This window comes from Hydra viridissima, unplaced genomic scaffold (genome assembly GCF_058129835.1).
Source record: "Hydra viridissima isolate aposymbiotic clone 2 unplaced genomic scaffold, HvirCarnegie_v1 scaffold_10, whole genome shotgun sequence".
Lineage (NCBI taxonomy): Eukaryota > Metazoa > Cnidaria > Hydrozoa > Anthoathecata > Hydridae > Hydra > Hydra viridissima.
In genome coordinates this window covers 2,060,400-2,348,757 of record NW_028324309.1, presented here as the reverse complement: position 1 = coordinate 2,348,757, position 288,358 = coordinate 2,060,400, and the positions used below count along the sequence as shown (strand labels likewise).

The 288,358-nt window shown below is 29.6% G+C and overlaps 14 protein-coding genes, 6 long non-coding RNA genes and 4 pseudogenes across 38 annotated transcripts; 10 read left to right on the top strand and 14 right to left on the bottom strand.

The window, feature by feature from the left end:
* The first annotated feature begins 23,288 nt into the window (after positions 1-23,288).
* Positions 23,289-28,399, top strand: LOC149882593 (uncharacterized; annotated as a pseudogene).
* A 5,450-nt stretch (positions 28,400-33,849) lies between these two features.
* On the top strand, positions 33,850-36,114 carry LOC149882592 (uncharacterized; annotated as a pseudogene).
* A 3,693-nt stretch (positions 36,115-39,807) lies between these two features.
* LOC149882591 (uncharacterized) lies at positions 39,808-47,743 on the bottom strand. Of its 4 annotated transcripts, XM_090101129.1 has the most exons (6): positions 44,650-46,169; positions 43,192-43,495; positions 41,445-41,501; positions 40,751-40,934; positions 40,326-40,515; positions 39,809-39,986 (listed from the first exon to the last, which is right to left on the bottom strand). In XM_090101129.1, the coding sequence occupies exons 1-4, from the start codon at positions 44,872-44,874 to the stop codon at positions 40,783-40,785; spliced, it is 738 nt and encodes a 245-aa protein (XP_089957255.1). In that variant the 5' UTR covers positions 44,875-46,169; the 3' UTR covers positions 39,809-39,986; positions 40,326-40,515; positions 40,751-40,782. The 4 variants fall into 4 exon arrangements, 3 of the variants coding, with proteins under 3 accessions (XP_089957256.1, XP_089957255.1, XP_089957257.1); XM_090101130.1 differs by having other exon boundaries at positions 39,808-39,986; positions 40,326-40,934; positions 44,650-46,452; XR_016456609.1 differs by lacking the exons at positions 43,192-43,495; positions 44,650-46,169 and adding an exon at positions 42,606-43,133 and having other exon boundaries at positions 39,813-39,986; positions 41,445-41,515.
* Positions 47,744-53,279: 5,536 nt separating this feature from the next.
* On the top strand, positions 53,280-59,511 carry LOC149882590 (uncharacterized; annotated as a pseudogene).
* Positions 59,512-61,934: 2,423 nt separating this feature from the next.
* On the bottom strand, positions 61,935-64,454 carry LOC145189422 (uncharacterized; annotated as a pseudogene). The gene is made up of 4 exons (XR_016456326.1): positions 64,438-64,454; positions 62,976-64,170; positions 62,625-62,883; positions 61,935-62,535 (listed from the first exon to the last, which is right to left on the bottom strand). The product of XR_016456326.1 is annotated as an uncharacterized LOC145189422 (transcript).
* A 30,430-nt stretch (positions 64,455-94,884) lies between these two features.
* Positions 94,885-98,578, bottom strand: LOC149882589 (uncharacterized). Of its 2 annotated transcripts, none has more exons than XR_016456541.1 (2): positions 98,483-98,578; positions 94,885-96,594 (listed from the first exon to the last, which is right to left on the bottom strand). It is a non-coding gene; the product is annotated as an uncharacterized LOC149882589 (long non-coding RNA). The 2 variants fall into 2 exon arrangements; XR_016456542.1 differs by lacking the exon at positions 98,483-98,578 and adding an exon at positions 96,907-97,048.
* Positions 98,579-117,194: 18,616 nt separating this feature from the next.
* LOC149882588 (uncharacterized) lies at positions 117,195-117,869 on the bottom strand. Its single transcript, XM_090100101.1, has one exon. It carries the CDS (start codon positions 117,867-117,869, stop codon positions 117,195-117,197), a length of 675 nt encoding a protein of 224 aa, XP_089956227.1.
* A 312-nt stretch (positions 117,870-118,181) lies between these two features.
* LOC149882587 (uncharacterized) lies at positions 118,182-119,297 on the bottom strand. The gene is made up of 2 exons (XM_090100100.1): positions 118,718-119,297; positions 118,182-118,630 (listed from the first exon to the last, which is right to left on the bottom strand). The coding sequence occupies exons 1-2, from the start codon at positions 119,295-119,297 to the stop codon at positions 118,182-118,184; spliced, it is 1,029 nt and encodes a 342-aa protein (XP_089956226.1).
* Positions 119,298-119,448: 151 nt separating this feature from the next.
* Positions 119,449-121,350, bottom strand: LOC149882586 (uncharacterized). Its single transcript, XM_090100099.1, has one exon. It carries the CDS (start codon positions 121,348-121,350, stop codon positions 119,449-119,451), a length of 1,902 nt encoding a protein of 633 aa, XP_089956225.1.
* A 5,780-nt stretch (positions 121,351-127,130) lies between these two features.
* Positions 127,131-128,370, bottom strand: LOC149882585 (zinc finger BED domain-containing protein 4-like). Its single transcript, XM_090100097.1, has 4 exons — positions 128,348-128,370; positions 127,734-128,149; positions 127,409-127,681; positions 127,131-127,252 (listed from the first exon to the last, which is right to left on the bottom strand). Exons 1-4 carry the CDS (start codon positions 128,368-128,370, stop codon positions 127,131-127,133), a joined length of 834 nt encoding a protein of 277 aa, XP_089956223.1.
* A 14,832-nt stretch (positions 128,371-143,202) lies between these two features.
* LOC145193193 (aurora kinase C-like) lies at positions 143,203-156,328 on the top strand. The gene is made up of 12 exons (XM_090100820.1): positions 143,203-143,366; positions 144,855-145,003; positions 145,967-146,013; positions 147,380-147,441; positions 147,850-147,929; positions 148,502-148,640; positions 149,693-149,788; positions 149,941-149,993; positions 150,077-150,149; positions 154,835-154,936; positions 155,042-155,098; positions 155,582-156,328. The coding sequence occupies exons 1-12, from the start codon at positions 143,337-143,339 to the stop codon at positions 155,726-155,728; spliced, it is 1,035 nt and encodes a 344-aa protein (XP_089956946.1). The 5' UTR covers positions 143,203-143,336; the 3' UTR covers positions 155,729-156,328.
* Positions 156,329-161,430: 5,102 nt separating this feature from the next.
* LOC145193167 (small ribosomal subunit protein bS16m-like) lies at positions 161,431-161,970 on the top strand. The gene has a single exon (XM_080070582.2). It carries the CDS (start codon positions 161,521-161,523, stop codon positions 161,875-161,877), a length of 357 nt encoding a protein of 118 aa, XP_079926708.2. The 5' UTR covers positions 161,431-161,520; the 3' UTR covers positions 161,878-161,970.
* A 59-nt stretch (positions 161,971-162,029) lies between these two features.
* On the top strand, positions 162,030-174,034 carry LOC145193088 (mitochondrial inner membrane m-AAA protease component paraplegin-like). Its single transcript, XM_090100539.1, has 19 exons — positions 162,030-162,297; positions 162,410-162,491; positions 163,944-164,003; positions 165,579-165,987; positions 166,129-166,237; positions 166,945-167,003; positions 167,109-167,217; positions 168,573-168,693; positions 168,823-168,931; positions 170,883-171,006; positions 171,165-171,327; positions 171,658-171,768; positions 171,841-171,956; positions 172,221-172,304; positions 172,609-172,681; positions 172,878-172,924; positions 173,009-173,122; positions 173,315-173,392; positions 173,527-174,034. Exons 1-19 carry the CDS (start codon positions 162,139-162,141, stop codon positions 173,674-173,676), a joined length of 2,277 nt encoding a protein of 758 aa, XP_089956665.1. The 5' UTR covers positions 162,030-162,138; the 3' UTR covers positions 173,677-174,034.
* Positions 174,035-176,635: 2,601 nt separating this feature from the next.
* Positions 176,636-181,219, top strand: LOC145193540 (tetratricopeptide repeat protein 5-like). 4 transcript variants are annotated; one of them, XR_016456554.1, is made up of 11 exons: positions 176,636-176,856; positions 177,443-177,575; positions 177,744-177,955; positions 178,144-178,201; positions 178,420-178,509; positions 178,598-178,689; positions 178,788-178,841; positions 178,931-179,720; positions 179,763-180,378; positions 180,530-180,674; positions 180,833-180,983. XR_016456554.1 is itself a non-coding variant. In XM_090100871.1 (11 exons), exons 1-11 carry the CDS (start codon positions 176,827-176,829, stop codon positions 180,950-180,952), a joined length of 1,263 nt encoding a protein of 420 aa, XP_089956997.1. In that variant the 5' UTR covers positions 176,636-176,826; the 3' UTR covers positions 180,953-181,219. The 4 variants fall into 4 exon arrangements, 1 of the variants encoding a protein (XP_089956997.1); XM_090100871.1 differs by having other exon boundaries at positions 178,931-179,077; positions 180,197-180,378; positions 180,833-181,219; XR_016456556.1 differs by lacking the exon at positions 180,833-180,983 and having other exon boundaries at positions 178,931-179,705; positions 180,530-180,638.
* Positions 181,220-183,597: 2,378 nt separating this feature from the next.
* LOC149882584 (uncharacterized) lies at positions 183,598-186,678 on the bottom strand. Its single transcript, XR_016456119.1, has 3 exons — positions 186,531-186,678; positions 186,216-186,347; positions 183,598-183,822 (listed from the first exon to the last, which is right to left on the bottom strand). It is a non-coding gene; the product is annotated as an uncharacterized LOC149882584 (long non-coding RNA).
* Positions 186,679-192,738: 6,060 nt separating this feature from the next.
* Positions 192,739-197,074, top strand: LOC145193196 (uncharacterized). Of its 2 annotated transcripts, none has more exons than XM_080070628.2 (5): positions 192,739-193,009; positions 195,026-195,082; positions 195,728-195,854; positions 195,963-196,222; positions 196,459-197,074. In XM_080070628.2, the coding sequence occupies exons 2-5, from the start codon at positions 195,029-195,031 to the stop codon at positions 196,798-196,800; spliced, it is 783 nt and encodes a 260-aa protein (XP_079926754.2). In that variant the 5' UTR covers positions 192,739-193,009; positions 195,026-195,028; the 3' UTR covers positions 196,801-197,074. The 2 variants fall into 2 exon arrangements, with proteins under 2 accessions (XP_079926754.2, XP_089957432.1); XM_090101306.1 differs by lacking the exon at positions 192,739-193,009 and adding an exon at positions 193,332-193,476.
* Positions 192,971-196,126, bottom strand: LOC149882583 (uncharacterized). Its single transcript, XR_016456672.1, has 2 exons — positions 194,216-196,126; positions 192,971-193,894 (listed from the first exon to the last, which is right to left on the bottom strand). It is a non-coding gene; the product is annotated as an uncharacterized LOC149882583 (long non-coding RNA).
* A 5,974-nt stretch (positions 197,075-203,048) lies between the features above and the next one.
* On the bottom strand, positions 203,049-204,377 carry LOC149882582 (uncharacterized). Its single transcript, XR_016456505.1, has 6 exons — positions 204,139-204,377; positions 203,994-204,027; positions 203,845-203,868; positions 203,654-203,724; positions 203,381-203,466; positions 203,049-203,287 (listed from the first exon to the last, which is right to left on the bottom strand). It is a non-coding gene; the product is annotated as an uncharacterized LOC149882582 (long non-coding RNA).
* Positions 204,378-206,136: 1,759 nt separating this feature from the next.
* Positions 206,137-208,835, top strand: LOC145193194 (uncharacterized). Of its 2 annotated transcripts, none has more exons than XM_080070627.2 (4): positions 206,137-206,265; positions 207,480-207,555; positions 207,647-208,039; positions 208,216-208,835. In XM_080070627.2, exons 2-4 carry the CDS (start codon positions 207,505-207,507, stop codon positions 208,591-208,593), a joined length of 822 nt encoding a protein of 273 aa, XP_079926753.2. In that variant the 5' UTR covers positions 206,137-206,265; positions 207,480-207,504; the 3' UTR covers positions 208,594-208,835. The 2 variants fall into 2 exon arrangements, with proteins under 2 accessions (XP_079926753.2, XP_089921567.1); XM_090065441.1 differs by lacking the exon at positions 206,137-206,265 and adding an exon at positions 206,949-207,100.
* An 8,781-nt stretch (positions 208,836-217,616) lies between these two features.
* Positions 217,617-219,236, top strand: LOC149882581 (uncharacterized). The gene is made up of 2 exons (XR_016456667.1): positions 217,617-217,790; positions 219,037-219,236. It is a non-coding gene; the product is annotated as an uncharacterized LOC149882581 (long non-coding RNA).
* A 13,848-nt stretch (positions 219,237-233,084) lies between these two features.
* LOC149882580 (uncharacterized) lies at positions 233,085-237,208 on the bottom strand. Of its 4 annotated transcripts, none has more exons than XR_016456550.1 (3): positions 236,305-236,724; positions 235,863-235,977; positions 233,085-233,229 (listed from the first exon to the last, which is right to left on the bottom strand). It is a non-coding gene; the product is annotated as an uncharacterized LOC149882580 (long non-coding RNA). The 4 variants fall into 4 exon arrangements; XR_016456551.1 differs by lacking the exons at positions 233,085-233,229; positions 236,305-236,724 and adding exons at positions 235,146-235,338; positions 236,999-237,208 and having other exon boundaries at positions 235,381-235,977; XR_016456548.1 differs by lacking the exon at positions 233,085-233,229 and adding an exon at positions 235,146-235,338 and having other exon boundaries at positions 235,381-235,977; positions 236,305-236,737.
* Positions 237,209-252,287: 15,079 nt separating this feature from the next.
* LOC145193051 (uncharacterized) lies at positions 252,288-264,145 on the bottom strand. Of its 3 annotated transcripts, none has more exons than XM_090100703.1 (7): positions 264,039-264,145; positions 257,336-257,433; positions 256,961-257,095; positions 256,735-256,839; positions 255,957-256,514; positions 255,488-255,554; positions 252,288-254,493 (listed from the first exon to the last, which is right to left on the bottom strand). In XM_090100703.1, the coding sequence occupies exons 2-7, from the start codon at positions 257,429-257,431 to the stop codon at positions 252,803-252,805; spliced, it is 2,652 nt and encodes an 883-aa protein (XP_089956829.1). In that variant the 5' UTR covers positions 257,432-257,433; positions 264,039-264,145; the 3' UTR covers positions 252,288-252,802. The 3 variants fall into 3 exon arrangements, with proteins under 3 accessions (XP_089956829.1, XP_089956827.1, XP_089956828.1); XM_090100701.1 differs by lacking the exon at positions 264,039-264,145 and adding an exon at positions 263,817-264,006; XM_090100702.1 differs by lacking the exon at positions 264,039-264,145 and adding an exon at positions 263,817-264,002 and having other exon boundaries at positions 256,735-256,836.
* A 7,274-nt stretch (positions 264,146-271,419) lies between these two features.
* On the bottom strand, positions 271,420-276,327 carry LOC145197312 (BBSome complex member BBS4-like). Of its 2 annotated transcripts, XM_090100378.1 has the most exons (14): positions 276,093-276,326; positions 275,870-275,949; positions 275,705-275,768; positions 275,319-275,430; positions 274,559-274,650; positions 273,971-274,133; positions 273,528-273,582; positions 273,343-273,415; positions 273,042-273,190; positions 272,737-272,828; positions 272,457-272,536; positions 272,168-272,237; positions 271,961-272,081; positions 271,420-271,741 (listed from the first exon to the last, which is right to left on the bottom strand). In XM_090100378.1, the coding sequence occupies exons 1-14, from the start codon at positions 276,211-276,213 to the stop codon at positions 271,667-271,669; spliced, it is 1,347 nt and encodes a 448-aa protein (XP_089956504.1). In that variant the 5' UTR covers positions 276,214-276,326; the 3' UTR covers positions 271,420-271,666. The 2 variants fall into 2 exon arrangements, 1 of the variants encoding a protein (XP_089956504.1); XR_016456387.1 differs by lacking the exons at positions 271,420-271,741; positions 271,961-272,081; positions 272,168-272,237; positions 272,457-272,536 and having other exon boundaries at positions 273,042-273,194; positions 273,382-273,415; positions 276,093-276,327.
* Positions 276,328-276,355: 28 nt separating this feature from the next.
* On the bottom strand, positions 276,356-284,717 carry LOC145197313 (F-box only protein 21-like). Of its 3 annotated transcripts, none has more exons than XR_016456386.1 (14): positions 284,487-284,717; positions 284,027-284,248; positions 283,566-283,678; positions 282,787-282,888; positions 282,547-282,698; positions 282,126-282,212; positions 281,402-281,451; positions 280,419-280,560; positions 278,821-278,868; positions 278,485-278,602; positions 278,257-278,376; positions 278,074-278,141; positions 277,800-277,957; positions 276,356-276,877 (listed from the first exon to the last, which is right to left on the bottom strand). XR_016456386.1 is itself a non-coding variant. In XM_090100376.1 (14 exons), the coding sequence occupies exons 1-14, from the start codon at positions 284,654-284,656 to the stop codon at positions 276,678-276,680; spliced, it is 1,767 nt and encodes a 588-aa protein (XP_089956502.1). In that variant the 5' UTR covers positions 284,657-284,717; the 3' UTR covers positions 276,356-276,677. The 3 variants fall into 3 exon arrangements, 2 of the variants coding, with proteins under 2 accessions (XP_089956502.1, XP_089956503.1); XM_090100376.1 differs by having other exon boundaries at positions 278,804-278,868; XM_090100377.1 differs by having other exon boundaries at positions 278,804-278,868; positions 280,419-280,555; positions 284,487-284,697.
* Between the last annotated feature and the right edge of the window lie 3,641 nt (positions 284,718-288,358).

Below are 288,358 nucleotides of genomic sequence, written 5' to 3'. Positions count from 1 at the left end.
AAGACAAGTAAAAACTGGACGACCATCTTCATGGACCCAGGGCAAGCGAGCTCAAATCAACTGGCTAAACAATAAATATGGAGTGAGTCAACAAAAATTGGGCCAGAATTTTGGGAAAAGCCATCAATATATTTTATACCAATTGCTAAAAATACAAGTTTCTTATCATAAACTAACTAAAACTCCTAAATACAGTGATTATCAAGCTTTGAGACCCAAATAGTTGAGTCTGAAGTTGGTTAACCATCTTTAGGAAAAAATGAAGATATAGTGATTGACGACGAAAAATATTTCTTACTTAATGGTATGGAATGGCCCGGAAATGCAGGGTTTTCCACCGATAACATCGATATGTGTTCAGAGAACTTCCAATATGCAGAAAAGTTCCTTTTAAAAGTTCTCGTATGGATAACAATTTCAAGTATATAAACTCCACTTATTCTTAAAACCAATTTATACCTCATCAAATCTGAGCTATATATTAAAGAATACTTAATGAAAAGACTTCTTCCATTTCTTCTTAAACATTGTGCAAAAATTTCAGTACAATATCGGCCAGATTTAGCAAGTGCTCGTCACTCAAATAAAACTATTGCATGGATGGACAAAAACTTGAGCTATGCTGTTAAAGAGATCAATCTGCTAAATGAGCCACAAGCACGGCCAATCAAAAATTTTAGAGGTTGTTTGGTACAAAATTTTTAAGAGAATGGCTGGGAAGCAAAAACAACTGATCAGTTGGTCAAAAGAATCGGATAAAAAATGAAATAAATTGACTAAGTATTTATAGTCCGTGATGGAGTCAAGTTAAAGTTAAGAAATACATCAGATCATGGTGCTTTTCCTTATTTAAAAAAGTGAAAACTTATAAAGGAATAATTATTTTACAAAACGCAAACAATCGTTCTTTTTTTCTTTTTCATTTTGTTTTAAATTTTCTTTCTTAACTTTTTTTGCCAATCTTTATGAATGTAAGTTGAACAAATTGGATTTTCAATCAGCAACGCATAGGTCGAAAAAATATGATAATTTTGGTTACAAACTTTTACATCATGTGAGATTTTTATTAGTTTTAAATCTTATTATTTTCCAGGTAAGAGGGTTTTAACAGTTTCAACTTTTGACTTTGAGATGTTTTTTAAAAATGTCTCAGATCATTTTAAAGTGCTTCATAATGCCAAACTAAGCAAAAATCATGATTTACACCAAAACAATGTATGCTTTGCCCAAAAAACTGATTTCATAAGTTGTATAAGAAAAATTCACTTAAAACAAAGGCAACGAAGAATAGTTCCCAATTTTTTAACTTTTTAGTTCCTTCAGTTTTCCCAGAATAAACGTATCATAGCGTTAATCTTCAAGAGAATTTGTAGTCGATAACAAAAACTAACTAGACCTACTAAACGCCATTAACTGAAAGAGAGTTTCATATAATCCCTTTATTTAACTTGTTATCAACAGTAGGAAAGGCTTTATTGGAATTGTGAACAGAAATCTGTTGATGATGAATGATCACCTCCTAAGCCTAGGTTCCGCGCGCACTCGATCGCAAGAAAAAGATTTAACCACTTATCCACGCAAATGTTGTGAAAATGCCCGTGATATAAAGAAAGCAAGCATATATAGATAACTTTCTCTTTTCAGCTCACGCGCATCTGCATTCCGTGATATGGAGTAGGGTGGAGTGAAAACAACTTTTTATAGAATTTCAATTAATCTTTCACATGAAAATGAAACCAAGATGAGGAATATTGGACAAAAATTACTACCTGTAGCAATGTTTGACTAATACTACTTAATTTTTTTAGTATTTTTGAGAAAAAGATTCCAAGTAATAAGATTACAAGTATTTTTGGATTATCTATAAGTATTATGACCAATATAATCACATTGACCGACATAACATCAAGAATTTTACTGTTTTTAGATTGATTTTGATTTAATTTAGCCTATAAAACAACATTTATTAAAAAAGGTTTTTTTTTTTTTTAAATATTATAAGTAAAAAAGTTTTTGGAATATTTCTTATAATTTTTTCTATATAACAAAATTGTTTCTATGTACAGTTTAATACTTGGCTAATACTATGCTTAAATTATACTTATACTTTGCCAAATATATTTCAGTAAATAGAGCGTTAAGATCTAAATCAGATCATCTGTTTCTTAGGTATTCAAAGTCCCTCTGTGAGGTACAACTGCCACATTTCCTCTCTAAATTGTTTAATTAAACCTTTGCAAATATTTAACTTAATTCTCGAGTTTCCATTAGGTGAGTTTTCAAAGTGTTTCAAAAAATTGAGTTATTCTGTTTTTAATAATCATTCACGGAACCCATGCCTATTTTTTAAACACAAAATATTTTTCTTTAAAATATTTAAGTGTTTCCTCTCTCTTAAATTCTCTACGAGAACTTTATATATTTAGCCATCCCAAAATCAAATTTCTAATCAAATTATTTTGCATTATTAGAGACTTAATTCAAACCCATTATTTTTCTGTCAAGAAAAATAATGCGTTTGAAACAAATCAAGAAGTTGCTTGTTACAGCAAATGCAAGCTTGTTTTACGATAGATTTTCATCAATGATACATTTTCAAATTTAACCACAGCAAATTTGTAAGAGATATGTCAAAAAGAAGTGGATAAGTGCCAGACCTTCTGCTAATCAGAACGAAAAAAATTTTAACAAATGATGAATAAAGCTTGTTTAGTATTTAATAATGGTATAGTAACTCATAAATCTGAACCAAGAGAGCTTTTTATGTTCAAAAATGCTGAATGACATTTGCAATTAAAACGTTGCGAAGTTATGTTTAAAAAACAACTTGTAATAAATATTAAATCACGTTGCACTTTCAAATTTTTGGTATATACTTCAACTGTTGTCATTACGCAAATCAAATTAATGATGCAATCAAATCGTTAGAAACTAAACGTACAAGTTTTGAAAAATATAACTTATGAGAAGAAAATATAAAACATTGGTAAGTGGATTTCTTTTCTTATAGAAGTATAGGAATGTTACTGGGCAGTCATATAAATATATATATATATATATATATATATATATATATATATATATATATATATATATATATATATATATATATATATATATATATATATATATATATATATATATATATGAAAGGTGGAAAGTTAAGTCAGGTCAAATTTGCTTTCGTTCTATTTTCCCATATGGAACATTTTGGCCAATTTCTTAAAAGTTTCCAAACATAACTAGGGGTGGCGCAATTTTGAACAGTATATGTTCTTGCGATGGAAGAAATATGAAATAATTGAAAATTTAGTTCCTTCAGCAAGAAAATTATTACAAAAAAAAAACAAAACAAAATATCACGACTTAAGGAGGTTCTAGTTAATCTGATCTTAATTCACATATTGTAATTTAATGCATTGTTTATTTCAAGACTTTTTTCAACAGACGCTTTGATGGCTCTAGAAAGGCCTTCCAATGAGTGCTGACAATCTGCAAGAGGTATTGCTTTTGCTTTTCATCTTTCGTTATCGAAGAGTTAAAGTTCTGGATTTAAGCAACCCATCTCTCTGCACACTCATTAACTACTTTCATTTGCTTGGCAGTTTCCCTGAAAAGATAGATAAAAATTGGATCCGTTTGTCGAAGGCCGGGTGGCATCGAAAGAAAAGCTTTAGCCTTCTCTGCTCCGTATATGATAAGAAGGTCGAAAAGATGAGATGTTCGGCTTCTAGTGTATGGTTCCAATGGGTTTTCTAATTTGAATGTTTTACCTTTAATTATCATTGTTTATATTTTCTTTTTTGGCACGTTTAAGATTCTGAAGGATGGCGGCTTTTGCATGAACATCAACTCAGGGGTCGAAAAAAGCCGAGCCAAGCAAGTGTTATGAAAAATACCCTAAGTGTTTTTTGAAGACTGTCATTGCTGCATCTCTAACAACATTGTTGCAGGTATAATCATTCAAAAGTCTTAAGAGTCTCAAGTCATTATATGGGGCTCCTTATGCCAAGCAAGGTTTATGCCAAAATTTTCGATAGACTAGAGCAACAAACAGACTGATATCAGTCAAAGGTCTTCCTTCATGAGCAGTGAGAGCCAGTTCATTCTTGAAAAGAAGAATTTTGATGGAAATAATGCCCTCTGCCATCCACCAAGCGTGGTGCATGACTTCAGGTGCTCGAAATTGGACTTCTTCTTTTGGGCAACCACCAAGAAAGATGAGACATAATTGTAGAAGCTCGCCATAGTCTTGGCGAGCTCTTTTTTTTCTTTGCGTTGGTGATGGCTTTTTACAGCTTCTTTGTAGAATGCAACAATTCCATTGCGGAGATCAGTCATGGATCCACTGAAGAGCGGTTCATCAGCAGCATCATATTTGCTTTGGTCAAATGTTGCCCATTCTTTTTTGGTTTTTATAAACCTAAATTAGGTCCAGTAGAAACTCCAAGATATGTGGAGACAAATACGTTGTAAGGTATAACATAAAAAACATGGTGGTGACATGGTATCCACACAAGGTCTTTCTGGAGAGTTTTTCCAATAACTTTGCAAGCTCCAGACTTTAACCCAGTGTTTGAGGTTGTCGTATCGAACACAAGCCCATGCGTTTTTTCTTTGAGATTCCAATTATCTAATAGTTCAAAGCAGGCACTAGCTTGCTCCTCACCTGTTCCCGTTATGATTTTGGGAACCCAAAGTAACATTTCTTCCGTAGGTTCAGAAAATAGGATTGCAATTCTGTCTACCTTACATTTGTCTGGAAAATATCTGGTAGGAGCTTTCCATCCCAGTGCAACAGAAGTGGTACCTGGGACGAATATAGTTTTCGGCCCTTGACTGCCTAGGACTTGCGTGTATCGATTCTAGAATAAAGCTGCGAGAAACTGAAATGCTTTCCAGATCATGTCTAAAGGCTTGATCAAAGCTTGCCGATCACTAATGTTAACGCGGTAAAGTGTGAGGCTCAAGTCTGCAGGTAGCCTTGTGGAAACGCAGAAAAGTTCATCATGAGATACAAACTCAGTTTCAGAAGCGGAAGAGCTGGAAGAATGTTCTAACAGTAGAGTTGAAGCTACCACTTTTTGGTTTTTCCTGGCATCTTCAGCATCCTTTTCTTTTTGTTTTAAATGTTTTTCTGCTCGTTTAATTTTTTGAGATTCCTAAAAAGCCAAATGCATATCCAGACTGTAAGGAGGGAGAACTAAAATAAAAAAGACGATCGATAAAAAAATATACACAAGATGATTCACCTACTCTTCACATAAATAAGCGATAAAGCGTTAGAAGAAAAGTTAAATACAACTGAGAAAAGACGTAAACGCTAAGACTCATAAATGATAAAGCGACAATAATAAAAGTTAAAAACAACGATCGGAAAGGACACACACAAGATGACTCGTCCACTCTTAAAATAAATAAATTATAAAGCAAAAAGAATTAAGTTAAAAAAAAACAACTGAGAAAAGACGTAAACGCGAAAACTCGTTAACGATAAAGCGACAATTAGAAAAGTCAAAACAACGATCAGAAAAGACTTATACACAATGATTCACCGATCTTTCACGTAAGTAGACGATAAAACGGAAAGAAGAAAAGTTAAAAACAACTGAGAAAATACGTAAACACGAAGACTCATCAACCTGCTATATAAATAAATGAAAAGATGTCGCAACAAGAAAACAATCAAAAACTATAAAAGCTCAAAAAAGAAAGAGTCTAACAGTTAGTTAGTGGAGAGAATTAGGGATAGAGGGATTAGAGCGACTGATGAGTACGGCTGTAACTTTAGAAGATGAGATTTAAAAGAAGACTTTAAGAGAAAAGATTTTTTAACAGATTTAAAGAGGATTTTAAAGAAGAGAAAAAATTTTTGGATAACAAGAGAAATAATTGTAATAAAAGAAGATATATAAGAAAGAGGACTAATTGATATAATCAGTATTGAACACTGCAAGAAGCGTAAGAGAATATTATTTGTATTATATAAAAGTTAGCGCAAGAGTGCTAACCATTAGACATTAGTAAAACACTAGTTGAGTTTTATTATGGTATAGAATATACTGAGGACGGCGATTATAAGTTTAGCCTAGCCCTAGATTAAATCTTGCCCATTCCTAACCAAACTATTCGCAAACCTCTCCCTTATCTAACCAAGTACTCTCCCGGCCGCTAACCGTGATCCCAACCTTCATATACCTAATCACTTAACCCTAAACCCAAAACTTCCTCTTCCCCTTCCCCTTCCCCTTCCTCTAACCTTCATTAGCTAAACTAAATAACAAATTAAACGTTAAACAAAAATTAAGTTAAATAGCTAAATAAGATCATTAAAACGCCACTCTTATAATACCTCCGAAACCGGAACTGGAGAGATCTTCTCGCTGGGATATTAGAAACGTTTTGTCTTCCTCATTGTGCATCTGCAATGCATCTGATCTTGCACTATCAAAATGTTCATGTAAATCATTTTTGAAAATTTCCTCTTTCATTCATTATTATGGAAATTTTTTTGTGCGACATTTTTTTAATGATTTGTAGACATTATGTAACTTCAACAATTTTATGGCAGTATATCTAACTGGCGTAGTCGGTATCCTAGCCTTTTCCCAGTTACGAAAGACGGATATTATGGTAATATTGGCACTTGAGTTTAATGATTTCTTTTCTTCCTTGTGATAGTAGAGGAAGCTCGCCAGTATTTGTTGATTCGAAGGAAGTCTAGAGCATTCCAACTCTTTGATTGATTTTCCAATTAACCACACACTGGCAGAACTTCTCGTTGTTGGAGCTTTTATCATGAAAGTTGTAAACTGAATTACCTTCAAAGCTTTTCATCATGTTATAGTAACCAGCCTTTTTTACAAATAATTTGATTTATATTTGTATAAGATGAAATCACCACAATAAATGCACTTCAGCTGTTGTTACTGGCTTCTTTTACGCGCTTACCTTGATAATATACTGTTTTTTAAAATTAAAAAATAAATTTTAATAGTAATTAATGTAAGTAATGAATGAGTTTATGTTTTCATGTAAGTTTTTCAGTGAAAAATTCTAAAAGTGATATTAGAAAACATTCGTCTAATACCACTTTATGAACTTTTTTGTTCTTAAATATTATAGTCTTTATATTTATAGTTATTTAAATCTGACTTGAGGGTTCTTCCCTGAGGTGAGATTTTCCGCTCATAAAGAGTGGAAATCACCCACCTGTTAAGTCTTTTTAAATTGTAGTTTTTTTAGTTGAAAACTTGAGTAGATAATGCTGCCATAATAACAATGTAATCATTAATATTTTCGAAAGAGAACAACTTTTTAGGTATATTGATTTATATTACACAAAAATTGGTTAAGATAACAAAACTGTTTTTTAAAAAAACTTAATCAAATTTTAGTCTCTATTTTCTAAATATTTGCTTGCACATAATTTCAATTAACATATTTTTAAACATTTACATTTTTCTGTAAGAAAAGTATTTTAGCTACCTCATAATTCTTACAAAATTCAGTGTATCATGAGATAAATCAGTATTAATTTACGCTCTTAAGTGATTCTTTACTGAACAATTTTCGTTGTCAAACTGTTTTGTTGTTGTTGTTGGAAATATAAATTTCTTGAAGTTTGAAAACATTTTTTAATATAACATATATGTAAATATTGGTTTGAGTTTAAAAGATGAATATATTATCATTCTAAGGTATTTAATCATATAATTCCATAAAATATACTTTATTTTAATGTGACAGCTTTTAAAATATTCGCATTCTTTATATCTCTAGTTTAAACAGTCTTTATATTTGTTTAAAAAATGCAATATGCATTACGGTGTGTTTTATGTTGAATAACCTTTACAAAGAATTTTTCGTCAGTATGAAACGTGGAATCAATTTATCCTAGTTTAAGCTGGTATGTCATTTAGAGATTTTTCATGATAGTGAAGATTGATTGAAAAGTAATGGCAATGATTGTGAAGATGATTTAATTGAATTTACACCTAAAGATCTCCGTGAAGTACGTAACAATTCGAAGGATTTTATTTTTATAATAGGAATATAAACCATTCACAAAAAAAAATAACTCTTGAGTATTGAAGGTGTTGCACCATAATAATCTTTTAAATTTTCTTGTTTTTGTGACTGACTCTGTGTAACTGTTAGATTTTAAAACTTTACTTCCTGCTAATAAACTATATTCATATTACTTTAGATCACATAAAATAGTAGTTGCTTATGTGAATTGTGCGACTAAATTAAAGCAATTGAATCAAAAATGGTCAAAAATGGTTGCGTGTATGTTCTTATGCTGAATTACTTTAATTTTTTTTTTTAAAAGAAAATTTTAAATCAAAAGATGCCTTTAAAAACTGATGAAAAAAATAACAATCCCATTATTTTCTAAAAATGCCGTAGTTTGAAACGCGTAGTTAAATCTAATTAAAGGTTTAAATTTAAAGATAAACATCGCTAGAAAAAACTATCAATAAAAACCATAGATAAGTTTAGGATTTTACATTATGAAAAGAGAAGGTGATGGGAGTGTCACTCAAACGAAACCATACTATTTCATGAAAGAAACTTCTTCCCTGATATCTATAAAGTTTTTTAACAAATGAGAAAGTTTTAAATTTTTTAGAAAAAATTCAATTAAAAGTTTATGAAAACAATTATTGAATGAAAACGGCCCTGGATCCGCCTCACAGTTTTATTGACTTAAAGAAACTCCAGGGTCAACCTGGAATTTTATCAAGTCAATAAAACTTTGTTGAAAGTTTCGAACAGAAAACGTTTTTAATCTTAATCTTTATATAATCTTCTAAATACGTCATCAATTGAAAAAATAAACATAAAAAATGGGCAATACTGATTTATCTGTGTTGCTAAAAACCAATATTTTGCCCCACGCAAGAGCGAAGTGAAGATTTTCCGCACTATTATATATAATATGCTTATATTAATAAATGCACTTCACAAGCATTGAGTAATGATGTTGAACTGTGGCAGAATGAAAGCTCATAAAGAACCTACCGGCAGAAAGTTATTTTTCATAAACAGGCTGATCTTAACTTTATAACCATAGTCCGAGTAAAACTTGAGTACAATGCACCATATTAACAGTATGTAACTTAATGGTAAACCTAATGGTAAATAGACAAAACACTTATCATTTTGTTATACGGAATAACATCGGCATATTTTTACTGCTGTTCTAAATTTTTCTTTTTTTAATAGTTCTTTTATTTTCCATATTTACCACTCTTACCCAATGGGCATGCATCGTCCACACGTCATTTTATGGACGTTTAACCGACGTCTTACGGATTTATGGACGTCTTAGGGACTTATAGATGTTTTACAGACTTCTTATGGACGTCATGCGGAATATGAGTGCTAGTTGAGTAGTATATATTTTAGAAGAAGTTTCAATTAAAGACTACACAGAATTATTTGACGAAGATGTTGAAAATACTTTAAACTAAGGGTCTGCGTCTCGTAATCGTTTTCTCGAAATGAAGCAGAACAAGCATAACGAGACGAGAAATGTCCCGGAAAATATTGACGAATAAGTTGTCCCGGAATAAAGTTAAAAACCGGGACAATAAATTTTCTTTCGGAATTTAAAAATTGTATCCCGGATATCGTTATCTCGTCTCGTCTCGAATAAAAAAAATAACGAGACGCAGCTGCTTACTTTAAACTGAATGCAATTGCTATATGAAATTATTTAAAAAATAACTTAACAATCCAATAGACCTTTTTTTGGAACCCCTTTTTATTTGGGAGCCCACGCAAACTGTCTGATAAAACTTTAATTCTCCTCTAGTTTATCAATTTTTCCAATAAAATGACTGGTATTAACATAGCGAGATTGATTTAAAGAGAATTCATTTCAGTATGAAATGAATAAAATGTACTAAAGAATGAAAAAAAAAGAAACACTAACCATGTTACTTCCAGTTTCTCTAAAGATTAACCATTAATGAGTAATATACTCCAAAGAGAAAGAATGAAGTATTATAATAAGCTTCATTTAAAAATTTATTCGGTGTTTAGAACAAAAGAAAGGGCTCTATTTATCGAATAATGTTGAAAACTCACTGATAATCTTTTGAGTTATAATGCAACACAGTTATCTTAATTAAAGCTTAATTAAAAGTAGCAAATTTTTTAGTGGTAGCGCTCTCAGATTTTGATCATTTTAACGAATATTAATCATTTTTAACTACTTAACTGAAATATTATTTTTCTTATATCCTAACGGTCTTATATTTGGCAACTTACAACTAAAACCTTTCTCTGTCCGAATTATATCATTATTTTTTAAATTTTGAGTATATTTTATGCGTATTTTAAGATTTTTTTAAAGTTCCAATGTGTTTGTCTTAATGCGCTTGCCATCAAAATGTCGTGACTAGTATTCCATCTTTAACTTTTAACTATTTTTTCCTTAAAATTTATAACCTCTATGACTGTTGACATATAAAGTGTTGCTTGACTAGTAGTTGGAATGCTAATAATATCATGTAACAGCTGTTTACATTATTTAGCAGAAGTTTTTGATCATTCTCTGGTAAGTGAAAACTGATTGGTTGCAGCTTCAATTTTAATAAGTTTTCTAACAGGGAAACAAGGGTTCTCATATTCATAATCAATAATGATGCTAAAGCTTTTGACACATTTATCTTTGAATAATTTAATCCGACAAATTTAAGCGTTTCTTTAATTCATTTTGCATCATTTTGTTGTTTCATAAATTTTTAACTTATTTTAATACTTCCGTTATTCACGACTTTGTTCGTTTGATTTCTGCTCCATGAAACTGGAAACACTAACTTGCATAAGGAGTGGTATTCTTCACTTTTCCTCTAGTGATAATTTTTCTAAAGACACACTTCATATTCTCTTTGACTGCTGATACCAGCTTGATGGCCAGTTCTCTATGTTTGTCTGTGTTGCAGCGTAACTTATCTTGTGCGACAATTGGTATTGCTGATGAAAAGATAAAGACAAATATAATGAAGTTACTATTTTTATTCACAAGTCTTACTTTACCCTTAGTTTACATTGACTAAAAACACTTCTTGAACGTTCTAGAAAGCTCTTGAGATTCTCTAAAAGGTTCAAGAGAGTGTTTTTATTTTTGAGTTATTTTAGATTTTGATTTTATTTTAGTTTATGATTCCAATTTTTTATTTGACATTACCATTTCTTTCATTTTTAGAGGAACTAATGTTTTAAAAGTAAAATTCATCCACTAATGATACAGGGAATAATTCATTTGAAAAAAAGTCAAAATATTATAACCCTAATAGCTCTATCATTTACCATTAGAAAATCAAATTAATATTTTGTTAAGTGTTGGTCAATAACTCTGTTTTTTTTTTCAGTTCAGCTTTCTAATTTTGAAAAAAGTTATAGATTTATTACATGTTAGGACGCAAAATAACGCTTTTATCCATAAAATTCAACAAGTTTGTATTAAATGTTTAAAAAAGTCAAACTTAAACTGTTTTTTGACATCATATATTAACTGTATTCTTCGGATTGTTTTTAGGAGAAATGTTTCTCAAAAGGTCTTTCTTTCCATTAAAGAAAATATAAATGTAAAGAAAATTAAAATGTTTATTTTGATTAATCTTCTTTTTTTCCTTTTCAGTTTTTGAGAAAAAGAGAATTTAAACTTTAGCATACATGGAATGAATATGTTAAATATTTACATTTATATTTCTAAAAATCAGTTAGTGATGTAGCAACGTTGACTTGCAAGTCAGTATCTCAGGATTAATTTGTTTATTTTTTAACCTGCATGAGAATAGTGTGAGAAATTCATTGTTTAATCGAAGATTATGCAATATATTGAAGCGTAAAGTGTTTTAATTTGGAAGATTTTTCAAAAAAGACATGAAGAGGTTTTGATTCACCGTGAAGTAAATTTTGTGTACGGATGATTTTATTATCATATTACAGCATGAGAAAAGGATATCATTACATAATTTTACATGCAACCTTTAAAATACACCCTTCGCCATTATCTTTCGTAGAGTCTTCTGACTTTCACTATACTTGTGCATTGTTTTTCTGCTTTAGAAATGCGCTTTGAGTCATTTATAAGAAAAAAACTTCCAAATATGACTAAAATGCATATATTTTGACTTTATTAGGTCAAAATCTAAAATTTTAGTGTATGTTGTAATTGCAAGTAAAGGATCACAAACTAAAATTTCAGTTCAAGTTTATTTACGGTTGCTAAAAAAACCCTGTATCCAGTTTGCGCAATTTATGTTTTAAATTAAAGTAGCATTATATTTAAATCCTCAGCCATAGGTATCGATTCACCTTTTTTATATCGTAAATTGATATTATATATCTATTTTCATATTTTTAAAGTCTAACTTTCATGATTTCATGAAGTTTTTTTTTCATTACTGTGAGGAGGGAGAATTAAATTGAAAACAACCATCAGAAAAGGTGTACACTAGATGACTCGTCAACTCTCTAAGTAGAGTTGAGAAGTAAGAGAGAGATTTTTTTCAATTTTTAATAGTGCATAACATATATTATATGATTAAAGTAAAAGCGAAAACTTTAAAATTTAAAAAAATCAATTATGTGAATAATTGTTGATTGACAAAAGCCTAAAAATTAATAACTGGCAACAGGGTTTTTTCAGCAACCGTAAAGAAACTTGAACTGAAGTTTTGTCTTGTGATCCTTTACTTATGTAACTACGACATACACTAAAAGTTTTGGATTTTGACCAAAAAAGATCAAAATATATCTATTTTAGTCATATTTGGCAGTTTTGGTGTTATTTGCGAACACAAAACCACTCACAAAAGTAGAACGTATTTAGCTGTAAACATAATTCTTGTAGAGTTTGCAAATACATGTGTTTACAAACAAGTATGCGAAATTTCATATCAAATCGGTTATTGGTTTTAAATATATCTCCGTCGCCTGGCTATAAAACATGATTTTGAGAAAAACTCAATTTATGAAAAAAGCCCAAAAAAAATTCTTCAAAGCTCTTCCTTTCCATAAACTGAACGAAAAAAGGAGTAATTGATTAAAACAGTATCGAACACTGCGAGTTGAGTTAGAGAAAATTATTTGTATTTTATAAAAGTAATGAATAAAAGAGTGCTAGCCGGACTAGGTAATCCGGGGACATATTAAGGGCTCCTTGTTCAAAAATTACCTATATGACAGAAAAAAATAGTAATATGTTTATCTGCGTATATTTATTTTATACCATAAAGCAAAAGTAGGCCTACCATTTTCTGCATTTAAAACAAAATGAGGAGTTTCCTCGGGCACAATAGCCCTTTGAGCAGAAGGATCACCAAGTGGCATTTGTTCTGTAACTGTTACAAAACGTTGCTTCCCAAACAGCTCCGTGAGCTTAACTTTTTTTGATATTTCTTCTGTGTGTGCATCTATCGCACTTTTTCTTTCACAACACTTTAGAGCTCCTGACTTATTATGATATGAAACTTTAGCAAGTTCAAAAAAGATCGGTACATTACTGTATATCAAACATTAATTTCTCAAAGACTGATATTGGTTACTGCAAAACTCTAAACAGTTTAAACTTTAAACGAAACACCGCACTGCAGCCATAATTTTTAAGAAAACACTGGAAAATCCCGGAGTAAGTTGCCAGAGGGACCTACAGCTTAGGAAAAAGATAATTTTTGCAAGATTATCGCATATAATCAAAGCCTGAGTTTGACTGATAGATTATAGATGATACACACGGTTATGTCATGTGGCCAAGAGGCCGTTTAAGGATCACCTAAAACCATAGCCCTTTAGGCTGCATCCTAGTTAGCCTAAAGGAAAGTCCGCCACTGACCATTACACACTAACAGGACGTGTATTGAGTTATATTGTATAGTTGAATATACTTAGGACGGCAAACACAACTTTAATCCTTTAACAATTAAACCTTACCCATTCCTAACCCAACTATCCCCAAGCCTCACCCTTTCCTAAACAGGTAATTTCCACGCTATTAAAAAACATCATCTGCATCCACTGTGTCACACCCAACATTGAGGTTTTACCAAAAGACTCTCTTGGGCATAAGGAATCTAAAGGGCATGTTGAAGTCGTAGGTGATATGATGAACATGATAAAATTGTAAGTGAAAAGAGCATAGAAAAGTTGTTAGAAAACTATTAAACTCCACTGCAAAGCAAGAAGCGCTTTTCTGCTTAAATCTGCTTCGAAATTTTATGAATCTCTTCCAAACTAAAGAGATAAGAGAAGATTTACAACTAATACAACAAAGATCTTTTTCGCTTTATTGTTTATTTATATGAAGAGTATGCGAGACATCTGGGTCTTTTCTGATGGTTGTTTTTAATTTAATACCTCCCTATTCACATTACTTATAAAAAATGAAAAACTTGAGGCATTCTTTTTTTTCCTAAGGTTAATGAGGAAGAGTTTTCGGTTGCCAAAGGATCTGTCTTGTAATTAAAAACATGTCAAATGTACAACTTTTTTTTAAAGGAAAACTTTTCGCAAAATTACCAAACATAAATGTAGAAAGAAAGCCCTTTATACTTAGTTATTTAAACTAAGCGTAAAAAGTTTCCTCTCCATACAGCAGAGTTTTTTCTATGCTTGTATTAATTCTTTATAAAATCATATGAAAATGAAACGCCTTCGAAACATTCTGTTTTTTAATTTTTGCAGTGACTTTTTCTGAAATGCTAATAATTCAGTCATAAATCAATGCAAGATATCTTAGGTAATTATAGAATGCAAAAAATCGACAAGAAAAAAGAAATTGATAAACTTGATAAAAAAAACTATCAAAAAGTGTAAGCTTTAGTATTGGCACTGAGAAAGATTTAAAAATTTACCTTACTTTTACAGAGAAGTTACCGATGGAATAAATCACTTAATGCTGCAATTAAACTTCAGAAGTTTACGCTTTATATTAAACTTCATCTACACTACTATAAATTTTAAAACAGTTTAAATTATTGTTGGTCCAAGTTTATATCATTAATCAAGTAAGATAAACTGAATATATTTGAAAAGTCAAATTTTTAAATAAATTCAGTTTATCTTGTTTGAAAAAGACTGCAATAAAATAAAATTATTAGAAAAAAAGAAAGAAATATTAGAACATGAAACTTTTTTTTAATAAGTCAATACTGCTGAAAGTTTGGAATAAGCAAAAGTAACTACAAAATATAATGATATATTTTGTGGATTTTCAGATAGAACTAATAAATTAGCTGCATTCACTACATATGGTTGGGCTTAGTTTAAAAATATTTAGTAATAAAAAATGACAAAAAAAACTTCAGCATTCTTGAATAAATGTATTTCCTTGCTATACATATTATATGGGATAGTCCTGTTGATCTACTTTAATTACAATATACAAAAAAGGTTCTGCGTGAATCTAAAAATTTCTTTATTGTCAATTCAAGTTATGCAGTTTTATTGATCTACACAACTTCAGACTTGTAAAAAACTTTTTAGGATGAAAATGTCTGGACCAGAAGAGGCAACGGACATATATTCATCAAACACACTAATGCAAATTCTTCAAATATGTGATGGCAATATGTAAAGTGAAGCTGTTCTAACACAAAACTGGCACTTTATCTTTGACTAGTTTCGCTCGCCCTTGCATTGAAGCACATGGCATTTACGCGGTCTACTTCTCTCCTAAGCCCCATTAGCTTTTGATGGTTACGCTTCTCTAGTGCCACCAGAATGTAGAATGGGAACAACAAGAAGTTGGCTAACTCTATCACTAGCTAATATGACGGGTAGACGATCAACCAAATCTATACCGGTCAGATCGGGAAGCAGTTTACCACCCCAGTGCATAGCCAAAGTAAATAAGTTTTCTTAAGTATTTATTCTATATTCAAAGCATTTTCTAACCGAAAGCTCGTGGATTAAAAAGCGGGTGATTTTTTAATCATATACTGTGGCCTAGACTCTGAGCTGCAACAGCTCATGCATAAGTTTTCTTCTATGTTTTTCCTGTCCAATTTGTTACCAGACTTAATGTATTAACTTTTGTTTTCGGTCTTGTTTGTCATAATGGTGTCTACTGCTTCCTCAAAACAACTTTTACATTTTCGCTAAACAATTAGATCCTGCCCTCACATATGAGATGTATATTTGTCTAAGTTTGATAATTAGATATGTCTAATATATAAGCAACAAAATTGTCCCAGGAAGTATGGGCAAAAAAGTGCAGCTATTCGTTTAAAAGAAAGTGGAATAAACATTAAAATTGCTGCTTTCTTTTGCAAGGTTAACGTAAACATAGTTTTAGGAATGATTAAGTTAGCAGAGAGACATTTTTTAAGCACGTATTTAACTCTGTAAGTGAGGATTTAATGCGGGCTGAAAAACTGTGCAGTCATTATTTACCAAGTTTTATTTGCTAATTAGTTTTAACATGGCATGTTAAATGGGTTTAAGAAAGCATGGAGAAAAGAGCTGGCAGGATAAGTGTTTTAGCCACTCTATGCAAACAGGATATGCATGTAATTCAGCTGCAGTAAATAACTTCTTAAAAAGTTCCCATCACTATATGATTGTCTGGGTTTGATAGAGAAGCCTTAAAATGTTTTTTTTGTTGATGAGTTTCCAGATATCGGCAATCACATGATGTTCTGCAAATGTGGTGCTATGAACCCTCGCAAAGTTTTAGCATCCACGACAAAATGCATGTATACCATACAGACTTGCTGCTGAGTTGTTTTTGAGAGTGCATGTGGTGCGTAAAGGTAAACACCATACAGGGTGCGACAGCGAACTAATTTTTGGCTTGATTTCGTGATATAAATAAAATATTTCTGCATTATGTTTTTGTTGGATAATGATAAATGAACGTCTTAGATTTCGATAAAGTTGTGAATATGATATATTTTTTATGTCATTAGCTTATCCTTTACTTCTGACGGACACGCAAATGGCACGAAATGATACGAAACCAAGGACAAATGACATAAGAAATAAAAAACACACAACTTTTATTTTATACTTATTTTTTAATGTTCTATTGATTATAAATGTCATCAGCATGTATGATAACTTTTTTTTTGATAGGATAAATATCACACATGTGCAGAACACCAAGACTTAACATACTAAAACTTACGCTTAACATATTTATTTAAACAGCCTTATTTTCGGAAGGCCCTTTAACTAAATATTCTCTGGAGAACATGTTTCATTTATGACATTAAAATAAATTGCATAAAATGTAGAGTAGCACACAAAGGACAAAAACTAAGTACAACATCTGACACGTGTTGCAATACCAATATTTGAAGTAACTTAATAACTCAAGGATTAATGGTATACTTATGAACTTTCGTGTATAGCATAAACAAGTTCTAAAATAACACACCAAGGTCACACGAGATAACATGTGACATGCTATTTGCAATTTCATCCATATTTTAGATCTATACTTTAAATTTTATTTTCATAATACATGTTTGACTTCTTATTCAATTGATTAATAAATCTTTAAGAAGATTAGACGATGCACACATATTTTATAGTTAACTAGACATGATTATTCGGAGCAAATGGTTGCACAGCAGGAACATACGACAAACAAACTAGTATGTGTAGAATTGGTTTCACACCAATATTATTAGTTACAAAGTTTCTTAAATATTTCTATAGTCACATTTTTATTAAACTGAGGTATTTAAAAAAAAGTAAGTTTAAGGGTTTGAGTTTTTAAAGAATAGAAATAAAACAGGTGTCAAATCCCTACTGTGAAATAAAAAATACATAAGCTCCTATTTTAAGATTGGAGGGTTTTATAGACTTCACTGAAGTGGTCTAATGAGTAGAGCAATTTTCTCATTACAGCTCTATTATTCGAGAATATTTTCTTGTTAAATGTTCTCGAAAGCTTTTAACATCTAATAATTCTACTTTCTTGAGCCACTTCAGATAGGAGTCCAATTGGAACCGCCTTGTCTGATGTAAATGCAAAATTATCTTATGAACTCCAGCAGGCATAAGATACCATTGAAAATGTGTTACATATGTCTTAAATGTATAATTTTAATATATTTCAAGTTTATCTTAGTCATTTGGGTGCTTACAGGACAGCACATGAAAGATAATAAAGATCTTTTAACAAGACCTTTATCAATTCCAAGTATTTCAGCAATTGCTTCATTGCTGCTAAATGCCCTTTTTTCTATTTTTACATCATTGGATGCACCAAAGCCACCACCTCTTGGTAAATCAACAAGTCCTAGAGTACTCTTTATTTTTTTCTGAATATCTTATTTTCTACTTGCAACTATTTCTTTTCAGGTGTGTTTGCATGAAAAAACACAAGAGTGGAAACTTTGCCATAGTACATTTTTACTTGTGCTGGACTTAAAATTAGTTTATGGTTGTTTCTTTAAGCTCAGTTGATATACAAAAATCATATTCTACTTTAACGATTGGGTTGAGGATGCTTTGTGGTTAGTCCAAAGAATAAAATTAGTTTCCTGTATTTTAAGTTGCACAGGTACTTTTAAACGAAAGAAACAAAGGTTCTTCAACTGGAAATGGAGATCAGAGCACTTCATCTTCAGTTTTCTTTTTATAAACAGACTGTCCAGTTTAAGCATTAAATCCGACTTTGATTATAAGAAGAAGAGTATAGTAACGGGTGGTAAATAAAAATCCGGACTGAGTCTCAAGGGCCAATACTCACTTAGATTTTAAGCAAGAGATTAAATAAAGATATTATTAAATAGAGTTTTAAGTTTTTTCTTTAATTCAATTAAATTTGTCTTAAACCAGTTTCTTCAGATTCGGTTAAATTCTAAGACGAGTTAACCCAAAGCGTGAAAATATAAGGTCAAGGTCAACTTTTTTCAGACAAAGCTTTATTTTAGTTTGCTGTTGCTTTATGTCTTTTACTTGCCACTTACCCTCATATACTTTGCTTTTCAAAAAAGCCCAAAAGTCTTTGTTAGCGACACTCCGGCACGGCTGGCGGATTGTCAACATTCTTGAAAAAATTATATCATGGGACTCGTAATAGTTGGTCACGGTTTTGGTGTAATGCGATGACGCCAGGTCCGGCCAAAATACATAATTTCCATCGATATCAGTAGCGTTAATGAACAGCACTAATCTCTTCTTGATGCAATCTTCTTCGTAGATGACTTTGTTGACTACAAAGCCGTTTCGGACGAAAAACGGCTCTGAGATACCTTTGTCAGAAGCGGCCAGCTAGAGGCGCACTTTGGGTTCGAACTTGCTCTTAAGCGATAGTTAAGGCTTGGTGGAGTCTAGTCTCTGTCTTTGGAGTAGTAGGCGACGCTTTTGTTTATTGTCGAGTACAATAGCGTAAAGTATGAACCGTCATCAAGGATGATCAATTTTCCCTAAAAATCACGATAAAAACGACCTATGCTGGTCTTGACTCGTCGTTCTGGCCCTCTTGTCTGTTGGGTATACTATGTTTAGTATGATTTTTGATGTCAGTGTACTTGGCAAGAGTTTTAATCATATGCCATTGAGTGTATCTAACTTTTTGACCGGCTTGACTTATGGAAATCCAGTCACTGTGGTCCAGGATGGTTTTCAGACAATTGATGACCTTGGGGTCATGATTTTGGCCTCACTTCCTTGCACTCTTTTGTGTCCAGAATCGTTCTCAGAAGGTTTGATTATATCATAGATAGTGCTTCTTGGATTTGTTCAGTATTGAAGTGATCTATGGTGAACTTTTTATGTTACGATTTGTTATTCAAGTAGAACTCGTCAATCCGCTTTCTCACCTATTCTTGCTTGGACACCATTTTTTTCTAAATCTTTAATAATTATCTAAAAACAAGTAGGTTAACTTAGAGAATTAGCTGAGCTTTAAATGGATGTATGCATGAAAAAAATAGTTTTGCTTGTGGCATTTAAAAGTCAATTGAAGTCAGTCCGGATTTTTAGTAAAGACCCGTTAAAGCTCAGATAGTTTTGATTTATCTTTAACTTTCCAAATCCTATTTGCAGAGTGATCCATTATTCCTTGAAGACTTAGAGAAGCACCGTAATTTGAGGTAACAACTCCGGAAACCGGAATGTCATCATTCTTAGCTTTCACAATAAAATTGTAGGCAGGGTATAACATGAGACTTTTATCTTAGGGGCCTTCACAAATCGTTTGATAGTCAGCCCTACTTATTCTACATTTTAACATTAAAGGAAGTGCTTCTTCTGCTGATTAGCTTTTAGAGAATGATAAATTGCAGGAATTATCAAACTCACTTTTCATCAAATGTTTTAGAACTTGGTCGTCTTTAATTTGTTCTTTTTGTTGAGATTAGGAATAAGGACATGAAGCAGGATTTCATAGGTAACTCCAAATTTTTCAGTATTGCCTGACGATCTTCTTTTCTCGGACCATATTAAGAAATCTTCAAATAATTTTGATGATGCACCTCGTTGTAAATTGTTTTTTCTAACTTACTATTGAAGTTCATTTACAATAAATTATATATTTAGCTATTTCTAGTAACGATTTATAAATCTTCCTTTTTGTCTAGCAATTTGATTCAATATCTTTTTAAAGTTTTTCATTAATTTTTCAGTTAACCAAATCTGTTTGTGCTTGGAATAACATTGAAAAAACAATCTACTAGTTTTTTTTGTGCTTCCTCACTAATTAAACATATATATTTATTCTCGTATTTAAACAAGTAATCAAAAATGTCTCTGTTCGTCATAATAAAACTTGGTTTCACCACTTATTAGCTAGTTAATCTTTAGTGAATATTATTTGTTTTGATTGTTTTGTTTATTCGTTTTAGTCTAAATACATAATGTTTGGATTGACTCTATAGTTACAAAACAAAACAAAAGCAGTCAAAGCTTTTTCTGATCTTATCTATTTACACCATTTTATCAAAAGCAAAAAGTTTTAAAGTTGGCAAATCGGGGCAAATATTTTCCTGTTTGATCAAAATTGTTTTTTAATAGTTTATTTAAAAAAGTGTTTACAAGCGGTAAATTAAATTGTCTTTTGAAAGTTTTTTTTTACATTTTGAATTATTTTATGTCGACCTTCTATATTTCAAAAGAATAAAAGTTTGCATACTTGTGAAATAGGTAGAAGACAGTGTATATTAAAGTTTGTAGGCCATTTTTTTCCCGAAAAAATGGAGTTATCTTCAATTTTTGAACTTTAAACCCTCCTTAAACAAATTTTTAAAAAAATTTCTGACCTTGAAATTTTAAATCTGGTCTTCTCATAACACATATAACTCAACTTTAAGATAATTTATTGTAAAACATTTTTTTTTTTCAGTGTTTCAGGCATGGTCCTAGACCACTTTGCAATCGAAGCCAAAAGAACTAAAGAATAAAATTTGATTTACGCGGGTTTGCCAGCACGTGAAGTGAGTCGTATTTCTGTAGTGTCTAAACTACAGAAATACGACTCACGATTTCACAGAACACAAAAGACCATAAGAAAATTGACTGAAAAACTTAAAAAGCAAGTTAAAAAAAATTTTATTATATCAATCAGAAAGACAGCAAAATTATGCAAAGTCAATGATAGGACAGTCAGAAGAACTCTAAAAGCACTTAAAAGTCAGCGTGGTCCGACTTCAATGTACACTCTTGACGGAATGGCAAATAACTTTGATAATAGAACAATCAAAAAAGCTTTCGAATCAGCTAAAAAACTTTTGGTGTTTTGTCACCAGTCAAAGGTTTCTCAGCTGAAAAACTTTTTTGTGTTGACTGTGTGATCAAAAGAAAATACGACAGATTCATAGTGCGGAAGGGTTACAGAGGACCATCTGTGTGTCACACCAAGCACCCTCAGTCCGTCATGATGCTAGTAATCAACGCTTACTAAAACGTTACGTGGTTCTATGCTGAAGAAGACATTTCCAGGAAAAAATTGCATCTGTCAACAAGGAAATGCACATTGCCGTGGGTCCAGAAATTCCAACAATATCTTCACGACATAATTTCTGGTCCAAACGCTTTAGGCCAACATCCAGCCCTGATCTCAACGCCAATGATTGCAGTGTGTGAAGTGTAGTTGAGAATACGGCTGGCAAAAAGTCTAATTAGTTGTCAAGTTACTAAAGTCATCTATTACCTGTTCTTGGAACTCAGTGTCAAGGGACTATATAATAAGCACCTGCCAGTCCTTTCGTTCTAGGCTTGAGGCAGTGATCAAAAAAAGGATGCCTAATGGAATGTTATGGTGGGAAAAGCATTTATCTTCAACTTTTCTTTTTAATATTCTATGGAAATAGTTTTTTAGTGCTTTAAAATCTCATTTTTAAAATGTTCTTAATAGTTCGCGAATTGGTGCCGCACACTTATAGCACATGACATTTTGGTGGTCATTAAGATGCGTTCAGTACCTATTTTGAGTCTGGGTGGAAAGAGAAGGCGTAATTTATTGAGTTGTTCACGAAGGTATTCGTTGCCGGAACTATTAGCCAGAATAGAACTAAACTGTTTATTTTTGATGGTCACATTTGCACACACCTCCACAGTTTTTTGAGCTCGCCATATAAACAAATAGTTGGTGCATATTTACCAAACTTTTGTAACTCTTGCGCAGCTTAACTCAGGTTATGGAAACCTTACGCTCATGTAACTATTTGGTATTGAACAATATTTCATAGCATTTGCGTAAAGCTAGAGATGCGCATAAATTGCGCTGAACTTACGCAAAAGCTTATGCTAAAAAACAACTGAGTTGATATTTTTTTCATAAACAAAGTTTTCGTAATTAGCAAAATACGATATGAACCATGATCGTAATACTTTTGATATAAAAAAATTTGGATATAAATGAATTTGGTATCATTCGAAGCGTAATTTTATATACTTTAATATATCCAAAATCCACTAAAATTCGTTTTGGACAAAAAAAGTTATAAATATTATTCTTGACCTCACTTTGTAGATTTTTTTTTTAATATAAACTAAACCCGAACGACTTGTTGTCAATAAGTTGAGATAATTCAGCGAAAAATGACGCGATTCATAAAATATTTTGTAAAAATATAGTTTAAAGCTTACAAATTAAAAAAATGTAAAAATTAACTTTATAAAATGCTGACATCACCATTTTTTACTTTAATACCAGCATAGCATGCACAAAATGCGCTAATTTTTCTTTTCAAACAATATATTTTGTGTACTTGGTAAACTGTAGAGCTGAATGTTGATGTTGCTAAATAATATTTTTAAACTTCATGTTTTAATTTTAGATAAATTATTAAATATATCTTAAGTTAAAGTATACAATGTTGAACACATTAAAAGAAACTTGTTTGCTATGCAAAAATAGTGACCTTGCTAATCAAACGATTAATGTTTGAAGGAAAGGTATTAACACCTTAATTCATTATTCACAAGTACGCAACGATAAGAAGAACTAAACCAATCTTGAAGAAGAACTAAAGGAAAGGGACACGGTTGCTGTTCATGTGGCATGCAGGAGTGATTTTACAAATCCAAAAAGAAAAGTGTTAAAATGTCAAATGGAAAGCCCTAACATTAAAAAATTGCGTTCAGTAAGATATTATCGTATTTAGTCAATCTTGTGCTTGTGTCACTGATCCATACAATTAACTATATTTATATATGAATGAGTTACTTTGTTCAACTATGTTCTTTTAGCTGTTTTTTACAAATTCATTGTGCGGTTCTTTAATAACGACATCCCACTTTCTTAAAAAAAGCAAAACTCTCGCTTAATATATGTATTTTTTTGTAAACAAGTTTATAACTTAGACCGACATATTCAACTGGAAGCAATGCTGTTTCATTCGTGGAAACTTAGCATTAGAAGATTCTAAACATCGTGATCGTAAAGCCGTAATACAGGTGCGTACAATAAAATTTAAACAAAGTATGCTAAAGGTTTGTGAAGACAGAAAAGATATATGGGCAAGTAAAAATCTCGTTTGAACTGCTGTTGTGATCTGGTTGCAAGTGATGCTATATACCACTTTGAATGTTATAAGCTATTTTCAACCAGCAGGGTTTCCACCAGCAGGTTTTAATTCAAATAGATTTTATTTACAGAAAAGCCTGATCGCAAAAGAATAGCCTGCTCGCAAAAAAAATTCAACAATAGGGGAACACTTTGAAAGGCTTTGTGGTTGATTTGAGAGTCAAATGGCTCCTGTGAAAACTACTGAGTTGCACATTAAAATGGAAGAGCTTGCGAATTCCAAAATATTTATTCAATGAAGCACTTAAAGAGAAAATTAGAAGAAAAATACAAAGACAATATAATTATTAGCCAAACTGAAGGAAAATCTAATTTAGTATGCTTTAAAGATGCAAACGAAGGTGAGGTTACCATTAGAACCGCGGCAAAGTTAATAAAGGCAGAAATTTTAAATCTAAAGTTCAGCACAGAGAATTACCCATCTAAATACCATTTTGAGCATCATGAAAAAAGTTTAAGCCGATTGCTTCGCCTCTTCATGAAACAAGCTACATCTGACGAACTAAAACAATCTTCCATTGGTCAAACTATAACAAAAGCTATTCGATCGCTGTTTTACGTCCCGCCTTTGCTTTTTGGTTAAGGAATAGAACTAGATCACAAGTTTGCATCAAAATAGTTGACAAATGAGCTATTTAAACTAGACTTTTACATAAATCCATCAGAATTTATACGCTTTAAACACTCTGAAGGGGTGCTGAATGTATTATTTACTCTGTGGGCGGCATACAATGTTGATCGTAATATCTTCACATTAGATGGTAAAGACACTTTTCATAGGATGGGAATTATCGCTGCTGGAATGATGAACCCTAAAGTTTTGGATAATCTTCATCGAATAAAAAAAATAAGATATGGTTTTAAGGGAGCAGAAAAAAATTATAAAATAAATATTCCGATTTTGCGGTATGACATTCCTGACACAGCAGCATTGACAAAGTTATTTTTCAAGCCAATTGTTGAGCTTCAGTCACCACAGACTTTTTCACTGTTTCTCGGTATTCATCTTTTCTGGCAAAGTTTGTTCACTTCAACGGCTGGTGAGAACCGGGCACAATGGAGTGAATTTATGCAACTTTATCATAATTGTAAATGTCATCCCGGAAAAAGTGAGATATTCATGACGCCTATCATTAACTTAAACCCATCTTGTGAAAACTGCATTTATTCTGTACTTGTTGTTAAACTAAACCAAGCAAAATTAAACAATTTGCCTACTCCAAGTGTAACTTTTGATCAGCCTTTGTGGTTTAAAGCTTACGAAATTGCAAAGTCTGAGCAATATAGTTATTATGGATATAGTTATTCGATTGGGAGGGTTCCACATCTTAATGAGCTTCCTAGGAAGTATTGGTATGGTCATGGAGGGATCAGGGCTGAATAGATTACTCGAACTTATTTATGCAAGCAACTCTGTCACGCATATAATGACTGGTAAAGCAGTAGCTAGACGCGACCTCAGTGCTTATTTGTTCTAACTCCAATTTTGTAAAAAATCAAAATAACTATAAAGCAGTCAATAAAGCATCAAAATCTTTATATTTTTATTGCTGATTTGTGTAATAATGTGCCGGGTACTTGTCAATTAAGAATTCACTTTGTCTTATCTCCACTTTTTTAACTTGTTTTATTATGCTTAATTGTTTTAACTCCAAAACGGCCAATCAAATAAAGCGTTACAAAAAACTTGTTTCCAAACAAGTAAAGTTTTTTAATGCTTATTTGTTCTAACAGATTTTAGCCAATCAGGCAGCTTGCTTTTTATAATTTGATAAGCATTTCAAGAAGGCAGACCGCGAAACTACAAAAAATGTCTTTTTTTGTAATTCAATAACGTAAGTTGAACTGTGATTATTTTGTTTATTTATTTAACAAAACAGTGCTTAAAGAATTTATCTTAAAATAATTAATAAAAAATTTGTTTATAATTTAATAATAATTGTGTAAAATTTAAAATAATCTTACTCAACATTACTCAAGTGGTTTTGTTGCTGTTGTTATTCTGTAAATTAAATTATTGTATTATCTTCTAAGTGAAGTCCAAGGAAAGAAAACTCGAAAACGGGCAAGAAATACTGATACGTGGAAAAGGAATTTCACAAAGAAAAAAAGAGAATCTGGCCAATCCTATATAAATTCAAGAGGGAAAAAAGTTGAAGAAAGAAAACCTGTTGAAAGTAATTGCTTAAAGTGCAAATTTTCTTGTGAATCAAAAATTTCCCCGGAAAATAGGAAACTTATATTCAAACATTTCTGGAGTTTAGATGACAATAGCAAAAATGTTTTTTATGCTAAATTTACAAAAAGAAATGAAAAAGTAAGAGTTAGAACTTTTTCAGACAATAGCAGAAGAAAGTATTCTTATCAATATTTTATGGAAAATGACAACATTATTCACAGGGTTTGTAAAAAGTTTTTTTTAGGAGCTCTTTGCATTTCTCAAGCAAGAGTGCATTATTTTCACAACAATTTAATAGATCTACATACAGGAGTTCCAGTTGAAAGAAAAAAAGGAAAGTACATAAAATACAAATTGCCACAAAGATTGTTGGATGAAGTTCGTACTCACATAAATATGTTTCCACGTATTGAATCTCATTATTGTAGGAACACTACCAAAAAAGAATATCTTGAAAATAAGTTGAATTTGTCATTAATGTATGACTTATATACTGAGCATTGCGCAAAAAAAGGAATTCAATATGTTAAGCAACATAAGTATAGAGAAGTGTTTAATACAGAGTTTAATATAGGTTTTTCAAAACCAAAATCAGACCGATATGACTGCTGTGAAGAGAATAAAATGAATATGGAGAAAGCAATTAACAGTTTAGAGTATAAAATACATTTTCAGCGTCATATTTTTTTAAAGACAGATTCCTATCAAGAAAGGAAGAGTGACAGAATCCAGAAAAGTTGTTTTATGTTTTGATATGGAAAATGTTATTCAGCTTCCAAGAGCAAATATATCAATTTTTTTTTATAAAAGAAAACTATCACTTTTTAATCTCACTGTTCATAGTTCAATAGATAACAAAGTTTACTGTTGTGTGTGGAGTGAATATACTGGTGGTAGAACTGCTAATTGTATTGCATCAGCATTGGTAAAGGTTTTAAGGCAATTAGTTTTAGAACACCCAAATGTAACAGAAATCATTCTTTGGTCTGACTCATGTGTTTCACAAAATAGAAATTCAATACTTGCTTTTGCTTTAAAAAGCTTTATGCTTGAAAATATACAAATTAAGACAATTACTCAAAAATTTTCAGAAAAAGGTCATTCTCTTGTGCAAGAAAAATTGAAAAAACTTTAGATAAAAATGAAGTATTTAGCCCAATTAGCTTAATTCGTATATTAAAAACGCTGAGAAGAAAGCCCCAACTCCACATTCTGCAGATGAGATCATCAGATTTTTTTAACTTTGAAAAATTATCAAAGACTATGAATTTTTTGCAGATACCTTTTTTTTCTGTCAAACAACTAAAATATCATTCAAATATGCCGCATTTTGTAACAAACAAGGACTGTCACTCTATCACTGAACCAGAAATATGTGTAAGTATTTTGAAAAAAGGAAGGACATTGCGAGTTGGCGTAAAAACACATTTGCAGGAAATAGTCCCAATCTCTAGTGTTTCATTACTAACATCACCAATTTCTTTAAGCATAGAAAAAACTAAAGATATAAAGTCAATGCTATGTTTTATGCCTGCAATTGACTGTGCTTTTTATGAAACAATCTTAAGATAAAAACTTTTTGTTGTACTAAAACTGATTTTTTTTTAAATAATCTTTGATTTTTACTGAATGCTGAAATTATTTCATATTGTTTCTGTATAGTATACCTTTTAATATCCACTATCACAATGTAGACAGTGGTAGTGTCATGGTTTTGGGGGTAACCCATCTTTGGTAATTTCTAAAGAAACGCTTTATTTACTTGAAGAAACAGTTTAAAACAATAGTCAAATTATGAGTATTGCAAACGTAGTAAAATGCTTCAAAAATGTTATCCTGATTTCTGTTATTGGAGATAGAATAAATAAGCATTGTTTTTTTACAAATATTTTTTTGAAGAATACTATCTCCAAATGAATTCAATTCATTTTAAAAAATATTTTTAGTATAAAAAAATGTTTAAAGTTAATCTGAAGAAATATAATTACTATCTCTTTCAAATAAAGTTAGTTAGAAATTTTAAAGGCGTATATATGTTAAGAAAAATAACTTTAAATCTTTTATCCACATTTTTTCAATGATATGTTTTTGGGAGTTAGAATAAATAAGCACTCGGGTCGCGTAGAGCACTAAGTGCTCACTTCTTAGTTGAGTCTGCCTTAATGAGTCTACTTTTTAAACAAAGCCCCTAAGATGAAGCTCATTTTCAGAGGTTTTAAGATGAAGTTATTTTTACTTCAGATTTTTTTTAACCACTCTTTCGAGCAGGTTGACATGAAATAGAAACCATTGAAAACGAATTAAAAACTGCACCTTTTTTCTTTTTTTGACGATTTTTCTAAATATTTAATCTTCAAAAAATGAGGGTGTCCTAAACTTTATTTGGCTATATCCTTTGAGCGTCAAAATATATTTTGATAAAATATGAAATCCAATTACAATTTATGTTTGAATTCAAGATAAAGAATTTTTTTTTTAAAAAAATAGTTTCTCTCAATCAGGGGGATGCAAGGTAGGGTGTGACAGTTGCCCTAACTTTGTCGTATGAGGCTGTTCATAATTTTGGTATTGTATATAGTCATAAAAATAAGATTTATAATGTTTTTTTTTTAAGATTAATCCACAATTGAATGACAACCGTCATATTTAAAATGCGGAATTTAGCCTAAAAATCACTATTTTTCTTACACTTTAATACCATGGTGGAGCTTATAAAATTAAAACGGTTTTCTTATATTAAATACAGCTATGCAAAGTACAAGTTGGTATGAAAAAGTTTTTTTTTACATGGCGTAGTAAGGTATAATTATCTAAATGAAATTAGCCGTTTTCCTGGACTAGAAACCATGATTTCTCTTTTAGTGCACGAAATCGCCTTTGCTGCTAAGGAATCCGTTGTCTATCAGATTCTACAACTTGGAGAACATCTTGAAAGTGCTTCTCATCCCTAGTTACACCTAGAAAGTCATGGCACATCTTTACACCAGGCTCTGCTGCCTCATTTACCACCTGAAGTTTGTTGACAATTAGCTTCATCTTTTGATAGTCTTCCCTATTAATCCAATTATGTGCCGGAGCATAGAGGAATTTATAGGGCATACAAAAAATGCTAAAAAATCTGAATAAATCCGGTCAACTAAAGAAGTATCATATTGTATGGTAGGAGTAAGATAGGGCTTGCCATATCCCCCAAAGTTAAGTTAAACTCTCTTTATGACAGAAGTCTTTTCAAAGAAAAGAATGGATTTCCTCATTTCCTCTTTAGTTTCTACTGCAACCATAGATGAGAACAGAGCCAATGAAACCAACTCCTCAGCTATGAACCAAGTGTGCCGACTGAAAGCCACACAAGCATTTTCGACTAAAGCTGAGTCATGCTCAGCAAATTTTACCATGTTTTCCACTAAAATCAAGTCATTAACTGGTGCACTAGCTGGTACAGGACAAACAAGCCACCACTGCACATATACTGAAACTTTGAACACAACATATCGTTCCAATTTTCTTATTTGGTTGCTAGTAACAAATTCAGATTTTTGAAAATGTTCTTTGATCTGTCCAGACAGAAGCACTTTCTTTAGAGTATAAAGGAGTTTACTCATCCACCTTGCTTTGTGAAGGGCACCAGGATAGCGCATCTTGAAGTTCTTTGGTTCAGATCACTTAGTTATTATAAGCAAACAATGCTAAACCAGCACTTTGTAAGCACCTCGAGTGAAAGATTGTATTAAAGATTCACGAAAAAAATTAGCCATCTCTTGCTGGCGTTCTTCTTTTATAATTATCATATTAGGGTAATGATACTTTGCTTGTTCATCTGATGATAGTTGAGGAAAATATTTTTTGAAACAAGAAAAGAGAAAAAGACAGTAAATAAATGTTAGCTTTTAAGTTAAAAATATAAAGAGCAAGTTCACTCATCCCAATTTTTAAAAGTAGCTTTTTACTATTATATGTGTCTCTTCATTGATTGAATGAAACACCAATGGTATATTCAATTAGACTCATCTTTGAGAGATCAAAGTATTTGGACTAGCTAATGTCTTAACTTTCAAACCTTCCCAGCAATGACTTAAAAGTAATTCACCCACATGCCTTCGACAAGGAAACCAGAATAGGGCACGATCTAATTCCTTCTGTAAAGACATACATGCAGCAGTTCTCTTTCCTGAAAATGCATACGTCTACAGTGTAGATGTAAGATCTTTATTCATATATTCTAAATTTAATTAATTAAGTTTACCTGTATTTCATGATGTTAAATCAAAAACCATACCAATAACATTTTCTTCACAACTCCATTCTCTAAGAAGTTTTTTAGTTGCTTTTGATATGATTTCTCCAAGAACTTTACCAGTTTCTTTAGTTGATTTTGGAAGTGGAGGAACGCCAAGGAGCTTTGTCCCATCAGCCCCAGACACAAGAATTGCAATCGGTTATCTGTTCCTCTGGAATCAAGAGTGTCCATAAGTTTTCCATCCCAATCCACAAGCATTATAGGCGATGGCATCCAATTTTCTTTGATCTTCAAACTTGTTTCAGGTACAATGGCGGTTCTATACCGGTGGGCTGTCCTTGCATTTAGACATAGCTAGTAAATGTCACCCCCACATGTTGCTACAAGGGTATGCACAATTACTCTAAGTTGGATTGATGAGATGTTGTTACGCATACTGCAAGAAATAAGGTCAGGGTTTTTCAATATATCATGAGGAGCAAACATATCTTTGCCATATTTAACTTATCTTCTGTGTTCCTACTTTGTGCTATGGTGGTAACTTCTTCAATATTCTCATCCCCACAAGAGCTAGTGCCTGGTTCAAGATTTATCATTTCAAAAGTACGTTTACACGGGTTTAGTTCTTCTTGCTCCAGATGATGTTTTTGTCTTTTTATTCGCTTTTTGTCTTTTCTGTGACTTCTTTATTCAACCCAGAGTATGTCGCTACTCATCATTCAACATACTTTTATAAATTCAATATCAACATCAATTGCGTCTTGTTCAACTTTAGTTAACCCCTTTTTCTTAGCAGCCATGTCCTTTAGAACTGTGTTCTTATAAAATTTCGTTGTCAAATTCAATTCTGGTTTAAACTTTATTATTCTAGGTTCATCTTCTATAAACTTTCAATTTCATCAAACTAATGAATTCCTTTTTATAGTAATCTTTGATTACTCTACCAATATTGTTTCTGCCATCTAGAGTTAGGATATTGGCTTTCTGATAGTGTAAGAGCACATTTTCTATAGTTGCAGATAAAGCTTGATCCTATTGTAAATCCTTCAGGTTTGATAAAAGACATAACAATACTTGTCTTTATGTTGGTTGTTTAGAACCTTTAACTTTCTTGTAATCATCTCCAGGAATGGTGCCAAGTAACTATTTCATATATTTTTGTGTACTTTTTCATCCATGATTATATACATATAATAATATTTATCTGAAAAAATATCAATATAAATATTTTTCTGAAAGGAGTTCAAGTTACAGTTCAAAGTCATCAACCAATAGTAACAAACATCAGGGTCGAACTAGCGTCGAGAGGTTGGGGGTCTGGGGTATTCCCCCTGGCCCCTGCCAGATACGAAGATCCTGGGCCTAACTATAATAAAAATGAACAAGTAAAACACACAAAAAGACATAAATAATAATAATAAATAATGTTTATATGCTTCATTTTTGTAAATAAATGCAATAAATACTGTTGTTATTTCTAGAATTAAATTATTTGTCACATTTTATTGAATAACAATATTAGAAATATCCTCTACCCTTATCTCTAAAAAACCAAAATTAAACCCTAAAGTGATTAAGGGTTTAATTTTTTTTGTGCTTAATTTTTTGCTACCATAAGGGCCTTATCTATGTCTTGCCTCCAGGCCCTTTACTGCCGTTCGGACCCTGCACAATATATTGGATAAAAAATGATAAAAAGAAAAAACTTTGCAAGGTCGGGGCTACTACGAAAATTTCACAATCATCTCGAAATTTTACATAAATGCTAGTTAGACCAATATGCAATACTAAAATTATGAACAGCCCTCTACGATAAAAATTTAATATTTTAGGGGCAACTGTCACACCCTAATGCAAGGGTCATTTTTCAAGGGTATTCCTGCTTCAGTGATCCGACTGCCGTAATTTTTAGCAAAAAAAATATCATTTTAATGAATATTAGCAAAATAATAGTTGCGATTATCTTCTTGTCAAAAATTTATTAGGAATGCAAATTTTCCATCTCCACTGACACTCACAAAATATGAATAAATCTCCGATAACAAAATCAGACAAATGAAATGCCACAAACTTTATTTTAAGAATTGTAATGTTACAAAAATGAAAAAGAAATAGGTGTTTTTTTCAATCTAAATATATTCTTGAAAAATCTTCTTAAAATCTCGTTGAGCTGTATTCAACAACCATAGCTCTTAGCTTTTCACCGTGATGGACGTTTTTCCCATACACAGCGAACCTTTTCAGTGTCTTGTTTAAGTTTTTATGCACTGCTTCAGATGTTTGTTCTGATTTAATGCCGAGTGGGATTTTCTGCCTATCGAGATACTCCTTGAGATGGAACCTGATTATGTGAAACTTCCATCCAAGTGAAATCTTCATTGCGAATACAGCATGGACATATACTTTTAAGTGAAGCATGGACTCCATAAACTTGTTTTTTTTTCTTTTTAGGATATATCGAGTTTTATCCTAAAATAGCATTCAGCTACTAAATCAAAAAAAATATAACCAAATATTAACATGCTGAAAATAGTGGTATTAACATATTCGTGTCTCCTATTTTTATTTAGACTGGTAGGTCAATAGTCCCTATCTGTACTAATTGAATTAAAAACGTTCTAAGAAGTGTAAAAAAAAAATTAAAAAAGCAATGAGTACCTCAGGGTTTCAATACATTCCAGATATTCAATTGGAGAATAAAGTGTCATTTCGTCCAATGATCTTAAAACTTTGGCACTGTTAAGTCCATCAAAACAACCACCATAATAGTCTTGCCTGATAACCGTTTTCTTTTCAAGAAACTCCTTCAGATTTTTATCAGTGAAGAGGAGATCAATAATTTTACTAACATGGTATTCATAAATGTGATATTCAGGTGGTGGAATTATGTTGATAATTTCTTCAGCAAATTTCTCATCCAACAGACATGGATAAGTAACATTTTTATAATATTGCATCTGTATACGAGGTTTGTAATCAAATTGATATTTTTTGAATTCATCTGCTAGTGCTAGCTAGATCCGCAAGTCCTTTGAACTCCTTTTTCATTCATCAACCCATCACAATAGCAACACGAGTATTTTCCACCGTTACCCTTGATTATAGAAAATAAATTATAGTTACTGCTTACTTAAAATTAAAATATAAATGTAAAAGATACTTACTGACAATCCAATTATGATGTTGATGAATTTGAGGTCAAAAGCCAAGTTAAACTTTAATTGATTGAGTTGAAGGATTTGGAAAAGTGTTTTCAGATTGTGATGATTCCTTTCTACTTTTCGAACTATGCCTAAGATAATCACTTTATTGACCCCGGTGTACTTCTGGTTTCTTGGTAGAAAATCTAATACTGATATGTCGTAATACAGATCGTCCAACATCTTTTATTATCTCCTTCATTATTCCTAACACTGCACAATTTGGAAGACCATGGTTTATCTTCAAGTTTATGATTGTTTCACTTATGTTCGCCTTTTAGGTGATCGGTCTCTGTATACTTTAACAGGAAGAGCTTTTCCTACTGTTGCAAGTTTTATTTTTTTACAATCACCAGCAATAGATATCTTTTTTAACGTACAAGAAACAACTCTGTCAACGAGATTTTGATTCTTTGAAGTAATTAAGGCGTGAAGATTTTGAACAGTTTTTTTTTTTTTTTGCTGCAAGGATGTCGAATACCAGTACCAACATATTGACAGCATTCTGAGTGAAATGAATTTCTTTTTTCGAATGTAATCTTTTTAGATTCTACGTAGGTAAATTCAGAAAGATTAAGTGTACTACTACTTTTAGTACATTGCACTAGGCTGCAAATAGCACAGTTGCAGTTGCCATCTTTTTGTTTAATTCTTCCCAACTTTTTAACTTGATCACAACCATTTATACAGGAAGTCTCCATAGCTATACTGATGGCTTTACCTTTCTGTTTTAAATATAAGTTTGTCTTGCAGCTTCCGCATATTCCTGACGGATGATAACTTAGGCTCAGACTGAATCCAAGGTCCACAAAGTCTTTGATCAGATGAATCAATGAATCATTCTACTCCAAAGATAGACATTTTTTGTGTTTATTGACACAACAGAAGCATATCCATATTCTATTTTCTGAATGAGATCTTGCTTTTTGCAGAATCATTTTGTACATTTTTTTGCAGAATCATTTTAACGTAATTTATTGAGAATCAGACAATTGACGTAATTTATTGAGAATATTTTGTCTAATTATTGTGTTTATGCCATTAGTTTGATATTAGATCATTTGTAACTAGTCACTAAATAAAATTAACTTCAATTTCTGCTTCAACACTGCATGCCCCTTGACAAACGCCCGCTGCATCCCCCAGTTTGAGGGAAAGTAATTTTTTAAAACAAACCAAATATTATCTTGAACCCCATCATAAACTGTAATTAGACTTCAAATTTTATCAAAACACATTTTGACGCTCAAAAGATACAGTCATATAAAGTTTAGGACCCTCTCATTTTTTGAAGGCTTTAAGTATTTAGAAAAATGGTCAAAAAATGAAAAAAGATGCGGTTTTTAATTCGTTTTTCATGGTTTCTATTTTATTTCAACCTGCTCGAAAGAGTGGTTAAAAAAAATCTGAAGTAAAAATAGCTTCAACTTAAAACCTCTGAGAAAAATGAGCAGTGAGCAGTGTAGTTATAAGGTTCAGAAATCTCTGCAGTGAGTAGTGTAGTTATAAGATTCACAAATCTTATTGAAAATTTAAAAATACAGCTTTCCCATTCATCCAGAACAGCAAAACTATGGTTGCGATATATTGAATACATTAGCATTATCAAAATGTTCATCACAGCAGAGAGAACTGGGAACTAGCTCGAACATCTGAAAGCCATTAGGCTGATACTTAATTTATTTGCCGCAACAGGGCATATAAACTATGCCAAAAGTGCTCGGTTTTATCTAAAATCCAAGTTGATGCCAACTGTTAAAGTTAATGGCGATGCATTTCACGTAGATCCTAATGTTTTGTTCCAAAGATCATTTTAATTGAGAGGGTTGAAGATTTGACTGACTGCTTCGAATATGAATTAACACCGGAGCCCACATCTCTCTTCAATGATGGATTAATGAGGAAACCAAGCAAAGCAGAGCTTGGTAGAGAACTCATTAAGGACTCAACAACTTTAAAAGCAAATAATTACACAACCTATATTCTTGGCGGCGGAGCTTTGTTGCATCGAGTTTTTTGGAGTTTCCCAGCTACATATTCAGACTTTATTGAACAATATTGTACTTATATTACAAAAAAGTATGGTAATCATACTTTAATTATTTTTGATGGTAACAAATCATCCATCAAAGATCAAGAACATCAAAGGAGAGCAAGAAAGTCTGTCAACATTGTATTCCAACCAAAAAACCAAGTGAACTGCAAACAATCTGAACTAATGTCAAACAGAAATAACAAAACTGCTTTGATCAAAGCATTAGTAATAAAGCTAAGAGAAAAAGGTCATATAGTAGCGGAATGCGAAGGAGACGCTGACAGAACCGTTGCTACAAAAGGAATTGAGCTTTTACAAAATGGAAAATGTGTCATTATCATAGATGATGATACAGACATTCTTTTTATGTTGGCTCACATGTGGAATCAAACCATGTGAGAGATTTTTTTGCGCCGCAAAGCTAAAAAGGTATGATAAAAACTACGGAAACAATTACCATAAAGAATATTACATTAAGTTTATCATGTCATGTGAAAAAATGTTTTTTGTTTATGCATGAATGGAGTGAATGTGATACTACCTCTGCGCTTTTTGGTCAAGGAAAGATAACTGTACTGAAGTTTATTGAATCGAATAGTTAGTTCGCTCAATCTTTATGTACAGTATTTCAAAATTCCTTTCCAACACAAGATTAGGTGGCTAATGTTGGACTACAAGTGGTTTTGAACATGTAAGGTATGCAAGACAATGATCATATTTTTTTTTATTGATTTATAATATTGTTTATTTTTTAATTATGCGTTCATATTTTTTTGCAGAGGTTTAATATAGCTCAACTATTACTATAGGTGAAAAAAATAAACAAGTTTAGCTAGCACAAATTAGGAAACAAAAATATATGAGAATGGTGGCAGCTTCCAAAAAAGGAATTCAGCCAGAACGACTACCACTAACTTAAAGTGCGATCTAGTACCATTCGTTTAAAGTTTATTCACAAATTCAGCAATGGTTGGAGTCAATATGGATGAAACTGGGATGGAGGAGGGAAAATGACGTTTAAGTACCTAGAAACGATAGACAAGGTACGCATACTGGAGCAGCAAAATAAATCACAAATGTCGATTTTACTTTCAAAACGTATTTCTTGAAAATACTTATTTTTCAATAAACAATCTAAGTTTAAACCAGCTCTTATAAATAGTTTTTATTAACTTTTTAACTTAAGTATTTTTTTATTCAGGATCCTGCACCGATTCACATTCTTTATATCATAAGATGTAACTCGGGACTAATACTAAAACACCATGTGGAAAACAATGCTAATGTCGACGTCATGGAATAAATTGCATGACAGCTTGCGGACATTGGCAAGGTTTGGAGTGCACAAATGCACCAAAAAATAACGTCAATATCGATGACAGCGAAAATGAATATGAAAGAAGTAAAGATGGAGATGGAAACATTTTTTCAAAAATGTTTGACATTTGATATTATTTCTAATTATAATAGTCTAGTGTAAAAGCACTCATAATAAAGCCTTAAATGAAAAATTATTCAAAAGCAGTTAAAAATATATCTATTATGAAAGAAAATATTTCAAAAATACTTTTTTTTTTAAATAGTTATACTAATAAACAAGTTTTTTTTATTTCAGGCTCAATATCAACTATATATCAAATAACTTTTTAAGTAAAAGTGTTTTAATATACTACAGTGGGTTGCATAAATACAGAATAAAAATGAAATATATAGTCATTTGATTTTTAATATGATTTTGGTTGCTTTTTTTTTAAATTTAAAGCAAACAAAAAAAAAAATAATTTAAATTGTTTTAAAATTTGTTAACAGTGGTTTTATAAATAAAATAAGAAAAAAAACTTTTTCAAAAAAAAAAATTAAGATACTTTTTTATGAGAAATACATACAGCTGTTAAAAAGAAAAAAAGCAAAAACAGAGCAAAAATACGGTAAGAAATATTAGGGTTTTGTCTAACCTTTCGATAGAGATAACTTGGTCTCTTGAAGTTAGCTTTTAAGGCCTATCAAGGCTTGGTGAATCTTTGACATCATTATGTAGCTCGTGGTTTTTCTACGTTGTTTGTACAAATTTGAGTGAAACATTGCGCATTCGAGCAATTTATCGCTGACTTTTCGTTTTATCTTTTAACAGACCAACAATTTGCCATCGTACGTTGTCTGAAACAGCTTTTCTGCCCATTTTTGTCTTTTTACTTTACCTAATAATTACCAATGCGAGTAACTCAAGATATAAAAATGATAACTTAACCCTTAAATGCATAATTTTGTGTTGCATATCTGCAACGTTATGCATAAAAGTATAAATTTATTGCAAAGTATGATAAGTTTTAAAACAATTATTTTTCTTATTGCAGCACAGATGCACCTTACATTTCTCATATAAGGTTTGTGCATATCCTTTGCATTTAGGAAATTTACATCTGACTCGTCCATCAGTCCAAGTTATCCAATACCCTACTTGATCTAGGCGAACTTCCTTTGGTGGTGCAAACTCAGATAACTTACTTTTTTTTTTGGCTTCCATCGTTTCTTCTAATGTACCATTGCTAGGGCGACCTCGTTTTATTGTATTTTTTTGTCCAACTTTCATTAAACAAAAAGACAATTCTTTACGAAACTCAAAAAATATCTTTTTTTTTTTGGTAAATTTGATTAGAACTTAATACTCTGCTATAAAGAATCCATGAATTTGCTAATGTCATGTCAATGAAATGATAAAAAAGACGCATATACCATTTCTTGCTTTTTAATATAATTTTGTGTCTTGAAATTATACCATCCCATAAATCCACACCTCCCATGTGACGGTTGTACTCTTTTATAACAAATGGACAGCTAATGTCTATCTTTTTCTTTGTTTTTTTGTCAAAGCGGTTAATAGTTGTCAATGGTAACTGGCCTGCATATGTGGACAGCAGATTAACTGCTTTATTGTCTTTCCAGACCAAGGAGCTTATTTCTATTTCATTTACTTCTCCAACAAACTCATAGGATGTTCCTCGAGAATCTTTTTTAATTGTTTTTTCTGTTGGAAGTTTGAAATTAGGTATTCTATTGCGACGTACAGTCCCTAAGCTTAGTATACCTTTTTTGGCTAGATATGCTAATAGAGCTGGAGATGTATAGTAATTATCAAAGTGTAGTCTGTAGTTTTGATTTGCTGGGATAATGGTAGATAATCTTACCACAACATTTGCAGAAGCTCCAAGATCTGGTTGATCTATTTCTGCTCTTTTGTTTTCTTGACCAGAATAAACTTCAAATTTATAAGCAAATCCACTAACTCCACAAAGTACAAACAATTTAAAACCCCTCTTGAATGGTTTAATTGGAATATACTGCTTCAAAAAATGACTAACTTTTGTGTAACATAACTGTTCGTCTACTGACAAACGAGCTTCCAGAGGAACCATAGAACTTTTTAAGTTGAGATGGTCAATAAGTGGTCTACCCAGTAAACATCGAACAGTTGGTAAGTAGTTGGCCCGATCCTAATAACCAACTATTAGCTACAGTTGGGCCAACAGTCGGCTATTTAGTTGGTACCGTGAAAAAAACGTAACGCTTTTACCAACACTTAGCCAACTGTTTTTAAACAATTGTTTGCCATTAACGGCCCAACAGTAATAAAACAGTTGGCTAACAGTTGGTACCATTACCGGCCCAACTATATGATTTTTTTTCGCGATTTCTTAAATTCACTTTTGCGCTTAAATTGAAAGTGCAAAAGTTATAAATCATGTTTTGAATATTGCTTAATAACAAAGTATAACTTTGCTTTTTCATATTTAATTTTCTATCTAATAGTGATTGTTTGTATATCAGACTTTACCAAACAGTACTACTGTCGACACAAAATATTGTTTTATTTATTGATAACTTAGTTGAATACAAAAAAAAGAACAAATTTTTTACACTTTTATTTCCAGACCGTTAAAGAAAAATATTTACAAATAAAGAACTAAAAATATTCTATTATTGTAGTTAATATTATTAAAGGCTTGAAACTAATATTGGCAGCTTTAATTAAAAACAATATTGTAAAACGCTAATATTTAAAAACGTGGCGATTTATTAGATAATTATTAATAATAATTAAGAAAAATTAGATTTATAAATAAAATCAAGAAAAATAAGCTTTTATAAATTTGCAAAAGAAAATAATAACTAAATATTCTTTTCATTGATTAACTGCAACTGATTTTTTATAACCTTGCTTTTCGTCTGTCTATTTATTCGCCCATCTCCTTGATCATTTGCGCCCTGAAACCATCTTGAAACCATCGGGTAAATATCTTTATCCTTGGAATTAAGATACTGAATTCTTACTGCTGCTAAAAGAATAAAATGAAAATAAATTTAAAAACTCAATTTATTTTTTGTTTAAATATAAATTATTTTTAAGTTATTTTTAAGCTCTTATACGTATACTTTGCAAATCAAGAATTACATTAACTGGTTAGCAGTTTTAAAAATATGTGCATATGATAATAAGTTCAAGTCACCAAGGGAGAATATAATATCTTACAAATTTACAACTAATGACAACACTGGTAATTGTCATAAGTACTAACATATTATATTCTTTCTTAGTGTTGTAAACATATTTTTGTAAATATAAAAATACAGTTGACTTTAATAGACTAAAAATTTACATAACTAGTAATACTTACATAGTAAGCACTTTAACACAAAATGATAACATCGCAACTTAACCTTGCCCATTCCAGTAGCTATCATCTTACTTGAAGATCCGTTTAGATTACATAAAACGCTAAAATTTTTGGAAAACATGGCTCCCAACACACATCATATGTATTTTGGACGTTCAACTTTACCGCCAATAGAACGCAGATATTCGACCTAAAAACAAATAATGCTACATATTACAACTTTTTTATTTAAACTATTTTTTCAAAGGTAAATGAAAATGTAATGCGGTATAATATAACTAAGGTATTATTAAATTACCTTTGATAAATTACAATTATAAGACTTATAAAAAAACTTATCTTTGATCTTATAAAATAATAGTTACTAGTTTAAACGCAACCTGAAGACTGCTAGAAACATTATAATACAAAAAATAATTTCAAACTTTATAGAGAGCCATCTCAGATTTCATCTGTATCATAAGGTTAAGCCTCTCCAAATCTTCCTTACTTTCCATTGGAAGGCCAGGGGAACAACAATATCTTCATTATCCAAAAAACTTTGAACTTCTAAAAACTTATTTTTTTGCTCCAGTTCTGTTAATCTTAACTCCAAAGCTGCTAACTTCTCTATAAACATACATAAATAATTAAATAATATTTGATTGCATTTGAATCTTATTGGAAAACTAGTTTCAAAAACACAATCTAGTTTTTAAATTGAAGACATACATGGATAAAGGTGTTATGGAACTCAAATATTTGGAGTTAAAATTTTAAACATTTATGTTATTTATCCCTGTAGGTGAATTGATTGCTGTAAAAATGGTATTCTAGCACATTTTTGTGCTGTGTTATTAAGGCCATGGAAAAGAGCGTTATTTAAAACCTTTATCTGCATAAAAAAGTAGAAATGTGTATTTTTGTAACATGAAATATGTATTTTTTTAAAGCCTTCATCCATTTATGACTTATATTAAAACACAAATTAATTTTTTTTACAAAAAATATAAATAGTTTTCCTTTGTCAATATGTCAGCATCTTAATCAATGTATGTATGCATAACACATATACAATGTATAACAAGTAGTAAAACAAAAACAAAAACAAAAAAACAAATAGTTTATCCAAAACCTTACTTTCCTGATCCCCAAAATTTTGAACAGTTTTCTCATAGTTTTCAGAAGTCGAAGTCCCTTTTAATAAAATGCTATAATTATATGCATTATATGAATATATATATATATACATATATATATACATATATATATATATATATATATATATATATATATATATATATATATATATATATATATATATATATAATAATATAATATAATATAAATGTTATATATGCTTAATATGAAATGTATATGTCATATTGTATATACAATTGCATATACCATTTATTTATATACTGCACATATTATGTCAATATTGTATATGGCATATATTATATGCAATATATACAAAATACATAGGGATGTCTGCCAATATTTTTAGGTAGATTTCTCTGACTTTTCCCTGATACTTTCCTGATCTTCTACCTGTTTTCCTTGATTTAATTTAAAGTTACCCAAATTCAACTTCACAAAAATTGACCTAGATTCGTTTAGAAAAATGCTCTTCAACTGCAAAAATGTAAACAATAATACAACCCACACTAAATGTATCAAGTATTGATACATTTAATATGGGTTGTATAATTGTTTACATTTTTGCAAGTGAAGATTCAAGATTCGCTTGATGCAAGTGAAGTTCATAAAACTATCTGCCAAATAAACTTTTATATTACATGTACTATGTACAACTTATTTAAGTTATGTAAGTTTGATGAAGAGCCATTTTCCCTGATTTCTCCCTGATTTTTTTAAAATTCAACCTAATTTCCTTGATTATCCTAGATTTTTTGCAGATATCTGATTTCCCTGACTTTTCCCTGAATTCCCCTGATCTGGCAGACACTCTGTGTGTGTGTGTGTGTGTGTATATATATATATATATATATATATATATATATATATATATATATATATATATATATATATATAGATAGATAGATAGATACATACAAACATACATATACATACAGAAATACACACATAAACATACTACTATACACGCACATATACATTTTAGCTGTATTTAAACTTTTGATAATAGTTAAAATAGAGCTAAAATATCTTATACAAATACAACAATGGTGTCATCATAAAAATAAATTAAAAACTCAACCAATGTCAAAAATTATATCTGAATGTGTTACTAATGGATAAATGTAAAATATTTCTACTTACCAGCGTAACGGTTATATTAAGAGGTGTACGAGAGTTTGAGTTTAAAAGTTTAATTAAAGGGTAGAAAAAGCGTTTGAAAGAAAAAAAAATGATAAAAAGCTTCAAACTAAACTAACTCTATTGAATAGTTTTAATCATTGAATGAATCTATTTGAATAATTTTGATAATTAGTCGCATGGTCTAAGTGAATATATTTATAATATACATTTACAAACTTACGGGAAACTTACGATTCAAAAACACGCGGTATACAGTCGGTTAATGGTTGGCAAGAAATGCCAACAGTTAGCCAACTGTAGCCAATACTGGCCCGTCAGTTGGACTAACTAAAGCATGTTTACTGGGTAATTTTGTGTAGTCTATCATGTGAAGGATTTCCTTGAGGTAAATGTTTAGTGTTATCATTGAAATGAATAAACTGGCAAATTTTCTCAAATCTATTAGCTGTCATACAGTTTTTAACACTGCTAATTTTAAACTCTGGCGACCAATATGATCGCACTTTAAGTAGTCGTAATACTGACATGTAAATAATAATGCCAATATATTGTCTTAGTTCTGATAGATTTAAATTTAATGGCTTACTAATATTAGTCTGTATTGAGTATAAATTTGATTCATCTACAATCATTTTCAGCAAGTCATCTGAAAAAAAGTATTGAAAACGTTTATAGGTTGAACTCATATTAAGAAATTCACTTGGAAGACTAGCATTTCCATAAAATTTAAGCTGATCATCTGTCAAGATTAAGTTCTTGTTTTTCCACAATATTTGCGTCTTTTTTTTTGCTAAATTTTTTGATTTAGATTGGCACACGTCTTCAGTGTAAGTTTTATGTTTTTCTTCATTTTTTGATTTTATAGGGTAAGGTTGCCAATATTGTACCCCCTAAGAAAAAATTAAAAAAATATAGGCAATCTACTGAGTAGAAACCTGGATTTTCAATTGGATTTCATAATTTAGGGACTGTTTGTTGTAAACATGTTTAAAAAGCTCAAAATTTAAAAAGCGTTAAGTCTCGAAGAATCAAACTAAAAAAATAGCGCTAAGAGTACAATTAAGGAAACTAGATCCTAAATTGTACCATTGTAATCCGATATTGTACCACTTTCTTGATTTCAATTACTTTACAGCTTTGCAAATATTTTATGATTTTAAATTTAAGGGATTTAAAGAACTGATTAAAAGGAATGGTTTTTGTAAAATCAGCAATTGGAAATATTTTACCAATGGGTAAGCTAAGATTAAAATAGTGGAGGAAGGTAGATATTAAAGATAGTTATACTAAATAATATAAAACAATATATACTATATCTGTTTTAAAAACAACCACACTAAATATTGTAAAATAAAATACATAAAAACATTATTTTTGGAAAAAGTTTTAGATATATTGTGTCTGTTTTTGATTAACACCTGCACAGTCAACATGACACCAGCCTTGACATATTGGTAAAACTGAACTAGAGAGTCTTTTTAAGGACTGCTTGTCAATACAAAAGTAATACTGAAATTTTTCTTTTTTTGTTTAAGTGGTGAAGTTCGTTTTATAAGTATGGATATTTCTCTAATTGGATTCTCAAAAGGAATTTGTTAAACTTTACACGAATTTTTAGCGGTCAGAATGGTTGCGTCGGTACAATTAAGGATATGCCTTTGAGGTACAATTTACGCAACTAATCTGACATTCAGTTAGTTAAAAAATTTGACATCTAAAAATAAGAAATTTTAAATTCTAGGTATTTATTTTGAATTTAGATAAATTATGCTTTAACATAAATACACTGAACAAATCATATCTTCTGCTTTTTTTTAGTGAAATACGCTTAGCCATAAAAACCTAAAATAAGTAATCTCCAATAACAAACCAACAAGAGCTTACTCTGGCCTTAATACAGTTGGATGACAAAAAAAAACAGTTGACTACTTAATTTCATTTAGCAAAGATAAAAAATAAATTAAAAAATTTCTTGTGGGTTGTAAAAATAACGAGTTATGTTAAAAGTACAATATAGGCATCGGTACAATATTAGCAACCTTACCCTATTATCTTCATCATGCTGGTCATTGCCTTCATCGCGCTCATGCTTATCTTCATTGTCCTCATCTTCATTTAATATTTGTAAATCTTCATTAAATGAATATTCAGGATCTATCAGAAAATCCTCATCAGTAGCATCTTCATCTTCACTAATTTCACTTAAATGGTCTATGAAGTATTGTAAATCCTCCTCACTTAACAGCTTCATTTTAATTTTGTTTGACATAATTTTAGCTCAAAGATTTTTAAAAAAATTTTGATTTGTTGATTAATTTCAAACACACTACATACGTAAGACAACATAAATTTAGCACTACTCATAAAGAGAGAGAGAGAAAAAAAAGATAATACATAATAAGATAATAATAAGATAATAAACAAAGGCTAGAATGCATAATGTAGCATTTCTGCAACATACAAAATTAATATAATTACTCACTATAACATTAAATTCATAGCAACAAATAATTTTAAAAATAAAGACCAACTTTTAGAAAAACGAAAATAAATTTATTTGTCCATAAAAGAACGCATTATCTACTTCAAAAATCACTAGAAATCGAATAAAATGGTCAACTCGGAAAAATATAATATGACGAACTAAAACCTCTCTTGCGCAGTGATTTTGAAAATATTGGCTAAAAAAGTATGCGCACCTTTTAGTATAATCAAGTATCAATACAGCGACACCATGCATTAATTATAAACAAATTTTAAAATTGTTTTATAAGTGATAAATAACTATGTTGCTTTTCTGCATTTAAGGGTTAATTTTATTTTCGCGAGAACGCTTTTTATAGTTCGGAAGAAATCAACCACCAAATTTTAGATCGCTCGGAAAACATTTTGTTGAGATATTTCAACTTACGTCGTTAAATTTTAGTTGAGAAATAGAGGTATGTTCTAATTGAATTAATAGTTACTCAAGACTGGTTAACCTAACGAGTTCGATTTATATACCATTCGGTAGAGAATCAATTAAGACATTTAATATACTTTTAATCGCATAAGTTAATTGGTTTCAAAGATAATTGTGAAAAAAACGAAAATTTCACATAAAGTAGTGACTCTATATTTATGCAACCCACTATATAAGTATTGGCCTATTTAAAAAACATAGTAAAAAAACTGCTGACATCAGCATTTAAAAGATTTCTGAAGCACATTTCATTTTTTTAAATTAGGCTATATCTGCGCAAAATTTCATAAAGACTAAGCAACTTTATAATAAGTTATTACAACTTATTGACAGTAGACACGACGGGTTTTTTTTGTATTTTCAATAAATTTGAATAAAAGTGAGGTGAGCTAAAATGATCAAAACTTTTTTTTCCTAATATGGATTTTGGTAGATTTTGGATATGTTAAAGTAGATAAAATTACGCTTCGAATGATACCAAATTCATCTTTTATCCAAATTTTGTCCAGGTTGGACCCTAACTTGACCAGACAATTATGACAAAGTTAAGGCAGCTCATATCAAACGTAGCTTTTCTTTTTTTGTGTAAGTTTGGCGTAAGTTTTTTTTAAACATACACCAAACTTACGCAAAAATAAAGTTTGTTGAATAAGCTCCGTCATCTACAGTGATCTGCAGCCTGTTGACGAGGGTGTATTTAATACAATAAAAAGCGCATGGCAAAAAATACTTGCGCACTTACTTAAACCAGATCCGTTATAGCAATGTTGATTAGCATGGATATCCTGGGTTATTAATGCGCTTTTAGGATGCAGGTGCATTTTCTAGTAAGAAAATAGTCAGCGACAACCTTTCTTCGTCCATACCACTAACTCATCAGACTTAGTCTAAATGCTGAGGAATATGTTATGAATGCGTGAAAAAATTAAAGCAGAATTTCAACTTCCATCTTTTTTGACAAGCAGGACATTCCATCTTTTTTGACAAGCAGGACATTCCATCTTTTTTGACAAGCAGGACATAAAGAGGAAAGGCAATAAAAATTGATCTTTTATCACACTTAATACAAATTATCTACCAGATAAAGATGAAGAGCGGGCACGTGACTGGCGTACGTTAGCCGCGTGTCTTAACCCAGACAAGGTAAGTAGGTGAATGAGACAAGAGGCAGGGAAACAAAAGTAGTTGAACAAATGTAAAAAGAACTCTAAATTTTGAAGCAGGAAAATAGCTGAATTGAACGCTGTTATTAATGCTAAAGAAAAAGTCTGTTACATGTTTCACTAAATTGATTCACATTAAATGCAGCAGATTTTCCAAACACTACACCTGGATAATTCTGGTCACAATCAAATGGAGTAAAACGCAGGAGCAACTCTTTGTAAAAAGCTTTTACAAGCTTAGCGTTGACAATATTTTTAAACCATCTCTAAGTCCCAGTTGACCTCATAGAACTACCTAAAGCTTTTTAATTGTAATGCTGTTTATTTATCCATCTGTTTTACCTTATATGGTTCCATATGATTCCAAAATAATAAATCATTGATATTTTGTATAACCTCTGAAATGGTGCAGATAAAAAAAGATTTACATCAATTTTTCCTCATGCCTTAGAAAACATTGAAATTTTGACAAGGTTTATAATACTGCTCCCTTTGAGGTTATTTGTTTTTTCAAACAATCTAAAATAGTGAGCAAATGCAGTCTGATGAATCAACCAAAGAAAAAAAACCAATATAAAGATTTAACAGCTGAAAATATTTTATTTTGCACGATGACTTTTTTTAAACCATTGTGCAAAACTACCAAAAACGTAAAAGCTACCCCAGTTTACGTAAAAGCTACCCCAGCTTAACTTTCTCCCGCTTTAGGGTTGCTTCTGATGAGCATGTAAAACATGTTTCTATAGAGTGCTGACAGCTTTTTTGGACTTCTAAATCAGGTTAGTCATTTGCACTGCTTAGTTAATGTGCCTTTTTTCAAGTTTTTCTTAGTTAATGTGTACTTTTTCTTTGTATGAGCGTGGAACGAGTGAATATTCAAGAGTCTGCCACCTTTTCTTACGTTCATATTATGCATGGTAATCGTTTGCCATTTGGTATTTAATGGTATAATTTTTTACCCATAAGTTTTTGTGTGAATTTGAACGTAATATAAATTATTAAGAAATTGAAACTTGCTATTTGTTGAATAATAAGAAGGTTGAAATAATAAGAAGGTTGAAATAATAAGAAGGTTGAAATAATAAGAAGGTTGAAATAATAAGAAGGTTGAAATAATAAGAAGGTTGAAATAATAAGAAGGTTGAAATAATAAGAAGGTTGAAATAATAAGAAGGTTGAAATAATAAGAAGGTTGAAATAATAAGAAGGTTGAAATAATAAGAAGGTTGAAATAATAAGAAGGTTGAAATAATAAGAAGGTTGAAATAATAAGAAGGTTGAAATAATAAGAAGGTTGAAATAATAAGAAGGTTGAAATAATAAGAAGGTTGAAATAATAAGAAGGTTGAAATAATAAGAAGGTTGAAATAATAAGAAGGTTGAAATAATAAGAAGGTTGAAATAATAAGAAGGTTGAAATAATAAGAAGGTTGAAATAATAAGAAGGTTGAAATAATAAGAAGGTTGAAATAATAAGAAGGTTGAAATAATAAGAAGGTTGAAATAATAAGAAGGTTGAAATAATAATAAGGATGAAATAATAAGAAGGTTGAAATAATAAGAAGGTTGAAATAATAAGAAGGTTAAAATAATAAGATTCTTGCGCTCATATGCTGTAATACCTTAAACATGCTAAAGATGTAAAAAATGTTCTACCTTCAAGTATTATGATTTTTTTTTCCATCAAATTGCGCTAAAACTTTATCTCAAAAAATTTTATGGGACTTTATTGTTCAATTAAATTTGTCACCTTCCGTTCTACAACGTTTTACATTCCTTTCTAATTTTTTCTGTTTGAATTAGTTTACTTAAACCTATAGAATAAACCAAACGATAAGCACTACATAACATAAATTTATCGGGTAATCTTTTATTAAAGATATTATTGAAGTTAATAATAAATGAGTTTAAACTTTCTCTATAATGGTGTTACAGGGGGTTGAATAAAATCTTCCTGATAAAAAGGAGTACTCTACGTTTTTCATGTTTTATTTAATCAAGAAGTAACTTTTTGCTTTTAATTTGATTATATTTTTATTTTTGACTTTTTTTTTTGAGGTCAAACGGAGAATTTGAAAAAACTGACCTAGCATATTCCTTAAAAAGTGAACATTGCGTGGCTTACTCATCATCGATATTTTACGGACAATCGTATTATCAAATGCTCTTTCAGAAAAAAACCTTTAGGACGTGAAAAAAACATTTCTTTTATAATAATCTTTTCTCAATATTTGTAAGTAATATTTTAGCGAGCTTTTCTTAATATTTTCTATTTTCTGTAGAAAACTTCCACCAAGGTGTTTTACAGGTCGCAAATACAAAAAAAAAAAACCATAGAGGCCCGGCGTTCTATGGACCAGCAACCTACGGAACTTCTGCTAACAGCAATTTACTTGACAATTGGGAAAAACCATATATATCATCTTTTTTTTTTTTTTTTATCATTCTCAAAAAGAATTTCAAATTTACTTCTATGTGGCGGATTTCTTCAAAAACTAATTTTGCAATAAAATACATCATTAAACGCAATTAATTTCTTACCAAAATGGAAGTGTTATCTATTTTGATTTGTGACCTTGTATAAAGATCATTTATGTCAAGTGAAAATAGTTTAGCTCTTTCTATTGAGATTTTTGTTTCTACCGGAAAGTAACTAAAAATTCTGTCAACGTCGTTATCGCGGTATCTTTAAATAGCTTTGACAATGTATACTTACAACTTGTTCATCCGCCAGCTGAAATAAAAATCTGAACTAATCTATATTTATAAAAACCGAACCTGACAAATATTTAAAGCGAATAAGCAACAAAAATATCGTTTGCTACTGTCGAACCAAATTAAAATAAGTTTTAAAAAATGCGGAAAGTTGAAGCTTTTTTATTGGAAATCGAGAGGACTTTTTCGTTTGTTTTTTTTGACATATTTTTATCTATCTATCATTAGCGCAACTTAACTTTTAGACTTAAAATGGCAACTATATGGAACTCTTTGCTAAAACGATCAATGAACTTAATTTTTCTAAAAGTTCCGTTGTCTCCATTGCAAATAAAAATCAGTTGTTATACCAAATACCTGACAGTATCCGATGGACCAAACTCAAAATACCTAAAACAAAGCACATTATCTTGAAAGTAATATTTAATTATTAAGCTGTTAATAAATGTTTTATATTTTAAAGAGTTTTGAAATATACAATGTTATGGCGTATACTTTGATTTATGAAGTATAAAACCTAAAACCTGAAAATTATATTATGTTTTAAAGTTAAATCATGATAGATTGCATAATATAAAGTCCATAATTAAAGTTAATACTCGAATTGCATATAAATTATTAAAATTGTTTTTCTTGTGACGGATATCAAAATATGTTTTTCAAGTGATGAAAGAAAAGCAACTTTTGAAAACAACGTTTGAATAATTAGGTTCAGTTTAATTACTTTTATATTCTAAAAACTTGAAGATGATAATAAAAGTTATTGTTAAACTATAAAGTTTGGTAAAAAAATAGTTTAACTGCCGCAGCAGTGATACAACTTAGACAAAATTAACTGCCTCAACCGAGACGCATAAACTAACTGCTGCAACCAAATCACATAAATGAACTGATACTTCAAAGACGCAAAAGGTAGAGACCTTACTTTGCTTTTTTTCAATATTTGATCTTAAGCATTCCAGGATATATTTACATTGCGTAGAAAAAAATTAGTTTATGCCAAAACATAGCATGGAAGTTACACAACAGTACCTATTTATTTATTTTTATCTTAATTTTAAAAAAAAGTTTTAACACCTTATTAGTCACGAACCTTTCCCATCATTTAGAAATTAATTATTTACATTGCAAACTAAAACAATCTTAAACTGCTTATTCAAGACGTGGTCTTTCGGAGGCGTGTTTCCATTGTTTTGAGAAATTTTTTTGATTAATGAATATTTCAACACTCATCTTGTTCAGATAAAAATTCGTTTTATTAAAAGAACATTTACCAATATATTATTGCATAATAACCGCGAATGGTTATTATGGAATAATATATTGGTATTATGCATAATAAATGTCAGAAATATATTGGTATTATGCATAATAAATGTCATTAAAAATGATTATGCATAATAAATGTCATTACAAATGATTATGCTTAATAAAAAGATGTTTTTTCAAATTTTATTTTGGAATTTTAAATGACTCTTGTCAAAACTTCTCTTCAGGGATCATCAGCTATTTTCCGTGTTTTAACAAATATGCGGTAGCTATCATGCAAGAATACATAAAGAGAAAAATCATTAAATGCCTAAATAGGTTTCTCATGTTAATTTTTTCTTCTCCAGTTTCAGTCACACGAATCATTCTGTCATAGAAAAATTATGAATTACCCAAACCTTTTATCTATTCGTCACTATCATTGAAGATATAGTCTGATGGAAACAAAGCTGACTTCAAGAAACATAAGTTTTCAATAAAAAACAGATTTTTTCTGCAATCAAGCATAATAAAAAGTTGTCAGCGTCAACCTAATTAGTTTTTATATAGTTGCTACTTGAATTGTTACTTTTATTTTTAGCTCTCCACAATCAAGTTTATTGATTAAATGATGATTTTAGCTATGTTTGGTTAACAATTTGTTCGAATCTTGATTTAATATCAGTATTTATAACCATTTAGTAACAATAGCAAAAAAAACATGATTCAAAAACGATTCCTAAAACTATGTTGCTTGGATCAAGTACGAAAGGTTTAGCCGGATTCATTAAGACTACTTGTTACTTATATAAGGAAAGTTTTTTCATCTTTGAAGACAGAGAATCATCTTTGCAAAAAAAAGTATCTAGGTTTATTGTACTTTGCTTTCAAAGATTTTAGTTAAATTACGTAACTTTGATGAATGATTTTCACACCCATAAATTTTCTGTCAAGTAAAAAGAATGATATAATAAGGAAGACACAAGTCCATTATCAGGGCTAAAAACTCTAAATGCTAATCCAAAGATAAGGGTAATCAGCTCGTAATCGTATATTTAAAAATTCTTTATCCCCTGTCGGGTATCTTAGAAACAGGAGTCCTGATTTTTTGTTAGTTTTCAATAGTATTTCATGAGGCGCACAAAAGCGCTTTTAATCCTGTTTATCATAAATAGAACTACACGTGGGAGCGATTTTGTTTACCGAAATAAAGTTTAAAGGAAAACTCTACCTTACACAGTTAATCTATGCGCCTATAAATATTTCAATTTGAAGATAATAGCTGGAGTCTTTTAGAAGAATAAACTGTAAATATTTCTAACTTGTTTTGATTATATTCACGAAAAATAAAAATGATAGTGGTATACGTAACATTATTAGTGATTCTTCTTCACAGAGGTATGATGAGCATGGCTTTACCAACTGCAGATAGAGTAGTTGTTTGTCAGAGTAAATGCAAACTTGATGTTCTTAAGATTTGTATTAGTGATAGATTTTCAAGCTTATCATCAGAAGAATTGTTAGAAAAATGTCGAAAAGAAGTGGAAAGATGCAAGACTTTCTGTCAATCTGTATTTAAAGATACTTAACGATTGATGGATAAAGGTTGTTTAGTGTCAAGAGTTGCTAAAGGAATTCATATAGCAGAACTACGAGAGATTTTAGTATATGAAAAAGCTAAATGACATCGATATTCGCATTTAAAAAGTCGCAAACTTTTATTGAATAAAGCAAGTTCTCACAAAGATACAAATAAGTAATAAAGGATACAATTACAATTATTCGGTAAATATTTCAGATAAAGGATATACGTTTAGAAACTTTTTTGTTTCAATACGATGCGATATTAGGTTGTGTGTATCGTTTGTTTCAATATATACCGATAATATCGTTTCCAAAAAATTCTTACAATAAAGTTTCGATATTTATCAAAAAGTTACTATATTTATCGAAAAGTTACAATATTTATTGAAAAATTATAATATTTATCGAAAAGTTTCAATATTTATCGAAAAGTTTCAATATTTATCGAAAAGTTTCAATAATTATCGAAAAGTTTCAATATTTATCGAAAAGTTTCAATATTTATCGAAAAGTTTCAATATTTATCGAAAAGTTAAGAAATTTATTGATGACTTACGATGACATTTGTAATTCATATTGTAAATAAAACAAATAATAATACAAACGATACATAACTATAGATCACGATATTAAACGATATTTTTTTACTTACTCTATAGAAAAAAATTTTTTTACAAGTTCAGTATGTAATTTAAGAAATAAATTTAAAAAATTTCATTTGTAATTTTGATTTTTTTATTTATTCAAGATTTAAGTTGGTTATCAGTTTTAACTATTGGTGTAAGAACCGAAGTAGGATGACTCAGACTTAAAGCAGCTAAGTCTTTGGTTGACTTCTCTTCAGATAAATCTTTTTCTTTTTCTTTTTTACCCTGACTGGTTAAAATCTATGTTATCATCTGGACCTTGGGGTAGTTTTTCTTAATATTAAGCAGTTTTTTAACTTGTTGAGGCTGTAAATTTGTTCTTTTATAAGAAACACTTGCACCACCGACACGGAAGATGTTTTCTGATGATGCTGACGAGGCAGGTACTTATAATTATTTTTTTAGCAGTCTGAACAAGGAGAGGAAATTTATATTTATTTTCTTTTTCCAGCACGTCCTCACTAACAACCCCTAGGATTTCTTGAAAAATTTCCCATTCACTGACTATGTCCGACTTTGGAGGTGGAACCTGCCAGAAAAGATATCCTCAGAGGACGAACCTCTTCCATTCCAACATTATAGAAAGGATCATCTTCTGGAGCTTGACCTAGGATTGCAACAAGTGGCCATTTATTAAACAATCTTGTTGCACAACTCCATTCCTGATAAGCCTTGGATTGCGCCTCATAGGTTTCATCATTTTTTTCTTTCATGGCGCTCCTTATCCAGGGCTGCAAACTGAACAGGGTGTTTGCTGGTCAAATGTGATTTTATAACGGATGTTTTGCTGTCTTCCAACTTGCAAATTGCAGAACAATACTTGCATTTTGCAATAACATATTGCTTTCCATCATTTTGTAGTACTGACTTCTTCCTCAAAGTGATTCCGAATTTCGGTCCTTGGCTTTAGCATCCTTCAAAATGTTGTTCAATTTTAATTTTAATACCAATTCAAAAGAAAGTTTTAATATCTTTCCAAAACAAAACAAAAAAAGGATTTTTAAAAGTTTAATTATGTACGTCTAAGTACCTTAAAGGATATCCAAAAACTTTTTTTTTCCCAAAAACTTTTTTTTGAAATGCAATTAGCGGTCAAACTAGACGAAATTTTTACTGCATAACAAGAACTATTAAAAATTTTACAATGTTCTCACCTGAATTTTAATTAAATTAACCACAATTGTTAAAATTCTTTTTGACTATTTTTGTTTTTATTTTAAAAAATAAACAGTTAAATAGTCTTCCTAACCAGCTAAGCCGATAATAACAACCTAACCTTAGAAATAGGGTTTAAAAAATAGGCGATTTTTAATTTTTATCAATATTTTAATCAATAGATTAAGAAAATACTTTTCAAAATTAGTCAAAATATTGTTTTTAACTGAACACTGCGTTACACTAATGCAAGTATTGTATAACATCGAAAAGTCTCGTTAAATATTGTCATGAATTTTTAAACGGGAAAAAAATATCGTTATACATTTTCAACGATATTTAAATCCACGTTATTGTTAATAACGATACGTTATAAAAATGATATCGCTAATACCGAAATCCAAACGGTGTCTCAAACCAATATGTGTTGAATCATATTGAAATTTTTATCAAAACTAATTATCGATAAGTTTTCGCTAATTCGATAATGATTGGCAGATGCTTATTTCAGATCTTGTCAATGTGCAAACCAAATTTAAGGACGCAATCAAATTATTATAATTATAACAAATATACTATGTAAAATGAAAAATTATGTTTGTTAAAAAACTTAGATTATGGAGAAAGAATAAAAGTATAGCATTTCTATGTGGATTTCTTAACTAATTGAAATCTTAGACTGTCTACAGCTCTTTATACCATAAAAGATGAAAACTGAGTTCTAAGCAGAACTCTTCATCTCAATGTAGTAATGTGTCTTTTTACAAGCGACTTGATTTATGTAACTATAAGATATATAAGTCAGGAAGATACATAAAATTGAACTGATATTGTTGGCTTGTTTACCTTGTTTATTTACATAAAACATATTTTGTTTCAAAAAAAATAAAATATAGAAACGATAAACGAACTTATGTTTAAATTAAAATTAAATTCTATCAATGACATCTAAAAGCTGATTAATAGCTTTGAAATGGCTATGTTTTGTACAAAAAGTTTCAAAAGTAATCTTAGACAACATTTGATTTTCAATCTGACATTAGACTTCTGCCTTACTTCTAGGTGAGAGTTCATAATCATTTAGAATGCGTAACACCTGAGGCTTTATAAGTTATAATAGCTACCAAAGTATTGGTTATTTAAAAGAATTTTTGCTTGGTATTTAATGAGGTAATTTGGTATTTACTTTGGTATTTAATAAAAAGCTTATAGATATTGCGGAACAGCTTTTAAAAAAAATTTTTAAATTTTTAGTCCCTAGTCTCAAGTTATTTTCTACCAAATAATGCACTTGTTATATTTTAAAGAACTAAGTATGAACATTTCTCTGATCAAAAGACTTAAAAAATTTTACAAAATTTTTTTTTTACCTTATTGTCAACTTAGAAAACAGTGTATTAATGGTTAATTCAGCAATAGTAGTCATATTAATCCTTTCATGCTCTAATTATCGTCCCTTAACTAAAAAAAATCCAAACTTTGTTTTTATAAACCTCACTAACGCCATTATGGCAAATAAAAATAAAAATTTATGAAAATATTTTGTGAAAGTATCATTTGACATTGTTGCTGTGGAACAAAACTACTCCATAATGGGTATTTTTAATAAATAAACAATTTTTAGTTTTTGAAATCTTAATTCTAAACTATATTTATTAAAACAGCAATAAAATAAAAGTAAAAAAACAGTCAAAGAGGGATGTTAACAATGGTCAAAGAGGGATGCTGACAAACAACAAGAAGTAACTAGTTGTGGATTAAAACTTTAAAAACTGTTGGTCGATCCCATGAAACTCATTGAAAGCAGTTTCTTGCTTTTAAAAGACAAGTTTATCTCGTATTTCATTTATTGAATAAAAGTAAAACCATTTCCACTGTACGTATAACAACTTTTATCTGTTGAAATACTGGGAAATGGCTACACATCTAATCTGATATCTTTAGAATGGTTTTCAACTGTTATTGGATGTCTCTTTTTAGCTACTTTATTTTCTGCTGCAAGTGATATCCGCTCGCACTTATCAAGTAATATACTTTTTCAACTTAGCACACAAACTGTCTCCAACTTGTTTTCAAAACTTTATCAAAGATAGCTGATTCTTGAAAGGAATATGTTAATTCAAATGATGAAAACGCAGAAGCCAAGTATTGTTTATAGATATGCCAACACGGTAATAAAAACATAACCATATAATACTTTACAATACGTTATCTCAGATTATATGTCTATAGCAGCATGTCACATAAATTCATGTGTAAAAAAATGAGCCCTATAAATTTCAACAACCTTGGGTTGACCAATAGCCACACATTTTTTATCCATTTTTGACCACCTGTTAGCAGGAGTACCTAGTTGATTTCCGACATTATTTTGAGATGAGTTACTCATTATTATTAACACACCATCTCACAACACAAATTCCTGAATTAACATCAGCTATATAGTAAGAAGAGCTTCTTCCAGCTTTTTTGTGATCTTTTTCATTAGGTAACTTTTTACTAGCATCCTTCAAGCGATATTTACGAGTTGCTGTAAAATTTAAAAATCTTTTTAAGCAATCCAAGAATATTGTTTAACTAGTGGCGTAAACAACAACATCTATTTAGATAAAATCTAAATATATTTTGTAGTTAACACCACTAATTAATCTTTGTGTCAAGGAATTTACAGTATTGCCTTCTATCAATAGACCTGGAAGTTCATCTTTTTTCAAAAAAAATTTTCCAATATAAATCTCAAAATCGTATACAATTCCTCAAACATCTCATCTAGCCCATACTTTTATAACCCTTTTATGGGAATTTTTAAGAAAGTATCGTCATACAAAAGATCTTCGTTTGGTTAGCCAAAACTGCCCATCTATTGAATCACTTTCTTCTTGTAGAATATTTTGATGTTTTTTGAATTAAGTTGAATTAAATTTCATAACTAGAATAGTTTAAAGGAAGTGATTTATTATTATATATCTAAAAAATGCAAATAATGTTTTATTTTCTCAAATTGCTATGAAGCCAATAACATCAGCTATATTTGGTAAAATTTAAAAATAAAATTTCTAATGTGGAGGCTTAACTATCAACATCAAAACTAAAAGGCTAATAAATTTTTTTACATCAATCGTTTGTTAGTGCTACTAATTTCCCTGTTAAATATTGAACTATACAGATATGTCTGTTCTACAATTAAATCAAATATTTCAGAATTAAAAGTTTGTTTAAGGTACTGATAACCCAGCGAGGCACGACACTCGGGTCGTACGCCATTTGTCTGGGCTAGTGTGGGATGCCCAGCCTGGGTTCAGTGAGGTTTTTGTGTCGGTTTCCCAAAACGAAAATGTATTATGACGCAAATAAACAAAAAAAAAATATTTTTCTTAAACAATGATTAGCGACTGAAAGCAATTTAAAATGTTGTGAATTTAATTTAAGTACTTACATATAGATTCATTTATGGGAAATTTTTTAAAATATTTTCTATTTTTATATAGTTTATGTACTCACTATAATGATAATTGTATACCAATTAAGTTATTTTTAGAATCTGTCAGATAGTCTGATAAAACATGTTTACAATTTCATCAGATAACCATTATTATCTAATGAAACAAGCAACAGATTATCTGATGCACCACGAATGAATAATGTTCGATCAATTATGATGTTACCATATATATTTGCATCTGTCAGAATTTGATTATGATATCATTTCTAATATAAATGTAATTATAGTAGTTAAGACAAGTGATAACTATCTCAACTGTTGTAATTTGTCACACATTTGGAATATATTGAGACTATTGAAAGCCATTATAAAAAAAATTCTTTAGAAGTATTAGTTTCTGTATTTTTATATTTTTAATTGGGACTATCATTATTTAAAGGTTTACTTGTTTTTACTATTATTTTCAAAAGAAAATTATCTTCTGTTCTACATTTAGATATTAATTCCAATTTTTTATTTAATAAACACTCTTGGCTTTGCATGTGTCATTACTTGAAATTTTTTTTTCAGGCATAGTATGCATCTTTTAGAAATATCATTAAAGTATCAGGCGCTGTTTTAGGGATGAGCCAGTTCAATATAAAATCATCATTTTTTTAATCTTTCAATTCCCATATGTACTTTGACAGCACAGTGTCTTTTACATTATATTTTTTTAAACAACAGTTCTAATTGGAAAATATTAAGTAAAGTATAGTATTATATTGGCAACATCTAATGATAATTTCAAGTTGTGTTCAGATAGAACAAAACGAGGAAGAATTAATTTAAAGGTTTCAAAATAAAAGGTTGAGCTTTGTATGAAAAATGAGAATTATGCTAGTATTTCCATGATAGATAGAGCTGTGGGTGATGTAAATTTTAGTAAATCAAGAATGAAATTTGATTAGAATCCAAATATTTATGAAAAGTAAAATAAACCTATAACTACGTTTGATTGGTTAACCTCTCAAAGCGAGATTTCAGAATAGTTTTCTGATAGTATTGATAATAAATCTAGTATTGATTTTGATTATAGTAGGGACGGTAAGAAAACTCATGAAATTGATGAAAAGAAAAAAAGTGATGATGCCTATGATAATTTTAACCGCAATGACTGTACACTAAAGACTAATTGCGAGATTAGGCAATAACTTACAGGATATCACACTCAGCTTTAAAAGGTTTATTGTAGATATTGAGTCCATTACACTCTAATCTTTCTAATGAATCAAGAACTCTTTTAAGTACTCAGCAAAATGTAGATATTAAGCATATAGTTGCTGGAGAATATTATTAATTTGGGTTGCAGTATTAGTTGCGTAATATTTTTATTTTAAATCAGCCCGATTCTATATTTGACCTTTTGCTTGTTCATATTAATTTTGATGGTACACCGCTGTTTAATAGCAATTCAATTTATCTTAGGCCAACTCTTGGTTCACTGAAAGGGTGTCCATTAAGTGGACCTTTTCCCATTGCAATTTACAGTAGTACAAAAAAGCATACTACTCTTGATGAATATCTGAATGATTTTGTTTCAGAAATGAAGAGTTTAAAGCAACATGGTTTTCAATTTAACGGTAAAACTTATATAGTGAAGATTGATGCTGTAAAAGGTGATGTATTAGCAAGGGCTTTTGTAAAATGTATTAGGCCTCACTCTGGTAATAACTCATGTGAGAGATGCATGCAGCGTGGCAAAGTAACACTGCCCAATTTAGAAGCACCACCAATTTCAGACCTAATCTTTACTGAGCGTCATTATTCTGACCATTATGTAGGTGCTTCACCATTGGAGCAGTTGAGTTGTGATATGGTTACAGAATATCCTTCGGAATATATGCATCTTCTGCGTTTAGGTGTAATGCGTAGGCTATTATTTCAATGGATTCATGGACCTCGTGGGGATTGTAAGCTATCTAAGATACATGATATCTATGATATCTGATATCTATGATATCTAACAACTTAGCAGTTATACGTAAACACATATCCTGAGAGTTTTCAAAAAAACCAAGATCTCTTTCAGAATATTAGAATTGGAAAGCTAATGAATTAAGACAATTTTTATTGTACACTGGGCCTAGGTACTTTATCTCCACATCCATTGGAGATAATTGCTTTTAGATTGAGATTAAGGTAGGTGTTGTGGTTTTTATGTGCGTCATTCTTGCTAATTATTGACAAATATCACACGTTGTTTTTCTTGATAGTTATGAGAACGTTTTTTTGAAAAAGGATGATTAACTATCGACAAGAGTCGCAAGTTGCATTTTAAGAAATATATATATATATATATATATATATATATATATATATATATATATATATATATATATATATATATATATATATATATATATATATATATATAGCGAACAACTTTTTCTAAGAGCAGTTTGTTGAGAAGAAAGAACTAAAAACATAAAATGACTCTTAAATGCATTGAACAACAAGCTAACCGGGCATGTCTATTATTACCGAAATAAGAAGATGGAAAGCCAAAGCGATTTATTCGACAGACGACCTCTTTCTTCTTAGTAATCAATATAACCTCAGAACAACATGCAGCGTACTTGCTTCCTGCTCTTCCGTTGAAGACTTACAAGACTATGGAAGAATTGACAGCATCAGAAGTTGCAGAGAACGTTTTGTACAAAGAACTGGTGACGAAATTAGAAACGCTGGAATTAAGAAAATCCTCGTTAATCTAACGGTATGAATTTGGTAAAACTTATCGTGGCAACGAAAAATCTATACAGATATTCGCACACCGAGTGATTCGAGCAGCTCAAGATTGCAAGTTCTTACCCTCAGAGAGAGAAAGCCGACTTCGTGACCAATTCATTTTTGAAATTAATGATGGTGCTTATATAAGAGCTATTCTTCGGGGAGAAGATGCGTTGAGCTTTGACGATTGTGTCAAGACTGCATCTGTGGTTGCGCAAACCAGATCAGATGCGGCATGCTTATTTGCAAATGAAGAAGTAAACGCAAGTTACCGGACGACTGAAACTGACAAGTTATACGTGAAGAAAGAAAGAAAAGCGATGTTACAACTGTGAGTCATTAGATCACTTTGCACGTGAATGTACCTCTTTATGCCAGAAATTCTCGCATAAGCATGCTGTGAAAGACTGCTACAAACGTCTACGAAACCAGGAAAACTTAAATGGGACGAGTTAGCATTTGGTATTTTAACAATAATTCGTATAAATGGAAGAAAAGCTACAGCGCTTGTCGATACTGGTTGTTCGCAATCAATCATCACCAAGAAGTTGCTGCCGTCTGACTATAAAGGAATTCCTGTAGTAGATGTTGCAACAATGGGCGGAATAATTCGATGTTAAGAATTTAGTGCTAGAATACACCACTTAACGAACGGGTGCTTGGTGGGTGCGTTGGTTTTAAGTGTGACTGAAATAGTAAACAAATACGACATGATTATTGTTATGGATCTAATAGAGACGTGTGATGGAATAAACATTGGCACTGGAAAATCGAAGTTTTGTAATTCTGTGATTAAGCTGTCATCGACACCTCGTGTTGCGTCAATTGATATTGAAACAAGCTTATTTTGATGGCTAAAAATGGATTGTTAGTTGGGAGTGGGAGAATGAACCTAAAATAAAAAACAGAACAAGCCAATATAATGTGTCTGACCAACATTGTGAGGTGTTCAACAACGTAATAAATGAAAGGATTAAAGAAGGTATACTCACCAAATATGACAACCCTAACTTATCATTTGTCCGGACCATTATTAAGTAATTAGGATTTTTTTAATTTTTTATTTTCGAAAATCCTTAAGGTCCCTCAAGGGGGTAAAAGGGGCAAATTTTTTTAGCGTTTTGTACCATTTTTAAAACAGTTTGGAGGATGTCTTAACATTGAAATTTTTAATTTTTTTTTTTTTTATATTTCTGTTTGTAAAGACCTAATTAATATAAATAAATCGGGTTCTATTCTCCAAAACAAAAAAAAAAAACTACTAATAAGTTAATTAATACTTCGTTAAAAAGCTTAGTTTTCGATGCAGTGCTATAATAAGTTCACTTGAATTCAGCTAGAGGGTTTATTCTAGGAAATAATAAGGTAAGAGGGCCGGGGAAGGCGTAATAAGGGAATGATTAAATATTTTTGTAATGAAGTATTCAAAACTAAATGGTTTTTTCTAAAAACTAAAAAAAAAAAAATTTTTTAAACTACAAAAAACTTCAAATCCAATGTAAAATTTGTTTTAAATTGAAATACAGTAATCCTAGTAAATTTATGATCATCTTTATTACAGCTATCTATTAAAAACAAAGCAATTTTTCAAATTAAAAACAGATTAAAAATTTGTTTAACAAAAAAATATAAAATAAAAAACTAGATTTTTTTTCTGCTAGCAGCAATTTCATAATCGTTTTTTTTTTCTGCTTTTCCTGTTTTTCTTGTAATCATTTGTAAAGAGAAGAGTGTCTTGCCTTTTCTCCTCAGAATATGCTCTGTTTATTAGGTTTTGAACAAATTTTTACCGCCCTCTCAGAGCAGTCATTAACAATACTAAGTCCAATTACTGTTGCTCTAAATTCTAGATAAAAATCATTGAATTTCTAAAGTTCTTCTGGTGTTTTCATCCATTGAGATTCTGCTTTTCTATGTCTAAGCATATCAAAAACTAGCCACGACTTGTCTGTTGTTAATGTAGCTAAACTATGAGTCTCATCTTTACTGAATCAAGACTTTTTAACATAGCTTGGTCCATTATTTGGCACTTCAAAGGGAAATTTTCATTTCGACATCTTGGTAAACTATACAGATTCTTGGCCATATCACCTCGTTCTCAACATTCTTCATCTGCTAGGGCGAAAACTACCAAAGTGGAATCCAAAAACCAAGTATGTCTGAGAATAGAGCTCACAACAGCTTGGGAACCGAGTAAATTCTATTCCTCAAATCTTCTTATTTGCCAGTAAACTTTCATATCCTAATAAATATTATTAACAAAAATTTTGAATCATTTTAATCAATAACAAGCTTTCTATCCTCTCAATAAAATATTAAAAGACCATATACCTGTGCTAGTGCTAAAGAACTTAACTTTGCCTTTAGAAACCACTCTGTAAAGAAAAGAGAAATGAATAAAACCATACCAGTTATTTCTTCCTTTTCTTTGTTATTTATTAAAAGATACAATTTTAAATTGTATAAACCTTTTCCCATGAATCTTTGAATGGTGAACTGGTCCCGGTATATGGAATTTAAACCTATTTGACGATAGAACCATTAAAGTAAGTTCAGATAGCTCATGGTATTCTTTTCTAACATTTCCATCCTAATGAATTTTTAATATATTTTTAATTGTTACAAATTTTTCTTTTAAATATTTAGAATAAATAGAGATGACGAAATCAAAATTATTATAGCACCTTTTTTTAAGATCTTTTAATTGATCATATTAGTACAAAACTGAACAGCAGCTAACTTTTGATTATATATCCATGTTCCAGGTGGTATTATTAGTATTTTTTTAGAAAATCAAATAGTTTGTTTTCTGAACCAGAAGTTTCGCTGCTAGGGTAAATCTTCCAGAGATGTGTTATGTGTTGCTCAATTACCTGATGTCTACATGCAATCAGCAACAATGTGCGTCAAATCTGTTGAACTAGTCTCATGCAAATACCTTGCCATCTTCCTGTATCTGCTGAAGTTGTGTCGAAGCAGAGATATTTAACTTTATCTCCTAATCCCAAAAACTCCATTAATTCAAAAATAGCTTGCTTTTGATTAACCCCTGTACTAGACTCTAATGGAGGAATGCCAAGTAGTTCTGTTTTCCCATCAATCCTTACCAAAACTGCAGTTCTATCTTTTTTTACTTGCTTTCCTTCAATCAAATCATTAACTATTTTTCCATTAAAGTGTACGGTCATTTGTGAATCTGATGATAGTGCACCGTTTTTTATATATTCCCTAATATCTGTTGCTCCGGCAGATATTATGTTCTCCGCAGAGTTCTATAAGCTCTATAAGTTGTGGATTTAGAGCACTTAAAGTTTGCTACAGAACCACCAGCCATGGCAATAACGCTTCTATTCAAAGTTCTATGTTGGTGGGGTTTTATACCCACTCCCACTGCTGTACAAGCGGTAGATTGAGGTATGTTTTTAGAAAAAAGAACAGAATTTTTAGTATTGGAAACCTCGTTAAAATCCAAGTCTATATCTTTTTCCTGGCCTAAATCGTCGCTAGTGTAACTAGAAGAACTTAGATAATCTAAACCATATTTATCTAACTCTGCAGATAGCTTTTTTTCTAAATTTGATTTGCTTCTTTTATTTCTTCCTATAGAATACTAATATCTTTTATCTTTTCATCCAAGACTTCCTTTCTTTTCCCAAAGCAGGTCTTTTAAGAAAGCAATATCTTCTTGCTTGTCTTTCACTTTTGTTATTTTATCTTTAATATTTCCTCAAACATATCTAGAGGATGTTTTCCAATCCAATATACTTTATTCTTTTGTTCTTCAAACAAATGTCTTTTATTTACTTCTGAAAAATTTGTTCTTTTTCTTTTATTTTTTAATTTCATCCAATCCTGTAACAATAGCTCAAACTTACACCTTTAAAAAATAATAATTGCTTGTATAAAGGCTTATAGGTTAAAACTGATTTAGAGTTCAATGATAAAAGTTACTTAGCTTTTGAATTGTAAGCACTTTAAATCCACCATGTATCCAAGGATCCATTAGTTTAAATAGTATGCAGCAGTCAGACTGATCAACTGGGCAGTTAGGTGTGAAAGAAGAACTTTTTTTAGGACAACCTACTAAGAACTTCAATTTTGCTTCACATTTTCATTTTCGTAGAAAGAGATAATATTGAATTACCTCTTTAGCAATTGCATATTTCTTTGGTGGAAGTTTTATAATGAATTTTTTAGCTAAAAATATTTCATCCAATCTATTACTTCAAACCTTTTTTTTCTTTGGCATTTTAATGACTTTTTTTATCTTTAATCTGAAATAAAAAGGTTTATATTGCATATATTTCAATAAAACATTATTTACTGAAAAGATTTAAAATTTTTTTTAAAAAAAGTACATAAATAAGTACAGCGTAAAAATAATTGTTTTTGTTAAATATTTTGGGATTTTTCAAAACAGTTTTTAGAATTTTTTTTTTTTTTTGAGAATAAAGCCTGTTTTATTTAGATTGAATGAATGAAGAATGTTTCCCAATACTAAAAAGAGAGTGGGCCAATATTCCACAAAATGTAGGCATGTATGTATGTATGTATGTATGTATGTATGTATGTATGTATGTATGTATGTATGTATGTATGTATGTATGTATGTATGTATGTATGTATGTATGTATGTATGTATGTATGTATGTATGTATGTATGTATGTATGTATGTATGTATGTATGTATGTATGTATGTATGTATGTATGTATGTATGTATGTATGTATGTATGTATGTATGTATGTATGTATGTATGTATGTATGTATGTATGTATGTATGTATGTATGTATGTATGTATGTATGTATGTATGTATGTATGTATGTATGTATGTATGTATGTATGTATGTATGTATGTATGTATGTATGTATGTATGTATGTATGTATGTATGTATGTATGTATGTATGTATGTATGTATGTATGTATGTATGTATGTATGTATGTAATTCTTCTATGCATTGAGGTGCAGTTAAATGAAATGTATTAAGAACTAATGCAAGCCAAAAGAAGGTCGAGGGCGAATTGCGCAAGTTGCTCTTTAACGCCCTAGACTGGGGCTAAGACAGCCGAAATATAAAAGTATCTGCAACATCTTCAGATTTTTTTTATCAGAAATAGTTAGACTTTAATATATATTCCACTATTCATTAAAGTATAAAAGGTATACTAAGTTTCAAATACATTTGAGGATTGCCATTTGGTGATACTCATACGTGTGGTCATAGAGGTCGCAGATTGGTCCCAAGATGCATAAGTTAAGCTTGCCAAACGGTCTCTGTGGGTCATATCCCATGCACTTCCCGTGCAGGACCCTTCTAAAATGTTCCTTTGCGGTTCCCATACGAGCCCCCCGGACAAAACCTTGAAAGTCCCCACCAGGATTCCTGTGCGGGACCCATACTTTAAATAACGTGCGATCCTTACGGGTCCCGCCTTTTTTCGCTGGCTGGGAAAGTGTTAATTTTAGACAAAAGTGCTTCTGGAATTGGTTCAAAATGATTAAAAAATATTATAATTAAAAAATTCTTATCGCATAAAACAATAATATTAATGGATTGGATTTTTTATCGTTGGAGTGCAGTGTTTTCCACATCAACAGCTTCATTTCATTTACTATATCAAAAAGGGATAAATGAACAAAAATATAAATGAGTAGTAATAACAGCATTATGATAAACAAGCAGTAAACCTTTTTTTCACAAGACCAGTATTAAAAATCCTTTAAACTAATAGTTTTCATGTCTGGTCCTATACCAACATCACCTATAAAAATCATCTGCATAATGTCAGTTGTAATATGAAATAGCAAAGTAGACTTTTTCTTTTACCCTAATCAACTATACTTTATAAAGTAGTATTGTTTTCGATTGGTTAGGATACACAGTTTGCATTGGAGATGCTTGTTTTAATTTATTATTGTAAAATAACCCAGCATATGAAAAGGTGAAGAATGTTATAAATACACAGTGGTTTTCAAAAATAATAAGTCACGTAGATTTTTTAGCAATTATTGAAACTGTTTCCATGTATTTTAAAGAAATAAAAAAAAAAAAAGAAGTGAGATTTTTTTAAAGACTTTTATTCGGAATACATTGTATAACCAAGATAAAAAAAAAGGTTCTAAAAAAACGTCACTTTAGTGCCAAAGTCAATCAAAAAAGAGAATGAGTTCAAAAAACTATAATAACAAAAAAAGTGTTAAAAATATAAAATATAAGGTTAGGCTTTAATTCAATATTTTGCATGACCACCAAGTGCTTTTGCGCAGGCTCGAATAGGTATATGGGGATTCATTTCTAATCAGGGGTTAGGGTTTCAAAATATTTATATAAGGAAAAATGACCAGTATAATTACAGAGACTTTGAAAAACAAGATTTTACCTACCACTAGATCATTTTTGGAAGGCGTAAAAATTGGATCACCAACTCGGTAAAAGAGTGGTTTCAGAGGCAACATATTACTCTTCTACAATTGCTAGTAAGATCTCTTGATCTGAACGCAAAAGAAAATATTTGGGTATGGTTGGACAAGAAATTATCAAAAGAGAATGTGGAAAGTACAATTGAAACATACACTGGAAAAAAATTTAGAACCATATTCTTAAGGAACTATGTATGCATCTGATTGACTCTATGCCAAAACGTACTCGATCCTGCGCAAAAAGCGCATCGTGGTCATGCAAAATATTGAATTAAAGCCTAAACTTATCTTTTTGATACCATATACCTATCGAACAGTCACCGCCTTTTACTCTTGGTACACAAAATCTTTCCTGATATTTTTCTGAAGCTAATCTTTTAAAGACAAATCTTGATTTACAATTACACACCTCAAAACTGGATTCATAACTAAAAATGACCTTAGAGCAATCTTCAACTGAAAAGTGAAATCTTTTCTTACACAAGTTATATCTTTTAACCCGATAAGTTACCCTAAAACTTGGTTTTCTGATGGCAACATAACAATCACAACCTTTTTTATTAAAAAACTAACATTTAAGTAACCAGTCTTATTAATAAACTCAGCTGACAGCTCCTGGTAGCTAAATTTGGGATCTTCCCTTACCTTGCAATAAGCTTTGATTCCTAGAATTAAGCTTTGACGGCCTGTACAGTTCTAGGTGAATCTTTTACTTCATGTAAAAGTTTGTAGTTTTTCAGCATTTTTTAAACATAACAATGTGAAACACACATTAACTTGCTATTTCTCGTTGAACTTTTTTTGTTATCTTTGGATAGACCAACTATTTGCCATTTCACTTTTTGTGAAACTAATTTCTATAAATTTTTCTTTTTCTGGTGACGCAAGAATTTACTAATTCAATTTTTTCTTGAAATAATACTAAGGAATAGATTTTTTTGAACTTATTTGTAATTTCTTTTAGCCACAACGAATAAACGTTTAAGGGATTCTCTTATAATTAATTTAATAGTTATTAAGTTTAAATTTACTGACCATACACTTTTGACACATTTTTTAATAAGTAGATAATGGGTTGCTTTAATTTAACTTTAAATTACTCAGAAAGCATAAATTGAACCGATAAGTGTTATATATCAAGGTAAAGCTTATTGATTAATTAACTCATGTATTAAAAAATTTACTTTAACTATTAATTAAAGGATATTTAGATAGCCGTAAAAAAAACATTTATAGACTTATACTTTTGAAAGTCACTGTAATTTAACATGTTAGAAGTATTAAGAATTTTATTACTAAGATAACTGACCGCTAAAATGTTCTGAGAGCCAGTCTGAGGAAAATCAATCTTTGTAGACTTAAGTGGTTTTGAAACAAAGTTTGTAAAACTTTTAATAGTTGCAATAGAGGCACAAAAAGAGAAAATATCTATCAAAGGTTTTCGAAAAGTGTAATAATTTTTGAAGAGAGAAATGTTATGAAGAGCAGAATAGTCCTTTGAAGAGCGGTAAAAATCGTTTGTAGGATTGTCTCATCAAATAAGATCTCATCTTAATTGTCATTAAGAGTGACAAGTATCATTGATTTAAATAGTTATAACTATGTTACAAATAGTAATTGTTAACAAATGTCATTAATAATTTTTAACAAGCATCACTAATTTAAATAACTACAAGCATGTTGATAATTGTAAGTATGCTAAGTGGATTGCTATTAAATATAAATTTTGGTTAAATTTTGTTAAAGGCAGAGTTTGATTTAGTTAATCAAGATTTAGTGAATTCACACAATGCCAAATCAAGCAAAGATTCATGATGAAAATTGAAAATTTGTGTGAATGTTATGTCTAAGAAAATATTTAAGACAGCTTACTACTTTCCAAACAGATTAAATATGCCAACTGAACAAGACCAAGATTAATGTCAGTGATTCTCAGGAACACAAGGACTCTGCGAATCATGCAGAACTGTTTTGTGCAGGAAACAAGAGGGGCAAGAAGTTGTTTTCCCCCTTTATTTGATTTCAAGTCAATGCAAGTGATACTTGATGTGTCATTACCTAATCTACCAAATTGGTCGTGCAAAGCTGCAAGAAAAACATCCTCTTAAAGAGCAAACCACCATTGGGAAAGAAACAAGTATACGCTTCAGCACATGCCTCAGTCCTTTAGGAAAAGGTTTGCCACACCATTTCTCTCGAATAATTTACAGGGAAAACCTTCAATCTTTAGCTACAAATGATGCCAAAGAAGCCGAACAAGTTGCATCTCGAGTTATTTCCAATAAAGGATAATCACCGGAAGAAACTATTCGACTTGCTAAAGTATCCGGCGGGCCTCGGCTTACAATAAACCCGGGGTAAATTTTTATACTTAAATTTTTGACATGCATTGAAAGAAAGTCTTGACTAATAATGAGACATTGAAAGAAAGTCTTGACTATTAATGAGACATTGAAAGAAAGTCTTAACTATTAATGAGACATTGAAAGAAAGTCTTGACTATTAATGAGACATTGAAAGAAAGTCTTGACTATTAATGAGACTAGAAAGATTTCAGAAAATATATTTTTGACTAGTTTCTAATCTCTTTAAAAACGAGTATTTTAAAAACTTTATCAAATTTTTTGAAAAAAGCTTATTGGATTTCAAGTGTCAAAAAGTTGTTAACAGAGACAACTTTTTTTTTTGTTTTTCCTACTGGCAGTCCTTTGACCAGGTTTCTCACGTCTTTTTGCATTTTGGCAGTTGTTTATACCTTTGGAAAAACTAAGATTTTTAAGTTGTTTATACCTTTGGAAAAACTAAGATTCAAACTACGCTTTAAATAGAAAACCAATATTTTGATCTATAAAATAAAAACGGTAAATATTGCAGTTAAACAATTATAGTAAAAGTTGTTGGTATTATATTGTAGAAAAATCATGTAACAATTGTTTTGAAAAAAGTAACCGAATATCACAGTAATCGGTAACGTTTTCAAAAAATTAAAAGATTTCAAAACTTGCATCACACATGATGTGTGTGCTATATTAGTGACGTTCTTGGGTCAGCTAGGTTGGCATTATCATGATCCATGATAAGCGTGAATCTTTAAATCCTAAAACTTTAAATCGTTAAAACTTTAATCTGGCAAGTTAACTACTTTTCAAAACTTCTAAACTCTTTTTGAGATTGAAGCTGTTTGATAACAATTACATAAACTTCTGATCAAAATATGATGGTATTTATTCGATAAAAATAGAGTGCGAATCGCATTTAATTACAAGTTTTTGCTTAAAGAATATTCTTTAATTAAATGCCTTGAATATATTCTACATTAAAATTAAATTGATTTACTTATAAGGTTTTATGACAGTAAATTGTATATCCACCAATAAATAAGGATAACATACCAAGATTTCCACCTTGGCTTCTTATTTATTTGATATATTTTTTCAAAATTTATACTTTTTATCCCCTTATATTACACTGAAAATATAATGACGTGATAACATTTTCTTTAGAGTTTACAAAAATATATAAAAGATTTTTAAAACCACAAAGCAATATGAAAGATGAACAACTTTTTAACAATAAAGAATTAAGCGCAAAGCATACGAGTAATAAGTAAAAATTGAAATTCAATCAGCAAAAAATACATATTACAATAAACTGACTGACCTTACTTTTAGAGTACCTTTCATTGAACGTGAATATTGTTTTTCATTATTATTTACTAAGTCAATAAATCACAAATCAATATATTTATTTATATATACAAGTATATATATGTTTATATATATACTTGTATATATTTAAATATATTTCTATATATTTCTATATACTTGTATATATTTTTATATATTTCTATATATTTCTATATATTTCTATATATTTCTATATATTTCTATATATTTCTATATATTTCTATATATTTCTATATATTTCTATATATTTCTATATATTTCTATATATTTCTATATATTTCTATATATTTTTATATATTTATATATATATTTATTTATAATTATATATATTTATATATATTTATATATATTTATATATATTTATATATATTTATATATATTTATATATATTTATATATATTTATATATATTTATATATATTTATATATATTTATATATATTTATATATATTTATATATATTTATATATATTTATATATATTTATATATATTTATATATATTTATATATATTTATATGTATTTATATATATTTATATATATTTATATATATTTATATATATTTATATATATTTATATATATTTATATATATTTATATATATTTATATATATTTATATATATTTATATATATTTATATATATTTATATATATTTATATATATTTATATATATTTATATATATTTATATATATTTATATATATTTATATATATTTATATATATTTATATATATTTATATATATTTCTATATATTTCTATATATTTCTATATATTTTTATATATTTATATATATATTTATTTATAATTATATATATTTATATATATTTATATATATTTATATATATTTATATATATTTATATATATTTATATATATTTATATATATTTATATATATTTATATATATTTATATATATTTATATATATTTATATATATTTATATATATTTATATGTATTTATATATATTTATATATATTTATATATATATATATATATATTTATATATATTTATATATATTTATATATATTTATATATATTTATATATATTTATATTTATATATATTTATATATATTTATATTTATGTATATTTATATATATTTATATATACTTATATATACTTATATATATTTATATATACTTATATATATTTATATATATTTGTATATCATATATTATTTTTATCATATATATTATTGAAAGATAGTTTTAACATCACTTTAAGAAAGGTCGTTTGTCAGAAAGAAACTATCCCTAATTTCTGATAATCGATTTTTAGGAGGCTAAAACAAATGATCAAACCCTAAAATGCATCATGTATAAAATGAAAAAAAGAACTATATTTAGTGGATACTTTGATTGAAGTAATTGATATTTGCATTTTTTAAAATACCATGTCGCGAATAAATCTTTTTGTTGAGTTGCATTGAGTAAAACTGATCGGCTCCAAAACCTCTTTCTATATACATATTAAGAAAACAACGTTATTTACACTAAATCTGAAATAAACAAGTATTAGCTGGCAATTATTCGTAACTAAAAATACGTTGCTAGTTACCAACTTGATGCCATATATTAATTACCATAATAAAAAGAGACGTCATCGCGTGATGCGTAATTAAATAATAAACGTTTATGACACACTCCCCAATGCGTAGAAAGAATATTTACAAATTCTCTTCAAAATGTTCATTAAGGGATTTTATTTTTATAAGTTCCTCAGCCTTTGATATCGCCATTCGCGAAGTTTTTTGCCTGATTGTTTTTATTTACTCTTGTGGTGTGTTTTCAGTAACTTTAGAATCCTTTAGGATTTCTTCGATCTCAGTAGACCTTAGCAACTAATTTCCAACTGATAAAGCATTTGAATGGACTCGCTGATAAACAAATTCTTAAGTGAAATGTTTGTTTAACACGTTCGCTGCCGAGCTATTTTAAACTATGCCAACTTACTACGAGTATTCTCGTAGTTGGCAGCGAAAGTGTTAAATGAATGGCAGGTTTGGTAAAAAGATCATTACACAACGCAACTGGAGGGATTTGTCTGACTTTCAAACAACTTAAAAAAGGTTAGATTGATGTCGGATTCACTTTGCAGTATTTACAAATGTTTTACCATTACTGTTTACTATGAGTGCAGGTGTACCTCTTCTACAATCAATTCTTTAATGCTTCATCAAAAATCTTTATTTTCTATTGTTTTTAGAAGATCCAAAGGGTTGCTCTTGAAGTTGCACAAGTGTAAAGTACAATATGCGATTTTTTGAAACACCTTTTGCTTACTTTATATTCGAATGGATCAGCAAAATCTAGACCAATAGTTTAAAAGGGGTATTTATCTTTAGTTCGATACTTTGGCAAATCAGCTGTTTATGAACCTAGTTGTGATTTGCACCTGAATCTTTTACACCAGTTACAACTGCATATTATTGTTTTAACTTGTCTACGTAAGGTATTTGTCAAATAATGCTTACGCAACTTGGATATTGTTAGACCAACCATCCCATGATGTGTTTTTGCATGAGCTCTTAGAATAGCTAAGTTTGTAAAGGGATACTTGAGAGGTACAAACATTGGGTACTTGCCTTGTATACGATTCATTCATACTAAATCATTTGTGATTTTTATGCAATCATAACCTTTCTTAAGTTTTTTTATATTGTTCGCATTTTTCAAAATTGTATTGAAAAAATTTGATCAACTTCTGCATAGTCTCGTTTCTTTCAGAAGCAGATAGCACATAGCGACCTTTTTTTTACTTTTGAAATTGTTAATAATCGTTAAGGCCCATGCCATTATTCTTATAACTTTTGCTAGTTCATACTTGTTCATAAGTTCATCTGAGTAGTTAAATCTCTTGGCTGTGGCAAGGTTATGCATTTTAATTGAATTAACTTCTTTCATTTCTTCTTCCGTTTGTGTTTGTGCTATATTGGGTGGCCACTGATTCTTTTTGGGAAGCCATGTTGGCCCTTTGAACCATCTTTGTGGAATTTTTCCATTTTCACTTCCTCTACTTCAACCAATCCAGCTAATGATTTTGATTGGTTGGGCAGTGGTGCCAGATAATCCAATTTCGTATATTGATTTCTTTGACACGAGTTGATACAAGCTACTTCAATTTGCGATTGTCATTAAGGATCCAATGCAGTGCTACTGAACTATCAAGCTATAACGTATTTCCATAACTGGGTGTCTTTTAAGTGCCAATTTAGCGTTTGTAAGAAATGTCCAGAAATCGATTCAAATCCGGGAATACAACAAACTCGTTTTGAAATGCGTGATTTGGCTGTAAACAATCCTTGCATTACTTTGTTACCTTGATGTACTACTACGTATATTACACTTTGCTTGCATCACCAAACCCATGGACTTCAATGTTTTTTATCATCTGATTCAAAACAGCTATACTTCTTGGTAATGGTCTTAGGTCTGGTAAAGTATTTTTCCGAAGCATCTAGCTGTTTGTTAAAAAAGGTGAAAGTTTTTTATCACAAGCAAACTTTAAATCACAGATTTCTCGATATATAAGTTTCATTGTTTATGGTTTTGGGGGAAATCAAACCATGTGATCAATAACATAAGTGGAGTTTCCTAAAATTCATTTCTTGGTAGAATCGGCCTAAAATTCACTATTAAAGTGTCATCATTTTTGTCCCACAGCAAGATAAGAACTTTTGAATAACTTTGATTTCGTTCATTAATGGTAACTTCATGATAGTTCTCTTCTGAATCATTAGTTTTTAATACAAAAAAAGTTTGAATGCCATTTCTGGAGCTGGAATCCTCTCTTTACAAACAAATGATTTGCTATATAAGTTTTTTGATAAAAACCAGGTCAACTCCCCCAGTGATTATATCATCAACATATGTAACCATGTTGATTATCTAAATTTCATTCTTTTTATGCGGATAATGTTTTTCATATGCCAATAAATGTTGCTTGATTACTCTCCCAAGAATAAAGGGACTAGTTGCACAGCCAAACGGGATTCGAGTGATTCTATGAGTTGATACTTCTTTAAATTTAAAATCCGATATCCAAAAGAAATGGAAAACATCATAAACTTTGGTTTCAACTCTTATTTGTAAAAAGGCTTTTTTAATGTCTCCAGTTAGACAAACCTCCAGTTAGACAAACAGTTTGCGATCTATTTGTTAAAATAAAATTTAGTGGTAAGGGTAGTAATGGAGGACCAATATGTAAACAGCCGTTAAGTGAGGGCGATCCGTACTCTTTAACTGAAGCATCAAAACATTATTTAGCTTGGTTTTTTCTGAATCCTCTTTAATAATTACTCGATGAGGCATGTAGAATATGCTCTTTCAGTTGGTTTGTTTTGTGCATACATAATTATCCCATGCTTTAGCTGTTCTTAAATGATAAAGTTGTACTTTAGAAGATTATTTGGTTTCTTTTCCCGTTTTCTTAGTACGCAATTGAACTTCGAGATGAATAAGACACTTGTTTTGAACGTTCCTCTTGCCATGGTAATCCAGTGTATAAAAACCAGTCGAGTATTGTTGTAGCTGTCCTTTAAATTCTTCATACACTTTATTTTGATTTGCTAATGATCATCATCGTGAAAATGCGATCCGTCTAAGTGTTTGCATTTCTTTTTTAGGACCGGTAACCTCGGATTTTGTAGCACTGTATCCCTTGCCGTCCTTATTTGTAAATTTTAATATCAAGGCTGCCTTTAACATCCAAATATGAACATCATGATATCCATAACGTCACAAAAAGCGTATAATTACAAATTCGATTCAGAATCATTTTCGCTTTTTCATAACCATTTGCATTAAAAGAGAGTTCAGCAGCTTAGTAATAGTTCACGTAGGTATGATAATTTAACTACTGGAGGATAGCTTGTACTGTCAATTTCTATGCTAATTTGTTTCTACAAACGTACCCAATCTAGATTTGTCTCATCAAATTTTAAAATTTGTATGGTTTGAGTTGTTTCTTGTTTTCTTTCATTTAGTTCTCCTTTAAGCAAGTAATTTCTTCGTGCTTCTACTTCTTTTTTGTAATATCTCTATTTTATACGGTGTTTTTCCAGTGAGGTGAGAAGCTCGCTTTGTTGCTTAATTAAGTTGTTTTGTTGTTCGTACCAGTAGCCAATTTCTTTATTGTCGGCGTTTTCTTCGTCTCTTTTTAATTCTTCTATGCTTTAGATTAAGTTGAAAGTCTCCGACAGCTTTATTTTGATGGTTGGTTCCAATCTATCTAATTACCAACTTGAAGCTATATATTAATCACCATAATAAAAAATAGACGTCACCGCGTGATGCGTAATTAAATAATAAATGTTTATGACAACCGATTGACATAGCAGGATCTTTTTTTACAAGATTTATAACAGAGATGCCCACGTATGAGGTCAATAGGAGCCGCATAAAGAATTTTTAAATATTTTTTAGAATAGCACTTACATTAGTTATCAATCCAAATACAAATGTTATGTAATTTACATTAGATAATTTATTTTTCTTCAAGGACATAAACTGATACAGTATTAAAAGAAAACAACTCAAGATTTAAATTTCAAAATAAACAAAAACATATATAAAACCAATTAATTTATTATATCTATAAAATTGGTAGACTATTTTTCGTCAAATCTCTAAAGCTTTGTAAGAAATTGGTGAAACTTGTTTGCAACAAGTCAGTTAGATGGTCATTTGTCAATTGGGAACGATATTTTTATGATACAAACTTTGATGAAGAGTATAATGGTTTGCATGAATATGTTGTGCTAAAATTAGAAAGTAAATGGCAGGTTGCTTTCCTTAAATACGGATACTTTGATGCTAGCACCAGTTTCTGAAATTCAGCTATAGACTGAGATTTATGATGTATTTGCAAAGCCTGATCTTCTTTCATTTCTTGAAATTTTAATCCAGTTCATCGAAACGGCTCAAGAAGCCACACGGAACCCTTTAAATACCCGTTAGTTATACATCAATTGCACCGTTGTTATGTAACTACCGCCCTCAAGTGATATTTTACTGAACTATTTTTGTTGTCAAACTTTTTTTTATCGTTTTCTATTGAAATTGAAAATTTTTTCATGGTTCTACGGTAAATTTATATATAAACAAAAAAAAACAAATGAAGATAACAAGTTTGTAGAGATTTTGATGTTAAAAAATGGATTTATTCTTACTTTAAACTGACTCTAAATCATGTAAATAAATTGATTGCTTCTTGAGTCTGCCAAAGTTATTGCTGTGTTAAAACTACATAACAGTTATAATACTAGCAGAAATTATAATACTAGCAGAAATGTGAAAAGGTACATCTGGCCAATATACGCAGATTTTATGTTTATGAAGGAACTGTTTACATCAAATCAATTAGAATGAACGCTCGTTAGAATTGATCTGTGAAGCAATTTTAACAACTGAAGTCCATTATGCGATCTTAGAACTAATCAGACAAGGTTTGGTAACATCCTTTAAGTTAAAATGTGGATTTCTCACAAATTTGACTTTACCAAAAAAAATAATGCTATATCAATTAAATGGTTGAAAAAAGTTACTTTCAAACTGAGTTAGGAAATCCTATATCAGTTTTTCACCACCTTCGTAATTAAAATACGTTTTCTTTCAATCGTTATTGAGGTAACTTTCGCGTAGCACCAACTGCCTTTAACGTCGATTTACCATCTACATTTTTGAAACTAGAGTTACAATAATTAAATAAAAACACTTTTATTGTGATGTAGCAGCTCTGACTTGCACATCAGAATCTCTGGATTATTTTGCTCATTTTGTTAATCTGCAAGAGAAAAGTGTGAGAAATTTACTGTTTAATCCAGGATTAAAAAGAATTTTGAAGCGTGAAGTGTTTTAATCTGCAAATATATTTCAAAAAAAAAGGCTTGCGGATATGCTGAGAATTAGATTCATCGTGAAGTAAATTTCGTATGCTGATAATATTTTTACTATATTTAGCATGGTGAAATGGGTCTTATTACATAATTACATATGCAACCATCATTATGCATAATTTGTCTTCATCAATTGTGGCAATCTTCTGTTGTTTTTTTTCCTCCATATAGTATTGTTTGTTATATGTTTAAGTCTACTCGTTAAAAAATTCTATTTGTTCTATAATTAATGAAGTGAATATATCTGGAATCCTAAAAACTCAGAATATGTCTTACATTTAATCTGAGAGTTTACATATTCAAACTACCTCAGTTACTGATAGAGAACAAATAAATGGTAACAAAAAAAAGAGGTTGGTAAAACTGATGAAAAACAAAAAGCGGAATGCCTAACATCGGAATTGAGAAAAAATTTCAGATTTACTTATCTTTAACATGTGATTTAGTAATAAACAAAATCCCTTAACGTTGTAATCAAACATAAGATGCTAAATATTGTTTAATCTCTCTATAAAACTTCATTTACTTTTTCATTATTTTTAAAACAGTTTTTCTTTTTATTATTCCAAGTTCATACTATTTCAAAATGTGTTTAAAAAATCGCATTTAAATATCATCTATGCACTTGTGTTGATTCATTTTGCCCTGATATTGTTGAGAGAAAAAATGAATCAACACAAGTACATTAATGTTATCAATATTGTTACCATACATTCCAAATCATTTTCCAGATGGAGATTGTATTTTTCAGCATAACAAAGCCCCCGGTCATACGGCCAAGTAAGTGACTGCCTTTTTGAAGAATAAAAACATTTCCATTCTTCCGTGGTCAGGTAGTTCACCTGATAAAAATACGATTGAAAATTTGTGGATGATTTTCAGACGGAGGATTGCCCACTATAAGCCAACAAGAAAAGTTTCTCTTATTAAGCAATCTCTCTCTATATATATGTACATATATATATATATATATATATATATATATATATATATATATATATATATACATACATATTTCCGCAATTGCAATATATATTAAATATATTTCCGCAATTGCAAATTATCTCCTCAACATTTATCTTAACTGCATATAGTGTATATATATATATATATATATATATATATATATATATATATATATATATATTTATATATATATTTATATATGTACATATATATATATACTTTATGCAATTAAGATAAAGGTTGAGGAGATAATTTGCAATTGCGGAAGTATGTTTAATTAATTTGTTTATATTTTTTTAACATATTTAAAAAACCCAAATTTTAAGTAATTGTGTTATCAACAATGACTTTTAAGGGATTTTTATTCATATTAAATCACGGTTAGCTTGAAGGTGACCTAAGATCATAAATCGCCTTCCTTGAAATTTTTTATTACATTTTGAAAGCAGTTCGTTTGAACATTCCAAGTCATAACTTAAATTATACATTGGTAGCTTTTTGTGAAAACTGAGCTAAAAGGCTTGTTTTAGTTAAAGATAACTACCCTTCTGACCGACCATAAGATTCCTTCGAGTTGATCTGGTGCCCAAATTTCATATGTTTGGTTGTTTGACCCAAGGGTCGAGGACTTAGTGGATCAGATTAAGCAATAATTTCTGATAAGTTTATGGGTTCTAGTTATGATATTGACTAAACTATCATGTTATAAAAGTCAACTGTTTTTTGTTTTTTTCTTTAATTACAGGGTGACATTATTTTTTCTTATTTTAGGGGATAAGGTATTTTAAAAGGAAATGTTTGACTTAACAAAATAACTACTGGTTTTGAAATTAGAAATCTGAAAAAGAAAAGAATTTTTTCTTCAAAGGAATAAATTACCATAATATGAATTTGAATAAAGTTAAAAATTAAATTTAATATAGATTTAATATACAAATACATCACAATGTAGAATTAGTAATCTATACTTCAAAAAAAAAAAATTCCATAACTTAAAGATAAAAAAATGATAAACAGCATGATATTGTGCTCATCCAGATAATTTTGTAAACAATTAAGTTTTCTCAGAAACTTTTTGGATTCATTTCCTTCTTATCTGTGTTTATCTTGATAATGCACTCTGGCAAAATTAATCCTACACACAGCTATTTACAAACTGAAATCCTTGATTAGTGTACTCAAGCATATTATATTCAATAAGTTTGAGAAATTTTTCATCTCTTCCTTGTTATTGTTTAGAAAGATAAAACAAAATGTAAAGAGTTTTTCATTTTGGAGGTCAATGTTTATTATTTAGTCATAGTTCAGCACGCAAACATGGAACAATTGCAAAAAAATTTTTTAAGCAAAACAAGGAGTTTTCTTTAAAAAATTTAATTTGCAAATGTTGCATGTTTAACAACTTTATATCAAAATTTGCAAAAAGATCTTGGCCTACATCCATATAAGGTCAATTTAACTGAAAAACTAAACCTATTTACTTTGATAAAAGAAACCCTTTTTCATGTACTTTCTTATAATACTATTCCAAATATAGATGGCTGATTAACGTTTGTGAGGAAGACTATTTGAGGAAGATGGGAATGTTTTCCTTCCAAATAACACAAAACTCATTTAGTACATTTCCCGGTTAAGTACATCTTTAGATTAAAAGCTTTCATTTCGAACCCAGGAAAGTTTAAGGAGAGCAATTATCCTGAAGGAAAGAAACTTAGGTCCTGAATCGGAGAGTGGAAATTTCAATCTTTTTTAGCTGAGCATTAACAGTTAATTATGATCAGTTTGCTTTCTCTTTATTTATAATTGATTTTTGTTTTCAAAAGCTTCTTTCCATGTTTGCTTTAGAAATTTTGAAGGTTACGCAATGACGGTTTGAAGTAGCATCCGTAAGTACGTTTTATTATCTCTGTCATCAAGAGGAGCATTTTTTTAAGTTGGGGAAGGAAAACCCTTAAGTAACGTCCTTAGTTATCAAAAAGAGCTTTTTTTCAAAAAAAAAGGAGTTTTTTCGATATTACAAGAAAACAAAAAATGTGAAGTTAGCATTAAATCACTGCTTAGGAATTACAACATCATTATTATATAGAAAATGTATATTATAAACTTATTCTGCGGAAAATGTTGATAAACATTAAAAAATAGTGAGTGGCAAAGCCTCCAACACAAGTTACAGTTAAGAACGCATCTGCAGTTAAGAACGTTAACAACTCAGGATCATGATACTGACATCATGATCCTGAGTTGTTAACGTTCTTAATTTTAGATTCGTTCTTAACTGTAACTTGTGTTGGCAGTTTCTATTTAACTTTTGAAAATTTTAAAAATTAAAAATAGTTTCAAATTAGAGCGCGAAAGGCACGATTGAAATTTAAGTATAAAGTCCAATTTACAGTGTTTAAAGTTTTATATTTATTCTTTTAGAAACTTATGATAAAGAAATTTCTTTGTCCGCAAAGTAATTACATGAATTTTGATCGGCCTTTACCTATATCCAATCGGAAATCTTTTGTAAAGTAATTCAATCAATTGGAACAAAGTTAATGGAAACGAGTAGAGCGTCAATTAACAAGCTTTTTTCGACCATTATGTATGCATAAAAGTAATACTCAGCTTAAGGAAACAGCTCTATTTCTTTACTCTCTGTTCTGCCTTGTGTATATTGCTAAAAATGTGGAATTAATATATTGAATGATAACAATTTTCATGAATTAGTTGCTAAAGAAAACTCTTTAGTTTATTTTGTTTTTCACCCTTTCGGATAAAGTATAAGGTGCGTAAAAACGCATCAGAAAAAGGTTTGAATTTTTACAAAATCAAGCCCACTGCCCTAAAACAGAATAAGAACCAGAACTCAGAGGTTAAGAGCCGTTTTTTAACTTATTTGGCAATATAGGCAGCTTAATAGTTTTAGTTAGATTTTTTTATGCCGCTACGAATTTGGTGGCTGTTATTAAACTTCAGCTTATTAATACACTGATTGACATGCCTCACGCATACAAGCGATGAGATGCCTTATGCACACAAGAAACAAAAGGGTGCCGGAAGGAATTGGTATTTTGCGGAAATCATCAAGTGTGCAGCTATTGACTGAAAAGATAATAGTTAAGAGTTAAAAATGCTACTTTCTTTTATAATGTGTGGAGGGAAAACTAAAATAAAAACGACAATCGATAGAAAAACATACACAAGATGATTCACCAACTCTTCACATAAATAAGTGATAAAGCGATAGAAGAAAAGTTAAATACAACTGTGGAAAAACGTAAACACGAAGACGCGTAAATGATAAAGCGATAATAAGAAAAGCTAAAAACAACGATCGGAAAAGACACATAAAAGATGACTCGTCCACTATTCACATAAATAAATGATAAAGCAAAAAGAATTAAGTTAAAAACAACAACTGAGAAAAGACTTAAACGTGGAGACTTGTAAACGATAAAGCGACAATTAGAAAAGTTAAAAACAACGATCAGAAAAGACTTATACACGATGATTCACCGATCTACCACGTAAGTAGACGATAAAACGGAAAGAAGAAAAGTTAAATACAACTGAGAAAAGACGTAAACACGAAGACTCTTCAACCTGCCATATAAATAAATTAAAAGATATCGCAACAGGAAAACAACCAAAAACTATAAAAGCTCAAAAAGAAAGAATCTGACAGTTAAGTGGAGAGAGAGTTAAGAGGAGAAGAATTAGAGTTTTTAAGTGAGGTTTTTGGGAGAAGAGAAAGAGTTTTTGAAGAAGAGATTTAAAAGAGAATTTTAAGAGAAAGAGTTTTTGAAGAAGAGATTTAAAAGAGAATTTTAAGAGAAAGAGTTTTTGAAGAAGAGATTTAAAAGAGAATTTTAAGAGAAAGAGTTTTAAAGAGATTTAAAAGAAGATTTTTATAAGAAAAGAGTTATAAGAGATTTAAAGAGGATTTTAAAGAAGAAAAAGAATTTTGTGGTAAGAAGAGTATTTTGATGAATAAACAGTTTAATAAGCAGTTGAATAAAAGAAGAAAAGAAGATTTTAATATTGATTGTTGGAGAATAACCAGAAGATTTAATTAAAGAAGAGATATTTGTAATAAAAGAAGATATAAAAGAAAGAGGAGTAATTGAAATAAAAAGTATTGAACACTGCAAGAATCGTAAGAGAATATTATTTGTATTATATAAAAGTTATAAGAGTAAGAGTGCTACCATAACACATTAATAGAATATTTGTTGAGTTTCATTATATTATAGAATATACTGAGGACGGCGATTATAAGTTTAGCCCTTTTAGATTAAACCTTGCCCATTCCTAACCAAACTATCCCTAAACCTTGCCCTTAGCTAACCAAGTACTCCCCAGACCATCAACCTTGTTCCCAACCTCCATATACCTAATCCAAACAAACCTTAACCCAAACTTCCCCTTCCCCTTACCTTCATCAGCTAAACAAACGTTAAACAAACATTAAAAAAAAAATTAAATTAAATAGAGAAAAAGAAGAAACAGAATAATAATAATAATAAATAAAAACGCCACCCTCACAATAAGCTCAACCACACTTTTTAATTATTTGAATGGTTAAAGAAATGTTTGAGTTGGAAGACCGACTTTGATTGTAAAAGACGAAGAGCAAATAAAAATGCACGCAGTCCTTAAACTTGATGAATAGGAATTCGGGGTGTTTCAGCCACTCTCAGTAAAAAAGGGCTTTAGCATGTAATCCATATGTAGTGAATAACTTGATTTTAGTTTGATAACCTCACATCAGTTTATGAGCATATGGGCTTGAGAAAAAAGTCTCAGAATTTTTTTAATGTTGATAACACAGGCTTCTAGAAAGATATTTGTAGTCAGATGATGCTCTGTAAACGTGGTGCTTAAAATAAATACGAAAAGGTTACAACCTCGACTAAATACAAGTACACCGTACAGACCAGCTGCTCAGCTGAAGGTAAGTGTCTGCGAATGTACGTGGTGTATAAAGGTACTACACATTAAATGGTATTTTGGTAGTCCTAAAGAATTGTTTTGTACCTGCTCTTGTTCTGGGTGGATAGTGAGGAAACAACTCATTTATTAGTTCACAAAGGTATTTCTTGCTGGAAATAGTAGCCTGATCAAGTTTAAACTGTTGATTTATGATGGTCACAGTTCGATTATATATTCACAGTTTGTTGACTTTGCCATACAAAACAGCAAACAGTTGTTGTGCTCACCAGATTAACTAACAGAGTTTTGCAGCCACTTGAAGTTGGTCTTTTTAAGACAGTGAAAAGTACCTGGCGAAAATGCCTGCGCACTTACTTTGGCAAGACTCGTTATAGCAAGGTGGATAAGCGTGAAGTTCCCGGATTATTAAAACGCTAAATGGTTAGTGGTGCATTTTCTAGAGTTAACGCTATAAAGGAATTTGAGGGTTGTGGAATCTATCCTCGGAACAGTGAGATAATCACCGGCGACAACTTTTTATCTTCTGTACTACTAACACACCAGACAGAGTGAAGTCTGAATACTGATGTAAATGCACTTGAAAACATTTAAGTCGAAGTTGAACTTTCATCTACGTCAAAAAACACGACATTAATTCTTAGAAGAAAGGCTTTAGAAACCAAGCCTTTATTACAGTTAATGCAAATTACACACCAGATAAAATGAAAAGTGTGTGCGAATCAGGTGTACGTTAGCTGAATGTCATAACTCAGACGAGGTAAGTTGACAAATGAGAGAAGATGAGGTACACAAACAAGAGCAGTAATTGAAGAAAGGTAAAATGAAGCCTAAAGCTTTGAAAAAAAAACAGTCGTTTCCGTAATTTTTATTAATGCTAGAAAGAAGAAATTTAATTCAGGTAAGTTAGTGACTGTTTTAACTACTTACCTGGCTTCTTCTGTTCGTTATCAACCGGAGCAATTGCCATAGCTACTGTTAGCATAATGTTTTTTTACAAGGTTAATGCTCGCAATATTCGCAAGCCTTTTCCGACTGTCTATTAGCGTTCTCATAACTATGATTATATAACTGTTTTCACATAATTTTTACAACTCGCAGTACTTTTTATCAGGTGTAAGTAAGTTGTAATTTAATTAGACAATTATTTCACAGAACACGAACGTTTTCAGAAATGGGTTGTAAGATTAATAATCAAGAGTAACAATGACTTTGGGCTAAAAGTTACCCAGCAACAACTTGTAATAACAAAGCTACCTTTTCTCTTGTTAAACCTATAATATCATGCATTAATGATGCATAAGTTTTCATTAATTCCTTCATATAATTATCATTTAAAGTAATTGATCTGTTCCAGAAATATGCTTGATTTATTTAAAGTTTTCTTGACGTTTTAGTTAATTGCTGTGTATTCTTAAATGCTAATTCCTCTATGTTGTAATACTGTATATTCTGCCATCAGTTTTACTTATTGTGATAGAATAAATATTAAATGTAATTTGAAATAGCAAATCATTGCTTCTTTTTATGATCTCTTACATGGAACAGCTACACAAATATTGATGTCAATGTTTCTCCGTGCCTGTGGGAACATTGACAAAATGACTAGGTTTTTAAAATTGCGTGAAATGAGGCAGATTATTGTGTATAACATGTTTTAAACAGGTACCGACAGTTTTTTTGAACGTCCAATAAGGGGGTTATCATTGGCACTGCCTAGTTAGTGTGTAGTTTTTTATTGTTTTATGAACATGGAACTTAGAATCATTCAAGCGTTTACCAATTTCATAACTGCTTACGTTCATTTTGTGCATACCAATCGTCTACTGTTTGGTATTGGATGATACAGCTTTTTTACCCAACAATTTTTTATAGATGAATGATCTTTTAACAATTTTTTGTTAATTAAACGTTGAATAAGATTCCAGACACGGTCTTTACAACAAATTCAACAATAAGAAGGCTGAAATTATAAGATCCTTGCTCTCAAGACAAAAATATCTTTAAAGAGAGAGTTATTATTTAATTATATCAAAGAGCGTTTAAACTTTAGTTCAAATTTAATTTTTTTGGTATTTTCTGTTAAAGCCTTCTCAGCAATCTGTTTCAAATTTCAGAAACAAAAAAAATTTACGCTTAGGGGTCCAGCATTCTGTAAACTGGGAGCCTGCGTAACTCTTGTGGGCAGCAATATACTCGACCATTGGGTAAAGCCATATACTATAGTGGGCGAAAAATACTTGGAACTTGTTTATAAATTAAAAAGTCTTTGCTTATTCTACTAAATTCGTTTTAACTTCCTCAAAGTATTCCCCACGGGTGAAATTCACTTGTGATAGTTTTTTTCCATTTTTCAAAACATGCCACATAATCTGCCTCCGGTATATCCCTCGGTGCCTTCTTCATTTCAATTTCTATTTCTTCTATCAATTTAAAGCAGCGTCTACGAAGCTGTTTTTAAAGTTTCGCAAATAGCCAGAAGTCACATGGTGCTAAGCCAAGAGAATACAGTGGTATCAGAACCATAAGATTTGAGTTTGTGCCAAAATGATCACAAATTACGGGTGCAGTGTGAGATGGTACAAAAACCATGAATTATCTCTCAACAAGTTTGGTTGTTTTTGACGCACAGCATTACGCAAACGACGTATAGCACCCAGATATGTTATTTTTGTTAACAGTTTGGCCAATTGGAAGGATTTCGTAACGCACCACACCATAATAATCAAAAAAAGCTGTCAACAATTCCTTGGTTATTGACTTGCTTTGAAGAGTGTTTTTTGGTCTCAGCTCACCTTTAGCACGCTATTCACCAGATTAATCGGTGGTTTCCGGGTCGTAAGCGTGGGTCGAAGTTTTATCTCCAGTTACGATGCTTTTCATTTATTTTACACACTTCAACATGGTGTTGTTTTTCCATGAAATTGAGCATTTTCGGCACCAATTGAGATTTCATTTATCTGAGACCCAAATGGTCATTCAAAATAGTTTTCACTGATTCGATTTTGATGTTTCAACAAAGTCAGTAAGGTCTCAGACTGTCAATCAACAATATCGGAGCACCAGTTCTTTGATTTCGTCGACGTGTAACTTATCAGTTGACGTTGATGATATTCCTGGCCGTGCATTACTTTTAACATTTCGGAGGCAGAAATTTCATTCCGCACAAAAAATGTAATGGAACTACGCTGTTGAATAGTTTTAGACTTAATAAAAAACAAAAAATTCACTTTAAGCCGTTTACAAAAGAATGCGTATCTTAATACTAATGAATATTTTGACGTAATTGGGAACAGATATTGGTAACTGCAGTACCAAATTAAAAATAAAAACATTTGTCCATATCGGAATCACAAGAAAATTCAAATTTCACGTTATTTTTTGCCCACAGTAGTATATCTTTCTTTTTTTTTATCATTCTCAACAAAGAATTTTATATTTAATTCTAGGTAGCGGATTACTTTAAAATACGCTTTTAAACGCAGTTAGATTTTAACAAAAAAAAAAGAAAAGTTTTCTATTTTGTTATGTAACCTGGAGTAAAGATTAAGTAAATCTAGTGAAAATAACTCTGATATTTCCATGGAGATTTTTATTTCGATATCTTTTAATAGATTCGACAATGTATTCTCACAACTAGTTCACTCGCTCACTAAATTGAAAATCCGATATGTTTATAAACAAAAAGCTTAAGCCTGACAAAGATTTCAAATGACATAAACGTTAATCGTTGCTCCAGAATCGAAAAAGACTTTTCCGTATTTCTTTTCTTTTTTTTTTTTTTTTTATGTTAAAAAAAAAATTGAAAAACTTTTTTTTAATGGAGATAAAAATAACTTTCTTGCTTTTTTATTGATATATAACTTTTTTTATGGGTATACATCACTATTTTTCTATCACCAGCGTAACTTAACTTTTGATTTAAAATGGCAACTAACATGGAACTCTTTATTAACTCGATCATTTAACTTAATCTGTCTAAAAAATCCGTTCAAACATGAAGTCTCTATAGCAAATAAAAAGCAGTCGTTACAGCAAATATCTGAGTCCATCCAATTTGCCAAACTCAATTTCCCTAAAAATAAGAATAATTATAAAGCTAATAATGAACATTTTATATTATAAAAGGTATTTGAGTCCAATTGACCAAACTCAATTTCCTTAAAACGAAGAACATTTCTCGAAATAAAATTTATATTATCAAACTGTTAGTAAACGTTTTATATTATAAAGAGTTTTAATTACATATCCCGTAAACTTGTAAATTATTGTATATATTACTATGTTTTTATCTAGGTGGATTGTACATTATAAAGTCCATTTTCAATTTTTACACTGGAATTGCTTATAAATTATTCAGATTATTTTGGTTGTGAAGTACATCAAAATATGGTTTTCGCGTGATGAAAGAAAAATAACTTTAGAAAACAACATTTGACATTCAATCAGTGTCAGTATATTTATTTCCATAGTATTTTATAAACATGAAGATGCTAATGAAATAAAATGAAGAACTATAAAGTTTGGTAAAAAATAGTTTAACTGTTACAGCGACAAAACATTTAGGACAAAATTAAAACTGCTGCAACTGAGACGCATAAATTAGCTGCTGCAACCAAGCCACTTAATTAACTAATGTATATGTGAGGCATAAATTTCAGATCTTGCATTTTTTTAAATATTTTATCTTAAACATTCCAGGTTATATTTAAATTTTGTTTCAAAATAAGTTTATGCAAAAAATTACACGGAAGTTAAATAGCAGTTAATATTTATTTAGTTTTTCTCGTTTCAACTTTAAAAATTGGTTTAAAACATAATTAGTCACGAAGATTTTCCATTATTTAAAAATTAAATAGTATTTATATTGCAAACTTAAATTATATATTCAAAACCTACCCTTCTAAAGCCGTGTTTCCGGTGCATTCAGAGGTTTTTTGATTAATGAACACTTCAAAGTTCAACATATTCAGAAAAAAATGAGTTAAGTGAACTTTTTACAAAATCATCTTTATAAAATAGATTATTATCGAAATGACTATAATTAACAAGAAAATGGTTGTTTTGTAACTTTGAAATGATAAATACCTCTTGCAAAAGTCAATCTCCAGGGCTCTTCCGCTACTTTCGACAATTTAGCAAAAATGTGCTAGCTATTACACAAGAGAAAAGTGATAAAATACCTAAATATCTTTTTTAATAAAAGTTTTCTTTTGCAATGAATGTTATTGTTTCATTTAAGAAGCTTTAGTCACACGAATCATACAGTCAAATAAAAAACAAACATGACTTATCAACTCAAATCTCTTATCTGTTTGTTACTGTATTTGATAAAAACCTTTTTCTAAGGAAAAGAAAACGAATCTAATAATTTATTAAGTTTCAGTAAAAAATGCACTTCTGCAACTAATGATTATCAAATATTGACAAAGCTAAACCTAAAAAGTTTTGACTAAGTTGAACCGTTTAATTTTTATTTTTAACGTTTCCACAGTAATCGACAATCAATTCTGTGATTATATTATGTTCGTAATTATGTTTGCTTGAAAATCTGTTCAAATGGTTTAATATTAGTATCGAAAACAAAATATCAATAGCAACAAAAGTTTTACACGAAAACAATTCTTAAAGTTATGTTGTTTAGACCAATTCTGAATTGAATTCGTTGGGACAACTTGTTTAAGGGTAAATTTTTTTTATCTTTGAAAAATCGAAGAAAACTGTGAAGGAAATGTGGACTCTGGTTTAATAAACCTCGCTTTCAGCGATTACGGTCAAGTTATGTAACTTATGCTTAGAGATTTGTTTTACATCAACTATTTTTCTGTCAAAAGAAAAAGAGCTTTCTAGATATGGTTAGTTGAGTAATCAGTTTTATGATAAGGAAGATTCAATTCCATTATCAGGGCAAATTAATTCCTTCAAAATTTTAGTTTTTGACGTGCATCTGATTGCTAAAAAAGAGTCGCCAGTTTTAGGTTTTCTAAGTGGAAATCAAAAGATAAGGGTAATCAGCTCGTAATCGTATATTTAAAAATTCTTTATCCCCTGTCGGGTATCTTAGATAAAGGAGTGCTGATTTTTTGTCAGTTTTCAATAGTATTTCATGAACCGCATAAAAGTGCCTTTAATCCTGTTTATCATAAATAAAAATTGACGTGGGAGTGACTTTATATTCCGAAGTGTAGCTTTAAGTAAAACTCCACCTTAGGCAGTTAATCAATGCGCCTGTAAATACTTCAATTTGAGGAAGTTAGCTTTTGTCTTTCTGAAGAGTTAGCTTTAGATACTTCTTCATTGGTTTTGATTACACTTACAAAAAGGAAAAATGAAAGTGGCATATGTAATATTATTGATCCTTTTTCACAGAGGTATGATGAGCATGGCTTTACCAACTGCTGAAATAGCAGTCCTTTGTCGAAACAAATGCAAACTTGATTTACTTAGGATTTGCATTGGTGATCCATTATCAAGTTTAACCGCAGAAGATTTGTTAGAAAAATGTCGAAAAGAAGTTGAAAGTTGTCAGACCTTATGTCAATTAATTTTAAAAGTAAATTAACGAATGATGAATTAAGGTTTTTCAGTATCTAACATTGAAATAGAAACTCATAAAGTAGAACCACAAGAGCTTCAAATGTAAAAAGAGCTATATCACATCCAGAATTACATTTAAAACGTTGCAAACTCATTAAATAATTAACTTTTTACAAAAGTCAAACGAGATTGTGTATACAAGTATTTGATAAATATATCAGATGTTGTCTTTGTGCAAATGAAGTTTTATGTAGCAATCAAATCATTTTAAATATGACGTAATTACTATTATGTAAAATATTAATTTTGTAGAAAAATATATAATTTGCAGAGAGAATAAAAAAATAGCAATAATAAGTGGTTTTCTTTTTTTTGTAGAAATACTGTTAATAGTAGTCTACAACTTTATGTTTCTATAACGAAAGATGTAAAGTGAATTTCAATCAAATGTCTTCATCTTAATATAGTAATTAGCATTTTTACAAACAAATTGATTTATATCTGTGTAAGATGAAATCAGCAAGATACATATACTTAAGCTGTAATTGGTGGCTCGTTTACCTAGCTTACTTTCATAAATTATATTTTGCTATAAATGAAAAATAATAGAAACAAATAACGAGTTTATCTTTACATGTAAGTATATCAACGACATCTTAAAGCTGAATAATATCTTTGAAATGGCCTAGTAATAAACAAAAAAGTTTTAAAGTGATATCAGGCGTTATTTGTATTTCAATCTAACGTGAAACATCAGACTTTGCAATTATAAGGAATGCCTAACCCTTTCGTAAGAACATAATAGGAGCATATTTCAGTAAGAAATGCATTTTGTTAGAAACTTTACTAACACGTATTTTTAATTAGCTTATAGTTTACATAAAAATCAGTGAATCAGTTATAGATCTGTTATAAATTTTATGTTACAAATATAACTTAGCACATTATAAGTATTTAGAATTCTATTATTCTTAAATGATAATGCATGTATATTCTTTCTTGGTAAGTACATTAAGTTACAACTAAGGATATTGTTAAAATATAAAATAAAGTACCAATCAATATATAAATAAAAAAAAATTAAATTAAAAAGGTTTTCAATATCTACTTTCATTTACTTGATATTTGATTGCAAATCTTTAAATAGTAAAAATTTATTAGGTCAAAATTTTGTTCTGGGCAATAATTTACTTTTTAAAAAACTTGAAACACTCTTTGAATGATTTATTGAAATTACTTTAATAAAAATTGCTTAGGTTTGCAACTATAACATTCATATATTTATTTGACAACAAAAAGCGTGCGATTTGCATTAAGTAAAAAATTTCTACATGAAGGATTTTCATTCATTAAATGCCTATAATGTATTCCACATTAAACTTATGTTGCCTAATTTATGAGATTTGTAATCGTAGGTAGTATTTTTAAATCTCAACTATTAAAAAAATTAACATGTTTGGCATTTTTAATCTTCATTCTAGCTTTTTTTTTCTTGTTTTGATTTGATATATTTTACAATTCTTTTTTCTCCTTACATTTCACAAAAAATTTTATTGCAAACAAATAAGTGCAAGATAAAAGCAATATTTTTTATTTTAAAAATATGTTTTGCGAAGTTGTATATATCTCACATCATTCTAATGAAAGCCAATGTAAAATATAGTAATAACATCTTTTTTAACAATTGCAATAGTTTTAAAACATTTAACGGATTGCAATAATGAAAATTTTATATATTACATTTCCCATTAGAATGTTCAACAAACTTTAAACAATAAGAAATAGAGAACAAGCCATGTACTAAGAAAAAAAAGAAATTTAATAAATGCTGAAGAAATACTGTTACAGTAAACCGACTGACCATTTTTTTGGTATGCCATTAAGTTTGTGTAAAAATCGTTTTTAATTACTATTTGCAAAATAAATGCAATTTTGCAAAGTTGTATTTTTCTCATTTTACTTTAGTGAAAGGCAATTTATAATTAAATAACAACATTTTCTTGAGGCAATCATTTAGCAATTTCAATAGTTAAAAAACGCAACAGCTTGCGACTTATATGTTAAGTATATTTATTAAAGATTTATGCAATATATATATTAAAGATTTAAAAGTTCATACATCATGAGGAAGATCAACATTTTTATATTTTTTTTCAACACTTTACTTTTTAGCAAAAAACAATAAAGCGCAAAGTATGCAATAAGAAAAAAGTGAAATAAAATAAAAACTGAAAAAATCATAATACAGAAAACCAACTGACCTTGATATTGATGATAACTTAAAGTGAACGTGAAAATCTTTTTTAATTACTCTTTACTAAATAAGTGTTTTAATTACAAAAGTGCACATAATATACATATCATTAGGAGATAATTGTTATATGTAGAGAAAAGTATAGGTCGAAACGCCAAAGTGCCTTATTTCATTTCATCGATTTTTAGGAGACCAAAACAATTGATTACAAACAACCCTTAATTGCATGAAGCAAAATAAAAACTAAATTTTGTATGAAAAAATGTATGAAGCAAAATAAAAACTAAACTTTGTAGATTCTTGGCATAAAAAATTTTATATATGTTTTGTTTGAATTACCAACTAATATAGAGGGATTTTTTTTTAACAAGGAATGTAATAACTTACGCTCTGAAGTGATATTTTACCGAACTATTTTCGTGGTTAAACTTTTTTTTTTTTTTGTCGGAAGTGCAACAAGAGTAATCTCCTTAAACTGATTTGGAAGAAACTTAATTTGATATTAGATTATTCAAAACAAGTTTCGAAGGAATTTCATCTCATCGAAATGAAATTTTGGATTTGGACACAGCACACAATTTTTTCAAACATTTTTTTCACTGAACTTAAATTGATTATATAGTTTCAAAAACAAATGCATATTCACTTAAAAAAATGTTCATTAAAATGTGTGAATATATCTGATTTGGAAATATAGAAATATATGGGAATTCAGATATCCATCCATAAGTACCTATTAGCCCAACAAGTAACCCTTTGAAGGAGTAAATGAAAAAAATTGACACTGAATTGTTTAAAAAATAATTGAAATATTTTCAGGGCAAGAAAATGAAGAATGATTTAAGATTTTTAATGATCTAGGTTCTAGTTTTAACATTGTTTTTTATTCGCTACGTGTTCAAAGCCTATTTTTCAATTATCAGGGTTGAATAGCGTTATTGGAAACCAGTGCCCCTCCAACCTGCCTCTTGGCCCATATGAGGGATGTAACCTATCAAAAGTCATTTCTTAAAAAAAAAAAAGATTTGTTTGGTTACTTTCTCCTTGATTTGATCCAAAGTTTTTTTAATCGCTATGAGTTTAAAGACAGATAAATCATTTTGTTTACTTTGACAATTAATACATAAGTGTTCCACTTCTTACATATCTAGTAAAAAAAGGAATTCATGGATTAGCTACAACAATGAAGAATCGCATATCGTTCTTGTAAATTATCCAATGAAAATAACTTTAAAATTTAGGAAACTGGAGTAAGCCAAGAGTATGCAACAAATCATGATTGAGTGGAATTGTCATCCTAAAAACACCTCAGTACCATTTTTTTAAGGCATCACACTTGGTTTCACTTTATCATATGTCTGAAGTTGAAGCTGATATAGAATCAAAATGGTAAACAATTTTTATTTTCTTTACTTTATGTTTGAGATTAAATTTATTTTTTTTTTTAAGACTAAATTTAAATATACGTAAGTTATTACATTTACTTTCTTACTTTTTTTTCTTATTACATTTACTTTTCTTACTTTTTTTTCTTATTACATTTACTTTTCTTACTTTTTTTTCTTATTACATTTACTTTTCTTACTTTTTTTTCTTATTACATTTACTTTTCTTATTTACGGATTGAAATCGTTTTATAAAAACAAATTAAACATTTTCAAAAAAAGGTTTTTATCTGGCTTAAAAAATAGAAAAAGTGCTCATCACTATTCAAAGTTTATTTCCTGCTCATACGCCATATTAATATTTCGTTAAATCGCATAAAATAGTGGTTGCTTATCTGAATTGTGCGACTAAGTTAGCAATTGGATCAAAAATGTTCGATAAGAGAGCGTGCAAGTGTTCATGCTGAAGTACTTCATTTTAAAAGAAAGATTTTTTGTTATTTGTTTGATCAATTTTACAAGATATATCAAAAGATATATAATTGATCAAATATATAACAAACATTTTTTTCAATGCTATCCTAGTTTTAAACGCACATTTAAAACAAATTAAAAGTTGCCATTAAAAAATACCCTCCACTAAAAAAACTTTTTAAACCTCTGTTAACTCTAAGATTATAAAGAAAAAGAAAGAGTATGGGGGCGCGTGTGTCACTCAAGTGAAACTATTCAGTATCTTGTGAAAAAAATCTTCGCAGATACTTTTAGAGTTTTATATAATTAAAAGTGCATACAAAACTCTCGAATGGAAACGGCCCTGGACTCGCCACCGGACTCAGTCATGAAAAAATAATGTCAAACTATCATCAAAATTGATCAAGCCAATTAAAATTTCTTGGACCACCAAATACTTGGAAGACCAAATACTTGGAACACCAAATATTTTTAATTTTAATCATTCAGACATCCTTTAAAAACGTCATCAATAAAAAAAAAATGGCAGCACTGATATACCTGTGTGACGCATGAGCAAACCAAAGATTTAAGCAGTTGTATATCATACATTAAATATTTATATTATTAATTGCACTTAATTACCATTAAACATATGTTAAAAAATAATTTAATTTTAACAATAAATGAACTCTAAATCATCTAAATAAAATGAATGTTCTTGTGTCTGCCGAAAATATTGTAGATTTAAAACTACACAGCAATGTATAATAATATTGGCACATTTTTTAGTATGTATAGCTGGCCGATTGTTGCAACACAAATTTTATGTATTTACGTAAGAGTGGATTGCGGATTTTAGATGATGTCAATTATTATCATAACTAATATGAGTTTTTAATTGGTTTCATGAACTAAACAATTCTAACCTGTGCTTTAGTGAGAATAAAGCAAAAACGATCCCTTTCTTAACTTTTTCATAAAACTTTTTGGTGTGCATTAAATTTTTATTGTATTTATATTCACAACTTCACATAATAGGTGAGAAAATACTCAATGTTAATACACAGGTACCTTTTAAAGTATTAGATACAGGTTTACATCTCTGATAAAATGTGGTTTGGTAATATTCTTTTTAAAGAATATAACTTGCAATTTGACAGCAACTCTAATTATCATGCCAACGATGATTTCATAATCATTCCAATGATAAACTTTATTGCACTCCATAAGTTGTATTCATCAGCACTTCCTAAAGGTGTTTCAAAATGCCTTCTTTTAAATGAAGTGAATCTAATCTTACTTCGTTTGTTTAATTTTTAAGTACCACTATATGATTTTCATCTTCCTAATTGTTCTTGCTATTAACATTTTAGGACCATTGTTCCATCTTTAACTTTTAATTATTTCTTCCTTCAATTTAACAGCCTCTTTAAATATTGGCTCAAGTGCTGTTTGGCTCGGAGTTGGAATGTCAATACCATCATGTGACAACTGTTTTACATATTTTAGCAGACGTTTTTGTTGATTCTTTGTTAAGGATGACCAAGTTGGTTGCAACATTACCCATAATTTTTTTTCTGACTGAAATTAAAATATTCTTTTTTTCATATTCGATGCTAATGCATTCATCTGATTTATTCATCTTAAGTCATTAGCGCTAATAATACTTGAAATATTTCATTTAAAAAAAATTCAAAATGTTATAACCCTTATAGTCGTATCATTTACCAAATTTTTGGGTTGTTTTGTGTCAGTCAATCTCTCTGATCTTTATTCGGCTAAGTTTTCTACTTAAGGTTAAAATGTGGACTCACAAATTTTGACTTAAAAAAATATCAATTAAATGGTTGAAAAAGTTACTTTCAAACTGTTTTATGATATTTTATATTAGTTTTTAACAAACTTTGAAGTTAAAATACCTTTCCTTTCTATAGCTATAGAGGTAAGTCACGTGTAACACCAATTGCCTTAAACGTCGATTTTCAACTACATTTTTGAAACTACAACTACAATAATTTAGTAAAAACACTTTTATTGCATTAGGTAGTGATGTAGCAGCTTTGATTTGCACATCAGTATCTCTGGATTATTTTGCTCATTTTGTTAATCTGCATGAGAAAAGTGTGAGAATTTCATTATTTAATCCAGGATTAAAAAGAATTTTGAAGCGTGAAAAGTTCTAATCTGTAAATATTTTTTAGAAAAAGGATTGTGAGTATGAAGAAAACTTGATTCACCTTCAAGTAAATTTTGTATAATGATGATATTTGTACAATATTTTAATATTTTCGTACTTTGAACTTGAACTGTTAAAAAACCCATCTTATCTTAGCTTTCCATATGTATATAGTAATGCTCTTGGATAAACAATGGCCATTTTACTTCAACATCAATATGTTCATTCAGTGCATTATATCTCGCCCTCCTGACATTTTCATCATAAGTAATTAGCATCATGTTAAGCTTTGTTCGAATTGCTTCATGCAAATCATTTAAAAACTTCACCAATTTATTTAGAATCATTTTATCTCCCGTAATTTTTTACTTTACGTTGATAACTCGATTATTCGTGACTTTGTTCGTTTGATTTCTGCTCTAAGTAACTGGAGTCAATAGCTCGCATATGGAGTGATATTCTTCATTTTCCTTCTTAGTGATAATTTTTCCAAGACATACTTCTTATTCTCTTTGACTGCTGACATCAACTTATTGGTCCAGATTTCTTTGTTGTTCTGTAATGCAGCACTTGTGCCACAATATGTTTTGCTACAGAACAAATAAAAACAAATATAATAAAGTTGATATTTTTCTCACAAGTTTTACTTACTCTTAAAAACTTTACTTAAACTAAAAAGATTTCTTGAGTATTTTAGAAATTTCTAGATGGTTATAAAGAGTTTTAGAGAGTGCTAACATTTCTCATATAGATACTGATTCCAAATATTTCTTCGAAAAGGACACATTTTTAAAATTGGAAAAATCAATGTTTTTAAAATATAGTTCATCCACTAATGATACAGGAAACATTTTATTTGAAAAAAGTCAAAACGTTATAACCCTAATAGCCGTATCATTTACCATTAGTTAAACAAGTTTGCTGGTTGTTCAGTGTTGGTTAATCTTTATTTTTTTAGCTTAGTTTTCTAGTTTTGAGTAATAAAGTAGATTTGTCACAAAATTTGACGCAAATCAACGCTTTAATCAAAAGAATGCTGCATTAATTAAAAAGTCAATTTCAAACTGCTTTTGGACATCCTATATTATTTTTTCAAAACCTTTGTAATTAAACTACCTTTTTTTCAAATGGTAACACCATTTCCCATTTATGTCGATTTTTAAACTGCATTTTTGAAACAAGGGTAACAAGAATTTAATAAAAAATTTTCGATTGCATCATTTAGTGATGCAGCAACATTGACTTGCAAATCAGTATCTCAGGATTATTTTGCTCATTTTGTTAATCTGCATGAGAATAGTGTGAGAATTTAATTGTTTAATCCAGGATTAAGCAGTATTTCAAAGCGTGAAGTGCTTTAATATGCAAATATTTTTCAGAAAAAGGCATGCGGCTAAGAAGAGAATTAGATTCACCGTGAAGTAAATTTCGTATACTGATGATATTTTTACTACATTACAACATGATAAAAAGGGTCTTTTTACATAATTACATTTCATCCATCACCAGTATGGCTATACTCTGTTTGCAATTTGCGCTATTTATGTTTTTAAAAAAAGTAGTATTATTTTTAAATGCTCAGCCTGAGGAATCGATTCAATTTTATTATGTTGTGATTTGATAGCACATACCTGTTTGTATATTTTAAATGCAGAGTTTTTATAATTTCATTAACTCATAGTGATATTTTCCTTAAACTTGTTTAAATCAATTTTTCATATTTAATGGCTAGTTAAAAGTGATTGTTAAAATTATTGATTATTAATAAAAATTGTTGCTATCTAAAAATTTGAAATTTTATTCACAAAAAAAAAACCTTGAGGCTTTTTTTGTTTTGAGTTTAATGAGGCATAGCCCTCGGTCTCCAAGGGACCGGCCTTGCAATTACATAAATGTAAAAAGTACAACACTATTTTTTAGAGCAAACACTTTGAAAAAGGTGTCTAATCATATAGGGAGAAAAAAAGCATTTATACGTAGTTATTTAAACTTATTATAAAATGTTTTCTTTCTCCACACAGCCTTGTTTGTTGCATGTTTATGCTAACTTACCATTAACTTGTATCTAAATGAAAGGCCTGCAAAACAGGCTGTTCTTTAATTAGTGCAGTAACTTTTTCTGATATGCTAGACCAACGCGAAGTACCTTATTTAATAATAGACTGCAAAGAATCGACAACAAAAAAAGAGGTTGATAAAATTGATAAAAAACGAAAAAACGCGGAACGACTAACACCGGTTTTGAGAAAGAGTTTCAAACTTATTTATCTTTAACATATGTTTACTGATAAACTAAATCACTTAATATTGCAGATGCGTAATATTGTTTACTTAAGATGCATTATATTGCTTACTCTTTATATAAATCCTAATCTGCACTGTTATGAATTTGAAAACATTTTAATTTATTGTTATTCCAAGTTTACACTCTTAAATAGATATTCAAACTTTTAAAATATATAAATTCAATATACTTGCCGAAGAATGAGTCCAATAAAACAAACCAAATCAGTAACCAAAATGAAAAAATGCTGCTTGAAAATTTTTTTTTCTAATATTACTGCTTAAATAGCATTTTTCAAGTTTTTTGAATACTTTTTTTTAATACGTCAACTCTGTTAATAGTTTATCTATTGCCTAAAACTTAATTAAACGAAGAGATTATAGTTAAACATAAACTGATTGCTTTAAGTACATACCCAAGAACACTAACTTTGAAATAAAATTGTTAAGTTGGAATAAATCAACATTTATAGATCATTCGATTGACATCACTATGTAAAAAAAAAACCCTGCCCCATTTAGGAATATAATTAGAAAATATTAGATAATCAACCAGCAGTCCATTAGTGGAAAAAACAACAAAGTTTTAGTATAAACTTTGCATCATGTCAGATTTTCATTGATTTTGATTAAAAGTATTAGTGTATTTAACAAGCTTTTAAAAATGTTTAAGGAATATTTTAAATGCTCCAAACCAAGAAAAGATGATAAGCAACGCCGGAACAATGTATGCTTTAATTAAAAAACTGATTTCATAAGCTGCATGAAAAAATTCTTTTGAAACAAACCAAAGGAAGAAAAGTTTCCAGCTGCCAGATACACCACATGCTTGAGTCTTTTGTTAAACTAATTTCCCTTATAACAGCAATTAATCTACAATCAGAAAAATCACGAGTCTGGCTGCTTAAGGTGGTATGGTGGTGGAACAACTCCGATTGCTGCAAAAGAACCCTTGCTTAATAGATGGCAGCTATTTAATTGAATATCAAATGCCGACTATTTAATCTCTATCCGTTTTTTTGGCCGCATATGTTTCATTTATACTATATATATATATATATATATATATAGTACTGTAGAAACTATGTTGATATTTCCAGTAAGAGTACTTAATACAGCGTAGAATAAGTAGAGCGAATATATTATTATTGTTATTATATAAACTAAATTATTAGTTTGGTTTATATTACATTACTTTAAGTTTCACGCAATAGCGATCATTAGACATTTGATGATCGCTATTGCGTGAAACTTTAAGTAATGTAATATAAACCAAGCTAATTATTTAGTTTATATAATAACAATAATGTATATATATATATATATATATATATATATATATATATATATATATATATATATATATATATATATATATATATATATATATATATATATATATATATATATATATATATATATATGACTAAATACTTTAGGAAATTAATGTTACAGAAGCTGAATTATATCATGCTTAACATATGTGTCGCATATAGTTATAAAACTGGATAAATCAGCTCTTTGGAAGATAAACTGGATGCCTTCATAAAACTCTGTTTTGTGTGAAAGCATTTTAATAAAAAGTGAATTATCTGTGGTATAAAATGCAAGTAAAATTGGAATCTAGATTCCATTCCTGAAATTTTCTCAAGTGAGTGCTTAAAACGTCCTTCCACACTACCATCACCTATTGCTATGAGAAGACAACCTAAAACTTGTATATATCAAGAAGATGAAGGCTAAGTTCTTTTTCTGAAAATGATAAAATTACTGAATGGAACAAGTTAAATAGTAAACATTCACTAGAGGGCTTTCAATTTAAAAACACACCTCCATTGTGTAAATTTTTATTATTTAATATTTGATTCAATAACACATTTTATATTGGTTCTTAAATCAATAAAAACTGAGCAATGTTTATTTGTTACTTTACAATAAGGAGGAAATAATGTCTCACTTCCCCCATGGTCTATCTAAATGTCATAATGCCAAAATAACTAGCTTGACTATATTAGAAAATCTTGCATCATACATAAAAATCATCATTTCTAATAGAAATATTCTTCTTGAAGAAATTAATAGTCGAATATAATATAAATTCAAGGGTCAACCACAAACCTGCCATTATCATTAGACATGCTTTATCATTAAGATATACTTGAATCATTTCCATTACCTTTATTCCATTAATTTTTTTTATTCAATAAAATAAAGCAAGGTAGAGTTGATGCAATAAAGGCTGTTAAAACACTAAGTGAGAGAGGTTCAATACACAAAGATATAATACTAATTGTAGCTGAATTTTAACTTCAGAAACAAGCACAATATTGTAGTGGTATTTATGTGGATGCAAAGGACAAGGTTACTCTGTACAAGGAGTTGTTGCATTTATGATAGTTTAAAGAAATCTATTCCTTTTATTATAAAATACCTGAAGTTACCATAAGTGGTAAATGGCTTTCAAATCAAATATCAGATTCTATTAGCTCTCCTTCTCTATCTGGTTTTTAAAATTTGAGGAATTGTCACTGACAATCACCAAGCAAATGTAAGTGCATTTAGTTTGCTTCATTCTAAATTTGGTAATTAATCAAATTTTTTTATTTATCATCCTGATGGTCTGAATAATAAAATATATTTATTTTGTGATAGGTTCAAATAGTTAAAAATATCAGAAATAATTTATTACACTGTAAAAATCTTCCATAATTCACATACAATATAAAAAATGATTCTAATGTTTGTATAGCTGGCTTCGTTACTTGGGGAGATTTTCATCATCTACACTCTAAAGATGAGCAACTCAAGGTAATTTAAGAAAAGCTCCAAAAATCACATATCAATGTCTTCACCCTGGCAACAGAAAGCAAAATTTTTCTCTTCCACTGTCCATTTTCGATGAAACAATACTTGCAAGTTTTAAAAGTTATTTTCCAGAATGAAAAGAAATTTTTGGTTTTCTTACTATTTTTCAAAAATGGTGGACTGTTTTAAATTCTAAACAACAATTTAGTCCGAATAAATTTGGCAATTCAATTATTTGTGATGATGGTTATACAACTTATTTTAGGCAACTAGCTAATTAGATTAAACTTCGGCAGAAATCTCCATACTTTACACTATCAAAACAAATATCATCTGTTCTCATTACAACTCTGCGTTCTCAAGCATTTCTAGTAGATGAGCTTATTGAAGAAGGATATTTGTACTTCACAACTTTATAGTGACCCAACAGAGCGTAGATTTTTGCAATATAGACAAATGAGTGGTGGGGGATTCCTAGTAAGCTTACTTGAATTTCAACACTCAGAAATTATTTTAGCATGTTGGTCTTTATTTAGGAGAACGTAAAATTTTGGGAAGAAGATCTAAAGAAGAGCCATAATAATCCAATTAATAAAGAATTACTGACGATATTAGATTTAAACTCAAATGAGATATCTAAGTTAACTCTCTTACCTGAATCAGAGGTTGTAGCAATAATTGCTTGTTACATACCTAAGAAATTGATAAAAAGAAGCAGCTATAATTATTTCAAATCTATGTTAGTTACAGATACACACAATATAGTTGTTTGTCCATATCTACAATTACTTTCAAGGTGGTCTAACTGTATCATCAGTTTCACTTTTCTCATATGGATGTTTTGCTGCCAGATAACCTTTCAAATTTAACAACAAAACAAGGTGCTGATGTTAAAAGCGTATCAAGCTTTTTTATATAAAAATACCTCCCAACAATTTGTTTTACTTATAATTTACACAAAGAGTGGGGTTTTAAATTTGCTTCTAAAATTATAGCTGTCTTTTTTAAAAAGCAGAACCTAGTCAACGCCATTGTGCGAAAAGATGGTGATAAAAGTTTTAAAAATATACAGAGAGAAAAATAAGGTTAAAGAAACAAACACTGTAAATAGATAACAGAAATATAGAAAAATACAAAAAAGAACATAAATATTAACTTTTGATTTCTTTGTAAACTGCCAATATTATTGTCAATTTAAATGTATAATGTACAAATATAAAAATATAAATTAGATAAAAATATATAATATACATAGATATATATGTTTATAAATACATAAATTGCTAGTGTGAAAACACAGTGTCAGTTTTCTGTGAATACATTTTAATTTGTACACGTGGTATGTAGTTCGGATGAGATTTTTTTTTCTGAAATTGCGTAGCCAACTATAAAACAATGATATATTATATATACTAGATGTCTAACTTGCGGGATTTTATTGAACGAAAAGTGAAGCCGCTTTTTTTGTTTACAAATTGAATCCGCCATTTGTAATAAGGGCAAAAGCTATATCCGACGTGCGAAATAAGTTAAAAATGCATGTTTTTGCCCGAGTTAGAAATGGCTTCCACGGCTTCACTTTTCGGATCGAAGTTAGACATCTAGTATATATAATATATCATTGCTATAAAATGGCCTCTTATACTCTATACACACGAGGGGATATTTGATGGAATATTCCGTGGAACATGGAACATGAACAAACATTCTCTGTTGTGAACGCAACTTCAACAAAAGTTCAGGGAACATTTGAGGAACTTTTGTACCGCCCCGCTAACCCAGAACAAATAAATGTTCCGGAATATTTCTTTGTTTTCGTATGAAAAACATGGTGCCAATTTTAACTACCTTCAATGTATATCCAGAAAAAGCGTGTACGTATATGTTATTACACAAGAAAGTGTAACAGATGTAAGTGTCAAGAGAATAAAATCAGTGTTGCTTGATTTATTATTAAATGGTTAACTGCAAGATTTATATTTGATGTTAAAGCAACTCAAACTATGCTTTTTACAAAGTTGATTGCTAGCTTAAACTGAAATATGATTTCCATTGTGTTATCCTTTTACTATTGTTAAAAAGAAGTTGTGTGTAAAACTTTCAAAATGTGGAAGGCTTAAACCAGTCTTAAAGTGAAAAACAAATTTGTAGTGAATAGTTTAGGGGTTAGGCCTATATCTTTCTAGAATATGCATGATATAATTAATTATATTGTATGCAAAAGTATCAAGTTACACAAAAAATTTATACCAATTGTAAAGTTTAACCTTTAATTTAATTGTGGGGCAGTTTTTTTTTTTTTTTTTGGTAGATTCAATTAACTTATTTATTTTAGTAGGTGATAAGCTAATACATAATATCTAGTAAATTTAAATTTTCCACATTGTCTAATACCGTTATTGCTGCATCACCTGTGAATAAATATGTATGGAATATAGCTAACACAAGGGAATTATTAGATTTATGGAATATTAATAAAGATAATAATAATAATAGTACTAGTAATAGTATTAGTAATAATAATAATAACAACAACGGGTAACAACTGAAAAGCAAGACTTGATTAGGGTTGGGAATCCCGGGATCCCTGGATCCTGAAATCCTGGGATTCCGCGGTTTTTAACGATCCCGAAATCCCGTGAATAAGCATTTAATCCTGGGATTTTTTTTGAAATTGTTTTCAGTTGAACATTTTTAAATTAAACTATTTTTTTCGTTCGATTGCAATCAAATTCGAACTTTACAATTTCGAAATTCTTGTAGTTATGTTTTTGAAGAATTGGAATAAAGTTTTTATAACAATTGAAATTGGAATGCAATTACATTCTTAAAAATTTTTGGTGCTTAGTCGTATTTATTCAAGTTTCTGACAATTTTTATCTCGAATAGACGTTATCTGTTTGTGACTATTTTAAATTACAAGTTTTAGTAAAAAATAAAATTGCTGGTTATTTGAACAGTAAATTTTCTAAAATTATAATGGCTTCGTACATGGAATATGACAAAAAAAGTAATTCTGCTGTTTGGAAACAATTTTTAAGAGAAGAAAAAGGGCAAACAGCAATGTGTAAGTCTACTGACTGCAAAAAAATTTTAAAAATTGGAGGTGGTTCAACGAAAGGTCTCCTTACGCACTTACTTTCCGTCCATAAAATTAACCTCACACCAACTACTATTTCAGTAAGCACACGAGATGAACCACCAATAAAAAAAAAACAAAACGTTAACCGATTTGTTTCCGACATTGGAGCGAGAAGAAATATCACTTCCTGCTACACTTGCACGATTAGCAGCCATTGGTGGGATTTCGTTCAACATGATATGCCGTTCTAGTGATATACGTGCAGGTCTTATAGCTACAGGATTCAAAAGTTTACCCACAACAGTCAACACTGTGCGTAAAATGGTTGAAGATTACAGCAAAAAAATAAGGAGTTTTTTTATTACTGAAAAAAAAATCTGAATTCGGTGTAGGGGAAAGATTTTCTTTATCTTTTGATGAATGGACATCATTGCGTAACCGTTGCTACATGAATATTAATTTACATGCACGAAATTGTCAGTTCTGGAGCTTAGGCTTAATTCGTATAACGGGATCAATTTCTACAGATAAGTGTATTGAGCTATTAGAACAAAAGCTTGCACAACATAGACTTGATTTGAGAAAAGATATTGTTGGTATTATGACTGACGGAGTAAATGTGATGAAAAAAGTTGGGAGAATATTACCTGTAAATCAACAGTTATGTTTTGTCCATGGTGTGCAACTGGCCGTTATTGAAGTACTATATCAAAAGCAGGATATAGAAAGAGAAATAGATCAGCAAGACGAAGACGAACAATCAGATATAGAAGACGATTTTTCAGAGAGTAACTCTTGCGAGGATGATAATTTTTCTGACGACAATAAATTGGTTGATCTCAATGCCAGTCATAATTGAGGAAACAAATGTGATGTTACTGAGGTAAATTGTGGTCCAGTGATCAAAAAGGCACGAAAAGTAATTGTAATGTTCAGACGATCACCAAAAAACAAACGATATCTTGCAGAAGTATGTTGCGGCTGAATTTGGGAAACAAATAGCTCTAATTAAAGACTGCAAGACAAGATGGAACAGTCATTTGTCAATGCTTCAACGCGTCAATTTATTAAAAAGTTGTATACAAAAGGCATTAACAGACATAAGTCTACCGGAAGGTGAATCTTTGGCTTTATCTAATACTGAGATTAAAACAATATCTGCTATCATTAATGCGCTACTTCCAGTAAAAGCAACAGTTGAGGCCCTTTGTCGTCGGGATGCTAATTTGTTTACAGACGATGTTGCCATAACTTTTATGTTAAAAAAACTTAAAGATGCTAACAACGTTATAAGTCAAAAGTTGCATTCATCTCTCGTTCTTCGAATGCAACAAAGGCGTACCGATCCAAGTGGGATCCTTCAGTATCTGCACAATGGTAGAACCAACATTCAGTCCGAATCTTAAATCGAGCTAGTAATAGTTCCGACTTCAATAAAATGTCGCAAATTAATAGTTGAGTTACTTGAAAGACTAGAAGCTACAAATCCAGCTACATCATTAACAGCTAATGAGTCTGAATCAGAAGTTTAACTTTCTGTTTCAAATGAGGCATTACTCGAAATTGTTTCTGATTCTTCTGACTCTTCATCTGAATCTATTTCTTTTGCTCTTAAAAACAGCAAAAGAATCACAGACAAACTTAATAAAGCTATAAAAAAGCACATTTGCCCAGCATACCAACTCGATGTGAGACGTTATCGATAAAAATTCAAAAGGAAATGGTGATGTTTGAAAATGGAGGAACACGTGGTGATTTTTTACAAAGAGCGAATAATTTTTTAATAACTATTAAGCCTACCAGTGTGGAATCAGAACGTGCTTTTTCTGCGGCCGGACTTTTTGCAACAAAAATAAGAAGTCGTCTGGGCGATGAAACATTGGATATGCTCTGCTTCCTCAAAATGTATTTCAAGAATAATCAAAAATAATTACATACGTATATTCTACAAAAACAACGAAGTCTTTACAATTTAATAAAGTATGTATAATATTAACAAACCAAAGAATTTCCTTGTAATTTGATAGTTTTTTCTAAACATATTTTAAATGTCTTATTAATTTCCTTAAAATTTTTCTAAAATAATATGTTAAAATCTTTCAAAAACAGATATTTCAAAATCCCGGGATTAACCACGGGATCCCGGAAATAGGTAAATGTAATCCCGAAATCCCGGGATTTTAAATATAGCACGGGATTACAAATCCAGTCACTGGATTTAAAGACACATCTCTTTTAAGGTGTTAGGTAAAACAAAAAAGAAAAATGTTTTAGAAAGTATTTTTGTTCTAGTTTTTAAATATATTATTTGTTTTTATTTTTGAATGAATAAAAAATAAAGTTCAAAACAAAAAGAGATTAGAAAACGTGTGCATGAATTTTATTTAAATTACAGAAATGCTCATAAAAAGTATTCTTATGACCACTGTAAAACTGAAAATACACCCAAAAGTACTATCTGCAAGATAATTTAATGTGTTGAAAGTGAATCTTTTTCTGTAAATTTCTTAGCCCTGTTTTAGTGCCAAGTGGACTAGTGGTAAATCAAAAAATCCACTTACACAAATGCACTGAGAAGAGACTTATTCCGTTCATGGATAAGTGTCCTTCAGATAGTGGATATGTATTCTGACCCAATTTGGCATCATCTCAATATGCAAAAACAGTAATCATGTATCTAAACAAGAAAAAAGTGCATTTTGTTGAGAAAGCGGATAACCCTACAAACTTGCCAGAATGTCGTCCTATCAAAAATTTTCGGAGTATTTTGAAAGGTCTTATCTACAAGAATAGTTGGTATGCAGAAAATCTTAAAAAATTATGTTCTAGAATCAAGTATTGCCTCAATAAAATTGATATTGAGCTCATGTAGGGTTTAGCTCAGTCTATATTTGGCCTACTTGAGTCAAAAGGAACGGTTTAGTTGAAAGTAACTGATTATATAGATAAAAATTAGAATAAAAATATTTTCTAAAACATTTTTGGTTTTTATTTTAACTTATACCTTAACAGAGATATATGTCGTTAAATCCAGTCTCGTTTTTCAGTTGTCACCCATCAAAAAAGTTTTATTTCTCGTAGACTATTATCAAAAAGTTATATACAAAAGTATTACTTTATTTTGTGTTTAGGGAAAATTGCTTTATCATAACGATTTAATTCTATTTACATTAGTTAATGTTTATTTAAGCGATATACCTTTTATGCACCGTCAAGCCGAATTTACGTAAGAACGTCACAAGGAACACTTTGAAGTATATTTTGTTCCGGCAACATTTTTTCCGGAATAATATTCCGCCAAACTTCTCTCGTGTGAACATGGTATTAGAATCGACCTCTAAACTGTAACATACAGGGCTATGTGATATAGTAGGCCATGCTTCAATGCTCTCAGAATAAACGCTTTAAATTGTGAATTTTTAATAAATCATTTTGCTGTGAATCGTAAAAAGTAACTAGACCTTCAAAACAGCTTCATTAACTGAAAGAATTTTTCATCTGAGCCCTTTATTAAACTTAGAATCAATGGAAGGGGAGGCTTTTTATGGGATGAATGATCATCTCCTATTAAAAGAGTTCGCACACGAAGGATCGCCAATAAAAAGATTTTGTCACTAATCCATGCCAATTCTGTAAAAATGCCTGTGGTATGAAGAAGGCAGACACATGTCGCTTACACCCTCTTTCCAGTTCAAACCCAACTGTAGGCTGTGATGTAGAGTTTTGAGAACCAAGGAACCTTGCAAACTTTAGGTTCTTTAAAGGTATTTTTTCAAACATCTAGGATCTCAGGTAGTGTTTTTTCAAAACTCGAAAAAATCTCACAATATGTTCAAAGTACTAAAAAACATATGGTCAAATGGTAACAATATCAAATATATATGATAAGATATGTGCAGATAATGTGCAATTGTGGAGAAAATGTTTCTCAGTTTTATTTTTTTACTCCACCATATTTAAAACTTTTATCATGTGTTATGAATAATGATTTCTACGCAATGTGATAATCATAATGTCACATGGATACCCTGAAGGTGACCTAAGACCTTATATCATATCCATGAATTTTTTTTTTTGATTTTGAAAGCGGTGCGAGTGCACATTCCAAATCTATCAAAACATCAATTACTTATTGGTAGCATTTTATGAAAACTTATCTACAAAGCTTGTTTTAACAAGATGATTAGTATTTCTCTTACCCACATTAAGACCCCTGCGAGTTGATTAAATGGCCATATATCATTTGTTTGGTTTTTTGGCTGATTGTGCTGATAATTTGCGGACATGGGCCTTTAAGAGATGGAAGTGCAACTTATTGTTTTTTTTGCGAACCATGCTCGTTGCGCATTGTTACAAATCTTTTGTTTTAAACCATAGAAATTAAATTATATTAAAGTCTGTCGGATTTGTCGAAATTTTTTGGTCTCGTCTAACCAGTCACATCAACTTCCTTTCAGTTATTCAAGATTTTCACAATTGAATCATGTTTTAAGATTAATTTTATATAGCTAGATATTTTTAATACTTTTAGAAATAACGCTGATGATAATATAGCAATTGAATCATGTTTTAAGATTAATTTTATATAGCTAGATATTTTTAATACTTTTAGAAATAACGCTGATGATAATATAGAAATTGAGATCATTTACTTAACTACTTTAGTACATGTATAACTAGAGATATAGTAAATAATACAAAATATCTACTAGTTTTGTAGCTACCTAGAGCATATTGGTTTCATGTCCAGGGAACTATTCCATCTACTATATTGCTTTAGACTTCTAGTTTATGAATTTTCTATTTTTATGTATAACAACAGAAATATATACAGTTAAGGATAAATAATTTATACATAAAATGAATGTAAATGCAATAAAGAAAAAAATAACTTGTCACAGTTTTAAATAATTTAGCAAAGCCAATTTATGTCAAACCGCAAGAATAACTAAGTATTTAATTTTAACATAACATGATTTATCAGCTATATATAAACTAATTTTTATTTGACAAAAACAAATGGGTCACAAATGAAATAATATATGAAATATGAAAAACGAAAATATGAAATATCTGGCTGCATTTTGCAAAATAATTATAAATTTGAATAACTTTTTAGAAAGTTTTGCATTATCAAATGAATTATAAAAAAGTCGATTAGAAAATACACCTACTAAAAAATAATGCACGGTGGATATATATATTGGAGCTTATAGAGTAGTCGAGGCAAAAAATGGCGACATATCGGAAAAAATACTCAAAAAATACACAAAATTAAGGCTGGTGAACGAAGGACCAAGGAGTTGAATGAAACCAGATCTTGAAAAAATATTTTATTTAAGCTTTTTTATATTTCGCTATACTTTTTTTAGTCATTTTAAAATTATCCTTACAGGTCTATTTTATTATTGACGGAACTTTGTTTACACGAAAAAAGTACCTAAATTTACAAATGTTTATCTTGGAGAAATGATGAAAATCTGTTCGTGCCGACAACTAATTTCCTGTGCCTTGGTGTAATTTGTTTAGCAATTTGTCAACCCATGACGTAGTTATTTTATTCTGAACAGTCTTATTAAACAAATGCTTTAAAAAGTTTAAACTATTTCCACGTGATCAGAGTTTCTGTTTTAAAACTGTAGGCAGCCATTTTGATAGATTTATTTGTTGGCCGGTGAAAAATTAGAGTTTGTTGGAAACTCGCATGGCTCGCTGATTTCTGCGGCCTCTTTGATGTAAAACAATAGGTTGCACGTCCATATTTTCTAATAAAGTAATAAATTTTCTAGTTAGAATCTTGACTAAATCATCATGTGTAAAAAATTAAATAAGATATTTTTTTAATTATAAATGGATAAAGTATTTTTGCAGGAGAACAGTTGTTTATTAGAATCACCTCTGGATTTTGGATAAGAAACCCGGAAACAAACAAATATTTTTTGTGCAAAGGAATTAAATACCATAACGGAAATACTAAATTTAACAAAAGTTATAAAGTATATACGTTTTATTTACATGTAACTCTTTAATTACAAGTACCCTCTGTTGCACACAGACAGCCCTTCGCAGGACTTCATTGAAATCGGCGAAATTTCTCAAAATTGTTTGAAGTTTTGAATGAACTGATTCCAATGATTGCTTAGTGCATCGCCCTAAACATTTGTTAAAATGATCAAGATTAATATTTTTGTAAGTAAATTTACAAGGTTATCCGTTGTTTTTCTAAGTATACACTAACCAAATTTTCCTCTTTTAATTACAATAAACTCTTCTCATAATGCTTCATTTTATGAACTTTAAGAGTAATGTTTTAACGGAGATCTTTGAAACCTTGTGAAAATCTTGTAATATGATCATACTTTTTTTAGAATTTATAGTGTAGTTTTTTTGGATTTAGTATTTTCCCCAAATCATCCATAAAAAATATCGTTTCAGTCTCTTCATTTTTTAGGCTTATTAGCTTTTATATATTTTCCACCGATAGTTTTGTACTCATTCAGATAAATTTGAAAACGATCAAGTTTTCTTAGAAACTGGTTGGATCCATTTTCTTCTAATCTGTGTTTACTCTGATAAGGCTCTCTGGCAAGATTAATCCTACACTGCTAACTATATACAAACTGAAATCCTTGATTAGTGTACTTAAACAAATTATATTCAATTAGTTTAAGAAGTTTGTCTTCTACGCCTAGCAAAATAAGTATGCATGATGTATGTGCAGTGGCAAAGATCTTCTTCATTACATTTCCAGTCAACAAAATATGATTCACTACTTCAAAAAACCATTTTGTTCATACAATGTTTTCTCCCAGGAGCCATCCGTTTGTTGTACTATTCACACAGAAAAGTTAGCGAATATGGGTCTGCTCTCAACACATTTGGTAATTCTGTTTTACAAAATGTTTAAGAAGGTTTCAAAAATGCTAACTGCTTTCCAACTTTCAGCAGAAGAACATTCAGATCTTCTGAAACAGAGAATTAAGCTTTAGTATATCCAATAACATATTTACGTTTGCATAATGAATTCATACTTTAAATAATTGATATCATTACTAAAGGGTAGTACAGCCAAAACTAATGCTTTGTTAACACTGGTAAAATTAAAATCTTTAAATAAATACTTATCAGATCTTTTTATTTAAAAATTCAATTAAAAAAAATTTAAAAGCCTGGTCTAAAAACCTATCAACTTATGAAGATTATTGCATAATCTTAAACCTATTTTATATAAACAAAAAATAAGTTCTAGTTAAAGAACTCTGAAATATTTTTTTTTTTGCTTGATTACTTGAAACAAAACCATATAAATATAAAAACGAACAAAAGTATACTAAGTGCATCATTTTTTTCCCTTTGCTTTTTGTATTGAACAACTATAGACACAAATCATAATCCCTAAAACAATCACAATGATAGATTGCTTTGCAAAACAAATATTGCTTTATCAGAACGAGAAAAGGTGTAGAGAGGAACTGACCACGCTTTTTTGATCTTAATGTTAATCTTACCAAAAAGTTTTCTTCATAAATACTTTTGGTTTTTTTACTTTTTGATGTTTTTAAACTTGCATTTTGTTAAATTTAGTATAAATATTAATGAATCAAAAAATGGCATAAAAGTTTTTGACTTTTATTTCTTATAATTTTCAGCACCCTTATCCTTTCCACAAAAAGTATTATCTGAATCGGCCTCTAATTGAAATGTTTTTTTTGTGAATGTCTAATTGGATTCCATGCATTAAGGTTCTCAGACTTCTTTCTTATTACTAGTCATCACTTAAACATCTTTGTGCTACTTAACTAAACAATGTGGGTTACAAAGAAAACGCAATAAGTCGAAATATAATCAATTTAATACTAGATTTTAATGAAATTCCATTTTGGTGATGACAGAAGAGAGGTGTTCAAAAATGATAGTAACTTTAATATAAAATTACTTATGAGTAGTGAAAAGAACTCTTGCTACTATTAAAAAAGGTAGATGCAATAAGTTCCCCAAGTGCTAATGTACATCTTTAATCAGTTGTTTACTTCCTATCATGCTTGAAACGAGCCCATTGGGACTGGTAATAGTTTTTAAAATATTTTCATAACAACTTTACACAAAGTCTTGCCATAGTAATAATGGATAAATCGCAGAAAATACCCAGATAAAAAGGGATAAGGCTGGGAGCTTGAGATTATTTACTTTGATAATAAATGAATAAAGATATAAAGTTCTAAATTACGATTTGTGGAAATTCCCAAGAATTTTTAAAAAAATTTTAAAAACCATTTGGAATTGAAGGTTTACTTTGGTGTGAAAAAATTTTATGAGTCCAAACTGTTAATTTTAAGTTTTTTAGATTTTTTAAAATGTAAATTAAATCTTATAAAATAGACATCCCCGTACAAAAAATTCCATATTGTTTCGTAATTGACTCTTAAAGAAGTTATTTCAGACTCTTATAGAATCTTAAAAATCTACAAAAGAACAATAGGATTTCAAAAGAGCTTTATGCACTAGAATAATATAAAGTTATAAAACAAACTTTTAATTTTGTAAAATAAATATAAAATGAACTTACAAAATTTTCTTGCGAAATAAATTTACAAAACAAACTTGTAGAGTAAGCTTAATAATTAAGTTTATACAAATTTATTTTATTGTTTATCTTTTTAAAACAAGATAATTGATAAAACTAATTTATCGTGTTTAACTTTAAAAAAAAATGATATAAATAAAAACTAGTTAAATAAACTAAGCACCTGCGTATCGTTATCAAAATATCGAAACTAACCGATATTTAATACGATAATGTGTTTTGATGATTTGATTTGATCCAATACGTTTCGATATGATTTCGATAAGATATCGTTTGGATTTCGATATAAGCGATATCATTTTTGTATCGTATCGTTGCAAGCGATAAATTTTGATTTAGTTATCTTTAAAATGTATAACGATATTTTTTGTGTTTCATTAGAATTCGATAAGTTTCGATATTAAACCGATAAGATGTAGTTTCGGGTTTTGAGACTTTTCGACAATTTACGATACTTTGTGTTAGACGTAAGTAAATGTTAAATTATTTATTTTTCAATATACTTTGTTAATGCATTGATTAAAATTGTGATAAAAATTTAAAATCGCCTATTTTTTAACGCCACTTTTAAGATTAAGCTGTTAAAAAAAGACTTACCAGATTGGGAGAACAATTCAAGTGTTTATTAATTTTTTTAAATAAAAGCAAAAAACCCTCAAAAAAAATTGGCATCTTTTAAAAAGGAATGAATAAATTTTTTGAAGGTTTTTTTTTTTTTTTTTTTAAAATAGTTATAACACTTGTGGTTAATTCAATGAAAATTCAGATAAGACCACTTTTTAATTTATAATAAATATCTTTTATTTAACTAAAAAGTCGTCTAGTTAAAATCCTCGCCGCTAACTGCAGTAAATTGAAACTTTCGGCTTCGTCATCGGTTTCGGCCGAAACCGAAACCGAAGTTTCCGCTTGTACAACCTTTTACTTAATCTGTTTCGGCCGAAATTTTAGTTCAATTCCGTCACCGTAATAAACCGGCACTTTTGTTAGGTTTTTTTTTTTAAGTTTAGAAAACTCGTTTTTTATTTAGTGTAGGATCATGGTTGTTTCCTATTTATAATGGTGTTTTAACTGTTTGTAGGTAAATCATATTTCAATTATAACAATTGAAGTATTTTTAGTTGAAATCAAGTGACATAATGATTCAAGTTACTAAACTTGTTATCTGTCCAATATATCTAAAACAAATTTTCTGCCGACATAAAACATGTCCGAAATATTTTTCGGTCCACATATTCCGACATAATTCATAATTTTATGTCTCAGACATTTTCTGTTGACAAAATGTCAGAAATATTTTTCTGTCCCTATATTTTGACATAGTTTTATATAAAAAAATATTTTCTGCCAAAAGAAATATGTCCGAAATATATTTTCTGTCTAATTATTTTAACAAAATTTTATGTCTGAGACATTTGTTGTTTTTTATTTTTGAAGAAAGAATCAATCTTACAAATTTACAGCCCATTTCAATATAATTTAAAGAGAAAAATAAAAGTTCCGATTTCCCTTATTGGAATGTAAAAACTTAGTTTTTATTACTGAAATTGGTGTTAATATATGCCCACCCAACAACAAGTTGTCTTAAAGACAAATTGAAGACGTCTTGAAATTGGTCTTAAAGATGTTTTAAACTGGTCTCAAATGAAACACAGTAAGTCGTCTTATCTAAGACGTCTTAAAGTTGCTTTATTTAAGACATCTTAAAGTTGTCTTAAACTGGTCTCAAATGAAACACAGTAAGTCGTCTTAACTAAAACGTCTTAATATTATCTTACTTAACACGTATTAATGACGGCTTATATATATATATAAGCCGTCATTAATACGTGTTATATATATATATATATATATATATATATATATATATATATATATATATATATATATATATATATATATATATATATATATATATATATATATATATATATATATATATATATATTACCTTTCAGTCTCCAGCCAATTTAGCATAAATATATATATTTATATTGTATTAGAAGGAGACTGGAAGGTGGTGACAGAAAATTGAAAGGTGTGAATGTTTGAACTATCCAAATGCAATAACTAAAAAAAGAAACATGATTTGCTATAGAAAAATACTTCACAGCGTCCAGAAAAAAAGAGTACATGATTATAAAATTTTACTAATATTTTCGTGATGCTGGTGCGTTTTTTAACACTAGAACTACTGATGGAGTCATTTTGCCTTCTTTCGTTTTTTATTTCTCTTCTGTGACTACATTTTTCAGAATTCCGGCTTGAAACTCGGTGGACTTTTCCTCAAATAATTTTGGTGAAAAATTTGCGCGTTTTTTTCAAAATTTACCAAAAACTACTGAAGGGAGTCATTTTGACTCCCTACTATATTTTCAGGTCCTTTTGTCACTAAATGTTGCTATAAAGTTTTGTGCATAATTTTTTCACTCTGTCTTATTTACCCTGATGTTCATATAGATGTAGTTCAATTTACATGTTAACTTTTCACATTTTCCTTGTGTTTTACCTGCTTGTATTACTGTGTAATACTGAACAAAATAGCTTGTTTACTCTAGGCTCTTATCTTATGCTAATGAAGGGTGGTGTTTTTCTAAGGTTCTAGCAGGAGACAGTATTCTGGATAGTAACTTTACTTTCAGTTCAGCTGAAGAGACAAAGAGAACAGACGCAGACATACGAGCTCTGAAGACTCATACAGGTATGAATTGTTATGAAATAGTTTAGCTGTCTGTCAACTGATTAAGCCCACCTACTTTTGAAGGTGGCAGAACAGTTATTATTTCTTTTAGTTTTACTTTCATTTCTATTTTTCAGCAGGGAACTATATAGAATTATGGAATTTGTGAGGAATATGGAGAGAAGACGTTTGATAAAGCCTCAGGATATTCTGGCTACTTTGCAATCCATACCGGAGGATGAATCGGAATCCGAATTCCAGGAACATGTATTTGATTCTGAAACTGATGAAGATTTCATTCCTCAGAACATATCAAGTGAATCTGAAGACTCAGAAGGAACAAATCCAGAAGGTAAGTAGTTATGTGTATTTATTTGTTCTTCCACACACTGAGTTAGGGCCTGTGCACACTAGCAGAATTCTGGCTGAATAGCCATCTGGATATTCTTGTCGCAATACAGGCCGTACCTGCGAGGACCGTTTAGCTGACCATGTGGTAATGAAGTTATTGGACCCGTTTTTGAAAAAAGGTCGCAATGTTACAACCGATAATTATTTTACTTCAGTAAAATTAGCTAAACAGCTAAAAAGCAAAGGAACAACCATCGTGGGAACACTGAAGAAGATAAGGCGAGAAGTGCCTAAAGAAATAAAATCCATGAAAGAGGAATTTTACAACAGTAAAGTGTTTAGAAATGAAGAAAATTTTACACTTACAGAATATCAAGGAAAGGTCAACAAAAATGTTGTCATTTTGAGTTCCGTCCATCCAGATGTTGTTGTTGCGTCTGATTCCGCTAAAAAAACTCCAGAAACGGTAAAGTTTTACAATGAAACAAAATATGGAGAAGATGTAGTGGATCAGATGGCACGAAAAGATACCACACGAACACGCACAAGGAGATGGCCTGTTCATGCATTTGAAAATGCCTTAGACTTTGCGGGTATAAATGCATGGATGATATTCAAGGAGATTACCTACAAAAAAATGTCACGCAAGGCATTTTTGCAAACGCTTGTAAGAGAGTTGAGTGATCCTTATGTCACAGATAGGGAAAAGGGTTCCACGTCCCAAGTTTTTACATGCTCAGAAGTGATGGTTCAAACAAAATTTTGCCAGATCAAAGAAAAGTGCAAGAAAAATAGATCTGTCGGCAATTGTAAGACTTGTGGTAAGTCTTTGTGTGGGCAATATACTGCCATAAATCAAAGGCAATTCCTAAAATGCGAAACACTAAATGTTTAGAAGGTGAATTCTGCGCCATATTTTCATTTTTATGCTCCTCCACCTACATTTTCTCTGCTTTTTGTTCTTCAGTTGTTGTTTATATGTGTACTTTTGAATAAAAAAAAATGTTTGAAAAACGTCTATTATAATTATTGTTATTTTCTGTAGAAAAATAAGAAAAGCAGAAAAAAAACAATTGTGGGGAATTATTTATACTTTCCCTGAGACACTAAAGAGTCACTTTTTGAACTTGATAATATATTTTACATCTGACTGCGAATCAATACATTTTACAAAATACACACTCTTTTTATACACTTTTACAATCGCGTCATTTTCACACATTTTATGCATTAACAATTAAATACCTTAACACCTACACTCATTAGCATCTACAAAATATTAACACCTTCAAACACGCCTTCACACAAACACACCTTCAAACACGCCTTCACACACCTTAAATTACGTCTTGAAGACTTTATTCACGACACCCTCCCCCGATTAAAGCTGAGACTTCGGCTTTAATCAGCTATCTTCCATCTCGTCTTCCATGATGTAATTGATCTTTTGTCTTGCATCCAATTTCGCGAGTCTCGTTTCTCTTTTCAAGGTATCCTCTTCGGCTCTGGTTTCCAAATTCTCGTCCGATTCGATTTCGCTTTCTGCCCCACAACTCATTTCCAAGTCACACACCAACTGAATTGGTCGTTCAATTACATAACCATTTCCCAGTCGTATTTTAAAGCCACGAATAACTCCATCTTTCCCTTTAATGTTGTTTTCAATTCGACCGATGTTGAGAAGTGCCTTGTCCTTCACATCGTCTTTAATGAGAACCATGCTTCCGACACCTGGGAGTTTTGCATTACCTCTCTTTTCCTTTGCTTGTTGTTGTTCTTCCATTGCGTGCACGTACTCGTTCATCCATCTTTTCCTTAAGTGATTCTTACCAGTTTTCACAAACTTGACTCTCCGGAGTGCACAATCGCCCCTTGTTATTAAATCAATATCTTCTTCAAGCAAGATTGCAGGGCTCCCCCTCATTAATACATTTGGCGTCAATACTTGATTATCGAATTGGTCACCTTGGTAACATAGTGGCCTATTGTTCATAGCGCATTCCACATCCAACAATTCTTCTTCCAATTCAAAGAAGCTCAGGATGTCCTTACCGATTGTTTTTGACAAACTTTTCTTCATTATTCCAATTAATCTTTCAAACAAACCTCCCCACCACGGCGCTCTTCATAAATTGAACCTCCATTTTATGGCTGTAGTAGCAAGATAGTTTGGAAGATTTTCATCCTTCTTATGTGTTAATAACCACTTCCCTGTTGCCACAAATGTCCTTGCGTTATCACTAATCATCATTTGTGGTGGTCCTTTTCTCGCAACAAACTCCTTTAAAGTTCTCTGAAATTCTCCTGCCGATAGATCATGACAAAGTCTAAGGTAGACAGCTCTTGTACATGCGCATGTAAAGAGTGCAACATAACATTTTTCGACCAACTTTTATGGCGTTTTATATTTTAGCGGACCAGCAAAATCAACACCTGTAACCGTAAACGGTTCGATATCTTCAGTTCTAAAGCGTGGCAACATTGCTCTCGTTGGCGGTAAAAGCGGCTTCACTCTATATCTCTTACATAGATTACATTCACAAATGACCTTTTTTACGGCAACTCTCAAATTCGGTATCCAAAATCTTTCTCTTATGCTACTCATTGTACCTCCTACTCCCCCGTGTAACGTTTTTGCGTGATGATGCTCAATAATTCTTAGAGTTAGTTGGAATCCATTTGGTACAATTATCGGATTATACCCAGAGACTTTTCCGTGACATCTCCAAAGCTGTTTCTCATCCTGTTTAACTTCCACATCGGACTTTATTGCAACAGCTTCTTGTAGTAACTTAATGTTCATTAACTCCGCTTCCATCATCTCCTCAGCTTTTAGCGGTCCTGTTATTTTTACTTCATTTCGACAATTGTATATAAACATTTTTATAAAGGATGATATTATTATGATTTTCCAATACTTGTGTTTACTCAATATTTCTTTAAATATATTATGTTCCTTTATTTCTTCAGTTGCCATACCGACGTTCTCTTTCACACTAATAGTTTCACATGATGCATTCGGCGCTTCGATTATTTCCGGTTGGATTGGCCAATTTTCCTTGTGTTTCAACCATATAGGTCCATTTAGCCACAAGCTTGATAATTTCTCAGGACTCACTCCTCTTGTTCCAAGATCACTTGGGTTTTCTTTTGTTGGGACATATAGCCATTTTACTTCTCCATTCAATAAGATCTGCTGAACTCGGTTTCTGACAAACTGTGACCAACTGCCCCTTTCTTTTAACCAGTAAAGTACCGCAGTACTGTCAACCCAATGATATACTTCAATGACATTATACTTGGTTAATGTCTTCCTAACATGATTCATTAACTTGCTCAAGGTGTGCGCTGCTACCAGCTCAAGTCTTGGAATACTAAGATCCCTCGGTGCAATTCGTGCTTTTGCTACAAGTAAGTTGCTTGTTTTTGAATATTGATGACTCACTGCAACGTAGACGCATGCACATACTGCTGATTTACTTGCGTCTGAAAATCCATGGAGCTCCATTTCAATGATTCTTCCAGACAAGACACTCCGCGGAATTGAAATAGTTCTCTTGATGTTTATTGCCTTGATCCAGGTTTTCCATTCTTCTGAAAGTTCATTTGGAATTTGTTGATCCCAACCGAGTTTTAACAAGCATATTAATACAGGTGCACTAAGTGATTAATACAGGTGCACTAAATCCCAATATGTCAAAGACACTGTTGAGAGCTGATAGCATTTTCCTTTTTGTTATTGCTCCTTTATTTCCGATAGTGATGCATGCAGTATAGTCAATCGATAGTTGATCCGATTCTTTGTTCCAAGGAATCCTAAGTATTTTTGTTGATTTAGCCTCAGCGTCGCTTTCCAGATTGCTAACGTTGCTATGCCATTTGTGCAGCTGGAACCCAGCTTCCATAAAGATTTGCGTTGATTCATTTTTAAACCTGATAAGTTCTTCTTCTGTTTCTCCACCTGCCTGTATATCATCGACATAAGTATCTTCTTCCAAAGCAAGCACCGTTTTTGGATAAATGTCCTTGTATTTTGATATATGCTTTTTAATCGTGGCGCCAAGAATGTAAGGACTTGAACTTGAACCAAAAATCACCCTTGTAAATCGTAACTCCGTTAATTCCATTTTCTTTAAGTCCTTATACCAAATTAAGCGTTGTGCGTCTCTATCCATTTCGTGTATTCTAATTTGTAGAAACGCCTTCTTCACGTCAGCTAACACGCAGAGTTTATTCATCCGATTTCGTATGAGTATGTCAAATATCAAAGGTTGCAGCGATGGTCCCACTTCTAGACAGTCATTTAATGAAGGTGATTGAGCGTCTTTCCTAGCTGAACAATCATAAACTATTCTCATTTTCGTTGACTCAGCATTTTCTTTGATTACTGCTTGATGAGGAACGTAGTAAATAATTTCTCCCGTAGGTTTTTCTGGTGCCATTTCCAATATTCCCTCATTGATTTGTTCCATCATTATATCATTATACTGTTCTAGTTTTTTAAGTTTTTTCAATCGAGTTGTTACACTTCCCAATCTTTTAAGAGCCAGATTTCTGTTGTTTGGCAGTTGAACAATACCCTTTTTCCACGGCATTTTGGTTTCATAGTAACCTTCGTCGGTTTGATGCAGTTTTTCGCTGAAGTCTTGGTGGAACATTGACTCACTGTTTGTGTCTGACAATCCAAGTACTTCTAAACTACACATTTGCTCAAACTCATCACGACCAGTGTTCAATAAGAAACTTTTCTCAATACCAGAACTCAATTGTGTTCGTTTCCCAGAAAAAGTCCATCCCAACATAGTTAATTCTGCTCCTGGATCTTTATCCGGATATTTTCCAAGAACTACCGGTTCCGTGGTTTTTATTGGATGATAATCAGCAGCACCGAGTATAATGTGAACAGGTTGAAGTTCGTCACTCCCTTCATCATCGCTAAATTTCAGTCTCCTTAGTCTTGCAAAATGATTCTTAACATCCTTAATCATCGGATTGGGTAAAAAGGTGAGTGTTTCTTTTTCTGCGTTGGTGCATTCAACCTTAATTCGAAATTCCGGTATCGTTGTTGATTCTATCGTAACGTCATAGATTTCCACACGCTTGTCCACCGTTCCATAGAGCTGTTCAATACTTTTATATTCCTTTCGTGTAGGTTTCAGCTTTAGTTTCGTAATCAAGTTTGTACATATATAGGAACTTCCAGCACTCGTATCCAACATTATCCTTGCTTTTTCACCATTTACTTTTGCAATCACTGTCGGGTGAATAGTTGTACTTGCATTTAGCACCGCTCCCATGGTTTCTTTTTTATTTTCCATTTTACCATCCATCGTTGCGTTCCCATTTTGACAAATGGACGTGTGATGTTTTTTGTTGCACTTTCTGCATCCTCTTGATTTACAACTTGCCGCCGAGTGTCCGTAACCAACGCAGTTGTAACATAATCTTTTGCTTGTTAAAATCTCCCTGCGTCTTGCAACAGTTAGCACTTTTGTACAATCCTCGCTTTTGTGATTTTGTAACCCACAGTAGATACATCCATGCTTACCACTAGTTGCCATGATTTCTTTGTCATAAAGACCGCCATTGTACTGTTTGAATGTAGTGCTTCGATGTTCATAGGACCTTGACTGCACGTTTGTGTTCTTTTTATCGCCCTTTGTTTGTTCGTCGCTTGGGTTAAAAACTGAGTTCAACGGATTCCTTTCAATGTACTTTTGCAACTTTTCGACAAGTTGCTCCAGTCCCCATTCTTACCATCCATCATCGTTTTGTGTGAGTATTTCACGAACTGGTCCAAGTTTATCCATCAATGAATACACGAATGATTGAGCCGTTTGTAGTTTCTGCATAGTTTTCAATGTTCGTACAATCTCGCAAGCTTGTTGTAAAAGTCGTGAACTTCTTTGATTTTGTGCGTGCTGTGTATAGCCGTCAATCCTTCCAAATCTTTAATCAATGCTTTGTGAACCCAAATATCTTTTCCGTAAATTTCTTGTAGTATGCGTTTAGCTTCATCGTATCCCTCCAACGAATGTGGTAAACCAAGTATGTCCTCTCTGGGCTTTCCTTCGACGAGTTCCAGTAAGTAATTGAATTTGCTGATGTTTGATATGTTTGAGTTGTCGACTTCTACCGTGAATTGATTCCAAAATCGCAACCAGTCCTTATAATCGCCATTAAATTTTGTGATTGTGTACTTTTGTAGCTTGACGGATTGCTGAGTAGCTTCGTTTTCGTTTCCAAGTGATTTACGCATTGTTTCTTTCATTTTTAGTTTCTTTAGATACCATTCTTCTTCGCTTTGATGTTTTCTCAATGAGGCTTGTTCTGCTTCTTTTTGAATCGTTAACTGCTATTCCATGATTTGTTTTTCATACTCGAATTTTCTGACGCATTCGTTTTTGTTTATCGAATCCAACTTGTCCACCATTTTGCTTTTGATTTCAATCGCTGCTTCTACTTCCGTTACTGGTTTCGAAAGCCATTCTTCTACCGAATCGATGTTTTCGCCGTCGTCGAGCATTTTTCTGGTCAGCTCATCCTTTGCCATTTCAAGTCTTCCCAATAAATTTGTTATTTTGTCCAGCGCTAAGATTATGCTTGATTTGTCGCCATTAATCGTGTTGCGTTCTATGCCTTTAATGTTTATTCTTATCATGTTGATTTCTCTCTGGTAAATTTGCTCTTGGTCCATTCTTCGCTAACTCGTAGGTTTTGTTTTCCCTGAGACACTAAAGAGTCACTTTTTGAACTTGATAATATATTTTACATCTGACTGCGAATCAATACATTTTACAAAATACACACTCTTTTTATACACTTTTACAATCGCGTCATTTTCACACATTTTATGCATTAACAATTAAATACCTTAACACCTACACTCATTAGCATCTACAAAATATTAACACCTTCAAACACGCCTTCACACAAACACACCTTCAAACACGCCTTCACACACCTTAAATTACGTCTTGAAGACTTTATTCACGACACAATCAAAAGCAATACTGTTGCATCACACAATAATAATAATACATTACAAAAAATATAATTATTAATAAATAACCACAAATGAAACTCTAAAAATAAACGAAAACAAGCAAGGAGTCAAAATGACTCCTTTCAGTAGTTCTAGGTGGGGTCACGAGTCCAGTAGTCCTAATGTTAACACACCCTGAATAAATTTATGGACTGACTTCTCCGATTCCTTGGATATGTCTTTCGGACAGCCTCTAAAAAGAGAAAATTAATGAAGCAATAATAGGTCAAGAAGATCATTATTTTTTTTTTGGAAAGCAGCGTTAGAAGACACTTACCAAGTATACATTTATAAAGGTGGGTTTCTTTAAAATTTCTCTATCCGCCTCTCTGTCTATCCATGTTGAAATTTATCATCAGCGAACAATGTAATTTCTAAATTCGATTAGTTTCTCAGATATCTGTAAAATATGTGCTTGTAATAACCTACCCATAGGCCCTTTACGGAAATAGTTCAAAGTTCTTTTGAATAATTAGTTGGTCTTTTGCATATAGTAAACGCAGAAATCCGGAAACATTTATAATACCAGTAGCTATAAGAGAATACTATATTTTTAATGTTACTTATACGACATGAAACTAAAATCGTAATCTGTTCGCTTGCAAAATTCTTGTTCTTCATTAAACTATTTTAAATATTATTACTACTCTTCCTTCCCAAGAACTTTTCATAATACACCCTTTCACAAGAATAATATTCAGTATAAACAACAGTCTATTTTAAAAATGATCTTGCTGGAGCATCACAGAGAAAAGTTCTAACTTTAACGGTGTGTTAAACTGAATTTATCGTCAGACCGGATAACTTTAAACCACACAATTCTTGTAATGCTTCCGTAAATGGATATAAAGACGTAATTAAAAACGCATTTAAGGAAAGAATTAAAGCATGGACGTATAAGAGTGGACGTGCAACTTATTACAGTTTAACTTTTTGCATTAGTTTAAACTTTTATAGCATTTATTTAATAAGACTGTTCATGATAAAGAAACTACTTCACGTTTTGACAAATTACTAAACAAATTACACCAGGATAAAGAAAATTAGTTGTTGGCACGAATAGATTTTAACATTTTTTCAAGATGAACATTTGTGAACTTGGGAACTTTTTTCGTGTAAACAAAGTCTGTGAATGATAAAATAGACCTTTAAGGATAAACTTAAAATGACTAAAAATAGTATAGCTAAATATAAAAAAGCTTAAATATACTTTTTTATCAAGATCTGATTTCATTCAATTCTTTCGTCCTTCATTCGCCCGCATAGTTCCTTCATTCACCAAGCTATTTTATAATTCATTTGATAATGCAAAACCCTTTCAAAAATGATTTAAATTTATAATTATCTTACAAAATGCGGCAGATATTTCATTTTTTCGTTTTTCATATTTCATATATTTTTTCATTTATCATAAAAAGCACATAACAACCCATTAGTTTTTGTCAAATAAAATTAAGGTAATATATAGCTGGTAAATCATATTATGTTAATATTAAGTTCTTAGTTAATCTTGCGGTTTGCCATAAATTGGCTTTGCTCAATTCTTTAAAACTGTGACAAATTATTTTTGCTTTCTTTTATTCATTTTATGTTTAAGTTATTTAACCATAACTGTATATATTTCTGTTGTTGAACATATATATATATATATATATATATTACACACGATTATTTAAGCCGTCGTTAATAGGTGTTAAATATGACAACTTTAAGACGTTTTAAATAAGACGACTTACAGTGTTTCATTTGAGACCAGTTTAAGACATCTTTAATACCAATTTTAAGTCGTCTTAATTTTGTCTTTAAGGCGATTTGTTGTTGGGTGGGAAACGTCCATGATTAAAGACATCTTAGACTGGTCATTCCGAAAGACGTCTGAAGCTGGTTATTCGGACAGACGTCTTAAACTGGTTGTTCCGACAACCATCTTGTTAAGGTGTCTTACGGACGTCTTAAACTGGTTTTTCTGACAGATTTCTTGTTAAGATAAGTTAAAGACATCTTAAACTGGTTATTCTGAAAGACATCTTAAACTGGTTATTCCAATAGACGTCATAAACTGGTTGTTGCAACAGACGTCTTGTTAAGATGTGTTAAAGACGTCTTAAAATGGTTATTCCGAAAGACGTTTTGTTAAGATATCTTACGGACCTTTGTTAAGATATCTTACGGACCTTAATCTGGTTGTTCCGACAGACGTCTTCTTCAAATGTCTTACGGAGGTCTTAAACTGGTTGTTCCGACAGACGTCTTATTCAGATGTCTTACGGACGTCTTAAACTGGTTATTCTATTAGACGTCTTGTTAAGATGTCTTACGGACGTCTTAAACTGGTTGTCGGAAGACGTCTTAATGAGGTGTGGAAAAGCTGTCTTTAACTAGTTGCAGACGTCTAGACGAGTTAAAGATAAGTTACATACGTCATAAAGTCGTCTCATGTTGTGTCGATGGCGTCCTGTGCCATATTCGAAATTAAGTTAAGTTTTCAAAGGGTTGAACCATTTGCAGTAGAGATTAAACAATCGAGGTTGATGTGTTTTGAAGTCAAAGCTTCGACGTCGCTAAAAGTCGTGTGTGAACGTGTTTCGAAATCGTTAAAAGTTGCATAAAACTTGATTAAACGGTTTTCAAAACCGTATTACTTCAAATAAAATATATTTTCGCGGTTTTCAAAATTGTAAAAAGTTGTGTAAATTCGAAAATGGCGTGTTTTAAAACTGTTTAAAATTTCTAACGGTTTTCAAATTCACTTCCAAAAGTTAAACTGTCTTCGAAATCTTTTGAGTAAACGAAACGAGTGCATATAAAAAGAAAACAAACGAACGTCGCGTGACTTCGTTCAGGTTTTAAGGTCAATGACTTCAAGTTCAAGATTAATGACTTCAACTTCAAGCTCTATAAGCAAAAACTTTTAAGTGAAGTGAACTGATAAGCCATACTTTAAGCTGAACTTGTCTGTTCCTGTGCTAGTACTGTTATGCTCTTCCCTTCTATTCTCCAAGACTCCTACTCTATCTATTAGATTTGGAAAAAATCACAATCGATGAGAAACTACATTCAGGTTCAAAGACATCGATAGAAAGTGAATTGATAACTGGTTTGGTATATGCTAGCAATCTCTGCCCTTCTGTTTCTTAATAATAAAAACTTGAAGTATAGACTACAGGTCTGGCTGCCACTTGCTCTTTCATGGAGCGGTATTCCCAAACTGGAACATAGGAATTTAAGAGATTGAAATTCTCATTGATGAAGACCAACTTCTCAGTGGTTTTTGGAAACAACCTGCATCTCTTTTCGTGGACCATCTGTCCAGCTTCACTAAAGGTTCGCTCACTTAAGGCACTTGAGGCTGGCAGGCAATAATACCTCCGTGCAAGTCCTGCCAAGATGGGCATCTCTTTGCGATTTGTCCTCCACCAGTCAAGGGCATCAACTTTCGAATCAATCACAGCTGTTTCTCTGAATTTTTCCCACTCAACAGAAATCGGAGGATCCTCAGCTGTAGCATTTGTCTGCCTGAATTGGCTGGACACAGTATAAAAGAAAGGAAGGAAGTTAAACGTTTAGAAAAATTCGTATAACTTCGCTTTCTTTAATCTAAAATGGTTTTAATTCAAATAATTTCTAAAAAGTTCGTTTAACTTGGAACCACCAACACCACCACCACCCCCTCCCCCGCGTTTGGCATCGTATCCTCAAATTAAAATTTTTATTTCTTTGTTTGTTGGATTGCATTAAGATTAGTAGAAGTATATTTAACTAGTTTTAAAGAATTTTTTTTTATATTATACTTAATACTATTACCTTTGCTGCTGCCTTCCAGAATTCAGTCTCACCATCATCTTCAAGAAACTTATGGGTGATCTCATCTGAGACATTGATTGAACCTTGCTGGCTTGACATCCAGTCTGCTGTTGTAGGATGACTGGCTTTCAGCTTGTCAAAAATCTCATCCCTGACACCATAGCCGTGCAGTTGTTGGCCTTTCAAGAAGGGGTGTAGCAGGCAGCCTACTGAATAAGGCATGATGTCACATCCTCCTCTTGGGAATCGTTTCTCGAGTTCTACAATGAGCTCAACCATGAAAGGACCTACTCTAGTGACACTGTTCTTTCTAATTTTTTTGACCCTCAGAGAAGCACACCTATCCTCAAGATGAACAATTGCTGTCAGTGCTCTATCCATTCTAATTGTCTTATCTCTCAATATTGGCTCAGAGATGACTCGGCATGTTGTCAGGAGTGGCAGAATGGTTGCAACTAGCTCAAACTGTTCATCCGTAGGAATGGGTATCGTTCATTCCTTTTTTTCAGCCCGGAGAACACACAGCACACTTTGAAGATGGTTGATGTCTAGGAGCATCATCTGGACAGAATTCCATCTGGTAGCACAAGGAACACTGATCTTTCTGTAGGGTACTGAAACAAAAACTAAAGTAAAATTTCGTCAAAAAATTTGGGTGAAATCGTAAATTCTTAGAAAACTTGGTTTGAAATTAAAAAATATTTGCAAAAATTTGACATTAAGTTGTAAAACTTCGTATTGGTATCTACTTAAAAAATTAAAAATATTACCATTCATCTCGAGGCACTTCTTTTTCAACACCCCTTTAGCAAGAGGAGAGTGATGGACTCGGGCGGAGATTGTTCTGCATGCATCGATAGCAGCCTTGATATCAGGATGTTTATTGACAGTCTTTTCCAAGGCTATGTTAAGCTTGTGGTTAATGCATTTGATTGAACCTCTTTCAAGATCAGCAATAGTCTCTGACTTCCTCAAAGCAGCTTTTATATTTGAAGCTTGATCACACAACAACCCTCTTCTTGACCATTTTGAGTAACTCAAAACTTTTAACCAAGTTATCCAATTGAGTAGCAATTTTTTGACCAGTGTGCTTACCTGTGAATGGAACAACTCCAACAGTTACCTTTCGTAGAACAAACTCTTTAGCGATGTAATGAAGAGTCACCACCATGAATTGGTTGTTGTTGTGTGAGGTCCAGATGTCAGTCCTGATTGCAACTCGGTCGCAATGAGGAAGCTCCTTGTCAAACATGCCTTTCATGGCCATCTGCAGATTCCAATAGAGGAGAGGTAACTGGAAGCGAGCCATGCAAGCACCACTTTTAACCTTAAACCTCGAGTCAAAGTGGGCAAGCGCTCTTTGAAACGGGATAGAGTCACAGATGGAGAAAGGCTGATTGTCAGTTGCAAGGTAAATCATGAGCTCCATGTCACCACGAAGTTGAGTGGTGCACTGTGTTGGATAGCACAGATTCTTTCTGGCTTTAGTACCCTTTTTCTTTTCCTGCGACCTAAAAAATATTGTATACATTTGTTAACACTGAATTAACTTCGGATTTCGTTGTTTTCATCAATAAAAAAACATATAAATTTGACATAAAGTTGTATAACTTCGCTACATCGTATCGTAAGATTCATTATATAACTAAGTTACCAGTGACAACGGTTTCCAATTTATCTTCTGTCCTCCTTGGCAGCTTCTGCCTTACTCTGTATCTTTTGATTCTGACATATTTCGATGTACTCATCCTTATGGTTGGATCGTAGGTGACCACTCAAGGTCGATGTTGACCCAGAATTCATTTTCAGGTCCTTCTTGCAGATATTGCACACACCGTAGGCCTTATCTCCTCTGTATTCCTTCAGGAAGTACTGCCAAACTAGCGAGCGATAGGTTTTTGGAAAATTTGTTTGATGTTTTACAGTGTTTAAATCTTGTTAAATAACATACACAAAGTTATAAAGTTTTCAAATTCGTTCAATATAATGTAAATAAATTTATACGATTTTCATAACCGTAAAAGTTTGATTTACAACATTTTTCGGCTCTCAACATCGTTTTAATTAGGTCTTAACAACTTTTAAAGGTTTTCAAAGTCGATTTAAAGTTAAAGCTACAACTTTTTACGGCTTTCATAACCGTTTAATTAACTTTTTTTGGAGTTTAACGGATTTCGACATCGTTTAATTTAAGAAACTTTGCTTAACTGACAGCTTTCAAAGTTGAACAAAAAAATACGATTTTTAAAACCGTAACTCGATTGTTTTATCTCTAATTTACAGCATAAATTTCTATGATCTAATTGTCTCCAACATAAAGAAATAGAAAATAATTCTATGCCAGAATATTTAATTCCGTTCTAGGATACGTCGAATAATTTATGGTCGAAGCAAGCCTTATTAAAAATTTAATTTTTCACCAGCGTGGCGTTTCAGATTAAAATAGATTAATCATAGGACAACTGACTATTTCAAGCAGCGGTAAGAACACAATTTTTAACTGTAGGAAAATCTCTGGCCAAAATTTATTTTTTAACCTAACTGAACCGTTATAATTGTTTTTTTTGAAGAGCTGTGATCTTAACCCAAAATTTATTTTTTAATAAAACAAATATCAATGATTATGTTTGGCTATTAAAATTCTTTTTCTCTTACACGTATTTTAAAGAGAAAACATCCTTTTCAAATTGTAAATGGTACAATTCAAACAAATAAACTAGCAATTAAATGCCTCTGAGTCAAATATTTATGTTTCTGCCTCCCTCAATTAAACAAGCGTTGCTACATGGTATTATAGGATGTCAATATTTGGAAAATTGGCATTTTTTTGATCAAATGGCATTTTACGATTTTTTAGCTTTATTTTGGCATTTTGACACAGAAAAATTAAAGTTCTTGAAAAAGAATTTATTCTGGAAAAAAAGTTGAAATTAATCCTCGTGATTTTTAAGATGAAAAACACCTTTTGGCTTCTTATCTGAAGACTAATTTGTTGTTCCTATTCGGAAATAAACGCTAAGCTAGCACAAATATTTTTAAATAGTATTTTTTTTCTTTAGAAATCAAAAGCTTTGGTCAAGTGTTTGATGAAATTTGCTCAAAATAAAGTGACTAAGTGATTTTGAAACTGCCAAAATTTGAAAATTAGCTTTTATTTTAGCATTTTACATTCATACTTTTAGCAATTTACATGTTAAAAATGTTGGTAATACTAAATTTAATTTTCAATTTAAACGATTAAAGTATGATGCCTTGGAATGCCCGCTTCGACACTTGAGACATTAAAACTATCATAATTCTATTCTGAAAATTAACTTTGACTTTTGTGCCAGATTACTTTCAAATACTTTTCTAAAACAAAGTCTAAAAGAGTTTTATTACTTTGTAAAATATTTTTTATAATTCGACTCTAAAAAAGTTTTTAGAATTCGTTTCTTGCATCGGGCGCTAAAAAAAAATTGTTTGACTAATAAAAAATGTGAAATGTTCAGTTTTGTAAACAAATTTTATTTTATTAATTAAATCTACACTATTTTTTACCACCATGATAATCTAAGAAATCATTTGAAATGCGATTGCGTAGATAGTTGTAAACCAAAGCGAATCCAGAAAAATCATGTCCAACTTTTACGCTGGAGAATGCTACACCGTAAACTACTTGCAAGATTTCATGGAGATGATTCCATTTTGTTTTCTGGTTTTTCTTCCAGTACGCAGGAATGTTGAATGCAGCGTCTAATGCCACTCGGGGTTCATCGAGAGTCCATTTTAAAATTACTTGACGAATATCTTAATCTATCTCTAAAGATGCATTAACAATACCTTGTCTGGTTCCTCCTCCAATATATTAAATGACTTGCTGGAACATCCTCAATTTCTATTTTCATTCGAATCCATCAAACGTAGAACTCGCTCATTGATAATTTTACGGATTGAAAATCCATCATGGCCGAACGTATTGGTAAAAATGCATCGAGATATTCATTTATTAAGCTTCATGACGCATAATATAATTTTAATTGGTCGTATCTCAGCCTTTGGTATGTTTTTGCGTTGGTATGGAAATCTTCTATCATCAAAAAAGTAGAATCCCAGCGTGGTTCAATGCCTGTGCGAGGCTTTTTTAGATTTTTAAATGTTTGAATATGTGCTACTTTTTTGGATTCGATAGCAACTTTTTTGATGTTATTCAATGCATCTTCAAACATTGACGTGACGTACTTTGCAGCTAGCTGACACACATGTGCGCCACAAAACATGGCTGAACAGAACAATCCAACTGATTTTTCAACTTAAACAGTGTGGACGTCACTATATTTCCCTTCTTCATCCTTTAAAGCGCCAATATCAATTTCCTTGTCTTCGAAATCAATAAATTCGTCACCATAAATTTCAAGGATCATTTTCATTTGATCTTGTGCACTTTGAAGAATATTTGAAGCCTTCGTCATGTTCTTTCCTTGGTCTGTGCAAGTTGCGTAGATATCATTAGCACATTTTCCAATTTTTCCAATGATATTTTCTAACTGAGCAGCCAAAATCTCGACAAACAGTTGACCTTCTTGAGTAACTATGCCATAGGTTCTGTCAGCTATTTGCCTTTCCTTAATATATCTACAGCTAACTCCGAACACGTTTCTTCCATATTGCGACATACTATCAAATATCAACGAGATGAGAAATTTTTCAATTTCTTCTCTTATGAGTGAAAAATTATTTTCACACTCATGTTCAATGTAGCGTTTTATGCTGTGACGATTTATAACAATTTTGAATTCTTTGAGTGAATTTTTCAATAAAGACATTTGTTCAATAAAGACATTTCATTAGCTAATGCGAAAGACAAGTCACGGTTCATCATTGATCGAATCAGTTCTCAAATTAATTGGTTTACATCGATTTCCAGCTTGATTCGTATAATTAATTAAATCTCATTGTTTTTTCGATTTCTTGAAGCCGAAGTAGTTAACTTGATATCGTCTGCTTTTTCTTTGTGTTTTCAAAGAAGGTGATCTTTTAGGCTATATGGGAAGGTGGGGATTTTTTTCCTTCCATATAGCACAAAACTCATTAAGGCCAACCCTGAGCGCGAAACTGTGTAATACCAACTTGAATTAACAACAAACTTTATTTCTAGATTTATAGTTCTTATGTAGGTTACCTTTAAGGTTCAACATCGGCAGTGCTTTGTATTTAACCAAGTTCGAGGAAATTATTAGTTAATTAAATAAATAAATTAATTATTCATATCACTGATGGGAAGAATATTATTTTTTTCCTGCTCTCCAGCTTATGTACTTTTTTCCATATTTTCAGAAAGAGACCTAAACATTGTGAAGACAAAGCAATTAGGACTTGAGTAGGAGAGTGACAAATTCAACCCATCTTCTCTGATTATAGCTGACCATTAACAGCTGACTCACTCTGTAAAAATGACAACTTTTGGTCCCTTGGAAACCCCTTTAGGATTAAGTTGATTTTAGGTATAAAGTTCACCACTAGAAATTTCAAAATCAAATATGGCTGTCCGAGCGAGATATTCACATTCAAAGTTTTGATCCGTAAATCTCATTTTTGCCATATAGATATTGTCAAAATTTAACACATTTTTTGTTTTTTTTTTATATTTAGAAGCTCATTATTGCTGCTTATAGAGTTGGAATGCATTGCCTCGGTTGTTTGTTCACTAAAGAGTCCCAAAGAACAGCTATTTCTAGAGATGAGGTGAGGAACATGGTAAAAAAGAGCATGAACTTTTGGTGTCACAATTATTGGAAGTCTTAGGTACAAATATTTGAATGCCTCAATCTTCTGACTGTAGTTGGCTTCCAAATGGTTTCCAAAACAGGCTGATACAACAGCATGAAGTGTTTGAAATGCACCAGTGAACTTTGCCACTTCTTGAGCTTTGTCTATTGGTGCAAGAGACTCAACAGATCAAAATTTTCCAAAATCTTCTTGCATTCATTCCCATTGAATTGATCCCCATGGTATGCTAATATGCAGCTTCAAAGGCCATTCTTTGGCGCCTGGCCACACTCGAAGCAATGCCTTGAACATGTGATTTACAACTTTAAACATGAGATGCAGCTCCATGGGCGGAATCAGGTCAAAAATCAATGATGATTCATCTCCTGGAATGATTGGTGGCTGAACAACACTTTTGAACTCTCGGGCTTGTTTCAAATTGCATCCTGTTAACTTAAAAGTTTTGAAGCACTCCTTGTTCAGAGAGCATGAACATTGAAAAGATCTGTTTATGCAATTTGACACCAGCAGCAAGGGTGACTACTAGAATGCGCCTGGATTCCACAGATGATGTTGGCAATCTTCAGGTCACAAGAAACAACAAAAGGTATCTTGTCAGCATGAAATGGCCCAAGACATTTTTGATATTTTCATAAACTTCTGGAACCTCTTCAGCCACTGCCACCAGCAGTTGTCTTCTCACTCCAGTATCTTTAGAGGCTTGATGAGTGAGAAGCCTGAAGCTTTTTTGAGTTAGGTTAGTCTCACATGGGATGACTCTTAGAGTGACTTTAAAAAATGATCCACCACCATCCATGCAAATCTTTAGAAAGTAGTTATTCTGCAAATCTCTTGCATTTACAACCTTTTGTGCAAATTGCTTAAGACTTTTGAAAACATTCTTTGTCTGTTCTTTGCCAGTCCACTCAGTAGAGATACTAATTTGCGAGGTGGTAAATAAATCTCGCAAAGCTCGACCAACAGCTGTAAAACTTTTTTCAAAATTGGGCTCAACGACTTTGCCTGTTGAAGATTGGTTTAATGTTGATACCAGTTGTATTATTTTTGCCTTCCACCAGATCCTATGCTCAGTTGGATTGCACCATATGGGGATGCTACCTTAAGTTTAACCACTTGAGATGCTATTTGTTCAGCACCCTGTGAATCTTTTATTGCAGGTTTTCTTAGATTTTCATGCCCTGTTCGTGGTATGCAGAAATGTGGTAGGCCTCGGCCAATTTTTCAGAAGCAACTTGCACAGAGTTTTTCCGTGATGGGTTTTGAACTTTAAACACTTTTATCCAGACCAGTTTTGCTGAGAAATTTTGTATCGTGGTGTTCTGACAAAGGATGTCTGTCTCTTGATGTAGTTTTTCCAATTTTACAGATCAAACAACTTCATACTGTGCTTATCCTTGTAAAAGGTCTTACTAAAATGGAATCAAAATTAAACAATATAGAATACTCTAAACTTGCACCCTTGTCAAGCTTTTTTTTCAACTTTTTTTCTCCAACCACTACAGACACCTGTGGGTACCGTTTGATCGGTGAAGTCAATGTCTTTGTTTACAATTAAATGCACTTTTTTAGTTATGAATGCAGTAAGTTGTATGTCGACTTTCTGAAGGCACAAAAAACACACTGTTTTTCTGAATTCCTTAAGAGTTTTGCTTTTGTTTGGCATTTTAGTTTTGGAACTTCGAAATTAGAAAACCAACAATGCACAAAAGAAAATTAATCTATGAAGAAATATTTAAGAGGGTGAGTGCCCTTTCCTGGAAAATGGTGACATTTGTTGTAAATATTTGCTGTTTCTATTTGAAACAATAAAGAGCTTCTCAATATAGAAAAAAAAGCAAAATAATGTGTTAAGTTTTGACAATATCTAATATTTATGGATCAAAACTTTGAATGTAAATATCTCGCTCGGAGAGCCATGTTTGATTTTGAAATTTCTTGTGGTGAACTTTTTACCCATATACTATTTACCCCTAAAGAGGTTTCCAGGGGACATGAAGTTGGTATTAACTGTCATTTTTACAGGGTGTGTTAAGTCTATTCTGTTTACTTTCTCCGTATTTATAAATGATATTTTTCAGTAGCTTTTATCAGACTTTGCAATAAAACTTTTGTGCGTTTCGCGCTGGCAATTTTAAGTAGAATCCATAAGTAAGTGTTATAACCTCTGTTATCATGAAGAGCATTTTTATTAGATTGGGAAATTAATACCCAAAAGCAACGTACTTAATAGCTTTAAGCAGCTTTTTTTTTTAAGAAGGATATTCATTGAAGTTTCATTGAAACAAAAATAAAATGATAGTATTAAATCAGTGCTTCGGAATTACAACATCAACAACTTTGATAAAGTAGAGATAAAGTACTTTATAAAGCCAATTAGCCAAAAAAGATGATAGGGGAGACCGGGACAAAGTGGCTACAGTTTTTGTTTTTGAGCTCTATGCATTTCTGGGTGAATTTTTTTGAAGAAATCAAATTTCAGTTCAAAAGAATATAAATTTGGCAAGCACGTTCAACCGTCAAATATTATAAAAAAAGTAATTGGTGGCTTAAAAAGGGCCTCCTAAACAAACAAAAAATATGTGCCAACTTACCCCTAGCCGGGGTAAGTTGCTTATACTCTCAGGGTAAGTTGGCTTACCATATGAAAAGAGACAAGTTTAGTAACGTTAAGCATCTATTTCAAGTGCATCTTTTTTTATGAAAACTCTTGATAAATTTTATCCAACAATAACTTATCTTTTATAACTTTGCATGTCTGTAGATCTGCAGTGTTATATAATTTTAGTGAATTTACGATCAATGTAAAAAAGTGTAAGTTGGCCCATGCTGCCAACTAGCCCCGCGATCATTGTGCCAACAAACCCAAATAGCTTTTTGCTCACAAAATGGCTTATAAATCCCCAAAAACGCGAAATATTGAGAAACACAAAATGTGACTGGTTCGAGTTTACTTGTTGCTAATGCTAGTGCTTTTTTAACTTGAAGAAATAATATAGTTACAAAAGTTACAAAATTAGTAAACAAAATACAAAGTTCGCTATAACGTCTATGCGCATGCGCTTGTAGCCTTGATACTGCACTGAAAGATGAATTAGAAAAATAGGAAAGTTCCATGTGAATTTAGGAAATTACTGGTGGAAAATTCCAACTTTAAACGCAGTGTGTCAACTTCCCCCTGTAGCCAACTAACCCCAGTCTCCTCTAAGAATATAAAAAAATAATGCAAATTTGAGGGAAAGAAAAGCCTTCACAGAAAAATATTCATGAACCCAAGATATTACTCCGAACGTTTATAAGTGAAGGTCATTGTAATATGTTTCTTCTATTTAGTTTTTGTATCATTCAAAACTAAAAGTTGTTTTAAATTAGAGCGTGCAAAGCATGTTTCTGCAAAATTCCAGGGGAAGTTTTCTTAAACTCGTTGAAAACAAAATTATCTTTGAAAAAAGATTTTTGTTTTTTATTTTATCTTTTAATACATCTTTCCCAACTAACGTAAGACGACTTTAAGACATATGTAACTTATCTTCAACTCGTCAAGACGTCTGCAACTAGTTAAAGACGTGTTTAAGACGGCCTTTCCATAGCTCATTAAGACGTCTTCCGACAACCAGTTTAAAACAACCTTAAGACATCTTAACAAGACGTCTGTCGGAATAACCAGTTTAAGATGTCTTTCGGAATAAACAGTTTAAAGTGTCTTTAATCATGAACATTTCCTACCCAACAACAAGTCGCCTTAAAGACAAAATTAAGACGACTTAAAATTGGTATTAAAGATGTCTTAAACTGGTCTCAAATGAAACGCTTTAAGTTGTCTAATTAAAAACGTCTTAAAGTTGTCTTATTTAAGACGTCTTAAAGTTGTCTTATCTAAGACGTCTTAAAGATGTCTTATTTAAGACGTCTTAACGTTGCCTTAAACTGGTCGAAAATGAAACACTGTAGGCTGTCATATTTAAAACGTCTTAAAGCTGTCTTATTTCAGTTATCTTAAAGACGGTTTAAAAGAAGTGTGTGTGTGTATATGCATATATATATATATATATATATATATATATATATATATATATATATATATATATATATATATATATATATATATATATATATGTTCAACAACAGAAATATATACAGCTAAGGATAAATAACTTATACATAAAATGAATATAAATACAAGAAAGAAAAAATAATTTGTCACAGTTTTAAAAAATTTAGCAAAGCCAATTTATGGCAAACCGCAAGAATTACTAAGTATTTAATATAAGCATAATATGATTTACCAGCTATATATAAACTAAATTTTATTTGACAAAAACTAATGGGTTATTATGTGCTTTTTATGATAAATGAAATATGAAAAACGAAAACATGATATACCTGGCCGCATTTTGCAAGATAATTTTAAATTTGAATAACTTTTTAAAAGGTTTTGCATTATCAAATGAAATATAAAAAAGCCTGGTGAATGAAGGACCAAGCTGGTGAATGACGGACCCAAGAATTGAATGAAACGAGATCTTGACAAAAAAATTTAAACTTTTTTATGTTTCGCTATACTTTTTTTAGTCATTTTAAAATAATCCTTACATGTCTGTATTATCATTGACAGACTTTGATATACACGAAATAAAATACACGAATAAAAATGCACAAAATAAAATACACGAATAAAAATACACGAAAAAAAAATCTCAACTTTACAAATGTTCATCTTGAAAAATTAATTTTTTTTAATTATAAATTTTTTATTATAATTAATAAAACTGTTCGTGCCGACAACTAACTTCCTTTACCTTACTGTAATTTGTTTAATAATTTGTGAACAAGTGAAGTAGTTACTTTATCCTGAACACTCTTATTAAACAAATGCTACAAAAGTTTAAACTAATACAAAATGTTTAAACTATAATAATAAGTTGCACGTCCACTCTTATGCGCCCATGCTTTAATTCCTTCTCTAATTGCTTCTTTAATTGCGTCTTTAATTCCAATTGCAGAAGAGTTACAAGAATTGTGTGGTTTAAAGTTATCCGGACAGTTTTTTCTGGCAATGAAATCAGTTGTACACACTGTTAAAGTTAGAGCTTTTCTCAGTGGTGCCCCAGCAAGATCATTTTTAAAATGGACTGTTGCTCATACTGGCTATTATTCTTGTGAAAGGGGCATTATCAAAAGTTCTTGGGAATGAAGGGAAGTATTTAATGCAGAACAAGAATTTTTCAAGCCAACAGATTATGATTTTAGTTGCCAGTCGTATAAGTAACATCAAAAATATAAGTCTCTTCTTTTAGCTACTGGTATTAAATGTGTTTCCGGATTTGACAATATGCAAAAGGCCCACTAATAATTTAAAAGAATTTTGAGCTATTTCCGTAAAGGTCCTATGGCAAGGTTATTACAAGCACATATTTTACAGATTTGTGAGAAACTAATCGAACTAAGATATTAGATTGTTCGCTAAAGATAAATTTCAACATGGATGGTCAGAAAGGCGGAAAGCGAAGTTTTAAAGAAACCCACCTTTATAAATGTATACTTGGTAAGTGTCTTTTAACGCTGCTTTCCAAAAAAATCAATGATTTTCTTAACCTATTATTGTTTAATTAATTTTCTTTTTTTAGCGGCTGTTCGAGAGACAAATCCAAAGGAATCGGAGATGACTGTATATAAATTTATTCAGAACATGTTAAAAACGCTCCAGCATTAAGAAAATCTTATTAAAAATATAATCATGTACTCTTTTTTGTAAATTAAAAATATAATCATGCACTCTTTTTGACAAATCTAAACAAATAAACTTTGTCAATCTTTATGCAGCCATCTACACAGTGAAAAAAAAAATCCTTTGCTGTGTTCTTTAACTACTCATTGAACTTACTATATGGTGAGTTTTATAGTTTTTGCTTGAAATTTTCCGAGAATTTCATTAAGCTTTATGTCGTGATGGTCGTAACTGTGACGGTCGTAACGAAAGAGCCAAAAATGTAAAACAACAAGTAACGCAATGAATGACATAATAAAAGATGAATGATTATAAAAACCAATTAAGTTATGTAAAAAAATATGAATTTTATAATATTATCAAGGTTATCCATGATGTTTCTTCATTACTGGGATCGTTTTATTTGGAGTAGGCAACAAACGCTTCATGCTAGTTATGCTCCCTGTTTTTTTTTGTTTTATTAACTCTATTTATTACAACACAATATCTAGGAGTATGTACTTTCATATGTCTCGCAAATCTTTTGAAGAGCCGGGAATCCAATAAAGGAAAAAAATACCTTTAAAAAGTAAATTTTTTTTACTAATATATAAATTTTAAAATTGTTCTGCAACCCAATTACAAAATATTACAGAATTTAGAAACCAAAAACTTTCCATTTTTATATGCCAGAAATGCATTTTGGTAATATTTGTAACGGCTTTCGCTTCTTCTTTTTTATCAGCTATTAAGGCCCATCTTAGATTAATATCATCTGTGTTGATAAGTTTAACTTAAGTTTTGCACCCATTTGATGCTAAGAGAAAGTCTTTAGCGTTTAAGACGACCACTTCACGAGATTTTACGCTGTTTCAAACAAAACGCTTTTATGACCGTCCTACTTCATCAACTGCTCCTTACCGTGAGAGCAAAAAAGCTCCATTCTATACTTTGAAAATTATATTTCACAGAGCAATCGCGAGGTTAGAATTATTTTTTTCTATCTACAATTTTAAAAATTAGGAGAAAATGAGTTATTAATTTTAGTAAGTAATGATTACTTTTAAAATACGCTATGTTTTAGAAATTTTTTTCTAAATAATTTGATTAAAATAAATTACGTAAAGTATAAGTTATTATTTCTTTAAAAATTAAAGCTAAAATTTTAAATAACTTTTGCTTTAAGAAAAAAAATCAAAAACTTTCTCCCAACGTTTAAACTTGGAGATAGAACAAAATAATTCTAACCTCGCGCAATGTTGTATGGATTGCAGCAATTTTGAGCAATGTTGCATGGATCACAGAGCATTGTTGTTGGCCATGTATCTATTTTTGAATGGATTGCATGGACCGTCACTCCATAACATAACTTTTTTTATATAATCAATGCAATAGAGGTCAAATAATTTACTTAAATATGTAGTAGTGGCGCGTTTTGTTTTATCATTATCGTCGGATATTATTACAACTGATTTTGGCTCTAATTGGTAACGATAGATTACAACTGTAAGCTAGGTAATAGTTGACTTAGACCAATAAGCAGCTTGAACAGCATCCTGATAACCACATGTATAGTTTTGTGAATAATCAAAGTGTATCAAAATTTGGTCTGGTTCGAGATTTTCTTTTTGACTGCAATATTGCTCAAACTGGTGCTTTTTAGTGAGATGATGCTTAATAAACTCTAGTACATTGTCGCGGAAATCTTCAAAAATACCTTTTTTATGTTATTTTTTTTTTATGTTGACTGAGAACACAGCGATGATCTTCGTTAATCCAGCTATAGAAGATTAAGGTATCCATGTCTCCGTTTTCGGGCAAAGAAACTTTCAATAGTTTACTATCATAGTTTCATTAGTTACTCAAAGTTTCAAAAAAAACTTTAACAAGTTTAGTAGTTTAATAAGCAAGTTTAATAAGCAAAACTGATTTATATTATAACTTGGTTTAAATGATGTATATCGTTTGAAATGAATTAAATCGTTCGCGCTTAAACCTTTTTTTTCTTTTTAAGTCAAGAAGCTGTGATGGGAAAACAAACATATCGTGATGGTCGGAACGTACTTAGTAACATGTTGAAATGGTGATCTAAAGCACTTGAATGTTTTTTTTTTAAACAATGATAAAATATGTATGAGTATCTTTACTTTTACCATGGTTGTAGTTTTAAAAAATTTGATACGAAGCATAGAAAAAACTTTTCGACTTTTTTTTGTGACGGTCGTAAAGTCTTGTTTTCATTAATGTGCTCTTCTTATAGACCTAGTTACAGTTCGCTTTTATAAAAAATATTATGCATAATGTTTAATTTTGCCTTTTAGTCAAACTTAGAAGTAAAAGTTATTTAAAAAAACAGCAGTGAAACTTTTTTCAACGCTTCACAACATGACTCTATATAAATGTCAAAAAATGCTCATATAACCCTTACAACTTTAAAAGTATGTTACAGTAAGATAAAATGATTTTTTTAATAAACTTTTTTCTTAAAAGTACTCTTAAATAGTTGGAAAATAACTTAATGAAGTTATTATATGTCACCGTGAAATTTTTTTTTCCCCCTCTTTAACGTGGAATTACCCATATATATATATATATATATATATATATATATATATATATATATATATATATATATATATATATATATATAGCTATTTCAAGTTGTATTATTTTCAAATACAATATCTCTTGTTCGTATAAGAGTGCTCAATATTTTGTATAAATAGAGCAATATATATATATATATATATATATATAAAACGAAGAAACAACAACTATGCATGGTACTTAAAGTTTCATGCCTAGCGGCAATCATCAGCCATGAAATACAAATCAAAAATCTATAAAAACCGTTACAAATTGCAAAAATTACTGTATCGTGTGCTCTGACGTCATATTAGGAAAAAGAGGAGGAAAAGAAAGAAAGAAAGAAAGCAATAAAGAAGTAAAGAAATGAAAGAAAGCAATAGAGAAATAAAGAAAAGAAAAGAAAGAAAAGAAAAGATAGGAAAGAAAAGAAAAGAAAAGAAAAGAAAAGAAAAGAAAAGAAAAGAAAAGAAAAGAAAAGGAAAGAAAGAAAAGAAAGAAAAGAACGAAAAGAAAGAAAGAAAAGAAAGGAAAGAAAGAAAGAAAAGAAAAGAAAGAAATAATATAGGCCTACTTACCAGTATCAAATTTCGAAAGAAGAAATTTATTTCCATGCCTGCATTTTGAAACCAATTCGTTCTTCTTATTCAATAAGGTACCTTCATTAAACATAATAATCATGTACTTCTCATGCAGGCATAGCATGCAACATTTTGTGGCCGGGTTGTACGATTTGCAATGTTTGATTATCTTCCACTTAACGATAGGTGTGAAATTTTCTTCTTTCATTTTCCATATTTCTTTCGATAGTTCTGTGTCGTTCTTATATTTTTCAATGTTAAAGGATTTTTGGTGGTTTGCATACCTTAGTTTGAAAGGTGTTTCGCTGATGCCGTAATATATATTTTTTTTTTTATTACTGGGTTGCTGGAAGAGATGGTGGCTTGGTAGACTATGTTTTTTGTAAGACAATTTTGATGTAAAGGACACTTAGTTTTATTGATGCAATTACAGGTTTTTTCTGTAATGTTGGGGTTTTTTTGCTGCTGGTTTTTTTGCTGCTGGCTTTTTTGCAGAATGCTTTGGTTGTGGGAATTTATGATGTCTTTTATGTTCGGCATGCAGCTGTAGCTCACTTTAATGTAATTTCTATTGAAAATCTTATGGAGTTTGTGGGTTACTGGGAAATGTTTGTCGACCAGGTTTAAAAACCGCTTTCCTATATTTGTGCAAACATTTTTGCTGTAAGGAGGATTGAACCAGATAATTCTTCGCTTACGACTTTTGTTGTTAACAGGTTGTAAATTGGGGATGTATATAAGCTTTTGGTCGTAACCTGATTTTTCTAAGGCTTCCTCATACATATAAGAAGAATTTCTGAAGATTTGTTCGCTAGATGAATTGGCAGACAATCGTAGCTCGATGGAATGCGGGATCTGCTTTAAAATGTTAGGAGGATGGTTGGATTCAGCATGAATATAGCTTAAAACATTTTCAGGTTTACTATAAGGCCGGAAAGAGCAGTCATTGAGGTTTAAAGTGAGCACACGATACAGTAATTTTTGCAATTTGTAACGGTTTTTATAGATTTTTGATTTGTATTTCATGGCTGATGATTGCCGCTAGGCATGAAACTTTAAGTACCATACATAGTTGTTGTTTCTTCGTTATATATATATATATATATATATATATATATATATATATATATATATATATATATATATATATATATATATATATATACACACACACAGACAACTTTAAGATGTTTTAAATAAGATGACTCAAAGTGTTTCATTTTAGATCAGTTTAAGACAACTTTACGTCTTAAGGCAACTTTAAGACGTTTTAAATAAGACGGCTTACTGTATTTCATTTGAGACCAGTTTAAGCCGTCTTTCATATATGTTAAATAAGACAGCTGTAAGACATTTTAGTTAAGACGACTTACAGTGTTTAATTTTAGACTAGTTTAAGGCAACTTAAGACGTCTTAAGTAAGGCCGCTTTAAGACGTTTTAAATAAGACGACTGTGTTTTAAATAAGACGACTGTGTTTAATTTGAGACCAGTTTAAGACGTCCTTAAGACCAATTTCAACGCATCTTCAATTTGTCTTTAAGACAACTTTTAGTTGGGTGGCTTTTTATATTACTGAATGAAAAAGAAAAGTTTATGCACATATAAGTGTATCTTACAAGCTGAGTAAAAAAAAAAAATTTTTAATAGATCTTTCAGGTGTTTTCCAGTTTTGATCTTAGTTTGAGATCTAAGTATTTAGTTCGATCTCCAGTCATTATAATTCTTGCTATCCGAAAATCTGTCAAATGGGAGTATGCGTGGTTTGTGACATGCTTTGAATTTCAAATAATCTCTCAGAAATCGATGATAGGGATTTTATTCCGTCCGCAAAAAAAATTCCTGAAATGAGATCGGCTTTTACCTATATCCAATTGGTAATCTTTTGTAAACGAATTCAACCAATTGGAACAATGTTAGTTAGTACAAACGATTACAGCGCCATTTTACAAATTTGTTTCGACCAATATGTATACAAAAAATTATTACTAAGCTGAAGGAAACAGTTCACTTTCTTAACTCTCTGTTCTGCCTTGTGTAAACTGCTGATATTGTGACATGAATACATTGAAAGATAATAACTTTCAGGTAATAGTTGCTAAAGAAAACTCTTTTGTTTGTATTGTCACTCACCTTTTCAGATGAAGTATAGGGTGCGTTGAAACTCATAAGAAAAAAATTTGATGTTCTATAAAATCAAGCTTTGCATTTTCATTCACTTTTTCGATTAAAGTATAGGGTGTGTAGAAACTCATCAGAACAAAGTTTGACTTTTTATAAAATCAAGCCTACTGCCCTAAAATATTAAAAAAAAAAAAATTAGATATTTATTTACTCTTTAGTAAGAATGAATAAAGATCTTGAATGAGAAGTGAGACTCCATTTTGCCTCATGGTATTGTCTAAGAGATTCAAATCAGAGCTGCTTGAAGGCCACTTTTGTATTGACCAGAACCCAGGCATATTAGTTACCCACCTTTTTTGACAGTATGGGCAAGAACTCCATCCTGGTAGAATAAAATCTTTGTGTTTAGACTGATATTAGAACTTACCTAGGGCAGAAACTTTTCTTTTAATACTTTAAGGTAGACATCAGTTGTAATTTTTTTAAGTAGACTCATGACTCTGCTCTTGGCTCTGCTTTAAAATCATCCTTGATGCTGGTCCTAATGGTACCCTCACTCCAGCTTCCATAGCCATTTTTCTTATAGATCTATGACACTTAAAGCAAAAGTTCTAGCAGTTTTTGGGTGTCTTCTAAGCATACATTTGTTATCTGACTTTTTTTTATTCTATTTACAGATGCCAAACTGCAGCTTAAAATATTAGCATTATTTTTCAGGCTTCGCTCCCAAGGCCAAGGAAATCAGCTCTTTGATAACTTTTTGTTCGTTCATTTTTGACATATTTAGAGAAATTTTATGAAAAATTTTAAAAACAAAAAGTAGAGAGCAATCATTGAACCAACTGGTCTCTAATTTTTGTAAGATTAGCAAACAAAATTTATTATCTTTAGCGCACCCTGTACTAACCTTCAATAGTAAAATACCATCTATTCAGTTGTAAAATAACTAAGCAAAGGACAATCTAGTAAGATTATTTGAATAAGCTAAGATAAATTTTTTAATGTTATTTAAATGATATTTTATAGCTTGCCAAGTTTATTGCAGATATTGGATTAGTGCTGTTTGCAGTATATTTTTATCTTGTTCTGTGATAATTATATTGTATTATTCTTTTATTATTATATATGCATTATTATATTAGATATACATTATACTATATATTGTATATAATTATTATACTATATATGTAGTATTATAAGAGAACTGGCTAGCAATATGTAATGAAAAGTAAAGTTAGGCACATATAATCAGGAACTTATTTTTCTCACTTTTCTTACAGTTGAATTATACTAACACAGAATTATTCCTTAGCAGATATGAAGAAAACTTAAAAAACTTGAAAACTTAGTTTTTTTTAGTTAGAAAGTTTCTTCTTTGCAAATAAACACATCAAATTTTGAAACTTGTGAAAGATAACATTAATATATATGGTTATAAATTACTTATTTTAGAATTTACCAAAGGGTCCTGTTAAAACAATGCTGCAAAAGTCTGATAAAATGTGTGGATCAGATAAGGAAAATAAAGAGCAACAAAAAGAGCAACAAAAAGAGCTCAAAAATCAACCAAATAAAGAAAATCCTGCTGCACCTATTGATAAGTTAGTTTTATTTTCTCTTGAAATAAGTTTTAGTTTTTAAAATATTTACTCCAACTAAAGCAAAAGTGATGTTCATCACATGTTTTTTTATAATCTTTACTTAAGGCAATAAAAAATAATTGAATTTATGTTGACAAAGGAAATAGTTTTTCTTCTTTTTCTTTTTTTTAATTTAAAGAATGTTAAATAAAGTTTAAATTACAAATTACTACAAAGAAGATTAATACCAAAAGAATGAAAATGATTATAAGTAAGAAGATAGCAATAGGGTTTGATTACGTATATAAATAGTAGTAAAATTACGTAAATAGTAATAAAATAAATAGTAATAAAATTATTAATTAATTAAATTAATTTTATTTACGTAATCGTAATTACGTAATTATGATTACGTAAATAAAAAGCAAAAAAACTGAAGTAGACTACAATTTTTTTTAACATGCAGATCATATTTTTGTAATTGCAAACTTTTCTTAGAAATGCAGTTTTTTTAAAACGCTAATGTAAATTTCATTTTTTTCTTTACCTAAATGTTAATATTTATTTTTGAAAATTACAAATTAATGTCGAAAAATACTGTCAATATCATCATCAAATCTTTTAAATATCATCTCATCATCACTATATCTTTTAAATATTGCTTTTAGTATCATTTTCATTTTAGTTAACTTAACTATTAAATAAAATTCTATTAAATGATGAAATCAATTCCTTTTCTTCCTCTGTTTTTCTTAATGGCGATTTTTTTTTCTTTCTTTTTTTTTGTTTGTAGTAAGTGAAGTGATTTTATGATTTTCATGAAAACATTTTATCACGTTTTGGAAGATCCAGAAACAGTGAAATACCATTTGGTGGACTTATATATATCTTTTTATTAAAAAACTTGTTAAAAACTACATCATAGTGCATAATCATTTTTGGGCCTTGCTAAATTTTTTTTAAAAAAATACTTTTGTTATACAGATGTTGGTCTCTTGCTGATTTTGATATTGGCAAACCACTTGGTAAAGGTAGGTCTTTTTTTTTTTTTTTTTTTTTTCTTTAGTTGAAATCTAATTTATGGTTAGAATCTGTAATAATAACAACCTAACTGAATTCATGTATAACTTCTTTTAAATTTATATTTTCACTTACAGTAGAAGTTAAAACAATTCTTCTAAGGATTGTTATATTTATTTACATTTACTGAATATGGTTAAAGCAAATGTTTTTGTACTGAATGGAAATATTGTAAGAACAATTTGTATTGTAAAAAATTAGGCTTTCGTACTAATCATATGTGAAGATATGCCTATAAGATTTTAGAAGTTAAATGATAAATGTTATTTTTGGTAAACAATATGTTAAATTGCTAAAAAAATTTAATTACTATTGAAATATACCAACCAGGTGGGTAGAAATCTTAGTGACAAGGTATCAGGGATTATTGTGAGAAGAAAAATAATAATCTTATTTGTTTTTTTCTATTTACTATCAAAATATCAAATTTTGATTGTCTGGTAAGTAGTCAATTATATAATGCTATGATAATTTATTCTGAAAATTGTATTCAAAGCATATCACATTCACAGTTTTGTTATATTCAAAACCTCAACCTTCAGACAAAAAGGCACTCATTCAAACTATGAAATCTATTAGATATGTGGTAACAAATTTGGTTTTTTATCATTCAAAGCTGCTGAAACCCCCAACAAAAAAAGAAAAAAGAAATATTAGATGTTTTCCTGAAAATTAATAAGCATACAGAAAATTCACAAAATGTTTTTAAATGAGTTTAGAGTTTAAATATCTTACATTATATATTATGGTATTTTTATAACCAAATATAATTTTTTATTTCGAGGTGCTTATTGATAAGTTATTTTGTGACATGTTTAGTACAAATCTTAAACATTCTGATCTTATTGATGATAGAAAAACTTAGTCTCAAGTTACATTGTTGAAAATGATAACAAATGCAGTATTTTATTCCAGACATTTGTAATATTTGTGTATAAACATATATGTACAAATTTTATGTATCAATGTTTACATAAAAATTGCTCTTTAATGTAAATGCATCATAATGCACATGCAAAACATAGTGGATATGTTACTTTCTACATCAGTTAAAAAAACATCTAACAAGAGAAAAACTTGTTACGCTTTAATTGGCAGGTGTTTTCATATACTGTGCAGAGAAAGAATATTGTAAAAGTGTTCACCTGGTTATAGATATTAGCATATTTATAGAATAGTTCCAGTGTTTGCAGTTAAGGAATCATTATCATTTAGTTTCATGAATTCAAAAATATTAAGCTGTAAATTTTGAATATAAACTTATTTGCATAAACAGATTAAAAAGTTTGCAAACTTCAATCAATTTTTATATTTTAGGAAAGTTTGGAAGTGTTTATCTTGCAAGGGAAAAACAGAGCCATTTTATTGTTGCCTTAAAAGTAACAAATTATTTCTATTTATAATATTATATACTTTTATATGTAATGCTTATTATTTTTATATACAATATTATATACTTTTATATTTAATGCTTAATATTTTTATATGCAATTTTTCATACTTTTATATAATATACTTTATATTTTTTATGTGGTATTATTCATTTTTATATGTAATACTGTATATTTTTATATATAATATTTTATACTTTTTCATATTTTTCATATTTTTACATGTAATACTGTATATTTTTATATATAATATTTTATACTTTTATGTATAATACTTTACTTTTTTATATATAATATGTAATCTTCTAATGCAAATAATTACCTTTTCTTTTTTTTGAAGTTTAAAATATAAAATGTAAATTAAAGTTGGGGCTAATGTTCTACTTTATTTTACAGGTATTGTTTAAATCACAGCTTGTGAAAGCTGGTGTTGAGCATCAATTGAGAAGAGAAATTGAGATACAATCACATTTAAAGTAAAGAATTTTTAACATTAATATATATATGATTGCTACAAATAGCAGTCTAATATTACAAGGCTGAAAAATAAGTGATTGTGACTAGTTCCATTAGCTTAAACTTATAAATTACATAGATCTTCCAGACAAAAGAAATTTCTTTTTTATACGAGTTGTGTGTTTTTTATGATAGGCAATTCAACAGCCCTTTGTGAAAACAAAAACATTTTTAAGCTAAATTTTTAAAAGTATTTTTTGGCAATTAATCAAAAAAGTGCTATGAAAGCATGTAGTGATGTGTAAGCATGTGAATATAATATAATGCTGTGTTCAAAAGCGATAGTGCTGTGAAAGTATTCAAAAAACTAAAAGAAAGATGTCGTTGGGATTATTTTAGGTCTTTGCATAAAGGTATTCAAAAACAAGCTAGAAATAAATTCAGCATTCTTGCTAAAACTGTTCTTGTTTAAATTTTTAAAAAAAATCTAAATTATTTTATCATTGTTATTCAAATTGTTTTTGAACAGCTGTTTTATAAAGGTACTAACTCACTTTTGATCTGAATTTAAAAATTTTTCCTCTTTTTTTAGACATCCCCATATCTTAAGATTATACGGATATTTCTATGACGCAAAGCGTGTGTTTCTTATATTGGAGTATGCACCACAAGGAGAATTATATAAGCAACTGACAAAATCAGAGCGTTTTAATGATACTAAATCAGCCACAGTAAGTTTGACATTTAAATTTAATGCTGTTAAATTATATTCTGAAAAAATTCATACATGTCATTAGCCCTGCAGGTCAGGGATATTTAGATAAGAACATAATTATCTCAAGTTTATATGATAGCAAAACTTATTACCAGACATGAGTTATTATTGTTTATAAAGGTTACTTATTATATAAATAATAAGCTCTATTTTAGTTTGATATTAAACCACTGCTTACCACTGTTATTTTGTCTCCTTTCTAAATTTATTCTATTAAGTAAGCATAGTAGTTCATAGTTAAAAAGATTTGGATGGACCATCACTGCAATCCGATTTCAGCTGTCAATTATTTCTGTATTTATTTTGCAAGAGAATGCATTTTTAGTTTATTTCTAATAAGTGTATGAAGCACATTCTTACTCTATTCTAAATTGGGGAAATGAAGCAAAGCCATAAATTTTCACTTCCTGAATCATTGAAATTTGTTAACAAAGTTAACCAAAGTTTTTAGTGTAAGGACTAAAAGTTAAGGGGGCTAGCAAAGAAGCTGGTAAGAGTTTTATAGCTGAAGCAATAAATGCCCCTTGGAAATGAGGCAAAACAAGAAATTCTTGTAGAATTGTTTGGCATAACACAGAGCCAGATTTTGAGATGAATTGCTTAGAGAAAATCTGTCATTCATTTTAAAAATCAGAAGGACTAGAAGATAAGCAGTTTCTTCAATCTCTATTATATTTGGGCAAAATGTTTTAATTTGCAAACATTTTCATTTTTTTCATTTTAACTGTTTATATTTGAAAAAATGGAAGTAAAAGCAAAAATGATGTCCAAATAACTATGTGGTAAATAGGACTGCATGTTTATATTTCAAACTTCATACTTAGTGAATAAATAAACTTTATAACTTTTCTTTATGATTTTACTGTTCACATTTTGTTAATTTTGTTTTTTTTTCTTATTAATATTATTTAAGTGAAATTGTAAAATTACAAAATTCTCTTATGGAATTACTATTAATTTTATTTAAAGTGATTATATAATTTTTTTTGTTTGTTTGTTTTTATAAAGTATATATCCCAATTGACATCAGCTCTTGAATATTGTCATTCAAAGAAAGTTATTCATCGTGATATAAAACCAGAAAATCTTTTGCTTGGGATGAAGGTATAACAATTTGACTTAGTTTACTTGATTTTATATGTTAATAGACTATTGAGCTTAAACTACAGTTTTAATTGCAATTCAACTTACAAACACAATTTATAAGAAAAATATGGGGTTTGTGCATAAAACTTTTATTTCTGTAATAATTATAGGGTGAGTTAAAAATATCTGACTTTGGATGGTCTGTACATGCTCCTTCTTCCAGGTAGAGTTTTTTCATTTTTTCTGTTTTTGTTATTAAAATGCTCATTACTTTTATTATTTTTTTTAAATTATGTGTCTGTTTAGGCGTACAACTCTTTGTGGTACATTAGATTATTTACCACCTGAAATGATTGAGGGTAAAGTACATGATGAAAAAGTATGTTTCTTATTTCTGCATTTATGGTTCAAATATTATTTTCTCTTTTTAAAAAGGATCAAATATTATGCTGTTTATTATTTTTTTTATCTTTATTTTATGAAATTTTTTTTTCTGAAGTATTTATTACTAATTCTACATTGTGAATACTAAATAAAAAGTAATTAAAAAATAATTCTACATCTGTTGTAAATTAAATATATATTACTCTTGTTTTATTCAAATTAATTTTTAAAGTCTGCTGTGATGATGTTGCTAATTCCTGTATAGAATGTGTCTATATAGGCTGATCTTATGATGAGTATAAGCGCAAGGGCCATCTGAGCTAAAATGACTTTAAATCTTATTAACTCTACACCATTTGTGAATTAAATATATTTTTAGAATTAGTTTATTAGAGTTATTTTTAAAGTTTGCTGTGATGATGTTGCTAATTCCTGTATAGAATGTGTCTATGTAGGCTGATCTTATGATGAGTATTAGCGCAAGGGCCATCTGAGCAAAATGTTTTTATCTTTTTTAATATCTCTGTGCAGTAAATGAGGTATATATTTTTAATTTGAATGAATTGTTCAACCTTTCCTTCTCAACCTTGATTATGACTACTCAAGAGTAGGGTGCATCAAATGCTCCTCCAAAAAAAAATTTACTGTTCTTATGTTTAAAACATTTGATTGGATCTCAAAAGTTGTGACATTTTTTCTGTAAAATTCTGAGTTAACTACCTCAAAATTACAATTTGAATTTATCATAAATTGCCTCTACTATCTAGTATTACTACAAGTACTACTAAATAATAATTGCTTGTTCGCTGGATATAAAACAGAAAATTTACTTTATTTTGTATTTTTAGAATCAGTTTTGTTTTTTAAACATCTATGCAAATGTTTTAAAAGAATAAAATAAAATAATAAATGTGCTGTACAAGGTTCTAACTGTAACAGTTGTTTAGGTCATTAGAAATGTGTATAATATTTTACTAGGTATTACTATTTGTACAGAACTAAGATGGATGAAACAGATCACAAGTCTGGCAGCATTAGTGATATTACTTTTTACCTCCTGTCTTCCTGGAATTGTATGGATTCAATTGTCAACATTACACATAATACAACAGTAGTATGCGTAACCATCTAAGAAAAATTGGCCAAAGCTCTACTTTGGTCAGCATATTTGATGATCTACAGATTAAATCTTCAAAATCTCTTTGTCACATTTTCTTGGTTTAAAAAGAATTTTGAACTTATTCAATGCAGTCTTACTGGGCTCATTTTGATTTTTCAGGTTTTTTTTTTAAAACTGTATAAGGTCTTGCTGCCAGCTGTAGGTCTGGTGTTCTCATACTTGTCCATTCAGAAGTATTGGTTCAAAGAGATTACCTACAGTTTATAGTGCTATGCACTGTGTTCCCAGGCGGAGAACCAGCAGGACACTCAGTTTCATTTAAGAGATCAGAAGCTATGCACTAAGCCTGCAAAAAGATTGATGGCAAACCTTATCAACTGGATTAAAATTTGTTTGAGCATCAAATTCAGAAACTGTCCAGAGGTGCCATAATCACACAACACCAACTCTAAAAGATAAGGGACTTTGTTAACTTCAGCACTCTAATCTACAGTTCCTGGTGGGTGATACAATTCAACAAATGGTGCACTATAGAACCACTTACAATTATATCCGTGACTTTTTAGGCACAAATTGCAAATAAAGCAGATTCAAAGAGTGGTATTAAGGTTTTTAGTCTGAATCTTTGGTATCTAACATCTGAAATGATTCCTCATGCTTTATTTAGCACTAAAGTTACAGCAGAAGAATGTTGTGTTCTAGAAAATCTATTGCTAGTGGTCAAGTTCTACCAATTTTAGCTTGTCATTAGTCCTTTTAGATCTTGTTGAATCAGATTCATGGTTTATGTTTTACATTCTGCAGCTAGATCCTCAGTTTTTATTAGAAGAAGTTAAAAATGGAAAGATACTTTTTCATATTACGTTTCTCTTGACAATCTGCAACCACTGAATGTTGTGAATGGATTGTGCACAATGCAAATTATGTTGTGATATTATGGAATGTGCTGAACAAGTAGTAAACTAAGCTAAAATTTCATGTCATCTGCTAGAGCTAAAGAGTATTATCAAATGTGCTACTAGTTGCTGAACAAGCACAAACCAAATCTGCTGAACAAGCACAGGAGTTACAGAATAATTTATCAATTTTTAAGTTTAGGTGTATTTGATTTATAATGCGGAAATTTCTCATGTTTTTTTCTCATAAATTTAAAAAGTAAAGTAAAAAAATCTAAATCAGTTCAATTGGAGACAAGATTTGTTTGATTATTTAAGAACTCTAACATCTACCCAAGATGATAGATTAAGTATATGATAAATTAGTAAAATAGAAAGTTATTTAATTTTACATTTTTCACACTTCATAACTAATTATAATACTTAATTACTGCTTTAAATGATAAATATAGTAAGTACTTGTGATTCTTAAATAAAAAAATAATTTTAAAATTGCAAAAAAATATTTTAATTGCTAAAAATTATCTAAAGAATAACTGCAATATTTTAAATTTCAACTTACAAAGTGTGTTCTAAGGAATCCCTTTTGTACTGAAACATAACTGATAAATATTACCTTTCATCTGACTTTTTTTTCTGAAATTACTTAGTTGCCAACCAATTAGCATCAAAAGATCCTAATAGGTTGGCAACTAAGTAGTTTCAGTTTTATAGTATGAAACAAAATCATGTATTTCAATTCAAAGAATAATCTTTAATCAATTATATATTTTCCATTTTGTTCAATGACCTTTTACCATCTTTCTTACAACTTCATGATTCCACACTAGTAGAACTTCTGGTCCTTATCAGCAAAAAACTGAACCATATGTGGTCATCGTCATCTGTGAAAAAAACTTCTGCAAACTTCAAAATAAGTAGTAATCAGATTGGTGCCAGACCAGGGCAATATGGAGAATGTGGAATCATTTCCCAACCGAGCTCCAATAACTTTCCACGGGTCCCTAAAGATGTGAGAGGTCTTGCATTATTATGTTGGAACACTATACCTTTCTGATTTGCTGATTCCGACTTTTTTTCCTTGATTGATTCATCCACATTTGTTAGTTGTCAACAGTAAACCTCAGAATTGATTGTTTGGTTCCTTGGAAACAGCTCAAAATAACAACACCTTTGTAAAGCCATCATATTGATGAAGGCACCATGTTTCATGATTTTTTTTTTATGCAATTCAGGTTTTGATGTGGTTTGTGGTGGTTTATCTTGCTTGCACCATGATTGTTTTTGAATGATGTTGCTGTAGAAAACCCATTTTTCATCACCAGTAATGATTCGCTTCAGAAAAGGGTCAGTGTCATTGCGCTTAAGGTGCATATCACAAATGTTAATTCGTTGTGTCAAGTGAATCTCTTTCAAATCATGATGCAACAAAGCATCGAACTTCTTAACAAGTCCAAGACTTTTCATGTGCTTTTCAATAGTAGTATGAGATACATTTAATCTGTCTGCAATCTCTCAAACAGTTATATGGCAATCATCTTGAACCATAATTTTGATTTCATCATCATCAACTTCAGAAAGCCGACCAGTAAGCTGCTTATCTTTGAGAAAAATCTCCGTAAAGAATATTTTGAAACTAATTCTAACATGTGCGCTCCATTAGACAATCAACACCATACACTCCACATAATTCTTTGTGAGCTTCAGCCACTTTCTTTTCTTAGCAGAAAAAGAAAAGCAAAGTTTGCCAAAAATGTTTATTATTGCACTCCATTTTAAAATTGATGCACAGCTGAAATGTTCACTAGTACTCATGCACCACTTGTTTCTAAAGTACTTCAATATGTATTGTATCAAATGTAAAAAACCATAATACATTAAGATTAACTGGTCGTCATAAAAATAAAGTATACTTTTTATGACTAAAAAACCGAAATTACTTAGTTCCCAACCCAATAATTTGTCAAACATCTGTTTGTTGCCTGATCAATAACTTATTAAGCTAAAAACTATCATTCAGCATCACTAGAAGATAAAACTGTGCATCAAAAAAGTTTATCTTGACTTCGTAAAACAGAAATTTGAAAAGATTTTTGCTTTTCGGTGATTGAAACAACTAAAGCTAAAAAGGTGATAACTAAAAAAATTTAAACCAAGCTCAATTAGAATTAAAGATTGATCATAACTAAAACTAATCCTAAGTTGCTTTATGCTGAATAGAAATTGGCTGTCCTTGATATATTTAATTAAAATATTAATAAATAAAATCTAGATCTTTTAAAGAACAGTTTTGGTGTTCTTTTTTTTTTTTTTTTTTCTTTTTTTATGCTTAAGACCCAACATCTAAATTATTCCATAAATTCTAAAACATTCTCTTTTCAATAAAATCCATGACTGTCGAAAATGATTTAAAATTTGAATATATTAAAGAAATTATTATTATTATTTTTTTTAAGTTCGTTTTAGCAAATAAAAGAGTTATGCCGTTTTAAAATCAAAAATGTTTTTTTTTTTTTTTTTTTTTGTCTAATTTTTTGATGATTTCTCTTATTTCATTATTTTCTGCATGACTGTATTATTAGTGGCTTTTTATGACAAGCAGCCTTATACATTTAGAAAATTTAAATCTATTTATATTTTTACATTTTAATTCATTAAATGTAGGTTGACTTGTGGAGTGTCGGCGTGTTATGTTATGAATTTCTGGTTGGAAAACCTCCGTTTGAGACAGAGAGCCACGATCAGACCTATCAACTTATTTCTTCCGTAAATTCTAACTAATTATTTCGTTTATTACACATTTATTATTGTATTTTAATCAGTTTTCTGCAATTTTTATTTAATCATAAAACTTTTGTGGATTCAATGCAGGTTAAGTATTCTTTCCCAGATTATGTAAGTTCTGGCGCAAGAGATTTAATTTCCAAGGTAGATATTTTTTTTTTTTTTTTTTTTTTTTTTTTTTGTAATTTTTTGTTGTTATCATTATGTTAATTTATTTCATGATTTAAGAGAAACTTAGTGTTAAGGTTAATTACATTCTCCATCACCTGTGGCTAATAAATTAAATTATTTTTATTTATTGCAAATATTAATTACTAAAAATTAATTATTATTAATTATTTGCTTTTCATTACTATAGCAAACTTTTATAAATTTCCTATAATTGCAGTTTATCTTTTTTTCTTCCAAACTCTTAACATAATTTACAAGAATGAGTAGTGCGTTGCATGCTAATTTTTTCGTGCAGTCTTGTTAGGCTGCATTGGCATCCGGCTGAACACTGAATTGTTTTAATGGTTCCTATGCTTCTAATGGATTAATAATATTCATTGGTTACTTAAAAGCAGTTTTTAAACGATTGTTCATCCCTTTTATATTTCTTGTAATTTTTTTTCCACTCTTTTTTAGCTTCTTCGTAAGAAACCTGCAGATAGATTACCATTAGCAGATATATTAAAGCACCCATGGATCCAACAGCATTCATCTATGTTTAGTAAACAAAAAGCTGCCGTGAATCCCTCGTCTGCAACTTCCGTATCTGTTTCTAGTTCCTGATTTTTAGATAAATTTAGTGAATGTATATATAAATGCAACAACAATTACAACGTGCAATATTTGCAGTATTTGTTTGTTTTTTTTTGTTTTTTTAATTTTAAGAACTGGCGATAACAAGTTTTTGTTTCCTGTTTTTGTAAGTAGTTCATTTTTACGGCATATGGTTTATGTTTCGGTGAAAATTTTAGATTTAAAAATGCTGTCTTAAACTTCAGCTTGATGTGTTTGTTCTCAAACCCAAAATTCTTGATTTTCACTGAAGCAGTATTGGTAATATAATTTCTCGTCAAATATTGTTAATATTAGTTTGAAAATGTATATTTCCAGTCTTTTTTTTTTTTTTTTTTCGCTTTTTTCTGACAATCTCAAAATTAAGGAAGCACTATAAATAAAATATTTTCTCCTGCTTCCGATTCTATTACTTCAAGTTAATTCCGGGGAATAAGTTTTATGTTTGTTTCCAGTTAAATTCTGTACCTTGACTACTTTTGTGCTTCATTGAAAGAATTTTGATGTAGGCCCGGTTTTATCAATTTTTGAAGAGGTTGTTTTTGTGAAGTAAATGAAGAAACATTAAATACACGACAACATACATTTAAATATTGTTTAATTTGAATTACATTTGTAGTTTTTCAGGTTAAGCGTGTTGCGTTTTTGTTGTTTTTTTTTGTATTTAGCATTTCGTTGGTCGAAAAGCAAAAAGCATACAAAATTAAGAAATGCATCGTTATGAATGCCATTGATAGCTCCTAACACTTGGTATATACAGATCTTTCCATTGAGTATTACCTGATAACACCAATTTCATCGGGTATTTGAAAAATTTATTACCCAAACTATCTCAATACCTTGTGTGTAAAAAATTTTAAATAACTTAAACTCTATTTTTCAATCGGTGTCTCAACCCGATTGTTGAAATGTTGTTATTGTTTACATTTGTTACGTTCTGTTAGCAGAAAACAAAACAAAAACAAAGGATCTTTTTAAAAGTGTCTTTACATTTCTCATGGCAAATAGCGCTAAGAGATACAACTTGATCAGAATTAATCCTGTTCAAAATCCCATGGCGAAAGTTTTCAGATAAGAAAAATTCCTATCCAATCAAAATATTGAATCAATTGGTGAAGTTTCACGCTTCAACTTTGACTTATTTTAAGATTTGAAAAAAAAAAAAAAAACATTTTTATGTCTTATTTTAAGATTTCACAAAAACTAAAAATAGATTTTCAAACTACTGGCTCTTCAGATAATAACCGGATGTGGACTAGATCCGCAATAAATTTTATAAAACGTTTTTTTTTTTGGAATGTATGGCATCGATCAAAAAAACTTTAGTTCAACGGCATACATCCCAAAGAAAATCTTTGTTCTTGCACACCTGTCCGGAGAGCCTCAAAACATAAAAGTCATGCTCAAAAAATAAAAACAATTGGGTTTGGTAGCCCATACATCCATGTTTCAAAAAATAAAAAAATTGAAATCATCTGCCTACGTCCAAGGAAAAAAAATGACTTTGAATTTTCTCATGTTTTTGGCTCCTTTCCTAAAGGCATAAGGAAGAAAAGATGATACTTATTTATGAAAACCTATAAAATTATAACATAACTTATAACTTTACCAAAAAACCTCCGTAGTTTTCTAACAGTCCAAATAATTATAAAATGAGATGTAGAATATTAGATCTTATTTATAAACATTTGTTAATTCAGGTTTTATTTTAGATCTTAAGGCTTATAAAAAAATGTTAAAAAATGACCAAAAAGTCAATGGGTTTTTCCATTTTATAAAAATACAGGAATAACATTAAAACAACGATCGGAATAGACTCACACACGATGGTTCATTAACCCTTCACATAAATGAATGATAAAGCGAAAAGAAGAAAAGTCAAAAACAACTGGGAAAAGACGTAAACACAAAGACTCATCAACCTGCAATATAAATAAATGATGAATAGGTATCGTAACCGAAAACAAGCAAAAACTATAAAAGCTCAATATATATATATATATATATATATATATATATATATATATATATATATATATATATATATATATATATATATACACACACACACACACACACACACACACACACACACACACACACACACACACACACACACACACACACACACACACACACACATATAGTTTTAACAAGAAAAGAGAAGGGTAGAAGGAGAGGAAGACGGAGTTTTACAGAGAGGTAAAAAGAGAAAAAGAAGAAGTAATTTTTGATAAACAGAAGTAAAGGATTTAAATCAAAAGAAATATTAATCAAAGAAGAATAAACAGAAGCTTTGGTCGTTTCAAATAGAGACAAAGAGGAAGAGATATTCATATAAAGAAGAAGAAAATTTGTGTCGGGGACAAGAAAGCCTGTCACATCTCATAAAGATCTCTCTCAAAGAAAAACTTGTGCAGATTCGGAAATTGAAGAACTCTAAATAATAAACTGAAGGACAAACGGTCCGAAAAAAAAGGCTGCAGTACAGCACTTGATTATAATATTAGATTGCGGCTGCCTTTTGATGGATTTGATGTGCTGGATATGTGGCATACCAAAACAGACAAGTTCTATCTGGACACGCAAGGATTGGTGTGTTTAAAAACAACACGGCAGGCCTTTTAATTGTTATTTGATATATCAATACCTTTGATTTTATTTTTGAAATTTATACCTTAACTGAGTTTATAATCTTTTTATATTGATTTAATATATTTGAACAAACTAACCCCCCTCCCGGCTAACTTTGAAAAAAACTTACAAACAAAACTGATTAACAAATGGAAGAACAAAGCAAATCAGATTTTGTACAAATATGGTTAAACACTATTAAGTTAAAAAAACTACCAAAAGTAGACTCAAGAGAAGAATTCTTAAAACTTATTTCAAAGCTGATACAAATAATGCCATATTCAGAAGTAACTCTAAAACATAACGAAATCGACTATTTTTTACAGTTTTAAATGGATAAATAGATTTGATGGTGTTAGCGAGCCAAGAGCAATGGCTGTTGAACTTGTAAAATTTATGAGCAAGATTGGTTTAGGCTTGAAAAGAAACGACATTTTGACTTTTAAAACTGAATTTGTAATCTAAAGAATCCAACTAACCGTTACTGGTGTGCAAACCGCAATCCAAGAATCGTGACTTTAACACCTTCAGTAGAAGGTCCAAGTGAAGCGTTATCAAATTGCTCTTTAACGAATTGTACTTAAACGAATAAAATTTACGTGACTCATTTAAAATAAATTAAAAAAAAGGGAAAATTTTTCTTGTGGTTGAAATTATTTTTAATGAATGCTTCATTTCTTGTGTACGCGGTAATAAATTTGATTCTTACTAAATCGTTTCTTCTCTTTCAACCAAAAGAACTCTATATAATTACGATTAGAACCAAACAGTTTGAGGTAAAAACCCATATAGTTGAGTCAAGTTAAATAGTCTCGGCTTAAAGAAGTTTACTAAGCATCTGCGTCTCGTTATTTTTTTATTCGAGATGAGACGATAATATGCGGGACACAGTTTTTAAATTTCGAGACAGAATTATTGTCCCGATTTATAACTTTATTCCGGGACAAATTTTTCCTTTGTCTCATTATTTTTTCCGGGACATTTCTTGTCTCGTTATGCTAGTCCCGGTTCGTTTCGAGAATAAGATTCCGAAACGCAGAGGTTTAAAGTTTACCCTTACTAAGCTCGGTCGTCTCGAAACTATTTTTGTTACGAGATGTTACGATACAAGGTCTCGAAATGTCACTGAGTTTCGAGAATTGTTTCGATCGAGATTATGGTTTTTATAAGTTTCGAGAATCTGTTTTGAGAGGTTACGAGAAGTAACGAGGTTCTTGATTGAGAATTGGCCACAAAATTTCCCTTCTCGAAACATGACAATATTACGAGAATAAAGAGAAATTAACAAGATTTAAAATATTTTTTCGATGTTTTTCAAGATACTACGAGAAAAGTTTTTTAATTTTTCAAATATATTGAAAATTATTGGAACAAAAGGATTTTTTTTCATTTTTGTACCTAAATTTTGATTAAAATAACAAAACAATATTTCAATCTCCTGCGGATTATACTTCATGTATGCATCAATGTTTTTGGCTTTCTCAGGTGTTGATGGTCCTACCAACTTCCTCTTTTTAATGCCTCTATCCAAGACTTTAGGTGTATGTCATCCTTGCTCTTGCTCGTATCGCTCATCTTCGTCGTATAACTAAAAATTAAAAAGAGTAATAATAAGTACCTTTTTTTGTAAAAACTAAAAAGGTTTTGGATTCATAAGTAAACAGAAGAAAAATGATTCAAAAATCCTAAATCAACAATGAAATAATTAATATTCAATAAAAATAGTTTAATAAAGATTAATTAAAATAATTTAAAACACCAATTTACCTGCTCTAGATTCTGATCTAGAGCAGGTAAATTGGTGTTTTAAATCATGGCAACATCTCCTTGGCGCTTTTTCTCTGCCTTTCTTTTTCTAAAGCCAGCCAGATCACTGAGTGTGAACTAATCATGTGACGCTTCATACCACTGGTGTTTCCATTTGTGAGCTTGGAGACATGACCAAAGTTGTCAATGTTGCACTTCGCAAAAACTTTCTCAATGCCATTCTCGATGGCTCTTTCCTCAGTAAAGTGCTTCCATATTTCTGTCCTTGGACGAACCATGTTTTCAGACTAAAAGTATGAAATCAAATATCACTATCAAAATAAAAACAAAAATTTCAAAAAACAATTTTCCAGGACAATAATTAAATACATCCAATCGTTAAAAAGTTCCAGGAACTACATAAGAAAACTTGCGCTTTCCCGTAAAATGATTACCAAAAATTTGTACTGCAATTAACCTGCAATTACTTCAATACGACATCTCATCTACATGACAATTCAAACTTGTAAGTGTAAATATAACTGTTTATTTCACTGGCATCATTCACTTTTAACTTTTAATTTTGTCATCTTATTAAAAAACTAAAAAAAATTTTTAAGTAATGAACTAGAGTAAAAAGAACAAAATAAACAATAAATTATAAAAATATAGAGTAATTAAGTGTTTTCTTGCCTGATTCTTTGTAAAAAAAGATGATAATATCATTAATAACAAAAAAACATTATATATTTAATACAATTTGAACTAATTTCATTAAACTTTTAAAGTTTTTTAACTTTTAGTCCTGTTTACATTGCAAAAAAATAAATTAAAAAATAACAATTCAGCTGTCGTGCGCGTCAATTGTCCCAAAAATGCGTACTTTGTACGGATTAACTAGTTTATCCTTTTTTTTTTGACAAGTCATTACGAGAAACTCGTAATATCTCGCAGTATTTCTAAATTCTCGCTCTTTTTCGGAATGAAGTAGATACGAGATTCTTGTAACTAATCTCGAAAAGAATCTCGTAACTCTCGAAAAAAACTCAAAAAAATCTCGAAATTTTCGAGTTTTTTTGGGAATTTTCAAACCCAATCTCGTAACTTCTTGTATCATCTCGAAATAAAAATCTCGATTGAAAATTCCCGAAACGTTTCGAGACGCCTGAGCTTAACTCTTACCTCGACTAAATTCGATTAGATCCAAAGTTATTTGGACTTAGAAAAAATGTGTGCATAGTTTTGATGTGTACCGTTACTATTGCTCAATATGTCTTCATAGGGTCCGAACAATTTTTAATACCAAAACAAAAATGACTAAAATTTAGATATCTGAATACTTTAATCAATTTATTTAGTTAACTAAATTAAATTTAAATGTTTTTAGTTTAGGCTTAATAAAAATGAAGAAAACTGTGTCAACTTTACGTTTAGCTTATTATGGTTGTACTAATCGACCTTTTTTTCATATTGTTGCAACAAAAAAACGAATAGCCCGGAATCGTGGATACTACGAGCAAGTTGGAACGTTTGACCCATTACCAAACTCAAGAAATGAAAAGCTTGTCTCACTTAATATGGATCGAATTAAATTCTGGCTTAGTCAAAACTGTACTATGTCAAAACCTGTAACAAGGTTACTGTCTTTAGCTGGAATACTTCCTGTAGATGCAGCTACTTTAAGGCAAGCAGAGAAAAATCGAGAGAAGAAAAAAAGTAAAACGGAGAGTGAAGACACTGTAAAAGATACTGCTTTATGAGTACATTTTACATAGAAAAATGGCTCAGTTTTTTGTAATTTTCTATTTAATTTTTTATTAAATAAATATAGTTACGTTTTGAGAGCATGATGACTCAGTTGTAAAGTTGTACAATGTGTTGTTTTGTATTTTTACATAAAATTTCATCCTAAATTGTTTTGAAAATTACAAACAAAGTTTTTCTAATATGTTAAAGGTCTTTACTGAAATATGTTAAACTTTTATTTTCTTTTAAGAAAATAACTCATATTTACATGTGAAATGTTAAGAGCTGGTCTTAGTACCAGATCTCTTCAAATAAATACAAAGGTAATATACAGGTGCTCATTGAAGTACTTGCAAACATTTAATGTGAAATCGAGTTCAGCATTGAGTTTCACAGATAAAAGATTTTATGAAAAGTATTGGCGCCCTAATTTAGTAAGTGTTTGCTAATAAGCTTATTTGTTTAAAATATTTTGTTTTATATAGCTCTTTATTTGTTATTATTTTCTGATAGTTTTGTTAACTATACTTTGATATCTATTTTTAGATAAGTAATCTTCATATCTCTCGACCAAATTCATCTTTAGTTAAAGATTTTTTTTTTTGGTATCAATACAATTTAAATAAAGGTATTTTTACACTTTTTGTAAATTTAGTTTTGATGGATGAAACAATTAGTTTTTATGATGAAAGAACTTAAGCAATTTTAAAGCATTGAATTAATTAGGACAAGATGATCCTCCACTTTTGACAGTTGATAATTTTAAGTTCAATTTATCCTATTTTTATTCGCCAAAAATAAACTACTTGCAGTTAACCAACTGAATGATTGCCCAGTAATTACCTAACTTGTACAACTATGTTTTAATATTTTCAGTTTTTTAAAATTTTGTTGTGATTCACAGTTGAATTGGACATTTCTAATCAAAGAAACTAATCAAGAAATAGAGATCTTAAGTTCATGTGCATTTTATTTTACACAGTATATAAATAAATAAGTTTAAAAAATTCTTTAATTTCATTAGTAAATTTTAAAACTTTAATTTCATTAGTAAATTAAAGTTATATATACAGATTATTAAATGGTTGTGTCATTTTAAAATGGTTGTCTTGCTTAATTAATGAAAATTGCTCCCACTTCAGAATCCATGAATAAAAGATATTTCTACACATCTTTTTAAACAAATATTATAAAAAGAAATGCAACAACAATCAACATAAGATTTGATTCCATATTCCTATCCCTGGCTATTACTACAAATATGAAAATTCATTGGACTAAAGTTAACATCAATGTTTTCTGTATAATCTTTTAAACTTGAGATAAACATAGTAAATAATCAGTGTACATCTTTTTCAAATACTGGTGTCATTGAAACATTGAGTGGATTATTTTTTTGGTAAGCTGTGTTGTTTTGATAACTACAGATATCAAGATCAAATATATCCTTATATATATAGTAAGGGTCTGCGTCTCAAAATCGTTTTCTCGAAATGAACCGGAACAAGCATAACGAGACGAGAAATGTCCCGGAAAAAGTTGACGAATAACCTAACCCGGAATAAAGTTAAAAACCGGGACAATAAATTTTCTTTCAGAATTTAAAAATTGTATCCAGGATATCATTGCCTCATCTCGTCTCGAATAAAAAAAATAATGAGACGCAGATGCTTAACATATAGTATTAATACCAATTGTTAAGATTTTTAAATATGATTTGTATACTTAACTTTTGCTTGGCTTATATAATATTGTGCCTAGATTATAGATATTGTGCCTTAATTGTTAATATGCTAATATGTTGATGTTATCGAATATATGGCATAACATTGGTATTTAAGGAGATAGAATAAATGGGTAAAAAATCAAGTAAATTTCACTTAATTTGTGTAATATTGTAATTTTATAATATTGTTCATAAATAATGTAGGTGAAAAACTTTCAGAGTCATTAGTAGTAAATCATTTTAGAATACTTTACTCTAATTAGAAATGTAAAAGTATATCAAATTTATCCTGGGTTACCTTTTTTTTTTAAACTTAAACTTACATTTGATTTTGATGGTTACATTATCTTTTAGCTCCTTTCTGGTTACTTTCCAGTGGTTCTTCAAAAAAAAATTATAATGAATCTTATAAAGGTTAGTCAATTATGTACTTTTTAAACTTATATTTCTGCAAATAGTTGAGATTTTTTGATCCTTTCACAGATTTATTATTTACTATATATATATATATATATATATATATATATATATATATATATATATATATATATATATATATATATATATATATATATATAGTTTAAATGTAGTTTCACTTATACCGAAATAAACTTTATCTTTGAATTGGGGATCTCCAGAACTTACAGTGGCATGGTATACGACATTGCTAGAAAAGGATTGGTTATTTAACAGACAATCTTTTTTGTTTATGCAGTTACATTTTTTTGTTGCTGTTTTATATTGATCGCTTTATAGAATTTTGTTATTATGTGCATTTATTAAAGACTTGATATTAGGCCTGCAACTATAGCTAACTTTAACATAGTGTCAGTTAAAAATTTTATGAAGCCTGTGTCCTACTGGAAAGTGATGGTCAATTAAAGCTAAGAAGTGCTTTCCAATATAAGCTTCAACATTTTTGCTAAACGGGGGGTTTTACCATATAATTTTACGCTTGCAATGTTTTCTTTGATGTTTGTCTACATGCGGTTGGTAGGTGAGTTTTGAATTGTATCCTGAGTTATGTAAAGCCTCTTCATACGGAAAAATGAAGTTATTGAACACAGTTTTATTTATTGCCATAGTTGATAATCTTGACTCAATAGTGCAAGGGATTTCTTTTATTATATTAGGTGGATGGTTTGAGTCAGAATGAACATACAGAAGTTGGTTATTAGGTTTACAATATGGTTGATAAGAACTGTCGATCAGGTTCAATGTTACATCCAGATAATTGACAATTTTAATATTAGATTGGATGGAGATAATTAGGTTGTTACCTTTAAAAATATGCAGAAAAATGGTTTTTGATTTTTTTCTACCTTGTTTTTCAAAGGATTTAAAAGGTGAACTGAAGGGTTGTTAATAAAATTATCATTATGGTCTTTTAAAGTGAAAAAACTGCAAAAAAGTTGTAAAAAAAAATTTCTCCATCCAAAAGCTTATATATATATATATATATATATATATATATATATATATATATATATATATATATATATATATATATATATATATATATATATATATATATATATATATATATATATATATATATATATATATATATATATATATATATATATATGATTAGTTTTATTATTACAAACAAAAAATGATTTTCTGATCCAAATAAGAACACATCACTTTTACAAATTATTCTCTTAAGGATTGCACTAATTTAAATTCTCAAACAGCACAAAAGTTCCCTTGAATAATCAAATCCAGCAGAGTTTCAAATGTTTTGAAAATATCATTTCACCTAATGTTTTTTTACTATTTTTCTCTTGAAAGGCCATAAATTTTTTTTTGAAAAACTTTGATATTTTTTTCTCTCTTTTTTTATCAGAGATAATAAAAAAAAAAAAAAATTCATATAAATATTAAATATAGCTAAATTCATATAAATATTAAATAAAGCTAAATTAAGATATGCAATTCTTCATTAGTCAATATATTTTTAAGAAAGAATATTTTTTATTCTTACAGAGCATGAAAGTGGTTCTGGACAGGATGGTAATAATGGGGAAAGCAATCCTTACAATGGACCAAACTTTTTCTTATGGGCTTTTGGATTTTTTCTAATTAGTATGTTTCTAAAGAGTGGTGGTAGTGGTAGCATTCCAGAAACTTCATGGCCTGTATTTTTACGATTAATGTTACAGACTGGAGAAGTTGATAGGTTAGTTGTCTCCTCAAAGCAAGATCAAGTTTATGTTTATCTTAAACCTGGTGCACAAATCAATGGTAGAGAGGTCAATAACTTTGGGCCTGATTACAAATTTACAATTGGAAACCTTCAAAGATTTGAGGAAAATTTAATTACGGCACAGAAAGAACTTGGGATTGAATCTGAAGATTACATTCCAGTATCATATGGTTCTTTAAACAAAAATAAGTGAGTTTTATTCAGCTTTTACGTGGAATTTGTTGCCAAACAATTGTGAACCATGATTATGATCTTGGTCTTGATTGTGATCACAAAAATATTTCTTTTGGTTATTTTTTAAAAATAGTATTTTTTTGTCTCTAAATTTAGGCTTTCCATTTTGGAAATGATGTTCATAGGCGGAGCAGTATTAGTTGTTTACTTCCTTGTTAGTAAAGGCAAAGGTGGTTTAGGCTTAGAGTCTTTTGGAAATCCATTTGTAAGTATTTTTTAAGTTTTTGGAAAAATTTTACTTAACAAAAATAAGTAAGAATATACAAATTCTAAAAATAAACAAAAATGGTTGTTAGGAAAGTTTTTTAATTTTCTACAAAAACCTGTCATTGTTGCTTTTTTTTTTTTTTTTTTTTTTTAAATAGTTTTAATTTATATCTGTTCAACATTGATTTCTCAGAAAAATTTAATATTCTCAGAAAATTTCCTATTGGTTTAGTTTTGGAATGTTTGTTAGTATATTTATCATCAATATGATATTTTTTTATAAATTGATTCATTGGTTAAAAATTTTTTAAATGTAAAGGTTTGGATCAATGGTATTTTATAGTACGACAATATCTTTGCTAGATTCCAGTTGCACAGATATTCTTGATTAAAATTTTAGTTTAATTTGTGCTTTGCATTTGTGGGGGCATTCTGTGTTAAGAATAAAATGCAGGATTTCTTGGGATATTATTTACTGACTAAGTAAATTAATTTTCGTTGATAATTTTTCCACTTAAATTTAAATGCTTATTCAAGTTATTTGCACAAGCTAAAAAACATTTTAAAGATGATTTTTTATGTCTCTGATTTTTTAAGTCTTTAGATATAGATTTTTGGCTAAACATTTTTTGCCAAAATATTCTGGCTGCCTGTGAAAAAAAGTTATTGTTGACTGCTATCAAATTTTCTTCCATAATTTTTTAGTTACGTCATACAGTGGCAAAAGCCACCATCATTAAACCTGGATCTAATCAGGGTATCAGGTAACTTGTATTGAACTTTGTCAAAATGTAATCTATTTTATATAAATAACAAGATTGTTGTACAAAATTACTATAGTATTTTTATAATTTGATTCTTTATTTTAGTTTTAAAAAAGTTGCTGGGATGCACGAAGCAAAACAAGAAGTAATGGAGTTTGTAGATTTTTTAAAAAATGCAGATAAATTCAAAGAACTTGGAGCTAAAATGCCAAAGGTCATTTTCATTAAAAAGTGATTAATTTTTAACATCTTTAATTTTCAGTTTGATTAAGTAATTTATGTCATGGAGGAAGAAAGCATTGTTTTAGCACATGTTGTTTTTACTGAGGAAGAACAACTATCTGCTGTAACCATGATATTCGTTTACAACAACTTTGAAATTTTAAATTGTGAAGTTCCAAAGATCACTGGGGTGCAAATGAGGACAGTCCAGAATATTAGGAATACATTTTTGGAAACCAAGAACCCAAAGACTGTCATCACTTGCTAAAACATGGAAGTCAAGAGAGTGATAATCCACAAATTTGTCAAAGAAGTATAACAAATGGTGGAACCGGCAAGGTTGTTTGTATCAATGACTTATGAGTTGAAATTCATTACCAATACAGTCAGATCAAATATTTTGGAAGATTTGAGGTGTTGATCTTATTAAATGCAGATCACTCAAATGCTTGATGAGAAGGTCAAAGATCAGAGGTTGCTAAAATCTATCAGGCTCCTCAACAAACTGAAGCACCCAAGTGAGCCCAACATGATCTAGTTTTTCTTTGATGAGAAAATTTTTTGTCATAATCAGATGCATAAAAGGCAGAACAATTGCTGGATTGCCATGAAGCCTCAGGATGTGCCTGGTATAATGAAAACAAAGTCTCCAGCAACTCCCATGGTGTTTGGTGTGGTTTCAAGAGAGGGTGACATCATGCTGTTGCACTTTTTTGAGAATGACCTAAGAGTGAATACTGATGTTTACCAGAAGGCCATGGAGAAGACAGTTCTACCCTGGATCCAACAAGTTGCTGATGACAGGCCATGGATGGGGTAGCAAGATTGCCATGTGTCACAGATCTCTGAATTGGCTGGCTGAGTATTGTTACAATTTATTTAGTAAGGACACCTGGCCTCCCGGCACCCCTGACTTGTACCCCTTGGACTATTTTGTGTGGGGCAATCTTGAGACAAAAAAAACCATAACACCATAAATGCTCATAACACCAAGGCATCTAGTAAATGGCATCAAGAAAAACATGGTATTAATGTCAAAGGAGTTCATTGTGAAGTTCTGCAGCTCCTTCAGGTCCAGGATTAAAGCTGTCACCAAAGCTGCTGGAAGCTAGATTGAGTAGTTTATTTATATATATGAGTATGTGTATGAATTAAAAATTTCAATACAATTGATGAAAAAACAAGGATACAATTATACTTTTAAAAAATGGTTTGCAAGCCCTGTATATATATATATATATATATATATATATATATATATATATATATATATATATATATATATATATATATATATATATATATGTTAAGATTTGTTTTTGAAATGTTTAACAATATATTTTTCAGGGTGCTTTACTTTGTGGGCCTCCAGGAACTGGAAAAACACTGTTAGCAAAAGCTGTAGCAACTGAATCTTCAGTCCCATTCCTTTCTATGGCGGGTTCAGACTTTGTTGAGATGTTCTCAGGTATTACTGCAAAACTTGATGTATCTGCTTCAAACATCTATATTGTACAAGTTTAAAGTTTGCATTGTTTACAGGTTCTAAAAGTAAATAGCTTAAATAGTAGTTCAGAAAAGCACAATTTTTTCTTAGGAGTTGGTGCAGCTAGAGTGCGTGATTTGTTTTCTCAAGCTCACAAAATGTCACCTTGTATTGTATATATTGATGAAATTGATGCTATTGGAAGAGAAAGGAGACCAGGGTAATGTAAATTAGATTCATGAAGACAATCATGCAGTGTGTTCAGAAAGTTTGTATAAGAGCAAAGTATAACTATAAAATTTGCTTTACAAAAACTGGCCATTAAATTTAAAGGAAATAAATTTACTCAAAAAAAACATTTTAAAAAAATGATAAATTAGTATTTAAAGGAGCCTCCTTTTGCTTTTATGCATAATTGGATGCAATAAGGCACGGATTCAACCAACCTCATGCAATAATCTTTTGGCAATTCTGCCCGAATTTTTAATAACTGTTGTTTAAGATTTTCAACTGAAGTTATCTTACATTTTGCAACTTTTTCATGAATCCAACTTCATACATGCTTATTAGGATTTAAATTAGGCAACCGAGCGCACCAAGAAATAAAAATGTACCCTTTCTCATTGAACCATTCTTGAATTGAATACATTGTATTAGGCTTGTTGCCATCCTGCTGAAATATTTTATTTTTACTTCTTCCAGAAAATAATGTTGCCAACTGTTTTAAACACTTTTCTAGAGTATCTTTGTAATTATATTGATTGGTTCTAACCAAGTCTCCACCTTGTAACCTTGACATAACATACTGAGATGAAAACTTCTCATGTTTGTGTCTTTTAAGATACACCTTTCCTTTTATGATTTAATACCTCAAAATTAACCTCATCACTAAAAATTACTTTAGACCATTCTTCAACAGACCAGTTAATTCTCAACATTATTTTAATTGTTTTAGGTCTTTTACAGTCAAAAGTGATTTTTTAATGGTGATATATATGATCCTATACCTTTGTTGAGTGACACCTTTCTCACTGTTTATTTGCCAATTGTAACATTCTTTAAGGAAGCATTGAATTCTCTGATTAAATTTCAAATGCTTATTCTCAGGTTTGATCAAACTCTGTGAAAAACGACACTTTTGCCTCTTTCAGTTAACTTTGAAGGACTACCAGACCTCGGAGAGTCTTTGATGGTCTCAGTTTCTTTAAATTTTTTAAATGTATTTTAAACGCAGCCCTGTGAAACACCAACTAATTTTTCTATACCAACATTAGAATGGTTTTTTTGTTTATTTAAACAAACATTTTGTCATTTAGAGTTCTAAGGGATACTCTTCTTAGCCATTTGGTCAAAAAAATTTTAACACTTCATGAGAATCTTTTTGTTTGGGTATTATATAACTAATAAATGAAAAAAATTATTGTTTTCAGAGGAAATGAAAGTTGGATAGATCAAATCAAAAATTGCACAATTCGTTTAAACTTAATGGCCATTGATTCCTGTGAACTGGTGAATTATCAATAGAAGAGCAATAAAATGGCAATAAATAGAGGAATTCTTACTTTAATTGTAAAAAAAAAAGATTTGCTTTGACAATTTTATCATTAAAAATTAAACCAGTGTCATAAAATATTTGCCCTCATATAAACTCTGAACACACTGTAGAAAAAGTTCATGCATTCATCCATAAATGCAACATGTATAAATCCATACAAATACTTTAATTATACCAAAATGTCTACAATGCAACGAATAAAAAATCAAAACCATGATGATGATTAAAATTTTAAAGGAAGGAAAAAATAAATCTTGTTTTTAGGGAAAGCAATGTTTGTAAAATTTCTGATTGTAATCTAGATTTTTATACTAGAAATAAAGTTTTAATTGACATTCAAGTAATGAAATTTGTTTGTTCCTTCCACATGATAAATATATTTACATCTTAATGCCAAATCTAAGAAAAAATTTTTTTGTGGTCAAGAAATGTTTTTAGGATCTTTTTAGGTTTTTATTATCCCTTTTTTTTAGTAACATAGTGCCTTTTTAGAATTAAAACTTAAAGTGTTAGGTTTTAAGTTTTAATGCTACATTCTGCAAACTGCTGCAAGGCATTACAGTAAATATTGTAAATCATTATTTTCTGCTTGTAGTTAAAGAAAATATTTTTTTAGACAAGGCGGGAATAGTGAACAAGAAAGTACATTGAATCAGCTACTTGTTGAAATGGATGGTATAAACAGTGTTGAAGGAGTTATCATGCTGGCTTCAACTAACAGGCCTGATATTCTTGATCAGGTTTAATTTGTTTTTTTAATACAACAAATTTAGAAATTTCAACAATTAAAATTTTCATTTTTGAAATTTTTTTAATTCAGATTCTTCAAGTTCCTGTTTTTATACACATTGATTTCTGCAATAGGTGTTTTAAATGATAATTTTTGTGTTAATTACAGGCTCTGCTGCGTCCAGGTCGTTTTGATCGTACTATTACAATAGACTTGCCAACACTTATAGATCGCAAAGAAATCTTTGAAATTTATTTAAGCGATTTAAAGTTAGGTAGCTCCTTGAGTAAATACTCTGAAAGATTAGCTGAACTCACGCCTGGAAAAAGTGGTGCGTAGAGTAAAATAAGTTGAAGTTTGCCTCTTCATACATTTTTAACTACATTTTTAACAAAATTTATGACGAAGCACAGTATGTAACATTAACAATCATCCACACATATATAAAATAACTAAAATAAATAGTATGTGTAAAACTAAAACAAATATCAAATATTTCTTTATTCTAATCATGAAAGTTCTTTTCAATTTTTAGAAGACTTTTTTTAAATTTTGATTTGTATACATTGAATTTGGATTTGCATATTAATAACTCTTCCCTTCTTTTTCTGAAATGTTGTTGGATGTTTTTTTCAAAGTTTATTAAATGTTTTGGTTATAGGTGCCGATATAGCAAATATTTGTAATGAGGCTGCCTTACATGCAGCCCGATTGAATGAAAAATATGTAGACTCTGTGAATTTTGAGTATGCCATTGAGCGTGTTATTGCAGGTGACCTAATTTTTTAATACTTGCTTTTTTATTCTTGAATCAGAGATTTTGAGTTTTTAAAAACGATTTTAGGTATTCAAAAGAGAACAAATACAATGAGTGAGGCAGAGAGGCAAACAGTTGCTTACCATGAGGCAGGTCATGCCATTGTCAATTGGATGCTAAAGTACACAGAACCTGTTCTTAAGGTTTACCGTTTTTAAAAGATTCATTATTCTTGTTTTAAACAAATGTGAAAAAATATTCTTTGGTAGTTTGGATTTTTTGGAGAGGAGTGAGGAATAAACTTCCAAAATTTAAGGTTTGAATGGAAGTTTTGTCAGTTATCAATGAAATATGTCAAAGTTATATTTAAATTTGATATATTTATTTTTTGATATAAATGCTGGTCAATCATGTTTCAAAATTTCTCTTTACAAGTTTATTTAATTTTTAGTTAATTTTATGTTCAGATTTCCATCATACCTCGCACTTCTTCTCCACTTGGATATACACAAAAGTTTCCGCTGGATATAAAGCTTCATACAAATGATCAGGTTTTTTTTTCTAATTCTTTTTTTCCTTAACTATTAAGTTTTTGTTCTATATAATAAAATTTGTTCAATTCATTAAATTTTTTTTTTTTTTTCTTTAAAAGAATCATATGAAGATTTTTATAATTTATAAAATTAAATTTCCTTTAAATAAATATTGGTGCTTTAAGTATAAATATGTTCAGTAAGTTTATTGAAGTAAAAATTGGTACTTAAGTATGTTCAGTAAGTTTATTAGATAGGACTTATTTTTAAATATCATTACCATCAAAAGCAGCATTAGTTAAACTAGCTGTTTATCTTTTAGTTATTTGACATGATGTGCGCACATTTAGGTGGAAGGGCTGCCGAAGCAATTACTTTTGGGCGTATAACAACGGGTAGATATTTGTTTTTAGAATTAAGTTGCTTCGTTTTTTAAAAAATGTAGTAATTAAAACATGATTGTCTACATATACTAACATATATACAGTCCTAATTGTAAAAACAGGTTTATTCTGTTTTTCTGCAATATTCACATCCCTAAATCTTGTGTTTGTGTTTTTAATTTCCACGTTTCATTTTTATCTTTAAAAGGAGCTGAGGATGACCTAAAGTTGGTAACTAAAATGGCTTACCAACAGGTAACTAAGCCATTAAACATTGTAAATATTTTAGGTATTTTATATGCCACATAGAAAATAATGCTTTCTTACGTCTTTTTGCAGATTGTAACATTTGGAATGAATGAGCGTATTGGACCAATATCTTTCCGGCTGTCAAAGCGAGAGGAATTATCACGTAAACCGTACAGTGATGCATTGGCGCGCATGATTGACGAGGCATGATCTTCAAATAAACGTTCCTGTCTCTTTTTTTAAAATTCTGTTTTTAAAAAGTGTTTTTATTTTTCCTTACTTTAGTTTCTGATTTGAAAATCTTCAATTTCGTAGGATTGTTTTTCGTATGTAATGATAAGGGTATACTGGTAACATTTTTATTATTGATTTACTTACGAATGTCTATCGCTTCAGGAAGCTCGCTCACTTGTTTCAAGAGCATTGGAGGTCACAAATAAAGTTATATTAGATAATAAAATAAAGCTCGACAAGGTAAAATAACATTTGTTCTGGGTATTCAAATTTTTCGCATACTTTTTTCATTCGTTTCAACTTATTTACATAAAGCTTTTTATTTATTTGATGGTATTTATTCAATATGTTGTTATCTAAACTTTTACTTCTAGCTAGCCGTTGAATTATTAGAAAAAGAGGTTGTTAATTATGATACATTAGTTCAAATTATTGGGCCTCCGCCTTATGGTGATAAACGTGAAGCAGTTTATAAAAATTCATTTCAAGCAAATAAAACTGAAGAGGTAGATGCAACGGTGTAAATGATTTGAGTTGTTCGAGAAGCATAAAGTTTTCATTGAAGTTCACACCCAATTATCGAAAATATACGAAATATTTCGTTACATGGTAAACGCATCCGCAATAGTTAACCATGTTTCAAAAGTAACTTGCCTCGCTTGTCTTCTTTTATTTTTTAATAATAAACTTTAGTATAACTCATCATTGATTATTTAATCGGTTGATGTTTGAGGAAGCTTTTCTAAAGATGAAATAGGAACTACACTAACTGATTTTGCATTTTAGGAGTTTAAACGTAAATAACTTATTTGGAACTATCAATTATTCTCTGTATATATTCATAAATGTAAAACATTTAATGAAAATAAAATTGTACCTGAAGATTTCTAATTAACATGATATATACGTACGTACATGGCCGCCGAGAAGGGGGGAGGGGTGGACTGGGAAAATTCCCGGGGCCCCGCGTGTGTACAAACAATTTTTTAAAGTAATTTTTAAAATATTTAAATAGTTTTGACTTTTAAAAGATTTAATTAACTTTTATTTTACATTTTCAATGACCAGAGCACGCTTCTTTTGGTCCTGGGTATGTAATTGATCATAATGAGGGCCCCTTAAGAAAACTTCCCCGGCCCGAAATTTCTCTCGGCTGCTAAGCGTACGTATGTATGTATGTATGTATGTATGTATGTTTGTATGTATGTTAGTAAATTTACAGTTTCATATTGAAAAAAATTCTTGCTCCATTTGAATAAGAAGAATGAAGTTCTATGTTAATCCGAGCACATTTAAGTTTAAAAGGATCTTGCTTTTACATATGCTTGGACATATGTGCCCAAAATTATGAAAGGGGTCTAAGTCATATGTTATTTTTTTCTAGATATTTAATGGATTACATTTGAATAAATATAAAAATATTTTTATATTTTATAACATTTCGATTTAGAATTTCTTGATTAATGAGAATTCATTATGAAATTTTGATTATGAAATTTTGACTAAGAGTTTATTAGAAAAAATTTTGATTAAAACTAAGAGTTTGTTAGAAAACATCTTAATTTATTAATTCATTAACACTTAACTATTTTTGAAATTCAAATTCAAAAATCCATTTTTATCATTTTAGGCGTTAATTATTATGAGTCTTGAGATCTTTAAAATGTTCTTGAAAAACTGTGTGAGGGGGGGGGGGATGGGTGGGTGAGAGGGGTGTAGGATAGTAAACACATATCTCAATGTTTTTTCTTACTTACGTTACTGGTCGAGTGGTCATATTTAATGGAAATAATCTAATATATCCGTATACTGTTGGTCTTTCTCTCTGAGGTGAAAGATCCGAAACGTGGAGTCCAGAATCATCAAGTTTTACATAACAACTTAAAAGGTTCATATTTCAAGAATCTTATTCATTAAATTTGCATTTAAGCGACAGATCCACCCACAGTATTTTTTAATCTTCTAGTGGTTAACTCTTCTTGCGGCGACATTTGTTGTGATGAAAATCTATTTCTTTTTCTATACTGTTCTATCAATTCATAATAAAGTTCAGGGTTTGATTAATTTTCATTTATGATAAGTTAGCGAAACAAGAAGTTTAGAATGCGGGAGTGCTTATTGTAAATTAAATGAGAACCCATAATCCCTGGGATTATGTTTTGATTTTCTCTGGTCTTCTGCCATACAGTTTCCAGCTTGTTCGGCACTTTGCAAATGTAAAACATGACTTTGTCTATGATATAATTTCTCTTCCTCATTGCTACATTTTTCAATTTTTCACTTCAGTTAATCCCACTTTTGGCACAAATGCCTTCTTAAGGAGCATGGAAATTTTAATAAAACTCAGTATTAAGTATTAATTAAACTTTCCCATAGGTCTCACTCCATAACTCCTTTTGATTGGTCCATACATTTTTCTAATATCTAATTCAGGACTTAGATATTTTTGACCAGGAATTTGATAAGCTCTGGTGTAGTGGCTCTCATACGCTGAGAAACATGAAATGCGATAGCGTTTAACGTTTTTCTTAATTTCATCTATTTTTTTAAAAGATCTTGGCACTTACCTACAATGATGAAGTCAAGGTGTTGGAGCATTCAGTGCATGAATTTACAGCCCTACAGAATTTTTAAAGGTTTTAAAAAAAGATTTCAGCAAATAGGCACTTCCGAATTATTACTACTTGATAAAAAGTATGTTGCATTTTCTCACAGGTCTTTCAGATGTTCTGGATCTCCTTTCTTTTATTTAATCCTTTTATTAATCTTTGTGTATTCCTCACCAGCATTTCTCTTAATTTTTCTGATATTTTGTACTTCACCACCTTCATTTCTATTGTTTTACTTTGTTCCATTTATGGATTTTCTAAATTTAAAGTGAAGTAGATTTATCTGAAGATCACAATTGTTTTATTCTTCTCCGTTTCTTTAAAGTATTACGCAGTTGTAGATCTGAAGTCTTAAAAAAAAAAAAGTTTGATAATCATATATGTGAGTGGCCAATTCCTTGATTTAAAAATTAATAATTTGGGGGTATAAAGTTAGAAAATATTTTTGATAGAGGGTTTCGTTAAAAAATGCTTCTTGAACAGGAGGGGTGTGCTGCATAATTTGCGCTTTAAGAAAGAAGCTTAAATTATTAAAGGTAATGCTTCTTCTGATTTGTCGAAATAAGAGAGAAAAATTGGTGAAGGTGCAATCCAACTAGTTTTTTTTTAAAAAAATATTGAAACTATTGAACGTTAGAGTTTTTTTTAATGCGAATATTTTTTTATTTTTAAAAAAAAGGATTAAATTTCTTATTTACTTTCAAAAAATTTTTGGAAAACTTTAACATGTGACTAAACTATGTTAAGAACTTGTAGGGATAGCAAAATTAGTGTTAACATTACAAGATTTCACCGTTTTGACAACTTTTAACATGGTGACTTGACCATGGCTTTGCAGCAGTAAAACTTTTGTGAAAGGGTTGGCCTAACATACATTTAAAACAAGAGTAAATGAAAGTAAACAGAATAAATGAAAGTATAAGTCTAGATAAAAAGCTATCAAAAAAATATTTTTGTTAGTAATTGCTTCGGCACAATACGTATGTATATATATACCTGATACAAAATACTTTTTTCAACTATGCATCTATAATTATAGAATTAAATAAGTCAACATACTGTGTGATGGCTAATGATGTATTAAAGAAAGCAGAGGTAAGATTTTATAGATATTTAGTTATATAAGTTACTGATATTTTATACCTAAAACTGTAAATATCACACGTGTGAATATTTTTAAAGTTTTATCGATATATATATATATATATATATATATATATATATATATATATATATATATATATATATATATATATATATATATATATATATATTTCAAATGACGACATCTAGTGTGAGAGTTGAATAAATTTAATATATGAACTTCAATAAATATGAATTCTCTCAATACTAATTTTTTATTTTATCTAAAAAATTTCTTACATAAAATAAAAAATCAGTATTGAGAGAATTCGTATTTATTGAAGTTCATATATTAAATTTATTCAACTCTCACACAAGATGTCGTCATTTGAAATATATATATATATATATATATATATATATATATATATATATATATATATATATATATATATATATATATATATATTGCAATTTATTACTTTTTTTTAGTCTTGTAAAATTATATTTTTAATTATAGCATAATGGCTTTAAGAATAATTTAACTATGCAGTGAGCAGAAGCTATGCTTGAATGTTTCATTCACTAAATTTTTTAGGATTTGGTTAATCAACTAATTGAATTTAAAGATAACTATGCATCACTTTTTGGTATTGAACACATTAGTAATAAAAACAAAGATGTTGAAAAGAAACTTAAAGATGTTTTGCTAGAGTTAGATCAACTACAATGTATGTTTCTTAAACTTCTAAATGTAGAGAATAACTTCAAAATTTAAAAAGTTTTAGCATTAAGCTTAGTATGAACTATTTTAGTATATTCATTTGTGCATTTTAAATAAAATTTAACTGTGAGCTTTATTGAGATTTACAACTGCAGTATTTGTATTTTATTCTTAGTGCTGATTGATAACAAAGCAAAGTTTTTTTGTTTACGTGGGAAAGCACTGAATGTACTCCCCTATTTTGATCCTCGCTCTGTAGAGTGTTTATCCAAAGCTATAAAACTTGATCCTAGTCTAATTGAGGCTTGGAATGAGTTAGGAGAAAGTTATTGGAAGGACAAAAAGATAGAAGAAGCACAGAATTGTTTTCAAGGTGCAATTGCTAAGGTTGGTTGGAACAATTTTCTTAAACAATGTTCCAACCTGGTTGGAGCAATGTTCTTACTTGTGTTTGAAAATTTGTTTCCATTTTTAGTCAGTCAGTTAAATAATAAATTATGTACATATATATTTATCTTATTTTTAAATACTTTCGCATGTTTTTATAATTTTGATGAAAAATTCTTTTTTCAAAGAACAAAAACAAAGTTTCATTGAGGAATCTTTCTATGGTACAAAGACAATTAGGAAATGGTGTGTATAAAATTTTTAACTTCTTATTGAATATGAATGTTTTAAAATAAGTTCTACCTGAGTGAGCATAATTTCTGCATGTTAAGTTAGTTTTTCAAATGTTTTTATATAGCATTACCAACAATCTAAAAATATGTTCCAAATTTACAAAATACATTTCACACTTTTGTTGATAGCCTTACCAATATTTAAGCAACATCTTAAAATAAAACATTTAGATTTTAATTCTCGTGTGGCAAACATTAAAGAAAGTGTCATTACAGCAAAAGCTGCAGTTGCACTGGATTTATTTGATGGAAGATCATGGTGTATGGTTTATTTTGTAAAATATTTCACCATTTAGTTCATTAAAATTATTCCCAGATAGTTTCTAAAATTGTTTTATCTTGTTTTTAGTTGTTCTAGGCAATGCTTACCTCAGTTTATTCTTCTATGCTGGTCAAAGCCCTAAAATTTTAAAACAAAGTATGGCTGCATATGCAAAGGCTGTGAGACTTTTTGAAATAAAATTGAATTTTTTTTTTTATATTGAAGTTTATTTTGGGCATTAAACATTTTTATTTAATAATCTAATTAAATGGTTTAGGAAAGTGACCTCCGAGAGCTGAATAACTCTGACCTCCATTACAACAGAGCAGTGGTATCGGAATAATCAATTAATAAGACTATTTTTCATAAACTCATTTCTTTTCAAACTTTTTCACACTTATTTCCCACATTTATTTTCAGGCATACAAGTTTCAAGAACTCTACCAAGAGGCTCTAGATTGCTACAAAAAAGCTAGTTTGCTAGCTCCTTCTTGGAATGACCCAAGAGAGAATGCTGCTGATCTAAATAATAGGTTAAAGACAACTGTTGAGATGATTGAAAACAAGGTTTATGATATTTTTGGCTATGTACTGTGTGCAACTGCAAGTTTTGTAAAATATTTGTTATTTGGAAAAAAGTTACCTGAGATTAGAAACATGAAGCATAAGAAGTTTATTAAATAAAAGTTAAGAATTTTCCATATTTTTATTCAATATACAATCTCTTCCAGCAATTTGATCAAAAGACCCCTAGAATAGGTGGTCTGGATGTATTCCATGTGCATCTTGTTCCAATCTTTCTTGATAGCATTCTCAGAGAGTCCACACATTTGTAGAAATATTAGCCTTGACTCAATGAGTGTCAACAGTGAGTAGTTAAAAAGTGACAAATCCAGTGAGCTGGACAATCAACCTTTCTTGACCAGTCCTCTGGGGTATGTGGTTATCTGTTCAGGACATGAGATAATTCTCCAGGTTTTGAATGTAATTATTGGAGTTATCCAGCTTTAATCAATTTAGAAGCATTTTGAGGTCATCTGAAGTAACCATTCCAAACAAGTTATGTGTTATAAAACTTCAATTGGTTAACAGCTAATAAAACAATTACTTTGACTGTTGAACACATAACTGTGAAGAAATCAGAAAAGATGATTGTTGGTCTGTTTCTCAGGAGTTAGAAGTTTTTTACTTAGAAGTTTTTTACTTAGAAGTTTTTTACTTAGAAGTTTTTTACTTAGATTTTTTTACTTAGAAGTTTTTTTGACTTTAAGACTAGGGGAAACAAGGTTTGTCTTTATCCTAGCTCTGGACTTTGTCTTAAGCCCTTCCTAATCACATTGATGTGTTCACTCACCTTGATCAACTGAGGTGTTGGAAAAGTTTTCTGTGAACCACTGCCAAATTTCCACTTGGCACAGTCAGTCACTTAACTGTTAAGTATCTTGGTAATGTTTTTGGCAGAGTACCATTTGTATTAAGGTCATTAATTGACTGATTTTGAGTACTCTATCTTTTTGACTGCTTTTTTGTGTTTGTTTTAACATTTTCAAAATTACATAAAAGTTGTTAGGGAACTTCTGTTTTGAAAACTTTGGTAAAATTTGTGGTCGCATACAGTTCACTATTTCAAGTTACTTTCTAAAGTATTTTTATCAATCTGACTTCTTGATTCCATTTCATTTTTAGGGTTATCACAAGGCTAAGAAGCTAAATTCATTTGTAACCCAACTGAAAGACTCAGATGCTTCAAACAAAGCAATATCCCTCAAAAAAGTTTTTATTTCAGATTTAAAATTATTACATAACAAGGATGTTATCGTGTGCGGAAAAGTTATTGCAATAGTCCCGGTCAACGATGGTGTTCCTTTGTGAGTTGTTTTTTTGTTAAGCAAACCTTTCTGAATAATAAACTATTGCAATTTAGATGAAAAATTAGTTAATGCCTAATTTATGTTACAATTTGTTGAGTATTGATGATAAATGTTCATTTTTTTTAGATTTCTTTTGTATTTTTTTAAGTTCATTCATCATGATGGACAGCGCTCTTACATGTATAGCTGTTAGTGTTTTTAATCTAGCTGTGGGCAAGGGGTTAATTATTGGAGATACTGTAGCCATCCCCAATCCTTTTCTTCAATATCATTGTGTAAATACTGAAACGCAGGTATTTAATGGTTTAAGACAGTTTTTCAATTGCACTACTTACTAATATTTAAAACTAATAAGCTTTAATTTGAAAAGATTATGGTTCAAAATACTATAATAAACAGCGTTTTATTATCAAAGAATTTATTTTATTCATGATGGTGTTCTTGTTTTTAGAAATTTTCTTACCAGAGTATACGCGTTGAAACTCCCCTTGTAATGATGATAAACAAGCGTAAAGTTGGACCTGAAAGACTTGCATTTAGCGTGCTTACAGTCGCAAATGAGAGCGAGTAATTTTAATTCGGAAATCTTCGAGGAATTGCTCAAGAGAAAGTTGCTAATACATAAAATCCAGAAAACACGTGAACGTGTGACGCGTACAAATGTGCTGCCGGTAAATTTAACATCCAAGCAAATGATCTTTTTACATTCTTGAAAAACAAGATGAAAGCAAATTATTCCCATGCGAATAAACTTTGATGAAGATCCTAATATCCTACACAATATACAATATTTATTTAAAGACTAGTTGACTGATTTGCATTCCAGCAGTATTTATAACATTTCTCGTTTTGCTTTAAGTTATATCGGCGCCGAACTAAATCAAGGATTTCAGTTTAATGTGAACATAGTTCAATTGCGTACAAGCAGACTTGTAGTCTAAGAAATTGGGTTTGTCGATTTTATATATATATATATATATATATATATATATATATATATATATATATATATATATATATATATATATATATATATATATATATATATATATATATATATATATATATACCGACATTGCATTATTTTCTTTGCTATAAATACAAGGACCATTTACAAAATTTTGCGTCTGGGCTTAAATTTTTTAGTATCCCGTCAATTTACCTCGTGTTCCATTACTAATTCCTCTTCGTATGCATTTACATTTTTTTTCTTTTCGTTTTCTTTGGAATCGGAATCAGAGTGTAAATTAATTGACATTCAGAGTTGGTACAAGTTTACATACTCTCTGAGCATAAATGCACATTCATTTATTAAATAGACGATATTTTTCCCCAACGACAAATCGCACTGATTCGGTTTGTCGCTAAAAACTTCGACACATTTTCTACAGGTAAATTTTTACTGGTCAATTGATCGAGAGAAATTGTAAATTCCAAAACATTAAGGGTTTGCGTATCGTTTCATTTCCATATCGTTATACCGATATGATCTCGGAAAAAAAAATCGGAACATTACAAAAAATTGATTCCGAGTGAAGAATCACATTGGTGAATTGGCGAACCCTTAAGGTCCGCTAATCGCAAGTAATACTTAAACTTTCTCTTATTCTTCTATAATTCTATTGTTCTGATATCTCTTTACTTTGTAATTGTTAAATAGTTTCGATACATTTTTGTACAGTGCCTGACTGGAAGTTTCTCACTTAAGTTTAATGCTTTTAATGAGTTTAGAAAATCATGTTATAAAAATTCGAAATGGAACCCCCGTTAAGTGCTGTTTTTCTCGCTGAGATTGCTGTGAGTCGTCTGGAGTGTTTTTAAAATATTTAGTTCTTTTTCCAGGAGGTCTATAAGATTTTGAACTAGATTCACCGACAAGTTTAATTGCATCTCGTTTTCGTGGTATTACATTATGCTTGGTTTATGTTTGAAGGCTGATAGTCAAGCCAGCTGCTGTTTTTATTATTTTTGCGCTCGTTTTACTTTTTGCTTAATATTTTAACTCATTTCTTTTCTATAAGAAAAAAAAAAAAAAAAATAGAACCGAATTTTCAATTTTGCCTCTTGAATGATGAATAAACTTCATTCTCTGACTCTCCATGGACTAAATTAGATCATTAACCCAAATTTATGAATTTATGGCTGATATAAATTTGAATATTTAAATTCATTTTATTTAAATTAACCAAAGTTGTGCTAGATAAATATTTCAAAAAAATATAACACTTCAATCATTACGACGATACGACATGTCAATCGGCGCGTTTTTATATTTACATAAAAGTAAATTTTAATTAGTTAAACTTTTCATTATCAATTAATAATTGAGAAAAATATATATATAAAATACAAAAAAAAATTTTCATTTTTTTTAAATAAGAATCTCAAGCAAATGGATGAGAAAGTTTATTTAACTTTTTTACAACTTTAGTACTAAATAATTCGTAAGAGTTTCTTAAGTTTCGGATTATCAAAACAGAAAAAAAAGTAAAATGCAGTTTGAAAACATGTTAATAAGATAGAATGTTTTACAGTTTGTCAAACAAAGTTATTTATGTAAGATAAGTCATTGGCTCTTCATATCGTATGCAACACTTGTACAGAGTATTTGATCCACTGGACAAAAAGTAAGAGAAGCTGAATTAAACGGAACCCAAAAACGATTTTGATAACATTTTTTTTTATCGCTGACAAAATAATTAGTAAAATGTTTCTTATCTACAAATGGCCTTTTTTACAACGCGTTTTTTTTTTTTTTTTTTTTTTTAATCATAAGAAACCAAGCAAATGAGCTAGTACAAGATGTTTCTTAATATAAGAATACTTTTTTACAACTCTACTGTTAAAAGTTTCTTTAAGAAGTTTGTTAAGTTTCAGGTTATCAAAAGAGAGAAAAAGTATATAAGATACAATTTGAAAACATGTTAACAAGCAAGATAAAATATTTTACAGTCCACTAAAATCATTTGAATTCCATCAAACGTCATTCAATGTAAAATAATCCTCAGACTTTTCTCTGAACAAAACACAAAATAGGAAATATTTCTCTTAATGAAATCGAAATCTTTTCTTATCGATAAGTAACTTAGTGCTAACAGTTTCTTAAGATTTTGGGGCTTCTAGTACAAATTTCTTATAAACACGTCTCTTATAAAAACAAAACAAAAAAAAAACAAAAAAAAACAACGTGTATTGCTTTAAAAAATGATTTAAAAAAACAAGAATTAAGTTACCGAAATATAAATACTTGAATCCTTTAATACCTGTACATAACATTTTGCTATTGCCATCACTTTATGACATCTCACAGTTTCTATTACATACGCTGAGGTTAATTCTTTGCACTCAAAGTTAATTATTATCAGTCACGTAAAAATGCGTTTCTACCTATTGCCTACCAAACTTTTTACACTTCGGGTCCTAACAACCAGAATCCTAAAACTGAGCATAAATTAGTATAAATATAATAAATGGGTGTCTCTGATTTGCTAATTTATTTAACAGAACAATTTTTTCTAACGGAATTGAATCCGAAAATTGCTATAAATATTAAGAAAGGTTTAACTTTGTTGTTAGAAAATTTTATTTACATAAAAATTGAGATCTGCTTTGTTCCTTAGTTTAGTTGATTTGGCAACCACCGTCACCGTTTTGTAAAAAAAATTTATGAATTTTTTTTGACGTTTTTCCCTAAGGAAGCGAAAGCCATAAGCCTTTATTGATTTTTTACATAATGTCCATCATCAGGATATATTCCTCCATTTTTCGGAGAACTCTTTTATTTTTTTATTTTTTGTTTTTTTTTTTGTTTTATCTTGTTCGTTCAACTTTTTAAACTTAATTTCTCGTGAGCAATATTTCTTAGAATTTCTTAGCTGTTGGTCCAAATGGTTTAAAAGATGTTCAGTTGAATTAAGATCTAGACTTAATGATCTCCAAGATACGGATATTCTTTGAAAGAAACAATTTTAAAACAGATTTTGAAGTGGGTTTCGTGATGATAAGTCAAGATAATGACCCTAAATACACACATTTCCAAGTTGTGAAATAGCCCAATCATAAAGCAGCCCCAAATTACTTAGCATCCACAATTATACTAAACAGTTTTAAGTCAATACTTGAAATAACATCTTTAAACAACAGAATGTCGAACATATTTTATTCCTTCACATTTAAATAACATAAATTTTGATTTTTCATTCCGGAGAATATTGGTTCTACATTCAACGTCCAGTAAAGATGGTAGGTTGCAAATTTGAATTAAGCAATGTGATTCTTAAGGGAAACATCCAATTATTTGGCAGCCGTCAAAATAACCTCTTTTAATACCATTAAATATCTTTTAAATTCCGAATAATTGTTATTTAATTTATTTTTTGTGTAATTACAATTGAGCTGGTAAAGGTAAAGTATTTATTAATAATTGTTGTTTTAAACCTTCTAGTAGTACAGACAAAACAAACAGGTTGTAAAAATTTTAACAAGTTTGTATTAAGTTTGTAGTTGATGCATATATATTTCTTAACTGTTTGTATTATGTAATTACATTTTGCTGTGTGTTGGATTTCTTGTTGTGGTGGAAAAAAAAAAAGTTAAGTAAAAACTTATATTTAAAAGTTATTTTCTTTTCTCTAACAGCGAAGAGAAAATAATTGGTAATTGAACAGAGAAGTGCGTGATCTTGAAGGGGAAGGGTAAATCGTGAAAAGAAAAATCGTACAGTTCACTGCAAACGTGTGATTTTAACGCTGGTTAGGAAATGAGAAAGAGGCGGCAGTAAAGACTCGTGGGAGGGCTAAAAAAAAAAGCAGATAAAGGTTTTTACATTGAAGTAATTTCTGAGTAATATCTAATTTTGTTATTTAAATTTTTATACGTTTTATACGTTAATATAATCAACGTAAAAAACCATTTAAATAATAAAATTAAATAAAAGTTTTATAAGGAAACATCCATTTCCAAAGTTAAAAAACGACTTTTTTCTGACCAATTTATTGCAATAAAGAAACCTAATGAAATTCAAGGTATAAGACAAAAATTTGGGAAAAAATTGGACAGTTTAACAATCAAACATAATTCTTCCCACCCAACAACAAGTCGTCTTAAAGACAAATTGAAGACGTCTTGAAATTGGTCTTAAAGATGTCTTAAACTGGTCTCAAATGAAACACAGTAAGTGGTCTTATTTAAAACGTCTTAAAGTTACCTTACTTAAGTCGTCTTAAAGTTGTCTTAAACTGGTCTCAAATGAAACACAGTAAGTCGTCTTAACTAAAACGTCTTAAAGTTGTCTTATTTAACACGTATTAATGACGGCTTATATATATATATATTACCTTTCAGTCTCCAGCCAATTTAGCATAAATATATATATTTATATTGTATTAGAAGGAGACTGGAAGGTGGTGACAGAAAATAGAAAGGAAACTATGGCAATAAATGAAACTGTGTTCAATAACTCTATTCTTCCGTATGAAGAGGCTTTACGTAAATCAGGATACAATTCAAAACTCACCTACCAACCGCAAATAGACAAACATCAAAGTAAACATCGTAAACGTAAAATTATATGGTATAACCCCCCGTTTAGCAAAAATGTTGAAACCAATATTGGAAAGCGCTTCTTAGCTTTAATCGACCAACACTTTCCAGTAGGACACAGGCTTCATAAAATTTTTAATCGAAACTATGTTAAAGTTAGTTATAATTGCATGCCTAATATCAATTCTTTAATAAATGCACATAATAACAAAATTCTTCAAAGCAATAAATATAAAACAACAAAAGAATGCAACTGCATAGACAAAAAAAATTGTCCGTTAAATAACCAATACCTTTCTAGCAATGTCGTATACCAAGCCACTGTAAATTCTGGGGATCCTCAATTCAAAGACAAAGTTTATTTCGGTATAAGTGAAACTTCATTTAAACTTAGATATGCCAACCATCTTAAATCTTTCAACGCACTTAAATATAAAAATGACACCTAAATTTCCAAAGAAATATGGATGCTAAAATCTAAAAATCTGAAACCGATGATTACATGGAAGATTGTAGCATAATGCAAGCCTACAATCAAGCAGCAAAAGTTTGTTATCTTTGTCTCCGCGAAAAATTTCATATATTATCATACAAAGGAGAAAACTTACTCAACAAAAGATATGAAATAATATCAAAGTGCCGTCATGCAAAGAAATTTTTGCTATCCTTATTCGACACCAGGGACTAAAACCTTTGACGTCTTTTTGTTTAGTTTCGGTTTAGTAACGTCAGAACTCGTTCTACCGTGATTTTAATTTGTAATTTTTAAACGGTTTTTAAGTTACGATATACACTATGGCTGATGATTGCCGAAAGGCATGAAACTCAGAGTTCCATAAAAAGGTGTTTTTATTCATTTTATACAAATAAATAAATAAATAAATATTGCTCTATTATTCAATAGTATCGAGCACTCTCAAACGAACAAGAGTATTTGTATTATTATACTATAACAATACATTATATATTTTGTATATATATATATATATATATATATATATATAGAAGATACAGCAAAGGATGACAACTTTGTTGGTACTTAAAGTTTCATACCGGCGTGCCGGCAATCATCAGCCAAAATACATAATGAAAAAAACGTTACAAAAAGAGAACATTAAAGAAAAACGAAAGAACCGTTAAAAATGTCGTTAAAAAAGAATTGTTCTTATTAATGGCTTCAAATTAGTCTTTACTGTCAAATGACGCAAGCATGTATTTATTCATATGCCTACACTTACTAACCAGCTCTTGCTTTTTATTTAATAAATTTGCGCCTCTATAGATGGCAATTTCAGTTTTTTCATTTAAACATAGAGCGCATCTTCTAGTGCTTGGTTGATAAGGTTGGCATTTCCTGATTATACTCCATTTAATAAAAGGTTTTCCGTTTTTTTCTTTTATGCGCCACACTTCCTTGGATAGTTCGGTGTCGTTTTTGTATTTTACAGTATTGAACGACTTAATGTGGTTTGCATAACGTAATTTAAAAGGCGGTTCACATATGCCAATATATATTTTATCTAAATAGTTCGGAAGGTCTGAAGAAATAACAGCTTTGTAAAGCATGTTTTCTGTTAGGCAAAGTTGATTTAGTGGACAATGCAACCTGTTGATACAATTGCAGGATTTCTTATTTTGATCTTCAATATCTTCGATGATTTTTTGGTTATGCCAGTTTATTGTAGATTTTAAATTCGGCATGCAGCTGTAACTGACTTTCAAAGTGTTTCTATTGAATATTTTGTTCAAAATATGCTTAGATGGAAAATGTTTGTTTACCAAATTAAGAAATGATTTGCCAACTTTTGTGATCACATTTTTGCTAAATGGTGGGTTGAACCATATAATGTTACGCTTTCGATTATACTTCTTTCTGGTATTATTATTAGGAGTATTGTTATATTTTAATTTATGACTATATCCTGCTTTATTTAATGCCTCCTCATAACACTTAATAGCATTGCCGAATATTTTTTCACTGGATGAAAGTCTTGATAATCTGCGTTCCAATGAAATGGGTATTTGCTTAATAATATTCGGAGGATGGTTTGATTCCTTATGAATATAGTTTATTTGATTCCCTGGCTTGCTATAGGGTTGGTAAGTAGAATCGTTTAAGTTCAAAGTAATATCTAGGTAGTTAACGATTTTAAGATTGCATTTAATGGTAATGTTTAATCCATATTCTTTAAACATTTTTGTGATTGTTTTCTTGACTTTTTCCAATTCTGGGCCACTTAGATTTTCAAAAACCGCCAAACCATCGTCTCTGTAAATACCTATAAAATTTTTATTATAAACGGATGATAGCTTATCTAACAGAAATAGCCCCACTAATTCGCAAACTTCAGCCCCGTCAAATGCCCCCATAATTACATCAAATAAACCGCATCCTTTTTTCATCCATGTCTCATTTCTATGAAACAGAAGAGATTTTCTAGAGTGGTATACTATTCTTTTTTCTTCAGCTGTAATACAAACGAATTTCTCAGCAAAGGACATCACTATTCTCAACAGTTCTTCACTAATTGTTGGATAAAAATCGTTAATATCAAAAACGACGAATTTCTGTAGCTTCTTATTCGGAATGCTTTTAAACCAATCTATTACGTTCTGCGTGTTTTTCCATTGATTTAGATTCAACGTGCCCCTTATAGTATTGTTTATTTTGTCTAAAATAGATTTGCTTATTTTTCCCAACTCGTTTTTTGCAGGATTTATTAACCGTACGCTAGGGTTATTTACAAAATTCTCTTTGTGATCTTTAAGTGTTATAAAAGCGCTAGTTTCACCATATTCGGCAATGCTATTAAGTGTTATGAGGAGGCATTAAATAAAGCAGGATATAGTCATAAATTAAAATATAACAATACTCCTAATAATAATACCAGAAAGAAGTATAATCGAAAGCGTAACATTATATGGTTCAACCCACCATTTAGCAAAAATGTGATCACAAAAGTTGGCAAATCATTTCTTAATTTGGTAAACAAACATTTTCCATCTAAGCATATTTTGAACAAAATATTCAATAGAAACACTTTGAAAGTCAGTTACAGCTGCATGCCGAATTTAAAATCTACAATAAACTGGCATAACCAAAAAATCATCGAAGATATTGAAGATCAAAATAAGAAATCCTGCAATTGTATCAACAGGTTGCATTGTCCACTAAATCAACTTTGCCTAACAGAAAACATGCTTTACAAAGCTGTTATTTCTTCAGACCTTCCGAACTATTTAGATAAAATATATATTGGCATATGTGAACCGCCTTTTAAATTACGTTATGCAAACCACATTAAGTCGTTCAATACTGTAAAATACAAAAACGACACCGAACTATCCAAGGAAGTGTGGCGCATAAAAGAAAAAAACGGAAAACCTTTTATTAAATGGAGTATAATCAGGAAATGCCAACCTTATCAACCAAGCACTAGAAGATGCGCTCTATGTTTAAATGAAAAAACTGAAATTGCCATCTATAGAGGCGCAAATTTATTAAATAAAAAGCAAGAGCTGGTTAGTAAGTGTAGGCATATGAATAAATACATGCTTGCGTCATTTGACAGTAAAGACTAATTTGAAGCCATTAATAAGAACAATTCTTTTTTAACGACATTTTTAACGGTTCTTTCGTTTTTCTTTAATGTTCTCTTTTTGTAACGTTTTTTTCATTATGTATTTTGGCTGATGATTGCCGGCACGCCGGTATGAAACTTTAAGTACCAACAAAGTTGTCATCCTTTGCTGTATCTTCTATGTAATTGCTCTTGCCAGCAGGCTATTGAGCACTCTCGAGTGAAGAAGTCTTTTACTAATCATAAATATATATATATATATATATATATATATATATATATATATATATATATATATATATATATATATATATATATATATATATATATATATATATATATATATATATATATTACACACGTCTTTTTAAGCTGTCGTTAATAGGGAATAAATATGACAACTTTGAGACGTTTTAAATAAGACGACTTACAGTGTTTCATTTGAGACCAGTTTAAGACATCTTTAATACCAATTTCAAGTCGTCTTAAATTTGTCTTTAAGACGACTTGTTGTTGGGTGGGAAACGTCCATGATTAAAGACATCTTAAACTGGTTATACCGAAAGACGTCTTGTTAAGATGTCTTACAAACATCTTAAACTGGCTGTACCAATAGACGTCTTTTTTAGATAAGTTAAAGACGTCTTAAACTGGTTATTCTGAAAGACATCTTAAACTGGTTATACCAAAAGACGTCATAAACTGGTTGTTGCAACAGACGTCTTGTTAAGATGTGTTAAAGACGTCTTAAAATGGTTATTCCGAAAGACGTCTTGTTAAGATATCTTACGGACATCTTAAACTGGTTGTTCCGACAGACGTCTTGTTTAGATGTCTTGCGGACGTCTTAAACTAGTTATTCTGTAAGACGTCTTGTTAAGATGTCTTGCGGACGTCTTAAACTGGTTGTCGGAAGACGTCTTAATGAGGTGTGGAAAAGCCGTCATAAACACGTCTTTAACTAGTTGCAGACGTCTAGACGAGTTAAAGATAAGTTACATACGTCTTAAAGTCGTCTCATGTTGGGTGGGTTTGGAATGATTCAGTTTTTTAGGCAGTAGGAGACATGCTAAACATGCTGGAGAGAGAGAGAGAGGGAGAGAGAGAGTGAGAGAGAGAGTATTATGGTTTACAGAAAGTAGTAACCCACGGAATTTAATGAATGTTGATGAAAAATTGAAAAAAGGAAAGCCTTTTAAAGATTTTACAAGGTTGTGATTTTTCCGTCTGAAAATCATTTGATTGGAAATAATAGTTAATTTCAACAGAATAATGATCCAAAGCATCAGAATTATGCCAAATATGCCAAACTTAGCAGCTTGATAAAAAACAAAGGAAATGTTTAAGCACGCTCAATCGTCCCACTTATTAAAAAAAAAATAATATGGCGTGATATGAAGAGGAGATTTGAAAGTTGATCTTCAAGTCAAGCTTCACCTTTTTTACATATGTCAAAAAGGCGAAGCTTGACTTCGAGAATTATATATTCTCGAAGAATATATATTCTCTAAGTCAAGCTTCGAGAATATATATTCTCGAAGAATGGAGGTCATTAAACAGCCAATATCTTTTAAAAATAAATAACCAAAGTGTCTAGAATTTGCAAAGCTGTCATTAAAGATAAGGTTGGACACTTGCTTGAAGCTAAAAAAATTACGAATCCGCTTTTTTAAAAAAGTTATATTTTTGTTATATATTTCTTCTTTTTTATAAAGTTATCGTCAAAGTATACTGTCCATGGACGAAGTTTTTTTTCCTATTAACGCAGAAATTTACCGTAAAATGGGGTGAGTATGTTCACTATTGGATATATTCACCTAGCTCTACGATATATTTCCAGTTCTTTACTAGCTTGGGTCAATCATTTTTACTGGTTTTATTTGAATCTGAAAAAAAATTCTCGCATTAAGTATAAAATTAATTATATCAAACTGTGATAACTTTAAAAAAAGATAACTACGATATATATATATATATATATATATATATATATATATATATATATATATATATATATATATATATATATATATATATATATATATATATATATATATGTGTGTGTGTGTGTGTGTGTGTGTGTGTCTTAACAAAAGCTATAGTCCCTTCCCAAAACATAACATAATATTACATAATTTGCAATATTAGCAATTATTAATTCTCGAATACATTTTAATTTTGGTCCTTTAAAAAGAAAGAGACTGAAAGGGAAATTCCATTTCCAAAAGATCCATTTAAGATTGCTTTTGTTGAGCATCTTTTTTACAAAAAGCAGACGTCAGATGATGAAACTCCAGTTGTTAAAGCCACAGACTACAAAAAAGGGCATTAGTGAGTGAAAAGGGACAAGTTTGAAAAAGACAGGTGCTTTAAGGCCAAAAATTATTTACACTAGAATGTTCAGATGTTATTTATAGTTTTAGATGACAGGTAAAAAATTGATGTAGAGTTTTTTAGAAATCTAAAAAACTCTACATCAATTTTTTAGAAATCTAAAAAACTCTACATCAATTTTTTACCTGTCAAGGTAGGAAAATATAATGACACTAGTGAATTCTAGAAGCAATTCAATCTTCAATCTGAAGCTACTTTCTATCGTAATATTCGTTGTAAAGATACAAAGGAAGACGATAGAGACACAGAAACTTGGAATAGACTTTTTTTTTTTATCTGTCTTGACGCTTTCTTCTTCAAACCTTTCTTTGTGTTCATAATAAAAAAATTTAAAATGTCCTAAAAGCGATTTCAATGCAGAAAGTCAAAAATTTGGGCAAAGTGTATAAGTAAAAATCTACCTTATGATTTTTTTGAAAACGAGATTTTGAAGCTCAAAAATAAGTAGATTTGTTTATTACAACTGTACAAATAGGTACCAGTAATAAGAAATAAAACATTGTTACTTGGTTAGTTTCAAGGCTACAATATTTAACCTATATTATCTTAATGTAATCATTTTGTGACTAAAGTACTTTTAGCATTAAGGTCTTCAACTCACGCAAGAAAATTTTTTATCCAGCAAACAGCTTTCTCATGCTTTATACTAAATTTGAATAAAATTGTCATTAAATTCAAAACAATAAACAAGCTATCTTGGTTTAAAAAAAAGCGAAGCATGCTATTAAACAGATGCAACTGTGTTATTTAAAGTTCAGAACCTCCAATCCATTTACGCCGTTTAAAAAAGCAGCCAATTAAATCTTGCGTGCTATTTTCAAGAGCCAATCAAATTTTAAAGTGGTCTTCAAAATTGAGATGAAACGGCAATGTGCGTGAGATGTTATCCAATCAAATGGCTTAATTTAAACAGTACTGCAGTTTCGGCGTTAGTTCGGTGAAGCGAAACTGTCGTTAGTATCGCAGCTGTTCATCAAGTTTTGAAACAACGGCGTTTGCAAATTATCATTAAACGTGCCGCAGAATAGCAAACTCAATTTTCATTATTTATCAACCTTATGATTGTTTGTTAATTATTTTTTTTTGGTAGAGAAGAGCGTAAGTTTATATTGGTAAGAAAACCAAAAATTGTTTGTATTTTTTTTTTTTTTTTTTGGTGAGGGAGTTTAGGAGTGCGGTTTACGTAGGTGCGTATCATAAATAAAAAAAAGTCTTGCCGTTTAATGGATTTTTTTAATTCATTAAATTTTTTCTTTCAATTGCATTTTTTCATGCGACAGCATATCTTTCTTGTTTGACCACTCAACCTTGTAGCCATGTGCAATGTTTGAAATGAGAACGGCAATTTGAAGTTAAACACTCGGTGTAAGAGCGTTTTCGGAACGCTTGGCTACGCGTTTGTGCAAAAAAAGTTAGCTGCCGCAGATATTGTCTATTGTTGTGGGCTTCAGATTGTGCAGCTACAGAGTATAATTTGTTTGGGGAACTTTATGCCTGTTTCAAAATCTAAATGATTAAGCGTATATAACATTTTTAAAAGGATTTTAATTGGAAAAAGGAAACTGCGTGCATAGTTTTGGTGAGAGAATTTTGAAACTGTTTTAGAACATTCTCTAAAAACAGCTTTTTGAACACACTTTTACCTTTGTCATTGCCTGTTTTTTACAACTCAATATCAAATCTTATTCAATGGATTACACTCTAATATTCTTCATTTTCTGATACTCTTTTCTGATAATATTCTTCATTTATTGATACTCTTTTTATTTGAACATTTCAAACAGCTCACTTGAATAATTGCGTAATTCAATTTGCCCTCATTTAAATGTATTAAATTTTAAAATCTTCAATTTTTTTTAAGCGCAAAATTGCGTGATTTTATTATTATTATTTTGTTAATTTATTTTGGCACACAAATTTTTTCAGTTTCCCAACTATTTAAATGATATCAAGCATTCAAACACAGAAAGTAAACGAACTTGTGACGCGCATTAAAACTGGTAAGCATGGGAATTTCGGCCTTCGAAATCGACGAAATTAAACGAAATTCGTGTTTCAATTTCGTATCGAAATTTATATTGAATTTCGAAAGACGAAATTTTTAAACATTACAAATTCACGAATTTCGAAATTAAAACTTATGTTTAATTTCGTGTCAATTTCGTTACTTTCAATGACCCGAAATTATACGAAATTTTTTCGCGAAATTAAACAATCCAAAAAATCGAAATTTCGTTCTCAATTTCGATCCGAAATTGAAACACGAATTTCGTTTAATTTCGTCGATTTCGAAGGCCGAAATTCCCATGCTTAAAAACTGGTAATGTATTTAAGCTCGCGTGAAAAGCACCTGACAGACTTTAAAGCAGCCTGTAATTAGGCATTCAATATATCCACTGCGCTTTTCCAATTACTAATTTTATTTCACCAAGTTGGAAATTTTAGCAAACGGAAAAACAAATTGAAATTGATGTTTAGAAGAAGAAAAACTTTTTTCTTTAAAGTTTGAACTAAAATTAGAATTTTTTAAACCATGTTTGCAAAACATTTTCATTCGTTTTCTCCGTTTATTTTATTTATATTTCCGTTTCTTAAAATGTGTATAGAAATTTTGGTTTTAAATATAAAAAATTGCAAAACATTCAAAAAAAGTTATTTGAATTTTTAGCACTTCATACAACATGAAAAATCATTTATCTATCTGTAAAAAGATTTTAAAAGTATTATTCAAAGAAAATTTTTATAAGGAATGCTCGTGTAATTCTAATTTATTACATAAGCATTTTTTGCAAGAAAATCAGAAAATGTTATTTAAAAAAAAAACACTTTCTGGCATGTGATTGGCTGACAAGTTGCAACTTTTACTGTCAGTTCATATCGCAGAAACTCGTCCTGGCATGTGATTGGCTGACAAGAAAGACAACTCGTCCTTTAACTCCGAAACAAAACGGCGTTAATCCAGACCAAAACAAAGTCTTTAACACCGTAAACTTACAGCTGAAAATTTTTTTGTTAATTGTATAAAAGAAGTTGATTTCATTCAGATTTTTTTTTAGAGTTTCAATTTTAGAGTTACTTCACTTTGACCGAAAAGTCAAAATAACAATGTAATGCGTTTACATTTTTAGGAAATGAAAATCTTGATAAGGAAACTGCTCTTTGCTGTCAACTGTATATTACTAGCCGTAAGTGAGATTTTTTTAAATCAAAAAATGATGTCTAACTATCGTTGAATTAGGTATCATTGATACTGTCGATTTATAATATATGTACTCATGTAAACGAATGCACTATTTTTTAACTTTATGGCGAGTTTTTTGGTGTTTTAATATATATTGAAATTGTAGTAATTATGTTTTTCGTTAAAAATTTTTTGTGGATCTATTTTGTGGAATGGGTATGTATCGGAATCTGGGTATATTGGATAGATATCTGATATACCCATATATTGGATGTTACCCTTTAAAATTAAATTCTTTTTTTCATTAGGATAATTAATTTTAAAGGAGAATTCGTTTCAAGAGTTGTTCAAGCTATGACGTTTCTTGTTTTAGAGTTTGTTCATAAAAGCTAAAGAAACTTTTTTCTTAAATGACTTTTAGCAAAGAAAGCTTGTAAAGAATAAAAAATTACCTGAGCTATCTTTACTTATTTTTTCTTTCTCCACCTCATCTCTCTCTCATATACAATAGATACTTTTTTATTTATTTTCGCAAATGAAAGTTAAAAAAAAGCATCTTGCGTTTGTGTCTTACTTATGTTTTGTTCACGATTTTTAATAATTTTTACTAAAAATCCCCTTATTCATAAAAATAGAAATTATTTTGTAGAACTGTTCACCATATGATATTAATAACCGACGCCGGCGCGAGCAATCCGATGCTGAATTGATGAGACTGTATTGGAGTGAACAGCTTCCGTTAGGCTTCTTCGTAAATGACGGTTCTTCTGAAACAGGTGATGAGAGGGGTTTTCTCTACTCGTAAATTGATTTCGATTAATAAAACTTCCGCGTTCTATTTAGCCACGAACTAAAACTAAGTTATTTCAATATTATTCCTTTAGGAGAAAGTCCAAGTCTTTTATCTACTCGCGATCGTATACAAGAAACGCAGGAAGGTAGTGGCGTAGGACGACGTGACGACATTCAGCATAAACCTACTGTAAGTGTTTTATTAAAAGCTAACGTTGAAGAGAAAAAATCATCTAGCAACGAGAAAATGGAAAAACTAGAAGAAAATAACAAGTTAGAAGCTTTGGTTGAAAAAAACGAAGCTAAATCTGCAGCAACAGAGGTTGAAACAGATTTGGGTGATAAACGAAAGGTAAATAAAATGTTTAAATTTATATATATATATAAAAAAAGAAATATATTTTAAACCTAAGTCTTAAATTTATCATTTATTTATAAATTATGCGAATATAATTCATGCAATTTAAAAATTATGCAAATATAAATCATGCAATTATGATAACAAATAACATTGAGCTTTGTGGTTAATATTCCGGGTTATTTAAATAAAGCACGAAGAATATCTACTTTTTCAAGTCTATATTTTAGATTCGCCATAGTGTTACATGTCAAGGACAAAAAGAGTGGATACAGTGTGATGGACCTTATGAACTAATAAAAATTAAAAGTGCATTTTGGGGACGTGATGACGACCACACGTGTAAAAAGAATAGCATCACGCATGGTCTTAGCACAGATAAGAATTGCGCACAAGATGAGGCAAACACGATACAAAAAGTGCGCGAGGCCTGCGATAATGAAAATGTGTGCGAAGTGGTGGCCTCTGGAGTTTACTTTGATAAAGTTGACTGCAATGACGTTTACAAATTTTTAAGAATGGAGTGGCAGTGCGCTCCGAGCGAGTCTAGAATAAAAGAATCTATTGCATAATAGATTTTGACATAAACAGCAAATTAACGATATATATCTTTTTAAAAGATCTTTGAAACTGCGTTGTAGGTAGAAAAATAATTATTTATTGTGTCTATTTTATCCATGCAACTCACGTTTTAACGCAACATTCACCGCATTACTATATATATATAATGTGAAGTCAAATTATTGTTGAAATGTTAAGTTTTTTTATATATTTAAATGTTTTATTTGATGTATGTAATGTAAAAGTGTCTATATGTTTTCATAAGTTATTGGATCAGCACGTTTATTTTTTTTTTGTTTTTTTTTTTTTTTTTGTTTCTTTTTTTGTCAATTTTGCTCCTGTTAAGTTATTTATATTTTTATTTTTAAAAATATTGTTAAAAATGCTGAATAATAAAGTTAAATAATAAAGCAGTTAAATGTTAATTAATAATGTTACAATGTTGAAGGTTGACGAGTTTTTGTTGAAAATTAATTAAGGAATACATTATTATTTTCGTAAGTTGAGTTTCTCTATGGTTATAAATGGATGTAAGATTGGACTGGTGGATTCTTTTATCAATTTCACTTTTTTCTACTGAAAAAACATTTTATTTTTAATAATAAAATTATTCGGTTATTATGTTGCCCATCACACTAAAATTACTAAAGTAGTAACATCATGGTTTGTTAACATTAGCAGAAAAAAAAAAAAAAAAAAAAAAAAATTGTAACGTAAAATGAGTTTCACAATTTTTAGTTTGGTACACCTTAAATTTGTTACAGATATGTAATAGAACTATATTTTAAAATTTCAGCAATTTAAGTATAAGTGAAATTTCTGCTAAATGGCATTGTTTCGCACCAGTTCCCTGTTTAATATAATCCTTATTTTATTTTCGTGGTTTCATGGTTCATTCGCTCATCAGTCGCTTACTAACATACATTATAGAAGAAACACAAACTCAAATCCTGTACAATAACCCGTTGTAGGGTCTAGAGCGTTAGAAAAAGTACATAAAATGAAGCTTCCGACCGTCAGGTATTCTGCATTTATTTTTATCAGCATGAAATTCTTGGTAAGTTAATCAGAGAAAATTCCTGGAAGAACAATATTATTTGCAGAGTAGAGACACAAATATTAAATTAAACTAACTTAATTGAAAAATAAAAAAAATTTTTTTGATTAGTCACATGATTAGCCAGATGGCATTTCACTTATTAATATGGCTTAAGATAGAGCTTTTTTGAGGACCAATGCTGATCACACGTAGGCTATGTAAGTACGCACCATTTGCTAGTCAGAAGGATAGAATGATAAAGAGACTGAAGCGTATGGAAGCATCTTAAAGTAAGGAGGACTTTAATAAAACTTTAAAAATGTGACAAATAAACATATACAGTATGCGACAAAAGTGTTTACATGTTTTTGAAAAATATTCTTTTTTAAAATAAATGATTGAAATACATGTTTATATATCAATATATATATATACCAAAATAAAGGTAATTCATTGTAGTTTCATGTTTTGAGCCTGAATTTAAATGAATGAGAAGTGTTTATAGCAAATTATTTATTGAAACAAAATGTCAGATGTAAACAGTTTTGTCGCGATTTATGCTATTATTAATTTTAATGCGAAATTAATACTTTGTGGCTATATTTTTAATTTGTTTAAATAAAACATATCTCAATTAGTAATAAACGGTTTATTTAAACTTAAAATTCTTAATGTAAACAACAGAAAAATTATAATTGAAAGAATGAAGAAAGTGTCGAAAGAAATTGAAAATTTAGCGGTTCAGAAGCTTAAATCAGGATTGTCTCTTCGTGAGACAGGACGAGAACTTAATATATCTTATTGTTTAGTCTATAAAATTAAGAAGCGAAATGATATAGAGGAGAAATGCAACAAAAATGGACGCAAGAAAAGTTTCACTACTCGAGAGAACAATTTCTAGATTAATCATGACAAATAAAGCAAAATCAGCACACGATGTAAAGAAACAATTAAATAATGCTCAAGGTACAGTGGTAAGTACTCGAACAGTGCAGAGAGAACTCAAGAGAATTGGATTCAAGGCAAAAAAGAAGATCAAGAAACCACTACTAACACCGAAACATCGTAAACAACGATTGGAATTTGCAAAGAAGTATGAAAACTGGACTTTTGCTGAGTGGAGTAAGGTGATTTGGACAGACGAAAGCAAGATTAACTTGATTGGCTCTGATGGCATTCGATATGTATGGAAAAAAGCTGGAGAAGGAATTTCTGATCGTGACTTTATTCCAACAGTAAAATATGGCGGCGGAAAGTTGTTGTTTTGGGGATGTTTCTCTTCGTCTGGTGTTGGTAAAATCGTAAAAATTGATGGAATAATGGACGCGAAACATTATATTGACATTTTAAGCAATGGCTATTTGCCTAGTTTACGAGGATGGCGAAAGCAAATTCGTTCGACACTTTTTATGCAAGACAATGATTCAAAGCACAAGGCAAAAATTACATTAGAATTCCTAAATTCGAAGAATTTTAAGATTCTAGAGTGGCCTGCGCAAAGTCCCGATCTTAACCCAATCGAGAATCTTTGGTCTATTGTGAAGAATCGAGTTTATAATTATGAAACAAGAGCTGCCAGTCGACAAGAATTATGGGAACGAGTTAAGTATGTTTGGAGTTCGATAACTGTTGAAGAATGCAAGAAGTTGATTGGTAGCATGCCTGCGAGAATTGCAGCAGTCATTAGAAGTCGTGGAGGCTACACAAAGTATTAATTTCTCATTAAGATTAACAATAGCATAAATCGCGACAAAACTGTTTACATCTGACATTTTGTTTCAATAAATAATTTGCTATAAACACTTCTCATTCATTTAAATTCAGGCTCAAAACATGAAACTACAATGAATTACCTTTTTTTTGGTATATATATATTGATATATAAACATGTATTTCAATCATTTATTTTAAAAAAGAATATTTTTCAAAAACATGTAAACACTTTTGTCGCATACTGTATAATAAACCCTAATATATATATATATATATATATATATATATATATATATATATATATATATATATATATATATATATATATATATATATATATATATATATATATATATATATATATATATATATATATATATAGTGATTTATTAATGTGTCTGTTGCAAAAATGCAATATAACCACAGTGTGGTTTAGTTCCCAAAAATGTGACTACATAGCTACAAATGCATTTCTGATTAATGCAGTAAATTTTTATATCTAAGAGCTGGAAATCCCGGCGCATTTCACCCGGTATTATTTAAACGATATTTTGTAATTTTTCCCGACAAAATAATTAATTTTTTTAAAAACCTGAATAATTGCAATAAAATTACTGACAAATGCATTATTTAATTTAAAAAAGAAATAAACAAATCTCTATTTAAAGTTCTGGTTTTTTAATTTATACAAGATTTTCGACTTAAGCTTAAAAAAAAACATGAAGCAAAAAAACAAATAAATAAATAATAACAATGTTTTACTTGATAAATAGTTGAATTGAAAAACATGTTTAAGTTTGAGCTTTTGACTTGATTTTAAAAAAAGATTAAAATTTCATCTCAAAGACAAGTTTTATTGAAATCACCAAATCACCGTATGGCAAAGTTTGTAAACTTTAAGCAGTGAAGTATACCAATGACGTAGCCAATGAGCCAATTTAAATTAGTCATCCATTTCAACTGCTGGTGTAAGAGCCAAAGAAGGATTTCCTTGACTTGAAGCAGCTGAATCCTGAGAGTCATTGGTAGAAGCCTCTTCAAAGAAATCTCCTTTTTATTTTTTATCCTGACTGGTTAAAAGTCATCTTTTGATCTGGACTTTAGGATAGTTTTATTTAATATATAATAATTTTTCAAATTGTTAGGCTGCTATTTCGTTCTTTTATAAGAGACAATATCCCTCAAAAACGTCATAAAAACCAACTTATATTTACAATTAACATATATTCACAATTATTTTTGTAGCAACTGTCAAAATTAATTATACCGTAATGTTCTAGCGATTTTCGCCATTATATAGATAGAAAGACAGATAGATAATATATTTGAGGATCATAACAATAATATTCAAAAACCCATTCCTACGACATTTATCATTCAAATTTGTTTGAACAATTAAATATTTGAAAAATTAAAAGAGATTTGTTTTTGTACTGACTTATGGGATATAAACCAATTAAACAATCGGGATGTAACATGATTTAATTATTAAAATATTCGGCTTTCGGTTTCGGTCGAAACCGATACCGAAGCCGAATTTTTCCATTCGCTACAATTAGCGGCGACAATTTTAACTAGACGACATTTTAATTACATCAAAAATATTTATTACAAATTAAAAAAGTGGTCTCACCTGATTTTTAATTTAACCACTATTACAATAATTTAAAGAAAAAAACAAAAATCCTCCAAAAAATTATTCATTCCTTTTTCAAAAATGAATATTTTTTTTGATGTGTTTGCTTTTCTATAAAAAAAAATTAACTAACAGTTGAAGTGCCTCCTAACCAACTGAGTCCTTTTTAACAATCTTTAAAGTGGCGTTAAAATGTAGGCGAATTTTAATTTTTATCAAAAGGCTAAGAAAATATATTGCAACATAAGTAAAAATGTTTTTAACTTAACATTTATGAAATATCGTAAAATCTCGAAACCGGAAACGACATCGACAAAATACCGTTATATATATTTAACGAAATTTATCGCTTAATGATATCTCTAATATCGAAAATTACAAAAATGATATCTCTAATATCGAAACCCAAACGAAATTTCATCGAAATAATATCGAGACGTATCGGATCAAATCAAATCATATCGAAACGCATAATAGAAACAAATTTTGGTTAGTTTCGATATTTCGATAATGTTACCCAGATGCTTAGGAATATTATAAAAAAGGAAGAAACTGGAGGTGTGGTCGATCGGAAACGATTGGGGCGAAAGCGAATGACCTCTTCTACTGAAAACAAAAAAAACACTACCCCTGTTCAACGAAACAAACTATACACTGCTCCTGAAATTAAAAGTAATATGAATAGTTTCCGAGAAGATCCAATAACTGTAACAACAGTTAACAGACAATGATGGAAGTAAAGCTTGGCGGTAAAATAGCCACAAGGAAACGACTTCCTCGACTCAAAAATAAAAAAAAAGAAGACTATGGTGGGCAAAATAACATGAAATATTGATTGTTGATGACTGGAAGCATGTTCTTTGGACTAACTAGTTAAAATTCCAAATTTTTGGTTCGAAAGAAGAGCATTTGCTCGAGGTATAATGAAACAGTGTGTGGTGCCAACTGTAAAACTTTGCTGAGGTCTCATAGTGTTTTGGTGGTAATAATACTGGTGATATTGTTAAAATAGACAAAAAAATGACAAAAGAAAACAATTTGAGCATTTTAAAAAAATTATGCCATTCCTTCTGGAAGTCGGATAATTCGAAAACTATTCTTTTTTTGAAGAAGATAATAATCCTCAGCATTCTTCAAAACTTACTAGGAATCATTTAACTGAATTAGAAAATGGTAATGTAATTGAAAGAATGATTTGCCCTTCTCAATCACTTTTATAGGATGAATTAAAAATGTCAAAAAAATAATACCCAAGAGTGAAAAGATGTTTAGGAAAAACCTAAAAGTGAGTTGCATAAAACAGACTTTTAATAATCGAAAAATTTGCTATGCAGAATGCCACGAATATGAAAAGCGGTTATTGCTGCTACACTCTAAAAAAAAATCCGTTGAATACAACGAATTGGGTAACAGATCAATCCGTCGCTATTGCACCAACGGCTTTTCCGTTAAGTTAACGGATTAAAGTGTTAACGGATTGAAGTCCGTTGATATTTTTTCGATAAAACAATCCTTTTAAATTAAGGAGTTATTACGTCAGTGCATCAAATTATCCACTGTTTTTATTCAGTTAAAATAACGTTATTGTAGGGAATAATCAGTTAAAATCATTCCATTATAATTAAAGATGAATTAAGCCACATAGCATTGTAATTTGATAATAAAATAATCCTTACATTTTTAATATTTCGATTATTTAATTATGATATTCTTAATACACATTGGTTCTTACCATTATAAATGTAATAATTACCACCCATCCGATACAAGCAGTACTAATTATACAAACTACTATGGTTGGGAGAAATATAGTGCTCAATTTGTTAGCAAGCTTCAAATACTCTTTAACTGGACATTGAAAACTAATCAAATTTTGTAATAATGTAATTCAGTACACAAACTTTAAATTACAATCAAAATAGTTTTTAAATATATTTTTAATAGTCATTATATTTGAGGTTATAAAACATCTGTATAAAACACACACACACCCATATACACAATAGATGTTTAAACTAAACCAATTGTTAACAAACTAGGTTTTAGGTTTTAACGCTGCTGTTCTTAGTACATGTTTAACACTTCAATTCCAGCAACGTGTTGTCAATTCCTAAAGATAAATATAAAATAAAATACAATAAAGAAAATACGGAACCTAAATGATATAAATAGTATGAAATGAAAATAAAATTTTACTAAGTACCTTTAAGAAATATTGCTATTTCTAATTCCTGATTTATAAATTGATAATAGAAATTTTTTTATTTTATTTATTTCCGATACCATTTTCTAAAGATAAAGTTCAATGCAACAACTAAATAATATCTTTAATAAAAATGTGTAACAAAAGATAATCTTATCTGATAACTGAAAGGTTCTATAATTTCCACATACTTCAAAACCTCTCAGGAACAAAATAAAAAAAAGGTCTCCAACTTAAATAACAATAAATTAAAACAAAAATAAATAAGCTCACCAAAAGAGATCCAAATAACAATATCAGAATTTCAATTTCATACCGCATCCCTTGTGTCTAAGTAGTAAATTCTAAACGAATATAAACAAGGCATACATAAACTTAGTTGTACCTAACCTAAATAGATATCCCTATCAAAAGAAATGCAAATCAAAATCTAATTTTTAATTTTACAACTAATTTAAACTTACAGCGTGATATTGCATACCATGTGTCTAAAATAGCAAATTAAAAGGATATAAACAAGCCATATAAAGATAATTGTGTAACTAACCATTTAGTTTATACTGAAACTGTGTAACTACAAAAAAGCTGGCAAATTAAACTTATTGCAACAAACCTTTTATCTATGATGTAAATGTGATTTAAAGATCCTGTAAACAAAAAATATTGTTAACAACTCATTTTTTACAATATTTGTCTGATGTAACTGACAAATTTATTTTTAAAAAAATACAATAACAAGGAACAGATATCTGTAATACTTGAACATGATTAAACCATTGTAAGCTGATGTCCATGTAAGTCCTTAACTTGCTTAAACTACATATTAAAGCTAAAAACATATAAGATAATAATACAAATATTAAAAATAATAACACATCTATATATTTTTTTATAGTTAAATGATTATAGAAAAAAAAATTCAAAACTTTATTATTTTTTATGTAAAGTACTTCAATATGCTGACAAATAAAACTCTAACAAACAAGATTTAAAAAATAATTTATCAAAAGAATATCTTTTGATTTTTTTTTTTTTAAATTAATATATATATATATATATATATATGTATATAAATATATATATATATATATATATATATATATATATATATATATATATATATATATATATATATATATATATATATATATATCAATATATTTTGTGTTAAGGATATTACAAAAAACACAGGTCATTGAAAATAGTAATTCACTAATAAAACGCAATGACCTAAATAATATAAAGAAAAGACAAGAGAAAAACATAAGAAATAAACTAGTCACATAGCAAAAGTAGAACTTTACAAAAATTTATAAGTAACACTTATAAAACAGACTTTTAAAAGAGTTAAAATATAGGTCAAATAGTTATTATAATGTATTCACATATACATACATATATACACATATACACAAATAAGAAATTATAATATGTACATAAACATAAAGAAAAAAGTTATAGAGGTAAAGAATAAAGTTAAGCGTAACTTTTTAGGTAAAAATGATAGAGTGACGTTAAGAACAGATTCTTGGATCTAAGGATAAAATCTGTTTTTAGGGTGAACGGAAGAGTGTTCCAAGAAAGGATACCCTGATATGTAATGGAATTTATTCCATGTTTAGTTGCCTGTTTTATTATATATATATATATATATATATATATATATATATATATATATATATATATATATATATATATATGTATATGTATATATAAATATAAATATATATATATATACACATATATACACACACAGACACACACAGACACACACACACACAGACACACACGCATCTCATGAGGAATTATTGTTGAATGCTGGTTTTCATAATGTTTTCTTATTTTTATGAAACTAATGAAAACTCTATTGCATTTATCAAAAGTGCATTTGACTTCTGAACCTCTCGAAGTCAATCCATGTAAATTTCGAAAATGAGAAAAAAGGATATGTAATGATGAAAAACATAATCTACAGAGGAAGCACTTCGTAATTTCTTTCGGAAACCATTTTTAAAAAAATTTTTATTTCAACGGATTTTGTTATTTTATCCGTTGATTAATGGAATTTCGAAGATTACGTAATTTGTTAACTTGATTCCGTTAATTTTGCTGTTTTTGGAAACGAATTACTTCGTTAATTTAACGGAGACACGCAATCCGTTACTTTTTCTAACGGAATGTTTTTAGAGTGTAAAGGTGGCTGCGTAGTTGAGAGCAAGTTAAAAATTAAATTAATTTATTAATTTATTTTTTATGTAAACTTAATTAAAAACGATAGAGCATATTTTTCAAATAATTTTCTTTTTTAATTCCCCTCATTAGAAAGTAAAATGTTGAAAAAATTAAAAAGTAATGTCATTCGAATATTAATGGACAGTTGTATGTGTGTGTGTGTGTGTGTGTGTGTGTGTGTGTGTGTGTGTGTGTGTGTGTGTGTGTGTGTGTGTATGCGCGCCTGTTTGTATGTGTGAAATGAACTAAAGAATGGGTTCCATAAGGTTTTTTTGAGCAAAAGGATTGAAGTTTAACTTAAACAAGCCTGACAGTAAATTGTTGAACCCCCTCCTACTCATCAAATTTTTGATGTCTTTATAGTAGTTCTTGTGATTCTAAGTGCTTCAGAAACCAAAAACTTGAAATAAGATTTTTGTTCAAAAATGAACGTTTACGTTTGATTTTTTACAAAGCAAATCAAACATGGAGCATTCAAAATTAATCAACCGTGCGAATGAGCTCAGTTTAAAATAGAGAACGTAATAATTCGATTATCAACAATCTGGTTGCTTGGATGTATCTTAAGTCTAAAAAATAGGGAAATTTTGAAATGCTTCATGAAATATATAAAAGTTCATTGGATTTTTGAAGCATTTTGAAGCGCGTATAAGGTAAAAAATCGTTCTATTAATTTTATTAGTTTTGTCTACATGTTTGCTTGTTCGCAATGTTACAGTTTTGAATGTAGTTAACGATGTTTGGTATGTTTAATGCTATACGCTTTGGTGCACCAACTGCTTTAACTTGTTTTAAAGCCCTTAAACTCTTCTTTATTAGTAATATCCGACGGAAGGGAATTTCTATTTAAGACATGCACATAACACCATGAATTATTCTTTGTTATTTATTGCAAAGTTTTCTTACGATGTAAGGCAAGCTTTGAAAAATGAAGGATTCGTGTAGATTTTTTTGCATCAGGTTTTTGTCCGAAGTTAAGTTTCTTTTCTGCATTAAAATTAACGTGAATCCGTAATTCCCCAAACAATGCGAGGTTTCAAGTTTTGAATGAATCTCTAAAAGTTTTATAAAAATCCATTCCAGAAAAAGGAACTGCGTCAAACGATGAAATACAAAAAAAAAGAAAAAAAAAAAAAACGGTTTTATTTTTACATTTCACAAAACACAAACGAAACTTAAAATAAAAGTTTGAATATTGGAAATATGTGAAAGGAATTTAAAATATTTTAAAAATTTTAAAACAATTTAGAAACTAACCATGAGTATAGTTTAGAAAATTTAAATTTTAAGAAATAGTTTCTTAATTGAAAACGCGTATTATAAAAGCAAAAAATCATGATAAGGTCAAACGATTTTTGAAGTTAATTGATCTTTTAGTTTCGACAGACTAAAAACGCTAACACATAAGTTTCGACTTAATTTATTAAGCGTTTTGGTTCGCGAACAGGAAAATCGTTTTTTACGATATTCTGAATAACTTTAAAAAAGGTATACATTCCTTCTTTTTTCTTTCATGAAATGCGTTTTCTAAAATAAGTGGAACTTGCCATCTCACTTTAAAAACTTCATCGTCGTAAACTCTTCTTAGAAAGCAATAGAAATTTTGATTTTATTTTTATTTTTACTTCCTTTATTTTGATTCCTAATACTTGAATATTTTTATCCATTTTCTCTCCTCGTCATATTTAAAGATGTTGATGAGAGTGGTTGTAATGTAAATTAAATAGCTCAACAAACCACTTGGAACACACATAATCATCTTAAACCAGCCAAACTTTAAACACTATTTTTAAGTGTGGACTTTGAGGTATCAGTCTAAAAATTAAAAGAAATATGTTTTTGTCATGATTTTTTTTATGGAATTTAGGTTCCTGGATGACCAGAAGAGGGAGATGAACAGCTGGTTCAACATTTTATCCGTGGTCATCTTTACTTCGTATGTGGTGAGTGTTTGACCATAATAAAGACTTTGAGAATTGTTATTTTCCAATAACAATTAATGTTATTATATATTGAAATGTCGCTTAATTTTAGAATGGGGGGTTATTAGATATTCTAAAGCGCAGTAGACGGAACGATGTAGAAGACGCTGACTTAGCGTGGGGCTATTGGAACGCGCCTGTTACTATGGGAGTGTTCATTAATGATAACTTCCGTTCAGATTATGGAGTAGAAACAGCTTCAAAACGAACAGATACTCCTCTTCACCCGATGGGAAGTGGCAGTGGAAGTGGTGAAGAAAGCTACCTTTTTTCCGATAGTTCAAAACGCAACAAAATACCAAAAGGTAAACCCTTAAACTCTGTGAAAAGTTTGAAAGCAAAAATAGAAGATAAAACGAAAAAAAGCGATTCTATGAAAAAGTCTGAGTTAACAGCACAGGCAACTAAAGTAGAAGTCCAAGGGGAAGATCAGGATGATGTAAAGGCAAGTACTTTTTTTAGAAATTTACATGGAATGTTAATTTTGCAGATTAAAATCTGAGCAGCTTGAATAGAAATTTTTAACAGATGTTAATTTTTAACAGAATTTAAATGATGTTAAACAAAACTCTGACAACAAAAATTATACCTCAATAAAACTCTTTTGTTTATATATTTTAGCGAACAGTATCAGTAACTTGTCAAGGCGAAAAAGAGTGGTTGCAATGTCCTCAATACCATCTTATCAAAATCAATAGCGCATTCTGGGGACGCGATGACTCAACAACATGTGGTCGTTCAGGCATAGCTTTAAAACGAAATATCAATAAAATGTGTGCTCAAGACGAAAGCAACACCATGATTAAAGTACAAAACGCTTGCGATGGAGAAAATGCTTGCGAACTAGTTGCTTCTGAGATTTACTTTGACCGGACGGATTGTCCGGATGTTTATAAGTATCTAAGGCTAAACTGGGAATGCGCCCACAGTGAGTCAAGAATCAAAGATAGCGTAGAAGTTGATTCAATCAAATCTTCTTCTAATCGAAAGGTGACTTAGAAGTTCATATTCTCATTGCAAGAAGGGAATGACTTTAAACACCTTATGAGATATATAAGGTATGCTAAAGTGATTTGAAACAGTAAGCCATCTAAATTCAATTAGAAGCTTAGAACCGATAGCTGTACCAAGTGAGTAATAAATGACGCGATTCAATAACCATATAACCATGAAATAACCATATAACCATGAAAGTTTTAACCAAACACTCATTTATGATAAAGAAATAATCATCAAGACCATTTAAACGTGTTTTACGTTTTTTGTATATATGTCAATGCATACGGCAATATTTTCTTACTAAGTGCTATTTCTTACGATATATTATTTAAATATATATATATATAGTATATAATATATATATATATATATATATATATATATATATATATATATATATATATATATATATATATATATATAATTTATTGCTATATATATATTATTATTTACTACTAAACAATTGATTGTTTTTTGCCAGATTATAAATAAAAGTTTTTTTAAAATATTTAAATGCATATTAATTATAAATATTTAAATGCATGTTAATTTTCTCCCACAAAATAAAGCAAGAAAGCTTTACTAACTTCGAGAATAGAAATATTCTTCTACTTTTTATTGTTCATTTATGGTCCTTCATCAAATTTTATTCAAAACCACAGTGATGCTGTAGCGCGTATATGGTAAAAAATCGTTTTATTAATTTTGTTAGTTTTGTCTACATGTTTGCTTGTTCGCAATGTTACAGTTTTGAATGTAGTTAACAACGTTTGGTATGGTTAATGCTATACGCTTTGGTGCACCAACTGCTGCTGCTGCGGTAGAAATTTATAAATAAAATCATTAAAAAGTCAGAGAAGTATGAGTATTTATGAAAAAAGCAAAAGAGAATGCAATGGTAGAAATCACTGATGCTCATTTGTAAATTAACTGCCAAAAGAAGAATAAACTTTGAATAAATTTCATCCATCAAGTTACATCAAATCAATCATTATTAGTCTTAAGCCATTTTGAATTATTTAAGTTTTCATTTATTTCAGACAGTTAAGCAATGTAATTAAGTAATGAGTGTGTTTTATGTTATAATGTGTAGGTGTGGTATGTTTAGTAACAGTTAATTATGTGGTAATAGAGGATTAAAGAGGTATTGATTCGAGGGTTTATTCAAAGGAATACGGAGGTTGGAGTTGAGATTGAGCGTCTGGGAGATGTAAGGTTAGGGATGGGCAAGGGTTAACTTTTAAAGGGTTAATTTCAATCTTCTTTAGTGGTTTCAAGCTGCAATCGTTCTCAATATATTGTTCTATTATCGTGTTATGGCGGTTAGCACTCTTTTATTCATGTTTATAAAATTAAAAATGATATTTTCTTACTCTCTTTACAATATCTAACAGCGTGTAAACGCAACTGTTTTTGTTAATTTTTTCTCTTCTGTTTATCTAGCTCTTCATTAAACAAATTACTCTTTCTTTATTTTATCGGAAACAGTAGAATTTCCGCTTACTTTTCTTTAGCCATTTTTCTTCTCTCTCTTCTGCCGAACTCTTTTCTTTTTCTGTCAATTTATCTGTCTATATTTTTGAACTTTTTATAGTTTTCTATTATTGGTTGTTTTTTTTTTCCTATGTTTAGTTATCATTTATTTACTTGCAGTCCAAATAAGTCTCCATGTATACGTCTTTTGTATCGATGTTTTTAAATTTTCTTCTCTAGAATAAGGAACTAAAAAGTAAGGAATTTAAAAAGTTCCATAAAATCTAACAAACTTTAAGAATATGCATTTATATTGGATTTACTAAAAGATCTGAAAGAAGACAACAAGAGATTTACAACCGTAACACATTGTGAGGGCGGCTTTTTTTGAAAGTTACTTAATTTAAGTTTGTTTGTAGTATGTAGCTGTAGTAAGGTTTAGAACTTAGGAAGGTATGGTTTCTAGGGTTATGTAAGAGATAACTTAGGAGATTGGGATCGAGACATTGGCTTCATCAAGTCCCAGAATGGTCGACGGATTTGTAAATTAAAAATAAATACGAAATTGAAAAGCAAAAAAAAAAATAGAAAAAGAAAATGTTAATGTAAATTAAATTGAGTAAATTAATTTAATTTAAATTTGCATTTTAAAACAACAAAAGTTTTTTCCCTTAAAACCTTGTGCTTTTGACCGTCAAATAAAATAATTGCCATCTTTTTTTTAATATACTTAACATTTTGTTATGTAACATGTCAGTCAAACCTGACACGTATTAGATTTTTGGACGGATCTTTGACTCTTATTAATGGTGTTATTAAACATAAGATTTTCTAATCAAAGAGCGATGTCCTAAAGATTTATAGATTTTTAGCGGTATTATAAATTTGGCTTTGTCTTTATCTCAAAAATATTTTTAACTTTTAAAGTTTTAACGATTTCTAGTTAATTATTACAAAAAAAATTCTTTATAAGAACAGAAAAAGTTGAACAGGAGTATATTCAGGATGGAGGGGAAAGTTCGGGACGAGGGGCAGAAGCCGCAAAAAATACGGTTAATAAGTTTTGCTGTTCAAACTATAGTTAGATTAGTTAATAGAATTTAAGAAATTATGTTTTTTTCGAAAATTTTATAACTGATAGATAAATAATAACCTTACTTTTTCGTGATTAGCAAATAAAATGCAAAACAAAAATTACTTAAAAGTATAAAAAATATAAGACATACATTAAAAAGTACCGTAAAAAAAGATCTATACCTACTTCGATCAACTCAATCCTTAATTCGCAAGTTGGGGAGTGCTTTACGAACCAAATTACGTTTGTAATTGACGGGTGCTAGTGAGAAACGAAGAAATGTTTGTAGATTACGAACCGAATCTTGTAAAAATAATGCGCCGGTTGTTCACGAAGAGTGAACGACCGAACCGAAAGTACCGAAATTTTGATTAAAGTTATAAACTAAATTTATAAAGTTAAAACTGAATCAAAATTTCGGTGTAAATTTCAAGGTGTACCAAACCCTAAATTAGTTAACACATTTGAATCCGAGATGACAAGAATCCGTTGGACATGAAAAGAGAACAAACATCAATTAACAAAATAAAGTTTATAAACTGTAATTTATTAATTGATATTTGTTCTGCATGATTATTGTTCTGCAGTTTTGTTGTTTTGCATTTAATTTGTTAATGACGAAAAAGTAAGGTTATTTTTTATTTATCTGTTAAAAAATTTTCAAAAAAAAAACATAATTTCTTAAACTTTATTAAGAAATCTAACTGTAGTTTTAACAACAAAACTTCTTAACCATAGTTTTTGCGGCTTCTACCCCTCGTCCCGACCTTTCCCTTCCAGTAGTATATCTTTATTTGGTTCTATGTCGAGTGATTCGTTTGTTTCGTTTGAAAATGATTCAACGGTGATGAGGGATTTATCTAACATTTTCTTGACTGGAGTGGGAACAGACATGGAGCTAAATTATTTGCTTGTTTGGTACTTGTTGAAAGTTAAAACTCATCTTAGTTGGAGACATTGTTTTCAAAATATAGCGGGTATCTATTACTATTAAAAAGAATTTCTTTATCTTTTGAATCACATTCTGAAAAAATAGTCGGAAGGGCTTTGATCTTTATGGGTTCTTGGATTGGGTTTGAGTACTTTATAGAAAGAATATTATTATTTAATTTCCAATCTTTACTGAAGACAGTTTCCTTACTAACTTTTGGGTTTAGGGATAAGTGAATATTTCTGTCTCTGAAGTGTAATTTATTATTGGAGCAACTGTAGTTCAAAGGTTAGGACTCATTATTTAGAAAGGTAGGATTTATAAGATTATGGTATTTTAAATTATTTTTATAAGAAGCATTATTTACTCAATCACTATCAAACAAATATGGGTGCTTTTTAATCCGATAACGTTTTAATACAGGTGTTTCAAAAATATTCAGGTGCTTCAAAAAAATACAGGTGTTTAAATACAGATGCTTCTAGGGTTCTCGTTAAGGAGATGGGATTACATTTAGGATATGTTCGTGTTATTGTTTGGGCTCTGATCGTATCTTCTATCTTTGTCCCTCCTATTATTGAATTGCTATTTGTTTTCGGTTATGTTGTACCTTGGATTCTTATGTTCATTTTGTAATGGTGTCGGTCAGTTGGAGTTGTAGTTATTGTCACTGTTCCTCCGAAAAGTCACCTTGTTGGAAAACTCACGCGTTGTTTTATTGGGTAATGAAATCCGTTTTGGGTAGTTATTTATTGGTAAAGCATGACTATTTTTCTGTAGGTTGAATTGTCTCATTTTCATTGTTTTAGCTCCTGTTTTAGTCGGGCAACTTCTCTTGTCGCATTGTCAGGGTTTGCTAAGTTAACAGGTGCTGTGGAGCAAGCACTTAGCGGGGCTGCAGCATCAGCAAACGTTTCTGCGTGTGCCTTCACGAGTTTAACCTGCAATTTTGCAATTGTTTTCATGATAGTGTGAACTATTCATTTGTTATTGTCGTTGATAACAAAATTGTTAACTCGTTGTTTGCTAAATGCTTCTGTATAAGTAGCTGATTGACTTAAGAGGAGTCTTTGTTTGAAGTTAAGGATCACGCCTTGTATGAATAGGTTTGATTTTGTCTCTTCGGTAACATTTGAAAACTCCACGGGAAGAAACGGCAGGGTCACATTTTTTCATTTTGAGTAAAATCATTATTAAACTTTTAAACCTTTATAAGTTTCGAAGTTTTAGGAAAATTTAGAAAAACTTTAAATATGCATCAAATCGTTTATGATTTGAATTCAAATACAAAATATGCTATCATGGTTAGTAAAGCTAGAAAGTGTAAAAAGTAGAAACTTTCAAAATGTGACCCTGCCGTTTCTTCCCGTGGAGTCTTCATTTAGATCCTGGTACAATTTTTCTAACTCTAAATTTCTTCTCCTTTTATTTTTCTTCTTTAAATTATTTCCATCACATTTCTATTTTTAAATTTTTTATTTTAATTTCTTCTTTTAAATTTCTATTTTTAAGTTTCTACTTTCACTTTCTTCTTTTAACATTTTTAAACCTAATGATTTCACTAGCTCTCTGGAAAGTGTTTCCATCTTTAGAAATGCTTTTAGCTAAATATGCATTCATTTATTATCCTATCAATATCATTTTTTAAATTGAGTTTTTTCCATTAAAAAATGTCCAAATATTTAGGAAACTCGTTTTTTGGTTCATTTTTTCTCCGGTTTTTGAAAAGTCGTTCTGAGCCCAGAAAGTCATTACTTTTCTTAAGTCAATAATATTGACATATTCACATTTAATGTTCGATAAGACTTTAAGTATTATCTCTGTATATTCTTCAGTTTCTTTCGTGGTTTGAACACTATTATCGTGGAACTAATGATTTTCTTTTTGATGGAGGTTTTTTTTTTGGGTTTAGAAACAGATCTTTTGGATTTAAAACAGAAACAAATCAAATCCTAATTTCTTCACTTTTAAAATGGAGCTCGCACTTACCTTTACTACCTGCAACTTTCAAGGAATTTAATCCTCCTTTTCGTTGAAACTGATAAACGAATGTTAATCAACTTTTGGCGAAGACCAGTTCCAGATTTGATGTTTTGATTGTTACTAAAGGGACTTTTACACTAAGGTTCGCCATAAGAACTCACCTGAATTTAGATGGTTGGTCTCATTCTATGATTTCTCTATAAAAAAAAATTGTATAATTAATCATCACTTCTAGTTTAACAAACTGTTAGGATAAAAAAGTTTTTATCAAAATAAAAATTGCTTGTTTACGATTATGTAATTGCCAACTTACCGCGGCCCGTGATAAGTTGTCTATACTCTCAGTGTAAGTTGACAAACCATATGAACATATAAAACAAGTCGAATAGGTTTTCTCTCCATAAAAATAGCATCAAAAGCGTTTTTTTGCAACCTTTATAGAATTTACAGGCCTATCTACCTTTCTTTTATAATTTCACATATCAGTAGATCTGCGGTGTTATATAACTTTAGTGAATTTAAGATCAATACGAAAAGTTATAAATTGGCACATGTCCCCAACTAGTCCTGCAATTATTGTGCGCTTCTATGCGCATGTGCTTATAGCCCTGATACTACACTGAAAGATGAATTAGTTAAATAGGAAGGTTCCATGTGAATTTTGGAAACTTTTGGTGGAAAATTCCAAAGTTAAACGCAACGTGTCAACTTACCCCTGTAGCCAACTAGCCCCGGTCTCCTCTATTTAATCAAAGTCATTCAAATACTTTCACTTAAAATCTTTAATTTTGTGGTCCTAATGTCTTTCTTCATGAGAACTATTCTTACTTTGAAATTTTCTCTTTTTCTTATTCCAAATGTTCTTTTAAAATCTTCTTTAAAAAAAGAAGATTTTGAGATAATCTTTTTGATTATCTCAAAATTTTCTCTCATAAATTGTTCAAAGTTCTTCTCATAAAATTCTCCCCGGTAGGAGAAACTCCTCAAGTCTCCTCAAAAAAATCATTCTAGCTCCTGTAAAGCCCAAAAGATTTTCTTAATTCCTCTTTTTTTATCTGTACGCAGATGTTTTTTTCGTTCTAATATAGGCAATGGATTTTATCTTCAAGTTCGTTTAGTGTTATTGTTTTAACCTCTGAGTTATGGTTCTCTAAAACAGCTCTTACCGGTTATACTTTGATTAGGTTTGTCTTAGAATGGTTACAGAATTTCGGCGAACTTTACTATTAAAATAAGTGAAGTTAAAACCAGTGAAGTTACAACGGTTTCTGGTTATTTTTGTGAAAATAAGTTTAAAACTTAATGTTGTGACTAAACAGTTTTTCATGTATATATACATGCGTGTCCACCATATATATATATATATATATATATAAAATATAATATTATATTACATTATATTATATTACAATATTTATACGTATATAGACAATGTTAAATTGAATGTTGGTTCAGCACAGAACTGCTGTCAAGATCCTTTAACTATAATGCATAATTGAACAAAAAAGTTTTAGATAATGTTAAAACTAATTTCTAATTAGAGCTAATTTTCGTTAATTTTTCCAATATTTTGATTGTTAATATATACATAATGTAAACATCAGTAATGCTTACAGTATTGTTAATCAAAATTTTCATTTATAAACGAAAATTGAAAGATATCTTAATAAAATTAAAAAAAAAACAGTCAACGAACTTTTTTGCGAACCAAAATATTATATAAAACATTATATAAAATATTATATAAAACATTATGTATAAGCATTGTTACTTTTATAAAAACGATGAAAGTACATTTTTGAATAATCATATTTTATAAACTTTTTTTAAAGAAAAGGCCAGCTTGTAATTAATCACATTTCAAAATTTGACAAAAAAAAGTGAAACAAAGTAATATTTTATTAATCAAAGCATATTTTTAATTTTTATTTATGTAATTGTAAATTTATTAAAACGTAAATTTAGTTTCGAAATTGCAAATACATTTACAAAAACGTTTTACGTTTCCAAAAAAACAACAAAAAAACAACAAAAAAACAAAAATCTGAAATATAAAAACGCAGCAGTAAATGAGAAATCAAGTTCTGCAATCTTTACAACTATTAAAGTTTTCAAAAGAACAATAAGAAAACTGCATTAACAACGTTCATTGGAAAAATCTGAATGTCAGTGTTTCATAAAAGAAAAAGATCTTGAAAAATATTATGTTGAAAGTTCACACGTTTTTTTACCTAAGATTTTTTGAAAGCGATAAATAAAGATTTGATCACACACTGTATTTACTGCTTTTGTCGCATGAACTTTGTGACGATTTTTGTTTATGTTGGTGTACCCTAATTTTGCTTCAATTATATTCAGTTTTTTTGCGACAGCGACATATTCATTTCTGACCACATATACGTTTTAACGTATATATGTGGTCAAAAATATCTATGGCATTAAACATATTCATCAATTTTTTTCCAGTGACTAATTAGCAACAGTTTATGCAGCATGAGAATGTCTATACGAATCTGGCATTTTAGGCATCCCTGGGCAATTCAGAAAGAGCTTGGCGCTTTCTCAGCTGGTTTAAAGGTGGTTTGCATAAACCGATCCTACTTATTTGGTTAATACAGAAAGCGAGTGAGTACGTGTGTATCATTCTAGTAAACTACAGTGTCAGTATCAGTACAATAGTAAGTAAATTTAATGTTACAGCCGTTTTCCATGGCTCAGAGGCACATGTAAGAGTAAGCCATTTGCTGATAATTCTAATAACTATATTATGATAAAATTGAAATTGGATGCTCGGAGCATTTCTAGTCTACTATTTCAACTCTTTGCCTTGCGTCGATGATTATTCTAAACAAAATTAGATACTTCCTCGGTCTAATTCTTAGCTTAATTTTCAAATTTACAGCCCAGTGTCCCTATTCATTTAAAGTTGTCGTTCCTAATTTGAAAAGGCTTTTGCACGGTGTATTCATAGTCTAATTCTCTTATTTCTAGCCAAGTATCAATATTTGTTTTCTTTGAAAAAATTTACATTTCTACCTGAAATAAGTTTCTACTCGGTGTGATTCTGATCCAGTTCTTCAATTTTGAGCCCAGTCTCAGTATTTGTTTTCAAGTTTTAACCCAGTGTCAATATTCGTTTAAAAACTGACATTTCTAATTGTATTAGGTTCCAGCTCAGTGTATTTCTCTCCTAATTCTATTACTTCTAGCTTAGAATCAAAATACATTTTTTTAAAAAAAATCAATATTTAAATAGGATTCAGTTTCTGCTCGGTGTATTTCTAGCCTATGTCAATATCCGTTCTAAAGTCAATATTTCTTCGTGGTTAAGTTATTAAACTGTGTAAATCTAGCTCATTTTTCAAATTTCTAACCTCTCTCAATATTCGTTTTAAAGTTGGCATTTCATTGTGGATAAAATAATATCTTCATGTAATTTTAGCCTTTATCATTATTCTTTTAAATCTTTACCATTTCTGGGTGGATAACTTATTTCCTCTAAATCATCTATTTCACTCCTTATTCTCTAATTTCTAGCCTGGTATTATCATTCGTTTTAAAGTTAACTTTTATAATTCAATTAAGTTTCTGCTCGGTGTATTTCTATTTTGGCGGATTATTTTTTTTTTTGGTACAACTTCAATCTTTTCAGTCTTTAGATTTTAGCATAATGAGAAGATGCAAGATGTGGTCAGAACAAAAATTTGTCACTATGATGTTGCTCTTCTGTAAAAGGTAAGAGTCTTTTGAATACAATGGTCTAATTATATATATTGGTTGAAAGCGTAACCAGATTCTCAAAAATTCGGTTTAGAGGTACCTTTGAATGAAATTGAGATGCAGACTAGTTATTTTTCTGGAAACTTTTCTTTTTGACTTTATTTAACATTTGATGTAGTCAACGAAGTATTACTTGAGTAAAAATTGGCGTTTCCTTTAATTGAACTGTGATCTAAAGTGAAATACGATTCATCATCAAAGATCCATTTAAAGTCCCGAAAACTTTTTCAAAATCCCGGTAAAGTCTACTGCAATATGTTCGAATTCTTTGCGTCATTTGAGCATCTCGCTTCGGAATTTTTTGTTTCTTATACCATTTGATAGCAAACTTATTTATAAGTAATTATTTCACACATGATTGCGAAATACTGGATTTCCGAGCTATTTGCCTTGGAAAGTGACCGTTTGATCATCAAAAATGGTTTTTAGTTAGGTAGTTTTATTGCTTGGCATTTTTTTTAGCTAAATGACCACTTCCAGCCTTTCTCTCATGTCCAAATTTGTTTTCAGCACATTTAACTTTGTAATAAATTGTCCTTCTTGAAATATTTTTAGCTTGTAAATGCTTTTCCAAGATTCATATTTTGCAAATAAAACTTTTATACACGTTTTTGGCGTTCATTTTCGTTTTTTTTTGGTTCACCTTCATTTTTATATATTTAGTTTAGATTTTTTTATGTTTTCTTAAAATGGAAACTCTGAGATTAATAAATACATAAAAAGAACGTTATACATTGTCAATTTGAATCAAGACGAAATTAAATTAAAGTTTGTGCTTTTTTTTAGTGATGAACCATTATTACAACAATATCCGACAAATACTATTTCACTATAATCATATGATCTTATATATAATTGTAGCAATTAAAAAACTTTCATAAGTCGTAGCATGTGCTCTTTTTCATGCACAATATAAGATGATATGTAAGGTGATTTTTCTGGAATAGAACCACTTTGTTAAGAATGTACATGTTTGTTTTAAAAATTTGGTTTCTCTATTTCTATCAAAATAGACATTTGATTTAAGCGTGCAATTTTCCCCAAATGGTGGTTTTTTTGTGTTGTTCTTACATGATTTCTTTTTCAAACACTTTTTGTTTAAAAAGTTTTTTTAAAGTAATTTATTTGTACTTTATTTACACCTGGTATTTGCTGTACCTTAAGGTTTTTCACGAATTTACTTTCATATTCTTTTTTTCAGATGAACAGAAATTTCTTCTTTGAAATTTAAAAGAAGGCACCCATTAAAGCATTTATCCATAAGGTATCTAAATTAAGAGGCTAAAAATGCATGAATAATTTTTAACACACACGATATATGTAAAGTGACACTATGTATCTATGTATCAACTTTAGGACTTCAAATGTAAATACCAATTGATGACGTAGCAAATTAAATTATCTAAAGGTCTTTTTTTTGGCTTCTCCACTGTAAAAACAAATATCGTATATTTTTCGAAAAAATCAAATTACATTTTTGAAAAACTGAAGAAAATATGTGTTAGTGGTTTCTAAAATAGATTCAAAAAGCAGCCTTCACAAAAAGTCACTGTGAATAAACAGCAACCTCAAAGTACATATTCAGAACTAAATGTAATATAATAGGCTTGATTTTGTTAAAATAACTTACTAAAAACAGAAAAAAAAACGCTCTGCAACTAGGGGAGACCGGGTAAAAATTAATATAATTAATTTTTAACATGAAATGTTAGAGTTTGTGTGTAATTAAATATATTACCATATAATTAAATATATTGCCATCTAATTTTTCAAATAAAAAAAATTGAAGGATAATTTTATTTTTACATAACCTTAACAAATCGTCATCTTGCCTTGGGGCAAGATAGCAACACTGAAAAAAGTTGAACATATTTTATCTTTTGAATATTTTATATGGTTTACCAAATGTGTTTTTACATCTTACAAATTATCAGACTAAGCGTATTGCATTTTAACGTAACGTTGTAGTATTTGTTAGTGATCGACAGAAATACGGTTCGGTTCCTGTTCCGCCCAAAATTATGGCTGGAACCGAAATTCCAGTTCCGGTTCCGGTCCCGGTCCTGGATATATTTAAGATTTTTGTAAGCATCTGCGTATCGTTATCGAAATATCGAAACTAACCGATATTTTTTACGATAATGGGTTTCGATATGAATTGGTATATCCGATATGTTACGATATGATTCCGATAAAATATCGTTTGGGTTCCGATATGCACGATATCATTATCGCTTTTAGCGATAAATATCGCATAATTTGTCGATAAAAATTGTATAACGATATTTTTGAGTTTCGATATGTACGATACGTTCCGATAAAATATCGTTTGGTTTTCAAAACTTTTCAATATTTTACAAAATTTTGTATTAGATATAACTAAATGTTAAGTTGTTTTATATTAGATATTTTACAATATTTTGTATTAGATTTAACTAAATGTTAAGTTAAAATATTTTGCAATATATTTTCTCAATTTATTGATTAAAATATTGATAAAAAATAATAATCGCCTATTTTTTAACGCCGTTTTTTAGATTAAGTTGTTAAAAACGGCTCAGGCAGTTAGGAGAACAATCCAACTGTTTATTTTTTTAAATAAAAACATACCGTGGTGTGACCTAACAAAGTCCTATGCTTTAAGAAAGTCCTAAATTAAAAATTGACATATTTCGTATATATAAAAGAATCATTTGCGGAAAATAACTCTGTTGTTTAAACTAGATATCTAGTTAGATAAAATAACTAAATTTTTTTCTTTAAATGTTTATTTTATGTATACGAAACTTGTCATTTCTTAAATTAGGACTTTCTTAAAGCTCCAAAATATTTTTATTTTTTTAAAAAAGAAAAAGTTATTCTTTAAATATTCGTAACAATTGTGGTTTATTCGATTAAAACTCATTATTAAAGTCCGCTTCTAGCTGAAATGTTGCCGCTAACTGTAGCGAATGGAAACTTTCGCTACCGGTTTCGGCCGAAACCGAATTCAAAATTTCTGCTTCGACAACCTTTTACTTATTCTGTTTCGGGCAAAATTACGGTTCAAACTACTACTGTAATGAACCAAAACTTTTTATAGGGAGGTTTTTTCTTTAAGTTTAGAAAACTTGTTTTTATTTAGTGTGGGATCATGATGATTTCCTCATTATATTGATGTTTTAATCGTTTGTGGGTAAATCAATTATCAATTACAAAAATTGAAGTAATTATTAATTGAAATCACGTGACAATTGAATCAAGTTACTATTCTCAAATCATTCTTTAAGCGATCATCAAATATTAAAATATTTTCACATGTTCTATTTTTTATCAAATCATGTTACATACTGATCGTTTAAATGCCTTATGTCCCATAAACCATTACAAAAACAAATCTATTTTGTTTTTTTAAATATTTATTTATTCAAACAAATTTGAATGATAAAAAAATGTCATAGTTATGGAGTTTTTGAAGATTTTTGTTATTATTATCAAATATATATATATATATATATATATATATATATATATATATATATATATATATATATATATATATATATATATATATATATATACATATATATATATATACATATATATATATATACATATATATATATATACATATATATATATATATATATATATATATATATATATATATATATATATATATATATATATATATATATATATATATATATATATATATATATATATATATATATATATATATATATATGATAATAATAACAAAAATCTTCAAAATTTGTCAATTTTTAATTTAGGACTTTCTTAAAGCATAGGACTTTGTTAGGTCACACAACGGTATGTTTTTATTTAAAAAAATAAACAGTTGGGTTGTTCTATAGAGATATACATAGAGATAAGTTGTTCCGTTGCGAAATTTGTTAGAACGTTATGTTAATAATTTTAATAGTTGTTTGTAACAACTATCAAAATTATTAATTCCGTAATCTTGTTGGTTTTTATGACGTTTTTGAGGGATATTGTCTGGTATAAAAGAAGGACTAAATTTGTAAAGATAGGTTTTTGTTTGAAGAGAATATTGTTGTCATCTCATCGATGTGTTGCGAGAAAACTACAATATCAATCGATAGATAGATGCATTTGAATAATATATAAGTTTTTGTAATGAGTTATGAGACACTGTTAAGTAAAATAGTTATTTCATGTTATTTTGATATTGATTTGGCTTTCATGTTTCAGATTGTTTCGATTTCGGCTTCACTCAAACTTCGGTTTCGGTTTTGGTTACGGTTTTAATTACGGTTCTACTTAACCGAAATTAACTAGCTAATTGTAATAAAAACGTTTTTAAAAACTCTCTGGGAAAAGGTTTTTGGGATACTCTTTAAATTACTTAGATGTACATAATTAGGCTCTTAAAATAAATTTTTTTTATAAGGAAAGATATTAAAATTTTAGTTTGAATTAGTATTAAATTTGTAATTGAACAACATTTTGAAGAATGCCAAGGTCAAGGAGCGAAATTTGGGATCACTTTGATGAAGAGGTCAGTACTACACCAGATGAAGAGCGACTTGTTACTGCAAAATGCAAGTATTGTTTTGCAATTTGCAAGTTGGCGGACAGGAACACATCTGGCATGAGATCACATTTGACAAGGAAGCATCCTGTTCAGTTTGCAGCCCTGGAGGAAAATCGCCATGTTGCTTTTGATGAGTTAAAACAGGTGCAATAAAGTTTACAAACGTTTTTACTTTTTTAATTTAAATATTAACTTTTATTTTCATATGTGTTAGTTATTATAACTATTACAATACCAAGATTTAACAAGATTTAACGATAAATATCAATAACTTTTGATAAATTCTGATGAATGTTTCAATATTAGGTATTTTAATGGGTTTCATATTTTTTTTAGACCTACAATGAAGACGAGGCTTATGAGCAGGTCCGAGATGATAAGACACCATTAATGTTGAGCAGTAGAGTTAAACGAGAAAGACTTTCCGGACCATCAGCAGAAAAGGTCCAAAATCTAAAGCATTGGGTCAAATACAAGCCACAAGACAACGAGCAGCTCAGAGGAGACATTGAAATTGTCAAGTTTTTGGCCCGTTTAAATTTGCCATTCTCTTTGGTTGAGCATGAAGCTTTTAAAGATTTTGTTCACTACTGCAACCCAAAAATGAATGTGAAGGCTGCAACAACATACTCCCGGTTCAAGTACGAAAAATTTTAATTGTTTTAAATAAAATTTTATTGTGGGGAGTCAATTCAATGGGAGTTCCAAGAGAACTAAATTTTTTAAAAAGCTACTTTTTTAAGACCAATCCACACCAATTTTTTTTTGGGTTATCTTAGTTGGTAACCAAATTGATATGTAACGAGAAATACCAATAATTTTTTATTTTAACTTTAGGTTACCGTTGTTGTACAAAAATGTGAAAATCTGTGTGGATGACATTCTAAAGGAGGAATTGCCAAAGACCGCTGGATTTGCAATCTCAACTGACCTCTGGCAAAGTAGAAACAATGATGCATACCAAGCCAGTACATTGCACTATGTGAGTGAAGGCTTCCGATTAAGGATGTTTGTGATTGGAGTTTCTCCGTTTTCCGGACGACATACGGCTGAAGCCATTGCTCTTCGTCTGGATAAGTATGTTTTAGTATTTAATTTTTATTAGGTTAAAATTTCTGTAAATTAAGTTAATCGTTTGAATTATTTAGATAAGCAAAATCCGCCATTTAGTTTAAAGTTAATGTCACAAATTAATACTTTTATTTATATCTAAAATAACAATAAAAGTATTTGTTTATATTTTAAAACATCAAAAAGCAAACAACTAATTTTACTTTGCTTTTCAGGAATGTCTCAGAGTTGGCCGGAAATAATGGAGTTTCGTCCGTTGTGTGTGTCCATGATTCAGCCGCTAATATGAAGGCGGCAATTAACAAGTGCAATTTTGTAGATGCATCTCTTTTGTGTGCTGATCATCTTTTGAATTTGGCAGTTGAAGCAACTGTCAAAGAAACAAAAGGCTTTGACAGTTTGGATCTTCACGAAGCAATCCAAAGAGCAACTGAATTAAGTTCAAGATGCCACAAGTCATCTTTGTCTGAGCAAAGAATTAAAAAAGAGGTAACTAGTTTAACATCTTTTTTCGCTTTTATAGTAATTTAGTTTATAGTTTAATACAATACAAGCGCAATATAAACTTCTTAGTACACTTTGTGAGACAAAATTTTTCAACTGATAAAATGTTAACATTTAAAAAGTAAAAACATAACATAGTTAATATCAGTTTTTTATTATAGTAAATAGTACTAATCAACTTTTATGTTATGTTTCTTATAATTCTATTTTAATTTTTAGCTAAAGCTGTTGCTTGATGACAGTGATGTTGTTAGCAAGGATAAGTTGAAATTTGTGAAAATCATCACTCCTGTGAAAACACGCTGGAATTCAACTTTTATGATGTTGGAAAGCATTGTAAAAATGCGTCGTATCCTCAGCTCCATTAGAGACAATCCTGGAAAAGATGACACCAAACTAGCTCCAGTCATTCCTTCAGAAGATGAATTCAATCTTTATGACGAAATTTTGCCTATTCTGAGGAGAGTTGCTGAGATTTCAGAATGTTTCTCTGCAGACAAAGAAGTAAGCATTCACCTCGTTATCTCAAACATTTTTACACACTGAGGCACAAATGCCTGGATTTCATCAAGGCTGGTGCGGGATCACCAACATCACAAATGTTTCACCAAAAGCTGGTGGAAAACTTGGATGTTCGTTTTCCGGACATTGGTTGTCAAAACCTTTTTTACTCCGTTGCCAACTTGCTTAATCCCTTGTACAAGGGAAGAGCTCTGAAAAAACTGGGTGGATTTGATGAAGCCTATGAGGCACTGATTACTCAATCCAATGCTTATCAGGAATGGATTGCTGCAACAACATTATTTAATGAACGGTTACATGCTGAAGTCCAAGGTCATGTTTCGGAAGATGATCCTTTCTATAATGTTGGAACGGAAGAAGCTCCTGCACTTATGACTTCCTATTCTGGTCCGGCTCCACCTCCAAAGTCGGACATTGTCACTGAATGGGAAATATTTCAAAAACTTCCAGGGGTTGTTGGTGTGGACGTGCTGGAATTTTGGAGAGCAAATAAATACAAATTTCCTCTCCTTGCTCAAGCTGCTAAAAAATGGCTATGTGTACCTGCTTCCTCAGCATCTTCAGAAAGAGCTTTTAGTGCCGGTGGTGGAATTGTCTCTTATAAAAGAACAAAATTGCAGCCTTAACAAGTTGAAAAATTGTTGTACATTCAGCAAAACTACCCTAAAGTCCAGATCAAAAGATGGCTTCTAACCAGTCGGGATGAAAAAGAGGAATTGTTTGAAGAGGCTTCTACCAATAACTCTCAGAATTCAGCTGCTTCAAGTCAGGGACTTCCTACTTCAACTCTTACATCAGCAGTTGAAATGGATGACTAACTTAAATTGGTTCATTGCCTTAGTGGCGTCATTGGTTTATTTTACTGCTTAAAGTTTATAAAATTTGCCATATAGTGATTTAGTGATTTCAATAAACCTTGACTTTGAGATTAAATTTTAATCTTTTTCTTATATTAAGTCACAGGCACAAACCTTAACGTGTTAAACATGTCACGTCAACAATTTATCAAGTAAAAAATTATTTTTTGTTTTTAGCTGTTTTTTGCTTCAACTTAAGTCTTGAATAAATTAAAAAATCAAAATTACAAATAAAGTTTTGTTTATTTCTTTTTTTTACATTAAATAGTGCACTTGTCAGCAATTTTATGACAGTATTTAGGTTTTTAAAAAAATTATTTTTTTAGTCGGAAAAAATAATATCGAAATGAATCGATAAGTATCGTTATCGTTTGAGTTACGATATGAGTTACGATATTTAGGTAATTGACCGATAAATATCGTAATGAATCGATAAATATCGAAACTTTATCGTGCAAACTTTTTGGGTACGATATTATCGTAATATAAAAAAACTTACGATATGCACATTCCGATACCTTATCGTATCGTATCATAATACGATATGTTTCGATACGCAGACCCTTAGATTTTTGTTCCATCTGGATATTCGGTTCAAATTTTTACCGAAAATATTATAAAGCTTTAATTAGCATTATTGCGTTATTATCATTTTAGTAAAAATAAATTAAAAAATTTTTTAAACTAGATGTTAAGCTTCAGTATAAATTTAAATAAAATTTGGGTTAGTTTAAAAAGTGATTAGTTTTCTTGTTTAAGCTAATTTTATATTAATGTTCATATCTTGTAATATTTTTTATTGTTATTTTTTTTTTAAACATCGTCATGATCCAAATGGATAAGTTTGAATCTCTTGAAGATGAATTGAGTCCTGCAACTCATATTCTATCTGGCGACAATTAAAAAAAACCCCATCTTTTTCCCACATAGTCAAAAATTATTGTGCAATATCAAACAGGGCTTGTTCTCGTTTGGGTTCATTTTCGGATCCGGTACCAGTTAGGAATAATAAAAATTTATTTTCTGTTCGGTTCTGGTTCCAGCAAAATTCTAGTTTCGGTTGATCACCAGTGTTTGTGCAGCTTACAATAGTCACAAGTAAAAATGACATTTTCATAATTTGAATATTCCTCATGCCGTCACTTTAGGCATTTATAACACTTCATCAATTCTTTGTTCCTTTGAAGTTAATGGAATTAGAAAAGGTGGCAGGTAAAAGCAAGTAGCGCTAATGCAACAAACACTAGTCAATTTTTACCGCCTCCCCTGAAAAAAAGTTATATACAATATTTAATAAGAATTTGTCAACTTTCTTAAACAAGAATAAAACTCATTAACAGAAATAAAATTATTCTAAGAAACATTTTGGTGTTTAAAATATATTAGCATGTAAAGTGAAGACCAAAAACGGCGGCTTTACACAGGACGTTAGGTTGTATTAAAATAAAATATATATACACATTGGTATAACATAATACAAAAAATGTATTGTACAAGACTATATTATAATTATAATGGAATATATTATAATTTAGAAAATATATAGAAATTTATGAATCAAGTTCTTATTTTATTGGTTTACATGAATTAAAGTCATTTTAATTCTATTTAATCAGTATTATATAAATATTATATAAAATATTATGTAAAATCTATTAGAAGTTTTTAAAATAGTTGAATGAACAGATTCAGAAAATTGCTCAGCAAATACTCCTAACGGAATACATTTGAACCAGATTTTGTAAAGAAAATCACAAGGTGGTGTTCAGTAATGTGAACTATCCACCCCATCGAAAGATTTTGATTGAAAATAATTTTCAAATACAACTCTCAGTTTCGTTAATTAAAATTACTAAAAAATTACTAAAAAATATAAATGCTTTCTACATAAAAGCTTTAACAATAAGTACTGCGTTTGATCATTTGATCATTTCTAAAAACTTATAAACCAGAGCTAAACTTTTATCTTCAACTTCTCAGCATACTTTACAATGGCATCTATATTTCTTCCATAAAGTTTAACAGCAAAGCATATATTGAGAACTAAATGTAAAAGTTTTCATTCTGTAACAATTTGCTATTAATATAAAGTTAATTTTGTCATGAGGATGTTCACCAAATAATTCGTTCTTTTCATAATTGAGTCTGCTTATAAGACCTTATTAACATGCAATTGAAATTTTTGAAGTAATCAACTATTCAACCTAAAGGTACTAGATTTGTGTTAACTATTGCTACATTCCTTCCTCTTTCTGCTGGAACAATTTTAGAAACTCATTTAGATTTTGTTGGACTAATAAACATAGGTAGTTTACTGGGCACAGTTGACAGACCTGACTCATCTGCATTGCAAAATTAAGCATTTTTTTTCGCATTTCTCCTTAAAACTTTAAAAAACTTGTCTAAGTTTGGTTAACTGAAAACCATGGTTTTGGCGATTAATATTGGTTCTGGATTGCATACACTAAATTTATGTCTCTTCATAAAGTTAGCCAGCCAATCTTCTCCCGCCATCCTGAATCTTTGTTGAACGGATGCAAAATACCACATATATGGGCAATTCCACGCAAGTGACGGTCGTAATATTTGACGCTTTTTTAGCCATTAAAAATTAACCAACAATCGTATTTACATGAAAATTTCCAGAAATGTTAAATACTATTGTATAATTTAGTATGCAAAAGTTAAATCATTCAAGTGTTCAACTTTTTTGAAAAATCAACTTAACGTAGCGTGACGGTCGTAACGCTTGCTTTTTGACAAATCTAAACAAATAAACTTTGTCAATCTTTATGCAGCCATCTACACAGTGAAAAAAAAAATCCTTTGCTGTGTTCTTTAACTACTCATTGAACTTACTATATGGTGAGTTTTATAGTTTTTGCTTTAAATTTTTTCGAGAATTTCATTAAGCTTTATGTCGTGACGATCGTAACTGTGACGGTCGTAACGAAAAAGCCAAAAATGTAAAACAACAAATAACGCAATGAATGACATAATAAAAGATGAATGATTATAAAAACCAATTAAGTTATGTTAAAAAATATGAATTTTATAATATTATCAAGGTTATCCATGATGTTTCTTCAACACTGGGATTGTTTTATTTGGAGTAGGCAACAAACGCTTAATGCTATTTATGCTCCCTGTTTTTTTTGTTTCATTAACTCTATTTAATACAACTCAATATCTAGGAGTATGTACTTTCATATGTCTCGCAAATGTTTTAAAGAGCCGGGAATCCAATAAAGGAAAAAAATATCTTTGAATAGTAAATTTTTTTTACTAATATATAAATTTTAAAATTGTTCTGCAACCCAATTACAAAATATTACAGAACTTAGAAACCAAAAACTTTCCATTTTTATATGCCAGAAATACATTTTGGTAATATTTGTAACGGCTTTCGCTTCTTCTATTTTATCAGCTATTAAGGCCCACGTTAGATTAATATCATCTGTGTTGATAAGTCTAACATAAGTTTTGCACCGTTTTGATGCTAAGAGAAAGTCTTTAGCGTTTAAGACGACCACTTCACAAGATTTTACGCTGTTCCAAACAAATCGCTTTAATGACCCTCCTACTCCATCAACTACTCCTTTACCGCGAGAGGTAGCAAAAATGTTCCATTCTATACTTTGAAAATGATATTTCACAGAGCAATGTTGTATGAATTTGGCCATGTATCTATTTTTGAATTGATTGCATGGACCATCACTCCATAATATAACTTTTTTTATATAATCAATGAAATAGAGGTCAAATATTTTACTTAAATATGTAGTAGTGGCGCGTTTTGTTATATTATAATCGTCGGATATTATTACAACTGATTTTGGCTCTAATTGGTAACGGTAGATTGCAACTATAAACGAGGTTATAGTTGACTGCGACCAATAAGCAGCTTGAACAGCATCCTGATAACCACACGTATAGTTTTGTGAATAATCAGAGTGTATCAAAACTTGGTCTGGTTCGAGATTTTCTTTTTGACTGCAATATTGCTAAAACTGGTGCTTTTTACTGAGATGATTCTCAGTATACTCTAGTAAATTGTCGCGGAAATCTTTAAAAATACTTTTTTGTTTTTTTTAATGGTGACTGAGTACACAATGATGATCTTCTTTAATCCACCAACTGTAGGTGATTAAGGTATCTATGTCTCTGTTTTCGGCCGAAGAAACTTTCAATAGTTTACTATCATAGTTTCATTAGTTACTCATAATTTCAAAAAAAACTTTAACAAGTTTAGTAATAAGATGAATAAACAAACTGCAAATTAAACAATAAACAAAACTGATTTATATTATAATTTCGTTTAAATGATGCAAATCGTTTGAAATGAATTAAATCGATTAAAAATAAATTAAACTTTTTTTTTTTAAGTCAAGAAGCTGTGATGGGAAAACAAACATATCGTGATGGTCGTAACGTATTTAGTAACATGTTGAAATGGTGATCTAAAGCACTTTATTGTTTTTTTTTAAACAATCATAAAATATGTATGAGCATCTTTACTTTTATCATGGTTGTAGTTTTAAAAAGTTTGATAGGAAGCATAGAAAAAACTTTTCCACTTTTTTTTTTGTGACGGTCGTAACGTCTTGTTTTCATTAATATGCTCTTCTTATAGACCTAGTTAGAGTTCGTTTTTATAAAAATTATTATGCATAAGGTTTAACTTTGCCTTTTAGTTAAACTTAGAAGTAAATATCTGTGATTGACCGCAGTCAAGTCTTTTTTGGGGTAGTTGCTGTCCTTTATAAATTGCGATATGGTTAGTAAAGCTAGAAAGTGTAAAAAGTCGAAACTTTCAAAATGTGACCCTGCCGTTTCTTCCCGTGTAGTCTTCATTTGTTAACTGCTATAATAGCATATTTTGTATTTGAATTCAAACCAAATAAATGATTTGATGCATATTTAAAGTTTTTCTAAATTTTCCTAAAACTTCGAAACTTATAAAGGTTTAAAAGTTTAATAATGATTTATCTCAAAATGAAAAAATGTGACCCTGCCGTTTCTTTCCGTGGAGTCTTCAAATACTTAACGTAAAATGATCTGTTTTCCACTGTTGCACAAAATCTACTTATTACTTAGAGCTATGGAGAGAAAGTGACTTATATAGAGTTAAAGCCCGATGGACCCAGACTTCAAAAATGTAAAAAATGAAATCAAACTATTTTGTACGCAACAGAAATCTCAATTTGAACTTTTCACAACTTTGTATATTTACCAGAAATGACCGAATTTACAACTTTCCATTTTACAGCTCACAAAAACGGATCATTTTTTAGTTGTACTAAAATTATTTATTCATCTAATGTAAAACATTTGTTTAACAAATTCATCTAAAACATTTATTTGAAAATGGACTCTACACAACATGAAACTAAATCCAATGTTAAAAAAGTGTTTTTTTCTTTTTTTCTTCTTTGTATTTTCTTTTGTTCACAAGTGTTTAGTTTTGTAGTTATTAATACATGCCAGAAGCTTGTAAGCATAGTTAGAATGATTCACAGATCACTAGTACCTCTGTCAGTGGATGCTGAATTGATGATGAATTGGTTCGGTAAGTTGTAATTTTAAATATGAAGAAAACATTAACACTTGTTTGAAACACTCATTTGAGACGTTTTACATTAAAAAAAAAAACACCATATATTAGTCTAAAAACATAAAATGTCACACTTTCTATAAATTAAATATTCTGATTACATAGATATTTGTTCCTCAATATTTTTGGAGCATCTAGTGCAAAACAATTTTTTTGTGAACCAAGCATTTGTAAGCCCAGCATGAAAACTCCAAATCTTGTTCAAGTTCAGTTGAATACCGGACTTTAAATATTGGCATGCTAAGCTTCCCATAACTAACCAAATTGCCCTATGGAATATAAGAGCTTTTGATTCATGTTTTAGTTAATCGGACAACTATCTAGATTTTTCAACCATTGCACGTTCAAAGCTCAACTAGAAAGTTGTGTTAATCAATCAGAGTTTTTTCCTTGTTGTACATTGTAAATAGTTGGCTTATTTAATAAATGGGGTTTTTTTTGATAAGAAAAGTGTTCATTGAGCATCTGATCAAATTTGGAGTTGATCTTTACAATACTAATGATGCTGATTCTCCATTTTCAAAACGAATTTCGACTTAAGGAATATCAAAGGAGAGTGGTGTCAAGTAGCAGATGCTCGTTACAATTTCTAAAGTGCTGCCACAAGATTATTATCACAATATTAAGTAAATTTGGTTACTGGCTCAAGCACACATAAGATGGTAAATGCTAGGTTTATCATCTCATGAAGCTTGTAAGTATCATTTGTTCGCTTAAAAACCATGCAACCTCTCATCCATGTACATGAAATGATGTGGATTCAAGTTATGTCTTTGTGGCACCCTAAGAACATTTAAACTTCTGTAAACTCATAACAAGTATTACAAAGATCTGGTTATGATATCAAGAAGGCTAAATTTTCTGTTAAGGAGGTCCATAAGCAAATTATCACTAGTTCATCCGACATATTGATTTTAGAGCATATATCCCCTATAGAGTTGCATCTTCTTCTCGGCATGGTTATTCATTAGTACAAAACTTTGAAAGTTGTTTGGCAAAATGTCAGAAAATGGTCAGCAACTCTTCAAGCAGAAGAAGAACCTTACCAAAGTGGTCACTTTGCAGGTAGTTAGTTTTACAAGCTTATCCACAACCTGAACCTTGTTCAATAACACGCTAAAAAGTGTTGAAGCACTTCTAAAATTCAAAAATTGATAAGAATAAGTTTTACGCAAAAATTTTGTAGAAAGAAAGGAACATGTAGAACTGCAATCTTTTGTTTGCTGCATAAAAGCTACCAAGCAGTCGTTTTATCATGTTTGAATCAGTTTTTGATGAAAACAATTATCAGTGCAAGAGCTTATTCTTAGCATTGCCATTTTGAAGGGCTTCATGAAAGGTGCATGCTGTGTTTTATCACAACAAACGTTTGTTGATTTAAAGAGACTAGCTCTTGTTGTATTTGGCAAACAACTTACCGAGCCAATTCATCATTAATTCAGTATCTACTGACAGAGGTACAAGTGATAAGTGAATCATTCTGACTATGCTTATAAGCTTCTCGCATGCATTATTAACTGTAACAGTAAACACTTGTGAACAAAAGAAAATACAAAGAAGAAATAAAGAAAATAACACTTTTTTAACATAGTATTTAGTTTCATGTTCTATAGAGTCCTTTTACTAAAAGAAATATTTTTTAGTGCTGTGAAAATGCTTATTTTTGAAAAGCTTTCATTTCTTAATCATGTATAAAAGATAATAAAATTTAAAATGAACTTCTTTAGCTGAAAATATCACTGGATTTCAATTTTTTGCATAATTGAAATCTTGATGCATAGGACTTTCATCATATAAAAGCCATTTTCTCGGCACAGCTCAAAGTAGTATCTCAGATTTTGGGAGGCGGAATTTTGTCGATTTTTCGGAGATTGCCAAACTTAAAAATTGGCTTGACGTGAGCAGTCTTTAATTGGGTTGCATTCACTATTTTCTCTTGTGAATTCCTGAACTTTAGATTTGAAAGCATGGGCGCTTAGTTTTTTGGTTTTACAATAACGAACTTCTATATCATGGTTTTAAGGTAAATCGAATTTTCTGAAGTTTATTACAATATTACAAACTCTTTTTGCGTTTAGAAAAGCCAAGTTTTTGCATGAAAAATTTATATTCATAAACAAATTTGTAATTTAAAATTTGCTATTAAAAGAAAATTAACGGTTTTAATCAAACGGTTCATCTCAATGTCTTGAAAGGTTGAAGGAAAGTAGCGTAAAGGATGGGAGGTAACGAATTTTTTTCTTTTTGGAAACGTACAGCTTTGTATGTCTAAATATATAAACAACTTTAAATTCGATTTTTTTTTTAAATGAGCGATTTAAAAGTTTGTATTTTATTCGTTAAAAAGCGAAAAGCCGGCCACCGATTTATCTTTGAGATAAGTTTTGAGATTTAAAACGCGTAAACTTGAAAGAATTTTTTGTGGTAAAGTTTGAGCCAAAAAAGAAATCAAAAGAAACTATTTAAGTTTTTTAGGATATTTGTTTAATCATGAATTAGCATATCGTTGATTATTAATTTTTTTTTTCAAATGCTGTCAAATTAAAAAATCAAATGCTAAAAAAGTAGGGTATAAAAATATAAGCTTACCCTCAACGCAGAGCCTGCAATGCATGGGTTACAAATATATTTGAATAGCAAACTCGCAAGAGTATAGTAAATATTGGGCATTAGTATAAATCTTTTCTGGTTGATTTTTATTCTTATGTAGTGTCATAGTAGTTAAAAATAGAGCTATGTTTAGAACAAAATGAAAAAAGGGGAAGGGGGGGGGGTTAAATTTTGAACTATTATAAAAAAATTAAATAACTTTTTTTCTTTAATATTTTATTTAATATTACTTTCATTTGAAAATTATAAAATCTAATTTCTTGGTCTTTTTTATAATTTTTGTTGGGACTCACATTAACTTAATAATTATCTATAAAATGTTTATGCAGAAAATTAGAACTTTGAATAATTAGAACTGTTTCATAAAGACTAAAGACATTAAAATTTAATGTTTGAAATTTGGAGTTTTCCATATATACTCGTAATTAGTTCTAAATAATTCTTATTAATTTCAAACTATATTTAGAAATACTTTTGCGCAAATTTTGTAAATCATAAAATCTGCAGTTTAAAGAACGCCCGGAACATTTCATTTGACCCTCATTCTTATGTAGTATCGAATCGTTCTGACCGTTGAGCGAAAATTATGGAATGTAGTGATAGAGAAAACCGTATCGCTTTTATCTGTATCGCCATAAAGTTGAGAAGACTATGGAAAATACTTTTAGTATTTCAAAATATTTGGGCGTTATATAACTTGTTTATGGATCGCTTTATTACTTGCTTTAAGGGTTCTTAAGGTGTTGAGGATTGGCAAAGAAGTGGTCTCCCGAGAACTGTTCGAACTTCAGAAGTGTTAAAAGCCGCGAGAGGAAGAGTTTTGAAAAATCTTGTTCGTAATTAAAAAACTACGTTCAGTGAGAAAGGTATTTTAACACAGACATTTTCGCGAGAGCCGTAGCAATCATGAGGCGACTGCGGCATTAGCTTCAGGCGACATTGCCATGGGGACGCTAAACCTCAAACATTTTATTGAAATTAAAGTTTTAGTCAAAATATTCAGGCGGTACTTTAAAATGTTTTTCTTAAATTATATATTTTGGAAAGAACCACTAAACCTGACTTACCAGGCAATTAAAAATTATAAACATTAAGTATGGTACATTATAAAGATAACATATTATGGAACTATCAAACAATATAACTATTGAATCAACTACAAAATTGAACAATTTAAAAACATTAGAAAAATTTTCAATAAAATACCACCTTTGAAAATTACTGAAAGTGCCGAAAATTTAGAATCAAGAAATTTAAACATCATTTCTGCATTAGTAACATCACTGGGAATGGCAAACATGCAAAAAATCAAAAAAGAAGAAACTGAAATTGGAAGGAGAAAGAGAAAAAATATGAAGGAGAAAAAGAACCAAATATTTCAAAAATTCAAAAACTTCGCATTGATGCCAATAATGCTATTAATGTTTTTATAACTTAATTCAGTTGGAGTTATGAGAAATCGATAGAAATTGCAGAATATTTTGGATTTTTGTCAGGTAAATCCTTACATAACCTGAGTAGAATGAAAAAAAAAGACTTGGTAATAAAATATGAAAAAAAATTTTAATGGGGAGGAATTTCTTGAAAAGATTTCCGATTTTAAGCACGTTATTTTGTCACCGACCTTATTAAACCGACCTTTTGTACCGACCTTATTAAATCAGCAGCAGTTATTGAATTACTTTAACTGAGACAAGATTACAAATTTAACGAAATCGTATCCAAGGAGATATCGTATTTAGAACATTTTTGACAATAATGGGTGACCTGTAATGGGTGACCTGTAATGGGTGACCTGTAATGGGTGACCTGTAATTCACCTCAAAGAATTTTTGAGATCAACTATGGCCAGGAGAGGATTTTAAACCCGGATATTTTATCAATAGGAAATGATGTTGCTGGAGAAATAAGTTTTGAGGCTGTTATTGATGAGTTTGCAACAAACAAATCAAAATAAGTACTATTACAAAGTCTAAAAACTTTACATGTGGTTTGCACAATACTCTTTCATTTTTCTTTTTTTTTTTGTTTTTTTGTTTTGGTTTCTTTTGCAAGTCTATAAAGATTTTTAAAAAATACATGCTAATCTGAGTAACACTGAATAATAATTAAATATTTTAAAAACAATTTTTTTTTGATGGAGGGAGGGGGGGGGGAGGGTTGCAAAATTAAAGTTTGTCTCATGCGTCAGAAGAGCTCTGACAAGGCTAATAATATTAAATAATGTTAAAACATTTGTTAACTTTTTTTACATATTATCTATTCAATACATTTTTATAGCCGTTGCTAACCTTATCATGAAAAACAAGTTCTTTAACAATGGGATTCAAATGAGTCATTGTCGTTAGGAAGCTGATAAAAGCCATCGTCGTTAGGAAGCTGATAAAAGTCATCGTCGTTAGGAAGCTGATAAAAAAAAAATTGCGCTAAATTTGTTTAATCGTATTTTGTATAAGTTTAATTGAACTTATGATTAACTTTATGGTTAATTGAATTTATTAATTTTTGTATATAATTTACTTTTATGGAAAAAATCTAGCTCTTATCCGAAAAAGTCCGTCAACGGGATGATTTGGTTAGAGGGAAGATGTTGTTGTCCTGTAATCTATAATAGTGGTAAAATGAAAGTTGACGGTTAAATTTTCTTACAGAATTCTGCAACGAATAGAACTTAATTCTTGAGGTTTTCACCAATTATTTGTTATGCTATAGGTAAAAGATTAAACAACTTACCATAAGATGTTTGCGTCAACAGATTTGAAGTCAAAGTTCAAAAGTATATTGACGTAAAACTGTGTTAAAACTTTAGTCAATATTGCTACAAAAACTATATATAAAAAAAGATTCCTTATATAATTTTGTAATGCTTTTCGCATCAATTACTGCTAGACAACGAGCTGACATTGAATCAACAAGTTTAATTGTGACATCACGTTTGATATTTTCCCACCCATCCACGAGGCTTTTTTTTCTTTCCGTGTGGCAGCATTTCGTCTTTAAAATGTTTTTGTATGTATTTACATCCATTACACTTTCAATTCGATGAATTGGGCAATTAATTTAAGAAAAAATACATCCTCAAGTCATTTTATTTATATCAACGTGTTTAACACGAAAAAAAATGAAAGGGACATCTTTTTGGACTTTGAGCTTTCTGTTATGAAAGCAAAAAAATTTTGTAATTTAACATCTCATGTTAATTATAGTGGTTTAATCTGTTACTCATAGCATAACAAATAACTGGTAAAATTTTAGGAGTTTAGTTTGATTTGTTGCAGAGTTATGCAACGAAAGAAAAAAAAAAAGTGTGTTCTCGTCAACATGCTTTTAAGCTCTACAGTATCAAAGAAAAACCTTACATTTTTTACCATGTTTAAGAAAGGAACTATTTTTTATATATGGTTATAATATTTAAGGTATTTCTTACCTGTGAGTGGCAGCACTTTTTTTTCCCTCTTTTGAATAACATCGTCTAAAGTCTTATGGGGAAAGCGTAATAGTATCAAAAATTAACTGATCGAAAAAATGATTAATATCGAAAAATAACTGATCGAAACCCATTTTAATGATCAAGATCGAAAATCTGATTTTCAGATTAATATCGAAAAGTTTTTATATCGAAATTCACAAATGTGGAACAATGTCGAAAACAATAAAAACGGAATAAGATCGAAAACTCATTTTAATGACTAACATCGAAAATATGATTTGCTGATCACACTTTTTTTTTATAAAAAACTAGTACGAGGAGAAAATCTTAAGTAATTTTTAATACTAAATTACTTTTCAGTAAGAAACTTATTTAAGAGTTCAATGAATATTTCCTAACTTTTCACCTAAATATCGCATCAACTTTACACAGAGTCAGCATATCTACAATGGAGTCCCTTTTCGATATTGTTCCTTTTTTCACAAATTCGATGTAGTTCCGTTTTTTAAATTTTCGATACTATTCCTTTTTTCGCAATTTCAATATTATTACGGTAAGTCACTTTTCGATATGATTCTCTTTTGAGCTATTTCGAGATTATTTTGCTGTTCGGATTTTTGATACGATTCCATTTTTAACAACTTCGATGTATTCTCTTTTTCAATATTATTCCGAAAAGTCCCTTTTCGATATTAATCAATTTGACTGTTTTCAATACTGTTACTGCTAGCTGTCTTATGCATAGTATTTCCGAATGTTTAAGTTGTGGTTTTAAAGATTTCGATGTTCTAATATACGAAATATAGAGAATTATGAAAAATCATATTTTTCAATAACTTTTAAATTAATTTCCAAATCGCTAAAACTTATTTTAACTTTAACAACAGGTATGAATATATGATGTAGAATTATTTGACCTATTTTTATTTGTATCAATGAAATTAATTTTTCTAAATTATTTCCCAATTTCGAGTAATATGTTAAGAACTAATTTTCTTTTTTTTTTTTAACTTTTAAATAAATTTTCACTACACAATATGTCTTTTACTTTTTATTTTAGATTTTGTTTAATTTTACCATGACGTGAATAAAAGAGCTTAATATAAAAATATTCAGTAAAGAATTTTTATTTTAGTGAAGCAGTCGTGTAAATAACTGTTATAATTTAAAATAACCTTTTAGTTTCGCTTAACTTTGTTAGTTTAGCATATTTTATGTCAAAATCTGCAAGTCTTAAGAAACCAGCTTGCGATAGCTCTTATTTTAAGTTTTTCTGAAATTGCAAACCTGTAACTTTTAACCTGTAATAACTGCAAAATGAAACTAAAAACATTTACTAACTAAATATATGTGAGATCATAGGTGTTAGAATAGTTTCCGCCAATGAAAAATAAAATGAAAATCTCCATTAGCAGATATCTCCATAATCTCCATAATCTTTTTGTGATGTGAGATCACAATAATAAGTGAACAGTCGCCCTAAAGTAGCAAGTTTTGACATTTTCAAACACACATGTTATAACTTTTAAGCATTTTTTTTTTTTTTTTTATAAAAAGATACTTTAAAGAGATAGTTTCAGATAAAAGGCATCCCTATATTGAAATTCTTTATAATAAAAGAGAGACTTTATTGTCTTAATTATTCAATAATTGTGCTAAGTAATACAAACTTATAGTAGCTCATGGCTTTAACAACCAAACATTTTGAAAATGTCCTAGTAATTGGATATTCATCCAAAATGAGTCATCTTTACGGCGTCTACGTCTGATGAAATATTTAATCTATTATATGATGATGCAACTTATTGGATTTGCTATTCTCAAAGCCAAGCTTTATTTCTTACATTAAGAAGAACTATTTCCAAAATAAACTCATAAACATTTCTCGTTCCTAAGTTGTAAACATGCAATTTTTGTTTCAATGAGCTAAATTTTGCAGTTCCACGTGCTGCATTTCATTTACATCAGAATAATGTCATTAGAGCATCTATTTAAGGCCTCGACCAAAAAAAGACGTCCAAAAAAAAACAGACGTAAGTGGGATACTCAATCACAATTTAATTTCTTCCTTATTAAATAAATTTGTAGACAAAAACAACATTCTCTCTAGTAAACTTTATTATCAATGACAATCTCAATAACAATTTTATATTTATGTTATTAGTGGCCTATATTTATGAAAAAGATTTATATTAACAAAGTTATCATATGTCTAGTGGAAATCAAGTTTTATCAAAATTCAAAAACTGCTATTCAATACACCATCAGTTTCCTATCTGGCTCTAATTGCTATCAAAGGATGTTTTCAAAAACTGTTGTTTTCTATGATTTTCAATGACAATTTCACTTTTAATTCATTTATTTAGATATACAATCAAATTATTTTAACGTCTTTTTCAGCATGAATCCCAAAAATATTAATTCAAAGATAAAATTTATCGTATATTTCAGATCCAAAGATATTTTGTCTGCTTTGTGTGATCTCTCGGACAATCTTCAACATGAAAAAAGTTTTCTATGCAATAAATTTCAACAGATTATAAAATTTATTAAAGAAGAGTGTAATTTAAAAGTAAAAACTACTCAACTACTCGTTGGTAGTTTAAAGCAGGTATTTATTTCTAGGTCCTGAGTAAACTAAATAGAGATCTGCTTTTCTTTCTAAAAAGAAAAGTATATTTTTCCGTTGTCTCTATCTCGCACAACTTATTGAACCTTTTCTGTCATCAAAGAATATATCTAGAATGATATTTTTTAGTAGCGCATTTTTTCTCTCATTTTTCAGTCATTCTTAATTTTGTCTCGTTTTATTATATTGTAATCAACTACAACGTCAAAAATTTAAAAAGTGATCATCATCTCTTGCTGGAGCTAAAGTTGAAGTAGTAATGACTGGTAATGATTTTGGCGCAGGGGCATAGCTCCACCTGAGAAGTTGTAAAATGTTTACTAATTAAATTCAGCCCCACCTAACTGCTTGTTAAATGAATAAAATAAAGAATAGTTAAAATGACTAAACAGTTTAACTATTTCTCCTGGTGTATGTTTGTTATGGGAATGTCAGTACATAGAAAAGTTAAAAAAGCTCCAGAAGCGATTAATTCTCACTAACTTCACCCAGCTCCCTTAAGTATAATTGCTTCGGCTATACTAAGGTCAACATGTAGCAAATAAATTGTTGGCTACATGTTGATCTCAGTATAGCCAAATCGCACGGCCATACCCAAAACATATTCTTTGCTCGTATAATTGGTTAAATAATATTAACTATTTACCCTACAACGAGTTACATGTGTGTGTGATTTTTTTTTAATCTCAACAAAATATCCATGAGTACACAAGGCAACACTTGAAAGAGAAGAAAAAACTTTCAAGTTTCGTATGCTTACATGCCTGTAAAGATTTTCACGAACTGAAAATACGACTGAGTTTCCCTGAAAAGGCTTTATATGTCAAACGAGAATTTTTAAAGTTTTGCTTATGCAATATTTTGTATTCGAATTTCGAAACAGCACTTTCTGAAAGAAGAATCTGCCTATTATTCCTCAACTTTTCCCTATCGGTTTACTGCTTTGCATCCCTTCTAGTAAAATTAAAACTACACGCCTATGAATAAATATTTAAAATAGAAATGCGGAAAAAAATCATTACTTTTATAGATGTATGGGTTCATAATATCTCGAGGCTTTTTACAACTTCTTTATCTAAACATTACCTTTCAATAAAATTGATAAATCTTGCGGTTATCAATATAAATGTTTATGTTATTGTTGTAGACGTTATGATGCATAAACATTTAGCAATTACTTCGATAAATGTTTCAAAAAGTTAAGTTATGACGTACCTTGCTAGAATGAAGTTTGATAATGGTTGTTATTTTGTAATCGAAGTTGTTTTTAAAACAAACAAAAAAAAAAAACGGTGATCATTTTTTTCTCTTAAGTCAGTTCCATCTAAGTTTTGTCTTCAAGTAAAAGCCTTTCAGAATAGAGTAGAACAGTTTTCCGTATACCGATGGCAATTAACCAATGGTGCCACACGATTCCAGCAGTCAAAATTTACTATTCATTATTCACTATGAACAACTGATTGTGCAGTTTTTATAGGGATCTTTCAGCAAAAACAGAGGTTGGTTCATGAATCAAAGTTGTGAGGCTGGTATTGATTTCATCAATTATATTGAATCAAGTGATATCAAGAAGTTAGAAAATTTTTGGTGAGAATTTCTCACGGCACAATTTAACAGTAAGTGATAAACGTAGATCTCTCAACTTGACATAAATCCAAACTTCAACTGACAAATTATTAGAAGTGATAACTAAAGTCAAAGACTTTTATGAAGACGACAAAATAATTTAAATGATCCATGATACACTAACTTGCATTTGATTTAAAAAAGACGAGAACAACCAACAAATTCAAAAACGTCTTGGCTATCATTACTTGTAAAGGTTTGTTTGAATTGTTAAAAAAGAAATCTATTGTTAAAAGGTTGATTTAAAAAAATGTTCAAGCTTACTTCCAGAAAATTTTATTCTCCTGAGAGCTTAGGATCATGTTTGTGTTCGCAGATTGCAAAAAAGTATGAAATTGTTCGAACAGAGCCTGCTAAAAGGTGTAATCAAAAAACTAAAAACATTTACAAGGATTCAAAATAACATTTGTAATGAACATAATTGCTATACTCCATTGTTTAAAACATGTTCACAAAGTCAAACATACTTTAAGACAGCATATAAGGACGATTATTTAAAGAGATGTCCTAAAAATGTTCTAAACAGGTTTTTCACTATTTTCACAATTCTTAGAACTCTTTATCCAAAATTGACAAAATCTACATATTGAGCATTTAATTACTATTTTCTGCAAATGTCTTTCAAATGTAAAACTTTTAAATATTGTCTATCCAAAGTTTGTTATTTTTTGATTAAACGGTTATCGTGTAATAATGCTGGATTAGCTCGAAATTGACGTCGATTGCGTCAGATAATAATCTGCGTAGGGACAGACACTTGGTCATAAATTTTTTCATGTTGGTTCGAAACTAAGTACGATAGGTTTTTTTAAAATAGTTTATTTCTTTAAAACTATTTTACTTATATGCCTTGACCAAACTCGAATTTCAAACTTTTTAACTTTCGAGTTAAAAATGTCAGTATTTAGTTATATATTAAAAGTTTATTTAAAGTTTTGAATTGTTTACTTTTCGAATTTAAAATTAGAAGTTTTCGTCTCCAAAATTCTCCGTTTGGTTTGATCACATTTTTCTATCAGATGCAAACAGTACATTTTCATGCAAGATATTCCCAAACATATTAGCAAAATTTGCAAATACTTTTTCGAAGAGTTGCAGCAAAAAAAAAATATAGAAATTTATGAAGTTGTAGTCTCCGAATTTGAATCCAATAGAGCTACTGTGGGAGGATTAAAATTTCATATCTTTGAATCTGACGTTGATTATTCTCAGTCATTTCTGTTCGACTTATTGGTAAAGTATTGGTAAAAGACTTAACGATGGGTGATTGACTGATTGAAAATGAAATAGGAATTCCTCTGCAGTCATTGTAATGTTAATAATTTTGTTCACGTAAATAACTTTTGATAGTGTCAATTCAAAACTAGAGTATGGGTAATGATGCAGATTTTTCACCAAAAGTTTTCAAAATTCACATGGAACTTTCCTACTTAACTAATTCATCTTTCAGTGTAGTATCAGAACTACAAGTGCATGCGCATAGAAGTTATAGCGACTTTTGTGTTTTTTTACTAATTTTTTTATTTTTTTTTAACAATTTTACTTTTTCAATTTTAAAAAGCAACAGTATTAGCTACAATTAAACTTGAATAGATGTAGGTGTTGTATGGTTCACTCTAACCAGTCACATTTTGTGTTTCTCAATATTTTGCTTTTTTGGGGATTTATAAGCCAATTTTGTGAGCAAAAAGCATTTAGGGTTAGTAGGCACAATTATTGCAGGGCTAGTTGGCAACATGTGCCAGTTTACAACTTTTCGAATTGGTCTTAAATTCACTAAAGTTATATAACACTGCAGATGCGAAATTGTAAAAGAAACTACTGACATGCGAAATTGTAAAAGAAAGGTAGAGAAGCCTGTAAATTCTAAAAAGGTTGCAAAAAAACGCTTTTGATGCTTTTTTTATAGAAGGAAAGCGTATTCGATCGACTTAAAGACAATAAAAGTCAAATTTGTTGTTGGAAAAAATTTATCAAGAGTTTTCATAAAAAAGAAGCACTTGAAATAGATGCTTAAAATTGCTAAACTTTTCTCTTTTTATATGGTGTGCTAACTTACCCAGAGAGTACAGGCAATATTGCTCGAGCCCGAATAAGTTGGCACATACTTTTTTCTTTTTTGGAGGCCCTTTTTGGGCCACCAATTATTTTTTTTTACAATGTTTGACACTTGAACGTGCTTGCGAAATTCATATTCTTTTGAACTGCAGTTAGAAATCTTCAAAAAAGTTCACTATGAAATGCATAGAGCTCAAAAGTTAAAACTGCAGCCAACTAGCCCCGGCTCCCCTACATATACAATATTGACAAAAGGTTTAAGGCAGGTGGCAAATTTGGTTGACAATAGTTCACAATAGCAAATTTGATTGGGAAAAGGTGAGAATAGTTCTTTTAACAAAGCATAGGTTTGAATATTATAATAAACTAACGGTCATACAATATTTTTTGTTAATATAAGGTAAAAAGTAGTCATTAAAATAATTAAACTTAACAGAATTAGAAACTAGATATTATATCCTTTTTATCTTTAAATAATATTTTTGATTCTTCGAAATATCCACCTTGATTTTTAATAACTGCTCTGCAGATCTGGGCATCCTCTCTACTAAATTTCGTAAAGTCACAGTTTGTATTTCACTCCAGGATGCTTGCAAGATACTCTAGAGATCGTTCGATGACGAAAGTTGCCTCTGTCTTATTTTTCTATCCAATACCTCTCACAGCAGCTCTATTTGATTCAAATTCGGAGACTACAACTTCATAATTTTCTAAATTTTTTGTCGCTGCAATTCTTCTAAAACGTTTTTACAAACTTTGCGAGTTCTTTAGCAAATAACTGCTCTCCATAAGAAACTAATATAGTTTCCTATATGTCGTTGTAAGTTTCTTTTGTCATGGTTCCTTCTATTTTGAGTAAGATTCCAACATTTTCACCTCTGAAACATCCTCTAACGTTCACCGAACCCCATTATGTTTAGCTGCAGGTACCAGCGACTTCTTAGAGTACCTTTCTTCGAGAAATTATCATACGATCATACGAATACTCTGCGTTTCGGAGTCTAGTATTTTGAATTTTGACTCACTAGTCCAAAAAACGTAATTCCACTCTTCAGTCTTCCAATTTTGATGCAGTTTTGCCCAATTTAATCGCTTAATTTCTTTAAACGAATTTTTACCGTGGACGTGTTAACCAGTAGTTCCTTAATATTATCTGTCAATAATATATTTTTAATTTGTCGGTCTTGAACTCTTGTTGCCTTCCTAGGTCTTCCTGATCGTTTTTTACTTTTATGTGATTCACTTTGCTGGAACCGTTGTAATGTTCTCTGTACACAGCATCGAGTAATTTTTAACTTTTTTGCAATTTGGACTTGAGAATAGCATTTATCCCCATAAACAAGTTTTCTTCCTCTCTCTGTCACAGTTAATTCCTTTCTTTTACCCACTTCCTTTGGGTTGAAAACTTTGTATGAAAACAAATTTTAAAAATTTCTAACATTCGAATTTAAGAAACTGCTTGAAGAGCAATCGTCTTTATATTAATACCATTAAAAAGAAAAAAAAGTACCATTGATATTATTGAACATTAACAATACTTCTAAAATATCGTAAAATACAATAAACCGTGTATTTCAACGAAAAGATGCACCAAAGTTGTTTGTATTATTTTCTTACTGTGTCAGCATGTGTTTTTCGTGCGCTAGCACAGTAAGTGGTCATCTATCGAAGTCGTTATTGATAGAAGCTGTGGCAAGAAAAATCCAATTTTGTCTAAAACACTCCATGAAATGTATTAATTACTTAATTACTATAGAACCAAATAAAAATCTTCTGTAAGAATTCATTTTACAAAGTTTAGAATTTTTAAGATATTTGTACGGTGTTTTTTTATCTAATGACTCGTAACACATATTTGAAAAATTTTCTTGGCACTCTTTTTATTACTTATAATTCAGTAATACAATCTAAATTCGACTAAACTTTGTGTCTTAGTTGAAATGCGACAGTAAAAAAGCGAGACACAAATCTCATTTAAATTTATATTGTATTTTATTGTGCTGTTAATTGCAAACAATCAGCGATTGAATAATTTCTATAATAGTATTTGGATATTAGATGTCTAATGATATGCCATTCTTTAGAATTGGGTATAAATAATAAGAGTAACAATTTTATTATGATGAATAATTGTTCACATTTTCTGTAATGTGCATGCAGTTTCGTTGAAACTGGTATTAACAAATTATTTATTCTGTTTATTTTATCGAAACCTCTTAAGACTCAAAAAATCCACAAAAGTTTGTAAATCCACAAAAATGGGTTTTACCTATTTTTGTGGATTTACTAACTTTTTTGTGTGTATTAACTAAATTAAAAGACAGTAAGTGAAATTTCGTTCTTTCCATAATGTTTTTAAAAAACTTTTGATTCAACTCTTAGAATTATATTGAACTTCAATATATTGAACTTCATCTTCGAACGTCTCAAAAAAGAGGGAAAACCCTAAGCCTAACTTCTTCTTTCAAAGCTAGACGACAAAACATAATTAGTTTTTAAATTTCACTTCTGAAAGTGTGATTAAATTAACGACTGAAGTAAAAATTTGATAAAAAATTGGGAAATTAATTTTCCTAAATTGTTTGATAAGATTATTATTTTCTCAAATTTTTTACCTATCTATATTTTTTTATGCAAATTCGGTGGGCGAAACAATTTATGGGAGAGTATATATATTTAATTCCCTTCGAGCGATAATCCTTGAATAATGTTCTTAATCGAGGCATTCAAGATGTTTATGGAAAAAGATTTACAATTAATTTTTTTACTACATAACAAGTGTTTCACATAAGAACTCGGCCAGTATTCAAAACCTGACATTAAAGCTTAGATTTTTCCCTTAATTATTTTTGCAACCACATTTTAAGTGACCCTTCAGTTCAATTCAGGTAGGAACAAACTTGTGTATCATCTTGAGTAATTTAACATAAAAATTAACAAAGTAACAATGTCTTTGAGGGAAGCACAGTAATTTGTAAGAACATTATGGTAAATAAGTCTATTATTAAAAAGAAAAGAGTGCTTGGGTAACTCTTTATTTCTGATGATTAATGATTGTTCAAGAGATTAAGAGATTAAAAAAAGAATTTTTCATGAGATTATTTAAGAGATTGTCAAAGAAATTGTTCAAGAGATCATACAAGATATTGTCAAAAGGGTTGTTCGAGAGATTAATCGAAGATCCAAACAACCAAATAATTTCAAGACGATTCCCATCTAAAAATTATGTTTATATATTTTCCAAAACGTTATTGTAGAAAAATTATGTTAGACAAGCGTTTTTCTTACCCCTACCCTTACCGAGTTTTTTCAATTAAAAAACAATCCAGAAAACTCTTTCTTAAATTCATAGAAAATAATATTATCTTTAGAGCTTTTTACATATGTAAAATATGTTATATAAGAAAGCAAAGAAGACGACTCTAAAATGCATCCTAAGCAAAAATATACTACTGATGATTTATTTCAAAAGATATATTAAATCGTTGTTGGATTGAAGGAGGATTATCCAGGCCTAAGTGTCTTAAAACATAATAAGTGGCGTCCAATCTATAAACAGGAGGAGTTTGACCACGATGCTTTGAAACAATTTGGATAAAAATGTTGTTGTAAACCTTAATCCCTTTTTTGATCAGTAATCAACCTCTGAGATTATCTAAATATCCAACAACAATCATTATAGGATATTTAGTGACTCACTCTAGATAGATTTTTAAATGCAGTAACGTCACGCAGCATAGTAAGCAACTTTTGTTGTAAAGTTAGCAAAGTTATTCACAAAAGATAACGCATAATTTTGACAATTTAATCCTGATTAGTTGCAGTTTTACGTTGGTTACCCAGGCGCAATTAAGGTGTTGTCAAGTCAAAGTGTAAAATCTTACTAACGACCTATTTGCATCTCAATCCCGGAGTCAAATTTTTCTTTTTCGCAGACAATAAACTTGAAAACTTCATTACTTGATTGTCAAACTGTTCGTGTTTATAGACTCGACGCGACGCATTAACTTTTCAGACACTTATATGGGGTTTTTGCAAGAAGTAGGACTTTTATCTTTCAGTAGAAATCAATAGCTATTCAACACTATTCATAAAACATTATTCTTCCTTCACTGGATAAATATTTATATTACATGTCATGCTTGATTATTCAAGTTCTTTTAAACTTGTAAATACTAAGATTCAGTGTAGTTTGATCAAGTTCGATCTTGATTTTTAAATTTTGTTTAGCTTCAATAATATGCACAAATTTTTATTAAACATTTAAAGCGTCCAATGCACTGTTTTAAAAGTGTTTTAAAATAATTCAATATTGATAAATTAGGCTCTTAAAACTAATTGCAACTAGGGAAGATGCAAATGCTAATAAAACTAATAAGCGAAGAAGTATGCATGAAACAATCAGCTGTATTTTTTTGTGTGGAGAAAGGTCTTAAGTTTCAACTTTGTTTCAAATTGTAACAGTATAAAAGTATGATTTTCAAACAAGAAGGAAATAAGATTGTTCTTTAATACAACGACAAGATTTTGAAAAAGAAGTTACCATAATCAAGACAATTTCTGAAACTTCTAAATGTCATAAAGCTTCACATAAAGCTTCAATTCAATTAAAATAAATTGACACTGATTAATCTTTTACAGTGATTTCGGAAGACAAATCTCAACTTCTTTCATTAAAATACTAAAATGCAAACGATCGATTTTGCAAGTCAATTGAAGCATTAACACAAAACAACTCTACAAGCAGTTACAGTATGGAAAAAAAATAATCGTACACTTCAAAAAAAATCATAATTTTAAAGATTGCATCAAAAAAATGAGTTTTCCGTTAAAATAATTGAAATTTTTTTTTTTAGATATCTTATCAAGTATTGTTTAAAGAATTTATTTGTGTATTGGTGAATTAATTGCTTTTCATACCTGTTGAATTTTACACAAATGACCTAATGATGCATAAAATTGACTGCAAAAAAAAATAATCGTACAGTTAAAAAATAATGTCATACTAATCAAATTTCATGAAAATTAGTATCGAGTGGGGCCTCCTTTGGCCTTGACGGTCTCAGCTAGACGATTTGGCATTGAGTTGACCAAACTTTGAGTCTCTTTTGTTGTTATATTATCCCATGCGCTCATTATAGCTTCTTTCAAGTCGTCTTTGCGTTTAAATGCTCGGTCACCAATTTTTCTGTCCAAAATATACCACAAAATTTTTATAGGATTCAAGTCCGGACTTTGAGATGGCCGTTCCAAAACATTAATGTTGTTTGTTCAAAGCATACCTTCGTTTTCTTAGCGGTATGTTTTGGATCATTATCCTGCTGTAGTATAAAATCGTTTCCTAATCTCAATTTTTTAGTAGATGGTCGCAAGTTGGCTTTGAGAATTTCACAATTGAAGCATCCATTTTTTCATCAAAAAATGTCGATTTCCCCACTCCTTTCCAACTCATACTACCCCAAACCATCACATTTCCTCCTCCATGCTTTACACTACCTCGCAAACAACTTAGTTTATAAGCTTCTTCTTTTTTTCGCCACACTTTCTGAACTCCATCCGATGAGACGAGGTTGTATTTTGACTCATCTGACTACAAAACTTTTTTCCAATATGATATCGGCATTTTTTCGTACTTCTTTGCAAATTCTAATCGACGTTTTATTTGTTTTGCAGTTAAAAAAAGGTTTTTTTCGAACAACTCTACCTTTGTATCCTTGTTCTCTAATACGATTTCTAATTGTTTGAGGGGTTACTGTGATATTGTGATCTTCTTGAACTTTTAAAGTTAATTTAGCTGCCGAAACAAATCTACTTTTCTTTACATTAATGATGATATTGCGATCAATTGCACTGGTAGTCTTGCGTTTTTGTCCTCTGCCAGCCACACTAGCAACGGTTCCGATCAGATTATGCTTCTTAACAATTGAGGACACTGTCGTAAAAGGAATTCCTGTTTCTTTTTGGATCTGACAGTAGGATTTTCCTTGATTTTTCAAACTAACTACGAGGCTTCGTTGATGGAAAGACAAATGTTGTTTTCTTGACGCCATTTTGCTAAAACACTATATTTTATTTCTAGAACGAAAGTGTATTTAAAAAATTACTATTTTCAATTTTACAAACTTCAGTTTGATCGTTCAATTTGCTCGATTTATGCTAAAATGACGACCTATTTTGTCAGCGTACGATTATTTTTTTTTGCAGTCAATTTTATGCATCATTAGGTCATTTGTGTAAAATTCAACAGGTATGAAAAGCAATTAATTCACCAATACACAAATAAATTCTTTAAACAATACTTGATAAGATATCTAAAAAAAAAAATTTCAAATATTTTAACGGAAAACTCATTTTTTTGATGCGATCTTTAAAATTATGATTTTTTTTGAAGTGTACGATTATTTTTTTTCCATACTGTATACTATGCAATAAAACTTTTTCCTAGGATTCAAAGTCTTATATTTCAATTGCTTACGTCTAAAAACTGTGTAAAAACGACTACATTCAGCAAAAACTTTGATTTTATGACCACAACATATAGAAAACCCATTTTTATTGAGACCAAATAAGAAATAATTTACATATTCTTTTATTCGGTCTGAAAGGAAATAACAATTGCATATTGAATAGACAATGACAGTAAAAAATAACTCAAATAGTTTCAGAAATTAGAAGATTTTTTGGATTTGCAAGTGTACTGTAAATCGCTTTAATAAAGTAGTCCTCAAATGTAGTCTCCCATCATGATTTCGTTGTACTTTCCATGATAACGATGTTCAAAGTTGGATATATATTGATAAACGCGCTGGTTTAGCTCCACTGAGTAAGCTTCCATGTTTTCCTTGAATTTATCGAGATGAGTGTCGAGGATATGGACTTCCAGTGAAATAATACCATTTTAGCATAACTCTTTATGAGAATCTGATTCCACTTTACACAGTTTTCAGACCTTGTAATTACCCAGGAAGCCATGAACAACTCCGACAAAGCTGTTCTTAGCTGTTTTCTCATTCATTTCAGGAGCTAGGCGAACTTGTCAAATTCATGACCTTTTTTATCTGTGGTCTTACGAAGGTACCAGCTCTAATCATAGCCTAGGACAGCTTCGGAAAAAGATCTTGGAAGTACTTAACAGGTGCCAACTTCTTGTCAAGAGCAATGAAAAATTGTGAGGCCTAACTTGGTGTGCAGTGGTGACATAAGCAGTTTCTGAGGTTTTATCAACGCCTCTCACTTCATATTGCTCTTACCCACAGAGAACACGATCGATTGTGGCCAGTCTTCTCTGTAATAGTGTGCCTTAATGTCACGACTGTTGAAGAGGGAAGTAAACAAGGTTAATTCGGGAAATATATTTCTTCATTCCTTTATTCACAAAAAACAAGAACTGAAATGTTGTTTCGAGTCACCTGTGCTTTTATACTTGTGTACTAATTTTAGACAGTTCGATAACGTTCTAGAAAGTTCTGGAAGTTTCTTGAAAGTTTTTAAGTACACTGGAAATATCTCGAACCTACTGGACAATTCCAACAGTTTTGGAATTTTCTAGAAGAATGCTCAGTATTCAACACAAATCGAGAACTTTCTCGAATACTCACTAGTTTCAAAACATCGTTGTTCCGGTCATAGAAACAAAGTTTTTGTGGAACAACAGCAATATTTTATTTATTTTCGGCAAAACGGGTTAGGAAAACATGCGTTCAACCAAAAGACAAAACAAAAATAAAAACTTCTTTCATAGCGTTATCTGTACGTAACATTCAAAAACAGTTTCAAAGTAAAGTTTGAATTTAACATACTTTATGAAGATGCCAAGTATAAATATAAAAAAAATGATGTCAAAAACACTTTCATTAACAGAAAAATCGATAAGTTTGTTAAGGCATTGATACAGAACAAATCCAAGAACAATTTTTGTGCGAAAATATACATATCAACTTCTGCTAGTTAAGAACTGGATGATGAATTTGACGAAGTACATTAAGAAATTGTGTTTAAACGGATTTAAATTAGTCAGTTGGATTAAGATGAGCTTAAGAATTAAAAATTGACTCTGATAATGACGTAACTCGCAGAACAAGCTGTTTATTTGGAATATATAATAGATTTTAGGTTTGATAAAATTTTTCAGCCTAATGAGTTTGTACAGCCAATGAGTAAATATCAGCGCCTATAACGTTAGAAACCATTTTTTTTGCCTTGGTAAAGTCTTTCAGTTTGCAAAAAAAACTCGCACGATCTAAGATTTTAATAATTTCATTATTGCGCTAAATAATATTTTGATTCTTTAGTCGAAATTGCAACAGAAGCCATTTTTCTTGCTGCTCTGCATAAACTTTAATAAACTTTAAATTACGATAGATACCAACACAACTGTATGAAATGCAAGTTTAAAAAGCATTTATGTAGGAAATCCGAGAGTAAGAGAGAGAGAGAGAGAGAGAGAGAGAGAGAGAGAGAGAGAGAGAGAGAGAGAGAGAGAGAGAGAGAGAAGAATGGAATCAGGATTTTCAAATGTAATTTGAATTTTACTTGGATGTATGTAACGTTGCACTTTTTACATAAAACAGATGCACCAAATGGAGGAAAAAATTAAGTAGGATTGAAGCAGTTACCACAACCTTAAATAGGAAGTCTTCTCCATCGACAATCCTCAGAATGATTCAAATATTTTGTAGAGCGTATATAATAACTAAACTTGTTTCAAACCACTTGATTTTTTAGACCAGACGACGTTATTGACAACAAAGATAACGTTATTGACAACAGAGATAACGACGATTCGATGAGATTTGTCGTTAAAAGCTATCATTTACAAAACAAACAAAAGATTTTAACAGATAAGAGTGCATTCAAGTGTAAAAAGGAAAACCTTTTGTTTTTGATGAGATCGTCACAAGAACTCTTTTTCTTAATGATCCGCCGAAATCTTGTTATCAGCGAAAAGATATTCTCGTTGTAAAAACAAAACAATTTTGAGCCAAATAAAGAATTATATTTCCAAATTATTTTAAAAATATTGTTCTCAAAAATATTTGACAAAAAGTTTCGCAATATTAGGAAAAGAATAATTTCAATAAAAAAGAAGAAAAAAAAAAATTTAGAGAAAGTTATAGTTACGAAGCATGTTTAATTCCTCTCCAAATTTTCTATTCCAAAATTAAGAGGCAAAGTTATAGCTGTAATACTGATGGATTCATCAGTCAAAGTGATTGGAAACACAAACAAAATTTGCAAAGATTTAAAGCAAGAAAGTCTATTGGAAAAACTAAATTTTTACCCGTTAGTAGCTGATCCATGAAGATTAAAAGAAAAAGCGAACAAAAAACGCATATTAAACAATAATATGTAAAGTTGTACTAACACAGAAAACTTGAAAAAAAAATATATATTTATAATATGAAACAATCTTTTAAGGTAAAACGACGTTTACTGTGATGTCTGTTTTTGCATAAAAGTCATCGCATGTATTTTCTACAAACCAAGTTTTATGAAGGCAAACTTGTAGGAAGATCCAGCGCACATTCTTTATCCTTTAGATTAATAAAAGATTTCTCATTTTGTTCAGGATGAAAATTGCGAACGTGTCCCAATATAGTAGACCTCCATTTGGATTGCCACGCACAAGTTAGACATTCAAAACCAAGCTGACTATAATCTGAACGATGGCTACGTTTGTGAAAAGCGTAAGACTTTTTGTCAGTGAAAACACTAGAGCATTTATTACAAACATATTTTTCAGACTTGACAGCTTTTTCCACTTTTGATCTTTTAGATAATATACGAAAGGAACTTTTATTACCAGACAAATTTTTATGACACAATGCATAATGTCTTGAAAAGGCAAACCTGTTGGTGAAACTTTTATGGCATAATGTACAATATCGTAACTTGGATTTTATCGCTCGTCTTCGCAAGGTAGTCATAGTGCGTTTAATTTCATTTCGTGGGTTATTAGTTGTTTTTAAAGGGGACCACTTGGAATGTCTTGTTTGCAAGTGAACTAAAAGGTGATGGTAAGTTCTTCTTTCTTCTGGACATAATGGACACTTGAAGGTTTCCTCCATTAGAGTGCTACAAGGAAAAGAACTTTCGTGACGCAATTTTGTGTGACGTTTTAAAGATGCATTAGTAGAATGCGCTAAACCACATATGTTACAATCAAATCTTTTCTTATTTAGTAGTGTAGAAACACCAGTATGATTAGATGGAAAATCATCGAGATGGATACGCACATGTTCTGAGAATTCCTTTCTACTTGAAAGAACTACGCCACACTGAGGACACTGAAACAAAAGATTTTGGCAAGCCTTTGCTTCTTTATGAAAAGATGTAGGTTGCGCTGGTGAACTACTTAAAGAAAAAACTGAATTAGACAATTTTCGGGAAACTTCTGTGGAATCTAGATTGTTTCGTGATGAGCTACTAATAGGAATGATAGGATCAAGAGATAAAACAGGCTTCAAATCTTTTGTGAAAGAAGAGGAACTATTTGATGTTTCCAGATGCGTGAAATTCCAGTTTTTGGTTAAGGAGTTTTCATCATCGCCTTTGGTTCTATCACCGGAATCCAAAGACTTTTCAGTAATAGAAACGGAGTGCGCGAAATTTAAATGTGTAACACAAGATCGTAAACTTTTATAGTGCTTCACACACATGGGGCATTTTATGAAGTCCTCTAAACCAGACACATTTTCTTCTGAAGCGTGCTTTTTGTAGAGATGGTTATTAAAAGATGTTAAACCCTTTTCACCATTTACCACGTAAGCAACATCAGTACAAAAAGGGCACTTCACAACTTTTTTCAATTTAGATACTTTAGCAGATTTAAAACTTTCTGATTCAGCATCAGAACCATTGCTCTTAAAATCCATTTTTTTCGCTTGTTTTAAAATATTTGTTAGTCCGCAAAAACTTGATTGATCATTGGACGAATAAATAAACTTGTTAACTGGCTCATTTGAAGCACTAACATGTAATTTTCCACAGATCATTGAAGTGTTAACTGGTGCATTCTTAGAAGAAGGTGAAATAGATCCAGGGCAATCAGTTAATATTCCTGTTTCAAAGTTCTTTGAAGGCAATGCTGGTTCTGAATGCATTGAATTTGGTGAAAAATCAAAAGATCGGATTGAATAGGAGTTCAAAGGGAAACTGTTTGAACAATTGTTCGTATCTTCTATGGAAATACAATTTTAATAAAAATGCATATATAAGTTAGGGTAGAACTAACTTTTTAATAGATCTTTTAAACAAATTAAATCTAAACAACTTGGCTCGGTAAAAAAAGTTTTATTTCAAACTAATATCACGTTAAAAGAGTTATCAATTGAGAAGCAAGACCATTTTCAACAACATTAACCATCTTAACTTATGTAATTAAATTAAGCAAAAAAAAAAAAAAAACATGGCCATAAGATAGAAAACACAAGATTCAAACAAGATCAGTAAACCACGGCTATGAAATTATTTGATATACAAGTTACAATTAATTCATTTACTTAATACACCATACATAAAAACAAAAATGAAGCAGATTTAATGTTTTTATGAGAAACAGCTAACCAAGCGGAAGTTTAACTAATGCTTGTATTAAAGCCATAACAGTAATTTTTTAATCATATTTTGTCAAAGTGAAGCAGTTTTTTTAAAGGATTCTCACAGTGAAATTTCCAAATGCTTTATCATAGTGAAAACGTTTACTCATAAAGATTAATCATAAATTAATTACATCAGTTATCTTATAAATTAATTATGCCAGTATCTCTATGATTAATCATAGTTTATCATAAAGATTTACTGAGATTTAAATTTTCTAAAATAACAAATTTTAAAACTTCAAATTTTCAGTTATAATTTTCAAAAAAAAAAAAAAAAAGTTTAAAATTGGAATACAAAAATTAAATTTTAAATGAGTGCCTTTATAGAGAATACTCATTACATTAAGAAAAACAAGCTTTTGACATACTTTACAGAAGTTAAATCTGATTGATAGGATATAAAGTGTTTTCAGGAGTTTAAGATATAGATTTGCTCAAGGGAAAATTCCTATATATACACACAGACACTCAATTTTTTATAAAATAAATTACAGTTTGTATGGTAGTTAGGACTTGTAATTTAAAGAAGTAAAAATCATTACTAGCTATAACTGCTGAACAATTCAAAATTACCTGATGAAGATTGTGATCTGAAGTTGCTTTCAGAACTTTTAGTTTCCATTATTTTCTTCCCATTATCCTTGTAACAATAAAGTAATAAATACAATAAGGTCAAAAAAACTAAAAAATTTAACTTAGAATCTCAGGAGAGTGTTTTTAATTTTAAATTATTCGTAAATGAAAACTGAAATTCCTTTTATTATAAGAACAGATTTTTTGCCTATAAAAAAATACAGGACTTTTTTTTGGTCAGGTTGATGACATACCCTAAACTAATAATAATATTCATTTAAAAAAAACTTACATTTTATTTATATGGTTTAGCCTTAAAAGATTTTTAAATTTATTTATACTTGTAAAATTAGATTTATAAAGTTATTATTACTTGTAAATTATATTGAATGAAAAACTTTAAAATTAAAAAAAAGCTTTGTGTTCTTATTTAAAACATAATTGCAATAACTTATATTAAGCTACATACCTGCTTCAATTTACTCTGCACTTCTGAATTATACCTTGCAGATCCTTCTGATTCACACCTCGTAGAAGATACTGAATCACTCCTGCTGGAAGTGGAAGGTATAGTAACTGCAATAAAAGCAGATTTTGGAGAAGCAAAATGACTTTCAGATTTTTTAATTGAAGTTACTTCATTGTTTTCTACAAAACTCAACCTTCTGAGTATGGTCATATCATCTGTTGATGAAAACTGATTTGAATTACAATTAAATGATTGATCTTTGTCATCAGAAACAGTTGAACTCAAATTTTGCACCCTTTCAACAGAGCCTCGATCTGTACTATTTATATTTGCAGGCAGTAATAAATCATTAGGTAGCACTACATTTTTACCATTACAACTCTTGGTATTTTTCAAATGCGAGTAATCTTTAATAGAGTTTGTATTACTATCTTCAGTGTGAATTTGAGGCAGCCTCAGTTTCATTTTATAACAGGACGATTTTATTAATTTTTTTGAAACATCTTTTACTGGTTGTTTAAAAGGATGCCTAATAATGGAGCTTTTTTTTGAGAGATTCTAAAATAATAACAACAGCTAAAGAGATCTATGAAATATGCTGGATAATCATATATGGTATATAAAGTAAAATATAAAAACATGGTATAAGTAAAATATATAGAATAAGGTAAAGTATATAAAATATATAATTAAAAAACATGATTATATAAAGTAAAATATAAGAACATGTTAAATAAATCTATGAAATTTCATAACATAATGAGTCAAAAGAGGTTACTTTTACTGCTTTTGTTGTTACTGGTGTGTCATTAATTGTTTCATAGGTTTGGAAACCATTTTTTAAGCTTATAATAGATGAATGTGTAGAACTAGGAGAGTCCTGCTATAGAAACAAAAATAATTTTACATAGATATTTGTGATCACTTAAAAATTATTTAATGCCAAGGTTACTAATAAAAATTTATTTCCAGTTTGTACAATTCACAAACAAAGAAATACCCACATTTTTTAATGAAGTTCCTAAAAAGTTAGGATTGCGACTTTTCCAAAATTCATCAATAAGATGTTTACATGCAAGTAAATTTGCCAATGGCTCCCAAGTTGGTGACCACTGTACTTTATAAAATGTTTCATTGCTCTAAAAGATATTTGTAAATAAAAGTAGTATGGATGAAAATTATGGATTTACACTCACCCATATAGAAAAACATACTCCACCTCATTGCGTGTAGATATGCAGGTTTTTTGTTTAAAATTCATAAACATAATACTAATAATATCCCAAAATTATATCTTAACCTAATATAATATTTAAAATGGTAATTTTATAAAAAGGTATGAAGATATTAAACGCATATTTAACAGCACATTTACTTACTTCGCCCATGTGAACACCTATAATCTTCTCAACTTTGTAAGCTTGCCTGTTCGTTACTGTTGTTTCCAGATTGACATTACCACCACTAGCAGACATTTCTACTTTTACACAAACAAAAATCAACTTTTTTTATTTAATTGAAGCTTAGGAAAATTTTAGGAATTATTATTTTTATTATTAATATCCTAATTTACACAAGTTATATTTCGCTTGTTAAATAAAGATAATGTATTTTCAAAATGTATTTTTTTAATATGCTTTTAAAGACATTTTCATCACAAAATTGAAACAGATAACACGTTTAAGTAGAGTTAAGCGAAATGTTGTGACGAAAACGGCATTGTCTCAATACCACGTAAAAACCAGGTGATACAAAAATTTAAAAAAAAATAATTATTTACTTAAGAGGCGCGAGAAAATAAGCATAGACTTTAAAGGGAAATAACAGTGGTGTTTTAAAAAAATTCATCAAACATCTATTACTATGCGCATGCAATAATGAATTTTTTTGTTAAAATTCTTGTTTAAATAGAGTTTGTTATTCCTGATGAATTTTTTTCAAAGTTGAAGACTAAATATTTAACAAATTTTCTTCCACGTTCACTTCGTATGAGAAATACTTTTAAATCTAAAAAAACTAATTATTTAGAAGATATGAAAGAGTTCGGCACACATGAGAAACTGTTTTAAACTTAAAATAACACCTGTTATTTTACTTTTCGTAATAGTTTAAAATTCACGCAAATTTCACTCACAAGTTTAAAAAAGTATACAGCGGTGGCCAAAAATTAAAGACCACTTTATTTTTAACCTTTTTTGGAAAAAGGTATCAAAAAAAAGAAAAACATTTATAGAAAGAATTTTTATTGTATTTTATATTTATTATAAAAGAATTTATAATTTTTTTACAAAATAATGTTAAAAAACTAAAAAACTGACTAGTAAAAAATATAAATGGGAAAAAAAATTGGAAAAAATTTTAAGACCAGTTTCAAAAATATTTCAAAAAGAAATAAAAATATAATTTAGAAACGTGTTGTTCCTCCATTTGTTTTCAAGCACTCTTGTACTCGTTCTGGCATTGAATTCATTAAAGTTTTGATTAAAATTTTGATTTCACATTTTTCAAATGATGAGAGATAGAAGATTTCAAATCTTCCAAATTGTAAAGTTGTTCTTTACCAAGCTTTTGATCAAGCCACGACCATAAATTCTCTATTGGATTCAAGTCTGGGCTATTGGCAGGCCATGGAAGCACTTGAATTTTATTAGAATTGAACTAATCGCTAACAACATGCGCTTTATAACACGACGCATTATCTTGCTGGAAAATAAATCCATCTTGCAACTACCATAAATAAATGCTAGGAATAAGCGAGTTTTCCAAAATTTCGATGTACCTTTCTTTGTTGAATCTACCATCGAATAAATGAAAAACGCCAACTCCACAGGCACTCATACAGGCCCAAATGCCAATTGAACCACTGCCTTGTTTTGTTCGTTTCAAAATGCATGATTCATCGAACCGTTCGCTTGGAAGTCTACGCAACATTACGCGACCTTTTCTGTTGTCTACCTCAACGTTCATTTCATCACTAAAGACCACACCGCTCCACTGATCTGTTGACCAATTTTTATGTAGTTTGCACCACTCTTTCCTGGCAAATTTTTGTTTTTCATTTAAGCGTGGTTTTTTTGCAGCAGCACGCCATAAATAATTTAAATTGTGGAGGACCCTTCGCACAGTTCTAGGGCTTGCTTTCAGACCATTTGACAGTGTCCATTTCGTAGACAAGTCTGTAGATGTTGCTTGTCTGTTTTCTTTAATTAATCTCACTAACGAGAGAACATCACAGTCATTTGAAATTTTATTGCGTCCAGTCCTACGACGATCATTAATTGATCGGGTCTCTTTGTATCGTTGAATTATGTTAATAATGCAAGAGTGAGACCTTCCGAGCTTTTCTGCTATTTGTCTGATGCTATAGCCTTCTTCTTTTAATACAAGAGCCGCGTATCTGTCTTTTTCTTCGATCTTTGCACGCATTTTTGCAATATTTTTATATCCTTATTGCAATTCAAAAAATAAATGTTTATTTGATATCGAAACTCAGGTTTCGACATTTTATTTTATAGCCAACGTAATAAGCAATTAAGACAGGTAAAAAAAATAATGGATTATTATTTTTAATAAGTGCAAATTAAAGATTTGAAAGTGGTCGTTAAACTTTGTCCAACTTATTTAAAGAAGATTAATAAGTACTCATCAGTTTTTTAATAAGTTAAACGCTATTTAATTAGAATTAGATTTAAATAATTATACCACTTTAATCCGTATGTTTTAATTAACAAGATATTAAAAAAAAAAAAAATTTAATATGTCAATTAGAATCTTCTTAATTTTAATTTAAAGATTAAGAAACCAACTAAAAAATGAGTGGTCTTTACTTTTTGGCCACCGATATACTTAATACAAAAAGAGTAAAACTTGCAGATGCAATTTTACACATCATAAATTTTATCTTTAAATTTTTTTTGTTATAACAAAAGTAAGACTTGCTTTTAGAAATTAAATTCCCTTCATTTTTAATCTTCAAAATTCAGGGACGAGAAAGGATTTTCCCCAGGAATTCTCAAGAGATCTCGTAAAAACCTTTTCATTTACATGCAGAGATATTGATTTTAAATTTTACTTAAACCCAGTATCGACCTGAATATCTTTTTCTATTATATTCGTATTAGGCGATTTGTATATGCTTTCAGTCTCCTCTTCAATTTATTTTTAATATTTATTTTTTTTTTAATTATAAAATAAAAGCAAAGAAATTCAAAACTGATTAAATTAAGTCATAAGATAAATATTTTAAGCCCAACCGAAAGTCGCTTTAAAAATTACCTTTTTTGGCATCATGATACATTAAATTTGTTTAATCATTGTTTGGAATTACATTCCACTGAATTCTTTCTAAGATGTTTCATTCTTATTACAATAAACATGATTGGAAATGGCTTTTAGCTTGAACAAGAAGATTCACTGTCGAAAACTGGTTAAAGAGTTGTTGTTTTTTTGTTTTTTTTTACCATTACCTAGTGCCAAATTTATTGGATGTTAAAGAATAAGTTTTTCCTGTTATAAAATAATAGAATGGTAATATATAAAATATTAAAATGTTAATAAGATGATAAAGTACAATATTAAATCTTGAAGCAACATCAGTATTTAATTAAAAACTGCAGAATTATAAAAGAGTGATTCCAGAATAACTTTTGTTACGGCAGACATGAAAAAAACTTCGATTTGAAGAAGAATAATTGGGAATTAACTACCTTTCAATTGTGAAAGTTGCGAGTGGTATTTATTGTATATGTCGATGTTTAAAAAAGGGAGTTTATCAGTTCGGCAATCTATATTCCGGCTTAAAACAAGGAAAATAACTAAAAATTATCATTAACGAAACTTTAGAAAACTATTGCAAGGCAAAGTATCTATTTACTTTTCAAATACTGGATTCGTTTCTAATGATAAAAGTGACAACCTGCCTTATAAAAAACTATTATAAAAAGCGTGAAGTTTTTTTTTTAAGAAGATGACAAGATTATTAACATTGATTGCTTTGTTTATTTCATGATTTTACAGATTTTGGCGTTTGATTTAAAAAAAGTATTGATATAAATATTTCTTAAAATTACTTATTGAAGTAATGGTTTGAATCCATTCTATATCAATACCGAAATGGCAGTTAACTGCATGAAAAAAACTAAATGGATTATCTTTTAACGTTAGTAGAATTTATTGATAGATGGTACCTGACGAGGGCAGGGAATTACCTGCCAATTAAGTTGAAACGAATTGTGCTGCTTTTTATTTATTTAATCTATTCGACTTCGGTTTCTTCTGAAAATTCGTCGCACTCAATTATACATAAAAGTAAAACGATTCTATTTTAAATACTTATTTCTACAACTTTTTTATTAAGATTTTTTGAGTAAATTCAATTTGTTTAAGTTTAATTGCTACTTTTTGTAATACCAGTTTAATGATTATATCTTGCTCTTATACTTTTATGTATATATATTTGTAAAATTCTATTTCATATTTTTTTAATTCTTTAATTAAAGCTTAGTAATGGTTATTTAAAAGAAAACGTTTTAAAAAAATCTTTTATTTTGGCAATTTTATCGTCAAAAAATTAGACCGATCTCATAAAAAGTTTGCCCTCGAATAAACTTTCTGCCACACTATAATAAAATGAAATGCTTACTCAAACAAATTTATCTTATGTTCTACCATTTTTATTTATTTTTTTTTTTTAGCGCTTTTTGCTATTTAATTGCAACTCTTTAACTTTTTTAGGGACGTAGAAACTAACCTAATGTTCCGTATTTTATTATATATTTTCTAGTTATTAGTATTTTTCTTTTTGTATTTCAGCAACTAATTTTTAACATTCATGCTGAGATCTAATTTATGCAGACATCTAATAATATAACCTGCTGAGTGGGATAAAAATAAATAAGTATCAAAGTTTAAACTTAGTATAAGGAAGACATTACAAGTCTTTAGTTGGATTGAGGCTTTTGTTAACTTATCACCAGTCTAAGGCAGCAAAAACTATATCTATTTAAGAATGTAGACTAAGATAATAAATTTATCAAACACAAAATAAATATGAAGTTTGTCGGAGTCTTATAAATATTATATTGATAGTAACTTGATAACATTACAAATGCATTTTTTATACCTTTATATTTACTGTAACTATAGTTACACTTATTTTAGTCTTGAACCAATAAATTATCTAATATGGTTCTCTTTAAAATTTTTTCTAAAACATCATGTGGTATGATGCAACAACGAAAACTTTTTTAAACAAAAATGAGAATAAAACGTTGTAGTTTTTGTAGCTTGTCACGTAAATTCAATCCAAATTACGTGTCTAGCAAATCCGCTAAATATAAAAACCTTAATGTTATGATGTTATGAATAAAAAACACTCTAAATAAAACAATTTATGCTCTTTCTTATTACTTTAGGCAGTTAACTAGTTGATTGTTTGCTTACAAAAAGGTGACTTATTTCTAGATTTTTGTACCCTTTGGATTAATTCAGCAAATTATAATTAGCAGTCTGTTTAAAAATTTAATTTCAATCCTGTTTAAAAATGTTTTTCCTAATATTTTTTTTTTTAATACTTGAGTAAAGTGTAAACTTGAATTTAACCATTTGATGATATTACTTTGCTTTATCATTAGTCGAGGTCAATAATGCAATAATAAGATTGGCAAATATTTGCCAAATTGTTCAAGTATATTAGAATGGTGTTGACAAAGTTACGAAATAAATTAAAAACAAAAAGTTAAGCTATATTTTTAAAGACACTTTCAAGTTTTCCATCCCTTTTTTTGCATTTGAAAAATGTCATCTTTAATTAAATTTAAAAGACATTGTAGCATTAACCATTTAGCGTAATGTTTGCATAAAGATTTACGTGACCTTTCAAGTCACATATCTCTTTGAAAAAATACACGACTACATATTTTTAAAACAAGGTCGGCATTATGCTTAGAAAATAACTATAACTTTGTAAAAAGATATTTAATATAAATTATGCAGAAATATAATGCTTAAATACATCGATAAAAATTACGCAAATAATAGACATAATAAATATAAAATGGGAAAAAAATGAGACCGTGATATATATACAATATAAAAAGAATATTTATATAAAGTGCACTCTACAAAGAATTGAAGTATATGGTGCAATAAAAGTTGCAAAAGTTCGAATAAAGTAGTTTAAAGTCACTAATAAATTTACTAAATTGAGAAATTTTATAGAAATATTTATTGAACTCATCAATTTTGATGTCGGCAGGAGCAACTCACAGCCCAGACGGTGTTTAATTTAAAACAAATTTTTAAAAATAGAGGTGCAATTTTAAACATAACGTTGAAGGATAAAACGTAAAGTAGCGTTTTTAATTTCCGGGTCGTTAAAATAGAATAAATATATTTTAGTGTTTCTTGATTGCTTAATAGTACATCAAAGAAAAATATAAATATAGTTTTTTTGCACATATTTTGACGTAATGTAAAAAATAGCATGCCGTATTACAACAGGTTAAGTTGGAACAATTATGAACATTGTGCATCACCATACCACAAAAGAATGTTACAACAACGAGAGGCACGCAACAACACAACATATATAGTTTTGCACAGAATAATTGAGAACAAAACGATGAAGAACTTTGCGAATCAACTATTAACAAAACTCTGGTAAAAATAAAAAATTTGGTATGTACAATGACGTAAAATTGTCATGGTTTTAAAACAATTATTACTTATTGGAAGAAATACTTCATCCTATTTTATATTTACTCGTTGTAGAATATAATGATGACAACTTTGCTTCTAAATGTTTAATGATGAAAAAAAAAAAAAAAAAAAGCATACAAAATTAAGAAATCAAGTTATTACCTGATAAGACGTCGAAATGTAACATTGGTTTAGTTCAACTTCTAACAAACAACGTGAATTAAGTTGTGACGATATGGGTGGTTTAGCAGAGTATAAAATAATGTGAAAACCTCATTGACGTGAAACATACGGCACAAGATTGCATACAGAGATATAACAATTTGATGTACAATGTTAAATGCGGTCAACTATAGAAATGAAATTGAAACGTTAGTAACTTACAGTTCAATTAAGCATCCTGGTTTGCAATAACGTAGAAAGCAAGCATTAAAACAAATTTAAATTTGAACTATTGAAATGAATATTGCAAGTTATATAAATCCAATCCTAGACTTAAAGGAAAGAACATGAAACGTCTATTTAAAAATTAAAATAAAGTTGTTAAATCAAATTACGTTCAAAACTTGAACACAGTTTGATTTAAAAACAATGAAGATTGAAGTTTTCAAAACGCTGTTTGTTTGTTTAATTTAATGTTATTGTGTCAATTAAATATTGTTGTACTGATGCGTTCAACGTAAAACGTTAAACAATTGTGTTTAGCTCAATACCTCACGATGTGTGTGAGTTCGTGCTTAGAGTTGCTGACAAAATTATAGTAGTGCGATCAAAAGTAGTAACAAATGCATCTTTTTTTTGGAACAGTTAATGAATTATATAGATGTCCTATAAACTAATTGGTTGAAAATCAAAATTTTTTGCTATTTATTTACTATTAAAACGCTGCTCTAGTACATAATCAAATACTCGTTCGTCTTTCTGTCATGGAAGTTTTAAGTGTTTCTTGATTGAAAAATATTTTCTAAACAACATTTTAACGTTAAACTTAGGTTCTTAAAGTGATTCATACTTTAACGTTGACCTAGTTTAGAAAAAATTATAATTTTACGAAAAAACAAATTTCAAACTAATATTGGAGGAGCGAGTGACCATTCAACTATTATTTAACAGTTTTAATATTTTATAATAGTAAATTTATAATAGTAAATTTATAATAGTAATAAATTTATAATAGTATTTATAATAGTAATTTTATAATAGTAAATTTAATATTTTTTAATATTTCAACAAAACTATTATTTAACAGTTTACTTGCTAAAGACAACTACAAATTCTAATTTCTTAATTTTTAAATACTCTTTCGTTGAAAATAAAAATATCCTTATTGTCAGTAAATGACGTTCATTCAAATTTAAATTTGATGTGTTTACTTTAAAATTGCACCAAAAAATGTTTAGTATATAAAGACTACTGCAGTATTTAAAGCAAACTTGTAATAAAGAATATTCTTAAGTTAGAAGATAGAAAATACTTTCAAAATTTGTAATGCTGCTGTAAAAAATGAAGTTTTTATAAAACAATGAGAAAAGATTTTTTTTTCACTATGTAAAGTAATGTAAGTAGTATAATATAATAAAAGATTTTTCTTTTCGATCCATTTATTATATTTTGAGCTTTTACTTCGTTCTACAGTTAAGGAAATTAATTTGTAAATTAATGTTTTAATCATCCAAACATCCATGAATTACCAAAATATATAAAAGAAAGTATTCGATCAATCATTTCATAAAATAAAAACACAATGAAAAAAAAAAGCAGCTGTTAAGGCTAGTAATTTATTGTTTATTTAAAACCAGATTACTTGATTTGTACTGATGTTTTTTATTATGAACTATTTTTCCTGTATATGTGGACGCACAATAAGTGAAAGCGATTTTTAACAAATCTTCATTGTTTGAGTGCCATTTGTGATTATTTATATGATCTACGTACTTGTTTGGAAAAGTTTCTGGAAATATGAAATTTAGTTTTTCTATTCTTCTAAAATGTATCTTTAATCGATCAATTTGGTTTTAAATAATGGATGATGAATTGAAAAGTTATATGCGTCTATTGTGTGAACACTCTCAGGTTTTTGGGAGTACTCATACACTAGATTCACAAGACTCACACAAGATTCTCCGAAAAAAAGTGCTCGTAAAAGTTTTAGGATTATGATGTACAATAATTGTACCAAATTTATGATTATGATGTACAATAATTTTACCAAATTTTAGGATTATGATGTATAATAATTGTACCAAATTTTAGGATTATGATGTACAATAATTGTACAAAATTTTAGGATTATGATGTATAATAATTGTACCAAATTTTAGGATTATGATGTACAATAATTGTACCAAATTTTAGGATTATGATGTATAATAATTGTACCAAATGTTAGGATTATGATGTACAATAACACAATGTAACAAAAAAAAAAAAAATTTCTGTTTATCAAAGTTTTTTGATGTTTCTTAATTAATTTGAGTATGCTGAGTCTGAATATGACATTGGATTTTTTATTGCATCAATCGTTTGGTCGTAAAAAAAAAATAAATCAATTAAACATATAATTAATATAAATCGTTTTGCAATCATGTTACATTATATTGTATTGTAACAGTCTCTCACAATCTCAAAAAACACTAAAAGTGAACAGTAGAACGAGGTTTTCTTTTATGAAGTTTCTCGTCATCGCGTATCAAACACCAGATGTAGTCACCCATCATAGCTGCATCCCATCTGCCCTGGTATCTTTTCTCCATTGCAAGAATATCCTGATGGAAACGTTCCCCGTGCTCTTCACTCACATCACCCAAATTTGGTCTGAAAAATTCCAAGTGTGAATGCAGGTAATGCAGCTTTATTGACATTCTGCATTTCATATCTGCGTACCGTACAATTAAGTTTTCCACTATCTCTTTGTAGTTATCACTCTTATTGTTGCCTAAAAAGCTATGAACAACATGTCTAAATGCAGTCCATGCTTCTTTTTCAACAGCAGACATTTTGTCCTCAAGCTCCTTACATGCCAACATAACTTTAATCTGTGGACCAACGAATATACCTGCTGAAATTTTTGCATCTGACACCTTTGGAAACATCTGCCGAATATGCTGGAATGCTGCACTATCTGGGTTTAATGCTTTGACAAATTGTTTGATAAGACCAAGTTTAATGTGAAGGGGTGGTAGTAAGATCTTTTCAACAGGTATCAGAGATTGATTAATAACATTGTGCGAACCAGGCTGTAAATGTTCTCTCACTGGCCACTCACGTCTTGTGAAGTGCTGGTTTGCAGCCCTGCTATCCCATAAACAAAGAAAACACGAGTACTTTGTGTATCCTCCTTGCAGACCGAGAAGAAATGCTAGCATCTTAAAGTCTCCACATACATCCCACTTGTAACTGTCGTAGTTGATTTTCTCAAGCAACAACTTCACGTTCTTATAGTCTTCCTTTAGATGAACGGAATGAGCTACTGGAATCGAAGGAAATCGGTTTCCGTTATGGAGCAAAACTGCCTTTAGACTTCTTGTTGAGCTGTCAATGAATAATCTCCACTCTTCAGGATTGTGAACAATACCAATGTCATTGAAAAGACCACGAACGTCATGACAATAGCACAGTGATTCTGATACTACATAAAAGTATGCGAATGTTTCATGTCTTTTTCGGTATTTCGAGGTTCTGCAGCTTGGATCTAATAAATTCCATTCTTTCAAACGTGATGTCAGAAGTTCTGCATTTGATTTAGTGAGACCTAAATCTCGTACTAAGTCATCAAGTTCTTGTTGGATAGGGAAATGAGGTGAATCATTCGGTTCCCTGAAATCAAAGTCATCATTGAGTTCATCCGGTGAGTCTACTTCAGAATGATATGCAGCTGCTTCTTCGGATTGAGGTGGAGTAGGAACAGGCAATTCATCACTGTGTGGAACTGGTCCAATAGAAGATGGTGTACTTGGATAAACTAGAGTCAGCCTATCTTTCGGTTTTTTATACTTTGAAATGTCAACAATGCAGAAAAAGCAGTCATCATGATGGTTCGTCGGTTCTCTCCATATTCTCGGAATCGCAAAGGGCATTGACTTTCGGATTCCACGCAGCCATCCTTCCAGAGTTGATCTGCAGCTACCACAACTGTAGTGTGGTGCCCACGATTTGTCCTGATCTCCCATAGCCATGCCAAAATAAGCATGATATGCAGTAAAGAATTTTGTACCACTGACAATCTTATGTTTAGCTTGTGTTGGACTAATATAGTAACCACAAACATAACAGAATGAGTCAGGACAAAGCTTGCAGGATCTACTAGACATATTCACCACTTCATGTAACAGTTGTAATTAGTTAAACTGAAAATAAACACACGAATATAGTTAAAATCAGCATATATATATAATGTTTTAATTGCATTACACATATACGAAAACTCCGAAATATACTTTATGCTTTTTCTCAGGAAATCTTGATGATAGAGAAAAACCAATGGTACCACTGAAATCAGCATACAAAAATTATGTAAGAAACATTAAAAAATTAACATAAACAAAAATGTTGTTACATGGTGTAATTGTACCAAATTGACCAATCCTCTCTTTTATGTTTGATGAAAAAATTACCAAAACATCTAAAATGTTCACTTTCAACAATATTTAGTCCCGACTTTCAACAACTTTTAGTCTCAACTGAACATTTGGTTCGATTCTATTACCCAGCATGATAATTGCCCCCACCAAACTGCTCAATATGTGCAAATGTTAAAAAATCACCCAAAAAGTGCTCCATTCTGTACCATGTCAACTGCGGACAGTTTGAGGACGAAGATGATAATGAAAAAGTAAATAGCAGCAATAATTATTTCTATGAACATTTTTGAGCTTTAATGCAGTAACTTAACAGTTTAACCTAATGAAACGTAATGAACGTTAAAATTACTTTTCCAAATATAATAGCATACTATATCTGAATAAAGTAATCCAACGTTGTTAAAATGGTCAAAAAATTTATTAAATTCTAAAAAATTCAACAAATTGTGCTCATGACTTATAAAAAATCTTATGTGATTTTTTAACTTCAATTGACACGCATTAAAAAGATATAACAGGTGCAAAAATGTATTTAACAGGGTTCTGACTAAATGAGAAAATAAAGCTTCTGATGCTTAAGTAAGATAAAATTAGAAGGTTGGATGGTTGGCAAAAAATTGGAAAAATCTCATGACGTTGTTTTGAAACTTCATTTAGTTATGAGATTGTATATAATTGAAAATGCACCTGGCTATGCATCAAATTTTTGACAATTCTCAATCAAATGTAAAATGATTTTGAATGTTACTTTTTTGTCCAGAGCCAACCTTTTGAGCGAGGTTATATAAATTGAGCATCTACACTTTATCTCTATTTGAAAAAAAGAAACAACTTGAATAAATGAAATTGAAAATTGAAGCAAGTTGTGACATTTGTTTCGTTATGAAGTAGTTTTGATTTTAGGTTAATAGACTCTATTTGTTCCCATAGTAAATCATCAGCAAGCAAACAACACATAAGTTGGTATAAATGACAGTTCCAATATGTAAAAAAAATATAATTGAAGAATTGCAGAAATTTTTTATTCGAATGTTTCGTTGATATTCATCTATAGTTTATTTGGTAAAAAAAAACTATTCCACTTAACATACATTAGCTGTAACGGCAAAGCTTAAAGTGTTTTATTTGGAAAAAAACCGGACTATAATCAATTTTAAATAGCATTGACATGGTAATTTATTAAATTACAACGAAATAAATCCAGTTATTACGAATTAGAGTGCGTATTTACCAAACTTTCGTAACTCTTCCGCAGCTCAACTTAGGCTACGGAAACCGTACGTTCATGTAACTATTTGGTATTCAGCAATATTTCGCAGCATTTCCGTAAGGATTGCGCATGAGTTGGGCTGAACTTACGCAAAAACTTACGCAAAAAAGCAACCGAGTTGTTTTTTTTTTTTTTGTTTTTTCAATAAACTAAGTTTTAGTAGTTAAAAAGAAAAAAATAACGATATGAATTATGATCGTGATACTTAATAAGACACGTACCTTTTTACAAAATATTTGTGAAGGAGAACATATATTTAATAATAATATTGTATCTTTATAAGATGTTATATCATAATGATGCAGTTATTTTTTGTTAAAATTTATTATTATTGTTAGCCCTTATTAAAATATATGTAATTTATATATGTTAAGGTCCTTAATGATATATCAATCTGACAATAGAATTACATATGCATCGTAACGCTATATTTAGTGATTTTAAAGTTACGCCAAAGTTAAGGCAGCTCAAAGCTAGCGTAGCTTTCCTTGCTTATAAATTGAGCTGAGCAAGTTTCGAAAAAGTTAAGGCAGCTCAAAGCTAGCGTAGCTTTCTTTGCTTATAAATTGAGCTGAGCAAGTTTCGAAAAAGTTAGATAGTTACAATTTTTTTTTCTGGTGAATACCGATATTTTAGGGCTGAACGCAAAAAAAACTTACGAAAATTTTTTTTGAAATGCAACTGCGCAAGTTTCACGACTTTCACAGGTTTGAACTTACGCCAAACTTACGCAAAAAAAAAAAAGTTTGGTGAATAAGCTTCCAAATTAGTATCTATTAATGATCATACGGGACTTTCTTCGCTCGGTTTTAACCTAAGTTGAAACCGGAACCGAAGTTGAGTTTCGGATCCGGTTAGATTTGAGATTTCGGTTTCGCCCAGAACTTCCGTTCAATTGCTAAATAAAATAAGCTTACGTATAATAAAATTATGCAATGATTTTAAAAAAGTAAACGAGAATTGTTGGTAAATTTTCAAGCGTTAGAGTTATAGAGAAAAGTTTTGACTTCATTTGAAATATAATTGGTTTCCTTTTTAATTTATCTTGATGATTTAACAATAATATTACTAATCAGATAAATTTTTTATTATCATTCTTCTAGACTTGAACCAGCAGCATTGATAAATTTCTTAAAAAATTGAATTAACTCTAACAAAACGGATTGGAATAGAAAAAAGTAATAACTTTAAGATGACCTTTATACCCGAACAAAACAAAGATAATGTGGACTCACGTCACATCTGTAGAGTTTGATGTTAATGAAAAAAAGAGAGTTTAATCCACAAAGAAATAGTTAAGTGGACTCATCATAATCCTGATATCAAATGCAGGCTGAAAACTCAATAGACTTTTCGTCAAATAAAGAGTTGATCTGCACTCAGACTAAACACAAATCTTAATAGAGATCACTGAACTGACATGTTGCAATCCGCAATCCAAAGCCTCAGTTTTCGAAAAACTGACGTCAATTCTGAAAAAGGATTTATATTTCACTAGTAAATCTTTGAAATGATGATTTTTGACCTCCAACATTGAGCTGTCATTAATCTTGGATTTGACATTACACAAGTTCGAATAAAAAGTACACAAATTGTACTTATCAAAAAAACTTTAATTAACAACTGTTACTTAATTATTAAGTATTAATAAAATATGATTTACACAATAATTTTCGATATACTTTTTAAATTGCATAATTTATAAATAAACATCTTGTTAATATATTACGAACATTATCTTTTTTAAGTAGGAGATTTGTTTAATTTTTTTTAATTAAAATTAATTTTTACAACTTAATTTTTATTACATATTTTATCAATATACTTTTTAAAACTCTTTACTTGTTAACACAATTATCACTTTAAAAAAAACTTTTACTAATAACAGATAGAAAAAATAATAACATAAATAATAAATCCAATAGTAGAATATGTTACGTTTTTATTGTTTCAAAATACATATTTTTAAATATTACAAATTCTATGTACAACAGCTCATTTGGAATTATGATTAAGAGTATCATAAGTCATTATCTCGAATGACTGAATAGGAGAATGGTGGATACCATAATAAGAAATAAGTTTCATGATGAAAGCGTTGAGAGGAACATATTTATGGAGCAGATTATTTCACACCATTATAACATATTTCGATTATCTGTTCATTCTGCTTTTTTCTCCTTGAATGCTGAGCCTACTTGCAAAACGGCAGCGAGCTGATTCGCGGTATCTATTAACTAAAACGCCAAAAAATTACCAAAATAACAGCGTGAACATTTAAGTTTCATTTACAGTATGATACCACAATAACATTTTTGCCTTTTCACTGAAAATAAGTGGATTTTTTAACAATTGACAGGTTTTCTCCGTTTAATTTTTTTTGGAACATTGAAGTTGCAGCAAGAAAAAAAATCATAACAAAAATCAAAATGGCGAGAGGGCAAAAAAAAAAAAACCTCTTGATCAGTTGCATCGCTTGCAGCGCTCCTGAATAATGACAATTGCTTAGCCGAAGCTCTTCGGTCGTCCATTTTATTCAACAGCACAGCATAATTTAAATGAACAGACGGATCTTTCCTTTAATGTTAAAGTATAAGTAGAAAATTTTTAAATATTGAAAAGTGAAAATTATCTGCAATTTTATAACTTTATAAAGAACCTACTTTGAATAGAGAATAGCTTGTTCGTAGGCTTGCTTCGCATCTTCAAGGGCGTTTAGATGTGTTAACGTAACTAAAAACGGTCCACCGAAGTATGTAAACTGTGTAAAAAACTGTGTAAATACTTTAAACTGATATTTTCAACAATTTTTTTTTTTTAGTGTACGAACAAATATTGAAGTATATCAAAAGTAAATCGAAAGAATATTGAATGTATATCGAAAGTATATCGAACGAAGTATATAGACAAAAGGTTTTTTCTTCATTTCAAAATCAATTTGAAAATACTTACCAGCGAGAAGCATAAAAAGCTGACCACTTTTTGGTTGAAGAGTTATTCCTGCCTTTAAATAATGAAAAGCAGACGCATATCTGTAATATTGTGTCATTTTGGTTAAGGCAAACAACTAATAACAAACCAAACATGCACAATAATGACTCATCAACAAAACAGAAACATACTTTTCCATAGAAAAATGCAGTAAAGTAATTGAAGCAAACAAAGATGACAACGAAAAAACATCTAGATGCAATAACATCATCGATGTCATAGTAAATAGCTGAAAAGATACTGTTGCATGACCAAGTGCACTAGACCTAAATTATACATAATAGTCCACTCAAATGGAGCAAGATAAGCTGCCCGTTTTAAACAGCTGATTGCCTAAAGTTTAAATTACATATTATCAAACTTGTGTTAATAGATAACTAAATTGATATAAACTCTAATTTTTTGAATGTTTCTCCTTCTGAAATTTTTTGTAAACTAGACAGAAGTCTAGTCTATATGCATATTTTTTCTTTTTTTCAGTATTGTTTCTCTTAAAAATGAGAAAATTCTAATAGCTCTTTGATGGTTTTATTCGTATGTACATACAGCAACATTTTTCTTTTTTCCAAAGAAACACATTCCAATATTATTCCACAAGAATGGAGACATGGGTATTTCAGAAGCAGCAATTTTATATTTTGTCTGAGCAACATCAAAATCATCTTTCTGCTGAATCATAGCTCCAATTGCAAGCACTGCCTAAAATATTTAAGTTTCAAAAATCTTGAAAAGTTTTGAAAAGATATTCTTTAACAATAACAGAAAATTTCTGATCTTGTTAACTATCTTATATTTCTATTCTTTTTAAATAACCCTATATAGACTAAACCATATTACGTATAAATACTTGCATCAACATTGCAAGGATCATAAACAAGAGCGCTACCAAGTTTATCAAATGCTTTTGCAGGTTCATTCATCTAAAGACCAATAAGACTATTATAAGTTTCCATCATAAATCAATTACATGTTGAATGCCATTTATTTCATAAAAACTTATGTCAATTATTTCATAAAAACATCACTTTTTACCTTTAAATATAACAAACCAAGTGTGGTCATCAACTCTGGATTTTCAGGTGAAAATCTAAAAAAGAAAAAATTTTTTAAAAACTTTATTTTACTTAAAAATCCTTTCTAGATTTTCTAGATATTTTTTACATTTATTTACATTCATTCAGGTAAATAATACAAAGAAATTTCCAAACTTTTTAAACTATTCTTATCTGTATTTTACTTATTTCTTAATAACTCATGATACTTTATACTTAAAAAATATGATAAAGAATAGTGCATTAGAATTTAATAGAACAAAAATTCATAAAGTTAAGCCATTCATAGTATACTAAATGACTGATAACAAAGATAACAAAAATAGATAACAAAGCAATTGGAAATAAAAGTAAGCTCAATAACTAACTTACTCGAATATTTATAAATGTTTTAAAAGTCAAAACTGAAAAAAGAAGCCATACTCAAATGCTTTTAGGTATACTTGCAAAGCCCCATCAATATTATTTTCTTTCAAAAAACATTTTCCCAACATCATGTACGTGATATCATGACGTGCCAATAGTAGAGCTTGATCAAACAACTCTTTAGCTTTTTTCAAATTGTTAAGATAATAACAGCAAACACCTGAATTAATAAGATCTTTCTTTACTAAGTTTGTTATAATTGTGTTAGCAATTTTTTTTCAAATAAAATTTAACAACTATGTTATCAACAAAGTTTGAATTTCTTCCTTCTGTTACAAGTTATCATTCTTTTGAGTAATTTAGACTATGTAATGACTCTAGAGAAATAACTGTTAAAAAATCCATTCATCTTCAGTGAAAAGGCAAAAAGTTAGGACAAAAAAACCAGAAAAATTTAGCTGTTCATAAACTTTTGCACGCTACTGCATTTAAAGTAAAAATTTTTAAAGTAAAAATATTTCATATACTTAGTTCAAATAACATTACTTTAGAGTGAAAGTAGTTAAAGTGAAATTAAAGTGAACTTATTAACAGTAAAATAATTCAAAAGTAAAATTATTTTAAGTGAGTTTAATCAATACATACCCATGTTATGAACAATTTCCCAATCTTTTGGCGAAAGCTTTAAACCTTCTTCATAAACACTTAATGACATCTTGTGGCGACCAAGAAGAAATCTGTATAGAATAGTTATTAGGATATACTATAAAAAAGTGGTGATATAAATAAAAAAGATTTCATGTTGATCTTTATTTGTAGAAACAGCAGTTTCTATAAACAGACATTTTCACATTTTATTTGTATATAAATTTTATTTGGAAAAAAAATTTATTACAAGTTTTATTGAAGGATGTTTTAGAAAATGAAAGTAGAATTGACAGCATTAAACTTGACCAGCCAAATTTTACATTAAATATCAATCAAGCTTGGAAACAAAAAGTTAGTGTTTAACACCAAGGCTTTTCTTAATTTAAGACTTGTGAGGCAAACCTCCACTTTTTGCTATGACAATGAATACCTTTTTTAACTGTCTTTCAGTATAGGAAGGACAAATTTTTGAATAAATTAGTTGAAGAAGAATTTTTAAACAATAAGTTATAGTATTTTTCATGTAATCTATCTGAACTAATAATTTTATTGTAAGAATGTTAGTAAACTACAGCTTTTAGCGAAAATCTTTAAACTGCCTCAGCATACCATTTGTTGGCAATATATAAATGATTGTAATGTTTTTCTGATAAAAGACTTTCATGAAGATATAATTAGAACTATAGGTAATAAATTTACTTCTTTAAACTTAAATGTTAAAAAACAAACTTTAAAACAAACTTTATTGATAGCTTACAAACAGCGTGCAACTTGTTTCCAGTTTTCCACATTAGTTTGGTTAATCTTTTGGCACATCTGGAAAACTTCTAACGCTTCTTGAATCTCACCTTGTTCACGAAGAATCAAAGCTGAAAATGATGAACAATTGAAAAAAGCAAGTTTAATGTAAATCCAATGGAAACCAGTTTGTGATGAATTCTTAAATTTTTAAATGCTTATATACATAAGTCCTAATTAATCCATGAGTTAGCACAATTATGCAGTAAATGTTCAGAATGAGTTATTACAACTAAATATAGTCATAGTTTATGTGTTAGCATTAAACTCAGAAATGTTAAAAATCCACATAGCATCAAAAAATATCTAAGTTATTTTCAAGTTCAACCCAAAAAACTATTTTACCTTGCACATAAAGTGGGTATTCACATAAATTGTCAGATTCCAGTAATATCTCTTTTATCAGTCCCTTAAAATACATATAAAAAATTCAAACCAAAACAAGAAAATGATAATTCCATTATCATAATTACATCAGATTTTTAAGCAATCATAATTGCACTGACATACTTTAGCTGACTCATATTCTTTGCGAATATAGTGAAAATGAATCAACCAGTTTCTTCGTTCAAATACTTGAATCTCTGGAGCTGAAAACAGAAAATTGACTCAAGGATTAGAGTTACACGAGGAAAATATTCATGAAAAGATAAATGAGGACACTTCATGAAAACATAAAGACTTAAAAAAATTATTGTACACACTATAATTACAGCTTTAACTGATTAAGCACCTTTTACGCGTTTGCCTCGAACTCCTCGTGCTGCGTTCTCTCCAGTTTGATTTTTTTCAGCAGACTTTTCTAATTGTACACTGGATGCATGTGACCTAATCAGAGATTGTTCACTTGCCATAGTTTTTACATAGAAGTTTGTAATTTTGTGATGCTTTTTGAGAAAAATAAAAACTTTCTGAAAACTTTAGAGAACAACAAATGTTAATCAATAATTTACAGACCAGAAATATAATCACGTTGAAAGCAATTAAAAGAAATCATTTATAGATCAGTTTCAAGAATTTCTACAAACATTTATATCTTTCTTTTTTAAGAATGTTAAATATAATCTTTAGCTTTAAAAAAATTACAGTTAAAAGACTGAACCTATACTTTGCTCTTGGTGTTTCAACAAATAAACTTAAGAATTACAAAAACTACAAAGAACGTAGATAAAAAACAAAGTTCAAAAAAACTGTAAGAAAAACTTTTTTAAAAAAATAAATAAATGCATAAAAAACACTTTTGAACAATAAAAAAAAAAAACAAGAAAAAGTAACAAAAGTGGAAAAATAAATAAAAATTGAATTAAAAAAAGAAAACTCAAAAATCTTCTTTTGTTAAGTTTGGCATGACAGCTGAAATTTTAGTCGCAAAAAAATCGTGAGGTTCAATCTGATCTTCTGGATACATTTCAGCAAGCATCTCTGTTGCTTCATAATAATTACCATTAAATTTTTTAAAATGCTTTCCAATTTCTTTGTGCTTTATAGCTTGTGATATTGAAACTTGTGTAAGATTTTCTAAATCAAAATAAATATATATATTTTTTAATGTAATGGAGCATAATAAAATTTTTCCAGAAATTTTTTGTCAGAATAACCAATTTAAGAAGTTTTAAGTCTTCATTTTTTAAAAGATTTGGTTTAAAAAGAGAATAAATCCTTTAGTACTCACAATAGTACTACAGAAAATAATGAAAAATTAATGAAATGTAAAAAAACTAAAAGAAAAATCTTAATTTAATATATAAGTTTACTTTATAAAGAGTTAACTTAAAAATATGACAAACTTATATATTATCTTAATCTAGTCTTAGTGTTTTTTTTAATATTGTTTTTCGAACAATAGTTTTTGAGAAAAAGAACTATTTTGTAGCCTGAAACATAACATTAGTTTTAAACATTAGTTATCTCCATAACATTATTTATAAAAAAAATCCCCAAGTCTAATACATAAAGTCCAAATTTTGCACAAGATCTAATTTTTCCCAAGGGAGGTTTTAGACCAGGTTTTGACCGCCCTAGCTCCATGTTCATGGTGCTTATAGTTCCAGCCCCCTCCAACAACTCATTGTTCCTGGCAAAGAGGTAAATACAGAGCTAATAATTTTGATTTTACCAAAATTTTGTATCCATATGTTAGCAGTTTTTTGACAATTTTTGAGGGACCATTTTCGAAAGGTATACAGTATAAATGAATCAAGAAAGCTTGTAAAGACAAGTTTTTGTTTAGAGAGAAGATTATTATGATTTATCAATATGTTTGTTGCAAAAAAGCTACTTAACCACAGTGTGGTTTAGTTCTCAAAAAAATGACTACATAGCTAAAACTGCATTTCTCATTAACATATCAAAGTTTTAAATCTTATAGCTGGAAAAGCCAGCACATTGCACAAGGTATTCAAGCTAGTAAATAAAAAAGATAAAAAAAAAAATAAGTGACCTTGAGCAGCATAACGTGTTGAACCATCATCAACAAGAACATTATAGAATGGTTGTTTGTCCTTTAACAATAAATTGTAAATACCCATCTGTATTTTCCATTCTTCAGTCATATTGCATTCATTGTTCCAGCCATAAATTACGCACAAATAATTATACCTAATATCAAATAATACTTAGATAACTTAGTTGAATATGAAGAAATTTTCCTGAATCTTGTTATAATAAATGTAAAAAATATATATATAAATTTAAATTTAAAAAACCATTGCAACCTTAAATGCTTCATTATCATTCCAACTCGGTATGCAACTCCTTCATTTTCACTGGAACTTCTTTTTTTCTGATAATAAATTAGTAGTTATATTTATTATTAGCTATAATTAATAGCAATTATAGAGAGTAAATGGAAAAGAGAAGACAATCAAAGAAATATAACTTATAAAAGAAACTTTTACAGCATCTCTATGAATAAAAACTTGGTTCTGTTTTTCATTTGCATTAAGAAGCAATTGATCGAGTACATTTGAATCAAATCTACGACTAGATGCAAACAAGGATTGCAAGTTTTCCACAACCTTAAGGAAAATATTAGACTAAAGCATTCATAATACAACCTATATAATTGACATTTTAAAAATAATTAACATAATTAATATTTTAAAAATAGTATTTTGATAATACACCAGCTTGAGATTGATTCCATAATGAAGGTATATTCTTGACAATAGCAAACGACTTTCATCATCATTTGGAGAGAGGATCAACATAAGTTCAAGTGAAGACTGAAGGACACCTAAAGAGCTATAAACCAAAAAAAACTTAATTAAAAAGCCAAATGTTTTAAAATTTTTTTGAATGTTTAAAGAATTTTTTTTTTTTTCACAATTTTTTTGTATAATGGGAAAATCTACTTTTTCTCAAACGCAAAAGTCCAATCATTTCCTTGCAACTCAAGACAAATAATGTGCAAAAAGGTTTAAAAGGTTTAAATCAAATAGGTACTTTGAATCCAAACTTGCCCATTGTCTGTGTATATTTACAATATTTGCGACCATGCGAACAAGTATCTTAACAAAGCAAAAGGAAATTTCTAAAAAATACTTTGATTTAATTAGATATTATTAACATAAACACACACACACACACACACACACACACACACACACACACACACACACACACACACACACACACACACACATGTATATATATATAGTAAATCAACTTCATCCCTATATAAGGTAAATCAACTTTACCCCTACATATTGTGTAATGCAGTCGTTGGAGGTAGTTGAAATAAGATACCTCTCAAAATTTTAGAGACTTTGGATGAAGATTTATTTGCAGATTTAACTTTCAAGATTTTTGCAATTTTACAAAAAATGCTATAAAAACCAACATAAAATTTATTTTAAAATCTAGATAGTGAGATTATTTTAGATAATGTTGCTATAGAAACATAATTATAATTATATAAATATATAATTCATCTCAACCTGACCATTCTAAATTTATAAGGTATTTTCTAACTAAGTTTTACAACAACATATCTTTAATGCTGAAAAATTAGCTTAATAAGACACATTAGTTTCACTTTTGTATTAAAATTTTAAGTATAAATTTTTGAACTTTTTGAATCTATTCAATATGATTTGAACTTAATTTTTAACTTATTTGCTTGCCACATCTTCCTGCTATGAAATTTTTTCAGGACATAGGTGTGTTGATTCCTAAACCTATAAACATCATGAAATTCTTCTGATAGTAGATTAACAATTCACTCTAGACTCAAGGAGTGAGATGGAAAGCCTGCAATACCTGGCTAAATATAAATCCCTATGAAGCATTGCATTTCTTGAAATGTGGTAGAAGGTTCCATAATGTTGGAGAGATGAGTTCAATCATTTTCAAACCAGTGGCAGTATAAAAAATTTTTTCAGGAATTTTTTTTAGTTTAATTTGAAGACTACTTATGGTTATTCTGTAATTATAAAATTGTGATCAATACCATCAATCAACACTGCGTTATGATTGGTGTTTAAAAAAAAATAGTTTCACTGTTAAAGTAACTAAGTTAATTAAATAATTTAAAAAGATCTGTAAATAATTTAAGAAGTCAGTAATGATTGAAAATTATGGTTTGGGATCATGTCGTCATATTTAAACACATAAAGAATATGTTTAACATATGGGCAGAATGTCTCATACTTAATATTCTGCTTCACAATATATGTAACATTATTAAACAGGAGAATATATCTAATTATCAAAGGTAGATTAGGATTCACTAAAATTGATTTTAATTATTGGTGATTTGTGTCAATAACATTGGTTTGACAATCTATTAACCCTTTATGATAATTATCCAGATACACTAAAATTGATTGGCAGCTGAAATACAACAAACATTTTATTGGTTGCATTATATTTTCAAAATGAGATATTTTTAAAAAGTTAATTATTCTGAAATTAAAATTTCAAAGATGGAAAATTTAAACTAATTACTAAAAGACTTAACATTAGTCCTTAACTGACTTTAAAAGAGATTAAATTGCAAATCCACATGAAATCTATACTTTAAAGAAATACTTAACACAAGAGAAATCTTTAACATTACCTCCTTTGTATGAGCCTGTTGAAACAATACTTCTTTTTGAGCATTCGACTGACTGACATCAGGTAGGAACCTTTCTAAACATTGACTTTCTGTGAGAACCTCGCCATTATTAAATGCATCCAAATAAAATTTGACAGCTTTTCTAAGACAGTATTAAAACTATTTTACTACACAAAGAGGAGATAAATCAAAGTCTTTTAAAAAACCAGCCAAAAGCAAAAGTGAGATCAAGTAAATAAACAACTACAAGAATTTAACTGAATAAAAGCAAAGGATTTATAACTGTTAATAGAGTCATTTAATGACAGTGAGCCAGTGCTCCAGAGGTATATTACAAAACTTACGCCTTCGTAACACTACGAATTTCACAAAAGAGTAAAATTTTTAGCAGAGATTTTTAACTTTTTTGTGAAGTACGAGAAAGTTCGAGTAAATATATACTCATCTATTTTACAACATTTTTATTAGCTTCCATAGAAGGTTTTTATAGCAATCTAACTTAATAGTTCCTATCTATAAACAAGACATAATATAATGATTTAGTAAATAAGTTGACAAGTTTTGAATATTTTGAATTGATTTTTTAAGTGCACTTTGAACTTTAAAGCCCAAACATTGGCATTAAATTTTCAGAGAAGTCAAAGTATCATTTGATTGAAAACCTAATAGAAATTAACCGTATAATTCAAAAACAAATGAAGTATAAAACTGTGTATAAATCAAGACTTTTCAGTGAAAAGTATGAAGTGCACTTACACACTGGGTTGACATATACACAGGTATATAGGTATAATATAATCAATAACAAATCCTTGTTGAAATAATCAAACTTTTAAGCAAAAGAATTAATACAGAACTGAGTAGTAGCTTTAAATAAAGATATATTTATAAATATATATAAAGTTATAACTATAGGTTAAAGCATAATATAATGAAATTAAAAAGAAAACATCTTCAACAAATTCTAAGAAAAAAATCCTCACCCATCATTCTTTGCAGTACCAGTAAGTAGAAAATGTCCAGGAAAGTTCACCTAAATAAGCATAATATAATTCATAAAGAAGAGTATATATAACATAAACTGTCCTTGTTTTTCTTTAATATAACATAGTTAATGCATTTTAAAACAAAAGCATGTATTGTAAATACAGTGAATTTTAAAGTGATAAATTAACTGAAAAGAATTTAAAAAGTTGAACAAGAAAATTTTAAAAAAGTAAACAGGGAAGTATAAATGAAAACAGACAATTGTTTAAGTGTGCAAGTTTTCAATTAATTGCCAGTTACTAATCTATTGTTTTCTCCTAGATGCTACTTAAGCTTGTTTACCACTATTTCTTAGCTCAGTTGCAGTTTGATGCTCGTAACTTGATTGATAATTAGAATAATTTCAAAAAGCATTTGGTACACATCTCAAATTAATGCTTCTCAGATAAAAACCAAATTATCAACCAAAACAATAGGAGATCTCACTTATAATGGTTATTCTTTCCTCTTTTTAAAAGGTTTTTGAATTAAATTAACGTAAAATTATTTGCTTGTAAAATTTACATTTATTTATTTAAAATTATGTTGCCATTTTTTAATTATTTTGTAATTAGTTCATCAAATTATTTACTATCTTTAAATTATCTTTATAATCAAAATTAGTAATCAAGGAAAAACATTTGAATGAAATGTAAACACAAAGTTTATAAAAACTCTGACCCCTTGTAATAATAATCCTAGCTTCTTTGCAATAGCCATATATAACACTCCTAAGCTGATTGGAATTCCCACTCTTCTCTCAAGAACCTAGAAGTAAATCGTGTTAAGTATTTTAACTGATTAAAGAAGTTGAACTAAAAAAAAAATTTTAATCTTAAAGTAGCCAAAGTATAAATACAATCAAAATGCTAAACACAATATAGCAGAAAATGCTAGAGTAATTAAAAAATAAAATATGTAGGTAAAGTTATATACATAAAAATATAAAGATGAAACTTTAAAATATTATCTTCAGAAATCTATCATAACAATGAATGATGTTTGATTGATGATGAAAAATCAATTTCTGACTAAATGTTGAATATAAAATAAGAAATATATAGCTCTACATAAAAATAAATTTTGATACAAAAACAAATACCTGATCAATGAAAGAATTGTGAATATCATAATAAAAATCTGCATTTCCTTGAAAAAGCAATTTCCCATAGACAATGAAGTTAATAGACTTTATCACTTCCATCACTTGATTAAATGAAGAATTCTCAGAAATATTCCAAACATGTCGAGGCACTTAAAAATAAGAACTTTTATGTAACTTCACATTCTAAAAACCTGCACAACTAACTTAAAAAGAATTTTCTTCAGCAAATTAAAACACCTGTAGCCTCTATAAGCTTGACAATATCATCAATTTGCTGTTCAACTGCTTTGGTGCTCAACGAATATTTTAGGTTGCACCATTTTGATATTAAAACCACTCCTTTAGTAAAGCAGAATAATGATTTAATACTAAGAAATTATACAAATCAATAAAAAAAAACTAATATGGAAAGTCTTAGAATAATTAGACAAATAGACAACTCAAAATATTATTCCTGCTGTGTTGCAAATGACATCATTGTTAAAAAAGGGTTATAAATTATATTGTACTACTTCTTATCAGGACGGATAAAAGGTATTCATTTATGAATGCTTTTCACAATGTCATATAAAATGTGTTTTTTTTTTTACACTAAATTTTACAAGTTTTATGCAACTTTAAATTTTGAAATTTGTAAAAATATTTCCTACAATAAGGTCAATTTTATACAATTCAGTGGTAGAGGGTTTTTACTCCTATAAAGTACGTTTTTTAGAGTTTAGATTTCATTTGATGTTTTTATTTTTATTTTAGATTTTTAAAATTAATTAAAATTCTTGATAAAACTATATAACAGTTGTACATTCAGAGCATTATATATATATATATATATATATATATATATATATATATATATATATATATATATATATATATATATATATATATATATATAATCATGAGAAATTATTTTGCATTTTAAATACAAGTAAAAAAATTTTTTCAGTTGCATAAAATAGCTATAAAAAACATCATGGTTTGGTATGAGAAAATATTAATAAGTAATCCAGCAATACCTTTCAGCAACATACTGTTGGCAATAACATTGCTCCATTTCTTTTTCAATTTCTTGTAGAATACATAACAGTAAAGTTTTTCAGCATGAAATTTAATGTTTAATTCAAATGAGCTAATGATAAAAACACATTGTATATACATATATTTTTATTTATACATATATATATATAAACATATAAGTAAATAAATAAATACATACATACATACATACATACATACATACATACATACATACATACATACATACATACATACATACATACATACATACATACATACATACATACATACATACATACATACATACATACATACATACATACATACATACATACATACATACACATATGCTTGTTTTAATTCAGTTAATATAATAATAACAATACTGATAATAAAAGTAATATCGATAAAATAAAGATAAAGACATTAATATAGATAAAACAAAGTATTACAACCATACTTTTTTAACAATTCTAAAGCAGTTAAAACAATATCAATTTTGTTCTGTTTTCTTGTCAAAAACTCTTCTAACTCTTCTTCTATGATATCCTCTGGAACTGTATTTAAGAAGTAACACTTTTTTTCAATTGCTAAGATTTTAAGTTTCAGTTTTCTATCAACAATATGTAACTCTTTATATAGACTTTTGTAGCTGGACTTAACAGGTACTTTACATGACCATCTACAAAAGATAGTTAAAGATTTAAGGTCTAGAATTTATATATATACATGTAATTTCAAAGATAATTTATATATATAACTTCTAGAACTCAATGCATTATATATATATATATATATATATATATATATATATATATATATATATATATATATATATATATATATATATATATATATATATATATATATATATATATATATATATATATATATAAGCTAAAAATTTTTTAAAAAATTACCTCATAAAAAGTTTATTTTTCCATAAATCATCGCTCAAACAAATTTCGTGAAATCTTTTACAACATATTGACAAGCTTATCAAGTCTCTGTAATCAATGCTTAATTGATTAAATATATATTCCAGTAATTCCTTTGCAAACTCTTCTATTTTTACACAATTATCTGTCATAATGACAAAAACTTTTCCCTCGGAATATTTCTTGTTTACATATTTAAAATATCGCAAATGATTTCTCATATAACCGGTACCGGCAACATTTTAATTGTTAGAAAGTGGTATTTAATATTTGGTTGGTTTGGCCAAGACCAATGTCTGTTTAAATTGTTTTAAGTATTTTAGGTATATACACTAAACAAAATTTCCATAGTTCCACTTACAAATTTTAGCATGAAAATAAAGACGAACAAATTACTTTTTTTTTTGTTTATTGTAGGAAAATTTTAGGAACATATATATTGTAGGAAAATTTAGGAGTATTTTAATATATCGCCAGGTTAGAATTATTTTGTTCTATTTCCTATTTTAAAATTTGGGAGAAAATGAGTTATTAATTTTAGTAAGTAATTTTTTCTAAATAACTTGTTTAAACATAAATTATTTAAAGATATGTTAATATTTCTTTAAAAATTAAAGCTAAAATTTTAAATATTTTTTACTATAAGAAAAAAATCAAAAAATTTTCTCCCAACGTTTAAACTTGGAGATAGAACAAAATAATTCTAACCTCGCGATATGTTAGTTATAATTTTCTATAGTTCTATCAAAAGAAAAATTCTATAGTTTTGTTTTAAATAATACTTTTTTTAGCAATTTGTACTACTCCCATTTACGCGAATTAATTCGAAGATTCGAAGTTTCATACTCATTAGAAGATTTTCAAAACAAAATTTCGTATTTTATTGTTTGAAATTTTCATATACAATTTCAGCCAACATTGTTCATAAATTTTCAATAGGGCTCAAGTCAGTTAAGTAATTCAACCTATTGTTTTACACTTAGAGCACTAAGGGAATGAAAAAATGAAAATGCAAGAAAAATGAATGCAAGAAACTGCAACAATCTTTTTTTAAGATACTTTAATTGAGTCTATTGAAAATTTCACCACTGAGAAATTGGTGCACTATAAACTCAATTAAAGTATCTCAAAAAAAGATTGTCGCTGCGTCTTGCATTCATTTTTGTTGTTATAAAACACACTTGAGTGTTTCCATGGAAACAAATTGCAGCTCGATCCCCACCCACTCCACCCCCTTCCGAAACTACGGCAAACTTGAATTTTGCATCTTTATGCTGTCGTTTTTTTTTTTTTTGTTTTGGTTTTGTGAATATTTTTTCCCACTTATGTTATCTAAGCTTTGACAAATTTTTAAGATATATTTTGTGATCACAGCTTTCATTCCAATTAAGCTTTATATGTTTTACTCTTGACACTCAAGACGAGGATATAATCAAAAGTAGAAGAATGTTGACTTATTTTTTGTTTCTGTCCTTACAGTGATTTTTGCTATGGTTTTCAATTAAATTTTTTAACTCATTCACTACATGAGAAGCCTTTCGATTTTCTTTGCAATTTGTAAATCTCATATTTTTGTAAGCAGCAAATCTTACTTTTTCTTTCTTCATTAACGCCCTTCCGCGTGTCATTGTAATAATTAACGCCCTTCCGCATGCCATTGTAATAATTAAGGAACAAATTTTAGTTAAAGATACATAAAACTTCCTTATAGAATAAAAAATATGTCAAAGTCTTACTTTAGTTTCAATCAACTTCAATTGAACGGTTAAACAAACTTATGGAGGTGTGTGGAAATTTTATAGTTAAAAAACTTTCTAAAGAGTTTTGTTTTATTTTTCTCAGAAACACAGGCAATTTTTATAAACGACTCTGTAAATACAGTTTTAATAAAAGTGACTATTATGATCAGTTTTACAAACTCATGTAAATTTACACGAACTTCATGGGTTTATGGAAACTTCACTGAGTGTATTACAGCAATATGACAATATATTTTTCAAAATCTTTGACATCTGTAAAATCCACTAACATTACCATTGGAGAGAGCTAAATCCACATCATTACATTAAAATACAAATTTTTCTTGATATTATATTGTATATGAGTTGTAAAATATGGTCGTTTTTATGGTCGTTTTTTTTAAAATATGAGTGTTATAAAAATAAGCGGTAGGGGAGACCGGGGCTAGTTGCAACAGGGGTAAGTTTCAACAATGCAATTTAAAGAATGGTTTTTATACATTTTTCTCAAATTTTTCTGAAATAATATAACTTTAACTAGGGAGTTTAGGCAATTTTTATAGCAAATGTAAATCTTTTTTATTTAAAATGCATTGGATTCCTTAATATATTTTATTTTCAAAATGGTTTCAACCACTTCTGTAGCTTATTTGGTTCCAAAGATATTCGTGTTTTAATATTTTCAATTCATATAAATTTTATGAAATATTTCCTTAAAGTATCTCGTTAAACTTTTGGCGCCGAAAAAAAAACTTTTTTTCTTATTTTTTCCTTGCGTAAAAAGTTGCGTAAACAACAAAATATCTAAAGACGGGAGAAATTTATAAAATCTCCACTTTAGAAAACTAAAAACCCACCCTATTAGACTACCAAAAAAAATAATAAAAACTGATTGACATAATAAATAAATAGTTGCAGAATAAATTTTTATGTGGGGACGAAAGAATTAGCTTAATTTACTTGTATATAAACAAAATTGAAACATTTAAAATTAAATAACTTTATCAATTCTAAAGCAAAACGACGTCCCCCAAAAAATTATTGTAGTGCAACCTTTTCTAAAAAAGTAACATCTATATATACGTATATACTATTTATTTTCATGGGTGGGTTTTTATTCTTCGACACCTACATAAAATTATCCGTTGCGTTTTTTGGACGAAGTTTTTAAAAAACCTACGATTTATTTTTTTCCGCGATAAAATGTCATGTGACAAAACCCCCTACTTTAACACGTCAGCTGTAAAAAACTTACAGTTATTAAATAAAAATTTCAAAAAATTTTTTATTAACATTTTTTTTTCTTTCGATGTAAAATTCTAAAATTCGTTTTGTTTTTTTTTTGGTTTTTACTTTAAACTTAGAGGTTTATGACCATAATAAAGTAATGGTAAGTTAAAAAAAGCTTTTTCAAACACGAAAAGCTAAATGAAAAATAGATTTTTTCAATATTAAAAAATTATATACAATGATTAGAGTGATTATGATGCCTATGGTTTAAGTTGCATCAAATTGCTTGGGGTAAGTTGAATTATAAATTAGCTGCGGATTTTGTTGATTTTACGCACTTTTCTAGTTTTATCTAAAATAATGGACGCTTTTTTTTTATCTAACACCGTAACAATAAACGAAAACAAAAGTTTTATGATGAATATAAGTTGATATAAGTTGTATATGTATATAATATAAATGAAGCATATGTATATATATTTATGTATTACATATTATGCATATATGCATGTATCTTATATGTATAATATGTATAAGTTTATATATATAAGTTTACACATAATATACATAACACAACTGCATATATACATAATATACAATACATAAATACTAGAGTGCGGCATAAAACACCAAAGTCAATAACAGAAATACCATAATAATTTTTCTGGTTCCTTTTGATATGTGTATTTAAAAAATGTGATTTTTTTTTTATGGGTACCCCTATAGTTGGTCCCAGCAGTCCGAAAATTACAAAATTTATATTCTTTGTAAATAATAAGGGGGGGGGGGGGAGGGGGCAGGGTCAGTTACAAATATTTTAAAGATATCTTAAGGATTATTTTTGTAGCCTGATATATCTATTTTTAAATTATGTTATGGCTGTTG

Coding starts and splice junctions, on each gene's coding strand:
- LOC149882591 (XM_090101130.1), bottom strand. CDS start 44,874: ATGTCAAACAAAATTAAAATGAAGCTGTTAAGTGAGGAGGATTTACAA. Junction 41,502..43,191: donor CTCAATACAGACTAATATTA/GTAAGCCATTAA, acceptor TTTTATTAAAAG/GGACTTCGACTTCTGAAAAC. Junction 40,935..41,444: donor AAATTTTGGGGATCAGGAAA/GTAAGGTTTTGG, acceptor GTATGTTTATAG/AGAAGTTAGCAGCTTTGGAG.
- LOC149882588 (XM_090100101.1), bottom strand. CDS start 117,869: ATGAAGAAAAGTTTGTCAAAAACAATCGGTAAGGACATCCTGAGCTTC.
- LOC149882587 (XM_090100100.1), bottom strand. CDS start 119,297: ATGGAGCTCCATGGATTTTCAGACGCAAGTAAATCAGCAGTATGTGCA. Junction 118,631..118,717: donor TATATTTAAAGAAATATTGA/GTAAACACAAGT, acceptor TAAAAATAACAG/GACCGCTAAAAGCTGAGGAG.
- LOC149882586 (XM_090100099.1), bottom strand. CDS start 121,350: ATGGCAACTAGTGGTAAGCATGGATGTATCTACTGTGGGTTACAAAAT.
- LOC149882585 (XM_090100097.1), bottom strand. CDS start 128,370: ATGTCAGAATCAAAAGATACAGA. Junction 128,150..128,347: donor TCAGAATCAAAAGATACAGA/GTAAGGCAGAAG, acceptor AATATTTTTTAG/GTCGCAGGAAAAGAAAAAGG. Junction 127,253..127,408: donor GAAGTGCCTCGAGATGAATG/GTAATATTTTTA, acceptor TTTTTGTTTCAG/TACCCTACAGAAAGATCAGT.
- LOC145193193 (XM_090100820.1), top strand. CDS start 143,337: ATGAATACATTGAAAGATAATAACTTTCAG. Junction 145,004..145,966: donor CCTGCTGCACCTATTGATAA/GTTAGTTTTATT, acceptor TTTGTTATACAG/ATGTTGGTCTCTTGCTGATT. Junction 149,789..149,940: donor ATCTTTTGCTTGGGATGAAG/GTATAACAATTT, acceptor TAATAATTATAG/GGTGAGTTAAAAATATCTGA.
- LOC145193167 (XM_080070582.2), top strand. CDS start 161,521: ATGAAGAAAACTGTGTCAACTTTACGTTTAGCTTATTATGGTTGTACT.
- LOC145193088 (XM_090100539.1), top strand. CDS start 162,139: ATGTTAAGAGCTGGTCTTAGTACCAGATCTCTTCAAATAAATACAAAG. Junction 173,123..173,314: donor TGGCGCGCATGATTGACGAG/GCATGATCTTCA, acceptor CTATCGCTTCAG/GAAGCTCGCTCACTTGTTTC. Junction 173,393..173,526: donor ATAAAATAAAGCTCGACAAG/GTAAAATAACAT, acceptor TTTTACTTCTAG/CTAGCCGTTGAATTATTAGA.
- LOC145193540 (XM_090100871.1), top strand. CDS start 176,827: ATGGCTAATGATGTATTAAAGAAAGCAGAG. Junction 178,690..178,787: donor TGGCTGCATATGCAAAGGCT/GTGAGACTTTTT, acceptor TAAATGGTTTAG/GAAAGTGACCTCCGAGAGCT. Junction 179,078..180,196: donor TTGAGATGATTGAAAACAAG/GTTTATGATATT, acceptor TTTCATTTTTAG/GGTTATCACAAGGCTAAGAA.
- LOC145193196 (XM_080070628.2), top strand. CDS start 195,029: ATGAAAATCTTGATAAGGAAACTGCTCTTTGCTGTCAACTGTATATTA. Junction 195,083..195,727: donor TCAACTGTATATTACTAGCC/GTAAGTGAGATT, acceptor ATTATTTTGTAG/AACTGTTCACCATATGATAT. Junction 196,223..196,458: donor ATTTGGGTGATAAACGAAAG/GTAAATAAAATG, acceptor TCTATATTTTAG/ATTCGCCATAGTGTTACATG.
- LOC145193194 (XM_080070627.2), top strand. CDS start 207,505: ATGAACAGCTGGTTCAACATTTTATCCGTGGTCATCTTTACTTCGTAT. Junction 207,556..207,646: donor TCATCTTTACTTCGTATGTG/GTGAGTGTTTGA, acceptor GCTTAATTTTAG/AATGGGGGGTTATTAGATAT. Junction 208,040..208,215: donor AAGATCAGGATGATGTAAAG/GCAAGTACTTTT, acceptor TATATATTTTAG/CGAACAGTATCAGTAACTTG.
- LOC145193051 (XM_090100701.1), bottom strand. CDS start 263,841: ATGTTACATTTCGACGTCTTATCAG. Junction 257,434..263,816: donor ACATTTCGACGTCTTATCAG/GTAATAACTTGA, acceptor GTGTAAAAGTAG/AAATGTCTGCTAGTGGTGGT. Junction 255,555..255,956: donor TGCAGAGTAAATTGAAGCAG/GTATGTAGCTTA, acceptor TATTGTTACAAG/GATAATGGGAAGAAAATAAT.
- LOC145197312 (XM_090100378.1), bottom strand. CDS start 276,213: ATGGCAAGTGAACAATCTCTGATTAGGTCACATGCATCCAGTGTACAA. Junction 275,950..276,092: donor TCGAGGCAAACGCGTAAAAG/GTGCTTAATCAG, acceptor TTCTGTTTTCAG/CTCCAGAGATTCAAGTATTT. Junction 272,082..272,167: donor CAAGCTATTCTCTATTCAAA/GTAGGTTCTTTA, acceptor TTAACATTAAAG/GAAAGATCCGTCTGTTCATT.
- LOC145197313 (XM_090100376.1), bottom strand. CDS start 284,656: ATGACAGATAATTGTGTAAAAATAGAAGAGTTTGCAAAGGAATTACTG. Junction 280,561..281,401: donor GGTACTGCAAAGAATGATGG/GTGAGGATTTTT, acceptor ATACTGTCTTAG/AAAAGCTGTCAAATTTTATT. Junction 278,603..278,803: donor TGGGCAAGTTTGGATTCAAA/GTACCTATTTGA, acceptor TTTGGTTTATAG/CTCTTTAGGTGTCCTTCAGT.